At 35.9% G+C, this 241,597-nt stretch overlaps 25 protein-coding genes, 1 long non-coding RNA gene and 1 pseudogene across 42 annotated transcripts; 18 read left to right on the top strand and 9 right to left on the bottom strand.

The window, feature by feature from the left end:
* Positions 1-10,555: 10,555 nt before the first annotated feature.
* Positions 10,556-14,418, bottom strand: LOC132184568 (histone deacetylase complex subunit). Its single transcript, XM_059598247.2, has 6 exons — positions 13,952-14,418; positions 12,145-12,271; positions 11,510-11,649; positions 11,303-11,365; positions 11,133-11,201; positions 10,556-10,968 (listed from the first exon to the last, which is right to left on the bottom strand). The coding sequence occupies exons 1-6, from the start codon at positions 14,150-14,152 to the stop codon at positions 10,897-10,899; spliced, it is 672 nt and encodes a 223-aa protein (XP_059454230.1). The 5' UTR covers positions 14,153-14,418; the 3' UTR covers positions 10,556-10,896.
* A 6,553-nt stretch (positions 14,419-20,971) lies between these two features.
* On the bottom strand, positions 20,972-27,433 carry LOC132184615 (uncharacterized). The gene is made up of 6 exons (XM_059598310.2): positions 27,331-27,433; positions 25,582-25,810; positions 24,188-24,414; positions 23,926-24,093; positions 22,443-22,785; positions 20,972-21,571 (listed from the first exon to the last, which is right to left on the bottom strand). Exons 2-6 carry the CDS (start codon positions 25,730-25,732, stop codon positions 21,342-21,344), a joined length of 1,119 nt encoding a protein of 372 aa, XP_059454293.1. The 5' UTR covers positions 25,733-25,810; positions 27,331-27,433; the 3' UTR covers positions 20,972-21,341.
* A 5,414-nt stretch (positions 27,434-32,847) lies between these two features.
* On the top strand, positions 32,848-37,076 carry LOC132184656 (Methyltransferase MT-A70 family protein). The gene is made up of 9 exons (XM_059598374.2): positions 32,848-33,167; positions 33,359-33,590; positions 34,151-34,290; positions 34,687-34,720; positions 35,086-35,161; positions 35,713-35,890; positions 36,022-36,111; positions 36,219-36,318; positions 36,588-37,076. Exons 1-9 carry the CDS (start codon positions 32,874-32,876, stop codon positions 36,728-36,730), a joined length of 1,287 nt encoding a protein of 428 aa, XP_059454357.2. The 5' UTR covers positions 32,848-32,873; the 3' UTR covers positions 36,731-37,076.
* Positions 37,077-38,672: 1,596 nt separating this feature from the next.
* On the top strand, positions 38,673-40,676 carry BZR1 (Brassinosteroid signaling positive regulator (BZR1) family protein). The gene is made up of 2 exons (XM_059597672.2): positions 38,673-39,089; positions 39,717-40,676. Exons 1-2 carry the CDS (start codon positions 38,850-38,852, stop codon positions 40,407-40,409), a joined length of 933 nt encoding a protein of 310 aa, XP_059453655.2. The 5' UTR covers positions 38,673-38,849; the 3' UTR covers positions 40,410-40,676.
* A 979-nt stretch (positions 40,677-41,655) lies between these two features.
* On the bottom strand, positions 41,656-45,717 carry LOC132184298 (DNA glycosylase superfamily protein). The gene is made up of 4 exons (XM_059597877.2): positions 44,911-45,717; positions 42,828-42,969; positions 42,598-42,739; positions 41,656-42,305 (listed from the first exon to the last, which is right to left on the bottom strand). Exons 1-4 carry the CDS (start codon positions 45,293-45,295, stop codon positions 41,970-41,972), a joined length of 1,005 nt encoding a protein of 334 aa, XP_059453860.2. The 5' UTR covers positions 45,296-45,717; the 3' UTR covers positions 41,656-41,969.
* Positions 45,718-58,812: 13,095 nt separating this feature from the next.
* Positions 58,813-60,871, top strand: LOC132184623 (anthocyanidin 3-O-glucosyltransferase 5-like). The gene has a single exon (XM_059598320.2). It carries the CDS (start codon positions 58,942-58,944, stop codon positions 60,376-60,378), a length of 1,437 nt encoding a protein of 478 aa, XP_059454303.2. The 5' UTR covers positions 58,813-58,941; the 3' UTR covers positions 60,379-60,871.
* Positions 60,872-62,320: 1,449 nt separating this feature from the next.
* Positions 62,321-64,906, top strand: PEX11A (peroxin 11A). Its single transcript, XM_059597878.2, has 2 exons — positions 62,321-63,292; positions 64,594-64,906. Exon 1 carries the CDS (start codon positions 62,493-62,495, stop codon positions 63,270-63,272), a length of 780 nt encoding a protein of 259 aa, XP_059453861.2. The 5' UTR covers positions 62,321-62,492; the 3' UTR covers positions 63,273-63,292; positions 64,594-64,906.
* A 1,877-nt stretch (positions 64,907-66,783) lies between these two features.
* On the top strand, positions 66,784-73,016 carry LOC132183623 (Phospholipid/glycerol acyltransferase family protein). Of its 2 annotated transcripts, none has more exons than XM_059596984.2 (9): positions 66,784-67,633; positions 68,149-68,268; positions 68,422-68,459; positions 69,300-69,364; positions 69,898-69,966; positions 70,529-70,662; positions 71,550-71,690; positions 72,392-72,455; positions 72,806-73,016. In XM_059596984.2, exons 1-9 carry the CDS (start codon positions 67,094-67,096, stop codon positions 72,811-72,813), a joined length of 1,179 nt encoding a protein of 392 aa, XP_059452967.2. In that variant the 5' UTR covers positions 66,784-67,093; the 3' UTR covers positions 72,814-73,016. The 2 variants fall into 2 exon arrangements, with proteins under 2 accessions (XP_059452967.2, XP_059452966.2); XM_059596983.2 differs by having other exon boundaries at positions 66,785-67,633; positions 72,392-72,538.
* A 1,137-nt stretch (positions 73,017-74,153) lies between these two features.
* LOC132183624 (PPPDE putative thiol peptidase family protein) lies at positions 74,154-78,426 on the bottom strand. 2 transcript variants are annotated; one of them, XM_059596985.2, is made up of 4 exons: positions 78,137-78,426; positions 75,699-75,958; positions 74,759-75,046; positions 74,154-74,650 (listed from the first exon to the last, which is right to left on the bottom strand). In XM_059596985.2, the coding sequence occupies exons 2-4, from the start codon at positions 75,907-75,909 to the stop codon at positions 74,406-74,408; spliced, it is 744 nt and encodes a 247-aa protein (XP_059452968.2). In that variant the 5' UTR covers positions 75,910-75,958; positions 78,137-78,426; the 3' UTR covers positions 74,154-74,405. The 2 variants fall into 2 exon arrangements, with proteins under 2 accessions (XP_059452968.2, XP_059452969.2); XM_059596986.2 differs by having other exon boundaries at positions 74,154-74,644.
* A 2,428-nt stretch (positions 78,427-80,854) lies between these two features.
* On the bottom strand, positions 80,855-85,855 carry JAC1 (J-domain protein required for chloroplast accumulation response 1). 5 transcript variants are annotated; one of them, XM_059599363.2, is made up of 9 exons: positions 85,115-85,851; positions 83,890-84,602; positions 83,392-83,804; positions 83,169-83,280; positions 81,975-82,030; positions 81,757-81,822; positions 81,583-81,660; positions 81,272-81,448; positions 80,855-80,978 (listed from the first exon to the last, which is right to left on the bottom strand). In XM_059599363.2, exons 1-9 carry the CDS (start codon positions 85,585-85,587, stop codon positions 80,946-80,948), a joined length of 2,121 nt encoding a protein of 706 aa, XP_059455346.2. In that variant the 5' UTR covers positions 85,588-85,851; the 3' UTR covers positions 80,855-80,945. The 5 variants fall into 5 exon arrangements, with proteins under 5 accessions (XP_059455346.2, XP_059455345.2, XP_088374362.1 ...); XM_059599362.2 differs by having other exon boundaries at positions 81,963-82,030; positions 85,115-85,850; XM_088518236.1 differs by lacking the exon at positions 85,115-85,851 and adding an exon at positions 84,673-84,711 and having other exon boundaries at positions 81,963-82,030.
* A 3,490-nt stretch (positions 85,856-89,345) lies between these two features.
* RRA3 (Nucleotide-diphospho-sugar transferase family protein) lies at positions 89,346-91,965 on the bottom strand. The gene is made up of 2 exons (XM_059598726.2): positions 91,519-91,965; positions 89,346-90,850 (listed from the first exon to the last, which is right to left on the bottom strand). Exons 1-2 carry the CDS (start codon positions 91,702-91,704, stop codon positions 89,735-89,737), a joined length of 1,302 nt encoding a protein of 433 aa, XP_059454709.2. The 5' UTR covers positions 91,705-91,965; the 3' UTR covers positions 89,346-89,734.
* Positions 91,966-94,956: 2,991 nt separating this feature from the next.
* LOC132184141 (agamous-like MADS-box protein MADS9) lies at positions 94,957-97,950 on the top strand. 7 transcript variants are annotated; one of them, XM_088518369.1, is made up of 7 exons: positions 94,957-95,144; positions 95,272-95,338; positions 95,898-95,959; positions 96,051-96,150; positions 96,249-96,278; positions 96,613-96,657; positions 97,813-97,950. In XM_088518369.1, the coding sequence occupies exons 1-7, from the start codon at positions 94,957-94,959 to the stop codon at positions 97,948-97,950; spliced, it is 630 nt and encodes a 209-aa protein (XP_088374495.1). The 7 variants fall into 7 exon arrangements, with proteins under 7 accessions (XP_088374495.1, XP_059453638.1, XP_088374497.1 ...); XM_059597655.2 differs by having other exon boundaries at positions 97,804-97,950; XM_088518371.1 differs by having other exon boundaries at positions 96,249-96,284; positions 96,619-96,657.
* A 1,125-nt stretch (positions 97,951-99,075) lies between these two features.
* On the top strand, positions 99,076-101,053 carry LOC132184142 (floral homeotic protein GLOBOSA-like). The gene is made up of 5 exons (XM_088518601.1): positions 99,076-99,245; positions 99,360-99,434; positions 100,669-100,722; positions 100,802-100,916; positions 101,006-101,053. Exons 1-5 carry the CDS (start codon positions 99,076-99,078, stop codon positions 101,051-101,053), a joined length of 462 nt encoding a protein of 153 aa, XP_088374727.1.
* Positions 101,054-103,845: 2,792 nt separating this feature from the next.
* On the top strand, positions 103,846-123,097 carry EFS (histone-lysine N-methyltransferase). Its single transcript, XM_059597654.2, has 18 exons — positions 103,846-104,030; positions 104,190-107,333; positions 107,546-107,753; positions 109,593-109,759; positions 109,901-109,980; positions 111,663-111,794; positions 111,895-112,011; positions 112,381-112,473; positions 113,795-113,872; positions 114,220-114,276; positions 117,249-118,038; positions 118,130-118,185; positions 118,496-118,575; positions 118,704-118,786; positions 118,908-118,987; positions 120,042-120,121; positions 121,317-121,362; positions 121,596-123,097. The coding sequence occupies exons 2-18, from the start codon at positions 104,441-104,443 to the stop codon at positions 122,793-122,795; spliced, it is 6,240 nt and encodes a 2,079-aa protein (XP_059453637.2). The 5' UTR covers positions 103,846-104,030; positions 104,190-104,440; the 3' UTR covers positions 122,796-123,097.
* Positions 123,098-124,352: 1,255 nt separating this feature from the next.
* On the bottom strand, positions 124,353-127,555 carry LOC132184367 (Glutathione S-transferase family protein). Of its 2 annotated transcripts, none has more exons than XM_059597980.2 (3): positions 127,344-127,555; positions 126,141-126,468; positions 124,353-125,023 (listed from the first exon to the last, which is right to left on the bottom strand). In XM_059597980.2, the coding sequence occupies exons 2-3, from the start codon at positions 126,347-126,349 to the stop codon at positions 124,429-124,431; spliced, it is 804 nt and encodes a 267-aa protein (XP_059453963.2). In that variant the 5' UTR covers positions 126,350-126,468; positions 127,344-127,555; the 3' UTR covers positions 124,353-124,428. The 2 variants fall into 2 exon arrangements, with proteins under 2 accessions (XP_059453963.2, XP_059453964.2); XM_059597981.2 differs by lacking the exon at positions 127,344-127,555 and adding an exon at positions 127,152-127,281.
* A 9,235-nt stretch (positions 127,556-136,790) lies between these two features.
* On the top strand, positions 136,791-140,719 carry LOC132184412 (kinase with adenine nucleotide alpha hydrolases-like domain-containing protein). Its single transcript, XM_059598038.2, has 10 exons — positions 136,791-137,188; positions 137,338-137,435; positions 137,740-137,989; positions 138,076-138,810; positions 138,918-139,166; positions 139,264-139,427; positions 139,523-139,602; positions 139,780-139,927; positions 140,023-140,172; positions 140,391-140,719. The coding sequence occupies exons 1-10, from the start codon at positions 137,014-137,016 to the stop codon at positions 140,628-140,630; spliced, it is 2,289 nt and encodes a 762-aa protein (XP_059454021.2). The 5' UTR covers positions 136,791-137,013; the 3' UTR covers positions 140,631-140,719.
* Positions 140,720-144,002: 3,283 nt separating this feature from the next.
* LOC132183708 (Zinc finger C-x8-C-x5-C-x3-H type family protein) lies at positions 144,003-154,153 on the top strand. Its single transcript, XM_059597097.2, has 10 exons — positions 144,003-149,167; positions 150,161-150,362; positions 150,538-150,688; positions 150,818-150,917; positions 151,120-151,194; positions 151,387-151,477; positions 151,643-151,913; positions 152,010-152,052; positions 152,126-152,229; positions 153,518-154,153. Exons 1-10 carry the CDS (start codon positions 144,118-144,120, stop codon positions 153,938-153,940), a joined length of 6,510 nt encoding a protein of 2,169 aa, XP_059453080.2. The 5' UTR covers positions 144,003-144,117; the 3' UTR covers positions 153,941-154,153.
* A 350-nt stretch (positions 154,154-154,503) lies between these two features.
* NDHM (subunit NDH-M of NAD(P)H:plastoquinone dehydrogenase complex) lies at positions 154,504-155,862 on the top strand. The gene is made up of 2 exons (XM_059598626.2): positions 154,504-155,194; positions 155,398-155,862. The coding sequence occupies exons 1-2, from the start codon at positions 154,736-154,738 to the stop codon at positions 155,578-155,580; spliced, it is 642 nt and encodes a 213-aa protein (XP_059454609.1). The 5' UTR covers positions 154,504-154,735; the 3' UTR covers positions 155,581-155,862.
* Positions 155,863-157,477: 1,615 nt separating this feature from the next.
* USP (UDP-sugar pyrophosphorylase) lies at positions 157,478-169,862 on the top strand. The gene is made up of 17 exons (XM_059599625.2): positions 157,478-157,867; positions 157,961-158,065; positions 158,353-158,469; positions 159,445-159,585; positions 160,186-160,285; positions 161,098-161,225; positions 161,315-161,386; positions 161,529-161,593; positions 162,068-162,128; positions 162,239-162,356; positions 164,090-164,214; positions 165,007-165,083; positions 165,958-166,063; positions 166,291-166,350; positions 167,476-167,556; positions 168,745-168,984; positions 169,496-169,862. Exons 1-17 carry the CDS (start codon positions 157,748-157,750, stop codon positions 169,661-169,663), a joined length of 1,884 nt encoding a protein of 627 aa, XP_059455608.1. The 5' UTR covers positions 157,478-157,747; the 3' UTR covers positions 169,664-169,862.
* Positions 169,863-172,796: 2,934 nt separating this feature from the next.
* Positions 172,797-173,282, top strand: LOC132185879 (putative calcium-binding protein CML44 pseudogene; annotated as a pseudogene).
* Positions 173,283-176,391: 3,109 nt separating this feature from the next.
* On the top strand, positions 176,392-177,410 carry LOC132185799 (putative calcium-binding protein CML44). The gene is made up of 2 exons (XM_059599592.2): positions 176,392-176,412; positions 176,867-177,410. Exon 2 carries the CDS (start codon positions 176,894-176,896, stop codon positions 177,362-177,364), a length of 471 nt encoding a protein of 156 aa, XP_059455575.1. The 5' UTR covers positions 176,392-176,412; positions 176,867-176,893; the 3' UTR covers positions 177,365-177,410.
* A 2,760-nt stretch (positions 177,411-180,170) lies between these two features.
* LOC148584734 (uncharacterized) lies at positions 180,171-180,645 on the top strand. Its single transcript, XM_088518618.1, has 3 exons — positions 180,171-180,253; positions 180,385-180,453; positions 180,571-180,645. Exons 1-3 carry the CDS (start codon positions 180,197-180,199, stop codon positions 180,643-180,645), a joined length of 201 nt encoding a protein of 66 aa, XP_088374744.1. The 5' UTR covers positions 180,171-180,196.
* A 2,400-nt stretch (positions 180,646-183,045) lies between these two features.
* On the top strand, positions 183,046-189,542 carry LOC132184290 (S-adenosyl-L-methionine-dependent methyltransferases superfamily protein). 3 transcript variants are annotated; one of them, XM_059597866.2, is made up of 10 exons: positions 183,046-183,898; positions 184,852-184,986; positions 185,066-185,336; positions 185,673-185,783; positions 186,033-186,192; positions 187,025-187,282; positions 187,412-187,534; positions 188,078-188,155; positions 188,243-188,439; positions 189,251-189,542. In XM_059597866.2, the coding sequence occupies exons 1-10, from the start codon at positions 183,239-183,241 to the stop codon at positions 189,328-189,330; spliced, it is 2,073 nt and encodes a 690-aa protein (XP_059453849.2). In that variant the 5' UTR covers positions 183,046-183,238; the 3' UTR covers positions 189,331-189,542. The 3 variants fall into 3 exon arrangements, with proteins under 3 accessions (XP_059453849.2, XP_059453848.2, XP_059453850.2); XM_059597865.2 differs by having other exon boundaries at positions 189,248-189,542; XM_059597867.2 differs by lacking the exon at positions 189,251-189,542 and having other exon boundaries at positions 188,243-188,814.
* A 714-nt stretch (positions 189,543-190,256) lies between these two features.
* Positions 190,257-192,306, bottom strand: LOC132184304 (BTB/POZ domain-containing protein). Its single transcript, XM_059597883.2, has 2 exons — positions 191,897-192,306; positions 190,257-190,795 (listed from the first exon to the last, which is right to left on the bottom strand). Exons 1-2 carry the CDS (start codon positions 192,233-192,235, stop codon positions 190,328-190,330), a joined length of 807 nt encoding a protein of 268 aa, XP_059453866.1. The 5' UTR covers positions 192,236-192,306; the 3' UTR covers positions 190,257-190,327.
* Positions 192,307-193,028: 722 nt separating this feature from the next.
* On the top strand, positions 193,029-201,082 carry LOC132183932 (RING/FYVE/PHD-type zinc finger family protein). Of its 2 annotated transcripts, none has more exons than XM_059597403.2 (7): positions 193,029-193,119; positions 193,606-193,850; positions 195,313-195,531; positions 195,621-195,947; positions 198,379-198,468; positions 198,639-198,683; positions 199,714-201,082. In XM_059597403.2, exons 2-7 carry the CDS (start codon positions 193,608-193,610, stop codon positions 200,635-200,637), a joined length of 1,848 nt encoding a protein of 615 aa, XP_059453386.2. In that variant the 5' UTR covers positions 193,029-193,119; positions 193,606-193,607; the 3' UTR covers positions 200,638-201,082. The 2 variants fall into 2 exon arrangements, with proteins under 2 accessions (XP_059453386.2, XP_059453384.2); XM_059597401.2 differs by having other exon boundaries at positions 193,037-193,119; positions 193,550-193,850.
* An 803-nt stretch (positions 201,083-201,885) lies between these two features.
* On the bottom strand, positions 201,886-206,309 carry LOC132184215 (Tetratricopeptide repeat (TPR)-like superfamily protein). The gene is made up of 5 exons (XM_059597761.2): positions 205,986-206,309; positions 204,396-204,534; positions 203,993-204,024; positions 202,903-202,989; positions 201,886-202,459 (listed from the first exon to the last, which is right to left on the bottom strand). Exons 1-5 carry the CDS (start codon positions 206,235-206,237, stop codon positions 202,325-202,327), a joined length of 645 nt encoding a protein of 214 aa, XP_059453744.2. The 5' UTR covers positions 206,238-206,309; the 3' UTR covers positions 201,886-202,324.
* A 21,893-nt stretch (positions 206,310-228,202) lies between these two features.
* Positions 228,203-229,472, top strand: LOC148584733 (uncharacterized). The gene is made up of 2 exons (XR_015912886.1): positions 228,203-228,449; positions 229,205-229,472. It is a non-coding gene; the product is annotated as an uncharacterized LOC148584733 (long non-coding RNA).
* Positions 229,473-241,597: the final 12,125 nt, after the last annotated feature.

Genomic DNA, 241,597 nt, shown 5'->3' with positions numbered 1-241,597 from the left:
CACACAAAAAGCAAGAACCCGCTCTCTAAATGCAAAACAACCCTTAAATTCAACAAGGGGTTTTTAAACTTTCCGCCACGTCCTAAAGAGATTTAACTCTCTTGCATTAAGAAAGTGGAACAAATAATTTGGTTGTATATGAACACCATTATGCAACCTAACCCAACCAATAGCTTTTAGATATATATATGGATGAAGAACTTTTTGGAACATTAAAACCTTATATATAATTAAACATAGTGGAGTAGTACTAGAACCAATTATATATATAATATATTTATAAATTGTAAATTGCTTTTTAGGCCATATATATATTGTAGGGCCAGAAAGGACGAGAGGCTTCCAAAATTTGCAACATGCGGTCCGAATCTGACGCACTAGCTAGGAGAGAAAAATAAATGCAATGGTAAATTGACAGCAGTGGGGAGGGAATTAGGAGTTGTTTGAGATTGTGTTTGATGGGTAAAAGTGATTTTAACACTTAAAATGTCTGTTTGAAGAAAAACAAAAATTTGTTTGGTAAGAAAGTTAAAAACGCTTTTAAGGGTCCAAAAAACTCTTTTGGCAAAAGCTTAAAAATGAAGCTTTTGCCCAAAAGCTCTTTTTAACTTAAAAGCTCTATTTTTCAAATACAATCTCAAATAGACTCTTAACCAGTGCCACTATGGATAATGAAGCCTGAGAAATTGCTTCCGATTTATTTTAATAGGAATGGCAGCAAAGTCTAAGGTTTTGATGCCTGAAACCAAAATCTTTTTCTTTTCTTTTTTAATAATTTTTTTGAAGAATCTTCTTGTAAATATGCTCTTAATTGGATGTGAATAGTAGCAAGTCGGTGCTTAATGGGGCTGCATATCTGCAAAGGTAGCCAAAGATTTGCCATGTCCACGTCTACAGTAAACAAGTGGAGCTTTTATTTTCGGGTGGAGGTGGATTTCAAGTTCTCACACAAAACAAATAATATGCTAAAATATGTCCGGGGTGGAAAAGATTCAAAATTGAGTAATATTATATATTATATTTTTATTCCACAATACTAATTAACGCTGTAATTACAATTAACCTATGAATTTTTTATTTTTTTCTTTAACAATGATTGATTCAATAATTAATTGGAACCGTCATGTTTGTGTTGTTGTTTAACATTTCTCTTCAAAATTACCTTCAATTAAAACCTTTTTCTCAAATATTCCTCTCGTCTACGAATAAAAATCAATTCTAATTTTGATTCCATATATAAATTATTTTGAATAAATTATCGAATACTTTTAATTTATGTCTATTTAAAAGGTATATGGTGTGTGTGTCACACTTTAATAATTAAAAGAGTCCTACAAGGTCACCCTATAGTTGGAGGTAGTTGACATTGTCGATCAAGTTGGGGAAGAAAAGCTGCCATGAATTCCTGTATCAGGGCATCCATAGAGGTAGAATTTCAACTAGAACTAGCTAGTAGCACAAAAATGATGCCCACATTAGATTTGGGGGAATTCTAATCTCTATAGATGGTCCACATCTGGATAAACATAACCTATGGTTATGTTTGGCAATAGAATGGACTTAGGAAGTAGATTGGTACCGTAGCAGATTTGACTAATGTGAGAGAAAAAAGTAAGAATATTTTGTTTAAAAAATTGAAAAATTTTGTTTTGTAGTGACTTTTTTTATTTGAATAGTAATAAAAAGTAATTGATTTAATGTAAAAAGTGAGAATGTTGGGGTTGATTTTGAGAGAAAAAGTGTAAAAAAAAATTTTGGGTTTTGGGTCATGGGTCCTCTTTCCAGTCCCGTTTCTTGCCAAACATAACCTATAATTCTCTATCACCCAAATTTTTGTAACCCTTCAATTGGAAACTTTCCTCATCAAGGAACTACATATTATGTACTGACAACGATTTTTTTTCAAATTGGGTTAGCGAAAATTTCACTAATTTTGTCTGTTCTTAGTGTATAAAATTTTCACTTGTATTTTTAATAAGATAAATAAAGTATATCATGTGGCATCTGTACATCTTTAGAGCACGTTATTTTTATATGAATTTTAAAGACAAATATCAATTTAATAGACAAAATTAAAAGAATTTATTTGAACCCAATTCGAAGAAAATTGTCCATCATGCATGTACAATTGGGTAGATGCTGTAGAGATAAACGTCATGCATGTGTGTTAACCATCTAGTGTTAGATGCGAAATTCCTTTTTATAATGCCAATATTGGAATTTGGAGAGGCTGCAGCTCCATTAAGCCTATGAATCTTTTGCTTTACTTCAAAATGAGATACCCATATTTACATCATTAGATTCATATCAGGTAGCTTTGTGACGACTTGGAAAGAGAATAGATGCATATATGTCTCATTACAATTATGATATATATATATATATATATATATATATATATATATATATATATATATATATATATGCTTGGCTCACAACGCCAAGAATGTTCCAAAGAGTGACATGAGATGAATACGATGAATCTTGCCACCATCACAACTAGACCCATTGACATACAAATTATGTCGTCACCATTGAGTATACGCATGTCAGCGGTTAATAAAACATATATAATTGAGCCAAAACTTATAAACTTAATTTTTCAGATTGGTTGGTGTCCCGACACTCTAAAATATTAATCTCTCTAAGAATGGGTTCATTAGATCTTTAAATTACTAAGCGATTTGAGAAGCCCTCCAAACTTTAAAACATCTCAATTTGGACCCCTGAACTTTTAATTGCAATCTATTTGAACCATTTCATCAAATTTTAAACGTTAAAAGTGAGACAATGACATTTACACCCTTAACTTTTTTATTAAATTCCAAATTAAAAAATAATAAATAATAAAGTAAAAAATAAATCAGGGATATTTTGGTCTTTTTATGGATAAATTAGGAAAGTTAATAGTTAAATCTGACGGAGTTGTTCAAATTGACTGCAATTGAAAGTTCATGTGTTCAAATTGAGAGGTTTTGAAGTTTAAGGGACTTCTCAAATTAATAATTCATGGGTCTAAAATTAAGTTAAAAAAAAAAAAAAACTCTTACACAAAATGTCGAATTTTAAATATTAATCATGCAACTTTACTGATTTTCTCTTTCACTTATTTGCCTTTTCGATGATAGCTATGATCATTCAGTTGAATGTTTGACTGCAATAAGCTCTGTCGTCCTACTTTGCAGATATGGGTGAAAACCCATCGTCCAAAGCAGGAAGAATAGCTGTAAAGCTACTGCATACAAAGCCAAATAGAGAATGAATTTGCAAAATGGTTGGACGGGAATGGCCACAGTCCTTTCTCCTCCATTGCTTCTTTATCTTTTCTTCCATCAATTGCAGAACTTTTTCGAAACAATCTGGTAGGGCTAACTTCTCATATTATTACGTTACAGTGTGGGACTGAAACTCCATTAGCCAATGTATGAGGAAAAAGAACACATCCAAAAAGATGCCTTAATTGACTACTAAGAAATATCCAAACTTTAACCAAATTAAATTATCTCCTTTCATTAATATCAGAACAACACCTGGTTATTGGCCTTCTTTTCTTTTTTTCTTTTCTTTTTTTTCTGTAATTCAACTCTGAAAAAGCATAATAGACAAGGGAAGCCATAAAAGACAACTGGTAGTGGCTGATTCATTGGAAAATAAAGGCAGCCCACATTGTGGAATCTAGATTGAATCTTTGACTAGAAGAATTCTCAAGTAAAATGACATCATGTCACTCAATTATGGAGAGTTTGCCAAGGTCACGACAATGGATCAGCAATGATAATGGTGGAGAAGAAGCAATTCTAGGTGGCAAGGGTTTCATAATGCGTGCCTACGAAGGCAAGCATGCAGTCGTCTTGGCCAACATGCACCTCAACTTTTCATGGTTGAGACTTGAGAGGGAGGGGGGGAGAGAGCTTAAGGAAGATAAAAAGAAACTAATCGATAAAGCAATCACCAGGCGTTACGTCTTCAAACTTTGGATACGTCTTAGAAAATTCACAATGAACTCTTTCTTCTGAAAGCAACAAAATTCGGTAAAATTGCAGTTTAACCTTAAAAATCGTGTACTCTTAAAAATGTCTACCTTTGTTTAGGAAATACAAATTTTTCTATGTTTTCAAACCAGCATTTGTCTAAAACGATACAATTTTCATAATTTTGTTTAGAAAACGTGAGTTTAGAGATGTCTAATTATTTGTTCTTATCTCCAACCACCTCAGAATGGGTCCCCCACCTTAAAAGTGGGAGTTTGTGGGAAAAGCATAGGCCCAATTAACAAACATGGAGGACCAGAAACAAAAAGACTTTCGGTGATAAAACTAAAGTCCATAAAATCACTAGTTATAATTTTCATCTCACTGGGCCTAGTGGGCTCAAAAACTTATTATCGTGTCTACACTTTCCACGTTAAACTCCCCCAAATATAGGTCCAATTTTTAGCAATATTTCGCCCATGCCTGTGTAAATGACATGTCTCTTTTTTTTTTTTTTCTTTTTTTTCTTTTTTTCTTTCTTTTTTTTTTTCTTCTTTTTACAGTGATAGCATGTGCTTTTTGTCCATTTTTCGGATTTTTTTTTTTATTATTTGCTTTTGTTCCATGTTGTTCGGAATAAAAAACAATGCACACACATCTTAAATTTCCATGGAAAAAAAAAAAAAAAAAAATTTAGAATGTCGTCAACTGTTTGAGTTAGACAACCTCGGCTAGGAAAAAAAAAAATTATATGATAGCTAGATAACACAAGGATTTGGCGTAACTTAATTAAAATGAAAATGCTATGAGTCCTTACAAACTCGCATAAAATTTTCATTCTATGAAAATGATTGTCACCTGAATTGCTAGTTGGTAAACATAATAAGTATTATATAAACTGTTACATGACAATCCATATTTTAGTTGCTTACATCAGTTTGCAAAGGACCGTAAAAGCTATAATAACTCTAATAATAGTTTAATTAAAAATGTAGTACATTTTTTTCATCATTTTCTTTGTTCGACCACAAAAAAAAAAAAAAAAAAAAAAAAGGTTTTCATCTAACATTATCGAAGATAATGCTTGCTTTAATGTCGGAGTGTGCGCAAACATCCAATTGATTGTTCTTCTCTTGCGTAAATCACCCTTTGTGGACTCAATTATAAAACCCGACGCCTTGGTGAAAGTGGTGGTGGTGGATATGAGTATTTAGGAGAGGGTGGAGGACTAGGTGGTGGGGGTGAGTAAAAGTAGAACCATGCCGGTGGCCGGGGAAGTCGCGGAGGTGGCGGCTTAAACTTCGACACAAGCGGTGGCGACAGAGATGATTGTTTTGGTGAAACAGAAGGTTGCGAATGTTGAGGAAAGTATGGAGGTGGGGGCGAGTAGAAGTAAAACCATGCTGGTGAGAGTGGTGGTGGACTCCTTTGGCGGTGGTGGTGGCGGTGGTGGTGGTGGTGGGGATTGCCATAGTGTGGGGATTGAGGAGTAGAAATGTGACATGGGCTGGGGTTGGGGTTGGGGTATGAATAAAGAAGCTTACATGAATTGAAAAGAAACAACAGTAGAAGTAACACATTCATGGTATTTGGAAGCTTGGAGCAATGGCTAACTTGGTGGTTGTAGGCTTCTTGAAGCCAATTTATAGGCCAAGAAGACTGAAGTAAGTTTATAGGGAAGTGAATTATGGTGTTTTGTCAACAAAGAAGACAACCTTGTGGAAAAGGTTTCCAAATTTTTTTATGATTCTTCCAACAACCTCCAACTTTTTGGGCATGCAGGTGCCGCTTACTTTTTGGTCTCATATATTTCCTTTTGGCCAGGCGGGAATTAAGGCTATGTCTGTCGGTGTTTTTATTTATTTTACTTTCTGCTCAAAAGAAATAAATTAATTAATAAATAACTTGAGACGCAAAATATTTCTTTATAAATATGTTTTCTTTTTCTTTTCTTTTTCGGGCAGGACTATTTTGACAAAAGATGGCATTATAGACATATTAGCTATGTTTGGCAAGGGGAAGCCTCGCACTATAGCTGAAACGGTACTGTTTCAGCTACAGTGCAGGCTGACACCAACAGTAATAAATCTGACTTTGTATATTTTTTTTTTTTTTTTTTAAAAAAAACAAAGTATTAAAATTGGCCAAAAATTGATGCACGCATCTGAGCACGTGAATTTTTTTTTTTTCAAAGCAAAAAAAAAAAAAAAAAAAGTGGAGGAGAACGATGGGGTGGCTCCAGCCACCCCCAGGCCGATCTGGGGGTGGTTCGACCACCCCCATGGCCAAGGGGGACCACCCCCTTCGCCAAAAAAAAAAAAAAAAAAAAAAAAGGGAAGGGGTGTATTTGGGGGTGGCCGGACCACCCCCAAAGGGCTGAGGTAGTTTCGGCCACCCCATACGGCCGGTGTGGGGTGGCCGAAACCACCCCAGCCCCTTGGGGGTGGTCCGGCCACCCCCAAATGCAGCCGGTTCCCTTTTTTTTTTTTTTTTTTTGGCCAAGGGGGTGGCCGAACCACCCCCTTGGCCATGGGGGTGGTCGAACCACCCCCAGATCGGCCTGGGGGTGGCTCCAACCACCCCATCGTTCTCCTCCCTCTATTTTTTTTTTTTTTTTTTTGCTTTGAAAAAAAAAATTCACCTGCTCGGATGCGCGCAGCAATTTTTGGCCAATTTTAATACTTTGTTTAAAAAAAAATACAAAGTCAAATTTATTACTGTTGGTGTCAGCCCACACTGTAGCTGGAACAGTACCGTTCTAACTACAGTGCGGGACTTCCCTTTGCCAAACATAGCTATTATGAATGTGCGCATCTTCTATTTGTCGATCCACGAAAGTCATAGGAGCATTGTTTTTGTCGTTATAAGAAAGTCATATATATTAGCTCCAAATGGAGATTGGAAGGTATCTTATGGTTGACCAACTTACTGAACAACTATATTATTATATTAATAAAATCCAATAAAAATATTTGAGTAGGTTGGTTTTACAATTTTTATTATAATTTTCTTACAACTTGTTATGATCGTTTATAATTGGTGAAATGATTATCAATTCAATAATTATCAATTATTCAATAGTAATTTTAGAAGTCATTTCATTCAGTGACTTATAATATTACTCAGTCAAAATAATGTCTTAAAATTGAATTATTCATTCTACTTATAATTTATGTATTGATAATTCTATCTCAAAATGGGCCTTCACTCCCTGTAAGCCCATCTATCTGGGCTATGTCAATTGTTACAATTGGATTTTACACTCTCCGTTTGAATGCATATAAAATTTGTAAGATTTTTTCTAATTCCCCAAAAGAAATTTTTTTTAATGCAAATCTCCCCTCCCTTTTTTTATATTTTAAATTTATTTTCTTTTTAATATATATAAATATATTAATCTGATATGGCAAAAATGCTGACTTGGCATTGACAAACCTTACTAAATTGGATGGAAAACAAATAGAAGGACCCAATTGCAATCACGAACAACTTAATGGTTTTAAAATTAAGATTGAAAAATTCAGGAAGCAAATTGTAAAAGCACTTACTCATAATTTTTTTTTTTTATACTTACCGTAATATTATCCCACTTGATCATAATCATCAATCAATACAGCCTAGTAGTGCATCTCATTTGCTATTTTCAACTTTATTTAGGGCCTGTTTGGGATTGTAATTGAGGGGCTTAAAAGTACTTTTAACACTCAAAAAGCCCGTTTGAAGAAAAAAATATTCATTTGATAAAAAAATTAAAAGCGCTTTTAAGTGTTCAAAAAACCTAAAAATAGCCAAAACATACTTTTAACAAAAGCTTAAAAATGAAGCTTTTGCCTAAAAGTTTTTTTTGACTTAAAAATTCTATTTCTCAAACGCAATCTCAAACATACTCTTTATACGAATTCCTATAGACAAACATATAAGCAATTGTAGAACGGAAATAGTTTATGTGCTGTAATTTTTTTAACTGTTCAAATTTAATTTTATTATTTATTTTTCTCATTAAAAAAAAAAAAAAAAAAAAAAAAAACTGGAAATTAAAGGTAATTTGGCTAATGCCTTTAATGATAGATTGCGTGTGACCACACCAAAATAATGCAACCCATTATTTAAGTTATAATTAATGTCTTAATGGAATGGTAGCTAACAGCTGAAACCAATTGGATGCAAAGTGCGTATAAAGCAGAGCCACGTGGTCCCACAACTATTTACGGTGTTTTGTCAATAAAAATAAAATCCCTGAAAAAAGGTGTTCAAATTTCAAAAGACGACACTGCCTCTCTCCCACTCCACAACAAACCCCAACCTCCCAACTTTTTGGGCGTGCAGCGTTGCTTTCCAGTCTTTTTCTTTCTTTTTTCCTGGCGGGAATTCAGATTTGAACGGCGGGAAAAATGCAAAATCGGTTATTTTATTTTTTACCTATTTACAATTAAACCCTTTGGGTTATAAAAATTTGGCTGGAAACTTTTTTTGGTAGGCAAAAATCATAAACAGTCCTTGTTTGTACTAGACTTTTTTTTTTTTTTTTTTAAGAAATAGTTGTCTTTTTAGATACATGTCAATTTAATAGACATTATGTGCCTATCACATATTTACATTTTATTTTTGGTAAAGTCTATGACATGTTTGGGACAGAATCTCTCATATATCTTAAATGATAAATATTTTGCCTACTTTTATTTAGGGGCGGGCAAAAACCTACCGTCTCGACCATTTCCTAACCTGTCTCTAACCCTGCATGGGTTAGATGGGAGAAAAGTCAAAATAGGAGGTAAAAATTCCAATTCCAACCTAAGAATTATTCAAAACAACATCGTACATACGCCAAACATTAAAATCCACCTTTGACATTTTAGAGACAATAAGAAAAAAAGCGGAAAGCCTATTTCCTAAGTTTCATCGTTGATTACGACAATTTTAGACCATAATCCTAGAAGCTTTGAATAACTAACTCCTTGAGTGCTCCTGCAAAGCTTGTATTCTCTACAAATTTAAGTTATAATAAGAGGTGAAAAATGTTGACCAGTGAGAAGCAACGACCCTGTTATGAGGAAAGCATCAATTGTTTAACACTATCCTCTTCTTCTTCTTCTTTTTTGTTTTTTTGTTTTTTTTTATAAAGTCTACTTAACCCTCTTAAACTACTACTCTAATGACAATTTACTCTCAAACTATCAATTGCGACAATTTATCCTAAAAACTACCAAAACAATGACAATGCACCCCTAATTTTAATAAAATGACAAAATTACCCTTACTAAAATAAAAACATTTTCAAAAATTTAAGAGTATTTTTTGTCTTATTAAAAATTTTATAACGATAATTTCGTCATTTTGCTAGCATTAAAAAATACATTTTTATTATTTTGATAGTTTAGATATAAAGGGGTTAAGTAAACTTTATTTATTTATTTATTTTCTATTACTTTACCCCTTGGGTTGTAGGAGAGGGCGGGGTGAGATAGATAAATATAATTAAAGAAGTGGGTCCCTTTTTGATGCTAAAAAATCTGCCGATATTGACTTCGTAGGATGTATTATGTATAGAATAAGATGGATCTTATCTTGCCCTACAATGCAAGCAATAAATTAATACTTTGCAGCATCACGTCAAATTCAATTCTGTCCGTATACCCCTTCTCAACAAGCCATTCAAACCCTCTCAGACAATAATGATAATAATAAAGAGTAGTCACGTGGATAATATTTTTTTTAAAACTAAATTTTAAAAAATTCAATTCGGTCTGCTTAATTCATATTTATCGTTAAAACATACATTTTTAAATATCTGTGTCGGAATAGTCATTGCTTCTTGAAGCAATCGTTCACTAGTTCAAAGTTCCCCACTTAAGCAAGTAAAAGTAGTAAAATTATTAACACTAAGGGCATGTTTGCCAATTGCGTCAGCATCCAAAAACTTTAAAAGTATTTTTAATACATAAAAAGTTAACCCAATCAAAAATCAGTTTGATTTAAAAAAAAAAATAACACATTTTGCTCTAAATAAGCTCAAAACTACATTAGGAGAAAGCTTGAAAATAAAGCTTTTTTTATAGACAAATGCTCTATTTTCCAACGCAATCGCAAACAGGCTCTAAATGACATAAGCAACATGCAAATAATCCCCGGTAGATAATACCTAATGAGATTTCAAGGGAATGGTAGCAACCATGTAGGAATCAAGAGATATGGACATAGCTCAATAACGTTGAGCCATAGTCCCCAAAGACAGACCACACCTCACGGAACAAAGGTTTCTAATTCAAATTTTCACACCTCCTTTCCGTCCTATAGTGCTGACATGTAAATATATATAACATTGAGCCATGAATTTCACTAATAACACAAGGCAAACAGAAAACAAGGAAGCAGGACCCATGTGATGGGATCCGAATCCACAATAATATGGATAGAGATTGGCAACAATTTTGGCAAATTCGAAGTGCTAGTAATTCGAACCACAAATGTAAAAGAGCCCTACATAAAACCCACCAGACCAAGCAGCAAATGATATATCATGGGGCTCCTTATGGTAGAAGAAATTCAAATTTAGCACCACTTTGAATGACCAATAAATCAAAGGATGCAAAGTAATAACAAATATATACATTTTAAAACCCCACTTCCTCAAGTCAGCAGTACATTCAACCGAGTTTGGAAAGAAAGCCACAAGGGACTTCTTTAAAGGTCTGATCACGACCTTACATATATCTACATAACTACACTACCAAAAAGAAAGAAAGAAAGTAAGAACCTCTATAACTCGGAACAAAGTAATACTACCCTAGTAACCGAAACCGATAGACATAAACAAGCCACAGATAAATATGTTACAGAAATCACTGCAGAGGGAAGTGGACATTTAGGTACCAGTATCAGTTAGCATAGACAACCAAATGCAAAGATCTCTTCATTTCTCTCCAGGTCATTTGCACACAGTCTTCAATCTCTTTGCAGCCTGAACAAATCCCAAAATGACCTGCAACTCGTCCATTTGCTTCACCACCAGAAAAGAAAAGAAAAGAAAAGAAAAGAAAAAATGGATTTTCATTTTTCATAACAGAATAATGCTATCTAGTATTAAAAAGCTGCTGAACCTAAACAATGTAAGTGTAACACCTAGCAGTCCAATATGTTAGCAGCAACCAGTTTTGCAAGTACCTGTGACATGAAATGCCTCTGAACAACATCAACTAGTTGTTCTTTTGATGGGTTGGGGATAGCATCCACCTAGCAATTCAATATGTTAGTACACACCAAAAAAAAGAAAGAAAGTGACTCAATGCTGGCAACAGACCAATAATTAACTTTCTCCTATTAGAAAAACTCACAAGGTTAAAGTGTCGCCAATATCTCCACAAAGCAGCCATCTCCAGTTTGCTTAAGTCAACCCTCTGGCAAAGAAGATGTTTTAGTAGTAAATAAGTTTAATAGTAAACCCCAAAAACGTTAAACACCTTTTACCGCATAAAAGCTAGATAGCCTTAAGATAGGAGAATAGGAAAGGGTAAACAGAAAAATAGTACAGGCTTACATACCATGGACCCACGAGGAGTAGAAACAGATCCCTTAGACTGCGAGTCACATGAGAGAGATCTGCTCATAGTCCTATGAGATGACACGGATGATTTGTGCATTCTATGCCTCGATCTGTGGGACTTTTGGGTGTCATCAGATCCTGGGAAATCAGAAATAGCAGTACCACAATCAAAAAGTGTTGCGGGTCCAATAAAAAGATAAAGAAATAAGACAACGAAGCTTTTGAGAATAGTAAAAGTAAAAGTTGAAGACAGAATGGATCCTATGTACCAACCTCAATCACTTTTCTCTAGAAAACATTCTGTTCCAAACCCACGATTACAGAGGCCCAAGAAAATAACAAGTAGATTATCAAAAGATCACAGGCATGCATTCAATATGAGCAATGGCATTCAGTATTTGATATTACACCCAGTAAAATATAGCTTCACTAGATCATGAATCTATATCAGACTACCATTCAAAAGAAATTATTCTTCAGATTCCATATCAACACATGAAGAAGAAAATCAAGGTTTTGCAAAACCTATGCTCTACTAATCTCTGTAGCTTTCCAAACAAGTCTTGAGTGTCATGTAACAAAATTTGGTGACAGCAGCACACTAATCATATAGAATTCGTTATCGAAACTCACCCATATCTGAACCATTCCATGGCATGTGCTCAAATTCAAGGTCATCATCTTCCTCATTACCGGTAGGAGCTTCAATCACGCTCAGGGCATTCCTCTGTAGCTTTACTTCTATGCCATTTGTGAGAACCTGCAAATTGCACAATCAAGTACCATTGTCAAGACCAAAATAAATGCCTCATGTCAGAATGTATGACAAGAACAAAAAAGAAACCCAGAAAACTAGCAGCGCACAGGAAGAAAATAAAAAGTGCAAGAAAGGATCAATCCAATTCAAATCAAATAAAAAAAGTTGCATTTCAATTCAGAATTTAAAAAAAAATCAAGGAATTTGAAGAAAAATTGCAATTATTAATAGCATCTTACACCTAATCATTTCAAACCCACATATTAAATTAATAATAAGGCTTAAAAGCACTCCATGAATTTCATCCATAGAAAAATGTTGTACCTTTCATAGTTAATTAAAGCCATTTAAACTAAGAACTGAAATCTAAATCCTTCCCTGCAAATGCTTCCGTCAAATTAAACATCAATTAAGTTCTATTCCGGTACACTAGCAGAGCCCCCCTGATTTCAAAACTTTTTTTTTAATTTTAGGATTAAGATCAAGTAAAACAGGGTCCAAGAAAAGAATCGAAGAATCAAAAATAAGAGCTTATAGATATTGACGACAAGAATTAAAATGGGAGAAAAAAGTAGTTGATCAAAAAGGTGGCCAGCCAGCTTAACCATTGAAATGATAACATGCGAAACGAAGTTAACCACAGTAATCCAAAACACTCTCTCGATTTCAACTGGGCACAGTAAAATGAACAGTAAATTCAATGCGGACTGCATTTCAAGGAATTTAAACAAAAAAAAAAAAAAAAAAATCCAATTAAAATTGCATATCTTAGAGGAAAAGAAACACAACTTCAATTCACCACAACACAATTGCGTTTAAAAAATGACATTATCCACTAAATATAGAAGTATATCAGAAAACAACAGGAGTATCTTTCAAAAAAAAAAATTAATAAACATAGAATTATTTCCAGTATAAACAACTTCAATAACTGCTGAGCATATGAACCTCAAGATAAACATACAATTATTTCAAGCAATTCAATCACACCATCAAAAGCAAATACCAACATCCAAGAAAAGAAAAAAGAACCGGTTAAGTGTAAATCATTTTCAGTCCAAGCAATCCTAACAATCCGAGAAAGATCCTTCCCCATAAGCCAATCATGCAAAACTGCTAATCAACCCAAATTTAACGGAAAAATATCAAGGCTTGCACTAAGATAAAATTGGAAAGTAAAATCTAAGAAATGTACACCCAAAAAATTTAAAAGCCATACCGATAACGCAATTCGAAACCACACATATAGAAAACTTATCAGATCACCAGATCCATTGATAAAACCAAGCATGCAATCAAAACCCTTATCCAAAATCTAAAATTTGAAAGTATTTATCCTCACAGATCATCTTAAAACTCACAAAAATTAGAAATTTTGTATCAAAAACTACATGCTGGAACAGACAAAAAATGCACTAATATCCGCACAATGGTGAATTCAAACTGGAAGGCTATCAATGAACAGAGTCAATGAAGCATACAAGCAACCAGCATTACCAAATAACATTGTTAAAAAACAAAATGACCCACATTGCTGACACAATTCCAATCAAATGTCCCAAAACACAAAATTCAAAGACCAAATTTGCAAACAAAACACATTACAAACCAAAATTTAGACCCGGAAAACCCAAAATAAACCCAACCCATTCCCCGAAAACTCAAATTGACCAAGCCAATTACCAGCCAATGCCACCCGCCTAGCCCAACGGCCTTCTTGACCACACCTTGAAGACCCACAAGCACCGATTTGGTCCGATTATTCCCGGTCACCACAACCTTGGTGTGACGAGGCAGCACCGAGAGCTCCTCTTCGCTACTGTCTCCACAGCTCTGCAACTGCGAAAACCCGCCATTGATCGAACTCTCAACCGCCTCGAGCATTTCCGGTCGGACTCAGTGAGTTTAGCGAGCGACAAACTCCGTGAAAACTCGAGAATCAGAGCTCGAAACCATACATATTAGAAAGATCATGTAGTGCTCATCACGTATTCGTGGGTTTCGGAGGCAAAAGCGAGAGAAACGGAAGAGAAATTTGGGTTTTTCCGGAGAGAAAAAACACAGAGTTAGAGAGAGAGAGAGGGAGAGAGAAAGCAGAGAGTGTTTTGTGTGTGTTTGTGAGAGAGAGAAGAGAGAGAGAGAGGGTGAGAGTGACTGGTATCGTTTATTGGTGTGTTGCTATGAATCCCGGAGACGCGAAACAGGCTAATGGGAGAGCGCCACGTCTCGAAGAAAAGAAAGCTCGTTAATCATGCACTTCGAGGGCGCTTAGGTTGCGGCATGACGCTTCATACCACTAGCGGTTTGGGTTTTGGGGGGGGGGGGGGGGGGGGGGCTTTTACTGGAGGTTGACCGTTTGACTAGTTAGGAGCATAGTTGGCGAAATGACCACTATGCCATTGTCTCTGTTTTCAACTGCAATTAGGCAACCTGCAACGTGTGGTTTCAAATTTTTTGGAATCATAAAAGGTTTCTTTTTAAAATTTTTATTTTCTGTTTCTTCTTTTTATTTTCTTTTTTTTTTTTACACGTCTACGAAAAAGGAAAGGAATGAGATGAATTCGAATTAGTGATTTTTGTTTCATTAGACGTGGCATGAGCCGATTGAATTATCTCTTGAAAACTTTATTTTTTATCTTTTAAAAATAGTTAAAACACAAAATACCTTAAAAAATATTAACACGCTAATTTCTTAATTAAATCATTTAAAATACCTTTAAAAATGTTAACACGTTAATTTCTTAATTAAATTATTTAAGTTGATCTTAAAATAGTGTTTTTTGTAATTTTTTTTTTCGTTGGGGCTTATTGAATATTTATATATCTTACATAAGCAATGGGAGGGAGGGGTCTTCTTCTTGAATTAAGGTCCCTTGCATAAAATTACAGACACCTACAAATTACATGGCTATTAGCGTACATGTGGCCTGATTAGGCTTAGTAAATAAATAATTGAAGACCAATAAACACTAACACATCAACCTATATTCAATGTTTGCTTAATCAACTGAAAATCATGTTTCATAAAGCGATGAACATGTAAAAAAAAAATAGGGATGTGAATATGAAGGGGAGTACCGTAATTTACAGCATATCTCTCTCTCTCTCTCTCTAAATCTTAAATTAATCTTAAAGTTAACAGCATATATCTTCTTTTGATTTTTTAGTTAACATAAATAAAACATAACATTGAAGAGAAGTGGCTGGTTGGTAATTTAGCCTAGGAAGGCACAAAAAAACAAATTAAGGAAAGTGTAAAGTAACGTAGAGGGGAACGTAACGGACACCCGACATTCATCCAACGGCCCCACGTGTAGTGAGGCTCTACCTGCCGTCGGTGTTGTCTTATCCAACATGGGATACCCATACCTCCCTCCAAAAACAAAAAATTAAATTAAATTTTTTTTTTTTTTGTTCACGCACAATTTTCCCGCCACATCCGAGCAACATTAGCCGTGGATCTTGGCTGAGCAGCATGACTGCCGTTGAATCATTCTGGCGTCAGTGTAGCCGTTGGATTCTGGATATCCTTAGCAGCAGCTACAGTGGTCGTAGGAAAAGCAGACATGTTCACACAACATGTGTAATGATCATAAAGTTGAAAGAGCGGGTGGACCTTTTGGACTCCTCGGCATAAAGCGAAAGGATAGGGACGAAAACATAAATTAAAAAAACAAAAAAAAGAACGAATGGTGGAGTGTATCTGGTGGACAGCACAGTAAAATGATGGTGATCCACCAGTTCATCTCAGCCGTTGATCAGTGGATAATTCTTGATGAGGCAGCGCTGTCAGTGATCTGAAACGTGGACCACCCTAGTCTATGGAGGCAGCGGAGCACAGTTACATTGGCTATAAAAGTATGGAAAAGTAATAATAATGCATTTAATCAAACAGTATTAATTATTTGGTGTTTGTAGGCTTAAGTTTGACTAAAGTCTGCAGTGTGTGGTGGTATTCTAGGCTTGTTTTTTCAGCTAATTGTGTAATGTGTATCACCGTCTTTGTCTTTACATGGGGATTAGAGAAAGAGGACCTTAGTCCTCGATTCCTTGTGTGTTACGTTACTGACATGATAGAGATTTTCAACAAATCAGAATGTTATGTGCTTAATTTTTTATTTTTAATGTAACAATCACGCTGAACTTTTCTATAATTTTTTATTTTTAATGTAACAATCACGCTGAACTTTTCTAATTTTATTGTGGAATAAAAATGTAATTTTTTTTTATTAATCTTCAACAATTTAATTATAAAGATTCATAGTAATTTTGGATAGTAAATATGAAAGAACTTTCATAAGACTTACTTATCCAAGTATTGAACAGCTCATGTACCCAAATGGGTACGTGAGTCTCATAAAAACTTCTATATTTAGTGTCGAAATTTGTAGTAATTCGAACAAAAAAAATTGCCAAAAATTTGAATCCCATTGGCTACTGCCTTTGCTCAGCTGCTTTATATTGCTAGCAATTTTTGTTTTATATTCCACTTTTTAATTTAAATAGAGCATCTGACATGCCTTTTTAAAAAATGTATTTAAGAATTAGATAGTTTAAAGATAAATGTTGGTTTAATAGATTATTATTATTTAAAAAAAGAAAAAAAGAAAAGAAATCCAACCCAATTTCTCCTTATAAATATATTTAGAGAAATGCTAAACATCTTAAATTTTTGTTCCAATTTCGGCTTACATGGTGTAGTTTAATTAACGGTCAAGATTGAATTTCTCAAAATCTCTCTTCATTTTCTCTCTCCTATTAAAAGCTTGTAAAAGTAAGTCAACTTTAAGATTTAATCTTGATCGTTGATTAAACTACAGCATACATGCTGTTATTAAAATAACAGCATGTAAGCCAGATCTGATTCTTCCAAATAATGTGGAATCCGGATCCCCTCCAATTGAGAAGAAATTGGAGATTATCCAGTTGTTAATCGTAACCCTTCATTTTAAATTCAATAGTATATAAAATCATTTAAATCTTGGTAAAACAAAAGCCAGCATTTAATGTCTCGGTTATACAAAAACAACTGGTATTTTATAGACCATTAAATTTAAAATAAAAGGCCACGATTAACAATTGAAAAATCTTCAATTTTTCCTCAATTGGAGGGGATCTCAATTCAATAATGTGTCACCATCCCATGAGTTAGTGATACATTTTTCAAAATAATAAATCTTATGAGATAATGACACATCATTTGATAACCAACTTTTGAAAAAAAATTAAAAATGTGTAGCTCTTCTCATGTATTTATGGCGAGTAGCTAAGCACGTGTTTGTACTGAAATGAATGTAATCCAAATTAATACAAGTGTGTATGCCGTGGTAGCAAAGACATAGAATCTTACAGTAACTGGAGAAGGTTGAAGATAGGAGAGAAGTACGAGCCCGAGCCCCTGAAATGGAGTGGGTGGCTAAAGCAGACAAGCCATGGGGCTCCACCATGCAACCACTTTGTCGCCCCTACTTATTCTGTTTGTTTATGTGGTTTGGAAATATTTGTTGCAGATAATTAAAAACAAACATCCTCAGTAATTTATTTGTCCATATTATTAGTAATTTGAATAATAAATATAAAAAAGTTTTTATAAATCTCATTAGTCCGAACACTACTTAGGTAGAACTCACCTACTTTTTAGGCAAATAGACCTTATAGAAGCTTTCATATATTTATTATCTAAATAGTTATCAATTCGAACAACAGTAAAAGTACTCACATCTCTCGTTGAAAACAATCAGAGATTAATCGATTAGTTGTAGTGTAGGAATAAAATGGTAATACATTACAACTAACCGATTCCTGTTCGTCTCACAACTGATTCATTGCCATTGGCCAATGTTATTTATGATGTTTTTATTTAGGTCAAAGGTTGATTGGAAAAATATAGTCAAATGAATAATGTAGGAAAATTTGTTTGTTTCACCAATTCTTCTTCGTCCTTTCATTTTCTTTCTCTCTTTTTTTTGACTAGTTGTTATTAATAGATTTGCTGGTTACTTTTGTGGATGACATGAGTGTCAAGTGGGTGCGTTCTTGATTGGGATTAGCCCTTGCTTTATCCTTAAAAAGAAAGACATGGGAGTTAAGTGGACATTTCAATTGAAAACAAATTAGTTACGTCGGGGGTAAGTTTGGAAGTGATCTAGTAACACCAATGACCTCCCATATATACTAAGAATAAAAACATTTAGAACAAAGTTAGAAACGATAGATTATGATTGAGTGTCATCTATCTCATTTATCGTTCGACAGTTATTTATGGGCTTTAACTGATAATTCGAGTTGTTTCTCTTTCAATAATAGAGTTTATCTCTCATTGGCTCACTGGCCGACCTTGACAAATTAAAAAAAGAAACAATAGTCAGTAATTTGAGTTACAAAATAAGATAAAACTTAGAAAACTTTTTTCATTGCTTACCCTATTGGGCTGGAGTTGGAAATTTCATGTAGGAAGTAACAATGAGTATGGGCGGTAGAATGCACAGGAAGAAATGATTATTACATTAAACATTTACGTCTAGTTTAACCACAGTAATTGTATACAAAATTTACCCTTAAGTAATCATAGTTGGGTTTTACTTTGTCACTTTTTTTTATTTTACTAAACCTAGTTTACACCTATTTATTATTATTATTATTATTATTATTATTATTTTTAAGTGAACTCTCACATGTTTGATAATGGTTTTGAAAAGTGATTTTTTAATATGTTTAGATATATTATAAAAGTGAAAAATATTTTTTTGTAAAGTCTACATTTAAAAATTGTTTTCTGTTTTGATTATCGATTTTGTAATTTAGTAAGAGGGCCAGAAGAAAAACTAGAGGAAGAATATCAATACAATTTTTAAACATTGGTAGAATTAATAAATTAAATAACAAGTGACCTTTTGTGTTTTCGTTAAGCTTATAAACATAAACAAGTAATTTTGTAATAATTTAATACTCTAACTGTTTTCTTTTTTCGTTTTTTTATAAGCTAGCTAATTGCTTCACCTAACCTCTAATTAACTCAAAGAAAATTCAACCAAGTAACTCTTGCATCACTTGAATGGACGGTCATCAAGAAAGTATTTGCTTTGTGTTTGTTAATACGTTTTGTATAATTTTTTTTTTTTTTTTGTAAAAGTATTTTGATATGAGATAAATATATTTTATAAATGTTTTAATATTTTTATTATTATTATTTTTTTAAAAAAAAAAGGAAATTTTTGTTACTTCCAGACAAAGCCGTAGCTCGTAGTATATTCCGTAGTATATTGTTGGGCCATATTAAAATATCCTCTCAACAGTCTTTATTTTGGCGGGAGAGACACGATCCATGTGGGGGCCACGAAAGCGGAGGAAAATCCTGAGTTTTGTATGTGGACCATGGTTTGTTGGTCATTATGTAATAGAAAAGCCAATTTGCTGTATCCTTGGGAAGACAGTGGTCATCTCCCTCTTTCCTTCCTTCTTTATTTTATTATTATTATTTTTTTATTTTATTTTATTAAGGTGTAACACGGATACTCTGTTCCACATGAATAGTTCTCAAAATATCAATCCAACAATTTATTATTATTTTTATGAATACAATTTTCTTTTAAATTATATTGAAATAATTTATTATACTTTTTAACATAAATCAAGAATCAGTATTCATAATAGGCTTTTTAGATCTGGTGCAATAAGCAGTTCATGTGAAAGCTTTTTGGAACATAAGTTTGAACCCAATTTATTCAAACAGACTGACTCTCATATAAGGTTATCCTATTCCACAGGATCCCATCACAAGATTGGCTAACACTGCCTGAACTAGAGGGTAATTGGGAGGGGATTCTACTTTCTAGAAGTTGGATATGGAAGAGACAAATCATATGGGTAAGGGGGACATTCATGTTTGGAGATTGACTTCCAAAGCAAAAGTTGGGCAAATAACATTGGACCGAGGATGTTTTTATTATTCTCTAGTGAGTGCTGGTAGTTGGAGATTTAATATATCTATCTAAGAGAAATACAGAATTGGTAAATAGATCCCTTTATATTTTATCTGTATCCAATATGCTTGTACGATGTAATTAAATACTACTCTCTCTCTCTGCCTCCTATTTCAAAGGCCAATAAAGTAGGTTACAAATATCAATTCTGAAGGGGATGCTCCGAAGGTGACTAAATCCAATTTTAGATGCTTCTGTCTGCCCGAGAAAAAAAAAACACACACACACACAATGCAACCCGTATGCTAAAATGACCTCACAAAATTTGGCCCAGTGGGCCTCATTTATAATCATTCTAAGCCCCCCACCATTATACATTCTCTCCTAACTGAATACTTTTACTTTCATGAGTGGATGTCATTTACTATCCCACTGATACACTCTTTTCCTTTTTAATGATTCTTAATATTAAAAAAAAAAAAAAAAAAAACCTAAGATTTCAAACGTTTTATGGACAAGGGAATCTTAATCTTCAATCATCTTGATCTCAGATTCTCATCTATCTATGGGAAAATAAAATAATGTAGTACGATCAGAAGTGGAACTACAATTTACGTGCGTGTGTGTGTGTGTGTTGGGGTGGGGAGGTTTATCAAAATACTTATCCAATGGAAAGTTATTTAGAGGTGTAACATTGACAAAAATAACATGTTGTACAATTTGAACCTAAATCTAAATTTAGAATCTAGTATTGTTATACAGCACTAAAGAGGAAAAAAAAAAAGTGAAAGGCTGAATTTGCATGTATGTAATAAATATAATTCTAAGTACAACTAAAAGAAGAAATACAGGCAGCTCAACAGACAGAAAAAACGGCTGAAAAAACACCTATTCTTCCTGCCTCTGATATCAGTCTCCCTACATTTTGTTTTCCTTAAATTAGTCTCCTACTCTTCCTGCCTCTGATATCAAATGCCACCTAGATGTACATCTTCCACTTACCAGCTAAACCAGAAAACAAACCAATTAATTTAATTACATATGAAATGACTTTTTTTTCTCTTTTCTTTTTTTCTTTTTCTTTTTTTGGGCACAGATACAATTGACCTACATATGCAAATTCCATACCACCTATTAAATGCAAGGAGAATCTAAAATGACATAAAGCACAGAAACTTCATCAAGTATTTCTTTCTGCCTCCGGCAGCCATGATTTTACCAGCTGGGGCTGCTGGGGTCACACTCTGATTATTTGATGATGGACCTTCATTCCTGAGGTTTGGATTCTGATTTCTGCTGGCAGGCTTTGGGGCATCTTTTGAGTTGATTGTTTTGGGGATTTCTTCAGGTGGCAATACGTCTGTTCTACTGCTTATAGGAGCTGCAAAGCAGACATCAAATAAATTGATTGATGAGTATGTGCAGCGAAATTCAGGAGAGAAACAACAGTAAGCAGTGAACAAGATCCTCTCAATTTCAAGTAAAATGAAAATGATCAATTTCATGACTCATATTAGATTTCACAGATCAAATGGTGTATGTGTTGCAATGTCCACTTTTAGATGCAATGTAAAATGGAGAGGGGAAGCTATTCCCATCAGGTAGAGGGTAGGTGGATTTGCTGTTTATGGCAATAAAGTAAAACTTAACCAAAGCACATATTTGAGCAAGGGTCGCAATTAGGCAAGAGTAGCATGATAATAGAACAAGAGAAATTCAGCACTTGGTAAAAGATGATTTGAACTGCAATAGACCACACTCACTCAGCATATCTAAAAGAAAGCAACTGACGGAATTTAAAATCCCAATCTCACTAAAACACATCTGGTCTTACTTGACAGCCTGCATGGTTCAATAAGATCAAGATGCCAATAACATACACTTGCACTACAATTTCCACATATATGGAACTCTATCTTCAAAGTAAGAGGGTATTTTTTTTTCTCTTCAAGATATCAAGAAAACTAGAGTCTTCCAACCAGCTTGATAAGGTAATTCTTGCATCTTTGAGTTTCATTGAAATCAAGACCATAAATCTAGAAACCATGTGGCTGCTCAGCTTAAGCTAAAAATGGAAAAGAAGTAACCAAGTCCTCTTTGACAAACACCATAGTCACATAGTTATCTATATGTACCTTAAATTTCCTCGAGTTAAAAGGATATATATGTTTTCAAGAAAGATGATAGTAATAACAATAATAATTTATAACAGTGAATGTGACGCAGGGGACTGTATAAAAATGTTGACAGACCTGAAGTGGCTGGAAGCACGACCACCTCGTTTGGTCTGTGAGATGCCGACACACTGAACTTGCAACCAGCATCCTTCTGGCTATTTTCAGGCTCTAGGTCTTGCAACAAAGCCAATGAATCAAAACATTCACCTGATGATATGCTCAAGCAACTGGAATTTTCTGAGCTTGAAGAAGACAATGCTGGATTATCAAGATAAGGTGGTATTGGGTTATCAAGATCCAATAATTCCAAGTAATCACCTCCGGAAAAGTAATCTATTTCAAGCGAATTTTCTAGGCAAGAATCTGGAACTCTCTTTGTCAAAAAAGCCAATACACCTGAGCTGTCATCCTCACTTACCTACAAAACGAAATTACACTTTTAAGATATAGAGAGAACCTCTTCCCCAAACCCAACCCAGCAAAGAACCAAACCAATCCCCACAGAAACTGAAGAAGGGGTAAAATCTTCTTAGTAAGTCCCACTAACAACCAACAGATAAAAGTAGACCAATTCTCTACATGTCAAGGAATGCATAATGTTCTCAATGTGTTAAGATCCAGAATTCTCATTGTCATGAAGACCTTCTTGTAGAGAAATATCCTCATTAAGTTGATAATTAGCAATAAAGAATATTTCATATGGTAATTGTTATGGAGAGAAACACCATGTAAGTCAAACAAGAGTAAGTTAATATATTTTACTTATAAAAAAAAAAAAAAAAAAAGTAAGTTAATATACATATTAGGACACCACTTCTAACCCGAAAGCCTAAGCTTAGGTATATATATATTAACTACGCATTTTTTTTATACTTTACTAATGTGGGACACAAACCTCATAAGTGTACTCACAATAAATCTTCCACTCGCGTGAGTCTCTTACACAAGTGTCACGCGTACTCCAAGAGCGGAGCTAAATTCTTTTGTTGGAGTCAAACTAAACGCATCGAACCAAGACACTTGTATTAACAACGGAAGTTAATCATGGCCCTGATACCAATTGTTAGGGAAAGAAACACCATAAGAGTCAAACAAGAGTAAGCTAATATACATATTAGAATACCACTTCTAGCTCAAAAGCCTAAGCTGATGGACCTGGGTCCACTTAATATACATATTAACTACTCACTTTCTTTATACTTTACCAATGCAGGACACGAACCTCACATGTGCCCTCACAATTTACTAATAGAGTTATATCTTACCAATAATTTCGTTGCTTCATTGGTTAAAGGCATTTGGTGGTTCTTGTTCCGAGTAATCTCAGAAGTGCATTCATGGCCATATGAAGGCAAATAGGCAAACAGGAAAACTATTGAACCCCCTATAGAAGTCAATAACTCAGAAAATTAAATTAAATTAAATCTTGTGCAAAAGCAGCTTCTCGTGAATTAGTGTCAAACAAAGACATGAATATTGATATTTTTCTATCAGGAAATAAAGCTGCAAAATCCAACCCAAGCCGCGTACGAATACCACCAAGCTGAGGCTGACAAACCTGAGGCCTACTTATGGAACTTTGTCCAATATCAGCATCTGGAACATTTGACTGACTAGGGCGAATGTTGTTTGCCCTTGCAGTGTCAGTGCTAGCCAGTTTCTGCAGCATTTGATGGGTTTTGCTTCCTTCATGGTCAAGGAAGACTCTACATAGTGAGCTTGCTTCCTGCACATCATCCAACCAAACCGGCAGTTGAATGGAAGGATGGGATGATAACAAAAAGAAAACAACAATAGTTCTAACAAATTCCATACAATACCTTAGTGTTGCTGCCTTCACACAGTCCTCTCTGCGATATCCTATATTCTTGCATCACCCAATCAGTTTTACACTGATGAGGGGCTTGGCCTTTATAGAATTCAAAAGTACTTCTCCAACCAGAGATCCCAGAATGAGAGAATATCTTACAGGGCTCGCCTTTGGTCTTCCAGAGCCCATCTTTGTTATCCTTATTCACGTTAGAGTGAATGAGAAACCAAATGCAGCCTGCATATACCAAATTACCAACTAACTTCATAAGATTCTTTCATTATTGAGTCTAGCTGATCTGGCATGTTATTGTTTGTACAGAAGAGAAGATCGGCATTCCCAAAAGAAAGCCAGCAGCATGCTACATGCACTACGTTGAAGAGAAGTAACTTGCTCAAACTAGATTGTAGTCTGTCACCTAAAATGTTTGCTTGACATGGGGTCATACTACATCTACATTGAAGATCATTATTGCAACGAAAAATGCTATGGGTACCAAATTTTTTATCAAAAGATGGGTACCAAAAATGATGTAGAGCTTATTCATTAATACCCTTAATATTTTTTTTTAATTAATTGTTTTCATCATCTCCAATGAATAAGTTCCACATCATTTTGGTGCCCATCTCTTGATAAAAGATTTGGTACCCCTGACATTTCTCTATCGCAACCAAGCCAAGGCATGATTACACTTAAATAGTTCAAAACATTAAAGAGAAGCCAGAAATATATTAATAAGAGCAACTGTTACTCAAAGATTGACACTAAATTGAGCATACGCACAAGAGAAGAAAACTAACATCTTTTCCTATTATAAAAGTACTATTCTATTCTCTAAATATAACTGGAAATTCTACTTGTTTAATAAGACATGCTTACTAATTGATAAAGCTTTAACATCACACTTAGTAGCAGACTGTTGCATAAAATTAATTCAAAAAAGAAAAAGGAAACTCATCTTATGTCTTACATCTAGTATGAATAAATAGCTGTAGCCTGTAACATTAAATTCAAAAACCCTTTATGGTGTTTCACTTATGCACTTTAGAAATCTTTTACCAATTCAAAAACATATACATGCAACACCAGCATTTATGAATGCCAACGGAATTAAGCTACAGAACCTAGGAACGTATAACACGACTATAATCTTTGCAGTTAAGATAGAACTTTAGAAGTAAATATGTAAATGGTTAATATCGAAAAACATATTATGTCTATGTATACAGCCCATTAAAATTTAATTAATGATTAAAACGAGAGTTCAAATAAGTCTTAAACAATGGGTGAGATTTTGGGAGAAGAGAGAAGGGGGGGGGGGGTGGGTGGGGGTGGGTGGGGTTTAAGATGCCGATAGCTTACAAATGATCACGATATGATAATCTGAAAAAACATGACACTTACCAGGTAGATTTTCTGGCATGTGACTGAAAGGATTGATATCATCTAACACATTGTCTGGGAGAGGGGCTCCATGGATCACCTTGTTCAGAGACGAAATGCCCTCCTCATCCGTGGGATTTGATTCGGACTTGGAAGCTGCTGGGGAATACATGGTAAGACAATTCAAAGGGAAACAAGACCGTGATCGAAATCTCTCTGTGGGTAGACTGTCAAAGAAAGGTTCGTCAAGCTGTCAAAGAGGACAACAAATTAGATGAGGTAGTCAGATACCAAGTTGCCAATTATAGAGTCAAAAAAGAAAAAAGGACAGAATTATGTAGAACTAAGAAATGATTTGTTAGTTTCAGCATGCAAGTAGGAATCAAATTCATTGAAGAAAACCATGTGGAATCCTTGGACATCTGTTTGCCACCAATATTGAATGAAACAGAAAAAGAGTAACAAAAAACAAAAACAAAGCCTTGCATTCAGGCAAATTCCATAGAGGTCATAAACACATGGTCTAAAACAAAAATCAATCACTAATACGAATAGTGCATAAACCCAACATGATTTTCATCAAATAATAATCAGTAGCCAGATTACATATCCCTGCAAATCTAACATGATTGCTCAACATCGTGCTTAACCCAAAGGATTTAAGACAAAAAATTCTAAGCCACGAAAATTCATATCTTTAAAAAAAAATCACTACCTTGCAACGAAATAATTTATAGCAATTTCATTAAATTGAAATACTGGTTGGACGAAAATTAATTCTAACCACAAGAACAGGGCGTCATAAGAAAATTAATTTTTCTACCAGACACAGACCAAAACCTCTGTCAGGCATAAAGTAGAACAAAAAACACGAGAAACAGTTTAATATGGTCTTTTTCCATTCATGAAACATAAAGTAGAATTTCAAAAACTAAAAGTTCCTTTGCACTGTTCTTTTATTTTTCTTCCACTTTCACGTCAAACAAACGGATTGCTCCGTTTAAGCAAACGAACAACTAATAACGGAATCGCGACTCTAATCAATAAATTACCGAAAATTAGGAGGTAAGATAAGATTAGTCGTAATTAATCGAGTTTTCCTTTTCATCCACTCATCAAACTAACGGTGAAAAAATGATAAAAAAGAAAGCAGATAACGAAGAACGAAATCGTGGTTCTCATCAAGAAATTACGCAAAAAAGAATTAATCATAATTAAAAGTTCCATCGCACTTTCCTTCTCTTTTTCCTGCACTTTCTCGTTAAACAAACGGCGAAAAAGAAAAAAGACAAAAAGAGCAACGCATAACAAACAACGGTACTTTCAACTTAATTACCAAACAAACGGCCAAAAAAACAAAAACAAAACAAAAAAAGAGCAACGGATAACGAAAAACGGAATAGCGGTTCTAATCAACAAATTAGGGAAAAAATAATCATAACTACAAGTTCCGTCCTACTTTCCTTTTTCTTTTTCCCCCACTTTCTCGTCAAACAAACGGCGAAAAAAAAAAAAATGCAACGGATAACGAATAACGAATAACGGAATCGCATTTCTCTACGGAAAATTAGGAATGAATCATAATCGAAAGTTCCACCGTTTCTTCCACTTTCTCAGCAAACAAACAGAGAGAGAGAGAGAGAGAGCAGGCAACCGATAACGAAAAACGAATGGTGAATTGCGATCGTGCGATCGTAATCAATAACTACGGCTAATTAGAAAGTAAGATAAGATCAATCGGAATTAATGAGGTGAACAGTGAATCCAAACCTGTGAGACGACGACTGGGGGACGACTGGGTTGGACTGAGTGAGTCTGCCTCGTTGCTTCGTCGCCACTCTAAGCAGAGGTGGACTCTGGGCTTTTTTATAGGAGGATCTGACTGAACCATGGTTACTTATTACCGCGCCCGCAGTTTCCCAAATAGATTACGCGGGCTTTCATTCGTTGGCTGAGCTCATGCAATCACCGGTTGGTCCGGTTCCTCTGGTGGGACTCCACAGCGGCCGCCCTTACACGGAAGTAGGAAGGAATCTTCCTTCTTGCTTCTTTAGACTCGCGATATTTTCACACGTTCTCGGCTACGGATATGTTGAGCTGTGGGTAACACTTACGTGGCACGGTGGCATAGTTGGTCTTTGTCAACATGCACGCCGCGTGCAAAAAAAAAATTTTAAAAAAAAAAAAAAAAAAAAAAAAATTTTTTTTGCACTGTCGTGCGTGGGCGTGCCACGCACGACGCGTGCTGCTAATCATGACTCCAATCAATATCCTTTTATTTTCAGACATCAATTTATTCCTCTGTTTAGAGCAATAAACGGTAGTGTTTTGTTTCTTAGAGCTTAGTGAGATTGATTTATTATTATTATTATTATTTAGCTTTTTTTTTTTAATAAGGATTTATGGAATAAATTCAATAAAAAAAAAGTAATTTTAAAAAAATAAGACGGCCTAAAAGTCATGGGTTTTATACTTTTATACAAATAAACGCTTACAACAAGATAGAAATAAATAAATAAAACTAAAAAGATTTACATCACAAAGACCCTAAAACTCAACTAAAAAGTAATTACCAAATAATCATTAATAATCTTAAAAAAATTAACTTTAAACTTAACCCAAAATATAATTTATGAAATAATACATCCAAATCTTAGACAGACAATTTATTCAATGAGTGTGTTTTAGAATTTTTTGGTTATTTTTGTTTGCTTGAGTGATAATAAGAATTAATTGATGTGATATAATCGTGAAATGAGTTTTAAATTTTTTTTTTAGAGCAAAATAAAACAAAAGTTGTTTGGTAACATTAAAAGAAAAAAACTTTTGACTTTTTTAAGAAAAATGAAAAAGAAAAGAAAGGTAGAAAGAATTGCCAAATACAAAATATATCTAATCGTGGTACACCTTTTGTACCTTGATATTGAATAAAGTTAAACCTATACTAATACATGGAACATTCCATTGATACATCACATGATATTTTGAAATCATGACACACTATATCACTCGTGTCATATGGCAAATTGACAAAATTGAATAATTCGTACATTAGGTACATGTAACCTAAGTGTAGCAATAATGAGCATGAAAGCATGATGCATGCATGGTTCAATGTTTTAGCCAAGGGAAATGCTATAAATTATATTGTTATCTTATAATTATTGTAGATTGTTAATGTAAACAAAATTTGGTCAAAATGGTCACGTTAGTATTTTTTTTTTTTCCTCCAAAGTCCAACCCTCCATTATTTTTTTTATTTTTTTTAGGGAAATCTTTTATATTCATTCATTAAGGAAAGATCAAGAGTATATAGTTAGGACAAATCATAGCTAAAGTTATGAGATTACAACGTCATAGATACAAACTTCAGCATGTATCTATGATAGTAGATACATACTTACAACTTTGGCTATGACTTTAACATCTGTTAACCCATATCCAAACTTCAGTTATAGAACATATAGATTAAATCTAATATATAGGTAGTTTATATTCTAAACTTTTATTTTTTCGGCTATAAGAGCAAAATTCTCATACCAAAACTAATCCTTCTCGACCTAAAGGCTAGGACAAAAACTTCCACTCCAAATATCGCTCATGAAAACAATTTAAGGAGAAGTTAAACTCTTATTAAAAAAATAAAAAAACAATAAAAACATAATATATGTCACATTAGTATTGAAAGATAATTATAAGACAAAAACATAATACATATCATTACTCTTTAGGAAAACATATATTCATAAATAAGTAATACTACTATATTTTGATCTCATAATATTAAAGTAATACTTTCAATTAATTTTTTTTAAATGATTAATTAAGATTATCTAATCAAGTATCAACTTTATAAAACAATTTCTCGCATTTCTCATTACTTATCGTTCCTGCGGCCGTCTCTTGTGCGTCCAATTTTGTCCGTCAGCAACCAACATGGCGAGAATTTCAGGCAAAAAATGACTTGATACGTAACACAATAGGATCCCTGTCAGCACGGTGTTCTAGAAACAAAAACATCACTCGCAATCGCACCAAGCTCGTTCGCTTATTACTTGCTGTTTACGCATATTGGATTATTAATCCAGCCCCCATCGTGGCTTTATACGGATTGCCCTGTGCTACTATCAACTCAAGTTGCAAATAACAGTAAAACATTAAAGCTTACAATGAATTATAATAATTTTAAGAATTACATTAGTTTAAAATAAGCTCTAAAACGTCAGAGAAGATAAACAGAAGGTCTTAATTGCCCCTATCATTTGACTATGATAAGATGCAGGAGAGAGCTTCATGCCCCGAAACAATCTTATTATGTCCATAAGACACAAAAAAATTGATAAAATAGTGGTGAAGAAAAGTACAAAATTTTCGGCAAAATCAAACGATCATATACAGTTCGGGACCATGTTTGTTTGTTTTATATTTGATTTAATCTCCCTACAATTACAAAGTTGCAAACAGCTATTAACTAACAACTGTCATCCACCTGGGGAAATGGATCGGGTTGGTAGCAAAAGTAAATACGTAATATTCCAATTTCCAACCACAAATGTCATTTTCTGCGGGTCATTGAATTTTTAATGGAGATACATAATACATTGGATGGTTCGTTTTATGATTCATTTATGTCTATTTATTTGCTTTTTTATAGGCGCTGTATTTTTTATTTAGATTTTATTGTTCGGGCACCAATTCCTCTTATTTTTATGTTTTCTTATAACCCTTTTTTCTATTTTTTATTATTGAATAGAAAAAGAAATCTAAGTTTTTTTTTTTTGCGGAGTTAGACTATGCCAACGGTAAAACATAGACTGAGAATGATAAGTTCCAATGTGAAAAGTATTAGGGTTAAATAAACTTTTAAAATGTGAAAATTTTGTTTTACGTGATCGTAATTAATATATTATTATGTTATTAATTTTTTTATCAATGCAATATTATATATGCCATTATATAAAACAAAGTAAAATAACGTGCACCATTAAAATCCACCCATGGTTTTGACGTTGAAAGAAAACATGACTTCATAAGTAGTTGGAGATAATAGACTTTTACTTCACATCCCTGTGTCCAAATTTGTTAAGTACGAAAAATAAAGGAGCCAAAGAATCTTGGCGACAAATTCAGTCAAGATATCGACCATTTTTATTTTTATTTGATATGATACGCAACAAAATATGACCAACAATTTAGAGTTGGACATCGTTTTCAATTCACACGCACCAAGCAGTCCACGCTCGTTTGGATATTACGGAGAGATAATTAAGACTGTTTGGTATTGCTTAGGGGTGTCAACTCAGTCGAATTTTTTGGTTTTTGGCCAAAATTGGGGATTAGAATTGGGATACCCGATTTACTAGGGTCCCGGTTACCGGCTAGTCCGGTTTATACTCGATTCAATAACCAATTTTTATATATATTAATTTAATTACCTAAAGTATATATATATATATATATATATATATATATATATATATATATTAACCCAGTAAAAACCGGGTCCCAAAAATCAGGTACTGAAACCAGGTACCCGGTTTTTGGTTTTTTCAAACTGGAACCGGAATCGGTTTCCCAGTTCTAGTTCCTTGATAATTTGTAACACCCCTATTGCGATTCTATAAATAAAAAGTGTAATTTTAAATTAAATTGTAAAAAATGAATTATTTAGTATTGTGTTTTTTAAAAAAATTGCATCACATGGGTAAAGGATGTGTGTTTTTTTTTTTTTTTTTTTTTTTTTAACACACAATTTTGAATGACTAAACTGTGATTTTAAACATCAAACTTCAATTTTGCCAAATGCTTTAATTGTACTTTTTAAAATTGCTATTTGTTAATGGCTCCTTTTGAAATCACAATCCAAACACACTAAATCTGAGAATGAGCAAAGTTTTGCTTGACTATCAAGGAAAATGAAAGCAATTATTGAGGCATGAAGGCGAAGCACCGCGTATGAACTTTATTCCATCCATGACAAGTCAAAAGGATAGTGGAAGAATGAACCCACCACAAAACTCTTTTACTTCCTAAATTGAATTCTTAATAATGTTCAAACTAAACAGTTACAAGTGTCACTTTCACAGCGTTTCTAACCATCCTCCATCTTATTTAATATTTAATTTGGAAAGAGACCAAGTCTAATCTCTCATGCACTATTATTAAATCATTATATATATCATGTCCTTAAGGACAAGGATCCTCTCCAGTCCACTTTGAACTGGAGAGGATTCAGTTGATGGCTAGGATATTTCTTTAGAGATCCTATGGCCATCAACTTGCCACATGGCACATTAAAAAAATAATATTATTTTATTATTTTATTTTTTAAAATAAATAAAAAAATAAAAAATAAAAAATAAAAAACAAATATAAAAAAAAAAGGAAGGGTGGCTGGCCACCCCATGGTGGCCACAGGGGGTGGTCGGCCACCACATTTTGGGGTATGGGGGTGGCCGACGCCACCCCCAAAGGCCCTTGGGGGTGGATCGGCCACCCCCAAGGGCCATCGCTTGGCCTTTGAGGGTGCGTTGGCCACCCCCAAGGGCCATGGGGTGGCCGAACCGGCCCATGGGGGTGGCGACGCCACCCCCATGCCCCAAAATATGGTGGCCGGCCACCCCCTGTGGCCAACATGGGGTAGCCAGCCACCCTTCCTTTTCTTTTTCTTTTTTATATATATTTTTAATTTTTTATTATTTTGTTTTTTATTTATTTTTAAAAATAAAATAATAAAATAGTTTTTTTTTTTTTAATATGCCATGTGGCAAGTTGATGGCCTTAGGATCTCTCCTTAGAGATCCTAGCCATCAACTGGATCCTCTCAAATTCAAAGTGGACTAGTTTAAATTATTCTTCCCTCTCTTATGCGGACATATAAAAATAAAAAAATAAAAATCATCATATATTTAAAATGTTTAAGATAGTAAACAAATAAAATTTAATTAATATTTTAACACTTATTTATGCATGGATTCAATTTTTTTTTTTTAAAAAAAAAAGCGAGGCCTAATGGATAAAATATTTATTTGAAATTAAGTAGATTAAAAAGTTAAGATTTGAATTAAAAATATCTAATTTGATATGATATTAAATTATCATTATTAAAATTTGATTAAAGATGAAGATATATGTATTTTATTTTTACAAGGACCATAATAAGAATTGTCTGCATAGACCATGCCAAATAAAGAATTAGGTAATTAGGAAAAAAAAAAGAAAAAAAAAAAAAAAGGAATTAAGTGAGACTGCTCCATTCTCCCGCCACTACAACTTTGTTTTTGGTTAGAGTTATGTCGCCGCTATAAGTCTCCATGGCGACCGGCGACTCAAAGGAGCTCCCGAAGATGAGCGATAAGCTATCGACGTTTCTGGAATCTGGTATCTACCGGTTCGAAAATCCGAACGCAGTTTTCATCGATCCGGTTCGCGTCCTGAACCGCTCTTACACCAGGTTTAGGGTTTCCCCGTCTGCGTACTATCCTCGTTTCTTCGAATCCAAACAAGAATCCAGGGTTTCATCTTCTACTTCTAGAAAGCGAAAGCGGAAGGAGAAGAAGCCTCAGGCTCTCAACGACAGAGAAAAAGTCGCCGAACGAAGACACCAGGTAACTATCGAATATTGTCGTTTGGTTCCGGGAAAATGTGGTGGAAACCTTAATTTGTGTTACTCTGAGTTTGTGAAATACGAACAGAAACACTAGATTAAGTAGCTGATGAATTGGAAGCGGGGCTTAGGGTTTTTAGATGGTTGTGGTGGCGATTGCGGGTTGTGAATTTGGTTGTGCGTGCGTTGCAGGAAGCGAAGCCTTTGTTGCTGAAGGCACATGAATGTTTGCTGAGAGCCACTGATCTTTTGGAGGTTATGAGCAATCTGCGGAGAGATTTTGATTCTTCGAGAGAATGCGGGGACCTGTCATTGCCGGATGTTCCACAACAATCTTTTATTGAACTGGGACGGGTCTGGCAGACCCCTCTGTATGAAATTACTCTTAATTTCCATCAACATGAGAAGCTGAATGCTGATGGAGGTCAGTTGGTTTATGCTTCTTTCCATTTTCTCAGAAAATATGTAGGAAAATTATGGGATTGAAACATATTGAATTTTTTTTGAATTATTTCTGTGAATTGACCAAAACCCAGAAGAAAAGTGAAATATTAGCTTGAGATATTTATTTCTTTGTGTTTGTCTTGATTTTCTCTGCAACCTAATGATAAGCTGGGATGAGTGGTTAAGATATGAATTTCTTACAATTGATTATAAGATATCAGCAGCATTTTTGGTTATTTTAATTTCCAGGTAGGTTTTAACTATTATAATTGACTCAATTGTCTTTGTTTTGCTCAGTTAGTGGCTTCTTACCAGGTTGTTTTGTTGTAGAGTCAAGGCATATACTTTTTAAATTTTTAGGAAGAATGTGAACTAGAATATTAGTGCGTAATGCTAATGTATTTATGGCACTGGCACTCTCTGGACCTTGATCCTATTGGGTGCAGCCGACAGATTAGGTTTTGAATTCTGTGCTCTCAGTTTCATATGTGAAATTATTTCCCAGTTCCTGCCAACTTATGCTCTATTGTTGATTTTCAGGTTCGCTAATCATGCAAAACAGTGAAGAAAGTGTGCTCCCTGTATTTAATAACTTGGTTCTCAATGAGACTGGCAATGATGTGGAGGCTGAATTTTTGAACAGTCCATATGTAATGCCACGAGAGAGTTGCTTCTACATGGTATGCTCAAGTTGGATTTTTTTTTTTTTTTTTGTCATGAAGGAAAATCCCTAAAAAATTTATGTTCGTTTGGTATTCAATGTCTAAGTCTACATTTTCTGCTTTTATTTCCTGAGAAAAGATGTACTTGCATTTTTTTTTTTTTTTTTTTTTTCTGTGTTGGGCCTTTTTTCACCTTGTTTTTGTGAGAATCGTTTTTTATTCTCAACAATTAAGATGCAAACAGTTTCTCATTTCACTTTCAATGAAAATAGCATTGTTTCAATAACCAATCATGCCCTTAGTTTCTAACTTACTATGCTTTTTTGAAGTCTTCTGTGAAATATCCTATTTGTGTTATTATTCATTTCAGTGTCTTACATGTCTTTATATGTCTTGTTTTCTGTCATGTGGAAGTCTGATATCGGGCAGATTCACAACCTGATTCCTGGTAATGGTTATATAAAGAAGTCAGTTATTTTGTTGAGTCTATTTTGAATGTGCAAGCCGCTTAGATTTGCAGCTAAAATTCTAAGATCATTCCTGCTGAATTGCGTCCATTTATCTTTACTTCTAATTTTATTCTTCTTTGTGCCAAATTGACAAATTGCAAAAGTTTGATAGTCGCTTGAATTGCAAGACATGTGATATGGATTTATTGTCTAGTGAAAACCATCCTCAACTTGTTATCATGTGCCCATGTGGACCTCTTGGCTACTGCTTCCCACCCTTTTAGTTATTGGCAGCTTATCACCAATTCACCATACCTTATACTCTAAGTTGGTTTTCATTAGATTTTATCAATCTTCTATGCAGCCGAGCCTGGTCATGGATTCAATCTTATTGTGGTAGATCCACCATGGGAAAATGGGAGTGCCCGTCAGAAGTCAAGGTATATGACATCCTTCAGCTGGAATACATGCTGTCTAGCTTTACAAAATCTGCAATCTTCTGAAAATTCATCTATGAATCTCCTGTAAATGCAGTCTTGTATCTGGGGCATGCATAGCATAAAAAACTGTGTAAATAAGGTGTTTCTCTTCATATACTATAGAGATAATTAACTTTGTCAATTGCATTACTTTGAAGGAAAATTACCTACAGAGAATGTAAGATATTAGATCAACATGTCGGGTGGTGAAAAACCTCTCTGATATTACTTTAGATTTTTGTAGATCAATTTATGGAATCAAAAATGAAGGGGTAGATGACTGATGGAAATTTTTTGGCTTTCTAATCTTTACATTTTGAGGCTTAGATGGCTTGTGATTTTAATTATAGACATTGATGGCAGTTATAGATTTGTGTTAATATGGTTTATGAGCTTCAAAGCATGGAACTACCTATTTTCTGTGACTGTGTTTTCTAAGATTCAAGTTTAACAGAGTTTTGAGGAGCATTCGTGATTATTATATCTGTTTTATGGTTTCATTGCCATTATAGGTACCCAACTTTACCCAACCGTTATTTCTTATCTCTTCCTATCAAGCAACTTTCTCACACAGATGGAGCACTTGTGGCATTGTGGGTGACCAATAGGGAGAAATTGCGTGGTTTCGTTGAGAAAGAGCTGTTTCCTACATGGGGAGTCAGATATGTGGCCACTTTTTATTGGTTGAAGGTGATCTCTCCCTCTCTCTCCCTTTCTGTCCCTCTCTCTCTCTCTCTCTCCCCTTTTTTCCCCTTGGGAGATAACTTGTATGAATATGTGACTTATTGTGCCAAGATTATGGTTTTACTCGAGTCTTGCAGGTGAAAGCTGATGGCTCGATGATTAATGATCTAGACCTCTTTCATCATAGGCCATATGAATGCCTTATGTTGGGCTATTGTCACAGGGAGGTGAGCCTATACAGTTCAAGCAATCCCAGGTTTAATTGTTCATGCCATCTGGGTGTCGGTTGTTTATTCTTATATATGTTTGCCACTTGCGCTGTTGATCCTTGCAGCCTGTGGATTCTGAATGCCTGCCAAAATTCAAACCTGTACAAGATGGTCAGATTATTGTTAGCATCCCTGGAGATTACTCAAGGAAGCCCCCAGTTGGAGGTACTGTTGTCTTTACATCATAAGAAAATATATAATAGCCAAAACATATTCATTGTGAAATGTTTATTAAATCTCTAGTGAAATTGTTTTGTTCTTGTTTGATCATTATCAGTGTCTGGCTTTATCCGTGGTTATATATTTCTATTTATTATAGAGAACATGAGCACATTGTTCTTAAATTCTGAAATAATTTTCGCCATTTATGTATTTGAGTATTAACATAATTTATGTAGTCATTGAATAACATCTACCAATCGTATTTTGTGTAGGGTTGCTTCTGGAGTATGTTCCAGGGTTCAAGCCCACTCGATGTCTAGAACTATTTGCTAGAGAAATGAGTTCTGGATGGACTTCTTGGGGTAATGAACCCCTTCGCTTTCAAGAGTTGAGATATTTTATCAAGGATAGATGAATGGTACGTCGTATTGGGGGGGCAGGGGGGGGGGGCCTCAAACTAGCATAGTTCCTTTAGAACGATTAACAAATTAGGAACTAGTTGATTATCTTATTTAATTTGTCATTATTTGGTTTATTTCTGATGCTGAGAACAGGGCTTGAATGTCCGTGTCCCCTGGAGAAACTCATATTTGTACGATATCAAAGCATCCATCATGTCATAAGAGATGTCTCCACCTTTATTTCGTTATTAGGCAGTAGGCACCATGTTATCTTTTCCAAAAAGAGTTCGGTGATAAGAAAACTCGAAAACATGAAAGAGCTTTCAACGAACTATACAATAAACCAACCACCCTTTTACATGATAAAAGTCCTTTTAAAGTTTTATCCTAAAGAGATGATTCGGGAATGAGATAGTTAAGGTAATTATCATTTTCAAAGCGAAAATTGTGAAGCTCTTGTAGCAACTTTTACTTTTTAACCATTGGAATATTCTGCTTTACTCGTTTGCTCATTTTTTAAGGCGAGCCTTTTGTTTTCAAAAAAGAAAAAATTCTTTAAATTTGGAATCAACAACAAAAGGTTTTAACAATATCCTTGATTGGGTTAGAAGACCAGCGATGATTGCATTGTTATATGAGAAATGTTGCACAACCCATCTTTTAAAATTATTATTGGATCATCTAATTATAAATTTTAAAAGTTGCGGAAGAGAGAGTGAGAGTATGTATAGTATTTCTCTTGTTATATTAGAAGGCAGAGACGAGCCTACATTTTAATTTCCTTGGCACTTGAGGGACTTGAAACTTAATTCAGTGACATGACCTTTGCCTAGCATCTTAAAAGGTGTACTCACTTTAAACCTACAAAATTTGTTTATATGTTGCAACCTGTATAATTTCTTGAACACAATAAAATTTAGTTTAAGAAAACAAGATTTTTAGTTATGAATGTTTTAAATTTCTTATAAGCTGATGTGACAGTTTACACTAAACAATTAAATTTGATTGTGATTGACGTGATAGTGTCATGTGGACTTTGATATCCATTTGTAAGTTCATGCGATATTTATTACGTTAACCACTAAATAATTAAATTTGATTATTGTTGATGTGACAGTGTAACTTTGATTGTAACATTAATTTGTAAGTCCATGCGATATTTATCATATCAATTACTAAACAATTTTTTTAAAAAAAATCTTTATTTTTTTTATTATGGCAAGGAACCCCTCCTCCCTAAGGCAGGGTTACTTCCTTTATCTACCTCTTAAAAGATAAATATTGGACTTTGTAATGCACCCACACAAATCAATTAAATTTGGCTTTTGTCAAAAGTGTGGCCGATGAATTTTTTACACTAAATAATTAAATTTAATTATGACTAACGTGACAATTTTACGTAGACTAAATCGTCCGTTTATATAAAAATTATAGTAAACACCATTGTAAAAGCTCTCCTTCCTAGTACCTACGCAAGTGAAAAAAAAAAATGTTGAACGGTGGATTTGGGTTGGGCCTGTTACCTTACAATGGCAGGCCATGAGCCTTACTAGTAAATAAAAGTTCCTAACAAAACTTTCGGACCTTTTGGTACTTTTCGGCCACAATCTTTGACCCGAAAAAAAAAGAAAAAAAAAAAGAAAAAAAGGAAGACAGGAAAGCAGCAGCGTGGGCCCATCTTCTTCATGAATCAGTCGTTTTATGACTGATCCTACGTACCAGAGGCCCCCCTCAGATCACTGATTGATCGTCTGGAACTTGTGGGTCCTACCAAGCCGTCTGGGCCCACTCGAGTAATAATTAGGTCATCAGGATTCAGAAGGCAGTGACACAAACCCTCCATGTGGCTGGCAAAAACAGTAGCCTGCACTCACGAACCCAGTCCTACACTCTATCTGACCAATTATGGGACAAGAACCTAAGAACTTAGCTGTACCCGCACGCACCTTAACATTCCCAGAAATCAGCTTTATCATTCGCTCTAGACACGGAGAGATTCTTCTATACGTCCAGCGTAGAAAGGCAAGCGTATTCCTCGTGAGCAACTGGGTTTAAATCTCCTGCGACGCACCACAGACACAGAGACTTAGAAAGACACAGAGTGGGGGACAGAGCCAGAGGGATTGCCGGAGAATGACGTCAGACGGGGCGACGTCAGCGACGGTGGCGAGGAGGAAGCCGTCGTGGAGGGAGAGAGAGAACAACCGGAGGCGAGAGCGGAGGAGGAGGGCCATTGCGGCGAAGATATACGCGGGGCTGAGAGCTCAGGGGAACTACAACTTGCCCAAACACTGCGACAACAACGAGGTCTTGAAGGCTCTCTGCACCGAAGCTGGCTGGACCGTCGAAGAGGACGGCACCACCTATCGCAAGGTTTTGCTTTACTTTTACTTTTACTTTCTCTTCTTTTCTTGTTGTTGGCCCAGAATTCCATATGTCTCGGTGTGTGGTCTTGTGGAGCATGTTTTGTTCTGTCTTAGATCTATAGGCAATGCTATGCGTTTGGCTTATGTGGGTTTATGGGTAGATCATGATTTGGGAAGAAATGGGTTGTTTTCTGGGACTTGGTCTGAGATTGTGATTTTTCAACAAGCTAGAGGGTGAATCTGCAATGTTCATTTTAGCTGTTAATTTTCAGAACTTATTTTTGGGTAAGTCCAGTTTTTCACTTTTTCTGCTTAATTGTTCTTTTATTTATTGGGGGGAGGTGATTTGATGTGCTGGCCAAGTGACAGAATTTCTGCTACATCAGTTTATAGTTTCTAGAGTGCAATCAAAGAAGCAATTAATAGCTATTTTTTTGGGGGGAGGGGGTGTCTTGGTTGCCAGATCTCCCAAAAAGAAAAAAGAAAAACCAGAATTGATGAAAGAATTATATTAATTTTTCAACCAGATTGTGGTGCTCAATTTGTAAACATTGCTTCAGCATTGCGTTTGTAAGTTGTAACCATAATATATCTAACATAAGCTAGTAATGTATCAGCTTTGGTATTTGTACAGGGATGCAAGCCGCCCCCAAATGATATGGCAGGCACTTCCACCAGAATCACCCCATTCTCTTCTCAGAATCCCAGTCCTCTATCTTCCTCCTTTCCAAGCCCAATTCCATCTTACCAAGCCAGTCCCTCATCCTCTTCCTTCCCCAGCCCGTCACGCAACGATGCCAACAATTCATCTTTCCTTATTCCCTTTCTCCGCAATGCCATTCCTTCCTCTCTCCCTCCTCTTCGGATCTCTAATAGCGCCCCTGTAACCCCTCCTCTATCATCACCAACTTCAAGAACTGCTAAGCCAATCCCCATTTGGGAGACCATTGCCAAACAATCCATGGCTTCCTTTAACTACCCATTTGGTGCTATTTCCGCCCCGGCAAGCCCAACTCATCGTCAGCTTCATACTCCGGCTACTATACCCGAATGCGATGAGTCTGACTCATCCACCATTGATTCTTGCCAATGGATTAACTTCCAAGCATTTACCTTCTCTACGTCCTCAATGACGACCTCTCCAACCTTTAACCTTGCGAAACCCTTTGCTCAGCAAATTATACCCACTGTAGCTAATGAGAGGGGGAGAGGTACAGAGTTCAACTTTGGAGGTGGGCAGGTTAAGCCATGGGTTGGAGAGAGGATTCATGAGGTAGGATTGGGTGATCTGGAGCTCACACTTGGAAATGGGAAGGCTAAGATTTAGTGTACTAGTGGAATGCTTATAGACTGGTTTATGGAAAGGCAGAAGAAAAGAGATCACTCTGCTGGTTCATGGTTCACTCAGCAACTGCATTTTGCAGTGGTGACTCAATTCTTTTCGCTGTGAATTTCACCATCTTTGAACGAAACTTGTCATGAGGGATTATCATTCCAAAGTTTGTGTCATTCCTTCATATAGTGATTAAGAACTTAATGTGTTTGTTTGGGATGCTTTAACAAGTGTTACCTATACATATGGTGCGCTATTTCTGATTGGATTTACCAATTACTGACACCTCTATAGACTCCTCCTGAGATGAAACTGACAAAATTATTCCATTTATTGTATTTATTCTAGATGGTTTAGTCTTTGAAGGAAAGCAAACTCTTCTTTTCCTTCATTTTCAAGTTTTAATGATTTTTTTTTTCCCTTAATACAGCACACGCGCACACACAAACAAGCAACTTCAATACTGCTCATATTTTGGATGCCTTCCAACTCTCTAATAGAAATCCGTATTAAAATATTAATGAAATATTCAAATTCATTATTTTTTTATTAGTTTAAAATTTTGATATAATTGATAATATAATTAAGGTTTTTAAAATAATTAGCCTTGAAATGGCTGGACCGACAAATCCCTGCTCATTGGGAGTTCCAAATTATGAAGGGTTGTCGCGTAGGAAGGCCATTTTCTGTTGTCTCTGACGAAGGGTCTCGTCTTGTCCGTATCTCTAAACTTGAGTCGTCTTTGTTGTTACTTGGGGCATGTGACCACCTCATGGCATGCCCTTTTCTTTAGGGGAGAATGAATTGGTTTCAAATCATTGTATGGTTTATTTTGCATGTTACGATTCCCAAACAATAACACAATCCTTACATATTGATGCCTATAAGCAATCTACCATGGAACGTAATCGGTCGCAATCCATGAATGAATTGTGAATTGCAATTTGTCCGATTTCTATTTGAGATAGGATCTCGATAAAATTCACCTATTCTTAACTAGTGTTTGAACAGCTCAAAATTACGGCATTCTCTTAATTGCTTATTCGGATTGTCCGGAAGAAATTCTAATCCATCTACTGATAGACTTCATATCAAACACTCAAAACCACAAAAATGCTCGAATCAAATGGGATTTATTTACTAGAACTTGATTACACAAGGGCAAACAACGAGAACCACACAAGTTTAAAGGCACCTCTCCCAACAAGAATTTTTCCAAACGGTATTCTAAGCCCAAAAAGATGAGAAAAACACGCGTGAAATTTTACATTGGAACATTTAGTGTCAAATAGCAAGAACATACTTTTAAGGTTAGGTTAAACGACACACAAGCAGATGAAGGATGCGTGCTACAAGGCCCATGTAGTCTATGTAGATGTAGGAAAATGTAAAACAATACTTGCTACAGACCTTTGCTCTTCACCTCTCTTACAACAAATATCCTACTTATTTTGATTTGTGTGATTAGTAAGGAACAAATTATGGCTTAGGCAGACCCATATCCCCAATAACTAGCAATTCGGGCAGCAAAATTGCTGGAGATTTCTATCCAATTCATTCCTGAGATAAGCATGTATTCTCGAGAGCTTCATTTATTTCCTTAGTCGCCTCAATCTTGAGATTCAAATCCTTCTTCATATTTGAATTGCACTCCTGGTGTCTGAAACATGTCAAGAGATGATCGTTGACGATTCCAGTGACCTGCATGAATGAATAAACAACAGTTGGCCCAACACAACGGAAGCCTCTCTGCATCAAATCCTTGCTTATGAGTTCCGCTTTAGGTGTCTTAGCCGGTACTTGACGTGCATAACGAAATCCATTTCTTATTGGCTTGTGGTTCACAAAGCTCCAGCAATAGTTACTTAGGGAACCAAACTCCTGCTGAACCTGCAAGAGTAAATGTTAAATCTCGACTTTTGTTTTCGTATTATAGAAAATCGTGAATTTATTTATTTAATTAATATTTTAACAGTAAATCATATAGAAATGTATGATCCAATTAGTTACTTTAGCTAAAAGAAATGGCTAGATGGTACTGTGCTCAACAAATTTATTATTAGAGTAGAGAGTAGAATGTAAGTAATTCGAATAAGTTCAAAAAAGTAATTATTTAGTTAAAATTTAGCTAAATTTGTTGAGCCAGATATGAATGCTCTACCTTGACCTGATTATTCATTACCTTAAGCACTTGTTTAGCATTCTCTACAACCGCACGAAGCTTTGGTTCAGAGAGCAACGGGATGCCATTTACTTTCAGGGACATCAATTTCTTCTCAGTAAACTGTGCAATGGATGATGGCTCAAAACTGTCAAAAAGTTTCCTGCCAAATGGATCAAAAGCAAACATCAAGTTTCATGTATATGGCCAAGATTTTCTCTATTGAAGCTTAGGTGATAGAAACAGAAAACCTGAATATGTCTCTCTTATTAAGAATTGCTGGCCAGCTTAGTTCTGCTAATGCTTGTGAAAAGACAAGTAGCTCAAACAACTTCCTATCCTCATAAACTGGAACCCCCCATTCCTCATCATGGAAAATAGTATAACTTGGGTCTGTCACACAAAAAGAAAAAAAAACCCAACTAGGTGAATCACATTGAATTAGATTTACAAATAAGACAAGTAGCTATTGGAGATGACGGGCGTCGACAGCAAGAGGATAGCCAACGACCAGCCTAAAGGAGTCGACCCTGTGGTGGAGCTGATCGTGGGCAGCATAGGAGGGGCCGGCGGCTTAAGCCTAGGCAAGGTCCAAGCTGTTGGAGAACATGCCGTGGGTGGTGCTGGCTCCTCTTCCACCACCCGTGATAGGCTATTCCTTCGGTCGATCAATATGCTAAGCTGCTATTCCAACCTACTACGAGTCTACGAGATTAAGAAGTAAACCCTATCACTACCATTTTGATTAGGAAGTCTTGTTCAGGCCTTGCTTGGTTTCTAGATGCCAAAACCAACTCATTTCTAACTTTGCAGCTGTTATTTAGGCTTTGAAGAAGTATCTATAATATTAAGCATATCTCTAGCATAGTTTTATTATCTCCAATTTTCATGTGTAAATCACATATAAACACCTAATTAGCTAAATCCTACTCATATACCAAACCTCTCGTCGAGTAAACTCCGGATATCCGACGCCTACCCTTAACTTGGATATCGATTTAGTTACAAGGTGTTGTTGTGAGAGATCGAACTAGGGCATCCCAGCTTAAAGATGGTACCCCTGACCATTTTGGTAACCAAATTTGGCTCGACTTTGTCAACTGTTCAATTTATGTCATAAAGGATTACTATTGCTATGCTATGTGAGAGGAACAGGAACAGTGGAACACTATATCCATCTTGCTAAAAAAGGAAAGTGCAAAGAATTAAAGCATATTCATAGCAACCGACAGAAATAAAGGCCGGTTTGAAACAGAGGGAACTCATTATTGGTGAAAAGCAACAATTCATGGTGCCTATTAAATAGCTTATCAAGAAATGTGAAAAGTAGGGACTTTAAGGGCCTTTTTGTTTTGTTTTGTTTTTTGTTCCAATAGTAGCAACCAATAAAAACAGCAGCAAAACATATTCCTCAATGAATTTTTCAAAACAGTTTTCTGAATTTATTTTTGTCTTAATAAACTGACCGCTTTTTGCCTTATTTTCTCTTCAAGGAAAATAAAACCGCGCACATTATTAGATTCCACCACTATAGCCTTGGACCATCCCAAAATTTTAAAAATTATTATAAAAATTAAAAATTTTCTTTCAAATTTCAATTACTTTTATAAAATAGACCCCTCAATATTAATTTTTACTCCCAAATAATTTATTTATTTATTATTATTATTATTTTTTTATATCTTTTGTTTTGTCACCCGCTTCCCTAAAATTTTAGTTCCGCCCTTACGGCTGACTATCTATATTTTATGAAAATTAGTCATGTGCTAGTCAATGCTAACCTAACAAGCGGCGTACAAGTGCTACATGAAATGTTATATCAGTGAACAGGGAAAGTAACAAGCATGTGACAGTCCATATTTTAATGACTGATCTACAACATCTTGTGAGCTATAAAGTTGAATCTCACAAAAAGAAATAAACAAAAAACCATGCCCAATTATATTGTTCTCACATTGATAAATGAAAAATGCTAAATGTTCTTCTAATGTTTTCTTGGTGTCCTCTCAACTCAACTGTGACGCAGCTTTTAAGAAAACATACTTTTACTCTCTCTAACAACCAAAATGACAAAAATATCCTTGATAATTTATAGAGATATTTTTTTATGTACACAGTTAGTTAGATAGACTAATTTGGATAGTATCCATAATGTAATGTACTAATTTTTCAAAGGAAGATTCCATGATATTTGAGGTGACATTGAAATAATTAATTTAGAGAGTATATCCAAGAAATTACTTGTTGTCCAAAAACAAATAGAACAAAAAATGTGAACCCTCAACAAAACAGAAAACAGAAAACTCTATAACAAGCATGGCAGAAGTTACTCACCAGAGTGAGCTGTTATCCAATCGCATCGTTTCGGCGGGCCCAAAATCTTCGGGGAAGAAAACGCCACGGCCTCCGCGCCGTCCGGGGCAACCTTCACGGGCCCAAACCCGTTGCGCCTCACCATCCGAGAATTCACCGTTTTCTTCGCTGAGGAACCGCTCGAAGAAGAATCCGAAGAGCACGAGCTGTCGACCGAGACATTGTTCCGCACGGCTGGTTCTGGAATTTCGGAGGCACGATTTCGCAGCCGCTGTGGCCTTTTCGTGTTCTCGGCCTTCCGTTTCAGTTCTTCGGAAACCCTAAGTCTGTTCCCCGCCAGACCGAGAATAGCTCGGGGCTCCGAAACCGGTTTAGCGGATAATTGAAGCTTAGTGGCCACAGACATTGCTGTACAAAGTGTAGCACTTGAAAAAAAGGCGCTGTTCTAGCCTTCCGTGTTTGACTGGAGCTCTAAAACGACGACGGGTTAAGCCAAAGTTCTGTTTACAATGGATTCATTACTTAATATGGGCGAAAGCTTTTTGGATTACTGTGGTGAGAGAGGAAATTAGGGGGAGAATCGAGGGTAAAATGGTCAAAAAAATTTGTGAGAATAGAAAGGAAATTGGGTTGAGGAGCAGAGAGGAGAAACAGAGGCGGGCGTGGAGCGGAGACAGTGCACTGAGCAGAGAAGGACGGTTTTTTGGAGGTTTTAAAAACGGCAAGTTGAAATGGGGTAAGGTACCGGTGACAGCCGGTGACAGTGCTTGCGTGTGGGTGACCGTTTACGGCTTTGGCTTTTCGAAGAGATGGGAAATTTGGGCCAAACGCCGAATTTGCCCCTGATTGGTGGATCGGAATTGCAATGGTGCCATGCGATATCTTTGTGTCTTTGACCATGGATGGCCATTTATGTTGGTAAATAGATCATTAAGAAATAATTGCTACTGTGTTCAGCATTGCTTTTAGTACAAATCAACCGAATTAATGATTGAAATGATTATATTTATGGGGATCACACCAATTTAATATTGTTTAAGGGTCCCTCTCTCTTTGACCCTCCTAATCTAATCTAGGAGCACTGAGATGATCATCAACCTCATCCAAAATAGTTAAAATTTGGTCAAATGGGTTATTTGGTTACAAAAACATATCAAATAACCGTGCTTTTATTTCACTATTATTTTATCTTGTTGACGTAACGGTGTCAGTCAATTTTAGACTCTCTTTTTTTATTTATTTAAAGGTCGATTGGCAATGTCATTTTATTATAAAGAGATGATGATAAAATAAAAATGTAATTTTTAACGTTAGTTAAAAATGAAATTGGTGGCGGTGGGTAATTGAGAAGAAGCTGAAAGGGTACCAAGGGTATTTGGTTCAAAGGCGGTGGGTAATTGGGAAGGAGCTAAAAGGGTACCAAGGGTATTTGGTTCAAAGTATACAAGCGAATCAAGTGAAGCTTAGGCTTCATTTCAAAAAAAAAAAAAAAAGTGAAGCTTAGGCTAGGCGTCGCATTCGGTTGGTAATGTAAATGGGTGCCGTGTGGTATATAGCTTGGTGGGGAAGTTCCTTTACCGTTAACAAAAAGGATCCAAAGTTCCTCACCAGAAAGGGGGACAAGAGTGGGTAGCCAACGGCTACATGACCTGGTCGATTCCGAAGATTCTAGAGATGGACTGGGCCTTATCCGCCCTGAGATTGATTACGAAAGTTGGGCTTCAAAGATGGGAAGCTTCCTAAATTCAAGGCCCATTGTGTCCATGAGATATAGGTTGGAGCAAAGCACACATATGGGCCAAGTTGCTTTAATATCGTAAGAATATATGTTAATTTAATAAATTAAATTAAAAAATTGTATATTCTTTCAACCAAAAAAAATTATTTTTGCCTGAAAAAACCTTTGTCCGAGTTGAGTAAATTACTTCTAAGTTCCCAACGGAACGTCATATTCTCAAAACAAAAGATTACGAAAAAAGTCAAAAAATGCACCAACCTCGTAAATAGGCTTTGGTGAGAAGCAAAAAGAGAAAAGGCCACAACCTGGTGTTGGCGGTCGAAGAGTCGTAGGGTTAAGTGGGATTGTGACGATATGTCAATACGCTAATTGACACATAGATGGCGTGCAAGGAGATTGCATCGTGCTATTTAGAAGCAAAAAAAACAACAAAAAAAAAAAAGCTACTGTAACACGATCCTAGTGTGTCATATGAGTTAAGTATAATTTTGACCATTTGTATATAAACTCTTTGGCACCCTTCTTTTGTAAGCAAATTTTCAATGGTGAGTTTTACCAAAAGTTTGTAACATTTGGTATGAAAACTAGTCACAAAGTCGAGGGGTTCAAGTCACGAAGGGAGCGACTTATGAGCAATTATTTTTCTCGCAGTAGAAATTATTCTTCATGTAGTGAGTTTGTGCAGATTTATTTCAAGTAATATAGAGATTTTTTTAAAAAAAATAAATAAATAAATATATATCAATTTAATAAACTGTAAATTGAGAAATTTTCTCTGAACGGAAAAGTTTGTCCATTAATTTTTATATGGTTGTTGCTCTTTTGCTCCCCCATGTGTGCTAATGAAATTCAAATATATTATGTGTTCAACAAAGTACTGTTAATCAAACGAAAATTAGGAGGGTAATTGCACCCGATCCAAGTCCTTATCCAACAAACCATGTCGTGTTCTAGCCATCAAAATGGTCCATTTCTTCCAAATGATGTTTTTGTTTCCTTATAAACAATTCAAAGGAATGAGATTCTTTCAAACAAATTTAAGTACAAGACAAGACAGTTAATAACTTAATTGTACCGAACCGATCCAGAATTGGACAAACCCCAGAATTGGACAAACCAAGTCATGGTCTAGCCGTCAAAGTGGTCCATTTCTTCCAAAGTTAGCATTCACACTGCAGATGAACAATTTGCAGTGCAAAATTCAATTAGAAATGTCGTATATCACACTTTTATTTCACGTTATTGCAGATTAATATATTCTGCAGAAGTTTGGAGTGCCGCCTTGGTTAGTAAATGTGCTGCCATATTTGCTTCTATTATTATATGCACCACATATCATTGTTAAATACTGTTCAAAATAACCAATGAATCCGCAATCATATTGCCATGCCTCGTCGATTAGTGATCTTTCTCTTGAAAACTTGTACACAGCTTCACCTTGCAGGATGATGTATATTTATTCTAGATATTGTATTTACTGAGCAAGTTGTTTCATCATCATTTATTAATGAAAATCATAAGGTCTTACTTAGAATTTATTTCAATTCACTTTATAAAACTGGCATGTTTTCAAAATACATGTGATTTTCACGTGACAAAAATACACTTGAAAATCAAGTACATTTTAGATACATGCAAGTTTAATAGTCATTTAGAGGAAATTCTTCTTATCAATTTTAGAGGAAAAGATTTGTTAAAAATATATTTGATGGCTACAAATGTTTCAAGAAAAGTAAGACAAATTAGTTATTCTATGACATTTTTGGGATAAAAAAAAGAAGGAAATATCTAGGAACCAGGCTTATGTTGGTTGTACGGTTGTACCCAGGCCCAACCTGAAATTGAGATAGACTTACAACCTATGAGATTAAAACACTGATAGGTGAGTGGAGCAGCAAAAAGAGAAAGGGTTGTCATCGGGTCAGTGTCGATAGAGTGTTCCGCTGTAGACGTTGGCCACAAAAGCATGGTAGTATTTTACGATCCTAGTGTCTCATATGGGTAAAGTCTAATATTAACCATGTGCATATAAACTCTTGGACACCCTTCCCTTGCAAGCCGGTTTTCAATGGTGAGTTCTACCCAAAATTTGTAACACCTACAATTTTATTTTGTCTTATTGATTGTCACTCTTAATCAGTTATTAATTTTTTTAATTAAAAAAAAAAAAACAAAATGTTGATTGGAGCAAAGTGGGATAAAAATAAAATAAAATTATGGTGTATGTATAAAACTTGTACTATATACCACATTTTTTTTATCGGTTTATTTGAGATTATCAGATCAATATTATAAGAAAAAAAAATGTGGTATATAGTACAAGTTTTATACATACACCATAATTTTATTTTATTTTTATCCCACTTTGCTCCAATCAACATTTTGTTTTTTTTTTTTTAATTAAAAAAATTAATAACTGATTAAGAGTGACAATCAATAAGACAAAATAAAATTGTAGGTGTTACAAATTTTGGGTAGAACTCACCATTGAAAACCGGCTTGCAAGGGAAGGGTGTCCAAGAGTTTATATGCACATGGTTAATATTAGACTTTACCCATATGAGACACTAGGATCGTAAAATACTACCATGCTTTTGTGGCCAACGTCTACAGCGGAACACTATATCGACACTGACCCGATGACAACCCTTTCTCTTTTTGCTGCTCCACTCACCTATCAGTGTTTTAATCTCATAGGTTGTAAGTCCATCTCAATTTCAGGTTGGGCCTGGGTACAACCATACAACCAACATAAGCCTGGTTCCTAGATATTTCCTTCTTTTTTTTTTATCCCAAAAATGTCATAGAATAACTAATTTGTCTTACTTTTCTTGAAACATTTGTAGCCATCAAATATATTTTTAACAAATCTTTTCCTCTAAAATTGATAAGAAGAATTTCCTCTAAATGACTATTAAACTTGCATGTATCTAAAATGTACTTGATTTTCAAGTGTATTTTTGTCACGTGAAAATCACATGTATTTTGAAAACATGCCAGTTTTATAAAGTGAATTGAAATAAATTCTAAGTAAGACCTTAAGATTTTCATTAATAAATGATGATGAAACAACTTGCTCAGTAAATACAATATCTAGAATAAATATACATCATCCTGCAAGGTGAAGCTGTGTACAAGTTTTCAAGAGGAAGATCACTAATCGACGAGGCATGGCAATATGATTGCGGATTCATTGGTTATTTTGAACAGTATTTAACAATGATATGTGGTGCATATAATAATAGAAGCAAATATGGCAGCACATTTACTAACCAAGGCGGCACTCCAAACTTCTGCAGAATATATTAATCTGCAATAACGTGAAATAAAAGTGTGATATACGACATTTTTAATTGAATTTTGCACTGCAAATTGTTCATCTGCAGTGTGAATGCTAACTTTGGAAGAAATGGACCACTTTGACGGCTAGACCATGACTTGGTTTGTCCAATTCTGGATCGGTTCGGTACAATTAAGTTATTAACTGTCTTGTCTTGTACTTAAATTTGTTTGAAAGAATCTTATTCCTTTGAATTGTTTATAAGGAAACAAAAACATCATTTGGAAGAAATGGACCATTTTGATGGCTAGAACACGACATGGTTTGTTGGATAAGGACTTGGATCGGGTGCAATTACCCTCCTAATTTTCGTTTGATTAACAGTACTTTGTTGAACACATAATATATTTGAATTTCATTAGCACACATGGGGGAGCAAAAGAGCAACAACCATATAAAAATTAACGGACAAACTTTTCCGTTCAGAGAAAATTTCTCACTTTACAGTTTATTAAATTGATATATATATATATATTTATTTATTTATTTTTTAAAATCTCTATATTACTTGAAATAAATCTGCACAAACTCACTACATGAAGAATAATTTCTACTGCAAGAAAAATAATTGCATCATTGATCAGAAAACTTAAGCAAGCCACATAGCAAGTATCTAGAGGCCATATTCAAGAACATCTCATGATAAAATGGAGTACTATCTCAAAAGATGAAAGAAAAAAAATGACGCTTAGATATGTTATCTCTCTAAGTACACTATTTTCATCCAATTATTTCGTCAAACGTTTATGAAAACTAGCGGATTTTTAGTTACCATTTTTTCTGTTGTATAGGTAATTCGTTGTTGGTCCGACCATAAAAAAATAAATAAAAAGAAAAAAAACAAAATTCCCTTTCTCTGCTACTAAAGTCAGTGAAGTTGATAAATCATAAAATGGTAGGGTTATAATGGAGTGGAATGGTACTGTAGTAATAAAAAATGATTGATATTATGGAAAAAGTAAGAATATTGAAATTAATTTTAAAAATAATTTTTTAAATTTTTAGGTCCGGTCCAGCCCAGTCCTTTCCCAACACACAGACAAATGGGTCCCCAGTGCAGCAATTATTGTCTCAATGCATGCAAATGCTGAATTCGTCAAATCATTCTCCCTTTTTTATTTCATTTCTTGGAATCTTTTTGTCTAATTTATATATGATCATCCCCAGACTCTTTCATTTCATGGAAGTTTGACGTATGCCTTGACGTCTTGTTTACCTTGTCAAAAGTTCTTTTTATTTTTTTTCAAATTAAGTGAGGTTTTGATGTAAATATTAACTTATTCTAAAAATTTAAATATATTAGTTTGGATTTTATTATATTATCTGTTAGATTAATCACAAGCAATTTCGCCACCTCCAACCCATAAAAACTAAAAATTGCAAGAATCTCACCTTGCTCGAAAAAATAAACCAAACCAGAAGGCGTTAGTGATTTTGGTGAGATGATTCAATGTTTTCATATATCTAGATATTTTATTTGGTGTTTTTAGCTTACTTGTCAATATTTTATTAGAGACTGTAAAACAAGATAACATCCTGATAGTAAGAATTCTCATATTATAAAAACTATACTAACAATGACAACATGTTAATGTTAATTAGTATTAACTAGTATAGTACTATTACCATATATTCATATAATTATTTAATTAAAATTAATATGTTAGATTGTCGGTGTATACTATAAAGTTGATTGATATTAAAGTTTGTCTTCAGTCTTGATCGTGTTTATGAAATAATTTTCTATGGTCTGTTTTGGCAATGGCCAAAAATTGGTCTAATACTATTCTAAAAAATCAAATTTTAATATTTTTATTTTTTATATCACATCAATTATTTTTTATTAATATTTAAATAAAAAATACTAAAAAAATAAAATATTTTTATTTTATATATATATATATATATATATATTTTCACATCAATTATTTTCTACTAAAAGGAAGCCCCAAGGCCATCACAGAAGATTGTGTTGACCAGGGACGGGCAGATTCTGTCTGGGGTATCAGGTTCACAATGCCACTCAACACCTGCTTGTCTCGCAATGGACATTGTACGTAATTTTTGAGTTTGAAGTAATTGATGTAATATAAAGTAAACATTTATGTACGTGGCTAACATTTCTGTCAATAATTGATCAACGACATCGAAATCGAAGCGGTGAAATGAAGGTCAGTTGGCTGGTCACCAATGTCGTCTTCATCGATAAATATTTCTGTTCTATCTGTCACGCTGTCAGCTATAATTGAGAACTCTTGCTGTACTTGTATCTCATTCACGAGACATCGACGAGAGGTGAATACACAAATGAAAGCTTTTGAGAAATGATTATTATAAGCATTAAATGATCTCAAATCATTAATTTGTTCTTGAGCGATTAAGATTATAACTTTTAAGCATTATTCAAGATAACAATTATGTGATATAAATTTGTTGCAAATTGAATGGTAGGAATTTCTGGACAAGAGAATATGAATATGAGAATCTTTCATAAGACGAATGGGGTGCGTATTCTTCATGAACAAGTAGAACAGGCATCAGGTTCTGGAACAAGTTCTAATGAATTATATGAATATATAATTTAATTTTGGTGGGTAAAACTAAAAATATATAATAAATTAATTTTAGATGATAAACATGAGAGTATTTTAACATTTTAGAGGAAAGTTTTATGCAAGTTGTCGTGTTACTCTCTCCCTCTATTTTTGTCGTACTTAAAAAAAGAAAAAAAGAAAAAAAGCAAGAAAGATATTATTGCTCCTCCAATGATTTTTCGTTACTTTTATTGATGTGGATGACAATTTTTCAAGCAGATGTCCAAAAAATTTGCAGATGTCCAACAAATGATAGGATAATAGCTACGGGTAGTGTGTCGGTGAGAATAGTTTTGATGTCTAAATCGATAATTGATTTAGAGGGAGAAAGTAATAAGCAATGAGAGCTTGTGTGAGAGAATTTCTTATAACCAAATAATGAATTGGATCTTTCTTTTTATCGGCATTGGGTAGCAATTGTTTTCCCATAATAGTCGGCCTTATGTTCCCGATGATCTACATGTTTAGACATCAGAGTTATTTCCCGCCGACATACCACTAGCAACTTTTATCTTATTATTTGTTATTCCTCGTAGACTCTTCAAACATTGTGCCAAGTCACTGCTCGAAAAACTGTGTAATCAAGTATCAACAATTGAGTTTCACTTTTATTGTGTGTCATTATTATTTTGTTGTCTTTAGAATATTTTTCTGTTATTCCGTATTTTATTTTCATGCAAGATTGTTCGCGTAATATGCTGGCTAAAAAATATTATAATAATTTTATTACTATTTAAATAAAAAAATAACTTTCAAAATAAATTTATTTTGTATTTTTCTATTTTTTCATACTAAACATTATTTTTACATATCAATTAATTTTTGTTACAGTAACATGTCACTAAACAACAACAACCAATGCCCGACGCATCGTATATATATACGAGGTGTTTGTTAAACCCCCTCACATTCCCCCACATCCATCCCACTATTCACTTCCATTTTTTCTCAAAAAAACATTCTTACTATTATATCAAATCATTCACTTTTTATATATTACATCATTTACTTTTTATTATTTTTAAATAAAAAAATCACTACAAAACGAAATTTTTTACTTTTCAATACCATTTTTTCATTTTCCTATATCAATTATTATTATTATTATTATTTTTCTTCTTTTTATTCATAAACAGTTCCGTGTAGTTTAACAAACACAGCCTACAACAAAAGCAAACAAAATATATTTTTGTGTGTACGGAAGATATTATTGATCCTCCACTGATTTGACATTATTTTCATGGAGTTTCACTTTCTTATTTTCTTTTTTATCCGAGTAGAATCTTCTCTATTTTTTTTTTTTTCTTTTGAAAAAAAAATTTTCTCTATTTTAAATAAAATTGATAGTACCTATTAACTAATGTAAAATAAATAGTAATATTGTAAATTTTATCCTTCAACTTTAGTGTTTAGATAATATTACGGTTATTACATCTCATTTTACACTAAGGCTTCGTTTGGTTCACAGATTGTATAGTCCATTGAAAAATGATTAACTACCACTGGGAATAAAAAAGTGTGAAATAGATTAGCTATTTTTATTCATTTGTTTGGTTGTAACTATGTAATAGACTAGCTAATCATATTCCTTCGTTTGGTACAATGCAATATGTTGGTGAATGAAATCGTAATACAAATACCATTATAATACAAATACAATTTATATTATTAAGGACTTTTTTTTTAAAAAAAAAAAAAAAAAACATAAACAACTATATAGAATCAAACTCAATCTTGACTTTTAATGTCAATCAAACTCAATCAAGAAAAATAAACATATAGAAATTATAAAAAAAAAAAAAAAAAAAAAAACAGAGAGACGGAGAAACAGAATCAAAGAGAAACGTTACAGAGAATCAAAAGAAATTTAAAAAAAAAACAGAATTTTTTTTTTTAAAAAAAAAAATGACAAACGGTTAAAAAAAAAAAAAAGACATATGGAGAAACAAAATCAAGAAAAATAAACGGCATAGAAATTTTATTTATTTATTTATTTTAAACTTGTGAAACAAATCAAAGGAAATTAAAAAAAAATGAATAAAAAAAACTGAGAGAGAACGAAAAAAAAAAACAGAGAGATGGAGAAATTGAAACAAGAAAAATAAACAGTACACTAATTAAATTTTTTTTTTTAAAAAAAAAAAAAAGAAAAAGAAGAGAGAGGCGAAGAAACAGAATCAAAGAAACGTTGTAGAAAATCAAAAGAAATCAAAAAAACTGAGAGAGAACGAAGAAAAAAGAAAACAGAGAGACGGAGAAACAGAATCAAAGAAACGTTGCAGAAAATCAAAAGAAATCAAAAAAACTGAGAGAGAACGAAGAAAAAAGAAAACAGAGAGACGAAGAAACAGAATCGAAGAAAGGTTGCAGAGAATCAAAAGAAAAAAAAAAAAAAAAAAAAAAAAAAAAAACTGAGAGAATGAAAAAGAAAAATAAAAAACTGAGAGATAAGAAAAAAAATAATCCAAGAAGCAGAAAGAGAACGAAATAACCAAGAAAAGAGAGATCAAAGAGAAGAGATGGGGAGAGAGATCGAGATCGTGAGAGCCTCATGAGTGTGAGAAGGGTAGGGTTTTTTTGGTAATTTTACACGTTAATTCTAATCCTACAGTAATGGATTAGCTAAGTCTCTCATTTTTTAGTAGCTTAGCTAATCCTGTGTATATGAAATTAGTAGTTCCATATGAATAGACTATTTTCAGGAATAAAGTGTTATCAAATAAAGGATTAGCAATACCTAATGTTAGCTAGTCCAATCCAAAGGTCTAATCTGCAAACCAAACGAGACCTAAATGAATTAAATGAATTCTAAGTTTCGTTTAATTGATAGTATTTTTTTTTTCCTTTTATTGTATGCACGTGTCATTGTTTCGTTTTGTCTTTATGGTACTTTCATGCTAGTCCGTGTTTTTGTAATACGTCGGCTAGAAATTATTATAATAATTTATCTATTTAAAGGTTGTTATATTAAGAATAAAATGAGAGAAAAATTAATCATAAACCTTCTGTTTGAAACGCTCTAAATGCGTCCAGAAAGGCTATAGTGATTTACTGCCAGCTGAACCTGTCTCTCTATTAATGAAAGGGGTTCCACAGAAGTACATAGGAACAGGCTGGTGTGAGACAGAAGAGAACCCGTGCCTCTGAACGGCCACGACGCAAGCATTATGTTCCTTTGTCGTTACTCGTTGCATTCGAAGCATGTGTCGTGACAATTTCAACACCACCATCACACAAACGCTGTAACACGTACGACACCAATAAAGGCAAAAAGAGAGAAATTGAAAAAGAACAGTGTCAGATGCGTTTTTGGGTCCAAATATTTGCGATTCAGCGATTTTTCTTCATGGACGAGCTGTGAGATGAATTCTTGCGATAGAGATAAGATTATGATTAGATAGGACAATTCAATTTATTAGGTTTAGATTATTTGAATTTGAATTAGAATTTTAGGTGTTATCTACTTGTATTTCTATAAAAAGACCGTTTGATTATTAATGAGAATTAATAAATAATTTAGTCAAATTGTAGTTTTTTTTTTTATCTTGAGTGGAATATTGTGGTGTTTTTCTACTCTAAGTGAAGAGTTGTCTCTCTTACCTGAAAGGAGATCTTAAATCACATCTTATGTCATTATCCAACTTTAAATACCTATCAACTTGCACTGCAATAGAGTTATGCAAAAACAATAACATGGTCAGAGGTTATTGGTTGGGGTGGAAATGATAATTTACCTATAACATTCATGAATCAGCGAGAGAAAGAGAGGAGCCTCCAAGAGAGAGACGTGGGATGGAAAGGTCTTTTGGGTCCTGTGAAGGGCTTGCTGGCTGCAAGACAGCAAGAGAGAGGCGTGAGTGGAGTATTTTTTGTGTGTGAGACATGCTTCTCTTTCAGCCCTTTTGAGAAGGGTTCGGCGGGAGAGAAAGAGGAAAACCCTTAGACAAGGTCCCTCCTCGTTTTATTACTGACGTGTGATATGGTGAGTGAGCGTGGAGATATGGTAAATTATTGTAAGTAGGGCTGTTAAGTGAGCGAAGCGTCTCGCGAGTAAGCTCGGGCTCGACTCGCATAAGCTCGGCTCGAATATTAAATGAAACACTTCATGAACATAAATTCGGGCTCGAATATTAAACGAAGCAAGCTCGGCTCGACTCGGCTAAGCTTGTGAACAGCTCGTATAAGCTCGAGTGTGTGTATATATATATATATACACTAAGTAATAGATAATTAATTATAAATCTCATAATTATTAAAATCTTAAAATTGCATTTATATTTAAGCGTTAGAGAATGAAAAATTCTAAACCCTTCGTGATGAAAAAGAGAGAGAGCAATCATTAAAAAGACCTCGATTCAATTAGAGCAGATCCAAACGAAAGGAAGATGAATCAAGCAGAAACTATTGACAGGAGATTGCGAAAGGCATAAACTATTGATGAATCAAACAGACCCAAACACTATCACTACATGTCTGGTGAGTGAGAGTGAGAGAGTGGGAAATGGGAGTTCAGGTGGAAGATCCGTTGTGACTGGTGAGGGGGATTGAGAGAGAGACGTTACAAAAATATTTTTTTTGTAGGGGGCGTTATCCCAATGCAGTTTGAATGCAACTTGTTAACTTGTCCCACATTGTTAAGAAAACATCAATCTCCAAGTTTGTTTATCTATAAAAGGAATTAAATTATGCATATCCTCTCTCTTTGAAACCAAATGCCTTACTGTATTGACTCAGGCTCCATACTCGACTAATCAGACTAAGCAAATACTCATATGCAAACTAACTTCTTAAGCCGTTTAAGAGTACTTGAAATTAAAAAAAAAAAAAAATTAAAACAAAAACATTAAATATAAGAGCCAGCTCGCGAGCTGGCTCGGCTCGACTTATTTTTAGCTCGAGCTCGATTTTTTTGGCTCGCCCTTGAGCTCGACTCGAGCTCGAACTCGAGTAAAATTTAAACGAGCCAAGCTTGAACAAGGGAAGCTCGCTCAAGCTCGCCTCGTTTACACCCCTAATTGTAAGTGAGTGAGGCTCTTGGGAAGATATTTGCTCCCCAACAAATAGCATGCGGGATTCTTATATACTTTCTTTAAATTTATTTTGTAAATACCAAAGTTAAAACGCTATATAAAATACAATGATAATATTAATATGGGCTTGTAAAATGCTTTGACAATATAATAAAAAAAAACTGTTATACTGATTCAAAGATTTACTTCTCCAATTATTACTTCCAACCATCCACCTATAATTGCAGGCTCCATCAAGATCGTACCATAATCTTTTAGATGTGACAGTCTTAATTAATAGACTAAATAGAAAATGCATATATCAATTAAGATTATAAGGGGGTGAATAACAAAAAAAAAGAAAAAAGAAAAAAGAAAAAAAGAAAATAGAAAAGAAAAGAAAAGAAAAAAAGATTGCAGTGTGGTGAGAGTGGTAAGACCACTTGCGGAATTCTTATTTTCTTAAAGAAAAAGGTTATCAACTGTGCAGGATTTTTAATTATTTTGTTAGGAATAAAGTTTTCTACGAATAATAATAATAATAATAACAACAAGGAAATCTTGTCCTTTAGAAGATGTCCCTGTGTATTATCAACTGTGCAGGATTTTTAATTATTTTGTTAGGAATAAAGTTTTCTACGAATAATAATAATAATAATAATAACAAGGAAATCTTGTCCTTTAGAAGATGTCCCTGTGTATTATCAACCGTGCAGGATTTTTAATTATTTTGTTAGGAATAAAGTTTTCTTCGAAAAATAATAATAATAGGGTTAAATACTAAATATCCCTCTTGTGGTTTCATAATTTTATTTTTTTTTCCCTAGGGTTTGATTTTTATAACAGGAGGTCTCTGTGGTTTTGATAATAGACCAAATTAGTCATCGGTCAGTTGACTTCTATGTGAACCAATCAGATGTTGACACGTGGTACATACTTAATTTTTTTTTTAAAAAATTAAAATATATATATATATATATTTTTTTAAAAAGGAAAAAAAATTGGGGGTGGCTCCTTGGGTGCCCACCCCCAGTGGGTACTGGGGGTGGCCTGGCCCCAATTTTTTTTTTTCGTTAAGTCAACTGATGAAGGACTAATTTGGTCTATTATCAAAATTACAGGGATCTCCTGTAATAAAAATCAAACCCTAAGAAAAATAAAATAAAATTGTGAAACCCATGAGATATTTAGTATTTAACCCTAATAATAATAACAAGGAAATCTTGCCCTTTTAGAAGATGTCCCTGTGTATGTATTTTTGTTCTATAAATAGGTATAGTTTGTTTTAGAAGCCCATGTTCTGCATAGCGCCACCAAATTCTAGCTAGAACTCTCCGAGTCCGACCGATCACATTTCATAAACTAACAACAATGGTGGTAGCAGAGTCTGAAACCATGAAACCACACGTTGCTGTCCTCCCAAGCCCGGGCTTGGGCCACGTCATCCCCCTCTTCGAGCTGGCCAAGGTCCTGGTCGTCCACCACGGCGTCCGCGTCAGCTTTCTCAACATCACCACCGAAGCCTCCGTCGCCCAAAACCAGCTCCTCCACCCACCCACACTGCCTCCAGGCCTCCGAGTGATCGACCTTCCACCTGCTGACATTTCCACCCTCGTCAGCGAACAAACTCTCGTCCTCACCCGGCTATGTATCAACGTAGAGGAGAGCCTCAAGCCGTTAAAGTCGGTTCTCATGGAGCTGGGGAAGCTTCAAGCTCTCGTCATTGACTTGTTCTGTACCCAAGCTTTCCAAATCTGCAATGAGCTTTCCATTCCTGCCTACACCTTCTTCACTCCCTCAACTTCTTTCCTTGCTTTCTCCTTGCATCTTCCTACACTGGACCGTGACGTGGACTGCGAGTTCGTTGACCTTCCCGAGCCGGTTCAGGTCCCGGGTTGCACCCCGATTCGAACCGACGACTTGCTGGACCAGGTTCGGAACCGGAAGATTGACGATTACAAGTGGGCGTTGTTCCACTTCAACCGGCTGCCCATGGCGGCAGGGATTTTCTTGAACTCGTGGGAGGATCTTGAACCGGTCTCGTTTAAGGCAATAAGAGAACACCCTTTCTACCAGAAAATACCCACACCACCGGTTCACCCAATTGGGCCGCTTATCAAACGAGACGCAGCCACGACTGAATCGGACGCCGAGTGTCTAGCGTGGCTAGACGAACAACCTTCGAAATCAGTTATTTTCGTGGCGCTGGGTAGTGGAGGGACTCTGACAGTTGCACAGCTCACCGAGTTGGCTTGGGGGCTAGAAATGAGTCAGCAACGGTTCATGGTGGTGGCGCGTAAGCCAAGCGATGCTAGCTCGTCGGCGACGTTCTTCAATGTGGGTGGAGATGTTAACGATCCCAAGGAATATTTGCCTGAGGGTTTCTTGGAGAGGACGAAAGGGGTGGGGCTGGTGGTGCCGTCTTGGGCCCCGCAGGAACTGGTGCTCCGCCACCCATCAACCGGTGCGTTTTTATCTCACTGCGGCTGGAACTCGACACTTGAGAGCATCACTCACGGCATACCGATGGTCGCGTGGCCGCTTTACGCTGAGCAAAGAATGAACGCGACGATGCTTGTCGAGGAGGTTGGAGTGGCGGTTAAGCCGGTGGTGGAACGAGGAAAAGGAGTCGTCGCAAGGGAGGAGATTGAGAGGGTGGTGAGGATGGCGTTGGAGGGTGAAGAAGGAAAGGTAATGAGGCGTAGGGCTGAAGACCTACAAGTCAAAGCAGAGAAAACGTTGACCTTTGGTGGGTCGTCTTATGAGTCATTTTCTCGTGTGACCAGAGAATGGAAAGCTCATATATAATGGAAGGCTAGTCTAAAATGCTAAGTTTACAAATAAATTTTATAAAATAAAATTTTTATAACATGATGTGATATAATATGATAAGGTTTTTTAAAAGATGAATTTATCTCATTTTTAATTATATTGTATCACATTATGTTGTAATTTTTTTTTTTTTTTTGGTAAAATTTGTTTATAACCTTCCTCTATTATTACTTAAAATATTATGAATGACCGGTTAAAAAAAGATAAAAGAGAAGATTTCGGTGTTCGTCATTCTTAGGAGAGACTCACAATGAATGCCTAAATAAATTTGTTGTGTATTATTGTGAATGTTGAAGGATATGAGAAGAGAGGATGTGTAATGCCTCCGCCGTTAGGGTTAGGCACGTCAACAAATATTCTCAGAAGTGCAAAGCATTATAACTTATAAGGTTAGCGGAGCAAGTACTATAATGTTGTATTAAATGCATGTTAATTTGTATTTTCTAATATAATGTTGTTATTTGAATTAGTAACATTTACTTAATGAGGCGTGCTTATCATCTGATTTAGTTACTTTTTAGTTTGGTTTTTAAGAGTCTTGACATGAATAATATATGATATATCTACTAATATAGTTAAAACTAACATAAAATAATCCTTGAACTCAACCATTGGGAATGTGCTTGATTTTCTTGTTCTACTCTCTTATTAACATGAAAAATCTATGGCATTAAAAGTCCAATTTGAAAACCGAGAGAGAAAATTAAAATCGTACGAAAACGAGTTTTAATCAAGTTCCCCTAAATAAAACATTGGACCATATATAGCGTCTGTCTCTCCTTCGAGACATTTCTAAAGAGCACCTGTCTTTTTCCTTCGTGCTTTTCTTCTACCTTGAAGCCATAATTTTCTCTTGCTCTTTCTGATTGGTGAGGACGTACGTCCTCAATTCTCCATGCACTTTTTTGTCCTCTTTTTCTCTTGTTTTTTTTTTGGTTTGGTCTGCATCTTGGATGCCAACTCTATCTACTGCGTTTCCAATACCTTCTCCACACACGCGCGAACCACCTTTCAATGCTTTCATCTCCCGACCTCTGACCCTTTGTTTGGAGTTCTCCATGTTAACGAGCGTGCACTTCGTGGCTTACTCTCTATATCACTTCTCCGGATCACCATGCCTGGTACCCTTTATTTGTCTATTGGGACTCCAAATTTTGTTGCAGACCATGTTGCCATGTTCTCCATGTCTTCACTGTCGGGCACCCTCTCGTCGGACGTAACAATGGCACTTCGCCAAAGTAGCTCAAATCCAGCCCCTTCCGACAGTTGGCTTTCATTTCAAGCCAAAGTTTGGCTCTCTTTTTGTTTGGTCTTAATTATTTGTGGTATTGCTTAAAACTCAAGCCCACTTCAGCTCACAATTAGCTCTCATTTTAGCTTAAAGTTAACTCTCTTTTTTGGCACATAAATGATCCTCTTTGTATTGTTTTTCCATCTCGAGAAAAAGAAAATAAAAAAAATAAATAAAAAATCAAACTCAAAGTTTCAGAATCTTTCTCGTTAAGTTTGATATTGTATGTTATTTATCTTGTATAAGAGTGATTGTAATCATGTTTAATTGTAATTAAATCAATCAGATTTGATTATTATACTTATCTTTGCCAATTCTCCTATAAATAGGAGCATTTGTATTGTAATATCAATCAAGCAATAAGAGAATAACGTAATCTTTTAAGCTTTATCTCTGTGTATGTAAGTCGTTAACTAAACCACAGACAATTTATTGTCTATTTTATTCCTATTTTATTATTCTTTCTTCAATTCAAGTGTAATCTTCCCACTATGGCTTCTAAGTTCTCCTGAAGCCATAGAATGGACCGTGCCAATTTTTTTTGGCGACCCTTCTCTTGGCTTCTCTTCTCCTTTTGTACTTGCTTTGAACTAATTTTGTGCTTATACAACACAAGTTGGGTTCGGCGGTTATTTCTGATCGCCTGTCACTGATCTTGTGGCACACATAACAATAACATACTGTGCAAAGAAGAAGGAAAAGTCGCTGTAGGTATGTGTCAAACGATGTCGTTATAGGGGGATGCATATCCTAAAAGAAAATTTTGTTCGGTCTAGCTCTCCTGCTCTCTGCAACGATCATGGATTCCAAAGCTTCAACAGTTAAGACTCCTCCTCAAAACCCCAAAACCCCAATTCGGTCACCACCCAAAGGCAGAGACCTCTTGGACCACCTCGAAGCCTACCTCGCAAAGCGAGATGGTGTTGACAAGTTCCTCAAGATTTCCAGGTACGCCACCAAGATCATCCTCGCCTCCTCGGTGCTTCCCGAAACCCTATCCCTAACTGGCCGGCTCAAGAGCTTCGAGTCCAGCGTGGGGCTGAGCCGCAAAGCCTTCCGACTCGGCAAGTTCGTCCAGGACATCAACGCACTCAAGCACTCCCATTTCGGTTCCAAACAAGAGCTCGTGCTCTCCATCGTCGCCTATGGCGGCGAGGGCTTGTATTATTTCGTTGAACAGTTTATCTGGCTTTCCAAATCGGGTCTGATCGATGGCAAACACTCGCGCAATTTGCAAAAGATCAGTGCCTGGGCTGAGTTCATTGGGTACATGGGTAGTGTCTCGTTGAAATTGATAGATTTGAAGGGGATTGCCGAGGACGAAGCGTGCTTGGAGACGAGTATTGAGGTCGCGGTTTCCAGGGGAATTGGGTGTCTGGAAGAAGAGCAGAGGTTGAGGAAATTGAGGGAGAAGAAGCTGATGAAGAAACTCTCGATCGTTCAAGATTTTGCCGATGGGCTAATGGCGTTGGCTGATATTCGCGAAGGGAAGGGCCGGCTTTCGGCGCCGCTTTTGGTTTCGTGTGCGGGGCTTTTATCGGCGCTGATTAGCGCTCATAAGAATTGGGTGTCTTGCTGAGTTTTGTGGCCTTTTACAAGGTATGATTGCTGGGCACTTGTGGGTTTTTGTTACAATTATTCTCCAAGTTATATATTTCAGGAGTGATAATGCAGCGTAGCTGCAAATTGGGCGAGGGGACAGAGATAACTCTGCGGAGATACCATGTGAACACCATGAAGGTTCATCACTTCATCGGTTCTCTTGTTTTCATATTTCTTCGAACAAATAAGCCCATACAGGGATAGACTGATAGTGGATCAGAATATGATTCTTTTACAATAATTTATTAAAAAGGTCCGGTTAGAAATGTGCAGAAGTTTAGATTAGCGTTGTCTTTGATATCTCCTTTATTTTAGCTAAGGAAGTTAAATGGTTTTTGTGCTGGATACCTTTGGTACTGAAATTCATGTCTTTTCCCCTCATCACATGGCATATGAAGTATTGTTTTTGGATATTATTTTTGACCCAAAATTCTGCTGAATCTAGGGATCATAGTTCGGCTGGACTGAGTAAATATGACAATTAAGGTCGGTGGGCTCCTACATATTTGTGCTGACTCCTAGAAATTCTGTCCTGGTGATTCTGACACTAGCATCCTTGACTTCTAATTCCATGGTGGATACTATAAGATTATGCAAAAACAGAGTACGAACTAGAATGAACAACTGGAAAAAAGAGAAGGAGACTTTCTCTGTATTACATTGAATGAACTAGATGTTTTAAGAATGGTGTTCGGGTGCAATGAAGCTGCCCATTGCATTGCACACCCAAGTCCCGCCATCTTAGAGCAGTTGTCTAGGCCACACCCTATTCGGGCAGGTGCTTGGGCTCTACCTGCTCGGGTACCTACCCGAGCTGGTGGGGTTTAGGGGTTTGGTTACTATCGTACATCAGGCTACCCTTTTTGCACGGGATGTGGATCCATGTTTTAATGCTTAGCTACTGATCTCATACGCATAGCAGTGAATGATGTTCTATGATATTTAGATAGTCGTTATTACTCACCATTGACAATATGTGATGTCTCTGGGAACTCGTGTCCCTAGGCCTTGGCTTGTGTGGTGAAAGGGTGGGATATCCGGTGGGGGTTATAGGTTGAAGTTTTGCTAATGGAGAACCCAAAAATCTTCTGAAAAACTCAAGATGGGGATCAAAATCCATCTTTGGTACTTGATATGCTTTGATATAAATAACTTATTTTTGTGCTTATGCAGATTAACTCTCCTATATTCTGTTTCATATAAATAAAACCTCACTGTCATGTTTCATCACTCTTATGAGTCCATTGTACAAGAAGTGATGAGTGATGTTGTCTCTCACTGGCTTTCCCTTCGAGTAGGTTAGCTTCTTCTGTCAATGCCTGCAGCTTATGAGGACATCTGGACCAACCTCTTCTTCTGCTTCAGGCCTAGAAGAAGAAACCTCTCCTTCTGCAGCTAATGAGCGTTCCCATATTTATTTTGAAGTGCAGGGGCGCATGTGTGCGCGCATGCTATTTTCTTTTCTTCTCTATTATTTTCCCTGCCTTTTGGTTTCAATATCCATGCCAACAAGCTACAAAGAGATTTGTGGTATTTTCCCTGCTACTTTTAAAGAAATTAGGGTAATCTTTCAAGACAAAGTTTTTTCGCTAAATTGGGGTGGAGGATAGGAAATTTTTACAATCCAATCTATTAAATTGATATACATGTTATTAAAACTTGTGATTCTTACATGCATTTTTAAATGATCTATTAAAAATGCATGTGAGAGTTACATACTTTAAAGATAAATGTTAGTTCAATGGGTTGAAGAAGTTTTCTCTAACCCAATTTAGAGAAAAACTTCGGCCAATCTTCTTTAGGCTTTATACCATGAAGTGTATCTCTATAAAGTATTGGTCATGATGACGGCAAGTTATATTAAGTTGGAAAAATAAAATAAAATTGAAAGTGCTAATAGTGATGTCTCTCTCTATGAACTCATTTTGGTGCTCTTTGTTTCTAGAAATTTATACAAATTATAAAGTAAAATAATGCTACTTTGCAAGAAGTGAAGACTTTTTCCCGTTAAGTAATAAGAGCAGAATTTTGTGAGATTTGGGAGGTCAAACCTAGGATTGTTGAAAATGATTTTGGTGTAGATGAGAGTGGAGGAGCTCCCACGCACGGGCTTGCCATGGATGCAAGGGAATGTAGGTTGGGGCTAGCTTTCGGCGGCACCTACCTCTACGTTATCAGGGTTGTTCAATTTATTAATCCACCGTTAAATAATTTTTAGGTTGTTAGCTTAATTGTTAATACTAGTGGATTGACACGTCAACTTAGTATTAACACGTCAACTTGAAAATTCACATTATATATATATATATATATATATTTTTTGACATGGCCACACAAGAGAGAGGAGAAGGATTCGAACTAGTGACCTTCACTTCATTAAGTGTAGTCTGAGTCGATTGAGCTATCTCTTGAGAACAAATTCACATTATATTATCATGAGTTATTAAACAATTAAATTTGATTAACTAATGTAATAGTGCCCCTCAACTACCATTGGTCTAATATATAGGGAGTGGCTCAATGGCCTTCCATTTTTATTATTATTATTATGGTTATTAATATTATTATGATATTAATGAAATTTGTATGTATAAGTCGCAGATTAATTTTTGAAACTTAGAAGTCCATTTAATTTGGCATTAAAAAAAAAAAAGAAAAAAAAAAGGGAAATCTTTACTTTCTTAACTTCGCATTTAGAGAAATTTTTTTCAAATTTCAAAAACTCTCAATTTAACCCCCTCAACGTTCAATTTGATTCAATTGACCCTTATATGCGAGATTTAACTGTTAACCTCTAACGGAAATGACTAAAAATACCAAACTATCCTTTTATTTTTTTATTTTTTGTAATTTTTAATTTGAAATTAAGGATAAATTTGTAATTTTATAAAAGTCATGAGTATAAAGGTCATTTTATTACTTTTATCATTTAAAATCTGACCGAGAGTACATTGAATCAATTTGAAAGTTTTTGAAATTTGAAAGGTTCAGGGTCTTTAATGTTTTTTTTTTTTTTTTTTTAATAAAAAAAGGAGAAACTTCACTTTAACTCCTTGAACTTCCACTCGATTTTACAAACCTCTCATGAACTTTCAAATCACTCATTTTGGACCCCTAAACTTTCAATTACTCTCGATGTGAACTACTCCGTTAGATTTTAAATATTACATGACGTTTATATCTCTGACTTTTATATAAAATTCAAACTTTCAAAACGTTTTTTATTTTAAAAAAAATGAAAATCAAGGACATTTTGGTCTTTTTTTTGTAATTTTAAAGGCTAAAATTAACGGAAGGGTTTTAATTGAAAGTTCAAGAATCCAAAATAAAAGATTTAAAAGTTTAAGAAAAATTTGTAAAATGCGGTAAAAATTCAGGGGTGAAAGTAAAATTTTTTGGAAAGTGAAGTTCTCGAACAAAAAGTAAAAAAGACATGGAGAAGATCGTGGCCAGTAGACCTTTCAGTAGGTCCCAGCGCTCTGGGTTGATCGGCTTTGCTCTCGCCTCTCACTGTCAATAGCCTATTAAAATCCAAACAACAAAAGCCCAGATCCTAATCTCCTCATCATAACCTGTACGCCAAAACCTTTCCTATAATTCCATGTCATCAGGTGAAGGACGAAATTTAAGGGCTTCCATTTCAAGCGCACCACAACAAATCCTTTTTCCAGATCCACGGCAAGTCTTCCTCGCTACTTTCTTCTTCTTCTTCTTCCCCAAAACCTCCCTCTAAAAAATCATGGCTATAAGCCTATAACCAAATAAATGGGTATCCGGTGACCGGAGGGATTCGAAAACATGGAGTGCGAACTCAAAGACCTCAGTCCGACGCAAGGCGAATCCAATCCCCAACCGCCGCAACCACCACAAAGATCCGAGTCCGCCCACGACGAGGGCTCGACCAAAGACGACCGTCCGCTTCTCAAGCCCGAGCCCGCCGCCTCCGTCTCCCAAGAGAGCCTCCAAGAGCTCGAGAAGAAATTCGCCGCGTACGTTCGGCATGACGTGTACGGACCAATGGGCCGCGGTGAGCTGCCATTGGAGGAGAAGGTCCTTCTGGGCATCGCGCTGGTGACGCTGGTGCCGATACGCGTGATGGCGGCGATGACCATATTGGTGTTGTACTACGCGATTTGCAGGATTTGCACGCTGTTCTCGTCGCCGAATCGGGAGGAGGGCGACCAGGAGGACTACGCGCACTTGGGCGGGTGGAGGAGGAACGTGATTGTCCAGTGTGGGAGGGCCCTCTCCAGGGCCATGCTTTTCGTTTTTGGGTTTTATTGGATCAGCCAGACATACCGGATTCCTAATAGTCACGACAAATCATCCACCGTTCAGGTAGCCACTCCTATTCTCTCTCTGTGATCTGTGATTTATATTTCTGTGTACAAAATGGCCTTTCTGAAAGCTACTATAAAAGCCGTGCCATGAATGACCGTGCCCAGGTCAAATTTCAGGGGCCCAAGTATATTTTAGCCTGCAAAGAAAAAATGGAATTCTATTTCATAGTCAACAGGAAGAAAACGACCATTTCTACATTACCCATTTATCGTATGATTTTTGTTAATAAGTAATCGAATTTTATTAGAAAGCGGTAGGGTGAAAAGAAAAAAATGATCAAGACTAGTAATATGAAGCCACTCAAAGGCGGCTGTCCAGTGATATAGAATTTTGAGAAAAAAAACAAAAAAAAGGCCGACATCACCTTCTACATTTTCTACCCTTTTGAGCAGAGTCACACTGCTCTTTCCAGCAAGCGAAGAGAATCACCATCCACCTAGACGTGACCCACTTTATTCCGTATATGTTGCTTCTTACCTGTTTCCCATTTTGCTGTTTTATATCAATGGCAGAATGAGGGCAAAGATGAGTCCGACGAGCCCGAAAGACCTGGGGCAATTATATCGAATCATGTGTCCTACATAGATATATTGTATCACATGTCTTCCTTCTTCCCGAGCTTTGTTGCTAAGGTGTGTTCATTCGACATGCTGCATAAGAAACGGATTACTTATGCTCTGCTTTTTTTTCATTGAATACACATTCACTACAGTTTTGGGTGTTTTTACTGACATATTTCTGTTCGTTCTTAATCTGTGGATTGTATCTGGGTTTCATTGCTAAAGCGATCAGTGGCTAAGCTTCCTCTAGTGGGTCTCATCAGGTTAGTTCACTTCATGTTTGCTTCCTTAAGTCTTCTGCTCTCTTGTAATAATTGCTATAATTTTACCATTGAATAGTCTATTGTAATTGTAGTATATATTTGATTATAATGTGAAAGATAGAATATGATAAATAATAGTCATATATAATATATACTAAATGATTTTAAACTAGATGGTAATTCGTTAATGTTTTGACTAATCAATTCTTATTTATTTATTTTTTTGACCCATAAAATAGTATTTCCTTCTGTCTAATGAATTGTAAGGATGTTTGCCACTAATTCCTAGGTGGCTTCTCGTGTATACTCCCTGTGTATATGGATGCCTTACATTTTTAATGATATTTCGATTATTTACCACCAAAAAAAAAAAAAAATGGAATTGTAAGGATGTTGACAAACACCAGACATGTTGCTTGGCATAGATTCCATGTATTTTTTTTTTTTACTCTTCTTCAAAACCTACAAACTATCATGAAAAGCATGGAATTCGGGGCGGGTCAGGTTCTTGTTATGTAGAATTGCAACGTTAATCCCACCATGATATATGCAACATCTGTGCTTTAGAGAAGATAATAGTATTTTTCCATGCTTCTTTGTCCTTTATGTTTAAGCATCTGAAGCTTTTGTCTATGATTTTAGGAGGAGAAAGATGTTATTGTAATGAGTATGTGCTTACGATCTTTCCTACTAGCGTTGTCTAAGTGTTCTTGTTACTATCTTTTACTTTGTCAAGTATTTACTTCTTACCTTTGTGATGTCTAATGTACTTTCCCTATCACCGGAATAGCTTGAATGGGTGAGAAGGGATTTAAAATTCTTATGGCATTTTTTTGGCAGCAAGTGCCTCGGTTGTGTTTATGTCCAGCGGGAGTCAAAGTCATCTGACTTCAAGGGTGTTTCAGGTAGCGCAATATAGATGCCTATGTTCTTTACTCTTATTATATACAATGGAGGATAAGCACATTACTCACAATGTCTCTCTTGCCAATTTTTTTAGTGTTTATTTTAATTTCTGGGCACACTTTTAAATAGTATGGTGAGTTGTTATGTGTGTTTGCTGTATTATTGCTGCAATGCAGTAGAAAAAGATTACAAGTTGTTATTGAGGTTGTGCATCAAACTTTTAAAAGATATGTTCTGGATTAATGTAGTTTCATTGGCAGACAAACAAGCCAACAGCAAATTCCTTGCTTTGGTTGACTACAACAAATTCTATTCCCTATTTTGACTTATACCAATCAAGATCTGCCCTCCAAAGACCCTTCTCAAGCAAGACCAACACTAACAAATTGTCATATTAAAAATTTATTTAACTTATAATACTTCACAAAGAGAGCGGCTCTAAAAATTGGAAGGTACCGAAGCCCTCGCGTTATTGTTGGGACTTTTCAGTCAGCAACCTCCCCCTTGATTCTAAACCCTTGATTGCTTGCAGGTGTTGTGACTGAAAGAGTTAAAGAAGCTCATCAACATAAGTCTGCTCCAATGATGATGCTTTTTCCAGGTAATCAATTTTTTTTTACTTTATGTTGTTATCCTCGTGTTTTTCATAAACTGCATAACCTGTATCTTCAATAAAGAAAGACTGAGTTTAATAATAAGTTGCATTGAATTGCAAGAAATAGTTATAATTATATTAAATAATGTACTTTAAATGAATAATATTTCCTAAGGTAGAAAGTTTTAAATTGTAGGTCTTCAAGAGTGTCCATTTTGCCATTCATATTGAACATATAATTATCGGACTGACATAGCTTTTCAGTTGGTAAAGAGTAGCAAATCTCGGGATGACAGATCTCCCTATTCTTTAACTTTTAGCTTAATCAGTGGAAGTGTCAATAGTATTTGTAGTGTAGGACTGGTGTAACTGTAGCACTATGTTGCTGACTTGCTCTTATGATAAAACAACTGTCTCTAGGATCACAATAAATTCCCTTCGATTCATCAAAAGTGAAAATGGTACACAGTCCCTCTCTTAGGAGCTACAACATTAGGATTTATTATGCATATTTTCCCTGATTACTGTTTTGTTTACTTCTTTCAATTCATCCTCAATTTCTTTGCAGAAGGGACAACTACAAATGGAGACTACCTCCTGCCATTCAAGACAGGTGCATTTTTACCAAAAGCACCAGTTCTTCCAGTGATTCTAAGATATCCTTGCCGAAGATTTAGTCCTGCCTGGGATTCAATCTCTGGGGTTAGTGCTTCTTATGCTCAACTTTCATAACCTTTAACAAATCCTGATTATAATACTCTCTTCATCCCAAAATTAAAGTTCACTTGAAAAGGCTAAGAGAGTACAGAAAATGCATTCAACATGTAATTAATAAAATGATATATGGTAATGTGGGAAATTAAGCAAAAGTTACTTTTTGGCTTTTGATCATAGACAATAATGCTGGGACACTCCAAAAAGCGAATTTTGTGAGCGCTAATTGAAGGGCAGAGTCGGCATATGTTAACTATTCTCTTTTTCCCCGTTTAGTAGGAATATAAATACTTTAAATATAAATAGTGTATTAAAGTACCTGGTCTTCCACAACTGGAATGGGCCTCCTAAGACCTCGCTTTGGTGGGAGCAGCACTGTGTAATGACCATTGGTGAATAGTATAAATGCTATCAGTAGAAAAAGTACTCTATTTATTTCTTGATGTCCTCCTAGTGAAATTCTTAGAGGCTTTTTATTTTGTTATTGTAGATTGTGTAATCTGAGTTATTTATTCCCAATAGGCTTGGGAATTCTTAGTCAATGGTACTGATGGATTTGTCAGCTTAAAAAATTATCTGCTTAGAACTTAAATCACAAAATTCTAGGTTCATTCAAGCTTGGTTAGACTTAATTTTATTACTCAAAGTGTGAGTTCTAAAAAGACTTCTTGTTGAACTCAGAAGTAAACTTTTGATGTTTGTCTGATTAATTTCAATAGTCATTTAACTCATAGGACATAAATATGTGCAACAGAAAGTTCAAACTGCATGTACTCTCGACGTTTCTTAGGAGCTAAAGTGTTTGGAGAAAATGTTGTGTTTATTGCAACTTGTGTGCTTTGAATCTTAATTTTGATCTGATTCTGTACTTGCAGGTGAGACATGTCATTTTTCTACTCTGCCAATTTGTAAATCACTTGGAGGTGATACAATTACCTATTTACCACCCCTCCGAGCAAGAAAAGGATGATCCAAAACTTTATGCTAGTAATCTTAGAAGGTTGATGGCAAGTGAGGTATGCATTTCCAATCAATTTTTCATATGACATTACTAAAAACTAATTGCACTACATCTAGCGTTCTTGCTTGAGAATGTAACCATTAGTTTATAATTAGAGACATATATTGGAGCCGGTGTATTCCTGAAGGTCCTTGTTTTGGGGGAAATCATTTGTCTCTTTAAAATTTGTGAGTCTCAGATCATAGAAGTTGTACATACTAAGAGATTATGTGACACTCCGGTTCCATTTTGAGAAGATGGGGAATAGCCCACATAAGGTGGGTAGTTTATAAAGATAGTCATGATTGTTAAATCCCACATTACTTAGTTATTAACTGAAATTGAACTTTATAAGGAATTCTATGGAAGCTCTAGTCTTTTTGGAGTGATAGCGTAGATGTGGCTAACGCTTTTTTCTGGGTCATTATAATGCATGTGAAAATGTAGAAGAGATTCATACAAAGAAGTAGTATATGAGGGATGATAGCTCATGCCATATGTTGGTTCTTGAATATGAAGTGGGGGGCCTAAGGCACCTCTATTTTATCATGACTACTTACAGAGGCAAATTCTGTTGTAGCATAAAAGTGATGGCATCTACTTTATCAATAAGTCCTATGGTTTGTCGCTCGTTACAATTTGTAATGCCATTGTAGCCGTATGTGGTCCATTGATTTTAACTTGGTTTTACTGCTGTTGCGTTATTTTTGCATGCAGGGTAATTTGATACTGTCAGATATTGGGCTGCCTGAGAAGCGAATATATCATGCTGCTCTCAATGGTAATAATAGCCTGCCTAGTGTTTTGCATCAGAAAGATGATTGATAATTTCATGGCTTCGCTCCCAAATGATTTCTTGTCCCAGTTGAGTTTCTTAGTCTCAATTGGCATTTGCTCATGAATGCACAGGCATTAGCTGGGCGTGTACTCACCCATTTAGATGGACATTGGCGTGCTGTTATCGCCTTGTAACATTCTTACAGAAAATATGGCCGTTAAATACTGTTTTAATGTGCTGATGGATCTCTTCTATAAATTTATAACAATACTCAATAATTTTATGTCTCGAAACCCTTCTAAGACAGAAGTATGCATCTGTAAATCTGAATCATCTCTTTCGTGTGCCTGCAGGTTTGTAATGCCAATGCTAATTCGGATTCGCCGTCTGTATATTCGTCATATAATTCTATTGTTAGAAAAATGAAATGAAATGAAATTTATTCTGAAAATTATGTGCTGAACGAGTATTTGTTTGGTCCTATCAGTTGACATGTACTTAAATCTAATTTCTGAATACTGCTTTGGGCTAGAGTGGCAATTTTAAAAGCAGGCCGTTCTGATGTTTCGAGATCCTGGAAGATTATTTCGTTTTGAGGTGACTTGGGTGCCTCTCCTTGCTGCTGCTGAATATTCAATGTCTTCTTCTAATTAATTATATGTTAAAACTGAGTGGGGTTTGTTGGAAGGATTGCAGAAATACAGAAAATTCAAGCAGTGTGTACATGTTGTCGCATCATCATTTAAATTCTAATTTACGTTACACCATTTTAAGGAACAAAGTGCCCCCTGTTAAGTTCTTTTTTAATATCAAAATCTTATTTCTTTTTCATCTTAATTCTTTTTTGGTAATTCACTAGCTACTGCTTACATCTTTTTGGATTTTATAATATCAAGTAAGCCTAATTAGTACCACAAATAATCCAACTTGCTTTTGTGGTAATATAAATACATGTGTAGAAAAAATTATCACACAGTAGCAATTGTGGCTGCATGAGGATATAACATCAAGACATTTGTCTTTTTACTGAAGCGGATAAAAGTGATCTCTGTTTAGTTGTGAAGGAATCGATTCCATTCCCAGTGGGGTCGAACTTTAATTTACTTTGCCCAAAAACAGATTCAACCAATTGCATACCCAAATTAAACCTTTTAAAATAAGATGAAAGTAAAGAAAAGGCTTGTCCGACGTGGATATGAGCAAAATCCAAAGATAACGCCGGTTGCCTTTCTTCCTTTCAACGTCAAATCCATCAATCGAGCATCCGATTCCGACCGAATCCTTCTGCGTCCAGACAACGTCCCCATCCATCAAATCCCACTCGTGAACCGGGGATTATTTTGCCAACTTCGTCTCTGTCTCTCTCTCTCTCTCTCTCTTCAATTGCTTGTGCCAATTAGGGCAAAAAGCCCAACTATAACAACCATCGCATTGTAGTAATATTAACAAGTGAAAAAAAAAACAGTTGCATGGGAAAATTTTAATAATTTATACTTTTGTCACGTAAAATGTTTAACTAAATGTAAAAGAACATACTATAAAGTTATGGTTCAAACTCAACTTTTGTCATGATAATATGTTAAATCGTTATTTATTCTAAAAGTTTAAAGTGATACGATGAATTAATCTTTTAGATATGTGTTTGATTTAACACCGAATTGAAGTTGCCATGTAAAAAACCAGAAAAGAGAAAAACACAGAAGGGTTAAGAGGTGCAATGTACCCGCAAAAGGAGGGCAATGCTTTGATATATATACGGTTTCTTCTCTGTCTAGGAAGAATTGGATAGTCTCTTCTCAGCAGGTTTGAGAACAGAGTAGCGTTACAACAATGACAAGCATCACCCCCACAAAAGTTGCTAAATTCAGAAGAAATTTAAGGGCAGACAAAACAAATTTCCCCTTAACAAGCTAATGAAGCCAGTTAATGTATCAAAAACATCCAAGCAATTTCTCACCTTTCTTTCAAGGAACCATTGTTAGACCTTCTCAATTCCCATGGTGGTAAGCAGCCTTTCAATGGTGATTGAAGAAACAGCGAAGATGTTGACAATTGCTTTTGCCGCATGGAGATTGAAGACAGGCAACTGAAGGAACTTCTTAGCCTTTTCTTCTCACTATCATACAGTTGGTAACTAGGATCATGCCTTACAGCAGAGATCTTGAGGGCTTTAGGAAGGACACAGTTGCATACTGAACCTACCCGAAAGTAAACATTAAACAAAGATGATTAAAAGGAAAAAAAAGAAGAAGCATAAAAATCATTTCACACCAATGTGTCAAGCAGTGGAATTAGGAAAGAGTTACCTATTTTTGCCAGTCGATTTACCCATTTTGGGATTTGTTTTCCTGTCAGCCTGTAACATACGTCCTTGCAGAAATGATTGCAGTTCTTGGCAATTAAGTGATACGTATCACCATTGTAGCTTGCTGACTGGCGCTCCATGAATTCTCTCACCTGAATCGGGTCCAAGCATGTAGTCCCGATGAATATCGACTTCCTGAACTTGAAGCCTGGGCACTGCCGAGGTTCAACCTCAAACACACCACTCGATGAGTAGTCATGAGCTCCGAATGCATATTCTACACCATGAACTGTAAAGTGCAGTTGGGGATATCAGAAATTTTGCACTTCATTTGATAAGTCTAAAAGTACAACAACGAGGAGAAAGTAACTAAGCACAGCTTTCACATGCTACTTGCTTTAAAACTTATTGGCCACCCAGCTCTAGGTTTCTGGATGAGTTTCGATGGTGTAAGACAAAAGTGATGAAGTGCAGCCAGAAACCGCCACATTGTAAGAGATGCAGGTTTCTTATCAATCATCATATCTCAGGTTTTTCATTTCTCACCTTCGAGTAGAACCATAAGTATCTTGCAGTCACCAAAATAGGCATCCACCCAACCATGGAACTCAAATATCTTGCACACACCTCCTAGTTTCTCAACATTGTTCGTGTCTTAGGATCTTTTGTCTCATTTAACTTATATCTCTATAACTAGCTACTGCCTCATAAATGTAAAAGGCACATGTAGACCGACAGGGTGTCTATTCAATTTACGTATAACATCAGTAATATAAAAAAGTAGTATAGACAGAAAGCATTGAGTTGAAACTAAATATAGCTAAGCATCTGAGTCTATGTAATCCTGGGAATAATGCTAACTATGATCATTTTGATTGAAGACACTATATTTAAGGGAGATATTAAGAAAATGCATGAAGGTAAAAAGTACCTAAGCTTACCTTCCACACCAGAGTGAAAGATACCAAGGCCTGCCCAATAAACATAGCCATTCATGGGTGTCAAGTCATACACATTGAGATAGACTGGTGCATTGCCCGGACCATAGCTAGTTGACTTCACCTTAGGAAACAGACAAAAACGGGTGGCTGATTTGCTTTTCAAACGAAGAGGCATAATGGATTTCCATACTTTCTTTGACCCAATCTTCATGTTTCTTTTCAATAGTCAAATTAGAAATCAGTCAATGACCGGCTCCAACCTGCAGCGCATATGGGCAAAGATACAAACATTATCCCTATCATTTAAGGTATTTGATGAATTAACAACAATGCAAAATGAATACACACAAAAAAAATAAAAAAAATCCAAAAAAGGGGTCAAAAGAGCACAGTTATTGGATATACCAGCATGAATTCCTCTTCAATATAACGTGATGATTTTTCTCATAATTAACATTCATTAATGTAGCTCAAGAAAATTACCATTTTCATGATCAAGTATCTGTAACATGGAATGTTGCCGTTTAGAACCATATCTATGTGGTGTTAAGCAATAAATCTTATATGATGCGTATATTTCTGAGAGTTATTTTTCTTGGTTTAAAACTACCATTAAGAGATAGCCACAGAATAGAAAGAGAAGGGGAACAACAGGGAGATGCAGAAAGTGAAAGCAAAACTGACGACGTCGAAATCCTGTTACAGAAGTTCTCAATCAGAACAGGTCATTACTAATTGCTACATAATACCTTATATTTTTATAAAAACATGGGGAACCATAAATAGAGTATCAGGGCATAGAGAAGTCAATAGGGGAAAGACATCGATTACAGTAATAACAGCCAAGCATAGATGGAGGGTCAAATCGAATTAGAAACAAACCTAAGTAACTTCAAAACTTGGTCAGGATAACAAAACAAGTTAAAGTTTGGAAATTTTGCTGAATTTGGAACGGAACTTTTGACGATTTGAAAAAAAAAAAACAAAATATATATCAAAATTTCACTTTGGCATTAGTCCTCTTCAATAATATGGACCCTCTTTCTTTAGACCAGCTGCCATCATTGTTTACCCTTGAAATCAAGTACTCAACTGGCAAATTGGAGCAACATTATCAAGCATCAAGGCTCCCAGGATTCTGAATCTTTTTGAATTTATCCTACATATTAAGACATCCTTTTCAACATCACCTTAATCAATCATTTGCCATCTCTAGCTGTCAAATTGACATTAATTAAAGGATAATGATTACTTAATGGCATTCACCTACACATGTTTAGACTACCAAATATGGTTTCTATCTCTGATGTAGGCGTTTTGCTTGTACTAGCTAGTTATGATTCTTTGTTATTTTCTCCTTTTTCTTTCTTTTTAACTATTTTGAATCAAACCAGTCAACAATAATAATACTTATAGTTAGTCAATCTCTTAGGAAATTAAAATAAAACGACAGAGAATCTGCTGAGTTGTCAACATGTTAGCACAAAGCAACCATCTGCACCAGAGTAGTTGACTTTACTTTAAAAAGTTAGTTACAAATTAGTTTGTCTAAGGACAATTGAAACAGGCACAGAGAGAGAGAGAGAGAGAGAAGTAAAGAAACAACTCAAAACCTAAACAACTATTCCAGTTGGAGTTGGCAATGAAAATTTTACACCACAAACATAAAAAATGTGAAAAATTAAAACCCAACAATAATGTTTAGTTCTGACGAAACTCTTCAATCTCTCACTACAAAGCATAACGTTACATGATCTGTCATAGAGGATAACTGATAAGAAAACACAACTTCAAACTACTCATAATTTAATAAAATCACCCAATCTCCCTAATGGAAAAGAGAAAATTTATTTGCTACCCAAAACTTTAACCCAAATTACAACTTCAAGTACTGCATTTTCCTGACAAGTTCTGAAAATAGCCAAATTCATCATAATTAACCACAACTGCAGCATTAATTTCAAAAGGTGAAAGGAACAATTTCAGAGCAGTGAAAGAATCATTTCAGATCTAGTTGAAACGGTAATGAATGAGAAAGAGAAAATGTATAATAGAAAAACAGCAACATAATCAACATGTCCTTCAAAGTAAGAGATCAGATATATACGAATGCTAGTCGTAGCTCTACTGAAACCCAATAACAAGAAACAGAAACTTTCTGCATGATTACTGAGAAAACAAAGGAACTGATGACAGGACTTGGTATATTACAATACCCACTTTCAAACTAAAAACCATTATAAGAACCCAAGTTCTTATTTCTTTCCTCCAAATTTTCTCAGCAACCAAACGGGGCCCAGAATATAATTACTATAAACAAAGACGAATAAAGAAGTTAAAGCAATAGGTATCCAAGACCAACCCAAAAGACAAAAACTTGAGGAAAGAAAGAGACAAACATTACTGTTCAAGAAAACCAAGAGAGTAGAGAAACTCACAGATTTAGAGAGCACGGGCATTAGAGCTCAAGAAAACCACCTTCTTTAGCATTGCAACCACTATGGTTCAGAGCAGAAGTATGATCTTCCAAAGGCCTTTGCTTTTCCTCAAGCAAAGACACCCATTTCTGAATTCTGACGCAACAAGAAAGAAATAAAAACAAATGAAGAAATAAAAAGATTTAACAAAACCAAAATTGGGAAGTCAAGGACTCAAGGCCAAATCTGAAATCTCCCTCTCTTTCCTCTCTCCCCCTTCGTCTTTTTATTTTCACTGCCACTAAATAGCAGACAAACTACCGGATAATTGTTTTGTTTAGTTGAGTTTAGTTCCAGATATAGGAGTGCCGTGGCACTGTATTTATCTTGTAAGGACAGTTTCATTGTATTGCCATGAGCTCATTCTGACCCAACTCTCTTTAAAAATGATTTGGCTACCTCTCTACAGGCATCAAACTGTGGAGTGAGAGGACCCACAATCAGACTCGGAATCGTATTCTTTACAGTCCAACTTTTTGGGACGGGAATTAACCACCTCAAGCACTAAATCAGAGTACTTCTCTCCTTCCATCCATCCATCGTTTGCATTTAAAAATAAATGTAAATGAGAGAGAGGGGGTTGATTTGGTTGAGAAATGTTACACATATTTTTAACTTTTTATTTTATTACATAATGATTTTCATTGTCATATTTGAGAATTAACACTTGAAAAGTATATATACAATTTTTCAATTGAGTTTACTTACTCGAACACGTATTCGGGCAATTTAGTATGACCCATTTGTTTGAATAAGTGTAAAATTATTATTAAATTCATCTGAATTAGATGCAATTTGATTAGGAATTTTGTACTTTTTATTGTTCCCAATTTTGGCAGTAAATAAAAAAGAGTGTTGATTGAATTATAGCTTACACAAAGCATTAAATTTCTGTTAGCATATATATATATACACATGAAGGCCTTGAAAGTTCAAGATTGATGATAGTTTTGAAGTTGCTATAATAGGACAAGATTGCCAGCTCCCTCGTACAGAGAGGTACAGCTACTGCTTTTAAAGAATTTCATGAAAATCTTGTGATCCGTTGTTAGCTTTAGCCTCCCTTTCATTACAATATATACACATTAATATCAGTCAAACATTACACACAAAGTTTGACAAAACAGAAGATGGACACAAGAGAGAGAGACTGTTATTGCTGGCATTTATGTCCCACGTGCATTTCTGAATAATGCACTGTTGGCCTCTAATCCCTATAATTATATGTCACCGGCCGGCTGCTGGAATTTTAGCGATGGCAGTTTCCATGTTTGGCGCCATCATTCTTCTGATCCAATTTATACGAATTTAATAAATTAAAATTAAAAGAATTTACTCCGCTCCAATTTACTGAACGACAGTAGTATATCCCCGAATGGGTAATGACCCAGAGGAAACGACAAACGTAAAAAAAGTTGGTGGTACTAAACGTCTCAACTTTTCCCATGCGCCATGATCACATGGAGCCACAACCCACAAGAGTTTACATACGTGGGATCCCACGCTCCTTGTCTTATTTGTATAATCCATAATTCACTACTTATTTTACGTAATAAGAAGCTCAGCTAGCTGCATTATTTTAGATTCAGCTCCCTTCCCTTCCGTACAGTTTCATTTTTCTTTTTTTCTTTTTTTTTTTCTATTCTAATAATGAGAAATGGGGTTATACAAATTCAATAATTAATGGACTGAAAAGAGTTTCGCTGCAAACTTGTCATCATTATATGTTTGTGTTTGACCAGGCCAGCTGCAAAAGACAGGTGATCCAAGTATAGACGTTGATGAGAGACAGGAAAAGAGCAAATGCACATGAAGTGTTGGTCGGTCCAAAGCAAAATTTGAATCCGTGATTCATATTCAACTCATCCCCAGGAGGATTATTAGCTCAATGGTAAAACTGGGTCGGTCAAAAAAGGATTATTACTTTTCAGCAAATCTCTACTTTCACTGTTTTTACACACTATATAAATAATTGGTTAATGAACTGACACTACCCTCACCCCAATTATGAGCCTCGGGATTGGGAAAGGAGGAATGGATAAAGTTCTTTTCAAATTTATTTATTTATTTTAATTTCGAACTCCTTTTACCTGAAAGTTACATCACACAAAAATCACCCCAAGTCTATCCACATTCAGGCAATGGGTCTCAACTCTAAGCCCATAAACAAGTATCTGGATCCAAATTTTTAACAGTTTATAAGGCTCACCTACCTAATTTAACCATAGCTGAAGTCCTGGCTTTGTTTGGCAAAATCTTTCATTTTCTTCTTTTTTCTTCTGTTACTGTTTATCACTATTTCTAAAAAAAAATCAACATCAAAATATTTCAACTTTTTTCAATTTTTATATCATATTATTCACTTTTTATTATTATTTAAATAAAAAAATCACTACAAAACAAAATTTTTTCACTTTTTTATACCAAACGTTCATCAATTACAATGTCTAAAGAAAAAGCTTTGCGAAACAAATTCTTGAGCTCAACTGATTGGCAGAAACAAAAGGAAGTCTTCAACACAACACATATTCTTTCCATATATGTAACTAAAACCATCAACTAACTACACAGTAACTGCAATGTGCTTTAAAGGTAAAAGAGTAGAAGAAAATTGTGGTGAAAGTGTTTTTTGAAATCATTTTTTCTGCTATAGTACCAACATAACCTGTCCAGTGTCCACAGTCAAAATGGTATTTTATTTTGTTGACAGACGGAATATTGCCCTCCTGAATGAAAGGAGATTGTGGTAAAAGAGGACTGAAAGTCACAATTACCCAAGTGAGTTAAAATGATTCCAAGCCTCCTGAATGAAAGAATAACACATCGGTTAAAAAGCTAATACCTTCTATATTGCATAAGGTGAAAATAAGAGTTTAAAAAACAAGAAGCATAAAAGGAAAAAGACAAGGAATTAAACAACTTTATGGGAATCTTTTGCCTATGGCATGCAATTCTACAGTGGCCTATAACATCTATGGAACTGCATAGTTATTGTTTCAGATAATAAATTTAATTATTTAATTAATATTTTAACACTATCTTAAGATGGGCAGTTCCCTAAATATTTGTCTGAGAACAGCAAAACCATACTGTTACCTGCAAAATCTCGAAAACTTTTTCTGCAATGTACTTTTGATTCGAAGCAGCACCCTTCTGCTGTAGCTTATCTGGATGCAGGCAGAGTAAAGCTTTTTGATACGCTCTTTTCACAGAGTTTCCTTCAATTATATCAACAAGAGGTACACGCTTCCACCCGCTCTCAGGCCAAAGAACCTGCAATTATGACCTGAAGCATATTAAAAGAAGTAGGAGTTTTTTGCTTCTTTTTTTGTTTTCATTACTACAATTTGGAAGAAATAGGAGAGGAAGGAAAGAACAAGCAAGAAGACAGAACCATCCAGACTCACATATTGTAAAGTTGATAGCAACGAGCGTATATTTCCTTTCTTTCCATTGGACCACAGTCGTATTTTAGCATCAATAACCTGCATTAAATGAAATTGTACAATTACAGCTTCCTGGATGGGAAATTTAAGAATAACATCATATATAATTGTTCCTGCGTTTGTGTTCTGCATTACCTGAATTTCTTCTTGATCATCACCACTTTGTGGCAGTTCATTCGCACCTTGGGTTAATTCCTTTATCTGTCGAGAAACCCAAGTAAACTAGCTCCTCAGCAAATGTAAACAGAAAATATATGCTATATGCTTTTGGAAAATGTGGAAACTATTAGAATGAAAAAAGAAATCATATGAATCAACTTTTGAATGAAAAAATCGTATACCAGGAAGTTCACCTGGAAGGACTCAACTGTGTCTTCCGCTGTAGCCTTTGAGCCATTAGAAATTGATGCTGAGAAAAATATATAGATGTGTTACATATATCTTTTGAAATATCATTAAATGGATCGGTTCAGGAAAATGAACCACAAATTATCTAAAGTTCATACAAATTGGAGATTGCAGTACACGAAGTTCATGTTACACAGTGTACTGCCATTTCTGCCCACATGCTTAGCATATAAAATATTATCTCTGCAACAAAAACCCTAAAACAAATTTAGGAGAAAGATGGATCTTCTAACCTATGCTTAACTTGATTGTCTTATTGACAAAATACATAAACTTTGGGATAAAGTCCACTTAACCTCCTCAAACTACCACCCCAATGACAATCTACCCCTCAAACTATTAATTGCGACAATTTGCCCCCCAAACTACCAAAACAATGATAATGTAGCCCAAATTTTAAAAAAATGACTAAATTACCCTTACTAAAATAAAAACAAAAATAATAAATTTTTATTTTTTTTCAAATTTTAAGGGTATTTTTGTCTTATTGAAAATTCTATAGGGATAATTTTGTCATTTTGCTAGCATTTGGGAGTACATTGTCATTGTTTTAGTAATTTATGGGGTAAATTGTCGTAATTGATAGTTTGGAGGGTAAATTGTTATTGAAGTAGTAGTTTGCAGAGGTTAAGTGGACTTTATCCTAAACTTTATTTATCAGTAGGCCAATGACGCTTAATCAGAATTGTTGTCTTATGTATTCATCTCATATAAGGAATAAGAATCAGAATAAAAATCAATTCTAATTCAGTTTCACAATTAATTCCTTATTTGGAATAAATTACCGGACCCCCTAAATTTGTGATTAATCAAATCACACTAAGCATCATGCGATATATGGGCCACACTTTTCGAAAATTTCTTACACACCAGACATGATATGGTAGAATTTCGCAGAAAAAAAGGTGTATCGACAGAAATTGGGCCAATAAATAATGCCAACTCATTCTATATTTTGGCCTTAAACTGATGACACAAGATATTACAAATAATATATGCAGCCGCTGTCATCTCTCAATCACCACATTACAACAAAGCATTGCATATTCTATGTACCTCATAATTTCTTGACTTGGAAAGGTTCCCAAGTATTAAGCTAAGAATCACAACTACTTTGATAAAAGATTATGAACACTAACCGGTAGTTGATGATGAGTTATCCTTTTCTCCTGACGAAGTATCACTAGATATATGGTTGGTGGTCTTTATAGCAGAATGTTCTTTCTTTGACTGTTTCAGATATTCATCCGCCTGAGAAGATGATAAGAAATATTAAAATTTTCAGATTCAATAAAAATGTTCTGAAATAAATTACTTTGTAAGCTGTTAATTTCTGGCAGAGTGAACTCAAAATAAATTTACCATGATGGAAGCCTCTGGGATTGTGTTGTTTACATGGGGCCTGGGAATTTTCTCATCTAATCCAGCTGCATTAACACTTACTTCATTCCCTTCTCTGTAATTGCCTCTCTTCTTCCATTTTGAGCTCTGGCTTCGTGAGCCAATATCTTCTTTGGGCTTTGGAGAAGCTTCTTGGCTGAAAATTTTGACAAATTCTTTGACCTTTCCCTTAACTCTGTTCCTCCCAAGATTGTCACCTGGGTGAATGGGTGAATCTTGGAAACTAGCTTTATCGGCTTCTACATCATTCAGGGCAGTTCTTTTTCCATCTTGTTTCTTTACATTTTGACTTGCATCAACAACTGAAGATGGGATTTTTGCGCTTTTAACTGTGCTTTCCTTATCTTCACCTTTCTCAGTGATTCCATTGGTGCCTGCAATAGAAGAAAATGGGTGTGTTATTAGAGAATCAGAGATGATGTAACTTGAACCAATGGAGTTAATCTGAAACACACTTGCCTTGTTCATAATCGTCATCAAAGAACAGGGAACACGGGGGTTTCAATGCAGGCTTGTGAACTTCTTCTGTAAGCACAGTAATTTCTTTCTCGGGCAAGATTGCATTACCAGGAACATCTTCAACAACCCTTTGGAGGCTGCTCGGGGTTTCTGATTCAGGTGTGAGAAGAATTGAATCATTTTCTTGTCTGTTCCATTCTGTCCTGAAGGACTTTGTCGGTGACACCCTCGCCTTATCCTCACCTGCTAGCCACATATTCCAGCTCGAGCATCTCTCAAATTTCACAGATTCTTTCATTCTTAAACTAGTACTGCCTCCTCTCAAAGGCATCTCCAATGGAACTCCTTTGCTAGCCCATTTATATATTGAGAAGTGAAATTGGCTGCCGTCGGTTGGAACCTCTGAACCACTGGGTTCCTTTTTCATGATGCCTTCTGGGTCTATTCTATCAGATTTAATCGAGTTTGATGACTCTTCCCTGCTAAGAAAGACCTCCCGGGATAAAGGGCGTTGGCGATGACATGATTGAACATCATTTCCCATCTCCTCTTGGCTTTGAATTGATTGGCTTGAAAATCTAGAAAGATTGGAACTTGAAGAAGAAGAAAAGCTAACCCCACTGGATGCACTGTCCTTGTATTTAGATGGATTACGCGTTGTACTTGAACCAAATACATCCAAGTCCATCCCTTTGGCCAATTTGGCTGGTAGGCTATGAAATAAAAAATAGTTCAAGCTAAGTAAAACACTGGAAATGCACAACAATCAGAATATAAACATACCTTACATAACAAGAGACTTAATGAAGAAAACCCAATAAAGCCTATAACGGTTTAACCATAAAGCCTGAAAGGGTCGCTACAATTGGCCTCCCAAATTTTATAGGGTTAGTCCTTCACCTGTCGTAAGCCCATTTGCCATAAGTTTACATCTTTGCCCCGGCATATTCCCTTAAAAAAAGAGGGTGTTGTTGGGAAAAAAAAAAAAAAAAAAAAAAAACCCTTTGATGGGCAGTGGTCAGGGGACCCCATCCTCACACAGGGAGGGGGTGACCTGAAGATAGGATATGCTGATATGGCAAAATTGTAAACGTGTCAAAGTTTGATAGATCTTGCCTGACTTGTGATATAGAAGGAAGAAAAGGACTAATCTTGTAATCTCAAAAGGCACGAACACTAATTCTATCAATATTAAAAATCGATTAATTTTGGATTTAGCCAAAACCTGAGTTGGGGAGGCATTGACGAACTCCCAAACGGCTCGGCTTTGGGTGGGAGTGGGCGGGCAGGGCTCAGAACCCGCGAACCTGGCCCCGAAGCAAAAGGGTCCCCCCTATCGCGCTTCCTCGGAGTAGAACTCAACGACTCGTCGCCTCGAAAAATGTCGTCGAAGAAATCATCGCTTGGATACCGCCTCCGGTTCGCATTTTCCTCCCCAAACACCGGCTTCTCCCCAACACGCGTACATGAAAGCGCTTTATCATCACCACCACCACCTTCTCCATAATACTCCGCGGCTTCGCTGAAACTGCACCGCTTCTCTTGCGCCGACGCCCGCCTCGGCGGCCCTCCGAACACATCGTGAAAATCAAAGTCCGAGCCTCTGCAAGGCGTCCTTGACGAAGACGTAGAGTTCGTGAGAGACCCTCGAGGACTATACCCCAAAAGAACACTCTCTCTCTGCGAAAATCTCTCCATTTTTTTCGTGAATTTCAACCAACCAGACCAGAAATTCACATACTAGTCATCAGAAGAAAATTCAAACAAATAATATGGCGGGAAATAAATAAATAATATTTTTGCCAGTTGCATTTGGGGGGTGTGAACCATAACAAGAGGGTGTGAGTTCTTGAATGTATTGCAGAGAGAATTTGAGGTTTTGAGAGCTCAAAGCTTCCCAAGTTTTTGGTGTTGAAAGCGATGAGGAGGAAAATTATGCAGAAGAAGACGAAGGAGGCGGGGTTAGTGGGATTTGAAGCCACACAAGGTGTATAGGCATACCAACGACCAATTTGTCTGCATGTTTGTGGATAAGAAGAAAATTCCTAACGATATAGGCTAAACGTATTGCCGTCTTCCGCAGCCGGACCCACGGGATTTGTTAGAGATAATTGTAGGATAAAGTTTTCTCATTTAGATAAATTTTCATTAATGGAAAAATTAAATTTAGTCCTTTCATTTTTCTTAATGTAATTTAAATTTAATTTTTATATTGCACTTGGGTCAATTAATTAATGTGATATGGCTCTCTTTTGACATCTTACGTACGTGACAATGTTATTTTAAGTTACAAATATAATCTAAATAAATAACTTATTTTTAATTTTCGTTTAGGGTATATTTGTAGTTTTAAGTAATTGTGTGCCAAACAAGAGCCACATTGCATTAATTTATTGGTTTGACGTGATAAGTCGTTTATTAATTAGACGATAAGTTGACGGAGAGGCCTATTTGAAACTAGAGAAAAACTTGAGAACTTACTTGTTCAAATTGAAAACCTAAAGACTTTGTTATATTTTTGTACATTTCTTTAATTTAGTCTATTAAATTGTTATGTATCTATAGACTATATGCACGTGATTCTCATGTGCATTTTAATATATAGCCCGTAGAGATGGAACTAAAAAATAAACTTTAAGGGAATTGGACTACATTGAAATTTTTTTTAGGGCCATCATTAATGAAGTACAAAAAAAGAAATTTTTTTTAACATTTTTCATTTTATTTATTTATTTTTTTTTTTTTGTGAAGGGGAAGCGTGGACCCAACATAACTAGAAAGAAAATTGTCCATAATTTTACTATGCAATTTTTAAGTACCAAATATTTATGTTTAAATAAAATTATTCATAGTTTATCAAATCAACATTTATTTGGTTTAAAAGATATTAATTTTTTTTGAATTCACTGCATCTCACCTAATGATAAACACTGAAATAATAAAATTTGAAAACCATTTAATTTTAAGATATTTATAGTGAATTTATCTTATAAATATTTAGAGATCATTATTCATGCCTTCCTCTCTTTTTTTTTCTTTTTCTTTTTTTGTTTGTTTTATTCTAATGTTCCTATATAATTTATTTATTTATTTTAAATGATAATTCTCTTGGCGACCGTTACTAGGAATCTCGTTGTCTATGACTGTATGTAGCCAGTGGGGACCTGCCAGCGTGGCATTTTGTGAGACTACGGATCCATCAGAGGATTCGTTTTCGGCTTGGAGGTTGGAGTGGAGTCCCTTCCATGGGCCCAAATGCCAATTGCCTTTTGTTTGCAGTTGGGCTGTTCCATCGGCCAAATGGGTCATACCTCACATTGGTCGGCGATTAAAAATGAGAGAGAATATAGATTGGAACTATATGGACAGGAAATATTCTCTCTTTTTTCTTTTTCTTTGAATAATAAAAAATTAAAAATTAAGGGGTAGGCTCACAAACAATAAGGCCGAAACAAAAAATACAATGTTTTTAATTTTTATTACAAACAAATAACTAAAATGGGCCAAAAATGGCCAAATCCAATGTATCTTGGGCTAAAAGTTAAGATGGCGACCGCAGTAGGAAGGGAAGCACTAGTTATAGCAACATATAGTGGAGTGTTGTGAGTGCGAATGTTGGCACCCTTGAGTCTCTTTATTTCATGCCGGTTTCTGTAAGAGTTCGCGAGACCAAGAGAAGATAGAACAAGTTGTAATTGACTCTTTCAAGAACTGAAAGACAAATACAATAAATTTCATAGTCTGGATCTAGATTTAAATCCACAACATTATTTGCGCCAAAAGGGCTCTACAAAAAGAAAGCCGAAAGAGCCGGGGATCTACCGCTTGAGACCAAAAGTGATGCCGGCGTGTGCAGCCCATGCCCATTATTACTTAAAAGACTGAAGAAGCTTAAGGCTAAGTACCAAAATTTTCTGTAACTAAAGAGAGTGCGTGACAACGGGCCTAGCGTCCTTCAACAATCGGTAACAAATTGGACTTAGTAAGGCTTGTAGATTCTTTTGTGGGGTTGTTGGTTCTTTTTTGGTTGGAACAGTCTGTCTTTTGAGAAGGTGTGATAGCTATGCCCCCTTTGGTGTCAGCCAGTGCTTAGAGATTCTTTAAAGGCAGTTTGGTTTTTTCTTATTTGGACTTTTCCTCTACTTCAGGTGGAGTGTGGCGTGAGTTCGGGGACGGAGGCATTTTGCGTGGGTTTGTTGCTTTGCTTGTTTTCTCGGGATTTCTCCCTAGATGTTGGACAAGGGTGGTGTGAGGGTGGGGACAGAAGGCTATCTGTTTCCCCCCGCTTTGGTGCTCTGAGTCTCTACAGTGCTGTTCGGGTGACTCTTTGAAGAGTGACGGGCTCCCAGGGTGCTTGCTGGGGCAGCTCTAGCTAGTTGGTCAAAAGTTTGGGGCAATGGGTGTTCCCCCTAGTGCAGAATTGAGAGCCATTGGTCGTGTGTTAGTTCTTATATGAGGTAGCTGAGAAGGCCTCTGGGTAAAAAGATACGGACAAGAATCTAGCAGGGGGGGTTGCTTCTAAGGAAAGCTATCATTGTCATAACTGGAGCAGTAGGCTTTGTCTACCAATAACAAAAGTGAACTTAGGAAATGAGAGCTATCAGTCGTTTGTTAGTCCAAAACAAAGTGTTTCTTTCTGTCATTTTGTCAAACAGTTGAACAGCAACACAATACAAAAGCAAAGGGCCGAATGAAAACAAACAGAATCTACCAAATCCAAGAGACTATCCATAAATACGACCTGAAACAAATATGAGAATCCCAAAGCAAAAAACCACAAAAGAATTGAAAGATTACGCCAATTGCTTATCAGGCAAGACACTAGGCCCCAAAGCAAGAGCATCTGTGTACATCATGCCCACAGGCTGTCACCGGCAGCGGAGGTGAGGAAGTGCTCCAAAGAGGCCATGCAAGGATTTTGGGTCCGGTACATATTGGGTTTTGGGGGCAGAGGAGAAAGCCTTGAACTGGAGGCAGGGCAATGGCCTTCTGGTGGTGAGGATGGGCACTAGGCTGTGGAGGTCTGGTGAGGGGATGTGAAGCAACGAAATTGAATAGGGATCTCAGGATAAAGGCATAGAGCAGTAGTTTCCAATGTTACTGTACTGGTTACTACTTACTTTCTAACCGAAAGGAAATAAATGAACAAAAAGAAATAAAAGGATGGACAGTTTTACAGGCAGTGACGGCCATCATCAGCTACTCAAGATTCATCTTTGCATGAGTAACAAGAAAACCTAATACGAAAAACAAATCAGTCAAAAAAAAAAAAAAAAAAAGGAAACTTCAATAATCATTTTTCACTATCTTCAAATTTTTTTTTTTTTGGATGAATGAAATTTTTTATACCAAAACAACAATTACAAAGACTCTCAAGTAGAAATAGATACCGGAACACCAAAAAGAACAAAACAACGTCACAACTCTAAAACCAAACCCAAGAATACACCCAAAACAGAGCTCAACAAAACAATCTTCATTTCAGCTTCCACCTCAATGAAAGACGTGAAACCATTTACTAAGCAAATCAATTATTAGAGAAGAGTTCAGCGTACAGTAATCAAAATCTACAGAAATACAGACTTAGCTAATGGTACAGTGTACAACTGACTTTTGAATGAGACTTTGTTGGTATGCATGATATAAAACAGTGGTCTATCAACGAGGTCTTCAAGTGAAATAAACCAAAAGTCATCATAGAAAATAAAATTTAGATTGAAAACCTTGGGGAACATTTCAAAAGGATACTTCCTATAGCTCTCTGGAGGTGAAAAACAAACTAATCTATCTGTATCCAGTGATCACACCAAAAGTGAACTGCTTCACCAATCCTGCAGCTCTATTTCTACCACTGAGAACCATCCGGGAAAGGTTCTAGCGCATCTTGCTTGCCATTAACATAGAACTCTACCACTGCTTTCATTCTTGGAAGCTTGTCTGGGTGGTAATTTACATGAACAATTACTGGCTTCAACTTTTTTAGTTTTGCATCTTTCCTTACTGTCTTAAAAAGGACCTTGCTGTTCATAAAAAGATAGTAATCCATAGTTCTCTTGGCAGCATGAAGCCCATCATAACCTGGATGTGAGGGGTAAAATAGCTCCTCATTAAAGACTGCTTGGTCCCATGAGTTTTCACGAGAAAGCCGACCAGCCACACGATCCAACAGCTCAATTGAAGGAAGTGTAGGCCTTATATAAAAGAAACCAGAGTTGTAAACCCATATCCTCATAGTATGAGCATATCGAGCCCAACCCATGGCAGGTTCATCAAAGACATCATTATATCCATAAGCTGTCATATTATTGTGACCATCAGTCATAGACTCAACGTCTGAATCCCGATAAATATAATCAAACGGGTTCTGCAAGTATACTATATCAACATCCGAGAGAAGAACACTATAACCCAGTTGTAAAAACTCTCTCAAAATGCGAAATTTCAGACCAGAGACAGCATGGTTGCCTCCTGTCTGGGCAATTGAATCAATACCCTTATCTGGATCTCTCTTATAGACTGGAACATCATTAGATTTGCAGAATTCTTCAATATGGTCATCTAGAGCTACAACTAGATAATTAGGAATACCCACATTCTTGATGCTAGTAAACCAGACCTCCAACATGCTTTTGACATTTGAGTTTGCAAGAGCAACTATAATTTCTTTCTGAATAGCAACTTCCTCCAATATCTTTGCCAATCTTGGATTCAGAGATTCGTCAGGAATGACAGTTGGGTTAGTTCTCAAACCCTTGACAGTACCGAAAGGGCCAGCCTTGTGCTTTTCACCCAGCACCAAAAACTGCTTCTGCGCATTATCTTTTCCTTGTTCAGCCAGCCGTAGGTTTTCCGTCAGACCCTTGACCTGCTTGTTCAACTCAGCATTCTTCTCCAACAGTGATTGAATATCTGACTTCAGGATGTTAATCCGCTCTGGTGATTCACAAGAGGATGAACCAATCTAACAAACAAACAGTAGGGAAAATGAGATGCATACAAGTAGTTTCCATGCAGCCATGTTAGGAAACTGTGATATAAACAATCATGAACATTGCTAAACAATCATAATAGACAAGCGAGAAATATTGATCCAATGCATCTTCGGATATCCCTTGATCGGATTTTTTAATCGTTTTTCACATTAACATTTTGAAATACAACCCCATGAGAGCAACAAACTCAATGAACTATACCCATCACAGTACCTCTCAAGGATTATCCAAGCCTAAGGTGTGCCACAACACATTCACAGCTTGCTCACACCAAGGCCATGTGTGTGCACAGTAAATTCAATATCTTAAACAAAGTTTGGGCTATTGATGTGGTTAATTGACTTCCCAGAATTCGACCTAAACTTCGTCACTTTAGTCGTATCTGCTCACAAGCTCAAACCGATAAATCAATTATGTCCAATGGCTTACACAGTATGATTAATCAAAAGTCTTCCTTAACACTTTTGAAACATCAAACCCACATTTTAACAAAACCCATAACAAGAAACAAGGTCAACTCTTCCAATTCAGAAAATTTTCAAAAAAATTAAATGAGATGTAAACGAAATCAGAACCAATTATAAAGAAAAAACCAAATCAAACTCATATTGAGCTATTAGAGAACCAAGATCCGAACCTGGACATCCGATTTACCCATTCGACGGCTCTGGGTTAGCGAATCGGAGCTGAAGAGTCCGTGAGGGTAAAAGACGGCGAAGACGCACCCGAAAAGAACTCCGATCACAATGGCTACGGCGATTCGAGATCCGCGAGACGATTGGCCCTTATCCCTCGTCAACAACCCGTCCCTACGACCCGCCATTGCCCTTCACCTTTCTCGGCTTGTACGCGCTCAGTGAGGCCTCCCCTTATCTCTACTGCACGAAGCAATGCGTGACTTTGCTCGAAACGTTCAAATTGGGACTTGTGGGGTTCTGATGACCCTTATGGGGCGGCTTTGAAATTCAACGCACAGAGGAAGAGTCTTGGTCGCCACAAATACAGAGTTTTGTTTATTCTAGCCGACGATGGCAGATGTGCAATCCAGTGCTATTGCTAGCTGGTAAATCTACTTTATATTGTTTGGTTTCTCAAGTATCTATCTTGTTATATTCTGATTTTATGGGATATTTAGCTAATATGTTATGGGTTGGAGGGTAATATTTGAATAATATAAGGATAAGATTAAGACATTTTAAAAAGTTTTATCTAAATATTACCATATTTTTTTACAACTTCTTTATAAACTGACCTAATAGAGTATGTGATGCTTAATATATTAGTTATTATATAATTTAATTTAACTATGACTTATGGGATAATGTCACATAAACTACCACGTACATTTGTAAGTTTACCTAATTCTTATCATCTTAGTCCGAAATAATTTACTTTTAGTTGTGTTATAGTTTAGGGTTAAATACTAAATACTCTCTCTGGGGTTTCATTGCTTTATTTTTTATCTTTTAGAGTTTGATTTTTATCGCAGAAGATTCATGTAGTTTTGATAATAGACCAAACTAGTAATTTTGTCAGTTGACTTAATGAAAATCCACGTTGACCAATCAAATATTGACACGTAGCACTTATTTAATTTTATTTTATGTATTTAAAGAAAATAAAATAAAATAAAATAAAAATTGGGGGTGGCCAAAACCACCCCTAGTAGGTACTGGGGGTGGCTCGGCCACCCCCAACCACCATTGGGAGTGGTTTCGGCCACCCCCTACGCCCCATGGGGGTGGTCGAGCCACCCCCAATACTCATTGAGGGTGGTTTCAACCACCCCCATCCGGCTAGATGGGCGTGGCCTGGCCACCCCCAATTTTTTTTTTAAAAAAAAATTAATTAATTTAGTGCCACGTGTCAACATTTGATTGGTCCACATGAATTTTCGTTAAGTCAACTAATGGTCAACTGACAGAATGATTAATTTAGTCTATTATCAAAATCACAAAAACCTCATGTGATAAAAAGCAAACCCTAGGAGGGGAAAAATAAAGCAATGAAACCCCATTGCGGTATTTAGTATTTAACCCTACAGTTTACTAACTTTAAAATGTTAATTTGTAAAAAATTGACAATTTTTGTGATTTTAAAAGCCACATCACAATTAGGAAGACATTAGAATAACACATAGCATTTCCTATTTAGTTAAATTACACAAAGTGATGTGAGAGCTCTAACATCCCACCTATTTTTTTCTTAAAAGATAAATTATTGGTGTCAATAATTTACCCAAATTTTTATCATATTTTCCTATAATTTCAATACATCAATTATTAGATGTAGGGTTCACATAATTAAGTCTACAAATCTAATGATTCATTCACATTGATTTATGTATATTTTTATGCAAAATGCCTAATCAAAACCCACTTTAATGAGTTTTAAAAGACATCATACATCCGATTATCTTTTTTTTTTTTATATATCTATATCATTTTTAAAAAAAAAATTATAAGGATTGTTTTTTTTTCTAAAGATCCTATTTTTCAACTTTTTGAAGAAAAAAAAATAGATGTATAGAGAGAAATAGTAGGAGAAAATTTTGAGAAAATAGTGATGTAGAGAAAGAAATGGTATATTAATAAGATGGATGCCTAAACAGTGCCCGCTACATGTAGCGGTGAATTGTTCAGTAAACAAAATGTATTTTGCATTTGAGATGCATAATCTAATATAGAAGGTTTTTTATTGTTTTAGTTATATATTTTAGATAAAAGTAGAAAATGGCTAAATCATTGTGAGTGTGCTAAGATGAGATAGGAAAAATATGAAGAAAAAAAATATTAACACCAATCGTGGACCTCACAAATTTAATAGATCAATATATTTAATAGTTGATCTATTAAATTTATTAAAAAAATATAAATTATATACGAGAAACTTATTAACTCATAGTATTTCTCATAAATATTGAGAGTATTTTTTTCATAACCAAATGGTTTGGTTAGTTCGGCCAGTGCCTCAGTGTTTTTAATTCTCAGGCCCCTTACAAGACACCCCCATATTCTTTGATTTCATTTATCTTTTGGGCTTTTGAACCTTAATTTCTTTGTCACCCGCTAGAATATCTATGGAGAAAAAATCCATTGATTTTTGATTTGATTGTTTAGATTTAGATCCATCACTCAAACGCATGACAAGACCATCACAAACTACAAGGCCCTAAAGTGAGACACGACATTCAACATACATTTTTTTTTAGTAACAATTGATGTTTTCTTTGTGTTTTTTTAAAATTATTATTGAATTTGTAATAAATATGAATATAAATATAAAATTATTTTAAAAAGTCGTATAAATTTTTTTAGTAAAACAAGAAACATGAAAAAGGACATTCAAACTTCAAAGGTTACTCCGATATTTTAAGTATCAATCATAACCTACTCCTAGTCTTAGGCTGTGTTTGGAAAAGGAGTGACCGGACTTAACCCAAAAGTTTTAAAAATTTATCTCAAAATCAACCCAAACATTCTTACTTTTATATCACATAATTTACTTTTTATTACTATTTAAATAAAAAAATTACTACAAAACAAATTTTTTCACTTTTTTATACAAAATATTCTTACTTTTTTCTCTCACATCAATCAAATTTGCTACAATTTCGATCAACTTTCTTTTTCAAGCCGTTTGCCAAACACACCCTAAGTTCCCACTTGACACCCTTATTAAGCTTGAAAAAAACGTTTTACGTGGGTTTTGGAGGGAGGTAATTAATGTTAGAACTCGCAAATTAAAAGCCAGATAAAAAGTTAATCAATCTTAAATTAACTGAACCCTAAAAAGCATCAAAGTTAAAGAGAAAGAGTCACAGATCGAGACCAATGGTCAAGAAGGTGCAACAAAGTTAGCTAATATATATATAAAAGCAGTTGGCTTGGGTTTGTCACCATTTCCCATTAACAAATCCTCCCCTCCTGTGCCACTTAGAAAGTTGCTTATCCTCCAACTCGAATTAGAAATGCTCCTCTATTGCTTTCTCTCTCTTTATTAAACTCTCTCTATCTCTTCCTCTTTCTTCCATTTCACAAGCGCAAGAAAAAGGAGAAGAAAGGTTTTGAGGAAGATGGGGAGAGGCAAGATTGAGATCAAGAGAATTGAGAACCCAAGCAACAGGCACGTGACCTACACGAAGAGGAGGAATGGGATCATAAAGAAGGCTACGGAGATCAGTGTTCTCTGTGATGCTAAAGTTTCGCTTGTTATCTTGAGCAGTTCTGGAAAAATACATGACTTCTGCAGCCCTTCAACTTCGTATGAACTCTCTTTAATTTGTTTTTCATGGATTTTCTATGACCTCTTTGTTTCCTTACAAAAAGGAAGGGTTTCTTTTTTGTGTTCTAACACTTTCTCTCTCTCTCTCTCTCTCTCTCTCTCTCAGGCTGATTGAAATCTTAGACTTGTACCACCGGAGTTCTGGGAAGAGGTTGTGGGATGCCAAGCATGAGGTAGGTGTTGATATTCTTCAACTCTTTTTATCCCTGTAACCTTTTCCCGTATTTGACTAAGAAAAACCTCTTTCTATCAAATATTTGTTTGCTAAAAACATGTTAAGAAACATGAACTATAAATTCTATGTACAGATCTACAAATGGGATGAAGTCTCTCTCTTTCTTTCAAAATATTATATGGTTTTTCATTGAGAAAGAAAACTAAAATCTCATGAAATGTTACATCCATGACAGATCTGAAAGTAAAACATTATTCCCTCCCTTTTCCTTGCAAAAATTGAAACAACTAAATGGATATATAGCAGCTAGCTAGCTACAAGCAAAAATGAATATAATATAATATATCTGGATTCCTTGATAAGATCTATCTTTGTCTGATGGTTTCTTGACTAGAAGAAGCCTAGGTACTAATTAAACAGCCTATTAGATTTATTTATATTTTTTTTAAAAAGGACTTAAAAGATCATGGATTTGTATATTTATTTATTGATTTTTTTTTTCTTTTGCTGCTGAGATAAACTAATTGTTAGGGTTTCTAACGATGATAAACTCACAGAACCTCAGGAATGAAATTGATAGAATCAAGAAAGAGAACGACAACATGCAGATTCAGCTCAGGTAGGTTAATTATTTGGTTTCTTTGCCTCTCTCTCTCTCTCTCTCACACACACACACGGACACTCATGTTGAAGCACGTATGTCCCTGCAGGCACTTGAAGGGGGAGGATATCACATCTTTGAACCCTAGAGAGCTCATACTCCTTGAGGAAGCCCTTGAAAATGGCGCCAGCAGTATCCGCGAGATGCAGGTCAGTACCAAAATAGTAATTATTTATTTGATTGAAGATCTTCGTAGGGCATCCAAGAGAACTAGGTTTAACTCTCTCTGCCCTTTTTGTTGTTGCAGATGGACTGCTGGAGGATGGCTAGGAAAAAGGTACGTGTAAAACGAACCGTATATATATATGTGTGTATGTATGTATGTATATAGTGCCTCGCTTCATTTTATTTTATCCCGTATGAATGATAGGATTCGTTTATATATAACTTGTTGGCCAATATTTTTTCTTTGAAAACTGTTAAAGCTACATGATTAAGCAAAATAAACTTGTCGATATCAAATAGAAAAATAAAGACAAAACAGAATAAAGAAAATAAACACAAAGATTTTACGTGGTTCGGTCTATAATCTATGTTTACGACCTGGACTACATTGTACTCTTAAGATTTACTCTTTGCGAACTTAACATATATGTCTGGACATTTCTCAGAACAAGGACTTGGAGGAGGAGAATAAGGACCTTCAATTCACTCTGGTATTCTCATTATCCTCCTATTCTTTACTAACAAGCGCTGCACGCATGTATATATATATATGTGAATGTTTGCATGAAACGTATGACATAATTAAGTAAAAAAAATCTGCCTTAATGATCAATTTCTCTAAATAATTTTACTAATTAAGGATTGCTAAATAACTTTATAATAAAATTTGTAGTACTCCAAACAATTTTCAATGATGTATAAGTGTTTATGTGCATTAGCGAATGTGTATATTGTGACAGCTTGTTAAAAATGTAGTGTCGTGTGCTTACATTTACGTATATATAGAAATAGGCATTTTGTGAAAATGGACAGGCTAGAGGGGAAGATCGTTAGTGTTGTGAGCATGCCTCCAAGCAAGCATTGTCATGATAATTTATATATCTTGGAATCAACTTTTATTTGGTAGAATATTAGTTAAATGATTAAATTCACTTTTTTTATAAACTTAAACTTTTGTAATAAGTGGTGATTTAACATAATATTAAAGTAAATGTATTGATCGAATTTGAACTTTGTTTCCATTATTCACCTCTCATTGCATTCAACACTATTAAACTCAAAAATTAACAAGGGTGGGGATTATTTACATATTGAAGCTTGGCATCCGGCACATTGCTCTCAATAAAACTCTAATTAGAAAAAAGAGAAACGTGTGAAATCATACTTTTATTCTACCATTATTCTACTATGCTGATGTGATAATGTCAATCCACCATTGTTAAGAAAGAAAGAAAAATTAATTGTAGATTGACATTGCCATATCAGTATAATGTGATAGTGGTATAATAAAAGTGTGATTTATAATATTACTTCTACGGTTGGTGTCACCTCATGGTAACATTTGTTAGAAAAAAAGATATTATTTTCTTTTAATAGACTTCAGGCACAAGGCAGTACGTAGTCCAAGTGATGAAGCACCATAGATGATCGGTAAATTCATTTTGGTTTCCCCTTTAGTTGTCCTTGTGGATGAATCTCTTTCCAAAACTTTTTCATGTTTGCAAACTTTAATATATTTTCATTTTAATTGCAACTCATAACATACTCTTAACAAACTTAAAATTGCATTCACTATTGATTAACTCAACTAGAACAGCTGACGACTAATTAATTAAGATTCCTCCCCTTTACTACAGCACCAACAGGAACAGGAGATGGCCATGGAAGCAGCAAGCAGAGACCTGGAGGATGATTATGCGCAGAGGGTGAGGGACTACAATTCTCAAATGCCTTTGGCTTTCCGTGTGCAGCCTATTCAGCCAAATCTACAAGAGAGGATATAATAGTCTAAAGTACTGTTAGCTAGCTAGCTGTCTTGAAAAATAACTTAATTTCAGCTGTCCAACGTTTGTAATAGCCTTAATATTTTCCTCCTTATGCAAGTTCCAGCTAGCTAGTACTCAAACCTCTAATAAATAATGATTGGGCACGAGTCGTTTCAAGGCCCAAAATTCACCGTTTTCTCTCTTCGTGTAATTCCTTAGTTCTCTACTTACTAGTGCATGCCATAATATCCCTAGTTTTTGTTTGAATATTTACTTAAGTGATTAAATTTATCATTTTCTATCTACTTAAACTTTAATATAAGTGGGATATTAATTTAACATAATATCAAATCAAAAGTCTTGAGTTAATTAACCTTAATTACTTCAGTTGTTAAATTAAATATACACATAGACAGTACGTAGTTGGCCATTCTTCAATTCAAACGCAAAAGGGTATCCCATTATAATATATAAGCTTTGTATTTTTTTTCTTTTCCTTTCATTTATCTGATCAACAAAATTTCAGCCTCGATATTCTCGTTATATAACATGAATTTGGGAAACCTAGAATTGGGTTGATTAATATATTAATTATACGAGATTAGGAATAATTTTCTCTAGTGCTAGCTAGTAGCTGCCCCTGAAAGACTTGTTCACGTTGATGCCATTGGTTCGTTGAGTTTGAGAAAAAAAAAACCTTTGATTTTGATTTGACGGTTTAGATCCATCACTCAATACGCAAGACACATGTCTAATACGACAATGCACGTCCACATTCTACGTATCAAGCATAACTTGGTCCTAGTCTTGACAATCTAAAAAGTTTATCTATCTTATCAGCCACAGTACTTTTTAAATAAACTGAAACCCTAAAAAAACCATCAAACTAATATCTGTCGTGTAGTTAAAGGGAAAGAGTGAGTGAGAGAGACAGAGAAAGAGACCAATGGTTTAAGAAGACGAATTCCCATAAACAAATCCTACCTGGCCTCCTCTGCCACTTAGAAAGTTGCTTATCCCCCAACTCGAAATGGCAATGCTCCTCTGTTGCGTTCTCTCTCTTTATTAAATTCTCTGTCTCTTCCTCCTTCTTCCATGCATTTCACAAGCAAGAAGAACAAGAAAAAGGTTGTTTTGAGAGAGATGGAGAGAGGAATTGAGAACCCAAGGAACAGGCACGTGACCTACTCGAAGAGGAGGAATGGGATCATAAAGAAGGCTACAGAGATCAGTGTTCTATGTGATGCTCAAGTTTCGCTTGTTATCTTGAACAGCTCAGGAAAGATATCCAGCTACTGCAGCCCTTCAACTTCGTAAATGAACTCTTCTTCCACAATTAACCTTTTGTTTTTCATATGGTTGATCTCTGGGTTTTCTGTGATCTCTTTGTTTTCTAACTCTCTCTCTCTCTTTCTTTGATGGTGAAGGCTGAGTGACATCTTGGACAAGTACCACAGGTATTCTGGGAAGAGGTTGTGGGATCCCAAGCATGAGGTATATAGGTGTTGATATTCTTCTACTCTTTCTGTCAATTTTTGTTACACAAAAAGCATGGTGGTTATTAATTGCTTTGTGCCTAGGGAAAATGACATATTTTTGCTAAAAACATGTTAAGAAACATGAAGTATAAATTCCATGTATAGATCTACAAATGGGTTTGTAGTCCCTCTCTTTCTCTCTCTTTCTTTCAAAATATTATACTGTTTTTATTGAGAAAGAAAACTAAAACTACATGAAATGTAACATCCATGAACAGATCTGGAAATAAAACATTATTCCCTCCCTTCCTTTTCCTTGCAAGTATTGAAACATCCAAATGGATGGTAGCAAGCTATTTAAGAGAGTAAACAAAACATATATATATTTGTCTCCTTGATAAGATCTATCTTTGTCTGATGGTTTCTTGAATAAAAGCCTAGCTAGTAAATATATAATATTTGTTGATAATGGCTCAAATTGTCAATAAGTGTGAAGATAATTGTTGAAAAATATCAATATTCAAGTTGGTGGGCTCAAGTCCTATTTATCTATAAGAAGATAATGTTAGTTTTAAAATGAGTCAAAGAACAACTTGGAATTTGATTTTTTTGGAGAAAACATGTGTGGATAAACATGTGGGCTGCAATGCTTATCTTCATCATGAAAAAGACTTTGTATTCGTGATGGTTTCGTTTTTTCAGCAGCAATTGAATTAAAATTGTTCTCCTATTTTTCGTGATTAAGCCTCTATAAAAGGATATGTAGTCCTTGGTTGAGATTATCCGGAAAATCCAAATTGGTGAGAGCATTTTGTGGCATTTACAAAGTGTATAGAGTTTTTCTTTACTGGGTATTTGAAAGGGACAGTTGAGTGGGGTGTACAAGGGGTTAAGGGCTTGGGTTTGGGATGTTAAACTTGAGCGGTTCAAGCTTGTACCATTGTACTCAATATTTCTCAATAGTAAAGAAGGAGACTGGATCACGCCCTGTGGACGTAGGCATATTGCCGAACCACGTAAACTCTTTGTGTACGTATGTGATTGGTGTGTGTTCTCGTGTGTTTTCTTTCCGAACTTGTCTTTCGCATAAAGGGCTGGTGAGAAATTAATTGGTTGACAACTAATTATCAATTTCCCAACAATATTGAAGCCTGACACTTCATGGGTTTGTATATTTACTTTTTTTTTTTTTTTCTTTTGCTCTTGAGATAAACTAATTATTAGGGTTTCTAACCATGATAAACTCACATAACCTCAGCAATGAAATTGATAGAATCAAGAAAGAGAACGACATCATGCAGATTGAGCTCAGGTAGGTTAATTATTTGGTTTCTTTGCTTCTCTGTCTCTCTCTCTCACACACACACTCATGTTGAAGCATGTCCCTGCAGGTATTTGAATGGGGAGGATATCACATCTTTGAACCCTAGAGAGCTCATACTCCTCGAGGAAGCCCTTGAAAATGGCATCAGCAGTATCCGCGAGAGGCAGGCCAGTGCCAAAATAGTAATTATTTATTTGATTATGTCAACTAGAACTATTAATTAAGTCAACTAGAACTAACGACTAATTAAGATTGCTCCCCTTTACTGCAGCGCCAGCAGGAGATGGCCATGGAAGCAGCAAACAGAGAAATGGAATGAGGCATATGTGCAGCCTATTCAGCCAAATCTACAAGAGAGGATGTAGTTATATAATTATAATACTACTACTTTCGCTGGTGTCTTTGAAAAATAACTATAATTTCAGCTGTCCACAGTGTTTGTAATAGCCTTAATATTTTCCTCCTTTATGCAACTAGTACTCAAACCTCCTCTAATCTAATAAACTGCGGTACATTTCTTGATAATTCTTGGTTAAGGGTCTACTCATGTGTTCGTTTGATGGGATTAAAAGTGCGTTTGACCCTCAAAATATTTATTTGAATAAAAAAGTATTCGTTTGGTAAAAAAAAATTGAAAACACTTTTAAGGGTCCAAAATGCTCAAAACACACTTTTGGCAAAAGTTTAAAAATTAAGTTTTTGCAAAAAAAAAAGTACTTTGAGCTATATTTCTCAAACGCAATCCGATGCTTTAAAAAGCATTTGGCAATTGGTACTCTCTCATGTGGAAATACCAACAAATTAAAGGGCCGGTAATAAAAATTTGTGGGAACCTTAAGGCCATAATTGTTAAAGAATATATTTCCCAATGCAATCCGTAAGTTACACAATAGAGCCATCAACTTAAGCAAATTATAATTCAAAACCTGAAAATATCCCTAATTTTCATATAGTAAACGATATCTTAAATTCTGAAAATTTATGCCCTAAGGGATAGCTCAATCAGCTGTGGATCACTTCTCATGAAGTGGAGGTCACTAGTTCGAATCCCCTCCTCCTCCCCTTATGTGGACATGTCAAAAAAAAAAAAATTCCAAAATTACTCAAATTAATCAAAACCCATTGTAAATTGAATGAATTGCTACAATACCCACTCATCGATTTCGTAATATTAAGGTCGAATTATGAAAATCCCAATTAAATTTCGTCATCTTAGAACCATAACATCAAGTGACGTGGCTAAATAGTGACGGTCAAATGCATGGTTCTTTCCCCAATTGGAAGGCAGCATTATGAGGACTAGCTAGCTAGTATCCATATATGAGCCCCTGAAAGACTTGTTCGCTTAATTTGATGCCATTAGTTGGTTGAGTTTGAGAAGTTGACCTTCCTAATTTATAGTCATAAAAATATTAAGCTCCTAAGTAAGTTAATTAATGCAACGCTTAGATCCTAATTGGTTCAAAACTTAGTTGAACTAATTAATTAAGCTGAATTAATGAGAAGCATAATACCATGTTTATAAATTGAGTAATGCTATAAGTCTTCATAGAGTTATCCTAAATGTGATGTAGCTTTAAAATTACCAATAGATCAAAGTTCAATTTATCACATTTTAAATTCAACGGTAATTTTAAAAGGTACATCACATTTGGAAGGACCTTAGGATGACTCTAGGAAGACTTATAACATTACTCTTGTATATTACACAGAGGAATATTATTTTTCACATTTTATTAATTAATGAGCTTAATATTATATATACACCATTGCTAGTGGATGGTTTTGAAAAAGGATTTAGCTTGGGTGTTGTAAACAAAACTCCACCAGATCTCTTGTAGGTTTTTCAACAGTCCTGTCCCAACTTTAATTTTACTATCTTTATCTTTCTTATAAAAAACTTGAAATTAAATTTAGACAATTAAAAAAAAAAATGATCACCCATCATTTTTTTTTACAGCATCTAAACCAAATACTCCAAAGAAAAATTATGGGTATTATGTGAGGTATGTTCTCATTAGACCAACAGAAAAGTCCCAATGTATGAAAGTTTAGACAAGTGTTTAATTTGAAGACACTTATATTAAACGGGTTTCGTACATTCTTTTTTACAATTCGTTTGTGCATGTGATATAAACTTAAAGTAAAATGTACATTTGAAAATCAATTTATAAGGGGAGGGTACCCAAAAATGTATACATGCACATATAGTTAATATTGCACTTAAGCCATATATGACACTTAGGATCATAACCCGCCACAATCTGCAGTCGACGTTCACAACAGCCAACTTTACTAACATTGACTCGACCATAGCCCTTTGTCTTTTAGTGGCCTTACTCATCCATTAGAATACAATAACTTAATGCAATGTCCATACATAATACCAAAACATTTAAGTTAGTCTATATGTCGTGCAATTCGTGACTCGACCACAAAGCCGCAACACATTCAGTCCAATACTCGACGAACAAATCTTGTGTTATATAACTTATCATTTCAAATCGACTTATAGAGAGATGATGTCTATATAGTAGTTTACGTACATAAAATTAAGATTGCACTTAAATCATATAAGACACTTATGATCATAATGATATGTTGATGTTATTATTGTTTATATATATATATATACACCCTATATGCCTCCATTAATGTGACCTCCAATTTATTTTTTTGGGATGTACGTATCCGGCTTAGCCTATAATATTATATTTTAAGCCTTTCCCGATTATTAAATGAATTGCTTTCCACCGTGTTTGTAAGCATTTCTAATTTATCCCATTTTCTTTTTCTTATTTGAGGATCATTAGTGGCAAATATATTCCCTTATAATTTTTCTTTCCCATTTTTTGCTTTGATTTTTTTTTTTTAAATATCTTTCCCGAATGGCCAAAACCATTTGACCCCAAGTCCCCAACAAACAAAAAGTGAAAAAGGGGAATTAAAAAGTTCCCAAGAAATAGATATGAATTTGAGTGACGAGATTGCCCTCGATAAGACACGCGTCCTAGAATTGCCACGGCAGCAACTCCTTTCCCATCACGGTCTGGACACAGGCCCATAGTCGTATAGGGCTAGAACGGTCTCTACCGAACGAGCTTTAGAATTTGATAAAAACTCCTTCAACTGGTCGGAGACCTCTTCTCATTTGCTTTCCCTTTAAACCAACTGTTTTGGCGACGACACAACTCTCACAATTTTTCTCTTTCTCGAAAGAAAATATAGAAAAACCATTAATAACCACAATAAATTTCTCTTTGTAATTTTTCTTTTTCAATCTCTGACTTGCACAGGTATTTGCTTCTCTCTAATCTCCTTGCCCATGTTTTTTGAGTTGTTTTATTTTTTAGTTTTTATGCGTATTTATATATAGGCGTGTATATGTGTATCCGCATTGCGCTGCAGATTCTGAAATTAGGGTTTTGTTTTGTTTTTGTTTTTTTCATGTGCAGAGTGATTTTTCTAGGGTTTTCTTTGTGCGGTTAGAATTCAAACGGCTTCGACGCAGGTACTGTCTTTTTGGTTCTGTTTGATTTTCAAGAGTTTGGTGAAGAATAACAGGTTTAGGGCTTGATTGGAGGGTGATTGGGGCCTTGCATTGTACTGGGTCTGGGTTACAATTTTTTTCAGAATAGTATGTTGATCAAAATTTACGGTGGAGTAATGGGTTTCCGTAGACTATGATAAATTTGTTGAATTTGAGATGGGTTCCTGTGAAAATTTGACTATAACTGAGAAACCGTTATGCGGTTCTGTTATTGAGCAGACTTTGAACTTAGAATTACCCATGCCATCTGTATCCGAGCAGCGGTCATGCTCGGAGGCAGCTTACAGATTGTTTGAGTCTAATGTGGACCCCACAAATGCTCTGGATGGGTGTCCAGATTTGTCTCGGGTTGATGACTCTGGTTGTGTGAGCTCTGGTGAGGTTGCAGAGGCTACGGAGGTGTATACTATTAATAAAGATGGCTTGGTGGGTGAGAGTCAGAGTTTGGGTGATTTGATGCTGGAGAAAGTGCCGGGCAGTGAACGTAGGATCAGTGGGGACTGTTTGAATGAGATTCAGAGTCAGGGTGATATTTGTAATTTGGAAATCGGTGCATTGTGTTTGGATAAAAGAGGGTTTCAAGGTGAAGATGACTGTGAAACGCCCTTGGAATCTATACTTTTGATTGGTTCACCGGGAAATTGTGTTCAACTGGATGAGCTGGATGATAAGACTGTGAGTGGTTCTTCTCCAGAAGGGGCTATGGAGGTTATGGGTGAGCGAAGTGGTGTTTTAGCAGGATTAGAGACTGATGCTTGTAACCCAATATCTCCTTCACAAGGTTGTGAAGACCCCTTGGAATTAATACAGATGACTGGTTCGCCAAGTAATTATGCCCAGCAGAACGAGCAGGGGGACACTAACCGCATAGGTGGTCTTTCTTTCGAGGATATGGATGTGAAAATTGATGATTCAGCAGGGACAGTAGCTGAGATTTGCAATCGGATTTCACCTTTGCAGGATGGTGAAATGCCTTTAAAATTCTTACATACAGGTGACTTAGTGAGCAATAGTGACTGGCATGGGGATCAGAAATATAAAAAGACCGTCAGCGGTCTCTCTGCAGAGTGGGTTACAGGGATTCTTCAAACAGAAAGCAATAGTGGTGCATGCATCCAAGTATTGCCTTCACAGGGTTCACAGAGGGCCTTGGAGAATTTACATATGGCTGAATCACTGAGTATCTCTTTCCAACAAAATGAGCAGAGGAATGATAAGAGTGTTGATGGTTCCTGTGCAGAAAGTGTTACCAAGGTTGTGGAAGAGAAGAGTGATCTCACGACTGTTATAAGTGTTGAATCTGGCAACTATATGTTACCAATAGAAGAAAATTCCTGTATTTTAAAGGAAAGCGCTGCCAACATAGCTCATCACTGTAATTTTGAGAAATCAGTTTTTCCCCAGTCCTGTCAACCCTTTAGCCCTGTCGATTTTGGGACTTTGAAGGATATGCCAGATCAGGATATTATTGCTTCTGTTCATTCTAGCAGTGCGGTTGGATGTTCTGGACATACAGATAATGAAGGAAAGGATAATGGCGGATTTGGTTGTGTTTTTGAAACCAAATGTCCTGAAATTGCATCCTCATCTACTCGAAGGAATGGCCGGAGAAGTAAATCAAGCCAGAAGACTAAAAAAAACAAGGCTGCAAAGAAGTGCAAACACACAACCAATGTGCCACACCCATATGGAAGTATCGGAATTGTGGTGAAGGCTGCAAGAATGAGAAGAAGCTGTTCATCAAAACGAGCTCGTTCTTCTATCTGGGGGTTGTTGGGGAATATTACGCAATTTTTCAGAGAGACTAACGGGCTTGATGGGCTGAATCAATTACAGAATCAAGGATTGAGAAAAGCAAGGGGTGGCCGACGAAGTGGAAAGCAGAACAAGAAATGTGCAAGTGGAAGCTCAAGAGGGTCAAGCGAAAATAATTTTGCATCAACTAGTCGTATTCGTTTGAAGGTTAAAGTGGGGAAAGTGCCTGGCCAAAGTTGTCTGAACAACATGGTTTCAGAGATTGATATGACAGCATCTGTCAATGCTACCATTTGTGATAATGGAACTGATTATTCTGGAACCAGTGTAGAACTTCCAAAATTAGCCAATGGAGTTGGGGATAAATTGAGGGAAGATGGGACTATAATGCAACTCGAATGTTTCAGCAAGCACCCTGAGAAGCCAAAGACATTTCCAGATGCTTTTGTTATGGATGGACAACTCGCAAATAAGGACTCACATAACACCAATAATATAGATAAGGTAGCTGAAGATGCAGACAATTATCTTGGGGTTCCCTCCAATGTGGTGGTTGAAGCATTGGGAGGGACAAATGAGAATAGGTGTACAGATCCTGGAACTTCACCTGATTCGGAAGTGATCAATTTGATTCCAGATGCCCAAGTCACTGCAAGACATCAAGCAGATTTTCATGACACACTTTTGACTTCCTCCAAGGATACTGCTGCTAAAGGACATCGTACCAGTGGTAAGAGGGGAAAGAAGAACAGGGTCCCTCGTTCACGTAACTGTATTCTGGAAGATGGATCATCCGGTCCAGTTAGCACAAATAAAGCTAAAACATCAAAGAAACATGGGAGCAGAAAAGATATGGGTAATGGGCTTTGCTCTGGAGAAATTCTTACTTCACCCACCAGTGAAAATGCTTCAAGCAACTTGTCAAGCAACAAGAAAGTACCTATGGGACCGTTGGTTTTTTCAAGAGAGAGTGAACGAGGAATATTCATTGAGGCTTTGAAAGAGGAAAGTGGTACGGAAGCTCAAACATGTTGCAACCTAGATGTTGACGTTGAATTATTAAAGTCACATAATTCCAAGAATTTACATCCTTCTACTAAAGGTATGGGGTGTAAACTTCCAAAATCTGTTAGGGTGAGCAAGGGCCGGTCCAAAGCCTCTGAATCAGCAAGTGGGAGAGGGAATGCACACAGACAGAGGGAGAACCAGCAGAAGTCTGTTAACAAGTGCAAAGTCAAGGAGAAGGGTGTTTGTAATAAAATCACACATAAAGTGGATAGTCACCCAGAAACTGGTAATAGTTTGCTTAAGGGCGTGCACAACAATATTTTTTTAATCCTTTTGGAGGACTGGAGAATGTCTAACTTTCTTGTAATTCTTTTGTCATTGTGTGTGTTTGTGTGCTTGGCAAGAGACTTTCTTTAACTCTTCCCTTCTAGATACTTATTGTTGGCATAGGCAAAAATTCAAAGTTGGCTTCTCATTTAACTTGACTTCTTGTTGCAGGAAATCAGAAAGTTGATGCCATTGGAAAAACCAACACCATCGACAGCATTGCAGTGACGAACCAATCTAACTTGAGCATGGTACCAGGTCGTATAGAGGAGCAGTGTCTATCCTTGCGTAAGGCTTGGGTGCTGTGTGATGATTGTTGTAAATGGCGGCGTATACCAGCTTTGCTTGCAGATACTATTGAAAAGACAAATTGCACATGGTACACCGTCTTTTATATCTCACTTTATCATTTTAAAGGTTCTATTAATGTAGAAACCTTAAGATGCATTGTATTGGCATATATGTTATTGAATTAAGTTGTCATGTATACAATGTAATTGTGAAAGGATCTCTGATGAAGTATTATGTATGGTTTGATGTAAAAACTGCTTAAGCATGATAAGCTCTTGGTAGGCTAGTGTTATGGGTGATTTGATTTTGTTCAGGTCTGGTTTGCTGCAGGCAGCAAATCAGATCCATTTTTGAAGTAAACAAGAAAAATAGAAGATGAAGAAGCTATGGCCTGGATAGTCAAACCTAGGTTCCTAAAGCAATCACATTTTTTTTTTTTTTTGAAATATTTAATGAAATTGATCAAGGGTTGGCTCGAGTGGTAAGGGCCCTGATCTTGGTGCCATTCTCATCATGTCTAAAGTTCAAATCTCCTTGGGTATAAACAATTCCTTGGGGCCAGCCCCCTGGCGAAGTCGGAGTATTACTTGATCCGTGTGAAGGGCGCTTTGCACTGGTCCGATCCTGAGTGGCATTGCCTTGGAGGGATTTTTCGTCGTAAAAAAAAAAAAAAAAATCAGTCTTGGAAAGAATGATCTAGAATCATTGAGGTGTATTGACTTATCAAAAAAAAGAATCATTGAGGTGTATCAATAAACCATAGGAAAGAATGATCTAGAATTTATCTGGTTAGACGAGAATATGTCTAAGCACCCTTGGAGGTTGGCCCCCATTTTACCATATGTGAATTTGCTATTCTGCCTTTGATTCTTGTTGAGTATCCCGAAGTTTAGCTTCTCAAAGATGCTAGACGAGAGCTAAAGTTGCCTTTTCATATACAGCCACATTCTGGCCTATAGAACGCAAGGGAACGTTCCCAAAGGACATGTTAACTGTTCATATCTGGTCTGGCTTCCCAAAAACATTCATCTATGTTTCATTCACTATGTTAAAGGAGGTGCTTTTGACTTCGATTGAGGTGACCATAACAAATTATTGATATGTGGTAACATTATTGTCTTCATTGCTCCTTAAATAAGGCTAATGTTGGGTGAGATGGTCCTGAATTTAGTCACCGTTGAAACATCTCTCAATTGTTCATTGACCATGAGAAGGTTCCTGAAGGTACTTTTGGTGACAGAACTGGGAGGGAAAAATGAATAGTTATAGGAATTTGCATTAAGGCCTATGAAAATTTTATTTGTGCTGTAACAGCCCTCTAGTCCTGAGAGCTCAAACTGTAGGGTGCTGAAAGGGAATAGAGATACAAATCTACATAGTGAGATGATGAAGCTTCACTTGTATCTACTTTGACTTCATTTAGGTTACATGTTGGTGAAAGTTTTAATTGGGACATCGTCAGGGGGCTAAAATCATCTACAGTGAATTAATTTTTAAGTTGGAAAAGTGAGAGTAACCATGTATTAGATGTGATTTAGGAAATGAAGGGCATCTGTGATGAATTTCCTTGCGCATTTAAGAGGTTCCCTCCTGGCGAGGTTGGATTTCACCCATTTCAGAATTTTCTTATCTCTTTGCTGAAGTGGGACTATTGGTACCATTATCTGAAGATATTTTGTCATTCCAATGAAGTACTTTGTTATTTGGACTCATATGCTGTTCATTATATCTGTTGGTTGTATATTTTTACCTTATATTTTTATATGTGGAATATTTCTGGTCCATTATTTCTGTGTGTTGTATGCATTTACCTCTTATTTATAATGGTATAGACAGCTAATATCCTTTCCTATATAATGTTTTCTTTTTGGAACTTTAGTTTAATATCTTGCATTTGATTTTGCTTTGTGTTTTTTGATTTTTAAAGGACCTGTAAAGACAACATAGATAAAGCCTTTGCCGATTGCTCAATACCTCAAGAGAAGTCAAATGCAGAGATTAATGCGGAGTTGGATATATCTGATGCCTCTGGCGAAGAAGATGCTTATGATGGCTGTTTAAATTATAAGGGATTGGAATGTAGGCGTTCAGCAGGTATGTGATATTTGCCAGTGGTAGCAGATCAGTAAGATTGGATACAAGCTTGAAGCGAGACTGAGTTTGGGGGTCTTAAGTTATCCTTTTGTTTTTATATCATCTGAGTTGTGACATTTTTTTCTTTTGAATGTGCTGCAGGTTACCAAGAGTCAACCTTTAAGTGTATTTCTACTAACGAGTTTCTGCATCGTTGGCGTAGAAGTCAGACTATTGATGAGGTTCATAATTGACATCTGATTTTAATTGTTGTGCTATTCATTACTTTGCTATGTTTTGTATTGTTATTTGATGATCTTGGAAGATTTTTTTAATTTTTTTTTTAAAATTTTTTATGGTACTAATAAATTTTTTTTGATAAGTAATGTCGTATCATAAATAAAGCGTAGAGGGGCGCAGCCCTAGTACACATGGAGTATACAAGAGAACCCATAAGATGAAGAAAAGAAGAATATAAAGTCAAAAAATCTGCAAAATTATAACCAAATAAGCTGTGATGTGCTCAGATCCAAATATGTAATGTGTTCTCCACAATCTTCCGCAGCTTTGTCACCAATGTCTCTACGTCTTCAAAGTGCCGAGCATTCCTCTCACGCCAAAGACACCACATTAAACACATCAAAACCAGCCTCCATACTTCCTATACTATACCGCACCCAACCAGACCGCCCAAACTGTTCAACAAATCAATGACCCGTCTCGGCATAACCCACTCTACACCAAACAATTTAAGAATTGTTTTGTATTGTTATGGTACTAATAATGAAAAGGATGTGTACTATATGTTGAGTAGCATAATCTATACTACTAATAATGCAAACCCTCTATTAGTTTTCAATATCTAATTTTTTTCACAAAAAAAGGATCCTTATTCCCCATTTTAAGTGGTGCAAAAATTTAGTAATAGGATGACCTAGATTTTAAGGAAAAGATCAAATGTGCAATTTAGTTATAGGATGAAATTAGCATACTCTCTCTCTCTCTTAGGAGTGCCTTTGATACATGTTATCTGGTACCATTATGATAGAGCTGTGAGCTGTGCTGAGCAGCACAAATACACCTGAAGGTGAATAGTGCCCATGTTAAATATGTATCAGATAGATCATGGTTTGGGTATGGACATGGACATGTTTATGCATGGCTTAGCCATGTTTTGAGTTTAAACTTCAAAGAAGAATCATAAATTTTGCACATCTAATTGATGTGGGACTGACATGTCATTGGCATGCCAAAACAATTATTTATTTATTTTTTTAGTATAGAATATAAGGCTATACTCCACTGGAAATTGGATGGATTAGTTCTTTTTTGTTAAATGTTAGAGTCCGGTTTTTCTTTTCATATTTACCTGAAGATTCTTTACTTTCACCATTTTTGTGTTATTATGATGTTGATTTCCATCTAGTGTTAGTTTTGTTGAACATCTTAGTTTTTAGGAGGATGGGGTATTCTCTATCATACTCAACTACCTACTTCTGCTTCAGTGGTTTAGTTGCCGTAGAACCTTCTGGTATGCCGCCATTGTTGTTTTCAGTGTGTGGTTTCAGTAAAATAAATGATATCACCAGTTCTAATGTTAGAAGTTGGCCCTTCTAGTCGTCTTCTAACTTTGATTGCATTGTAGTTAAACTGTATGATTCCATGGGCATGTATTATCTTTAGTATTTATTAGTAAGGAGTTTCTTGGTCTGTTCTTACTGCATTGGCAACTTTATTTCCTTTTCTCCCCCCCTCTGTTTAACACTTGTTTGCTCTTGATATAATGGATAATTAAGCGTTTAGTTTTTCATTAGCTTTTGCATGTTTATTGATTGTATTTGTTACATGCAAAAGGCTGTTGTGATTTGTGTCTTTATAGGTAAGTTTATTTATTTATTTTATGTATTTTATCGATTTTAATCAGATAATGGTTTGCCATTGCCAACAACCTCCAAAAGGCCGGTTGGGATGCGGAGATGAATGCTTGAACCGCATGCTAAATATTGAATGCGTCCAAGGCACCTGCCCATGTGGAGACTTATGTTCAAATCAACAGGTATCTTAGCTGTTTATTGCAGCTAGCAATGTATTTGTTTCTTTTAGTGAAGTTACTTGTATGTAAGGGACATTGTTTTAGTCCAAATGCTTGTTTGCAGTTCCAGAAACAGAAATATGCTAGACTGGAGTGGTTTCGAAGTGGGAAGAAGGGTTATGGGCTAAAGTTGCTTGAGGATATACCCAAAGGGCAGTTTCTTATTGAATATGTCGGAGAGGTAACTAAACGATGATCTCACTTTTTTTTTAATCCTTCATTTAAAAGTGAATCCATATGTCTTTGGCTAGTGGTAAGTTACAACTACTATGGGGGACGCCTTGGGTTCCCACTAGACAAAAACCTTAAGGTGGATTTATTAATGAGGAAATAAAAAACATTGATTCTTTGGTGTAATTGTGAAATTTATCATGGTTTTTTTTTTTTTTTTTTTTTTATCAAAGCAGGCCATTCTTCCTTTTGCTAATGTACTAAATACCTCGGTGGTTTATAAGTGCTTTGACATTTTTGTGTGCGTATGTATGGCAGCATAGTGTGTGTCAGTAACAAGACCTTCTCTGACAAGGTTTCTAATATATGGTTCCAACAGGTGCTTGATATGCATGCTTATGAGGCACGGCAAAAAGACTATGCGTTGAAGGGTCATAGACATTTCTATTTCATGACATTAAATGGCAGTGAGGTTTGGATCTGTCCTCTTTAGTTTTTTTTCCCTAACTTTAGCAACTTTTTCTTTGATAAAAAATTTGTCAGTAGCTTCTTGTTCTAAATGCTTCTTTTCTGTTCGGGAAAATTTCACTGAGTTTTAGTCCTCTATGAGAGTAATTTCATGACCTTAATGCATTGATACATCTTTATGCTTCATGATTTCCAATTGTTGCTGCTCCCAACTCCTGCCCCCAAAATTAGATATTCAATTTCTTAGTTCAGTAATCTTGGCTCTCGTTTAGTCTTAAACCAAAAAAAAAAAACCTCGTCTCATTTTGCTGGTTCATTTGTCATCTAGTGAAATTTATAGAAACTTACATGACTGAAGTATGTACTTGTCTGTTATTGAGATGGTATAAATGAGATAAGCATGTTGCTGTCAACTTTAGCAATTTGATACTAGTATTGGAAGGCACGATTGCAAAGATTTTTAGGCCATTAGCATTGATGGAGAATATTTTTGGATCTCTCAGCTGGATGTTATGCTTTATCTTGGTATTTTCCTATTCGGTTCTGTCGGGTTATTACAGTGACTGTTTCATGGATTAGTCTTGTGGGAAACCTCCACTGGTGTCTGAGATGGGAGAGCATGTTCTAAGTTAGTGGCTGGAGTTGGTAGATGCTTCTCTGGACATTTGTAAAGGGACAGGTTGGGCAAGTTTGAGTAAAATCGTGGTATCGGATGGGGGCTACAGAGGCATATATTTGTGTAAGAGTACAATTTAGCTTTATCCACGAGGACAATTGCTTTAGGCAAGCTTCTCATGGTAGAGAACCTTTTAAAGATTTAAGTATTATAGCATTTGTTGCTGTTGAATTTGCAATTCCAATGGCAAGCCATGGATCTACATTTGCTAGGTGCTCCTTGTGCTGGAAAACTATGGTCTCTTCCACAGCTATTTAGAAAAGCCTAAAAAAACTAAGCTTGGAGTATAACCTAACACAGCCTTTTTTTGGTTGGGAAATTACTGCCCTAGAGCTGTTGATGAGTGTTCTAAAACTTGTCAACTTGAGTTCTTTTGATTATTAACAATCCACTTCTTCATGAGAATGATAGCAAGTTCTCTTGAAGTTGAATCTGCACGTGGGCTTTCCACATGTAATAGTATGTACCAGTTCTTTTAACAATAATTGTTAATTTTTGTATCAGCTATTCTTATTTTTATCTGAATCACTTTTTGGTTAAATTGTTCTTTGATTTTTCCTCTCTTTTTTCTGTATCAAGTAGAATTTTTACTTCTGTTGTCGCTTACTCACATTTGATTATCAGTCGCTAATGTTTTCCATTATTTCAGGTAATAGATGCATGTGCAAAAGGAAATTTGGGCCGTTTCATTAACCATAGTTGTGATCCTAATTGCCGTACAGAAAAGGTGAATATACTATTTTGACTTATTTGTGAAGAAATATTTTGCTATTACATTCTTGTTATATGTCACTGCAACAACTTTCCTTTTTACAACAAATAAAGAGAGTTGAAAGCTGTCATTGATGAGGTTTGCATATATGATTTGTGTGATACACTTTTCCTGTTTCCTCCATTACCATGCTTTGATATGTAAATTTATTGGCTTTCCAAGTTTTGAAATTCACCTCGTAATTTATTTCATACTTTTCAGTTGCCTGAGCCTTTACCCCCAGAAAACTCCCTTTTATGATTATTACCTTTTTCCTTCTCTCTTGTAAATCAATTATTTCTTTCTTTTTTTCTTTTGAGCAGTGGATGGTGAATGGAGAAATTTGCATTGGACTATTTGCGTTAAGGAATATTAAGAAGGTATGCTTTCATTTCACATTAATTATTTTCACTCTTAGCTTTTTTAATATGCATTATTTATCAAAAAAAAAAATTCACTCTTAGCTTTTTGGTTGGAGTCCACATGAACATATTGTATTTATATACTTCTACTTCTATTTCATTATAGCCATAACTCAATTCCATAAATGGTGACTCATAATGGCCAAGAATTCTTTCTGGAAGTATTACTTTTAGATTTTTTTTTTTTTAATTTTTTGGGTGGGGAGGATAGGGTGGAGGGGCTCATTGCCACCATGAGTAGAACTTGGGGCAAAGATGAGTAGGCTTAGATCTATATATAAAGAAGAGATTTTTTGATAGTGCTAAATGTTTTTTTTTTTTAATAAGTAATCAAAAAATTCAACAGACACGAAGAAGTATACACGAGAAAACACCTAGCTAGAAGGAGAAAAAAGAATAAGAAAATTAAGATAACTAATCATCACATAAGAAACAAAACCAGATGACCAAAGATTCGAAGTATAAAAAATGAAGCGTTAATCTCCTTTAAAGTCCTTTTATGGTCTTGAAAACTTCTGTCATTTCTTTCCCTCTATAGACATCACAACAGGCACAAATGCACCATCTTCTACATAGCAGCACTCCAAGCGCTACTAATAGTCTGCCAATAAACTACTTGTTTAGGTATAACTCAAGACAGTCTAAATGGACTAAAGAAACATCCCATTAGGCCTCGGCAACCTCACAATTGAGAAGAAGATGGTCCACCGACTCCCCATTCCTTTTACATATACAAACTATCAACCACAATGACATTTTGGTTTCTCATATTGTCTTTGGTAAGGATTTTACCTAGGGCCACCAACCAAGCAAAAGAGACCACCCCCAAAGGAACCTTAGTCCGCCAAACACTCTTCCAAGGGAAGTGAGAGCCATCAATCCAAACCAAGACGTTGTAGAATGATCTAACAGCGAACACCCCTTTTTTGGAGGGAACCCACCAGATCTTGTCTTCACCTTCCCGTCTCACTCTAATTGAATACAATGGCTGACAAAATAGGTACTTGACACGACCCGCAAGGACCCGTTACATGATTAACTTATACACGAACACGACCCATTTAGGTAAATGAGTTAGCGGGTTTGATATGATTATAACACGGAAAATAACCGGGTCATATCGGGTAGACACGACCCGTGTTCTTAGCAGGTAACACAACCTGACTCGACCCATTAAAAAAAACCCTGAATGAAAAATAGAAAAAATAATATAATAATAATACCAATGCCACTGTTAATTGTTAACAAATTACCATTCAATAAAAACATTCACAAAGATTAGCAATTGTCAACTCTATATATATTAGATACGAGGAATGCTACTATGCTAGGCATCCCAAGAATTTTCCCAAATCTTGGTTCCCAACTGACGTGGCTGTAGTTAAGTAAACTGCAGTTAAGTATTTTTTTTAATAAAAATAAACCCACAGCACCTTCTCTCACCTTCTGCTATCCCCTCACCTTCTTGTCAGTTCTCTCTCTCCCACAGCACACTTCTCTCTCTCCCCCACCCCAACCTCAGGTTCCGGCAAAGCCATGATCGCTCACTGCACCAGATCGGAGACGTGCCCATCCACCCTAGGACGGCACCCACTAAAAGACACCACCACCGGCTATAGATTTGCGACTCCGGCGACAGCTACCCAGCAGAGACGCCGCCCTGCCCAGCTCTTCCAAGCCCACGCCGCCAAGCTACTCCGACGGTTCACCACCGCCAAGCTACCTTTCTTTGTTATTTCTCTTATTTTCTGCTGTGGTTGAGTTGCAAACTTTGTTTGCATTGTATCTAGGCTTAATTTTTGAAAGCTAATGACTCTCTTCCTTTTCTTTCTTCTTGTCATTTTTTCCTTTTGATTCTTCTACTTATAAACCCACATTTTTTTCCTTATTGGTTATGATTAGGTTTTTTTAAAACGGGTCTGGTGGGTTGACCCACCAGACATGAAACTTAACTAGGTCTTAAACGGGTGACCCAATTAAGACCCGAACCCGATTAGGCCAAACCCAAAATCTGTTAATTCGTGTCAGGTTCGCGGGTCGTGTCAAAATTGCCAACCCTAGAATACTACACTCTGAAAAATGAGGCAAAATCATCCACCTTTCCAAAAACTCATTTTGGAAACTTTTCTAAACATGCTTCATTTTTCTCTTTTAGGATCCAATATAGAAATGTGTTGCTGTTCCAACCTTTTGTTACGAGGCATCCAGATTAACAGGGTTCAGGCCCCTCACTAATCATTTATCATCACTTGCCTACCTGATAATGTTACTGCCCTTGTGCATCAATGGCCACCATCGAATCAATATCTTAGTTGTTTATCTCGTGAAACACTCAATTTGGTTCTCCTACTTGAAAGGACGAGACATACCTTGCTTAGATATATTCACTGTTACTCGCAGAGAACTCCTGTACTTTCTTCCCAAACCTACTGATGTCGCATCTGCGGCATGGTATGTGAACATGAGTAGCCTAAGACTAAAGAAAATCACCTCTAGACCATGCAAGAAGACATCTTGGTCCAAGGATAACTGTCATTGGTAATTATTCCTTACCAGTATGATCTGAACGTATTCTTGAAGATTTTCTCGAAGATTCTAGAATGGTGGCTTAGTTTTGATGGGGACTAATGAGTTCCCTACTTTGGCTACTTTATTTACCATCTGAGTCTTAGTGTTTAGTTTCATTACATAAGGGAGTTGCTTGGTTAGTACTATTTGGTATTTTCCCGAGTTTTAGTGTCAGGTTTAATCTGGTAATTTCCATATATACTGAAATGGGCTGTACCAGAGTTCAATATATACTGTGTGTATGTGATTTGGAGGCCTAATGCCTCACTGTATAATTTCACCTTTAGAGACGTTGTTGCGTAATCATCTTCTCCCTCGGTTGTTTCCATTCATCCTATGATAAGTTTGGTTTGTTTTCTCAGGGTGAAGAGGTGACATTTGACTACAACTATGTCAGGGTGTTTGGGGCAGCTGCCAAAAAATGTTATTGTGGTGCACCTCAATGTCGGGGTTTTATAGGTGGTGATCCGCATAAGTCTGAAGTAATTGTTCAAGGTGATTCAGATGATGAATTTCCGGAACCTGTGATGCTTCTTGAAAATGGTAAAAATAATATGATGCCAAGTGCTGAAATCCAAACTGCCAAGAGTGTATTAAAAGATAGACATGGAATGGATAAAGCCACTACTGCTGTTGAGCAGTTGGAGAGTACCATAGAGAAAGAGGACTCTTTGAACCGATCTGCTGCTTCCCAACTACAGAGCTCGTTTGAACTGGAGGACTCCAAGGGAAGGTTACCATCTTTTGTTCAACCAGTTGAAATTTCCCATCCAACAGAAGATGTAACAATCAAACCCATGCCCGCTGTTCATCAAGAGAATTCCATAGAAGAGGAAACCATGAATAAAACCTCATCATATGTTAATATATCCGAGATATTTTCTCCAACTATGACTCTCAGCAAATCATTATCTGATGTTGTTGATGCTAATATGAAGTCCAAGTCTGACATAGTTGAAGACAAGCGAGTTTCTTCAAAATCACATACTCCGATGAAAGTTTCTCGCTTATCTAGTTCTGTCAAAAAAGGAAAAGTGAGTGGCCATCCTCTGAATACCAATAAAATTCAGGTGACAGCCAACAAATCTCAGGTGCTGTCTATTAAACCAAAAAAATTACTGGAAAGTTCTTCTAATGGCCGTTCTGAAGCAGGTTTGGAGTTCTCTATTTTTATTGTCTTGACAACTAGTGTATCTAATAAGGGGGTACTATATTAATGGTTAATCCACTTAAATGCTTGCAGTTGAAGAGAAACTTAATGAGTTGCTGGATCCTGATGGAGGGATTAGCAGACGAAAGGTAAGCAGTTTTTAATGTTATCCAATTTGATTCTTTGAATTTGGTAGTTCTGATTTGGGCAGTTGGAAGGTTGATGCACATACATCAGTGTTTTTGTGTGCTGTGTTCTTGCTTTACTGCTGGTTCAATCATTTTACTTCCTGAATTCTTGTTCAATATTACTTCTGACGAAGCCTTCCTTTATTTCGTTTCTTCTTTGAAGTTTTTAGTCTCACCACAACCAATAAGCAGATCTTTTGCAATTTGGACCTCTTTTATGCATGTCTAGTTGTAGGTAGTCTACGTTCTAAGCCATGTCATTTTCTTACAGGATGCCCCTAAAGGCTACTTGAAGCTTCTGCTTCTTACTGCAGCGTCAGGTGACAGTGGCAATGGTGAAGCAATTCAGAGGTAAATTATAGATTTTCCTTTTCATTAAATTTAGGTCACTTATGGTCTATATGTTAGTTTCTTATATGTGAATTGTTTATTTGACAACTCATTTATTAGAGTTTTTGTCTGTTCTTTTTTGGTTGTAGCAATCGAGATCTTTCAATGATCCTTGATGCACTTCTGAAAACAAAATCACGAACAGTATTGACTGATATAATAAACAAAAATGGTATGTCTCCTTAGCTTTGTTGCATAGCCTACAATTTGTTTCCCCATGTTGTTGGGGAAGTAAATTTATTGTAGTTGTGCCTGTATTCATTTAAAAGGATTACTGTTCCTTTGTCTTGTAGGTTTGAGGATGCTGCACAACATAATGAAGCAGTACAGGAGGGATTTCAAAAAGATTCCCATCCTCCGGAAGCTTCTCAAGGTGCTTGCATTGGGAACCTTGTATCTCAATTGATTAAGTTTCCTCTAATCACAATTGCGGATTACCAAATACACTAATACACATTAATTTTTTGAGGACCTTGTTTTTAACCTTATATTACCAAATACACTAATTCACATAAATCTCATAAGAAAGTATGCCTTTTTCCTCTTCCACAAACTGGTGAATTTGGGGCATATTTTGTGTTTAGTAAGATAGAATAAAGATGCAATACATATTGATATGTGCCACTTCTTAATAAGGGGTTTCTCTTGTATATTTCCTATGTATTAGGATTACGCGGTTACGCCCCTCTATGCCTTTGTAATGAGATTGAATTTCTTATCAAAAAACAAAAATTGATAAGTGCCACTTTACTACCAAAAAAATAACAATAAAAAGATGTCATATCATTCACCATTAGATGCTGGCAACTATATATTTCAATGAAGAGAATTTATTTGAGACAACTATTGCATTAAGTTGATAACATTCCACTTTTCGTACTAGTAGTATACAGTAACGAGTATAATGCTGGCTACCACTACATCAAGGAAACTGAAAACTTTTTTTTTTTTTTAAAGATTGAGTTGGTCATTACTAATTGCTTAAATGAAGTATATTGTTTGCAATCGGGTTGGACTTCAATCTGCGGGGTTCAAGTCTTTTTTATTTTATTTTTATTATTATTATTATTGTTGTTGTTGTTGTCTACTTACATTTGGGTTGCACTTTTTGCTTTTTAATGATATTACGATTACTTATTAAAAAAATTTCTTTTTTTATTTTTATTTTTATTGGTACTTCTCTTTTCTTTAGATTTTTGGGGATAAACAGATTTAAACTGCTTTTCAAATGGTTCAACTTGAAGATTACTTGTTAAGAGGTTCTCGCCACATTTTGCCTATACTTTTTTTTTTTTTGGGGGGGGGGGGGGGGGGGATTTGGGAAATGGGAAATGCAGTTGATTGAGCTTCAGGAGAAATTAATAAATAGGAATACTCTTTTAAGAATGTAAATGGAGAACTGCTTACTGATGTTCCTTTTGGTGCAGGTCTTAGAGTATTTGGCAGTGAGGGAGATACTAACACCTGAACATATTAATGGAGGTCCTCCTTGTCCTGGAATGGAGAGGTTAGAAGATATTATTTGACATTCTTATTGAATCTTCCTACTATTATGTTTTGGCCTTACAGTTCCTGGATTATTGTACCCATGCATTAATACCTTGTAATACGTTTGTCTTCAGCTGGAACTCAGTTGATGAGGCTCTTCTAATTATATTAGGAAGATTAAAACTTCTGAGAATAGAACTTTTGTCCATTTTTTAGGCTCAAGGAGTATATATACATATATTATTTTATTTTATTTTTTTATTTTTTTGAGGGGGGTTGATATGCTGTAGTTTTTGAACTGGAATACAAACAGGAGAGAAATATTAAAAAAAAAAAAAAAAAAAAAGTCGTTGGAAAAAGGCATTAGGAGGATTGTAGCTTTTGAGATCCTCCAAGGGGTTGGCCTCAATCTGGAAGCAAATTCTGTTTCCTTAACAAAAACAAAATTCCGAAAACTTTTAATGTTTAGGCCTATATATAGGGTGATATCACAATGCTGATGACCTAAAAATACTGTTAGCCTGGTGGACATATTTAGGCATATAAGTACATTCAGACTCTTGGAAAGGCTATATGTTCAAAAACAAATTCCTTAAGACTGCAGCATATTTGAAGCATTTTCAAACCAAATTATTGAGGTCGGCCCATTGCCATCCCATACTGAATGCTGAATGAACTTTTTGCCAATGATAATGCACTAGATTATTCTTGGTAGTAGAGAATTATGTTTGCCAAAAGCTATGGATTAAGAGAGGAGAATTTAATAATCAAGGTTGTTGGGGTCTTTAGTGAACGCAGGATATAAATATTTTCCTGCAAGGTGTGAGACCACGTCAAAATCCAGTTGAGATCATGATTGTTATTGCTTGTTTAGTTTATCCTGAAACATGTTTTCTGTGTTTCTACTTTATATAACTGTGATGCTCACATGTGTGAGTGTAATCAGGAGTGGCTGGTGAAAGATTTAAACATTGCATGTTCACCATCAAATATTTCTATGGGCATGTGAATTTTTTGTGCTGATGTGGAAGGCCATTATTGTTAGCTCTATTTCTTTTATGTCTTGGTCCAAGAGCAGCCAAATTCTTGGTTGGTTATAAATTTTCCGTGCAAACTCAAACCAGTCATTTCTTTTCCTCTTTAAGTCAATGAAATTGTTATCCTAGGCATGCAGCTTTTTTTAATAGATCCCTGAGACGTGTGTTTCTATGCAGCTTTAGGGAGTCAATACTGTCACTGACTGAGCATGATGACAAACAGGTATTTTGGCGATAACTGCTCCGTAACTTCTTGAATTTCATCTAATATGCCCTAGTTGTGTAGTTTTTCAATCTCATATTGATGGATGAGGTTGCATAGAAATTCATTAGTTGATTTATGTCATTTTTCATTTAAAAATTACATTTTTCTTTTTGTGGATGCATCCATTGACTCTAATCCTTTATGCATTCTCTTGTGTATATTTGTATTAACAGTGTCATATGCATATGCAGGTTCATCAAATTGCACGTAACTTCCGAGATACGTGGATTCCTAGACCTGTCAGAAAACTTAGCTACTTGGACAGAGATGATGGCAGGATGGAGAACCGGAGGGGTTCAAACTGCAATAGGTTTTCAGCATCACAGAACTATCGGCGTGATCAGGATACAAGACCTACAGAAGCAATTGATTGTGTGAAACAAAAGACGGTTTCAACGACCTCATATGATACTGGTCTCCAGGAGGGCTCTTCTGCTCCTTGTGCTAGTGGTTGCCAGACAAAAGAGACAAAAACTCGTAAACGTAAAAGCAGATGGGATCAACCAGCCGAGACAAACCCAAATTCGAGATCTCCTCAGCATAAGGAACTGAAGATCGAGTCTACATTGCAAGAGCAATTTGAATCTAGGCCATTACTAGGGGGTGTTGAAGTGGCACTAGATGATGTAGACAATGTAAGCAGAATGAACAGGAGTTGCCCTGATTCCATTCACAATCACTGTCAGCAAGATGAAGCTAGTGGGGCTGACAATGAAAGGCAGAGCATATCTGAGGATGTTCCACCTGGGTTTTCACCTCCCCCAGCTCTGGGTTCATCAATTGCTACTGATCTCCCTCGACAAAATGGTCACCATAGGCATGCTTTCGACGCGGTTATTGGGCAGCCACAGGAGAAATTCATTTCTCGATTGCCTGTCTCATATGGAATACCGTTGTCCATCTTACAGCAATTTGGCACACCCCAGGCAGAAAGTTGGGTTATTGCTCCTGGCATGCCTTTCCATCCTTTTCCTCCATTGCCTCCCTTTCCCCGAGATAACAAAGATCCTCCACCATCTCATCCTGCAGAAGGACAAAGGGACAGCCATTATTCTGCCCCTTGTTATGCAGATGGAACCGCTCCATGTTTGGACATTCCGAATAGCCAACAGACGACATTTAAGCGAGCAAGGGAATCCTCGTATGACTTGGGAAGGAGGTATTTCAGGCAGGAAAAACGGAATAATACAAAATTAGGGCCGCCATGGCTTCGGAAAAGGAATGGGTGGGGACACATGGGAGACAACTCAAGGGGTTCTCAATGCAGCGTAGGTATAGGAAATGTAGCAAATGAGCTGACAGATTCATATTTGTCACAGGATGTAAGCAGTAGAGCGGATAAAGCTGGCAATAGTTTTTATCAGCATTCCCAGCACCAAAATCATCATTGATTTATAGGACAAACTTTGAAGAGTTACTGGATTCTTCTACAGTACCCATTGTCAATTCTTTTGTTATCAGGTTTATATCTAATGAAAAAATTTATTCAATTTCAGAATTCCAGTTCTCTTAGTCAAGTTCTTTATACACTATACCAAGGGCCAAGAGCTACTCTCATTCCAGTCCTGTATATTGAGCTATTTGTCCACGCCTCAAAGAGGTTGTCATTCTTGTTTATGTATCATTTTCTCACAGATACTTGAAAGGCTTATGAACGTTTTTAGATCAGCGGAATAAGAGACAATATGATCGATTCTTTGGTGTCTTCCACTGAGTTATTACTTTTTCTTCCCCTTTTTTTTTTTTTTTTTTTTTTTGCCCCCATGAATCATGATGATGCGCAAGATTGAAGAATTTGTTTCCTAGCATTACCAACGCTCACTATCTGTGAATAGACGTTGGGATCTCTAATAGCCTGTTGGAACTCAAAAAACACTATTTGATCAGTTTTACTTGCGGAGGAATTTTAAAGGACAGTCAGGTAGATTGGGGCATGGTGTGCCGGATGTAATTTTATTTGTGTCGTTCAGTTTAAATAAACAGTTTAGATTGTTACAAGAAAAAAAAAAATTGTAGTGGTTCACCACCTCCAAATCGACTACTAGGGGTTGTAGCCAAGAGGATAGTTTGGCTGCCCCCGAACTACTCCTTGATAGGTGGTTCAGCTATCCCAATAATATTTTATACAGCAATAAATAAAAGCAGGAGGCATTTTTTTCTTTGCTTTCTTGAAATAGTGTTTTACAAAGGTATTTGATCATTCGGAAATGAGTAACGATATACACTATATTTTTATCATACTTTACTGATGTGACATTGTCAATTAGCACTTAAACTTTTTTCTTTTACATTAAGGGGTATTGTGTAAGAATTATGTTTTATGCGTGTGCATGTATGTGGATTTATGAGGTTTCAGAGTCGATTTCTTGCAAAGTACCTTTGTGAAACTTGATAAAACATGTTAGAATTTAGACATTACCTTAACTCAAAAATAGCAAACAGTGAGTTTGAACCCAATAATATTATATCAGTCCCCTCATGCTAATACTACCTATTGTAGATTTAGTTAGTTAACCTGTAGTATCACCAAACCCTAATTACCAACAATTTGTTCTAAAAAGATGGTGACCCTGTAATAGCCATGCCATTGAAGTTCACTTTGAACAATGAACTAAGGATTTAAAGTAAGCTCCATTTGTGAAGCACTCCCGCTCTTTTCTTCGTAAAGTTTTTTCAACGAGCCAGATTTAATTTCACTATTTCTCATGAAAAACTTAGAATTAAATCTACACTGCTGAAAAAACTGCAAAAGAACTGTAATTTTTTTTTTTTTTTACAGCACCTAAGCAAAATTCGAGTTTAACAACTCTGTTCCTTACTGCACTTTATGTGCTAATTACCTGCTAAAAGTTTAACTGAAAACTCAGTGTCAAATGCATCCCACTTGTTTCGTTTCCAACCAAGCAACCAGCCAATCCCCCACCCCCACCAAAGAAGGAAAAGAAAAAAAAAAACACAAGAATTACTCGAACTTTGAATTTATCTCACTGTTCATTCTGTCAACTCTGATCTATATATAATTTATCAATATCTTTTTAGCATACTTCTGATACGAACAAAGCACCAAGTTTTTATTAGTGTTTTGTACCTTCTCCAGCCATCGAAGTACTTCCCAATAACCTTTTTATAACTAGGCCTCTGCTGCACCCAAATCCAGTACTTAGCAATGTTTGGCCTGCTACTTATATACTCGTCTTCCAAATTCAAGAGCACTAAACGACCCAGCACTGGAATGAGCATCACATCTGCCATGCTGAATTCTTCCCCTGCTATATACTCTGTCTCGTTCAGCTGTGTTTCCACTTCATCAAGAAGTCTAATTAAATGCTCCTTGCTCCGTCGCAAAACATCCTGGTTTTTCAACTTGTCTTCTGTCTCATATGCTTCTCTTAGCTTCTGATGGTAAGCTCCAGCTAGATCAGGATGTTCGGCCATCCGAGAAATCACCACCCGCCTTATGAATTTGGACACATAGAACCGGTACTTCTCTGGGATGTGGGAAAGTGTGAAGAACTTAGGGTTCCAGTCTTGTATCTTCTGCATCCAATCTACAACTTCTCTGCCACTAAAGGGGATGTTGTCGCCACCTGACGAGACAATAGCAATTCTTTCTATATACCTGAAATTTTTTATTTCACTTTATTATCTTCCCTCAACTTCAATAAAAATAAAATTGGAGACAATTTCAGGTATACCTTCTACACACTCCAAATAAGACAAAAAGTGAGAAGTAAAGGAGAGGAGAGAGGGAGCCATTTAAAAGTAATAGCAAAGAGGTTGATTATCTAAATTCAAAGCTAAATCCTAACACAAGTTTGTCCTACTTTCTATAAATAATTTACTGTGTCCATTCAGGCATGAATCTTCTCATGATTTTTTGGACAAGGATCTTCTCATGCTAACCTAGTAACCTATACATGACAAACTCATATGTGTTGATATCATCCATGCAAAAAAATACATATGGTTAAAGCGTTTCAAACAAAGCTTATCACTTAAAATTATTGAAAAATGTAGTCGTTTCATGTCAAGAGATTTCCCCACCAGCATTGACATCATCATAGCTGTTAAGGTGGTCAATCTGGAAACCAACCACAATGGACAGTGACTATTCGATTATTGCACATCATCAAAAATTGAAGAAGACATGCACTGGGCACAAATAGTTGTGGAACCACCATCCTCATGATATTGAGAGTCAATGAAGCCAACCCAAAACCTCAAATAGAATAAAGTAAGCCACAATCTGCAGGTTGGGTGGAGAGAGAGAGAGTATAGCAAGAAAGAGTTTGAGAGAAAGCAAATTCCAGGGCCTGAGAATGTATGAGAGAGGCATTACCATATATTTCAGAGAGATTGATTGGGAATGTAATGATTTCATTTTGCCAACTAGAGACAGAGACAGAGAAGAGATGATAAACCTGAAAAACCAAATTGTTAGGTTCTAAAAGATGCTGTGTTAACTAATTTTCAGAGAGAATTTTCTCTTTTGGCGAGTTTCTGTGACAGATTTGCTAAATTTTAGTTGTCTTGATGAAATTAAAAACAAACATGATTTCATCCTGTTATAGACTAACATGAGAGGATCCAGGACAAGCATGTATTCTCTTTGAACAAATTCAAAGGTTAGTTTTTTACATAGAAGTAATTTAACTTCGAAATGCTTCTAAACACATCCACAATTTTCCATATAAAGAGTGACAGTCAACGATGAGTGAAGGATAATATATACATACTGGATTATCTCAATAGTGCTGAAAATGATGTGAGCACCATTCTTGAAAACAGGGAGTTTTCCACTTGGATTCATCCTGAAGAATGAGGAGTCCATGTTCTTGCCTGTTATAGGATTGACATGGTATGATGTGTAATCAATACCTTTCTCTTCCAGGGCAAGTCTCACCTTTTGGCTATCCAAAGAGTATGGGTGATGATACAGCTGCATGATTTTATTAACATCAGCTCTTAAGAGATTACATGCACTGTAAAAAGCTGAGCTCTTTCATATCAACTTCCGATGAGCACACAGGAGTTCAAGAAGAGGGAGTGTGTAAGGGTCTGCAACTGAATGGTAATGGGGAGTTTAATTAGCATCTTATTTTCTCCAAGAAAATGAGTAAAAGGTTAAATTTGAAAAACACACAATCCCACAAATATATACACATATACATGTACACAGAAACGTATTTAGTCAATGAGAAGTTGATATTGGAATCCAAAATGTAGTGACAAGGGGCAAATTTTATAATAAACTTGTGTTCATTGTATCTTCCCTTTGAAGCAGACCTTCAATATTATATTTTTTTTTTTACAAATGAATAATTGCTGGACTACAAAAAACTTAAATTGATTGGTCAATAATAAAGAAAAATGCATCTGCCCAATTGCAATATAAGAACCATTCTTGTCTCTTTTTTTTTTGGCCAAGCAAGCCATTGGAGTAACATTCAGTTTATACAGAAACTTCATCAACTCCAGAGTGGTAGTGAAATTTCTGACAGTTACAAGCTTCAATTCAATCGAATTAAGAAAGAAAATAATATATGGCATCAATTCAATTTGAAGAATGAAATTCACAAAATATCAGCAGTGAAGAAACTTCTGCAAATTTCACAGTTAAATCCTCAAACAAGCAGGAACTTGATCAAAGAAGAAATATCTAACTATCACCGCCAAGAAAACAAAACCAGCAAACTAAAACACAACGAAAAAATTAAGGAGTAAAAAGGACGACAGAAAGTAATTACAGTTTTAGCTCCTTAAGCCAACTAGGAAAATGACCCGGATATAAAAATCAACGATTACAGTCAAATTCACGGCACATGTCAAGTCAAGGCACAAAAACTCCTGAAACCCAGCAAGCAAAGCAACCAAATTTACATCAACAACTAAGAAAATCTATGACTTGAATTAGAGTAAATAGAGTGACAGAGACTGACCCAGAAGCCCAGAACACTAGAAAACTTCTACAAGGAGATGAGATGAGCAGTTTGGGTTAGGAGTTGTGTGAGGGCACGTTAAAAATAAAAAGATACCCTTTTGGAGGGACTCAAAAAGTTCAAAGGGAATAGAATTGAAAAGGTGTCAGAGAGAGAGACAGCATAAAAGTGGAAACGAGTGAGAAAAAAGCAGAAAAACCCAGCTTGGACTTTGCGTCCAGACGGAAAGTGCGGTTAGCATTTGAGATCCATATGCTAATTGCACTTTCGAGGCACGAAGAGGCGTAGGACTACTCGCTTGGATACGAAGAGTGAGATGTACACGCTGAGACTGAATGGACACGTGCACGTGTTGGCCAAATATTTTCCGTCTGCATGCTAATTGCTACGTCACCCTCACCAACCTGTAAAATTAACCAGTTTACAGTTACTCTATTTAACAAATACTGGGAAACCAAGATCCTCCTCTTGTGAGAATAAGCTTGTATTTCCACATATAGAATGATCATATAATAAAATTTCATATTCCAAGGTCAGGTTGTTAAATTAGAATGATCATATATTTTGTTGACGTGTTAATGCTAATCACTATTCTTACGTCATATTGACGTGGTAGCATCAATAAAGCCTTACTGTTTTTTTTTTTTAATCGAAACTGATTTAAGAGATAATTGACCCTGTCGTCACCGCCCCCTTAAAAGAACTAATGATGTTAATGACAAAATGATAGCAAATCTGCCATTAAGTGAAAATTGAGTACCCATTTCCACAAAATTTAAAAGAGGAGGCCATGAGTAGGCATTTGTTGCTAACACCATGGAGTAGGGCATAGTGGTAATAGCAAGGAAAAGAGGAATAACTTTTCTAAAAAAACAAATGAGAGATATATAGATCTTTGTGGCTATTAACGAATACGGTGCTTGGCACATGTACCATCTTAGCTTAAAAGCTCTATTATGATTACACATCATTTGTTCTAATTTTATTATTATTTTTTTTTCTGAGCATATTCCTTTTTCTAATATGCTAGAACAAGGGGTGGACCCCGATTGCGATATGGGGTGATGGTTTTGTTCCATTATTGGAAGAGGGCAAGAGGCTATGATGGCTTACTTTTAGCACACGTATCTTTGTAGCAATCAACATGTTTAGATCCACAGGTCGATTGTAATCTTTGAAATTTCAATCCAAAACTCGTTCAAGTAGGATGCTTCTTTTGTCGCTAACATTAGAGTACGAGGAAGCCCCAACTTTGTTCAATACTAGCATCGATCTATGGGCAGTTTATGTGTATCTAATTATGACATTCGCATATCATTATTAGCGACGACAATTCGTGTTCGAGTTATATCGAGATATGAATGTAAAATTATATAAGTTAATTATAATCCGAATCATTTAATGAAACAGGTTATACACCTCAATTTAAACCCATTAATTTTGTGTTGGACAAGTGTCGGGTTTGCAAGTCATGTCAAAACTTGCTAACCATAAATGTCGTTTGTCGAGTTCAAGTCGTGTCAAAGCATGAGTTATAAGACTATGTAAGTTAACATTTACTTGACCCATTTAATTAAATGGGTCAAACTCTTCAACCCTAATTCGTTAGCCTTGTATTATATTTGTATTGTATTCATGAGTCGTGTCAAAAATTGACAACCCTAACCACCATTCATGTTAAACTAATCTGTTATTATCTATTATTAACTACTAAGAACTCACACGGTAGGGCAGAATATTGAAACTAGCAACATATATATATATATATATATATATATATATATATATATACATGGGTCGGGTAACCATATGAGTTGTTGGGTTTGGGCTTAGGTTTCTTGATTTTGTCCACTGCATGGTGGTGTATTCGCAACCTTTTTTAGGGCCTTAGCTTGGGCCTCATAGAATTTAAGATCCTGTTGTAAAACAAGGGAATGGAGAAACTCGGAAATATAGAGGTGTGGTAGATGGATTTAAATTTTCTTATAATTTTAAATTTTTAGGGCATTCTATTGATTATATTTATAAAAAATTTGTAATTATTATTTTCAAATTAAATATTAAATATTTTTCTATATCAATATTTATCACTTTGTTATCTCTTATGTAAATAGTAAGATAATAAATATGATAAATGGTGAAGTGATAGTAATGTGATAAAAATTGATATAACAAAACCTTTACTATTTAATTTGAAAACCATAATACAGGAAAAGAAAAAAGGTCATAGATTTTATTTATTTTTTTACCCCAAAAGAATTCTTTTACCGTGTGGGTCAAGATTGACTGTAATTCATTAACAAAATGGTTACAACCTGTCCAAATCCTTATAGTTGCATGAGAAAGAGTTTTAATGAGGTTCATCTGTCGAAATAAATATTAGGACAGCCAGAGACCAATAATCACAAAAAATCTTAGACCTTTTTTTTTTTTTTTTTAAAGCGTATGTATGTGCATTTAGATATGCATGTGAATCCTAAAACTCACATGTAATGAGAGAGATGGATACCTACTGTGGTGTCCACAATAAATGTTGTGATTTTATGGTGACCCATAAGCGAATCAAATCATATATGGTCATATTCACTAATGTTATGAAAATGAAAACACCTTCTCCCAACCAATTGGTCCATCTCATGTGCATATATCTTTCTGGTGAGTCTATTATCTACCTCCACAACCCACAACCATAAATGCAAATGCTTCGGTTGGCGGAAATGATGTCATTCAAACTCATTTTGAGGGGCAAGAATCTCTCCATTTTAAATAAAATTGTATCATATATTTTAGGTAAATATCAATTAAAAATGTAGGGCTTTTATAAGCATATCTTATCAACCCCACCCCATCTAAGTTATCTAACCCATGTGGGACTTGCTCCAACCAGGGAACTGTCCTCTTTCACGTGAAAACGTCCGCAATTTCTTGAATCATCAGGATTTAGGGCACGAAGGCACGAGTTTGTAGGCCATTTGACTTTAAAAAAAAAAGCTTAATATATATATTTCTCTTATCTAAGCTACACTTAATTAAATTACCCATTTGACTTAGCAAACTCAACAAATATTCTATACTCATTTAAATGCATTGAATGTATTCAATGCACCAAGTGAATGTTAGTACCATTATTTACATATTTTAAATAATATAACTTTATATATAAATTCTGGATACAAATAATATATTTTTTAGTGTGGTGCTAATGGGAAAAGTCAGCCCACCAACTGACAAGTTACGTTTCGTTTTCTGTCGGTTAAAAATATGTTAGGTGTTCAATGACTTAAGGGCGGGAAAGATGGGGGGGATTTGCTATTGCATTGTTTTCATGTGGTTAATGTGTCGTTTTGTTCTTCCTACTCCCATTTTAACCGCGATTGTTGAGGGCTCTAAACTCTAAGCAAGAATTATTGCCCTTAACCGCCGAAACAAATTGTCATTAATAGAAAAAAAAAAAAAAAAAAAAAAAATCACTGTAGGGTGGTATTGGGTATATATATATATATATTGGAATTAAGATTAATTTACATAATATTATATTGGGTAGAGATTTGAGTATGAGTTAAGTGTCAATTTGGTTAAGTAATCATGTAAAATATAGTGAGTTTTTGTTGAGTGATGGCAAAATCCAAGCCATGAACAAGTGTGTCCAATTAATATTTTATACCTATTAATTTTCGATGACAAGAGACAATTCTACATATTGGGTTTTGGCACTTATGGGGACAAAATCCTAGAATTTGATTTGTCGGTGGGCGGTGTGCATATATATGACTTCTGAAAGTGGCTCAATAATTACTTACCAAAAAAGAAAAAAAAGAAAGAGGCTCAATAATTCAATACATTTTGCCCAAATTACACGGAAAAATAAATAAATAAGATATTTTTTGCCAATTGGTCCATTCCAAATTTTTTTTGGCTCTTAGTCCCCTCAAACTCAAAGCTGGTTCGTCCTGCTCATATGTGGTACTGGTGATTGATTACTTATTGGTTGTGTTGCCCTTAATGTTCTTCATCCAATCATCCCTTATTATATGTTGCATTCTGCGTCTGAAAAAGTAATTTTCAAATTATGTTGGCTAAATTTTTTCAAGTTCAGCCTATTAAATTGATATTTGTTCTTCGAACATATAATTTTTCTATGCATTTTAATAGATTGGGTTAGAACATATTCAACTCGATCTATTAAACCGACATATTCTTAAGGCATATATAAATTTAATTTAATGAAACAGGTTAAATTGAAATAATCAAATTAAATAAAATCAAAGACAAATGCAGTGTTAAGAGGACGAGAGGCACCTTCCTGGAAATCCAACACTTATTATTTTATTGGAATATCTGTGATGAAAAGGAGAGTTAGTCTATGGTCACGAAAATTCGTGGACCAAATATGGTGAACAAGGGCGGCCACCATCATATTCATAGGAACCCCACCATTACCTAGTCTAGCTAGTTTACAATAATCAGAACCATAGAATAATTTATCTTATTGGCCCCCCAACAATATCCTAGATCAAGATTGGTGTCTTTGTCTCATTGCTGTGATCTTCATAGGACCATTCATACATACAATTTCTCTAATTTTACCTCGGAATCATTATAAAAATGATCGAAAATACGATGAGAAAGTTCTCATATTATTATTATTAAAAAAAAAAACCAAATTTATCCTTTAAACTTACATCCATGGAAATATTTTTCTCAAACTTTTAAAGGCTAAAATCGGTAATACCTCATATTTTTCAGTTTTAATTATCGTACCAAGTGACCTCATGAATTTGAGTGATGTAGTCAACAAAATTCTGATAGAATAAGAAACAGTGGACCGTGGCTGTACAAATTAATTAATTAAAGCGGTTTAATTGAGGCTCTCAACTCTAGGGTGAAATAATATGTGAGATGGTCCTTATGATAGGTTTTCTTTTCTTTTTTTTTTTTTGGGAGAGACCTTGTGATAAGTTGATAACGTAGTGAATGCGTCATATATTTACGGACTATTTTGTTGGCAGTTTATTTATTTATTGATTTATTTTTATAGTGGGGCAATTTATTTTATTAATCCTTTCTTGTAACATAATCACGCAGATATATAAATTGGCAGCTATATCATGAGAAATGCTAGGTTTTTTATTTTGTTTTTTCAAAAATTTAATTTTCAAATAATATGTCACCATTTATGTGATGCGTTGTTCTTATATCATCAAATAATTAAAATGACAGAAATTTCATTCAAACCAGTCTGGAAGAAATATCTTCAAACTCATGTAAAATAGTGTCAGGTGTCTATAAACATTTAAAATGTACATTAAATTCTTAACATCATTAAACACTTTACACTATTTTATATGGGTTGGAGGATATTTCCTCTAAACTGATTTGAAGGAAATTTCTGTCATAATTAAAAATATTACGCGCATTTTTTTTTTTCACATTTCATTTGGCTTATTTTCATCAAATCCAATAATTTAAAATATCAGCTATAACCATTACATGCAAATAATAAGTAATTATTTTCAAAGGTGTCTTCTATTTTTATTTTTATGATACACTTAGTTTTACCCTTTAGGGGTAAGCTAGGATGCCCATTCCAAGCGTTGATAAGCCTAAATCCAAATTGGCCCATCATCCGTATTTCCGCAACTGCATGAAGACTATAACAAGCTGAGTATCACTCAATCTTTCCTCCCGCCTAAAAAGTGGGTAATCCACAATATATATGTTAACAGATTTTCAAGGCAATTAACGTGGAAAAAGGTATGAGAGGACCGCTCTCCTCTGTCACAAGGGTAGTTGGCATTTAATGCTAATTGATCCACAACATAAAAGGGGTTATCAAAAACACTTTTCGTTATAACTTGTAATTTGCTCTCATGAGCTAGCTAATTATTATACGCAATCTAGTGGGCGATTCATGACAAGGTCTTACGTGAAAGGCATGTTCTTCAACCGAAGAAAACAAGTTTCAAATGGAAAGGTAAACACTTCACACATTTATTCGAAGCACACATTAATTTTCAAACCTTCTTTCCTTTGAGAAAGTAAAGCTTGTTCAAGTCTTTTATTAACTTGGACATCGAAAGTATTCTCATCGATTCACTCAGGGAGACCTAAACCAATCTCTTTTAGTGTTTACAACTCCCACTAACATGAAACTGGCCCTGCACATCTCAGTTTCATGAACTTCAAACAAGAATAGCTTAGAAACTAGGAAGTGAATATCTATGAGGACATCCATATATAGAAATATAAAGAATGGAGTAAGTTTAATTATTTGGCCACGTGAAAGAAACCATATTTGGATCCACCGACAGTACTGCACATTGGCATTTATAATTCATTGATTGAAGTTGAGGATTACAAACACAAAAAAAACAAAACCAAATGGTAAAAATGGTAGGAATATCCCAAGGGGTACGTAGGTGCTGTCATGCTGATGCCCAAGTGGAACCCCATGTAGCTTGTGCACATGCATGCATGCAATTCATGGTAGGGATCGGGAGCAAGGGTCCATCCCCTGGCACCTTGTTGTTCCTTCTATTTAGACTCACCCTAGGAGGATAGGGACACTAATTCATTCTCTCTGCAAATTAATACATTAAACCAATTATTATGTAAAAGCTTATGCCTTCTCAGTTTCAAAAAGTTGCTAGATCCTCCATTAGTGCTGCGCATTGGGTGGCTTCTGCTCCTAAAAAAGAGAAAGCTGTTCCTAATAATTGGGTTTCAGTCTAATTTCCACGACTTAAATTCTTGTTTAGAGTTAATTTCCCAAATTTTTAAAAGAAATTGTTCATTCAGAATACAGAGAAAGTATAATGTGTATGATATCTCTGTATCTTTAAATTTGATTAAAACGTACAATCATGTCTTGAATATTTATAATATTGTAGATGAATTATCATAATAAAATGAGTTAAAGTGACGTGTACGGGATATTTATATAGACAGATTATACAAAATTGCTTCCCCTAGTGTTAAATCAAATTTAGTAGAACTTCTATTGCTGGAGGTGAGCACGTGGCCGTCACTTGTGGGCCTATAGCGGCGTGGCGCGCGTGTTGGGGCAGGTAACCTGTGGGGCTCACAAAGTACGAAGGTCGCCACGTGTACGAGATTTGATTGAGAATCACGTGATTACAGTTTTACCAAACGACCATGGTGGCAGGAGCCAGGAGGAGCGTGGCACGCTAAGTCGATAACGTAACTGCTCTCTTCGGTAGTCATGGGAATATTTAATTAATTAATTTGCTTCACCACCACCGACCCAACTGTTACTAACGCCCGAGTGGCCCGAGTAGAGAGTGCCCAAGGAAAAATTAATACACGCACCCATCCCTTTTTTAAAAAAATATTTTCTAATTTTCGAATATGAAGAAAAATGTTGTTTTCAAAAATTTTAAATTGCTAGTGCTCAATCAGTTTGTTTAACGGACAAGATTAAGCTTTATTAACCAAATAGAAGTAAGATACTCAGAGAGACTGAAGCCTAACAAAGAATTTAACTTTACGGGGTCAAACTGCATTTAACTCATTTTATAAGCCAAAGTAAAAAGAAAAAAAAATATATATATATATATATATATATATTCTAGTTGTTGGGTGGTTTTGGACCTATTTCAATTCCAAAAGCTAACTCAAGAGGTGAGATTTTTCCTTACACTTATAAAGTGATCTTCAGTTTCTTCTACAATCGATGTGGAGTAACCCCAACAATCTCCTCCTCATACATCGGGCCTTAAGTCGGAGTAGCGACAACCTGTTTCTCCCTTAGAGTGTTGGGCCAAAATTTGTTGGTAAATCTGAGCTTTGATATCAGTGTTGGGTGGTCTTGGACCTATCTCAACCTCAAAAACTAACTTAAGAGTTGATGTTTTCCTTTACACTTATAAAATAACCACCAGCCCCTTCCACAACTGATGTGAGATAACTTCAACACAACAAACTTCTAGTATATTTGATACATAATCAATAAAAATGAAAATGATCGGGCAAAATAGGAGTGGAACTAAAATTTTCGGTGTGGGGGATGAAACTAAAATAAAAATAAAAATTTGAGAGGTAAAAAATTAATTTTAAAAAGATTATAGAGGTATTTAAAAAAAAGAAAAAAAAAAGAAAAAAAAAAAAAGAAGAATAAGTTGAGGCTTTGAGTACTTCCGCTCCGGAGCTGAGTAGTGTAAAAGTGTAAAGTGTGATACAAATGGGTATTATGATTAGAATTTGGTCATCACACTTAATTTACGATTAGACTAATAAAAATATGAATATTCCTCCTATTAATGGTTTGTTTATTCATACTATATGGGGGAAACTATTATTGATATCTATCTACCTTGCCTGCCCATTAGTGTTAGCCACGAGTAATCACATGACAACATAGCTTTTTGGATGATAGTTGACGTTCAAATAGTGACGCAAGATGTAAATAACTTGTACAATGGTCACATTAACTAATACCTAAAAGCATGGCTTAGTTTTCATACCTAACCATTTGCACTTTGAAATTGCATTTTCCATATTTTTTTAAGCCAGAGGTGCTCACCTGATTTGATTCAATCTATGATATTGATATGTGAAATTCTAACGATCCAATTTAGGATTAAATAAAAATAAAAAATAAAAACTTTATCTTTTGATTGAATATTGGATAATTGTGAGTACTTAGATAAAAGCGTGTACAAATTGCATAGCTGAATTTCATTTGGACACGTTGCTTTTTGTATGGTTTAGTTCATTAAATAAATTTTGTTAGTTATCGTGTGATATCAGCATTTTGGTCATGGATGATTAGGTAATAGCGTAGAGGTATCAAGATTAGACTGAAAAAGAATTAACTAGTTTATCAAATTTGATTAGCACATTCCCTTGTTTTAATATATATCACGTGTTGTATTTAAAAAGTAGTTTAATCGATTGAGATTATGCTTAATAAAGTGAAAGTCACTAATTCGAATTTTCTTTTCCCTCTTATGCGGATACGTAAAAAAAAAAAAAAAAAAAAAAAATTTAGATATCACGTGTTAGAAATTTGTTACCAAATTGCAACAAATTTAATGCGTGGAGGAGCCAACGAGAGGAAAGGACGTGAACCGCCGAAAAAGACGGTTCACGAAACCAGAATCAGCAAAACTTGAAACACCGCCAATACAAAATTATAGGCTAAGCCAAACACTTCCCGGTGGTGGTCCCCACTCTCAGTATACTTATTACTAACTATTATTAATTATTAATAATTATGATGAAGATGTTGATTTTCTAAAAAATAAAAATTTGGTTTTATGATCCAGTGCATTGAAACTATCTTACCTATACTGCAACTTACCGGAGAGCAGTGGGGCCACGTTGAATGCAGGTACAGAACAGTAATCGCTTGCCATAGAAGCTAATAAAGGGTGCAATAATAGGAAGCAACGGTTATAATACCGTAATCAGAAAGCGAGTCATGGTGGGAACAGTACAGCGGAGTGTATTATAAACATTCCTTTCCCATCTCTCTTTCTAGTCTGGTCTGCGGGCTTGAAAAGCAAACCAACTTGACGGTTAGTGGAAACCAAACTCAAATCCGCTTAAAAATCCGAGGGTGTGTATATGTTTGAGACGGCGATCACCGGCAGCAAAACGACGACGTGGTTGGGATTGATTTGACCAGGAAAACGACAGCGTTTAGAAAATGCTGCAAACTGGTGTGCCCGGGGAAGCCGAGGCCTTGGGCGACTCCGGTGGCCGGACGGTGGTCGTAGGGGTGAAGCTGGACTCGCCGAGCAGAGAGCTGCTGACGTGGGCTCTGGTCAAGGTGTCTCAGCCGGGTGATCTTGTTGTGGCTCTCCACGTTCTTGGAAATGACGGTAATTGAAAATTGAAGAACTCCTTCAGTTTCATAGTTTGTTTTTCGAATTCCTCGTTTTTTTTTTTTTGTTTCCTTTTTGGGTTCCTGCGTTTTGATGGTTAGAGTGTGGCATTGAGTGTTTGTGGTTGGAATGGATGATATATGTAGAAATTGTCGATCGAGATGGGAAGTCGTCGCTGCTTTCGCTTGTCAAAGCCTTTGACTCTGTTCTTGCTGTCTACGAAGGTTTCTGCAACCTCAAGCAGGTTAGGTTATTTGCAAAGTTTTGACCTTTAATTGCTATGATTTCTTATGGGTACTTTTTTTTTTTGTAGTTCCTATTTGATTGCTTTGTTTTTGGTTGTGAGAGAACTGAGGTAAAACAGAGAATGGAAAGCAGAGTTGTGTGTGTTTTTCGTTTTGTCCTGTTTCGAAGAGAATGAGAAAGATAAATCGAACTAAGTCCAGTAGTTGGACTAAGAATAAAAAATTGTTGTTTCAGCATTTTCTTAGCTACCAAAAAAGGGTATATTGTTGATGAGTGGGGAGGGTTTGGTGGAAATGTTGCAGGTGGATCTCAAGCTTAAAATTTGCAGAGGTACATCAGCTCGGAAAATTTTAGTTCGGGAAGCAAAAGCTTACTCAGCTGCTAAGATTATAGTCGGAACTGCTCGGAGCCATCACAAAATCCGGTCATCGACCTCGGTGGCTAAGTACTGTGCTAAAAAACTGTCCAAGGATTGCTGGGTTCTTGCTGTTAATAATGGGAAGGTTGTGTTTAAGAGAGAAGGCTCTCCAACAACTATCGGTCACTCAAAAGGTCTTAGATTTTCTATTGATTTGCTGTTTTTGAATGAAGTTTCTCATGGTTGTAGTACAATTTTCTTAGTTATGTTCTTAATGCAGGAACCGAAGATCATCGCCGAAATCGTTTACTTAGCATGATTCATGGGACATGGAGTAAGAACACGAAAGTACTAAACCAGGGCAATGCCAGTGTGAGCTTAAAGGAGAGATTTGAGGAGCGTTCTTGCCAAGAATTGGAGCAGGGCTTTGCTAAAGCTGCTCTGGATTGTAGAGAGAGTGCTGCAAAGGAGAAGTGCTCAATTTGTGCACCCAACTCTGAGTTGCCGGATAATTATTGTGACCAATCTGCAGAAGAGTCCTCTGGTGATGGAGGTAAAGATAAGTCTTTGGCTATAGTGCCAGTACAGAAGGAAGAGGCATCGTCTAGTTTAATTTCTCTGTTGATCAAAGAATTACCAGAATTAAAACCTGGTTGGCCACTACTCCATCGTGCTATTTTGCCGGATAGAAAAGTTTCTGAGAGGTCTTCGGTGCGGCAGATCTCTGTGGTTCAGTGGGCATTGCGGTTGCCTAGTAGGCATTATTCATGTACTACTATCTCAGATCACAAACAAATTAGTTATGATCAGGGTGAAGACCAGTCGTCAAACTTAGATGGTGAAAGTGGTGCAATTGTTCTGGTCGGTACTGAGACATTGGCCGCTCCACCTTCTCCTGAACACTGTCCCAGAAGGCTACCGAAAGAATTGGAGGGTCTTCATGAGAAGTACTCATCAACTTGTAGATTATTCTTGTATCAGGAACTCCTTTCAGCAACATCAAATTTCTTGCCTGGTTTGTTTTGGTCCACAATTCATATTTGAAACAACTTAGCTGGGGATTGGGATCCCTTTAATGTTAATATGGTCTTAAATGAGTTTTTTTTCTTCTTGTAATTACAGAAAATTTGATTGGGAAAGGAGGCAACAGTCAGGTTTATCGAGGCTGCCTTCCAGACAGCAAGGAACTTGCTGTGAAGATCTTAAAGCCATCTGAAGAGGTTTTGAACGAGTTTGTCTTGGAAATAGAGATTATTACGACCTTACATCATAAGAACATCATTTCTCTTCTGGGGTTCTGTTTTGAGGATGGCAATCTTCTCTTGGTTTATGATTTCTTATCAAGAGGAAGCCTTGAAGAGAACCTTCATGGTATACAATGATTGCTGTAAAACATATCAATTTGTATGCTACTTAATTCTGATTGGTTTCTTAATTTGCTTTATATGTTTTTGATTGCTTGTATCAGGTCATAGGAAAGACCCGCTTGCATTCAGCTGGAGTGAGAGATATAAAGTGGCAGTGGGTGTAGCTGAGGCCTTAGAATATCTGCATAGGGGCTGTGCTCAACCGGTGATCCACAGGGATGTTAAATCGTCAAATATACTATTATCTGATGATTTTGAGCCGCAGGTGATGCATATTTTATATCTTATTTTTGTTGAACTTCTTTTTTCTTTATTTATTTTGAATTTTGGGTGCTCATGTTATCTATCTGGTGCCTTCAGCTCTGTGATTTTGGACTTGCAAAATGGGCACCGACCTCTTCATCACATATAACCTGCACTGATGTTGCAGGCACCTTTGGGTTTGTAACTACTACTCCAATAGTTTTAGTGTCCATGTCCTATCTGCATAGTTGTCATCCCCCCCCCCCCCCCCCCCCAAAAAAAAGAAAAGAAAAAGAAAGAAACAATGATAGTTGTTTCCCAAGATACAATGAAAGTTTTTATTAACTATTTTCTAACAATACTTTTTGCTGCAGTTACTTGGCTCCTGAATACTTCATGTATGGCAAAGTAAATGACAAGATTGACGTCTATGCATTTGGTGTTGTACTCCTTGAGCTTCTTTCAGGAAGAAAGCCTATAAGCAATGATTATCCAAAAGGCCAAGAAAGCCTAGTCATGTGGGTATGTCCTCTTCACTCATGGGGCTCACCAGCACTGAACTTACCTATCTTGATGTTTTCTCTTAGAAAAGGATTGAATTACTCTTTCTTGTCCAGGCTAAGCCAATTCTAAATGGTGGGAAGGTGTCCCAATTATTAGATCCGAGCTTGGGTGATAAGTATAATCAGGACCAGATGGAAAGAATGGTTTTAGCAGCAACTCTTTGCATCAGGCGTTCCCCACGAGCACGGCCTCAAATGAGCATTGTGAGTCATCTCTAGCTCTTCTTCATAGCTTTCTAGCAATTAGGCTCATAAATAATATGTTTTTATGGTTGAGGAGTCTGACCCATTTAATTAAATAGGCAGAGTTAGGTGGACCTTATATAATCTATACTCATGTTCTCGATACGATTTGAACCCGACACATAACCACAAATTTTCCTCATGTGACAAACAAATATATATGTTCCTGTTGGCCACAGGTTTCGAAGCTCCTTCATGGTGATTGTGAGATTACAAAGTGGGCAAAGCTACAAGTTAATGCTCTGGAGGAATACGACGTGCTGGATGGCGAAGCTTGTCCACGTTCTAATTTGCAGTCGCATCTTAACCTCGCACTGCTCGAGGTGGATGACTCACTCTCCATAAGCAGCATCGAGCAAAGTGTTTCATTGGAGGACTATTTAAAAGGCAGGTGGAGCCGCTCATCGAGCTTTGACTGACCATGTTTCTGTGATTCTTTTGTATATTCTTTTGCCTTTTTCCCCTCCTTGCCATTGGCTTTTGTTTGTCTTCTCTGCGTTTCACATGGAAGGGTTTTGGATGAGAGGTTGTTTGCGGGTGTGCCCTCCTCCTTCCCTTAGCAGTCGGGAAGCTAGTCTCGATTTCATGGGCTAGTTTACCCTTGAAAAAGAAGAAGGAAAAATGTGTGTTTTTTTTTTTTTTTTTTCATTCTTAGATCTCAATTAGATCAAGAGTGGAATATCTTGTAATTTTGAGAGATGGGGATGTTTTGATTCTCGGAAGAATGTTTCCCAAAGTGTGCACAAGCAAACATTGTTCGAATTGGCTAATAAGAGCAATCCTGCTTTCATGCTTGATTTATTCATGATCCGAATACGTATCTACATTTGTTGCGTGATCTTTTGATGCACAATAACTATTATGCATTTCCATTACTAAACAAAGTGCTATTCATAGGACTATATGCTACCATTTTAAGCGTTTTATATGGCTTAAGCGTTTGATTGGTATTCCTTCATATCTTACAATCTCAAATATCTCACATGACTAAGCGCAATCTTAACCATACGTGTATAGAATCCCGTTTTGAATGATAAATTTTATTGGTTTATGTCACTGTACAAGTCTTGGTCATCCCTCAACTAGCCACAATTATTGTTGAACCACGTTCTCCTTGCTTTTTCCTCCAAAGCCACTTTGATTTAGATTCCTTCCCACTTACCATCAACCTTATTGGATCCTCGTGTGGTCTTAAATTTCTTATTTATCCCCATAGCCCACGAATCCTCCTATAATTCATAAAAAAATATTGACAATTGCTAAAAAGTAGTGTCTCCAACCCCACGAAAGCTACTGGCTACTGCTATAGAAATTGACTGCCACTCGATAGTGGTGTGTCCTAGTCAACAGGTCTCCCGCCACCGACACCCCCATGTTCACTAGAGAGTTGAGACACCCGCATGCATACACCTCTCTTTATATCTTGTAATCAATGTATCATGGGGTACAACATCACTTCAGCATTTCCCCTTTCGATAAATTACTCTCAAAATATCTGAGTTTTGCCCTTACCACAAATAAAACACATCTAACGTGTATCCATATGGACCATATCCACGTTACCATTTAATGTAGCCAATTATGCCAAAACTCCAGAAGAGGGGAGCCAAGCCTCATTAGCCCCTCTAATAAGGGAGTAAATCTACCCCTGCAGAGGTGTGGGGCTAGAGCCACCCTTATCGCTAGGGTCGGCTCAGTTCACCTAGCACGAAGTTGTTAACTTGTATATAGGTTTACAAAAGTTGGGTCTTAGATGAGGCTCAGTTAAGCTCCTATCATATCTCTTAATCTATAAAGCCCAAAAGAAAATTACATTTTGCCTCTACTCAACTATCCTATTTATACACAAATTTGGAAACACAATCCCAAATTACTGTAACTAAATTAGGGACGAGTGTTTCTGATATTAGAAAGATTATCACTTGCTAATCACATTGGTTGTAACTGGGAAGGTTTTGCCTTCCTTGTCATGCACAGCTGGTCTTGCATATCACGCACGGCAGCCGTTCTACCCTTTTCCTTAATGGGCTGGTGCAAGTCTCTTGATTGCTGCTCACTTTCCTTAACACTACCCTTTAGCTGGAGTGGACATTGATGACACCCTACTTGTGAAGGAGATAATGAAATTGGGCTAAAGCAAGTGCTTTAGTACTGAACAAGTCCGCTGGTTGGTGACTTATGGGCACGTGGAATATTCAAATCAAGCCATTACGAAGCTTTTCTCGAATAAGGTGACAACCAATTTTTATATGTTTTATTTATTTATGGATCACAAAGTTGAAGGCTTTATGAATGGCCGCCTTATTATTATAAATAAAATAATCTGACCACTGTGGATCAGTGGATGCTTTGGTGAACAGGTCAGCTGATTGCTGACTTGTAGAAATGTGGATTTTCCTCTAAGAGTGTTAGAATGAGAGATTAGAGTGTTATGGCAAGCATTTCTATTAATAATTGTAACATTTTGACCATATGATCAATAAGGATCTAAATTTCTATTTTAGATTATTAAAGATTGAAGTTTTGTTCTTATGACAAGTAAGTCATTTTGTTATATATTTCTTCTAATTTTTAGCATTGTCAACTATCATTTTCTTCATGTCACTCCAATCAAAACGTATCATGTGTATCTATATTCATGTTACCATGCCACATAAACAATGGTGTCCAAAGCTTTTAAGAGAAAAAAGAGATAGGGTGGGGATGGCTCCATCCTCACAATGGGACAAAGAGGCTAGCTCCACCCTGGCCCATCTATGTGGGAATAGAGATCTCCACCCCTACAAACATGCAATGGGTGTTCAATTGATCAAAGTAGGAACATAACGATTAGATCGATCATTTGATTGTTGTCTGATCAATTGAGTCAGAGTCAGTGATGGAGTGTGTTCCACATGTGAGTAAAATAGTGCACTGATCAAACAATAGAAAAAAAAGGTTTGATCAAACTTTTGATCACACTTTTATTGATTGAACCAACAAAAAAAAAGTTCCATCGAATGAATTAAAATAAAGTAGTTTAAATAGGCTTTTAATCGATCATAGAGCGCGCATTATTTTGGGAAAATACAATTTGTCTTATTGAAGTTGTATCATTTTTATTTTGCCTAAAATATTATTGGCAATCTACCTCACAAAGCCCATTTGCACTGCACATGGGTTTTAAGGGATGAAAAATATAAAATGTCCCATATATATATATATATATATATATATAGAACATTAGTATATGCTAACACACACATATTTTTACAATTTATTTTTATTAATATATATAAATATATATTAATTTGTAATATATACGAACAAAGTAACGTGTCGAGTCGAGCTTTTATGCATTTGTTCACGATTCACGAATATTAATCTAACCGAGCTAAGTTTTATATGAGTTTGTATCATTTAATAATTATGCATAATTTGTATTTACAAATGACCTAGTTCATAAATGAACATAATTCCAGTCAAATTTAACGGAATTCGATCTGAATATGTTAGCGAATAGCATTGTCACGATGAAATAAGGACCATATGTAAACAAGGAATTAAAGAGTTTTCTCAAGTGTAACGTTTTTTTTTTTAAAAAAAAAAAAAAATTTAAGATATTATTATTAAATTTTGATTTATTAATAATTTAAACACCGAAATATAATTGGAAAGACATGCACTCGGAGTCGGAGACTTTAGTCCTCTTTAGCATTATTCTATGTAAACTGAAGCGGTTCCATTAACTTAATCGCACGCAATTCCACCACGACACGCAAGTAAACAGGAAAAGGAGGTGACCGAAAGCCGAAAGGAGGGAAAGAATAGAAGGGAAGAGAAGGGAAACAAGAAAGCAAAGGAAGGAACTCTCACACAAGGCAAAGGAACAAGAAGTCGAAAGCAGCAGATCCATCCTCCGCTTCCATGGAGCTCCCTCGTATTTTCAACCACCACAACCACTCCTCCAGGTATGCTCATCTCCCTCCTCCTCCTGCTCCTCCTCCTCCTTCAACTGCTCGCCCTCGCTTCCCTGACGCCCCAATTTTCCATAGCCCCCACAACCACCATCTTCCTCAGCCTCAGCCTCAGCCTCAGCCTCAGCCACAACATATCCCAACTCTCCCACCTTCGTACCAATCACCCCTCCATCCCCGTCCTCCTCCACCGCCTCCACCACCACAACAACAGCACCACCACTACAATCCCACCCAATCCCAGTTCCCTATCTCCTACGCCCACACACTTCAGGATTTCGCCCAATCCCACCGAATAGACGATCGCCCTCGTCACCGATTGCCTGAACCCGACCACTCCCGCCGGGTTGACTTCTGGGACCCTCCTAGGGTTCTGCCCGATACCAACCGCCCCGCCACCAGGCCTTATCACCCGCCTCTCGATTTCGATCTCGATCGAAACGATGGGCGTCAGCATCAGCATCAGCGATTGTTTGATCGGCCGGTCAATAAGTTTAGGCATGATTCACAGGGTACTTCTAGGGTTAGAGTGGAATTCATTGATGGGTTTGATCCAAAACAAAAAGATGACAACTTGGTTTGGGGTCATGGCGATGAGAATTATCATCGCCGAGGTCATTTACTTCCTGATTCCGATTCCGTGCGTCGGGATTTTGGGTTTGTGTCTAATTCGAGGGATGTCGAATCGAATTTGGTTGGTTATGATCACCGACATGGCTCGGTGCGTGATAATGAGGCATATAGGAGTTTTAGAATTGGTGGAGGCCATGATGGACAGGCCTCGAGAGACATAGGTGATCTTTTGTATGAGATGGGAAGCAAAGAGACTGGTGATTGTGAAGGGGTTCGGATTGGTTCCGCTAAGCGTGAGTATTATGGTTTGGAAGTGGGGAGATATGATCATAATAGAGGGAACAGAGAGGGTAGTCATGAATATAACCGCACTCCACGTAAACAAGTACAGAAGAAGAGTGCTTTTTTAAGAATTCAGATGGCCAGACCTAATAACAGGAATAGAGAGAGTGAGCAGTTACATTATTCTGGTTATTTTGATAAAGGCAACTTTGGTTCTTTCAGGGGTAAAGATCAATTTGTGTATCTTGGTCATGGAATGGAAGAGGAGGAAGAGGATGAGAGAGAGAGGAGCCCGGTAGAGCTTGATGTTTCTTTTAAATCTAACTCACTTGTTGCCAAGGCAATTGTGACACCTTCTGGTTCATCGGTTGTTTCTGATATGAATTTGACTCCGAGGAATGAGAAAATTAGGAAAGTGTTTGACGGTGATTGTTCAAATTCCCATCTGAGTAAACTCAGCGAGGGTACTGTAAATTTGGATGGCTTCAGTTGTGTTGCTAGTAAGGCATCCAATTCTGAAAAGGACTTGAAACAGCTGGAAGAGAAAGTAATGAAGTCTGATATTCGGAATGTTGGTGATGGTAGTTCTCAGCCTTGTTCCAGTAGGACCAGTGTGTCAGTAGGAAAGAGTAAAGTGGAAAGGTCTCCTAAGGGTTTAGTTTTGGATAATGATGGTACTACTAATGTTGGTTCTGGCAAAACAATAGTTCCTAAGTTTGTGAAGAAGAAGAAAATTGTGAAGAAAATAGTGAAGAAAGTCATAAACCCTCAATCTCGTTTGTCAAGTTCACAGCAAACAAAAAAGTGTGATGAAACTGCAAAAGCAGGTTGCTCCACTCATAGTCCACCTGGTGCCCCTGACTCTGGGAAGGGTGTACCACTTTTAGAACATATAGTCACTTCTGATGGTATGGCTTCAAGGCACAATGTTGCGTTGCAGCCTTGTTTAGATAAGGTAAATGTGTTGCCTGAAAATGACATGGCAGATAGATCTCCACTAACTGCAGTATCACATGATTGTGGAATTAATGTTGAATCTGGTAGAGTATGTGTGACTAAGATCAAGAGAAATTGGAAGAGTTCAACTTCTGCTTTGGGTTCTTTAAGTTGTGAAGAAAATAGGATCAATGAGAGTCCTGTAAATGTGGATAATTCAGTCCATAGCTTGCGTAGCATCTCAAATTCTGACAATGATTTTAAACCACGAAATGAAATTACGTTTTCTGAGATTGGTCATTTGAAAGATGTCAGCAAACAGTTAAATCATAATGGACCCTTGTTATCACACGAGAATGATGCAGAAAAAGAAGCCACGAAGACCATGCTTTCTTTAGAAGATAATGTTAATTCTTGCTTGTTAAGTTCAGAGGAAATCAAAATTCATGAGGATATTTCAAATACATATAGTTCACCCCATTATACAAACAACAAATTGGGTTTTGAAAATTGTATAGATAAGTCACAAGAGAATACTGCTTCTGACATTGGCATCATGGACACCATTAAAAAACAGCCTTGTATAAATCAGTTCTCCACATCACTTGAGAATAGTATTCCGGAAGGAATTCACCAGGCACTGATAGGAAGCAGTGCAATTGTCAGTTTGTCAAGTTCAGAAAAAACTGAAATTTGCAAGGATCTTGTTTATGCCGAATGCTCCAACCATGGCAGAGATATGTGGAATTCTGACAATGGTTGTTCTAGTTTGGAAGAAAAATATACTGTGTGCAACAGTGGGACTACTAATTATACAAGCAAGCATCCATTTTCAGGTAGGGTCCCTATATTGATTGAGAATTGTGCAATAGAAAGAGATCCAATTGATATGGTTACAGTCAGAGCTAGTGAGGGTAATATACGTAAGATTAAGAAGAGGAGAAAAACGAGGACTCAGTTAGATTTCTCAAATTCAACTAACATACATACAGATCCTGTAAATGACGTAGTTAGCCCTGCAAATGCTTTGTATGCACCCTTAGGGTTTTCTTTGAAGGGTCTAAGTCCTACAGAAGTGGCAGTTTCTGGGGTTGGAAGTTTGGATATTGGCTTACTACCTGGTACGGATGGTATCAGTGTGCTGCATGCAAACAGTTCGGCAGATGGTTTTTCTGGGGTTAAGCTTACAATGAACAGTGATGTTAATAGTTATCTGGATGGGACTTCGCCCAGATGTAAAAAGAACAGAGAAATTTCTGCTACTGATTCAGCATCATCTAGGCCAACTGTATCTGAGACCAATGAGATACCCACAGGCACCTCCATTTCTTGTGCAGAAGTGTTCTTAACTAATAATGATGATCTAGCGCAACCTGAAGAAGAAGTTGCAGTGTCTAGCATACATAATCTGAGTACTAGTGGTTTGATGACTTGTCCAAATGGGACCACTGTGTTGCTTGATAATACTTTGGGGGGAAGATCTTCTGAGGCTGTGGGTGAAACCAGGGATACAGATGATGGTTTGAAACTTCTGCAACTAGGTGTTGAATCTTTTTCAAATGCCGAGGATCCAGATGCACAGTCTCCTTGTCCATCAGGTTTGGGAAGTGAGCAGAAAGAAAATGGTACTCCACTTATGGCTGTTTATATTAATCAAAATGACACTATGGATATAGAAACTAGTGATGGAGAAAAAATGGACGCACAAGCTGCAGAAGATCAAGTTTTAGTTCATGGTGGGACTCCTCAGTGCAAAATTACATCAGAGCCTCAGTCCCCTGACTTGGATCAAAGATTTTCCGGTACAGATATTGAATCAGATTATCTTCTTGTGAAGGATGATTTGCCTTCAGTCTCAAACAATCCGTCCTTTTCTGATGATGGTGCTGGGTTTTCTTCTCCTAACACCAATGAAGAAGTTATGGAATCTATGTCTAGAACACTTCTGGATATGGGTTCTCCAGAAACCTTGTCCGAAGTCCCAAGCATAGTCATGTTGAATGGTAAAGCATCGCCCAGCCAAATTTCCAATGAGAAGGTTTGTGGGGATGACCAAAAGCTAAATCAGAAGTTTGTTGTTGAAGATGGTTCTGCTGTATCTGCGCATACTCCATTTCCACAGTATACCAAGCGAGATCGTGCAACTGAAAGTAACCACTCAATCATGGGGAAGACGGTACTGTTGCCATCACAAGATTCCAAAATTACATCTTGCAGACCGAATATCATGAGTGCAGGATTAATAGTGAAGAATACACAGTTGGGTCCTTCGATTCCGAGGGCTTTTCCAGGTCGTTCATCTTTTGTTTTGACCAATTCAAATAAGACAGGCTCTTCTGCCCGTATTGCGAAGCCCCGAACTTGGCATCGGACTGGCCCTGCTCCTCCTCTGCCCGTTAATAAGCCTTTCACAAATAACATTCCTCCCAAAAGGCAGTTGGTGGAAAATAATGTGAAGTCTCATAGTACGTCTTACATTCGTAAAGGCAACAGTCTTGTAAGAAAACCTGCTCCAGCTGCTGCTCAACACCACAGCTCTCATGGTTTGAGTTCATCTGTTTATCAGGCAAGCTCTTCAGGTGTAGATGAATCAAAGAAGATCACAGGTTTTGACAGTGGGGCTGATGTTACTGATCCACATAATCTTTTGAGAGTTGGAATGCATACTCCTCTTGAGAGGCCCAGGACACCCCCATTACCCAGTGGCGCTAAAATATCTACTCGAACTGCTATCTCTTCAGGGGATAATACATCTTCCCCATTGGCAGAGAGTCCCTTTAGTGGTTGCTGTGAAACAGCATCAGATCCTATGAAATTTACAGAAGCTAACAATGTGCCAGAGAGTGCTGATGATCTTCTGAAGATTTCTGAAAATCTAACTGGTACATCATCAAACAATTTGGAAGCTGAACTAAGTGATGGGAATGTGACATCTTTTAACATGAAGAGGATAGTATATGTAAAGCGCAAATCCAATCAGCTGGTTGCAACTTCAAACCCTTGTGATCTGTCTGTACACAATGGCAATAACATTCAAGCAAACTCTGATGGCTACTATAAGAGAAGAAAAAATCAGCTTATCAGGGCTTCATTGGAAAATCAGAACAAAAAGTCAGTTTCCATGATCGATGACCTTTTAAACTCAGAGGGCCAACGGGTTCCAAAGGTTGTTTCCAGCAGAAAATTTAGTAAGAGACGATTACATAAGGGTATGTTTGAAGAACTTATTTATCAGATGTTGTCCATTTTATCCTTATAAACAGCAACCAGTTAGTCTGTTTACACCCGCACACGGGCACATATATCCAAAATTAATGTTTGGCAGTAGAGGATCATTTACATAGAGTTAATGTTTTTCAGTGCTGGATGAAATTGTAGATAAAATTCTGAAATATATTTTGTGAGTAAAGCACAAAGTAGTTTTGTTCAATCATATATTCTAACTCGTGTTAATCTGTTAAGCACTGAAGTGTATGTTTTGATTGGTATTAGCCATCTTTTCTAATTAACTTGTTAATTCAGATAAACAATTCTATGTCGTGCTGAGCAATTCATTTTATGAAAATTATCATCCTAGATGCAGAGATAAATTTATTATACATATCATGTATTATATTCTTGTATTATCTGTTGTATAGACTTATTTTTGTTCCGGAATACCATTTATTATCTATTTAAAATGATTAGTGCCAAATGTTTGCTCTTTTTACATCATTTGGTTCACTCCAAATATCTTTTTTTTTGTTTTTTTTCTTCTTTTTTTTAAATCCAATTTAAGCGCAGAGGGGGTAACCCAAGAATTTGGGATGTATACAAGAGAAACACCCAATTAAGAAAAAGTATACTATTTTTGTTTTTGTTTAAATGTTTGCCAAATGTTTATCATCTTATATTTATATTGACCATTTATTTATTATCTATTAACTCCATATTTTACTTATAAAAAAAATCTATTAAATCCAGATATCATTTCTTTATTGGTGTCATATTTGGTACAATTGTTATTCGAAGCTGTAGTTTTTGTATGGTGGTACTCTTTTTTGCAAGTTTACTACAAGTTACTCATGGCCACGAGTCCTAAGTGTGTTAAATTTTTAACTTGCTACCAAAGGAGGAATTTGGAAATATTGGTGCAGTAGGATTGGTTTGTTTTTGCATGAGCAGTTGTTACAGAGAAGCTTAAGTTTGGTTTTAATTTGCAGTTGTAGCAAAGACATGTAAACCTGTAAAATCCTCTCTGGTGTGGACACTTTGTGGTATGCAGTCCTTGAAAAATGATTGTGATTCTTCGGATCATCAGAAGGTATTGCCTTACCGATTTCCATGGAAAAGAGCAACATACGGGAGAAGCTTCATGCATAATCAAGTTTCCAGTTCCAATAATAGTTCCTTATCTATGATCAGGTACATTAGTCTTATTAAAAAAAAAAAAAGAAAAAAAGAAAGAAAGAAGGATCAGGTACATTACCATGTGGTACTGTTTTTTCTTAATATTTGTATCTGGTTTCAGTTTTTATTTTTTATTTTTTTATTTTTAAAGCCTGTTTGTCTGCCTAAGCAAATATATGACTTCTTTCAGTCGGAAATTGCTGCTGTTGAGAAAAAGGGATACTGTCTATACAAGATCGAGCAATGGATTTTCACTCCGAAAATTCAAGGTTTTAAGTGTGGGGGGGTCTAGTCTTAAATGGTCAAAATCCATTGAAAAGAACTCAAAGAAAGCTAATGAGGTTAGTTCAGCTGCAGTTCATGCAGACAGAATTAAGTTTTCCTATGAAGTTCTCGTAAGTAATGATTAATTTCCATGCAAAAGAGCTTTCTGCTGTTTTCTTACTTATCTTTTTACGTCTTTTCTATAGGAAGCTACATTAGCAGTTGCTGCAGTTGAGAAAAAGAAAAGAGAACAGAATGGTGCTGCAAGCAGTAGTTCTCAGACAAAGAATAGAAATCATTCTTCACGTAAGTCTCTTCATAGTATAGACTCGGCCCACATAGGCCATTTATTAATCGTGGTGTGCAGATGCATTTGCAGTTTTTGAAATGTATGATATATTTGTTGAATTGGATATGATCATTATGTTATTTTAGGATGGAAACATCAAATGATTATTTGTCATTAAATGTAATTAATTGGCATTTGGTGTATCCAATGATTTTGTAGGAGAACGTATATTCCGCATTGGCTCAGTTCGCTACAAGATGGATTCTACTAAGCGGACACTTCAGAGGATTTCAGGTGGCCTATTCTTGATTTCTTTGGTGTTCATAACCTTACGTTTAAGTTTTTTATTTTTTAATTTCTTTTTCTTTTCTTTTTTTCTTTTCTTTTTTTCTATTTATTTCTCTTACAATTCACTGTATTATTTCTTCTATTGCAAGCTATCATGTATTAATGACTCTTTCCAATTTTCAATTGTGTTTTATTTAGATGACAAATCAACATGCTCTACTTCTCCTCAACCGGAAAAGGACACCAAGAAATCTTACATTCCAAGGAGATTAGTGATTGGCAATGATGAGTATGTTGCCCCCCTTTTTTTTTGCCATAGACATAGATTACTGCAGTTACTGCAAGTAAATGTGAATGTTCACAACTAATGTTGTAGGCACCAAAAAAATGTCAATTGTAGTGGCTTATCTTGAATACATTAGTGATTGGGACAAATGTGTTTCAACGTTGGCAGATATGTTCGGATTGGCAACGGAAACCAGCTTATTAGAGATCCAAAGAAACGAACTCGTATATTGGCAAGCGAGAAAGTGAGATGGAGTTTGCATACTGCCAGACTTAGGTTGGCTAAAAAACGAACATACTGTCAGTTTTTTACGAGATTTGGGAAATGCAATAAAGATGATGGGAAATGTCCCTATATCCATGATCCTTCCAAGATTGCTGTCTGCACAAAGTTTTTGAATGGTTTATGTTCCAATCCCGACTGCAAATTGACTCATAAGGTTAATCACATGTTCAGTTAATGAACTTGATGTGGTCTAACACAATAGTTCTATCCTTGTTTGTTGACAGTATATCTTGATGTATTTCTCATGCAGGTCATTCCAGAAAGAATGCAGGATTGTTCTTACTTTTTGCAAGGTACTTTTTGCTAAAGTCTGCTTTTGTCCAAAGTACCAGAAGGCATACTGACTTCTTACTGATCTCCTGGCAGGTTTATGCACCAACAGAAATTGTCCTTATAGACATGTAAATGTGAATCCAAAGGCCTCTACTTGTGAAGGATTTCTAAGGGGCTATTGTGCCAATGGCAACGAGGTATCACCTTATCGTATAACTCTTTATTGTTTTGGTTATCTATAGTGATTTTATTTTTTCCTATTAATTTTATACAACATGAATGTTGAACTTTCATGCTACTTGTACGGTTTCTCTTAAAAGGATCATGAACATTTATTTAGACATACCATATGATAAAACCTTCTTTGAGCATTCTCAGCAGCTTTCCTAAACCCTCTTCCCATCCCTAAATTTAGGAAAAATCCCCCAAAAACTCTCTCCAGCAGCTTCCCTACAAGTTCCCTATATCGGGTGTCACTATAGCTCACCCTATCCTTATTTTATTCACAGAAAAACACTTTTATCTCTCCTCTGCGTTTCTGATTCATCGTGCCTTTCACTGGATCATCGTTCACACCTCTGTCTCAAAAAACTCACGCCTTGTTGCATCTCATGCCTTTCTCTCTGATTCTTCAAGTTTCCCTGCAACCAAACAGAGGTAGATGTTTTGCGTTAATTTCTATCAATGTGTTGTTGATATTGCACGTGTATATGTCCAACTGGGTTGAATTAAGCAAGCCCATAAATTCTTGAATAAAGATTCTGGTTCATGGAGGCTGCATTTGTTTGAAAGAAGCCCCATTTTTCACAGGCTTGATGAAGAAGCGCCATTGTTTTGCTCCTCTTCTCACCATTCAGTTCATTAAAATCTATCACAGGGATCTCCATCTCCTTCTATCTATTTCTGATGTTCTGATTGCAAAACATCACTTAAGGGGGGGTTCAAGGGCTGGTATAGGGAAAGATATGGGAAGTTATTATGGGGTGTACTTGAATGGGGAAACATAAAGTAGTTTGATTCTAAATTTAGGGAAAATTTAAGAGAAGTTGCTGTGAGTGCTCTTAAACCAGGTATTTTATTGCTGCCAAGATCAGGTTATAAATTTTTCATTTCAATGATTAGGTAGAGTCATTCTGGTCATCTTGCTGTATCTGGTCCAACCTGACTCCAGCCAATTGACCTCTTAGTGATGAGCCATATACTTTTCTTTATGACCTTGCTCAAAGTTTTACCCAATCTACACCACCACCTTCCCTTTGATGTTTGTACTGGCATGCTGTATAATGCATGCTTGATGCTCTCTTAGTCATGTTCCCAAAGTTCTTTGAAGTCTTAGATTTCTGTTTAGTGCTTGATAACCCCCTCTCTCTCTCCCTCTCTTTCTCTCTCTCTCTCTCTCTCTCTCTCTCTCTCTCTCTGTGTATGCACACAACCCCACACTAACTTTCGAATAAGTAAAAATGGAATATATCGCTGCTCTCACAGTGTCGGAAGAAGCACAGCTATGTCTGCCCCAGTTTTGAAGCAACAGGAACCTGTCCTCAAGGGTCCAAGTGCAAGCTTCATCACCCAAAAAGCCGAAGTAAGGGAAAGAAAAGGAAACGATTGGGAGAACAGAAGAATACTCGAGGCCGTTATTTTGGTTCTAGGCATTTCAATGTTTCTGAGCCTCGAACAGCAGTACATGAAAAACACACTACACAAAACAATGATGTCATTTTCTTGGAAGGAAAATTTGCTGATTACATCAACCTTGATGTTAGTGATGAAGAAGTTGGTGAAAGTAATAATCATTCAAGCAAGCAAACATTTTGTGACAGCGATCCGTTGGATGAACAATTGGATGATCTCGACGAGCTAATAAAACCAGTTCGTATAATGATCAATTTGAATTCTTGTGAGAGTTGATAGCCAAAGTGAAAGCTTGCAGCCTTGCAACGTATGCTGTAAAGGAATACAATGTATTGGTAAACTAGGTACATCATTATTTTCCCCCTTGTATATGTTCTTGTTTTCTGCCATTGCAGAATCAGTTTGTATCCCTCTAGTGTATTTGTATTCTTTGTACGTTTACAAAGCATTTTAATATTAAAATGTATTAAGCATTAAACTTACGGTGTCTCATTTCATTGTTGGTTATAACTTATAATGATTTTGACGCCAATATATATGTATATATATATATAGAGAGAGAGAGAGAGAGAGAGAGAGAGAGAGAGATATAATGGGGTCTCGTGCAATTCATAGCATCGAGCCTAACGTGGAAAAAAGAAGAAAGAAAAAGGACTAGCAAAGAAAATTGTTCTATTCACTTCCAAAAAATAAAAAAGAGTTCTATTTTAGGCTCTGCTGATGGGCCTTCAAGATTCAAGGGATTGCTATAAGGAAAGTTACCATTAAAGTATGAATCAACGGCAGAGATTATGGACACAAAATCACTGAATGCACAAGCCAACACCAGAGCAGTCCATTTGATCGATGGCAGCTAATTTTCTTTGTACCTTGGCCACAAACTCACTCCCACTCCAATAAAAACAAGGCATCGTGCCATCTTATCCACAAAATAAATGGACCTGAACCCATTGGCACAAAGATAATTTCTCAAAAGTATGGCTACTGGAAAGCAATAACCAGGAAAACTAGTAAGAAAAAGATTTGAGAATTTTGTACACCAGAAGCTAGCGATTATACAAACACTGAGTCATGGCAGCAATTTCCTCTTACATGGCCTGTACAAAATTCTCCATGTTGGGTTGGGTTGGAGGGAAAAGAGAAGTGAGAAACAGAAGGGCATTCTCCATCTCAGCTGATCAGCAGCAGCAAGCTGAAGTAAAAGAACCAGAAGAAGTGAAGGTACAAGAAGAAAAAGAACAAGAGCAGAAGAAAACGAAGCCACAAGGAACAACACCAAGGCCCGTGGAACCGCAATTGAACGTAAAGAGCAAGAATATGAGCAGAGAATATGGAGGGCAGTGGCTGAGCAGTGTCACCCGGCACGTTAGGATTCACGCAGCCTACATTGATCCTGAAACCTGGGAGTTTGATCAAACTCAGATGGACAAGCTTTCCCTTCTTCTCGATCCTTCAGATGAGTTTGTCTGGACTCCCGAGACTTGCAATAAAGTCTTCTCTTACTTCCAAGAGCTTGTGGATCACTACGAGGTAAATATCTCTCAAACCTCTAATCAATTATCATGCTCCATTTTCTTCTAGTCCACAGCTGCAACTGATGCTCATTGCTTAGCCAGAATTACATTTGCCAATGCCTTATCTTTTGGGAGCATGTTTTGAAATTGCACGTTTTAAAACCGCAATCCAAACGTACCTAAATCCTTAGACTGTTTAACGTTTTCACGGTGAAGCAGGGTGCCCCTCTGACGGAGTACACGCTTCGCCTGATAGGTTCGGACATAGAGCACTACATAAGGAAGCTGCTGTATGATGGGGAAATCAAATACAACATGAACGCAAAGGTCCTCAACTTCAGCATGGGGAAGCCACGCATTCAATTCAACCAAGGCCAACAACCTCCTTCAGATGTACAATGATATGATCAGAAGAGACTAGAATTTCTTACAACATCGATCCATTTTGAAAATTATACAAAGCCCATGATAATAATGTCAATGTACAACATAAATATATTGCAAATCTTTGTTGCATTTGAGCAAGAATTTCGAATTTTGTCACCACACACACACTCACACTCCTTTCTCCCTTTGCCACCTTGCTTCTTCTAACTCTCCAATGTTATATTCTACAAATTAATCCCTTTTGGGATAGGATCATACACTGTGATGCTGCGCCATCCCATCAATATTATTGGAGTCTCATCTATTTTCGTATCAATTAAAGGGATTATTGGGTGTGATAGGCTTTGTTCCCTGGTTACTACTATATATATATATATATATATATCATACTATTATTCTATCACTATTTTATTATTATATATATATGTTGAAATATTTTCAAAATAAATACATATATAGATATTATTTTGTGTCTTGGGAATGTTTTGGGAATGTTTTAAATGGAAGGTTTTAAAGAGCATTTAATGAAAGTTGTCCCACATTAGAAAGAGTAAAGATTTTGTTGGCATTTATAAGTTCCAACAAATTTAAACTGTCAAATGAGCAATGCTAGAGTACACTCTAATACACGTTACCGTATGGTGCGAAGCACCAGATGCACACGTGCGCGCGGCGTGGGTTGTAGAGCGCTAGTAGTGCCTTGATGGCGCACTTGGCACTTATTTTAGACGGTTGATCTAACGATTGAGATAATTATTTAATCTAACGGTCATATTTAAGTGTCAGTTGGATTATCAGTTTATAGTAGTTTAATTTTTTGAAATTCAAAACAGTAGTTTTATTTTGAAATTCAAAATCATCTGAGAATAGATAATTATTTATGACAATTCAATTCTCTTTAATATCTTTGTTAGCAGTTTTATTTTGAAATTTGAAATTATCTGAGAATAGATAATTATTTATGATAATTCAATTCTCTTTAATATCTTTGTTTGAATTAAAACAAAAAAAAAATAAAAAAAATTAAGTATTATCCTTTTATTTTTTGGTCTCTTATTAGAATAAAAAATTTGAGGGTATTTTCGGGTTTTAATTTCGTTTGCAGAACGTAGTTATAATATAGAAGTTTCTGGGCTCCATTGTATTATGGAAAAAAATTTGCTTAAACCCTGTTGCATACCAATTCTGGTGGGGGCAAATATTTTTTTTAAGGAAAGTGACGTTGTAACACACCTTAGGAACATTTTCGTTTTCTGTATTTTCCCTATTTGAATAACAATATATCGTTAAAAAAAAGTGTGAATTGACACCATCACATCAATATGGTGAAATTTTATGTGATATATAACATTTTTCATGACAGAATATAAAATTAAGTAATGTTACTATTTATACTCATTTATCATATTAGTGAATGTAACCTATTTAAGGGAAGTGCTAGAGAACCAAACAAATGAACCCAGAATTTTTTTTAAAATGACATGACAAACTGTGAGTGATAAACAAAATAAAGAAAATTGTATTTTTTTTTATTTGAAAACTCTTGCCACATTAATTTAAATTTTTTTCTAAATTTATTTATTTGACTTTCTAATTCTTCTCCGTATCTCAAGTAATCACAACCATCATTGCGACGTTAGTGTGAAAAAAAGCATCGATCAATAAACTTTAGAAAAGAAAAGATAACAAAGGAATATGCTTTTTTTTTTTTTAAGTAAAAAAGGAATATGGTTGTTTGCACGTGGCCAAGCATATGCTTAACAAAGCTTGGTTCAACGCCCACTGTTTTAGGTTAGTTCAACAGTCACGACAAAAGAAAAAAAAAAGGTGGGTATAAAGGTGATGTGTCAGATAATTATTATCAAATATTCAATCATCAGAATCAAAGAAAAGTTTAGCACCCACCAGATGGCTGTTTTTCAACGTCACTCAGCATTGCAATCGTTGTCCCGCAACTGCTTGCAATGCTGATGTAGGCAAACCAGAAGCCATGTCAGCCACGCCATTATTCGGTTACGGAACTATTTAAAAACACTCTCTAATCTCTCTATCTTGGCTCAGATCCACACCACCAAAACGAGGTTCCGGCTGTCTACGTAAACTTCATCTCTATTACTACTACCACCACCATTCCTTATAAATTTCACGCTCTCACCGACCGCACCGCAAGATCTCTGCGATAATGGCTTCAACAGCCCTCGAGTCCACCACCGAGAGCCTCTCCAAGCTCGGCATACATCCCGATTTTGCCGCCTCCGCTCCTAATTTGCAGAAGAACCTCCACCTTCTCTCTGCGGAACAGGTGCGTATACGTGTGTGTATATACGAATTGTGTTGTTGAGTGTGATTCTGGTGAATTGGTTGGTTTTAATTGGGAATGGTGGCGATGTGGCAGATTGAGTTGGCGAGGATGCTGTTGGAGATGGGACAGAGTCACTTGTTCGAGCATTGGGCTGAGCCCGGTGTCGATGACGAGGAAAAGAAAGGTTTTTTTGAGCAGGTTCGGGTTTTTTTTTTTTTTTTTTTTTTTTTTTTTTTTTTTTTCTTTTTTCTGGATTTCTTATGGTATTTGAATTTTGGATTGGATTGGATGGAGATTTCGCTTTTTTATGTGGAATTTGTTTTTTCTTTTGTTCTGTTCTGTTTGGTTGATCTGATTTTATAAATGTGCGATTTTTTTTTTTTTTTTGGTATTGTGGTCTTAACTATATTTCTTTAGATGCTTGATTAATTTTAAACTATATATTTGGCTTTCCATTTCTTCTTCTGATTGCAATTTTATTCCAGGTGGCTCGTCTTAATTCAAGCTATCCTGGGGGCTTGACATCTTATATTAAAACTGCCAGGGAACTTTTAGCAGATTCAAAAGCAGGAAGGAACCCATTTGATGGCTTCACTCCTTCTGTAAGTGAATACATATCTCATGCTTACAAACTTATGACCTGAATTAATCTTACATTTCACGAGGCCTTCAATGTAAATAGGGACAAGGAAAACATTTATTCTGCTAAACTAATTCCTAGGTGTCATAAATGCATCATACTATTTGTACAGAGACCTGCAAACAAATGCAAGTTTGACATTATGGTATCTTAGTGTTGCTAACTTCACGATCCAACTCAGTGCTTATCATCTAATTGAAATATTGGTGTTTGGTATATTTAAAAGTCAGTATACCTTTGCACTCAAGCATTTGGTGTTGTGGCATTATTTTTACTTTTTAAGTATGTCCATAACCCCAACAGTAGATAAGCCAGAATTGGGACCAGTCGTTCTTGGCATCTACTGTTGAAAGTTGTAGTTATATTACTTTCCCATTAAATTAAGTTTAAGTTTAGTTACTTTAGTGAGCCTTCTATCTTCTATTCCCTGGTTGGTCAATTGTCTCCCTCTTTTGAAAAACCACTTTTAATCTGATATGGCCAAATTGGTTATCAAAGCAGATAGTGTGTTGTTGGAAGGGCTCTTTTCATTTTGTCCAAATTATTTCTTGATGCCAGTAAAAACAAAGAGATACGTAGGTTTTGTGATTATTGTTGCTGACTTAATTTAGTCAGCTAAACAATGAAAAAAAATAATTGCTTGGAGCATTTTAGGCAATCCCATTCTTTTCTTTTTTTTTTTTTCTTTTTTTTTTTTTTTTTTTTTTATATAAGTAATATTGTATATATAAAAAAAAAAGCGCAATGCGCCAAATCCCATTCATATGTATGGGTTCTTTTTGTTTGGGGCAATACCATATATCCTCAATCTTCACCATGTGTAACTCATCCATACAAACATGATACAGATTCTTGGTAAGATATGCTGAGCCTATCAGTCTCTATTTTTCTACAGAATATTAAAACTTGGTCGATACATGATCAAATAATTTTGCAGGTTCCAAAAGGAGAGGTTTTGACTTTTGGTGACAACGACTTTATCAATTTTGAGGAGGCAGGCGTCAGAGAAGCCCAAAAAGCAGCATTTGTTCTTGTTGCAGGAGGGCTAGGGGAACGCCTAGGATACAATGGAATAAAGGTGACTAATTCTTGATTATATGTGATTTTGATTCTTTGGTGGATCTCAATATTATTAAATTTCATCAATCTAGACAACCAACATAATTTGGTAACAATTTGGCCTATCAATATTATTAAATTTCATGATTTTGATTTTGATTTTGATTTTTTTTTTCTAGCCTTGATTTGTCTTCTATTTAACCTATTTCTTTTTTCTTGTAATATCTTCAATTAGAATCTCTCACTAGTTTATCCCTTGGTATAAATTGTAGTGGGCCATATGATATTACTTGATTTTCTCGTCCCCAATTTCAAGCAATTTAAAGCATCCTACAAATGCATTTGTATCTTATTGAATCCTCATTGGTATGGACATGTTTCTTGACACAATACTCCGTTGAAATCAGTCATGGTTGGCATATAGCTTTCTTAATTATTTATTTTCAAATTTGTTGCTAATGTGTGTATTTGATACCACCTCTGGATTAGCAGATGCATGTGACCTTACATGAAACTTAGATTTTGTAGTTAATATGACAGACATCTAAGTGAGGCTGATGACTTATTTGCCCACGTTTTTCTCAAAATTGGTTCCCATAACCTAAAAAAAAACTTACAGGTGGCTCTTCCAGCAGAGACCACTACGGGGACATGTTTCTTACAGTATTACATCGAGTCTATTCTGGCTCTTCAAGAAGATAGCTGTAGACTGACACAAGGTTTGTTATCACCCAATGCTTATCGTCATGTAAAATCTAGAGACTGCTTTGGATGTTATCTTGGTAATTTACTGTCAGTTTTTTGTGATTTGTCATGGACCATGTTTTATCATTCAGTAATATGAAATCTTCACTGCAAAAAGATTTATTTCGAATTCTTACGTTGGTGTATTCTAAAACCCTATTAGATAAAAAGTTAAGGTGCCTCTAGGAAGAGAACAGGTTCTTGTACCATCTTCTTGCATGCCTTGATATTGTAAAATTATTTTCCTTTCCCTCGTAGTTCTCCCTCTTCAAGAGAATTCTGTTGACTGCAAGGACATAGCTGCGTTATGTGAGACCAAGGAACTTGAGACTTTAAAAAACAGATGCAAATGTAAGAAGCAGATGAACAGTCACTTGGCAGCTGAAAATTTGAGTTTGATTTTTACACCACGAAATGCTTCAGAGTGACCCATTTCTTTTAATGAAATGTTCCACCTTATGAATGTTGCCTAGATAGAAAACATGCAAAGGAGGCTACTTCTAGAAATTTGAGGATTGATAAGTCATTTCTTCTGGGAAAAGTGGCTATCCCTTTTCCGGCAAAAGTTCTTATAGAAAGATGGAATGGAATGAGAATGACAGCTAAGTGAATCTGGTAGATCTGATTAATTCTTTAGATTGTAGAAGTCTATAGGGTGTAGCTCTCTTGTATACTCTTTGTGTTCAAAAGCTTTGCCCCTTTCTTTCAATAATATTATTATTATTCCTAAAAAAAAAAAATGTTTTCCGTTTTGTTTAAAGTAATAGCGTTGCTTTTATTTTTGTAGGTGATTGTCAAGCACAAATTCCTTTTGTTATAATGACATCAGATGACACACATGCACGTACTATACAGCTGTTAGAATCAAATTCTTATTTTGGGATGGAACCTACGCAAGTAAAACTTCTAAAGCAGGTATTTGACTGGCCGGTGATGTCTTATTGGGAAAGCTCAGTAAGTTGTGAAATGGCTTCATAGAAATGCTAACTTTACCATTATTTCAGGAAAAAGTTGCATGCTTGTCTGATAATGATGCCAGGCTTGCAGTTGACCCCAATAACAAATACAGAATTCAGGTAGCCATTGCATCTAGTGTACATGATAATTTAGTCGTTGACATCAACTCAAATCTGTTGATATTTCAAGGTCACTGTGATCTCTTTCACCGTGGAACTTCATTGCATATCTGTTCGCTTGACCCTTTTCTCTTTGTGACAGACAAAACCTCATGGCCATGGTGATGTGCATTCACTTCTTTTTTCTAGTGGCCTTCTGAAAGCTTGGTAATTCTTAAAATCTCACTCAATTTCTGGAATTTCTTATGCTTATGAGTTCATCATTATGTTTCACTTTATATTTGTTATCGCTGATCTTGGTCTGCTTGTTTGTGTACAACTATGAGCTCTTAATGTGTGTATCCTTCCACACACATCTCATACTGGTTAAACACTTGAAAACCTTTGGTCTTCTTAGTAAAACTAAAGCTAATGGCTGTTCTCTTGGTGAGGTAAAAAATAATAACAATTTACACCATCTAGTTATCTGTTTATTTAGTAAGCCCCTATCTGAAGTATAATTGATAGGTTTACAATCTTTTGATCAACATTGATTGTAGCTTTTTCCTTAAATTTTAAAGCTACCTTTGGAAATTCATAGTAGTGGATACAGTTATAATGTCACATGATATGCTTTCATTTCAAATTTAGCCTGGCAAAATGGACTTTCATGATTTTGATAGTGCATCATGATTATTTCAGGCATGCTGCTGGTTTGAGATGGGTTCTGTTCTTCCAAGATACAAATGGACTATTATTCAAGGTTAGTTGCTTCAATGTTTCGTTGTTTTGTCTATATATGTCTTACTATTTTAGAGCTGTGCTCGGTTGCAAAATCAACATGCTCATCATTGTTTACTTGTTTGCGTGAAGGCAATTCCAGCAGCTCTTGGTGTAAGTGCTACCAGACAATATCATGTTAACTCTCTTGCTGTTCCACGTAAAGCAAAAGAAGCAATTGGAGGAATCACCAAACTTACTCATCCTGATGGTATTTTTCATTTTAATGAACACTTATTTTCATTGCTTGTAGTTCACAATTGTCAACTTGCTTCATGGCTGTTGTTATCTGGAAGTTATTTGTGTGGAGCTTTCTGAAACTTTTGTCCATTCTGCTGTTCATTTACTACAGTGACTGAGTTTTGAATGTTGTTGCACTCAATAATTCATATGAATAAATTTGGACGTATATTAAAAAATCATTACTACTGACTTGCTTCTGAAGGTTGATTGGCTTGATGCTTGCTGTTACATTGGTAACAATCATTAAATATTATGCAGGATTTTCAATTCAGACAGAATTAATATAACTTGCCTAAAAGTACATCATATGTATCAGTAAGAAGCTTCTATTTATGTTCTTGGAAAAATATATACCTGTAAAATGCTTACTATCATTTGCTGGTATGGCGTTTGTACTACGCAAATGAGAGGGCGTGTTAGCCTGGATTAATGATTTCTACTGTTTCGCACATACCATTCACACCCTAACATAGCCAAATTGAATCATTAGTAGAGCCTTTTAGCTGAATAATATATTTAGAATTTTCTTAGGATTCTTTAAATGAACTAAAATATATGATCTGAAGAAGTGGTGTTTTCCAGAATCGTGGTTCTTCCCAATAATCTTAGCTTCCCTGTCCAACTTGCATCCCCTTTTGGCCTAAAACTCCCAGTTATGTCATTTGAGCCATCAATTCAGATACTTGTGGTAGTTCGTAGTAAGATGTTGCTATAAACATACAAAAAGAAAGAAAATGCCAGTCTATGTCCATATATGCATAAGTTCCTGCTGTCAATACCCCTCTTTTGGTATGTGGCATTCAGAAAACTGTTATTTGCTACCCCTTAGCCATTGATATTTATCATCTCATTGATTAGTATGACACCATGAAACAATCAACTGATGTGAATTAAATTGCAATTCGCCGATGCATATTATAGCTGCTGGCACGGCAATCAAGATTTTATCTGATTCACAAGACTTAAAAATCATATGTCCCTGTTAGGAGATTTAATCTGACTTGAGTCACCGATATGTTGGTGACGGATCCTTGATGAATATGTTAAAATCACTCAATCTGCCTACATTTTAGATTTTTTGTTATGACAAATCACATGGCAAGAAGAAATTTGATGAGGATTTCAAGACAGAATGTTTGAGATTCATATTATTCTATTTATTCTATTATGACAGCTAAACACCATTTTAGAATCTTCCCTTCTTGCCACTGAGAACCAAGTGCTTTGAATTGAATAATTATGCATGAGGCATCTTTCACTTGTCAAATTAACGTTTATATTAGCAATTTGTTGCTCATTGTTAGGTCTTAGAAATTTGCCTTATTTGGAGATAAAAACTTGGGTTGTAAAACTTTTCAACACCGAAGTCTTTTGGTGTATATTAGAGTATGTTTTTCGTTTGCTTGTTTCTTCCAAGCTAGGCTTATATGATCTTTATGCAGAGGAGTGTTAAAAGAGTTATTAGGGTTTGTGAGAGTTATTAGGGTTGAGGGTATTGGTCATTGTTATATTTATCAAAATCTATGTAATAAGATGTGTGAGGTAGCTATGTGACGAGCCTCTACCTTTTCTCTAAACCGTTCATGCAAACTACAACATTGTAAAACATGATAGATTCATATTTGCTCTGGTGTCCACATGGACAATATTGTTTCTATTCTAGTCTTTAATATCATTCATCTACAAATTAAATTGCTCCAGGGAGGGCGATGGTGATCAATGTGGAATACAATCAGCTTGATCCTTTGCTTAGAGCAACTGGACATGATGGGGGAGATGTTAATGATGAGACCGGCTATTCTCCTTTCCCAGGGAATATAAATCAAGTAAGCTTCTGGAACAAACTCATCAACTCCAATAAAATAGGATGCTGTCTCTTATATTAGCCCTATCAAATTTATGCTTTAGTTTGTTCAAGTAAGTCATTCATACAGTTAAATTGAGTGCTGCTAGGTGTAATGGAAAATTTGCTGAATTTTCAGCCACTGATGCAATTCTCATAATTAATTTTCAAACTTTCCCCAACATAATAGAAGACCAGGGAAAGGGGGTGGAATTTGGTATAGTGGAGTGGTGTCTCACGGAATTTGGTAAGGAGGAATGGTATTAATTTTCAAACTATCCCAACGTTGGAGACCAATTTATTTGTTTGTTCTTGGATTTTACATGTCAAGCCTGATATCTTTGTTTTGGTTGGGTCAATGGACCCCTTGACCTTGGTCTCGGTTTTGAACGTGAGAGGGGATTGTAAGGAATCGTCATCGGCTGGGTTTATGCTTGATTATGTGCAAAAGTACTTTTTTGTATTCTCACATACTAACTTAAACTTTTGAGTTGGATGCTCTACTGAAAATTATATGAAAAGTTTAGAAAAGGTCGAGTATTCTTTTACTTTGATTTATTGATGAATTACTAATCCTAGAAACATTTATTCTTTCATTTTCAACGGAAATTACCAAAATTTTCTTGGTACATTTGGGGTATCATCAAATTGACTTTAGATTAAATAATATTGTACATCTTGGATTTTGCATTTTAGTTAGATTTTGATATATTGCACATTCTATTTAACAAAGCTGTTATATGATTAGGCTTGACTTGTATTTTTCTTTTTTCAGTTGATTTTGGAAATTGATCCCTACATTGGGGAGCTCACAAAAACAAGAGGTTCTATAAAGGAGTTTGTTAACCCAAAGTAAGCCTCCTCTATATTTCTTAACCTTGAAACTACTATGTGCTTAACTTTCAGTAATCAAGTTTTTCAAAAGAAAATTCATTTTTATCTTTTTAATTGTTTTTTATTTGTGAATCCCCCCTCCCCTCTAAATACACTATAGACCTCCAGTAGGACAATGTGGCCTTCAGAACTTTTACTGATTCGATATGGTAAAAATAATTCATCTGGCTAATTGGTTGAATGGGTGAGTCACATCCACATGTAAATTAAATTATAAATTTTCTATTTGGTTGTTTTGACCCACTAGCCTTGGAGAAATGTCAACGGTTCTTGAATTATTTTGCTCGCAGAAGGGAATGAAGCAATTATAGCGTAGAAGAACATTAAATATGAAGCTGCTTTCATTTTGGGTTCCCTTGCAGGCAATAAGAGTTAGATTCAGTGTGATTGTTTATTTATGTTGGAAAAACTGTTAAAGAATCCAAAGCATGGATCAGATTATATCTTTCTAAAATTAGCTTAGTTTTACACAATCTCTTCTAACTTTTTGTAGTATATTTTTGCAAACACATGGTAAATCATACTTTGTTTTCTCTGAGTATGCCAAATATCAAATCAATACATTTCCAATAGCTATTCTATCCATAAACTCCGACTTGTTTATATAAATAACTACTTATCAAAACTTGTTTATATAAATAATTGTCAATTTTCAGCACTATAGAGATGCACTACCTTTTGATTTATGATGGGCTTGATGTTTAGCAAGCAAGTTGGCATGGAGAGAACTTTTTGTCAACGGACTCCTATATGTGTGTGTGTAATACTGCAACACGTGCTAGTTCTGCTTTTTGCTTTACAATATCATCCATTCTATTCAATCTTACTACAGATACAAAGATGCCAGCAAAAATTCATTTAAATCCTCAACTCGACTTGAGTGTATGATGCAAGACTATCCAAAAACTTTGCCTGCATCAGCAAGGGTCGGATTTACGGTAATTTATGCTTCCCTGAGTGAGGAAATGAGTTTTCAGCAAGTTAAAGCCACTCAAAATCTGAATTTCTTTTCCTTGAGTCTTAGAAGTTGAGATGGCTTGGTCTTTTTAATGCTTTCTAATAAAATTTCTTCAAATTTTTTTTGTTTGTGATAGCATATGCTATTAAGACATTTCTATTATTGTTGCTCTCATTGTTTGCTTAGTAGTTGTACTGTGATGATCAGGTGATGGATGCATGGCTTGCTTATGCACCTGTAAAGAACAACCCTGAGGATGCTGCTAAGGTAAGAAAATCATGAAAATCCTTTGGCTTTTCTTTGGAGTCAGTTCTAGAGTGTTATTCTGGAGGCTTCTTAAAAACTAATGGAGTTTCTTTCCAAGTCAGACAAGTTAATCTTACGAGAGTGTAGTTTTTCAAAAACTCATGTTGTAGGGGCATTTCCTTGATTGATAGGATGATGATTTTATGATGTTTGAACTAATAAATTTATGCCTTAGAATAAAACAGACTACCCCCCTTTTTCCATGGCTGAAAAGACATTTTTTTCATATATTTTACCATATGGTCAATTTATCTCCTTCATGCAAGAGCTCCTCAGAGATCAAGTGCTAAACAATGTGATGTTTTAGTGGGATCACCCTGTGATTTTGTTCGAAAAAATGGAGGTTTTGCCCATCATATGGAAATTCATGTTCAGGAGTACACTTCCATTGTCTAAATCATGGTCTAAACTGTCTTGAAAATTATTTTATCTATAACAGACATTTGCCTTATACATAATTGTTGACAGGGTAGTTATAGTTACTTCACTTGGTCTTGCCAAAGTTTCCACTGCGTGTGATCTTCAATCATGTTATGTTAGATCGTGCCATCAAAGATACTTAGATTTAGTTGTTGAGTCTAGATGGCTGCAAGAACTGCTATAGCAACACATTTAACAAGGAAGCCCGGTAGCTCAAGCCTATTAGGAAAAGACGTGTTTTATGATGAAATATTTCTTGTTTCTTCTATAGATAATGGACACCTGTCCTTTATCTTCTAGGTTATGTATCTATGTGGTTATAAATCTGATATCCATTGAGCTTCAATCAGTAAATCACTCATTTATTTCTATTGGATGGATGTATCGGGTTCCCATTTAGATTATTACTTATTGATATTTATGCATGTATTTCTGTTTTTGTCTTTATAAGTCCACCCGGAAACCTTGGGCTGTAAATATCAATGGTATTTATTTGCCTCTATTTTATTTCATATGATATTTCATTCTATGATTATTAGTTAAAGAGTGACGCTAGAAACAATATTTTCATCCCACAACTATCTTACAATGTTGAGGTTAAATATAAATTCGGGTTTCAGTTTGGTTTGATTTAATTTCTGATCATTTGCTTGATTTTAATTAAAGGTACCAAAAGGAAATCCATATCATAGCGCAACTTCTGGAGAAATAGCCATCTATCGTGCGAACAGCCTTATTCTTAGAGAGGTAAAGAATATTTTAATCCCGTACAAACTTTTGCGCATTATAAATCGGGATGCTGCTGAGATTGTTGAATTAAGCTGGAAAGGTCGAAGGAATATGTGCATTCAAACTCTTTGAAAAGTAACTTCTTCCCCATGAAAGCCACAGGAAGCTATCTTGCCTATTGGCATGCATGCTTAGTATAACTATAAACTAGATATTCTCATCCTACCTTTACACTTCTGTCGGCTCATCAATACATGCATACTTTTTAGAGGCATGTTTAGTGCTCCCCGTTATAAACCACTGGTTATGATCAAAGATATATCGTTACTGACTGGGTAAGAGGACGTCCAACTTGTACTCAGAAAAGCCAAAGAACAAGAGAGCTTCTCCAATTGGATCAGTGACCTGAGGGTCTCCATAGAGTCTATTTGCTGATTATATATAGAAATAATTTAAATCATACAGAACGAGAAATAGTTGAAATTGTGATGGATGATAAAGATTTCTCGTCTTAAATCTTATTGGTATAGAAACTCTAAAATGGGTTTGTTTTGGTCTTCATATTGAGTATATGTAAACGTCTATATGCATGTGACTTATCTAATTTATATATGAATTCTTCGATATGCAAATTTCATTTGGATTTTTTTTTTTTTGGTTCTTTAACCCCATATGATGAGATTTGTCTCCATGCACTTTTTGGGCAAGCCTTCCAACTTGTAGTTGGTCTTTTAAATTAGCACAGATTCACACACTGCAACGATTCCAAGTTCCTTGTGTCCTATTTTACTGAATAATCTCGGTTACCTTTTCAAATGGCCAAAACCAAAACCATGGCCTACTTACTATCCCCTAAATTCATATCCATGCATGCTTTATAAGACGGTTGATGCATTTTCTTTTATTTGAACTGCACTTCTGTGAGCGATGTGAACAAACATAAACCATTCCAGACATTTTACTATGCCATAACTGAGTGCAACTAGTACTTCCAGTTCCACATTAGAATCTATGTGCTTGTAAAGGGAAAACATGTGTATATAAAGGTGTACATAGTTTTTATTCTTATTATGCTCTGGTGGATTTGACATGAGACTAGTTCAGTTGTCGGTAATTTGGAACTGCCTCAATAATAATGCACAAATTTGAACTGCCTCTCTCTCTGCTAATTGAATTATTGGGTTTTCCCTTTTTCTGTTCTGCCAGGCTGGTGCCCAAGTTAGCGATCCAGTACTACAGGTGTTCAATGGGCAAGAGGTAGAAGTGTGGCCTCGTATTGCATGGAAGCCCAAATGGGGTCTGACTTTTGCAGAAGTCAAAAGAAAAGTTTCTGGAAATTGTGCTTTTTCTCAGAGGTCAACTATGGCCATTAAGGGCCGTAACATCTTTCTTGAGGATCTCTCCTTGGATGGAGCTCTTCTCATCGAAGCTATTGATGATGCAGAAGTAAGCCAAGACAAGCTGATACGTGCAGATTGTGATGTGGCAAAATTTAGTGTTTTCTTTCTTTTCTTTTTCCTTGACAGTTTAAAATTATATGCTCTACTTCTTTTACCTTGTGAACATAAATCAATTTCCATGTGTCTAGTTAAAGTTTTTCAAAAATTGTCTTTTTTAATCATGAATGTTGCAAATATCGCCTATTTTATGCTAAATTCCTGAATTCCACATATATTTAACGTGTTGGTGTATGCTAGCTCTTTCAAAACCTAGTCTTTTCTAACTATTTGTTCTTAAATTTTTCCTCCAAAACTTCATATGAGAAACTATTTGCATATCCTCTCATTACAATTTAGTTCCTGTTCATCTCATTTGTTTTCCAATGTTGGTGTCATATTTTTTGTTTATTTAGATTAGTTTAATTTTGTTAATTATCTCAATCTTTGGTTTTGTTTGAAAATGTATACCTTTAACCATATGATTATGTATGTTTCAATAACATGAGCTTTTTAAATAGGTAAAAGTACGAGGTTCAGTGCAGAATAAAGGTTGGATCCTCGAAAATGTTGATCACAAAGATGCTTCAGTGCCTGAGGAACTTAGGATCAGGGGTTTCAAAATCAACAAAATAGAGCAGCTTGAAAAGAATTACTCCGAGCCTGGCAAGTTTTGCTTGAACCCTTGAATGTGAACTCCGGAGAATTGTCATATCTTGTCTCAAGCCAGAAATGATTTTTTCTTTATTTAGTACCTTATTTATTTACCTTAACTTGGGTCTGAAAATGTTTTGTGAAATAATGATATCTAAGCCGTCAGGTAAAAATTTTGCATGGTTTTTACTTTTCAATTTTTTTTTACAAAGATTTCTAATTTTTCATTTTCAAGATAGTGAGAAATGATTCAATTTTGGTGCATAAATGAGTTGCCCTTGGTGTGTTTATAAGAGGTTTGGACAGAAATTTCCTCTCTAAAAGTGTCATAGGCCCCTTAACATGTGAGAAGCACATGTTTTTTTAATAGCATTAATAAATAAATAAAAAATGTGCTTCTTACATGTTTAAAGAACACATGAAACTTTTAGAGACCGTGTGTGCATGCAAGTGTGCCTCGTTAACAAGGAATAAGAAATGTAATAATAGTTTATAGATTTTTTTGTATTTGCTTAGTGGATAAAAGTTTGTGTTCTTTTTTTAAAAATATATATATATATATATATATATTATTTTTTATGAGCACACAAAAGTTTGTATTTACTTCTCAAGTAGTTGTTCAATGACTTATAATTTGGCATTTATAAGGAAGATTTATGTTACATTCGTTAAGAAGCAGAAAACATACCAGTGACTATTTATTCAGGTTGTTTCCAGCAACCTGAACAATGTGTACGTATAAAGTAAATTGAACAATTTTTATAAAACATTTGTCCATGTGATTTTAAGGATTCATGGAATAAATGCCCCAAATGGAAAGTGCTATGTTTTGTCTTTTTTATTTGCTTTCTATAGCAGTTATGTTTTTCATGTTCTTCAGAGTATAAATTTGTTTCCAGATAAACTGGAGTTGCCATTTTGTGGGAATGAAAAGGACAGGGATTGGGGAGAAAGGGAAAGGAAGGGATGATGATGTTCCGTTAGGTGCTATGTTGCTTTGATGGAAATGGGGAAAAAGGAAAATAGTTTATGAGCCCGATAACAATTTCATTCTTTTTTTTCTTTTTTCTTTTTTTCTGAGAAAATATAACACAAATAAACTAATTAAAAAAAAGGGACACAATAAAAAACTAGACTAGGGTGTTGAGATCATTAATGGAAACTACACTATCTATCTTGTGAATGGATGAGATGAGAATGCATTCACTAAAGTTAGAAGAGGCGGTCCATCTGGCTAAATCATACATAGGTTAATTAGTACTGTAGTGTTGAGATCATTAATGGAAGCTATACTATTGTGGGAATAGATGAAATGAGAATGCATTCACTAAAATTAAAAGATGCGGTCCATCTAGCTAAATCATATGTAGGTTAATTAGCATCGCAGTGTTGAGATCATTAATGGAAACTACAATCGCGGGGATGAAATAAGAATGCATTCACTAAAATTAGAAGAGGTGGTCCATCTAACTAAATCATGCATAGGTTAATTGGCATTGCGGTGAACTTTATAAATAGATTACAAGGTATGAGGCTTAGGAGCTAGTAGGCTTTAGCAATGAATGGTTCAATTACTTAATCTTGAGGACAATCTCGGTTGAGAACGGTAAAAATTATGTTATTGAAGCCTTCTACAGTTCTACCACTGCATGTTTAATAGCAAGGCGAATATGATTAACGTCTTTTTCAAAACTCTAACTTTCTTCCTAACTTTCGTGACCATCCTATCACCATAATATTTATTATTTGGTTTCTTTTTATACCATTTTGTATGTAACCCGTCATGCTACATATTCATTTCCTATCACACTATAATACCAATGAGTTAATGTGGTACTATCTATTTCTATCAACTCTTGAATCAACATTTATAATAAGTAAAAAAATGGGATTATTATTTCATTGCAAACAATCCTTCTCAACAGTTTTTAATAGCCGGGGGAGGGAGGGGGGGACAGCTATGCGGCGCTAGGTCTTCTTGTTGAAGCTCAAGCGCGACCCCCCACTCTCACCCCCCCCCCCCCCCCCCTTTTTTCTTTTGTTACAAGCTCAAGCACCACCACGCAGGGTGTGCCGTCCACCATTTTTGCCGTGTCTTTTTTCGGGGTTGATGGGGCTCTTGGATCGAACTGTTCAAACCTCGATTTACGTCCCCCTGTCAGACCCACCTAAACTCGCGCCCCTCCACCGCGCGCACTGGCCCCGCCTGCTTCCAACGACACCTACCGCTTCTGATTCCAACAACCCCGCAATGGATCATGACTTGAATGAGCCTGCGTGTGGTTTTTTCATGCTCTGGCTAGAATCATCCGGCAATCTTCCTCTGGTAGTATTTTGTGGGCTTTTGTGTTTTTTTATTTTTCCATGTTTTTCTGTTTTCCCTGTATTTTGTGGTCCTAGCCTGTTGGGTTGTGGATATGAATAATTTCCTAGCTTGCGAGTTGACGAGAATGAGTTTCGGCAGGAGGATGTTGCTACCTATGTATCAGATTGAGTCTATCTGGAGCAGACCTGTTGTTATAACTGAAAATTAGTCATGTGTTAGCGGATTTCAATGTCATAAATAGGTCTTGAATGTCAAATTGTTATTTATGTATCTATAACTTATAACTTTGTAGCTTCGACTATAATTTTTCAGAGCTTTTGTTCTGTAATGTAAGTATTTTATACTCATGATCTTTCATCAATTAATGAGACTAAAATAATTTCCCCTTCAAAAAAAAAAAAAAAAAAAGGGTTGTCTTTAATAGCCTTTATTGTTGGCTTTCCTCTTGGTATGGGAAAAGTACTAATGGGTTTGCCCCTAGCCGACTTTTAGCCAAATCCCCACCTCACGTGTTTACTTCATGGATATGTCAATTAGTGTCACCTCTTATAGTGCTAGCCTACCGTGAAGCCCTAACATATACCTTTTTTTTCTTTTTATTTTTCTTTTTCAGTACTGACTGAGTGCTCAGAGAAATATATAGAGCTTACTAAGAAAATTAGATTAATAAGTAGAAAATTTCTTGCACGAGTCAACTAGTTTCGAGTGTATTGAGTTTTGGATTTGAATGCTGCTTATTATATTTTGTATTTTTTACTTTATTAAAAGTATTTTTTTGATTGTCTCAACCCTTCTATATTCTAACACAATTTTTTTTTTTTTTTTTTTTTCATTTCTCATTCATGCAGGTTCTTTATGGTAACCTTGGCATTATGTCTCTCCTCAACACCAACGACTTGCACCAGATTTTTGAGAATCTTGACAAGAATGGAGATGGCCTTGTGAGCCTGGAGGAGCTCAATTGGCTTCTTGAGAAAACGGGCGTCAAATTCAGCCTTGGCGAGCTCGAATCCGTAGCAGGAAAATCAAGGTTCAACTTTAATGAGTTCTTGTTCTTCTGTGATTCCATATCAAAGCAGAACAATGGCGGCGATGAAGATGAGAATGAAGAGAACGACCTTGTTAATGTATTCAAGGTGTTTGATTTGAATGGCGATGGCTTCATTTCTTGCGAGGAGCTTCAGAATGTGCTGTCAAGGCTGGAGCTTTGGGATACCAGCAGCGGCCGGGATTGTAGAGCTATGATTGGCGTCTATGACACCAACTTGGACGGCCAACTTGATTTCGAGGAGTTCAAGAACATGATGTTTCTTAGTACTATTTCTTGATTTATTTGGTGGAATCATAATATAATATATCATTATTAATTTCATTTTAGATGAAATAAGAATTTATTTGGAAACAAATTAACAAAGAAATTATTAATAAATTAACTTCTGCTCTTCATAGCATGTGTAATCAAGTATGTTTGGCCATTTCTTGTTTGAGGATAAGTTTTTCTCATTTCTTACATGATGTTTTTCCGGTGGATGCCCTAAGCGTAGAAAACATAGCAATGCTAAACGTCATCTTTATGTCTTTCTTGTGTTTGACCCCTAAAATTGATGTAATTTTTAAAATTACTATTAAATTTGTGATATACCATTATTAAATTTTGATTTAATGATCATTTTAAAAATCACATCAGTTTGGGGGGAACACGAGAGAGACGTTTAGCATTACTCGTATAAAACAATATTGTTTTCTGTGTGGAAAGAAACTATTAATTATCTCAACCCTAAAACTTCACTGATTGACATAATGAAGTCTAATCAGCTAACTCCACTTATATATTGGGCAAGAGTACAAACTTCCTAAGTTCACAAAATAGTTCAACCCGTTATGAACCCAAAAATAAAATGACAATGCCAATCCACAACAAAAAATAATAAAAAATATATATATACAACAATCTCACATATATCCTACTAATATGTTAGACGCCAAAGGTCCATTATCACTTGAAATCTTTCCTCTAGTACAACACAATTTCTAGTCACAAACAAAACATATAGCCAAAGTCCACCGCATATATTCCAAATATCTCCCTTAACATTTTTTTTCATACCCTATGATCGTCGACTAAAATATTTGGAAAATCACTCATGATATATATATATATTACATCCATTAAAAGAAGAAGAAAAAAAAAAAAGGTTATTATATAATTAAGTATACGCTACATTTTCTTTCTCACGTACGTACGTATATCCCAAATAGGTAATGATCATTATCGTTTAATTAATTTGGGGGGAAAACTTTGTAATAGTCAGCAAAGTTTATCACGTGGAATGTGGATGGTCTTCCACTTGTACTATTTGGAAAATTTGTTGTTGCGTAAATGTTATGACTTCAAAAAAATAAATAAATAAATAACTAAGAAAATTTTCAAATGATTGATAAGCTTCCAAAAAAAAACTTCTACTCATGACTTTTCCCGTTTTCCGCCCATCGCATTAGATTTTATGTATGGGAAGATTATTTTATTTTAGTTTAGTTTAATTAGTTTCTTGTGATCCATGCTTTTCTTGGTTATTGCCTGTAGAGAAAAAGTCGGCTGGGGTGGCAATGACAGGTAAAGTGTTGTTAAAAAGATTTTATTAATGGCTGGGATTTTGTTTGGAACTTTCTGCGAAGAAATTCCCGTTGAAATGTCAATCTATGTCATCTCGTGCATGCTGCACATCAATCCTGTTCGCCGTACGTTTTAATGTACAAAGTCAAGTCGTTTATTTGCTTTATGAAAATAAAATTATAATAAATTATATAACAATGTTTTAAGAATTTCTGAACTTATGGTGATATTTCAACAACGTGTCATTCAACTCATCCTCATATTTTGAATAATTCCCTTTCACAAAAAATATTTTGAGTAATTCGTTTGAAGAGTGCCCTTTTTTTTTTAAGGAAAAAAAAAATGATTGACTTAATTTTTAGTTAAATCCTTTGTAGTTTAACTTATTTTACCAACACACATACACATACATATATATATATATATATATATATATATATATCGCGTTTGAGAGAAAACTTTGGGTGTAAAATTGGGCGATTAATTTACATTTAATGGGCTCCATTTATTGTTTTCCTTTCTTTAATTTATTGCTTAGCAAAAAAAGAAAAATGAAAAACAAACACCATGCTAAACCATCAAGATGGTGGTTTAGTGGCCCAAAGAAATTTTCAAGTAGTTAGGACATGTATTAGGGGCGTGGGTTCAAATCTCCGTAATAGAAAATCTCCACATATGCTTGATTAGTATTAGTCGCCTTAAATTTTCATTAATACCCTGCTGGAATTGAGTCAAGTTATGGTTTCTTCAAACTTGAAGGGTATAAAAATTGGTTGGTGGTGGGAGTGAATGTGACTACCTCTTAGGCAAGGCCTAGTTTCGTTAACCCAATTTCAACTACTCTAAATCAAAGTGGAGGCCCACTCTAATATTTCATTTACTAACTCATCCTCCCCAAGTCACCAAAAAAAAAAAAAAAAAAAACCCTACTTATTATTCCGAATTTTATGCATATATATAACAAGTTACAAATCATTGATCTTTGAGCTTTTGAATTTTGATTTTGTCGATGAACTCCTATGAGTTTTACTCTTATGAAAAATTAATACTTTAATCCAAATTTTCATTATATTTTTAATGGAAGTTCTATCAAATGTATAATTTCATGTCGGATCTAACCCATTAATAGGTTTTCACATTCTCTTCGCTTAAAAAAATTTTACTTAAAATTTTCGTTATACTTGTTAAAAAAATTGTTACTTATCTCAAAAGTTTTATGATATGAATACATGAATTTAATCATTTAGGTTGCGTTTATTTCGGTGTAAAACTTCCCATTTTTTGTTGGTGCTAGTGGAAAATACTGGTCAACGGAAAAGTATTTCCAAGTTAACGTCAACTTTGTCAATATAAATAAAGAAAATGGAAGCTAGGTATAACCCATGCATTTTTGTAAACTTGTCTTACACTCTTTTCCTCCCTCCCTAGTCCCTTCCACCTAACAACCTCATAGAGGAATCGTTGCCCTCCCCTTAGTTCTACCTCTCTGCCTCTTGGTAGCCATTAAATCCCTAACCTTATATTTTTTAGTAATTTTATTAAGAAATTGACAAAAAAAAAAAAAAAATCTATTTGAAATTCAGACAAATCACATAGAGTTAATTAATAGTAAAAATTAGAATATTAAAAAATGATTTGATACTTACCTAAAACTTGGAATAATGACGTAATATTTCCTTTCCCATACGTAAAACTATCATAGTGGGAGCAAGTAAACAATGATTTGATTAAATATAATTGTCTCGCTTACGCCTCTTCTTGGCGAGAATGCTTCCATTCTTGCCACTCCTCATGATTACTCAACCCACATCATTATGTGAACAACCTTCTACTTCGTCCAAAAGGTTGAACAAATAACTTCATCTATGTATCTTTCTGTTATTTTTCTTTTATCTCTTTTTTTTTTTTTTTTTTTCCTAATTAAGCTCTTTTATTTCTTTAATTATGAAGAAAATATGTAGTTAGTATCCATAGGATTAACACAAGAAAATTCCCTTAATATATACACGGAAAAAACGCGTTATCAAATAGACTAGAAAGTTCTATTTCTGAAATTGACTGGAAAACGAGAAAAAGATGACTGTTCGTCTCTTTCAAAATACTTGCCACGAAAGTTCATCGTAACTTCCTAACCGACCATCAATGACGGCAATATGAATATATCACTTGGTTTTATTTTCCGTACTATATTATTGCATACGGCGTACCCAGAAAAGACAAGATTTCATCTCGCCTATATATATACCTTACGCTTAACATACAATATTCAATCACCAACCATTTTTCTCATTCATGCAGCAGGCTCTATATGGTAACTTTGGTATTATGTCTATCCTCAACAACAGCGATTTGCACCAGATTTTTGAGAATCTTGACAAGAATGGAGATGGCCTCGTGAGCCTCGAGGAGCTGAATTGGCTTCTTGACAAAACAGGCGTCAAATTCAGCCTTGGCGAGCTGGAATCACTAACGGGAAAAACAAGGCTCGACTTTAATGGCTTCTTGTTGTTCTATGATTCCATATCGAATAAGCAAAACAATGGCAGCAACGAAGATGTAGAGGAGGGGAACGAGAATCAAGAGAGCGACCTTGTTAATGCTTTCAAAGTGTTCGATTTGAATGGCGATGGCTTCATTTCCTGCGAGGAGCTTCAGAATGTGTTGTCAAGGCTCGAGCTTTGGGATGCCAGCAGCGGCCGGGATTGTAGAACCATGATTCGGGTCTATGACACCAACTTGGACGGCCAACTTGATTTCGAGGAATTCAAGAACATGATGTTTCTTACTATTTCTTGAATTTTTTTATTTACATGAATTATGACTTGCGAGAGTGTATTGTACAAAGGCCGCTAGTCTTAGTGAAAAGCTTTTTATTATTATTATTATTATAATAATTATGCATGGAGACTCAATTTTCTGTATATTTTAACTCATCGTAGAGAAACGTTTTAAGATTTAAGGTCGTTTCAAAGGAAAAACACCCACAACCACAAACTCTGCTATTTCAATGACTCTGCATCCAAGCTAGAGCCCATATATCAGCTGGAAAACCCTGCTCCACTCCACGCGCCACTTCAGGCACCGTAAACATCGGCGTACTGCCTGCAAATAGCGGAGAGGGGGAATTTGCAAACATGTAGACTAATGGGTTCTCCATATTAGTCCCACACCATCGTCTAAATTGTCTACGCATGTAGAACAGGGGAGATCCTGGATGGAGTCTCTCTGGAGGCTGACAAATACGACTTGTCAAAAGTCAACGTGCGATGCTTTATAAAGGAAGCTTTCTTGTATTGGGTGAATATCCCAATTTCAGTTCTTATATGCAATTTTGTTTATTCTGAAATATATCTGTCTTAGGCTGAATAGCACGTTCGATAATCTTTGAGCATTTGAGAAATGATTTTCAGTATTATTGAGTTGTTGGAGTAAATCTTCTTCAAAACAGAGCGGAAAATGCTTCATTTATTCTTCGGGTTTATCTCTCATTCTCTCACTTTTTAAAATTATCATTGGATTTGTAAGATTATATGAGTTCCACACGTATATGATCCCACAAATCCAATAATAATTTTAAAAAGTGAGAAGATGAAAGAAAAATGAGAGGAGAATGTGCAACACTTTTTAAACTTATAGCAACTGGGGCCTCCACCTTCTTTCTAAGATGATTAAAATTGGCATACTATCATTGTGAAATAGTTATAAGATAAAAATTATAATTTTAGAATTACTCTTATAAAAAAATATATTTAAAGTAAGAATAATGCTAAAAATTAAATTTTTATCTTACAATTATTTTATAATGTTCACTTCAACAAACTTTTGAATTTTAATTTTGTTTTAACAATGATTGATAGAAGATCATCAGTTTGTTGAAATTGTCACTTAAGAAAATCTTTTTTAATTTTCATAAAGAGAAAACCTTTTATCAGGACTATCCTGATTACACTCCTTTTACAGCCCTCAATAAAAAACCGACACATAAGCAAAAACATAAAAAATGCACAAAAATAAGTTGGACTAAAATACACTAGATTTTAGAGTGATAAAATCCCTAAATGGTTAACCTTTCACCTCTAGATTTTAGTTTTGAGTCCAAAAACGAGTTTTGAGGCATTATAAACGACTTTTTAGGCATTAGAAATGAGTTTTGAGGCATTAGAAGCGGGTTTTGAGGCATTATAAATGAATTTTGGGGCATTAGAAACAGGTTTTGAGGTATTAGAAACGGATTTTGAGGCATTAGAAACAGGTTTTAAGGCATTAGAAACGAGTTTTAAGGCGGGTCACGGCTGGCGGGGTTTGAGGCATTCACCGCTGGCCAGACCCGTGGGTCTGGCGAGACCCACAGCATGGGTCCGTGGGTCTAGCCTGGATCTTGCCAACTTTGGGTTTTTTTTTTTTTTTTCTCTCATTTGGTGTGATTGTTCTCATTTTTATTTTTTACATTTTTCTTAAATTGATGATGTGTCACATAATAATTGGAGGCTACAAAAAGAGTATTATCAGGATGAACCTGATAGTAGGGGCTCTATTTCATAAAATGGTTTTTCCTTTTTTAAAATTGTAAACCATTTTTGAATTTAAACTTAATTCTCCTTATTGCACCGTGCTTTCCTACATTATATTTCGCTGCCATCTTGCATTGCCATTAATGTTTCATAAGAATCGCAATTATCATGTCGATGGTCTTTCCATTTTCACTCTTTCGAGAAGTTGTTATTATGTAAATATTTGAAAAGATTTATATGGTTTGAGAAAAACTCTCGAGATTTATTCATGAATTTACCAGGAATTCACAAAGTCACGGATTCCCCGGCCTATATTTTCCGCCCATCACATTTGATTTTCTGTGGGACGTACATACATAATTTTGTTTTTGGTTTTTGGAGATTTTTTTTCCTGAGCCACTTGCCCAGGTTCTAATTAGTACATGTTTTTAATTAATCTAGCAACAGAGAGAAAGTCAGCTGGGGTGGCAATGGCCGGCAGAAGTTGTTAAAGAGATGTTGACGGCTTGAATTGTTTGATCAACTTCCATCAGCATATAACTACGGTTCAAAATCATGTGTTGCTGCGAAATTCCCATTTGATTTATACTGAAATGCCAATCTCTATCATCTCGTCAATGGTCCAAAATCCTGTTTGTGCATTTAAGTCTTTGCCATTTTAATGCATGTACAAAGCAGAAAAAATCCAAAAGGATAACTATAATACGTGTCATTCAAATCATATATATTCTTGAATAATTCATTTTTAAATAAAATTTAAATTGGTTGGCTTGGTTTTTAATTAAATCTCATAATATCTTAACTTCTTTTATTAATTATATAGCTGTTGAGAGAAGATTTTGACATTTATATTTCCCCTGAATATTTTAGTAGAATGGGTAATTTTTTTTTGGAAAGTTATGATCCATATCCCTCTAAAATCGTAACTTAATTGAATAATAAGTCTCATCAAAAGCAGCTCCTCTCCTGGTCCAAAGGCAAAAATTAATGCCCAATAAACATACACGTGCAAAGCCATGCATTGGTTTGAAAATCCTATAAATTAAATTTTCCCTCACACTGTGAGCCTCATCGATCACCCAAATTCACAGCTCAGTTGCCAAACAGAAACTAAGATATGGACCAATCCCAGAATGCGAGTTACCAAGCTGGCCAGACCAAGGGCCAAGTTGAGGTGAGTTATACTTCATGCATGTACATCTGTTAACATGCATGCGTGCATGATACCACATATATAGCACGCATGGATGTATCGTCCCTTCATGTGTGTATATATATATATATAATGCATGTTTTGAATTGCAGGAAAAGGCAAGCGGTATGATGGAGAAGACCGGCAATGCTGCCCAAAGTGCCAAGGAATCATTCCAAGAGGTTCAACAATATTAATGTTTTAACTAATTAAGTTGATAATTATATTAACATAAACTCATTTTGTTGCTAATGATTGCTTACATATAGAGTTCTATATATATATATATATTATTGCAGAGTGGTCAGGAGATGAAGTCCAAGGCGCAAGGGGCTGCTGATGCTGTTAAGAGCACAGTTGGTGCTAACAAATGAAACTAAAAAAGCTCATCCAAGCAGCCCGAAGAACTTAACCGAAAATTTTCCCTTTTATTATCAATCGAATCACTGTTCGAGACCTGATATGATCCTCTGCCCAAATAAATTGTGTTTTTGACTTTTAGTTTATGAATTCTTGTTTTGTTATTGTACTATGCGTGCACTTTCTTTAATAAGTCTTGTTCTTATTGATCATCTAATTGTTAATTTTTCATTTGAACCAAGGGAGCTAGCTCTTTTACAGAGTTTTTACTCATGCATTCGAAGAAGATCCTGTGCAATGTTTGTTAATATTAAAGTATTAATTAAATAATTAAATTTATCATTTCTTATAAGATTAAGCTATTGGGACAAGTAATGATTTAACATAGTATCAGAACTAAATGTATGCATGTTCAGTATATTTGTAATCACGATCCTACTCAATAATCTCATGGGACGAGTAAAATCACCAATCAAAACTTGTTTACATGCTCAGGGAAAAAAAAAAAAAAACATGTTTACATAACATAGCCATGCACTTGAGGGATGGTGAGGTGGTGGTGGGTTGCTGTTTAGTGTCAAGTTGGCTGCAGGTGGGAAGTGAATGTGATCGGGGTTGACACGTTATTGGGCTAAGCCTAATTCCCTAAACCTAATTTCAACTAATGTGGAGGCCCATTCTTATAACGTTTACTCTTCCTTCACAATTGGGCTGGGCCTAACTCATCGTCTCAAAAGATTTTAGTCATACCCATCTCTCCTCAGTTCTGACCTACAAGCCTTTTATGACTCTTGCATTGGAAATTATGTTCTCCCTTTTTAATTCCTCTTTTAAAGTCAAATATGAAATGTGAAAAAGAATCAGAAAATGGAATAAACTCACAAACCAAGAAAAAAAAAAAATTACAGCTAAAAAGTTAAACGGATCAAACATGTTCTTTGCTAGAAGATCAAATGATTGAGATCTCATGTAATATTGGGGATTGCATGGGTTGCAATAACTTTAATTTTGGTTGTTCTTTTTAAATGAAGGCGTCCTCTATCACGTTAAAAAAAAAAAAATTGCATCTCACTTTCAATGCGCTCCTCTCTGCGCTCCTCCGCTATTTCACTACCACTATCAAGCTCTTATTTAATCATGTTGGAAGATAAATCGGTTATGAAGCTTTTACAAAGAGTATATTAATATATATAATTAAACATAACTCTAACTCAAAAGCCTAAGCTAATGGGTTAAGGTTCACTTAAGTATATTAACTACTATTTTCTTTTTATATTTTTTCTCAATGTGGGACACAATACTCACACCAAACCGCTTCTTTCATTATCGTCCCATGGCGTAAGACAACCAAAAAAGTGATTTGGCCACCCTGATTGGGATGTGGCTTGGCCAAACAAAGTGATTCAATCATCCTTTGTGACAAACGACGAGGGGGGTGTCCATATAGGAGCTCTGCAATGGTGAAGAGACAGTGGAGGAGTAGAGGGAAAGGCAACGGTGAGCAAAGAGGTAATTGAAAATAAGATGCAATATTTTTTTACCTGATAAATGAAGTGTCAAATTTTAGACCACTCATAATTAGCAAACATCCCGTATATATTAAAGCTATTGAACCTACCCTAAATATTGCATGGGATATTGATCCAATATCAAAAGTCACTCTAAGTAGTTAAACTCCTAGGTGGCTTCATGCTTAACAGTAAAGAGTGAGAGGTTAAGGTATGACTACCATAGGTTTACACACCTCAAACTTTGTATCATAAAAGTAGATAGGTCAAGCCAATTCTTAAATATTTTAGTTTAGTTCGGTTAAATTTTGTTTGAAGTAGGAGCTAAACTTGAGCATATCACCCAATTACTGTTAAGATTTTAGTGTTCATATTAATTAGATAAACTATTTTTTACTCACACCTTATAAAGATTAACTTCACTAACCTTGTATTAATAATAATTTCGTAATAAAAAAAATAATTCATACATACATAAATACACAAATATATAGTTGAGTTTGGCCCACACATGACACTGCAGTCAAATTAGTGAGGAATTTGATCAGATATTTTCCATTTTTTAAATTTTTTTTTAAATTTTTTATTTCTTCTCGAATGGAATGACTGGTGATAATGATTCAATGAACGTCAATTAAAGGGACCATATAATAAAGTGGTAATAATTGTAAATCCCGTAACAGCAGGAGATGGGCTCCGAGTGTGAAGATATCCCTCCTATATATTTGGCATTCTCCTAGACGATACCTTACTGACACCTAAAGGTTTCTATAATGTGCGCGTGCGCACGAGGTATATGTAGCTATGGTGGGGTAGGAGGTCCCACGAGAGGCGTCATCTTCACTAAATTCTAGACCAATAATGTCACAACCAGGCGTCTGCTATCCTATCATCTTTCCATAAATTCCCGCTCTCTATCTCTCTCTCTCTCTCTCTCTCTCTTCTGTCTTCACTCTTGCATCGTACCGTGTACGCTCTTCTATCAATTTCGCTATACTTCACGACTCCAAGCCAAACCGCCGCTTGCATTACTTCTGGAGACAATTTCGATTCGCTTTCCCACATTTTCCCAGAAACAAACAGTGGGCAAAAGGCCATCATGAAGGCCTTAACGGCCAACACCTTGAACGATGTGGTCAGAACCCCGACTTTCGTGAGAATCACGGCCTTTGTTCTCCTCTCCCTCTCCCTCTTCTTCCTCTTCAACCGCTTCACTGCCACCAGTCCTTCCCTCGTCTTCTCCTCGCTCCCACGTCCTCTCTACAAGACGGAGTCGTCTCCGTCTCCTCTTCCGCCTCCTCCTCCGCCGCCCCCGCCCGCCGCAACGACGTCCTCGTTGTCGCCGCCTCCCCCTCCATCTCCGCCTCCGCCGTCTCCGCCGCCGCCGAAGGTGGACATGATGATAAGGATGGGGATAGTGGACGAGACGGGCGCGATGTCGCTGGAGTTCGAGGTGGGGGAGATAGACGAGAGTTGGATGGAGGAGGAGGAGAAGTCGAGGGGTGGGAGAGAGGAGAAGGAGGAAAAGGAGGAGAGCGGTGCGAGGGTTAAGGTTGGCAAGTACAAGGTGTGCGAGCAGAGCATGAGCGAGTACATACCGTGTATAGACAATGTGGAGGAGATTAGGCGCCTGAATTTGAGTGCGAGTGTGGAGAGGTACGAGCGGCATTGCCCGCAGCAAGGGAAGGGCTTGGACTGCGTGGTGCCCAGGCCGGAAGGGTATCAGGTGAAGGTACCCTGGCCCAAGAGCCGAGACGAGGTAGTTTGATTCATTCATAAAAATGTGTGCTTTTGTTTGTGGTTATAGGTTTTAGTGTTAGTATATTTTGGGGTGGGTCTTGGAATGATGGTTATGTGATTTTGGGAGATTTTTGTTTGTGATTGTGTAGTTAAGAAATGTATGAATGGTGGGTTATGAGTTTAAACCCGAGTAGGTGGAATTTAGATACAAGGATTGAGGGGTTTCTCCTAGATGATGCCTTGTTTTTTTTTTTTTTTTTGTTAAATTAGGTTTGAAGGTTTGAGATCTGAGGTTGGAAATCTTAGAGATGCTTTGAAATCTCAATATTGATGTGTGTGATAAATTTGTGGCCACCTATTTTTCTTTTTTTTTTTTAAATGACCAAATTTATGTGTGGGTTCATGCTAGAGTTAGCTCTTGAGAAGTGGGAAAGCAATGCATTTCTTGAGAAGCTGGGGGTAGTACCAAGTGATGATGATAAGAAAAAGTTTGTATCGGGGTTTTTGGTGGGAATGAGCGCTAATTACTGCACTTTTACAAGAACTGATTCGTTTTAAATTGAAGTGTTGAAAATTGAAGAAGACAAGTAACACAAAGTAATTAATTTTGTTATTCAAGTTCAATGTTGGACAAGGGAATAAGGAAGTGCTGATGGAATGTTGGCAAGGTGGCAAGAAGAAGGGCATGTCCTTGATGCTGTTGAATTGTGAAAATAGCTCTATGCGGCTGATCCCAAGTAGTTTTGAATATATAGTTTCTGTTTTTTGTCCTTGATATGTGAGAACTTGGAGTATTCTTCTTAGAAAGTCTTGAGGCTCATTTTGAGTTAACTTTTCAATTGTCAAGGTGTGCATCAGCTGAAATCTGGTTAACATTTTACCTTGTTTTTTAGTCTGCTGCTCATCATTGTTTAATCCGGTTCCAAATTTTGAGTTGTTTTTTTCTTGGCTAACTATGAGATTTAATTGCAGGTGTGGTTGAGTAACGTACCCCATACAGGTCTGGTTGAAGATAAAGATAGCAAAAAATGGATATTGATAAAAAAAGATAAGTTTATTTTTCCGGGAGGTGGAAGGGCTAATAAACACTTGAATCAGATTTCTAAGGTTGGTCTCCTGTAATTCTCATTACGTATTAGTTGTTTCTGCATAAAATTGATTGCCATCTCTCTAATTGGATGGACAGATGGTTCCTGACATTGCCTTTGGCCAAAGGAGCCGAGTAGCCTTGGACATTGGTTGTGGAGTTGCAGATTTTGGTGCCTTTTTGATGCAGCGTAATGTAGCTACTCTGTCAATAGCACTAAAAGATGTTCATGAGAACTGGATTCAGTTTGCTTTAGAGCGTGGTGTGCCTGCCATGGTAGCGACATTTGCTACACATCGTTTGTTGTATCCAAGCCAGGCTTTTGACTTCATCCATTGTTCAGGATGTGGAGTTAATTGGACCTTTGCTGGTACTCCCTTTTCCCTCTTCTATGATAGCATCAAAGCCTTTTTTGGCTTCCAATACTTGAGAAGTAGCTCTTTTCAGATTTTCAGCATCAAGATGCTCTAGTCTATATTGTCAACATTTTCTGCCTAATGATAAACTAAAGGCTCATTTTTCTGTATTCTACATGAAGTCACTGAGTATAAGCGATTCTCAGTTATCTGCAGAAGTTTTTCATGATTTCTCTCCAAAACAAATCAAAGAAAAAAACAAAAAAGAACATGATTGTAAATGCATTTGATACTTGTTTTCTAAAGCTCTGTGATACTGATATTCCAATTTTCCTTGGCTTGTGATGGAGATGGAATGCTGCTGCTTGAGGCCAACAGGATGCTAAGGGCTGGAGGATACTTTATATGGGCAGCAGAGCCTGTTTATAAACGTGAAAAGAACCTACGAGAACAATGGGCAGGTAGCTCATAATGACAATGTTTTTCTAAATATCCTTTTTTAGCAATTACTGTTTATTAGCATGTTGTTGCAGTTTCATAATCTTTGTTTGCAATTCCTTTGCCTGGCTTGATGTTGCACGTCCAAGGGCTTTAATCTTTCTATTTTTTTAGCACCATTATCACCTTCTTTGGTATCCAAGAACACGGATTTATTTATTTTTACTTTATTTGGATTGCAAATATGTCATCTTTGGCTTTTTTATGTACAGAAATGGAGGACCTGACGGCTCGCATTTGTTGGGAACTAGTAAAGAAGGAAGCGTATATTGCTATATGGCGAAAACCTTTGAACAACAGCTGCTATCTTAATCGTGATAGTGGGGTGCAACCTCCAGTATGTGATTCTAATGATGATCCAGACAATGTTTGGTATGACCTGCTTCACTCCTTTGAGTTCACTTTGGTTGAGGGACATAACATACAGTATATGAATTTTCAAATGTCAATCCGAATCAGTTATAAGATAGTACAAATATGCTCTTCAGTGCATGACCTGTGATGCCACTAGTCTTCCAAAACCGTTCTCTAGAAGTTACATATGAGAATCTATTTCAGTTTTGAGTTTAAATATTAACATTATAGAAAAACCTTAGCTCGTTCATTTATAATATTTTCCACATTTTTGGCTCATGGACAATTCAATTTTAGCCTGGCTTCAGTTTATTTGAGTTGTAGAGCATGAAATATTATTTATTCTGTTCCCCATCTTTTCAATGTTTATGCATGAATTTTAGTATAGGCCAAAAGCAAAGGGAAACCAATGCAGCAGGTGAATATACACTATGGAAAACATTAAAAAAGAGGAAAAAAAAAAAGAAGGAATCAAGTATTAAAATTGGCCAGTAGCATTTAAAATAAATAAAGGAAAAACAAAGTGTCCAATTCTACATTATTGTCCGGCATGTTTTATAGAAGGCAAGAATTTTGGCTGGAAACAAGGAACTTTTTGGCATTTCAGTGACACTGTTTGTGGAGGAGTAAAGGTATGGAAATATGTTGAATGCAGCATCTTGATTAAACCTTTGCATGGAAATTTCTGACGATGATTTTCTGGTTGTTAATGCGGTTGCTTTATTGAACATACAATGTGCCCTTCATCTTTGGCATACTACCAGAGGTCAATAAGGCTTACCTAGATTCTGAAGAGAAGAGTAGGTCAAAATAAATAGTAACAAATATAACAATTGTGGTACTTCTGCAGGAATGTTGGTTTGAAGGCTTGCATCACTCAATTACCGGAGAATGGATATGGAGGTAATGTAACTACATGGCCTGCACGCCTTCATTATCCACCAGACAGGCTCCAGAGCATAGAGATGGATGCCTACAAATCTAGGAAGGAAATCTTCAAGGCAGAGTCAAAGTTTTGGAATGAGATAATAGATGGTTATATTCATGCATTTCGCTGGGAAGGCTTTAAACTAAGAAATGTGATGGACATGAGAGCTGGATATGGAGGGTACAACATTTAAATAACTCTTATCCTTGCCATATGGATACATAGTAACTTGATTTTTGATAAAGCCCTATCTTATTTTTATACCCTTTTATGTTTAAAGAGAATGTAAGTTCATTTTGACTGTGGCAGGTTTGCAGCAGCATTGCATGATCTCCAGATTGATTGCTGGGTTATGAATGTTGTTCCTGTTAGTGGGTACAATACTTTGCCTGTTATATATGATCGTGGACTTATAGGAGTTATGCATGACTGGTATGTGCTATGTACCTTCAACTGTCTGTTTTGAAAATTGTTGCTTCCTTTGTTCATTTGCTAGGTACTTTGATACTTTGATAGCTTTTTCAAAGAGGCTTTTTTTTTTTTTTTTCCTTTCTTTTTATAATAAATGTTAATACAGGGGAAAGAGTACCAGCCTCTGTTATCTTGGTCCAACCTAAATTGTGAAAACAATACATTACTTTTCATGATAGTAAATAAACTCTGTTATCTTGTCAAGATAAATCTTTGATAAGTTGCGCGAGAAACTTGGAACTCTATGAATTTTTGGTGGTGTTGGCATAAGACGAAGTGAGGCATCGGTAGGAATATTGAAGCACACTTGAAAACTTTAGAGGCTGATCATGTAGGTCTTAAAACTGGATCTTTTCACATTGAATTTTTCATTGTTTCTCCAATATGACTGGATGGTTATAAAAGATACATCAGTGGATAGTTTTCGAAGGCTGTGATAAAAGATAAACTTTCCACATTGCTTATTCCAGCTATAAGTTATGATGCTCGAAATTTTGTTTCCAGGTGCGAACCATTTGACACTTACCCTAGAACATATGACCTTTTGCATGCAAATAGTCTCTTCTCTGTTGAGAAAAAGAGGTATAAATTCTGTTCTTTATTTTAATTCATGCAAACCTCACATAATTGAAGTATATACATATTTTCAACTATTATTGTTTGTTTCAGGCGCAAATGTGATATCTCTACCATCATGCTTGAGATGGATCGGATGCTAAGACCAGATGGGCGTGTTTATATACAGGACACAGTATCTGTTATCGATGAAGTAAAAGAAATTGCATCTGCCTTGGGATGGGTGGCTACACAACGTGAAACTAGCGAGGGGCCCCATTCGAGCTGGAGGATCTTATTATGTGATAAACGTATGTGACCCTCTTGATTGTGTGAAACCCGATAGTAAGCAAAAGAGTTTTTTGTGAATAAAAGAACAATGGGTGGGTTACAGTGCCAATCGACATATAGGGTGTCAATGGAGCTCCAATCTAGTTTAGAGAATTTATAGGAAAGTTGCTGGAGGGACGTTTTATCTAAATTTAGGGAAGCCAATCTAGTTTAGAGAAGCTGCGGTGAGAGTGTTCTTACTGTTTTTTGTTGCCCTCATTGTGATTCACTCACACCGTTAAAGGAATCTCTCTGACGTCTGACCAAGAGCAAGAGTGCCGCGGCTAACCAATGCCACATGTTTGTAGTGTGATCTGTTAAAGTAATAGTTAAGTGATTAAATTTACCTCTTCCTATTGGTTTAAGCTTTTGGGATAACTGATAATTTAACATGGTATCAGAGCTAAAGGTCCTGGGATCGAACCTTGACTCCGTCAATTCACCCCTTATTTAATTAAATATTCTACGTGTTGGGCCTCACATATTAAAAGGGAGTTTGAGCCCACACATGAGGGGGAATGTTAAAAGTAATGGTTAAGTGATTAAATTTATCTCTTCCTATTAGCTTAAGCTTTTGAAATAACTGGTAATTTAACATGATTTACGTCCATTAATTAGACTGTCCATGCATAGCCAGATTAACATAATTGGTTTTTTTGTTTACAAGATAATATTTGAATACAGAAATAAAAAGAATAGTTTTGTTTTATGATGTACTGAGTACATATTACAAGAACTGGCTTTCTTGCATATGGGTGATCTGAGTAACTTCTTTTTTTCTTTGGCCAGAAGAGCGGAAGAAAGAAAAAAGAGGAAGAAAAAAAAAAGATAAAAGGAAAAAAGCAAATAAACTAGGGGACGGTGGCATCTAAAGTGGGCGCCGTCTTCTGCAAGCTCTCTTGATTACCAGCCAGGCAGCCACCTTGTTCGTTGAATGCTATTAGATTTCATTTCACCTCAGTCTTGTACATGTGTCCAGATCCCAACATTCATACTTTGTTACATATGCGATTATGAAATATCTGCTTGCAATTAGTTTCAGTAAAAACTTTTGGAATACCAAAGCATTGGGGGCACTGCAGAATTCTCCAAATATTGTTCTGCCACAAATACTTTGTTAAAATTAGCAAAATCTCCAAATCCCGTCCAACTTCTTTTTTGATTGGAGGCTATTTATTCCAGCTGACCCAATGAATTCTCCCCCCACCAAAACTTTCCTGTAAATAAGTTCAGATCATCAAACAGATTATGCTAGAATTTAAAGGGCCTGAACAACTGATTAATTAGTTAGACCCTCTCAACCTGCATGGGAAGTAAGCAAGATTTCCGTCCCTGAATCATTTTAAATTATCACGATCTTTGTTAGGCCTCCCGCGAGGGGTAGAAAAGTTTCAAATAATTGCACAAGACCCTACGTGAAAAACACAAGCTATTATCTTAAAGAGGTCATAAAATCATCAGGGTGTTCAGAGTGAAGGCAACGTAGGACTTATTGAAGTTGCTTAATGGAGCTGACTTCACGCATCATTCAATTTGCTAGAGAACATGCATGCCATTTCATAGATGAGATGTAGAAAAAGTCAATAAATTTTGCCACTGGTCAGAGTCAGATTTATATTGATGATTCACAAAGGATTCATAACAAGACGAAATTTGGAGCAGAACAACTCTTTCAACACCATCACTAAGATAAAATGACGAAAAAGAAGAAAGCAAAACAAGCTAGACTCATTCAAATTTAGTTGCCAATTTCCAACCGAACAAAATGATTCAAGCCTACTAGGATTTAAAAAAAAAAAAAAAAAAGGTTCATCTACACTCAAGATTGTATTCGATAAGAACAGCAACCCAAGAAAGCCCTGTATCTGTCTATGGCTTCACAGGAGAGTCCTTGTGTGCAGCAGTATTAACCTGTTTGGAGAGATAAGCTTCATAGATTTCCACTACCAGCCGAGGATCCTTCTCCACGAGCTCCACATACTCCTCCCGTTTCGTAAGCTTGTCCATGTTGTCCGTGATTGTTGACAAAGCTGCATCAAGCAGAGTCTTCGCGTTGTGCTGGTGTGCAAAGGCATAGCCGATGATGGAATTCTCCCAGTTCAGTTTTGACACCAAGAGCTTCTCACAATATGACTTGAGATGCTTCACCTGGTATTTTTCAGCCAACACTAAAAGGTCACAAGCCATCTGCTCATCAAGGCAAGCTTCAGCGTTGTACAAGTAGTTGACAAAGGCACGGAGGGCATCATATGATACATCACCAATCTTAATTGTGCCACTCCGACTTTCTTCCATCTCATTTTCAAGCATCGCTTTGAACACTGGGGAACGGCTTGCCTGTTCATATATGCAAAATGTATAAAAGAAGTATTAAGTATTCGAATACAAATTTCCCATGATATTCAATATCCCACAAGGAATAGCAGAGCTCACAGTCCATATTAAATATAATGACTTCACACAAACAACTTCATATCTAACCATGCATAGTTTGGTCAGTGATGCATGTTCTGTCAGGTTACACATCCACCAAAATACAAAGCCATAGCAATAGCATGCATAACTACACTAGTAAATATAATAGGCAACACTTTAATATTATAGTATTGGAAGAAGGAAGGGATCCGGCTTAATACCAGCATGTATGATGTAGTTTAAGCAACGGTCAAGATTGAATCTCTCAAAATCTTTCTTCATTTTCTCTCTCTTATTAAAAGCTGCTCAAAGTAAGTCAACTTTGAGATTCAATCTTGATCGTTGCTTACACTACAGCATACTGTTATTATGTATGTCAGATCCTGGAAGAAGAGCAGCCACCTTTGAAGATATCGAAGCATGATTGCTATTGTTTCAGTGAAATAAATAAAACATGAGTCTAGGGTAGATAGTAGAGCAGCCAGGTAGTATACATTGTTTAATCAGAATATGATCAATCATTGAAAACAAAATCGAGATATTTGAAACTGATAGAATATGATCAATATGATCATCTACATGATCACATACATAGGTCCACTCAACTCACAAACCAAAAGTTGAAATAAAAACTCAAATGGGTGTTCCATAGGACATTAATATCAATCAAATGCCAAAAAAAAAAAAAAAAAAAGAAATTATTTTCTCGAAGCCACTGAAATGGTGGAAATGGGTTACTGATCACAAAATTGGGATCTTTAAAACTGCTTCTCAACTTGATGATTAGTCAAAGTTCACACACCCATAACAAAACCCTGTTTTGGCCATTGAATCACTGAATTCAGCAATTAAAGTTGATTGCTTTACAGATCAACCACACGATCACATACATAGGTCGACTCAACCCACAACCATAAGTTGAAAAAATCTCAAATGGGTGTTCCATGGCACATTTATACCAACCAAGTGCCCCCCCAAAAAAACACAATTAAGCCACTGAAATGGCGGAATTGGGTTACTGACCAGAATGGCCTTATGGGCGGGGACGGGGACGGGGGGCCCAGCAGTTGGTTCATCGGAGGAGGCGACGAGAACGACGTCGGTGAAGCAGGGTCCACAGGACCGGTGGTTGCTGTGGTGGTCGAGAGGAGACCAGAACCTAAGAAAAGCGACCTTGGCCTTCAAGTCCTCGATCTCCCGCTTCAGCTCCTCCTCCGTCTCATTCGCCTCCTCGTAGCACTCCTTGCACGTGCCCGCTTCATCTGCGTCGTACTCATCCTGGCACGACACGCACCGCATCGTCTCCTCCTCCGACTCGCTCTCAACTTCGTGTCTCGCCGCTACGAACCCGGCCCGTTGCATTGTTGGGAATGGCCGAGCCCTCTACTTGAGATAATGAAAGCTGCTTCGGTGTCTTAAATTTTTGGAAAAAGGGCTTTCTTTTATTAATTTATAGTGGATGGTTTTCAGGTCTGATTTTCATTTCTCTTTTGGTATTAGAGTTTTTTTTTTCCTATAATTATCTGTTAAGATAGTACACTAGAAATAATTTAATTAAAAAAATAACTATTTTAATTAATTTAATCCTAAGCATAGAACCACCCAACCCTTTTCACAACTTTGGTATATATATATTTTTTTACAGAAATTTATAATTAGGAAATGAATGACCAAAACTTTCTGAAATTGTTTGGCACCATATGACTGCTGTCATCACTTCTGATGGGTTATAATCATTTAATTTTCATGTAAATTAATTTAAAAATTTGCTTGTTTGAGTAGATCAAATCAACTTGGTAATGTGATTCCTGTCAAAACTTGTTTAGAGTAGATAATCTCATAATCAAGTGTTAATATTTTTATTAATAAGATGATAAAAGTGCGTTAACATAATTTTGGGGTCTTGTCAGACCCTCTCTACTGGCTGCGCCTGTACTCTTATGGGGTTCTGATTTTTGACAGCGACTCAGGGGTGTTTGACTCTCTGACTTTGCCCACCGGGAAACCGCCACCTGTCGGTTGCCCAGACCGGCTCCCGCCAACACTTTGCGGGTCATCTGCTCTCCTGGATCCGACCCAATTTCATATAAAAAAGATTACCATAAGAAAAAACACCCGGTGAAAAAAAATTTAAAATCTTTGGGATTAGGCCAGAGGCAGAGCCACAGCAAAGTCCCAACTTCACCCATTTCTTGGATTTTAGGGTTTCGATTTTTCGTCTTTGAGGCTTCAGAAATTTATCTCGGGTAAGCGTCTCTCTCTTTCTCTAACTGTCTTTGTTAGCCTTAAATGCTCTCTCAATATACATATATATTTTTAATGCTCTGTTTGGCTGCTGAGAAAATATAGCAAAAGAAAAGAAAAGGAAGTAGAAAAATGGTTAATTTTTAGTGTTGCTGACACTAGAAAAATAAATTATGTCCCTCAAAGGAGTTGAGCCCAAAAATTAGACTTGCTTTAGCTGAATTTGTCGTTTCCCGAGAAACCAAAAGCTACAGAAAGCGTAGTGGTTGGAATTGTATGTCGCTTTTTTCCCTTCCTTTTCTTGGCAACCAAACAGTGGTTGAGGGTTTTCACTCAAATGGGTTTGGTCGTGGTCGTTTTGGCTATTGTTGTTAGTTTTGTGAAGTGGGGTATTGTGATAATTCACGGAAATTTTTAAATCTTGGAATGTAGGTGTCACTTTGAAACCCTAATTGTTGCAAACTTAGGGGTTTTTTGTTGTACTGAAGGGATGGGTAATGAAGAGGGAACAAGCAATGGTGATGGTACAGAATGTACTGTGGGCTTCAAAAGTGGAGCAGTGAATAATGGGATTGCAATTGGAATTGGCAATGATGGTGCTGAGTGGAGCTCCGGTGGGAGTGAGGGTTTTCAAACTTACAAGAGGCGCAAGTATGTGAGATTGTGTACAGAGAGCAAAGCTCAGGAAGATGGGAGAGTCTGTGTGGAAGCTGCGAGTCAATCAGTGAAACAGGTTTTTGCTTAGTCTCTTTTTAATGCAAATTTCTACTATGCTTGCAATATGGGTTTGCTATATTTTCCATATGTAATCCAGTTTGAGCAATTGTAAATGGTTTGAATTTCAAGGCTTAAAGTTTGTGTTGTTGTAACCTGAAGTTGCATCTGAAACATGGTAAACTGTTTTTAATTAGAGAAAAATTCAGCATTGAAACTATACCTGAAGCAATGGCTGTGATTGGAGACAAAAATGTTAGCCATTTATTATTTGAAACTTAGCACATCAGCTATAGAAAACTATTTAGAAGAGTAAAAGAGAGATTGGTCAACAACTGACATGAAAGAAGTTTAACTTGCTGGGAGTAATACAAAAAGGCAATGGTCAATGTGAAAAATGGAGGCATTCTATGGAAAATATGCTCTTATCAATATTTTTGGTGAATTATCTTTTCATGCTATATTGTTAGTTCATTTAACTTTAAGCTTTGGAGGTTGTAGTTGGCAACTTTAACATTCAAACAGTTTTCTCATGATCGGATACAAAGCCGTATTCTTTTAGTATCCTCTCTCTCTCTCTCTCTCTCTCTCTCTAGTATTATTCAATAAGTTCCTCATTTCACCACATTTCTTTATAGAACTCTACCTCTCTAGAACAATTTCTCCGCTGCCACTTTTCTCTAGAAGCAACTATCACTAACATGCAATTAATAAATCTTGCCTGCTGCCATAAAAGAGAGTTCCAGAGAAGTTCTAGTCAGTTTACAACGGAAACATGTAGCTTATAATGGAAAGCCTTGGGCTCCATCGTAGTAAGTCTTGGTGTGGATGATCCATGAGAGTAGGTGTGGTACCTTTGCAAGAAGTTTTTGAGTAAATGTTTAGTTACTGTGAGTGCTAAGGTGGGTGCGTCCGACAGTTCTTGGTTTGTATGTCCTTGTTTGATGCTTTTACTTGACATTCATCATTTAGTGAGCTTATTAAGTCACACTTAAGGTGTTCTCTAATTTATCATAATATAGGCTGATTCAGCTATGATGCGTCTTAGCAAATCCTCATGTTGTTGCATGGTCATTTGTCTATTGGCTGCTTGATGGTTACATAACAGAAAATCTGTGTGGTTATAAATTTCTTTTTACATGAGAATCCTCGATGGTACTGATGAATATTGGCTGTTATAGAAGGATGTCTAGCTGCATCTATTTGGAGGGCTAATGGCAAACAGTCAGATCATCTGAAATTGTCCATGTTGTTTCAAGTCTCACTTTTTGTATGATGTGAAATAAATTCTACTGCTTTTTTCTTTGATTACCATATTAAATTAGAAAAAACAACCAAGTGATGCTTGTTTCTTTGTGCTTGTGTTTGCATAAAAGATAAATTTCTTCCTTCTCCTTCCTTTGAACTCTCAAGTGTTCTGTTTGTAATGGTGTTTATTGGTCCTTATTACTCTTTACGAAACTGTATTTGAAATCTTGCAGACTCTAAAGGAACCATATGCCACAGTTATAGACAATACTTCTAGCGAACAAGTCCGTTTTCCTATGAATGGTTCAGATGATTATTCACAGAGGCACTGGAGAAATGTTGTACTGGAGCACATGTATCAGTCACTAAGTGATGATGAAGGTGGTATACAGGGATGCATCCGGGAGGCGCTTGCAATTAATCCCGAAATTGATTGTACGCTGACAATTAAGGTTTATGCTGCAACCAAAGTTGCATGTGTTCAACTGAAATTAGTTATCATTTCTTTTTGTAGTCATTTCTCTTTCTTTTTGTTTTGCAGCAACGTGACCATTGTGATGAAGATAGGCGGAAATCTTCACAAACTGGGTGGATGTCTAATGGATCTCAGAAAGCAGCTAATGGACATACAGGTGTTACATCTAGTGGATTTTTAAATGAATCAGATCATCATACTATTAATCAGAAGTGTCGGCATGCTTTTCTGGATATTTTAATCTCGGACAAGTTCACATCACTGTGTAAGTTACTGTTTGAGAATTTTGAAGGCATCAAGGCTGACATTTTTGACTTTAGTATCATAAACACAAGGATGAAAGATGGAGCTTATGAACGTTCACCGACCCTTTTCTCTTCAGATATTCAACGGGTAATCTTGAGTTGTCTTTTTTTTTTTTTTTAAATCTCTCATATGTCATACTTGTGCCTATACAATCCTTTATTCCATGCATATTTTTATTCATGTGAAGTCTGATCCTTAGTATCAATGTTTTACATACAAAACTCCTGAGTCTAATCCCATGCCCTTGCGTACCCAAAATAGAAATTTAGAATCATGCTTGTCATGATCCTATGAGGTTGAAAAGAAACTGGTAATGCCTATCCTATAAAATGTTTTTCTGAACATAAATTTTATTATTTCTCATTTTTGTAATCTGTTTTTTTATTTTTCAACCTCATGGGTTCATTATCTGTTCTGTCAAATTAGTTTAGTGTTTCTTCTTTTTTCAGATTGCAAAATTAATGACATTAGCTTTATTCATGATAATTTAAATTTTGTTCATGAAAAATTGTATACATATTGCAGGACCTGATTTTAATCTCCCCCTCCCCCCCATTGGACACAAAAATAGACATTCTAGAACAATACTCTTCATGAAAATCTATGAGATTGAAAAACATCTGTCCATGGCTATTTTTAAGTGCTGGTTATTTTCCTACCTCCTGGGTTCCTTTTGTATTGTGGGGAGTCTTTAATGCTAAACCTTTTCAGATTGTTGGCCTTAGATCTTAAGAAATCTATTCATTGTATTATTTTTAAAAAAATTTGTTTCGCACCATATGCATGTATATAGTAAAATCATAAGGCGCTTTTACTGTAGGCATCAATAAGGCGATTTAATCATGTTTGGTACTGTCTGGACTTTATGGTTCTTACACTTGATGGGAATTTCTTTAGAAACTTAGTAGTGCTAGCAAGTGCTTTTGTCACCTAAATAATACTTTAGGAATGTTATGAAGGCTTTTGTTCTATCAATAGTGAGATTTGGCTAAAATTCAGAGAGAATTGAAGGGATGAAGGTGTTGGCTTTTACCTTTAGGAGTCAACTGTTGAAATTATTAAGTTGTCAATGATGAATGGAGTGAGAATAATGATATGAAAATTAAGATGGGCTGTTCTTTGATGATTCTGCATATATTGGGATCACAAAGAAGTGGGGAACTATCAAAACTTGTCGGAGAAATATTGTATCTGGATGTACAATTATCTATATATTGATCATGCTGTTATTGAAATTTAAGTTTAGATGAGGAATTTCTTGATTTAAGCTGTGTTTGGTATCATTTGGATGTCATGGTGCATGCTATGCAATGCACTGATCGATTTTTGAAACTTTTTTAAGAGGCAAGTCTAACCAAATATGGAGGCTTCTGGTTATACGAAAGTAATTTATATGGTTGTCCAAGTGACTAAGTTTCTGCATTGGTGACTAAAACATACTAAGAAGAGGTGTTTGGAGGTTTCCACTGCAAATCTTAATATGATCAGACATGACACATTTTTTTAAATGAAAAGTGTAAAGGAGCAACTAGGGAGTAGGACTATGATGGATGTGTATGCAGATGTAGATTAAGATTGTAGCATCCTGTTTTAGCCTTTTTATTGTCTACGCTATTCATAAAAAGGTAGAGAACTATCCTTCTGGTTGTGATTTCTGATTACTAAAATGCCACTTGTCATGTTTAAGTATTTACCAAATCATGTATACTTCCTATATATTTAGGATGCCTTAAGCTTTTAATTGATATCTCAATACTTATTTAAAAAAAAAAAAATGTTTTTACCAAAAGGCATTTCAATCAAGTAAGGACGTGTCATTTCCATTTACTCACAAATTTCACTTGAGAAAGGCAAGTTGAATTAGAGGAACAAATGCTATGTCTAAGGAGTGCACTCCATGTTTGTGCCACCATCTGGTGTTACTCATTTCTTGATAGTGTATGTACCTCAAGGCTTTTGAACTTTAACCAAATCTTTCTTTTAATTTCATCAAATCATTTTTATATGGCAGTTTGAGAAGGGGTAAATGCCTGTGGTTTTGGTGTTACCTTTTATAAAATTTGAAGTGAATTACCTGTTATCCTCTTTACTATACCCTTTCTGGTGTTCAATATTAAAGTTTGTATCTCAGAGTTTCTTTCTTCTTTTGATTTATTTTTGGGTGTGGGTGTTTGTATATTTGGTATCTATGTTTGTATCCTTTCCCTTCAGTTTCATTTATTTATTTTTTGAAGTTTGAGATTTACTATCTTTTTCTTCTTCATTTGTTGAGGATTTGCTGCAATATGAGTAAGCAATACACACACAACTCACATGCTAAATGAAATAATATCTTCGTGGATGTGTTGTGTTCTTTCATGTGTCTCATTGCAAGGACCAATATCATATTCATGTAGAAGCTTCTGTGCTGCATATGCAACGTTTAGTTTCTAGCCTAAGGACATATGCTTGTTCGAAAAAGGTGATTCAGTTTCTTTTTGTCATTGGATATGCCTTAAATCTGAATAAATGTTTCTAGGTATGGAGAAAGCTTCAAGGTATTGGTACTGAAATTGTTTCTCTTGCAAAGAGCCTTTCAGACATGTCAAGGACTTCCTATCATGAACAGGTGAGACCATAATGCAAATCTAGATGTGTCACTCCAACTGCCTTACATTTATTCATAGTAGATTTTTTGTTTACTTATAGCATTTATTTTTTTTCACTGTATGCTTTATGTTATGGTTTGTTTCTACCCTTTTATCTGAATTTTTTTCTTTTTAACTTTTGTACTCCAAGGTGGGAGGATTGGTACACAGCACCTATGAAGATGGAAAAGATGAGGTAAGCGGGGGTTTCTGGATTATATTGTAGCACTATTACTTGCTTTTCCAGCATCAGCATTAGTACCAACTGGATCTCTGAATTTAGATGGATGTTCAACTTACTATTCTAGATAGTTTTGGCTGCATTTGGTTCTTTGAAGAAGATTAACTTAGGAAATGATTTGAAAAACTCCCTTCTCTCTCATGTTTGTGCCACTATTACAATGAGAGAAATTTCCTGATTGCAAGCACATAGCACATCTCTATACTCCAAAGCAATTTCCGCCAAAAAAAAATAGAAAAGGAAGTTCTTTCCCTCATTTTTCCTTTTGCTTACAAGGTATCCCTTGCATTTGAGCTCACAACTAACTCCCAGGTGTATATGGGCCCCTGTCCCATACGAACCATTCAATTGTAAAAGTGTTGACTAGAGGGTTAGCAGTAGGATTTGAACGAAGACAGTACTTTCTGAGTTGTTATAACTTCCAGCCTTGTGAGCCATTTTGCCCAAAGCCTTGGGGGGTTTCTACATCTTGGGGAGTCAAATAATTTCTTCAACTAAGGTCTCAAGTTTCTTCTGCTTTAAACATGTGAGCTGTGCAATGGTTTTTGTTATTGTTATCTGTAAGACTGGATAGCTGATTGCCCCCAAGATTCTGCTGGTAGTTTTGAGAGGGATCAGGCAAGGTAGAAACCTTTTTGTTCCTCTTTTTTCATTTTCTTTTTTACTCGTCTTCTTTGCCCTTCTATGGTTTTAGCTTGTCTGTAAATCTCTCAATTTTGGTGATAATTTTGTCTATTCTTCTCTTCTATTGGAGTTATATCCAAATTTCAATATCATATAGACTATTAAAGATATGTTATTCTGCATAATGTTGTGATAGGATGTAAGGTTACTTGATAATAGGGGAATTCTGAAATCATATAATTGTTGGTTGGATATTTCCTCCTGTGTACCAAATGCATTCTAGACAGTAAGGTTAGGATTTTTGCTTTAGAAATTAAGGTGGTGTTGAGGAATATTTTAAGTTATTTTCACTGCAAAACAGTTTTTTCCCCGGGAATCTGATTCTCACACTAAACCGGAGCAAACAGAAGATTGTGGAGTGTACAAAGTTTGCACGTGCAAGCATTGCGGAGGCAAGGCAGATGGAAGGGATTGTTTAGTATGCGATTCATGTGAGGAGATGTACCACGTCTCCTGCATTGAGCCTGCTGTGAAAGAGATTCCCCCAAAAAGCTGGTACTGTGCCAGTTGCACTGCGAGTGGAATTGGATCGCCCCATGAAAATTGTGTAGTGTGTGAGAGACTGAATGCCCCCAAGACTCTAAGTAATGGAGGCAATGTTGATATTTCTCCTCCAAATGAAGAAACACCTATTGAATTGGAAGAGAACTTAAATTTTAGTACAGATGAAGGGCTTGAACAATCAAGAGGCAGCAAAGACGTTTACCTATGTAAAATTTGTGGAAGTGAGGTAGAAGATGGTGAAAAGTTGAAGATCTGTAGCCACTCCTTTTGCCCAAATAAATACTACCATGCGAGGTGCCTGACAACTAAACAACTAAAATCATACGCCGCCCTTTGGTACTGCCCTTCTTGTCTGTGCAGAGTTTGCCTCACTGATCAAGATGATGATAAGATTGTTCTTTGTGATGGCTGTGATCATGCATACCACATCTATTGCATGAAACCACCACTCTCGTCGATTCCAAGAGGCAAATGGTTTTGCAGAAAATGTAATGCAGGGATCCAGGCAATTCGCAGGGCAAAAAGAGCATATGAGACTTCAGCAAATAAACAGAAAAAGAAAGGTGGAGGTAGTTTAAAGGCATTTGAAAATCTTGAAAAGAAATGGAATGATAAAGGCGAAGAGGGATCCGAAAAAGGTGGAGGAATGGACATGCTTTTAACTGCAGCCAAGACATTAAACTATGAAGAGAATTTGGCTGCTATTCAGCTGGGGTTATAAAATGCGTGAGAGTTTCTGGCAACAACATTTGAAACTAGTGGTTCTTTTTTTTTTTCAAGTACTGATTTTGATTTTGTACCTCTATCTCCCTATGCCAAGAATTTTATTTTTCTGCACTGTTGAAATGACTGATGTTTTGGTAGGTTGTAAACTGTTAACACTTGCTGACTTTTGGATACAAATGAATCTGAAGGCTGTTTGTCGCTGGTCAGCAGCGCCAGAACTATGATATGCAGTCTTGACCCTGCTAAAGTGAGCAGGAACTAAAGCGCCAGTTGGGAAGAGGTTATTGTTTTGAGAGCCTCCATTGAATTTGCTGCTCTGTACTCTGTCCATATTATTGAGGTGATATCGGAAGCTAATATTTCTCATTTTTGTTGTAAAATGATTTGTCCAAACAACAGTTCATGATTATTGAAGTAAAGGATATTGTTCTTTCGGTATACTTCCATCATCTGTATTTTATGCATATCGAAATCGGATCATTAGAACTTTTTTTTTTCTTCATCTCTTGGACAATGCAAATATATTTGTACCAAAATTGTTTTGCGGTCTTGAGAGACCCGTGAACAGCAATGTACATTTGAATTGCTCAGGAGTCAGGACTGAAATGAAAGAAACTGAGGTTTTTCTATTTGGTGGTATGGGTTAGAAGAAAAAATTACTTAAAAGAGTAGTTATCATATTGTACTCCCATCGATCTCTGGAGGACATAAATGCGAACTTAGAAATGCAGCTTTTCCTTTGGAGAATCATTTATTATGCTTCATTCCACAGCGCTTCATAGCTGTATGAAAAATTGAGATACTCATTCATTTTCTTGATGCAATTGTATCTCTAAGTATGATCAAAACGCTTTTAAATATATATTTTTTTTATTAGATGAATTAATAATATAAAAAAGGTGTAATGTGACATGTGAATTACGTATAAAATAACTCTACTTTTTCTAATTTTAAATTAAAGTGTATAATCATTCCTTTAATATTTAAGATTATCTTTAAGAAAATTTTATAATAATTCAAGGCTTTAAACATTTTACAATAAAATGTTTAAAGCCTTGAATTCAAGCCATTTTTCATACCAGAGGTCTCCTTCTGGTCGTCCCAAAGTATATCAGGATAAGCAAAGTATGCTACGCACAAATTTTTCATATCCATAATAACATGTACATTTCTAGGAAGATTTTTCATGAATAAAGTTTGTAGTGATTGAAACTTAGATTCATGCCATTGTTCCAAATATTAATAAAAGTAAAAATAAAAACCAAGACTAGGAAGATTCTGAATTTCTCCAGAAAATGGGAAACCCTTCTAGTTCATCAGCCTTCATATATATAGAGAGTGAGTGATAGGCTGATAGCTTGTGTTAGTCTCAACTTTCAACCAGAGGAATTAGTTTACAAGCTAGGTTTCTCTTTCTACATGTCTTAACACAAGTTAGCGCATCATACTTTACAAGAGCAAAGTGTCAGTTGAAGGAATGAGCTTGTCCTGGCTATCCCTTGGCTTTCATCTTCCCTGGTAGATGAACAAGGCAAAGTATTTCTTCATCTCAAACACAAGAGTCATGTTGATCACTCTCGTGAATAAACAGAAGCCTGGTTCTCCTGAAACCCTGTACAGCCCAGCCAACTAAATAATCTGGTTGGCGGACAGGAAATTTTTTGTTTTCCTATCATATTCATTCAGGAGCTTTTAGCATTATCACCAACCGCATAGCGATTTTGAGTACTACTCAAGCCTTCTGAATGAAGCTGCTTTCGCCTCTTTACAAGATTTAATGCAGCCTGCTTATCCACCTGTGCCTCCCCAGAATCAGGCTGCATGTACAAGTAAGCTTTAATACTGAAGTATACAAAGAAGCATATAAAAAAATACATGATAATACTGCATCCCAAAATTTAACAGATTACGCCAATAAATGTTTGGAAACGGGGGCATCCTTCTTGATTCTACATTTCTATCCCTTTCAAAACCAAGATATTTTAATAAGCAAGTGCAGATGGACATTTTCCATCTTTTAAGGTCCTTGTCACTAATCATGAGTTCCTTCTAGGCTTTTACGCCCTAGCAACATCCAAATTAATCCAAAAATTATTTCAAAGATATATAATCATGTTGATATCAAGCCAGTCACTCCTGGTTGTAGCTATCTTCCGTTAGGGGTTGCATGGATCATTCTCCAGAACCAGAGGCCAATATTTCACGTCAATAGCTTAGACACAATGTGATCCCAAAAACAAAAGGAAACTTAAGAAACTACCTTGATTGCTGATGCCTTATCAAAGCTTTCAATAGCACTATCAGGCTCCCCAAAGTTTAACTGTGCTCTGCCAAGAGTGATCCATGCCTGGAAAGATCCAATTTTAGTAAGAAACAATCAGTTTCTACTCTTCAGTTTATGCATTGGGTTCTTAATATTCATACGAATTGTTCCGTAAACTGTGAGAAAATGATAAAGGCTAAATGATCATCTGATACAATATCATATAAGCTCTACATAAATTTCCATATACCATTCAATAGATATGAGAGCTAACAATATTTTTCAGTGCCATAACAAATAAAATTTTCTCTTGAAATATGATAGTTTGTACTCCATTATCCAAAATATGTAGTTGAACATTGCAGGCTATCATATAAGCTTTGATAAAATAGTTACTAGGGGTGAGATATTTGCATATATTCATTCGATTCAACAAGCCTTGAATCCAACTACTTAGGGTTGGTATACGAGTCCTTTTCTGATAGTCCGCTATTTCCAGATCATATCCAATGGGAGTATACATTGGAAGCCTGAAAACAATTTGAAAGGAGTTTTAAGTAATCAATTTTTAAGTTGAGCACTATAAAATTCTAAATCCAAAATAGAATTAGTTCCCAATTTTTTTCCTTTGGTGTCTACAAGTTTGACAAATAAAAAAGTTTAATAAGTACGATTAATCTATTTGGTTACAGGAAAAAGCAATAAACTTCGATAAGTTGTATCGATAACGTGGGGAGCAAATATACCTCAAGATAAGGATGACCTACTTTAATGTGTCAAAATGGCTTCTAATAATTCACTAGTTTCATGGAAATTTTATGGAAATCTCTTATTTTCCATCAATCCATTATCAATTATGAACTGTAGATTCATGCATACAAGCTAAGTTGGAACTGTATGTGAACTTAGCGTCAAATGCTAAATAAAGTATTCAGAGAATTGGCATCAGTAAGATATTTAGTAGGCAAACTAGTGAAAAGGACTTTTTTAGTCATTCTCTAAGCCGAATGAGGCACCATTTAAGATTTGCAAACAAATTGTACATGTCCAGCAACAACAACACTGGAAGCATAGAGGTCTGACACACCTCAGCCCATGATGGCTCCAATTCAGTAGCTCCTGCAAGATAGAATTTTTTTTAATTAAGTCTGTGGAGGCGCTTATGAGTTAATCAGGAACATTGCATTGAACTATAAACAGTTCCAGAACCCCCAATGAACAAAAAAGTGATTGAAAAAGACATACATAAGCATGGAAAGTTAGGAATCTGGACACATTCGTAAAGAAATGCGTACCACAAATGGCAGAAAAGTAAAAGATATATTTCAAAATTTCAGACCCTATAAGGAGGTTTCAAACAAAAACCAGTTCAAAGATGGCATAAGGGAAAACAGTCCTATCATTCTTAATCAACCTATTGTGCATTATGAATGCATACGAAACTCTGTTTGGAAAATAAAAATAAAAATAGAACAAGAACTGGGCCTCACGAGTGGCAGCCTTCAAAGCATTCCATGAATCTCCAATTTCAAGTAAAACTTGTGCCTTTTGTTCATGTAACACTGCACTTTCTGGCGTCAAAGTAAGAGCAGCCTCCCATTTTCCCAGTGCTTCCCGGTATTTTCCATCCTTCAAAAGAGAAAAAGGATAAGCCACAGACACGAGAAGTAACAACTAAGATTTCAATATTATGGAAGTAAGGGAATATTGACCACAAGCTGTGGAGAGTGGATTTCTAAAAAGACAAGCAGAATTTAATTAAGCATAAGGACAAAATTTTCAAACAACTGGTTCAACAAATAAGTATCCACAACTGGAGGCATGCTTAATTAGCAGCACCATATCCGCTACTCGCAGAAAGACTGCAACTCAGACATGTTCAATCTAAATAGAACAAAAGATTAGCAGCTAAGGTGCTTTGCACCTAAGGGTTGATGACTCAGCCACGGGTATAACTTCAAAATATCAAATCTACTCTCAAAGAAGTGAACTTCAACCTAAGTCAATCTTCACCAACTTTGTAAACTCAAAACAATCTCTCGGTTGTGAACTTCGGTATAACATCGAATCCTAGCCACAAAAGACATGCTTGTCCCACCAATTTAAAGTCCGGTACATGATTTCTTATTTTACCACATTACCCTATCTAGAGCATTGTTTTATGTTAGATCATCACCAACCTGTCTGATTACTGGCTTTACTGCCAATCGTGGCTGAGTGAAGGGTAGGGACGTGGAACTTTTAGAGGGAAAAATACAAAAAAAAATAATTATTTTCTTTAATCAGATCTGAGGGGAATTTGCAAAGATAAGAGCATTCGGGAAGTTTCAAAAGAACTAAGAGCAAATGGCACAACAGCAGCAGCAATATAATTAGTTTTATGTGGAACTTCCAGAATGGCACGTCACATATTATGGAATGCTCTTATCTTTGCAAATTCCATAATATGTTGGGAACTTTCAGTTGTTCAAACAACTGGCACTTCACATATTATGGAATTCTAATATAAATATATCTCGTTAAGAGGTTTTCCATAGATGATCGAATTACCAATATACGTTAGCGATAACAGAACAATTCAACTATTTATAATGGGTACCACTAACATGTATTATTCTCTTAATTTGATCAAAGCCTAAAGAGGCTAAACGATATCATAACACAACAGCAGCAATATAACACTTCCGGAATAAAAAAAGAAAGCAGTCTTACACTCTAAAACACAAAAATCCATACTTCGCAGTTCATGACCACCCATGAAATGAAAAAAAAAAAACAAAAAATGCCAACTCTACTTCTCTCCCAGTTGTGTTCGCCATCAGTCTCCTAGCAGCAATTTGTATTCATAGATATATATATATATATATGCCAGTGAGTGACCTAAATTATTCAGTCACCGAAAACTCATTTTTATTTTAACAAACCTTTAATCCAGATTGGGTTTTTTCTTTTCTTTTTGGTTTGTTTGATTTGGGTACCTAGGTTCGCCGAATTGAGAAATAATTACATGTCTAACGCTAAAAACTAGAGAAGAAAAAGAATATGCCAATAAAGAAGGGGACCAGAAATCTTGGGGATACCTCAGCGAGCTTATTTCCCTGTGCCTGAAAGGACTGGGCAAGTTGCTTAGCGTCCGATGAGTCAGAGGACTCGAGAGAAGCTGATCCCTCATCACCGTTCTCCTCCTTGTTGAGCTGGGTGTTGCTGCTACGATTAGCTTCGTCTTCGTGTTGGTCCTGTTGGTTCTCGAAGGGGAGGTTTGGAAACTTTGATATAGCCGAGAGAGAGCGCTTCTTGCTGTTCTTGTTGTTCTTCTTCCATGCTATTTTCATCCTCGTCTCTGTAGGGTGTAATCCTTTGTTTGCTTTCTTTTCTTTGTTCTTTCCCCAACTTCGACTTCTTTAAGGAATTTCTGGATGGTTTCATCGTAAATATGTTTAGATAAAATATTGGTTATTTACTAGATTTACAAAATAGTACATCCGACCCACGCAAGAAACAACTCAAATATTCTCGAGTCTAAAATAACATTTTTATAATTTAATAAACTGTATCTTTATATAATTATATCTGTATAATATATATACACCACATATAGATATAGAACAAGCTTAGAAATATATAGAACAAAGTATTTTTATATATAGATATAGAACAAAGTATTTTTGAATTATAATCTTGTTTATATACCATATTTACGTTAACATATATTTATTTTTAAAATTTGACCAGATTGATAAAATTGAACTTGTATACGTCAGTCCAATTTACAATAAATCGACCATTCAATCTAAAAGGTCAATATTTTGTGTAGTCTTATAAATGGTCCTGCAAAATTTCCCAAGTACTTGGATTATCAATTAAGTGCAAGAAAGAAAAGAGAAACCTTACAAATTTTGTTACTAAAAGAAGCGTACCGAAATTATATAGAACTTATTCATTGATACACCTATGATGAGGATTATGTACCGTCAAAAGTGTTTGAAAATGTGTGGACCATCACTTACTCACTTAGTGGATGATGCTAGTTAAGGACATTGGAGAAGCCATGGTTAATCAGTAGATTACTACTTCAAGGCGGCAGCACGGAGCCCAAAAAAAGCATTTCGAGACGCGCCAACCCTATATTGTAGAGAGGTAATAGTGAGAATATGGACGGGTGGGAAGCTACCAAATTAATTGATGTCTTAAAGGCAAATAAATGAAAATTTTATTTCTAAACAGTTTTAGAAAATGTAAGAAAATATTAAAAAAAAATAAAAATCACATTCACATAGTTTATAAATTTATGTTTGCTTACTAAACCATAAGCTCGCCAATTTTCACTTCACTTATACAAAGAGAATTGAATAGGCTAATGTTCCTGGCAGAACAAACCACCCATAAATTTTGGTAAGCAAACAACATTGTATGTAAGAGTCATCACAATGGGTAGTAAAGGTAGACGACATACAGTATCATCAGCCTTTACCTTTTGAAGCCTGGACGTATGTTAATCTCAGATGATAAGGTAAGGAAATGGTATAAGAGGAGTAGTGAATCTTCCTAAATGTAATGTAGCTTTTCAAATCACCAATAGATAAGAAAAGATGATCACATCTTCGGTTGCGCCAAAGCAACTCGACAAAGAGTAATGCTACATAGGTGGTCCCTGACAAATGGCAAGAGAGAAAAAGGAGAAAAAAAATGAAAGAGAAAAAGAGAGGGAAGGAGAGAAGGGAAACCGACAGTTTGTGTTGATATCTAATCACATGTTATGCTATAAGATATTCCCACAAAACGTGCGATGGAGGAACAGAGAACAAAATTATGACCTCAAAATATTCTTTGCGGGGGCAATATGTTAGCTTAAATAGCTTTTAGTATCTTTCAAACTCCTGTAAACTACATGCTACGAATCACCATGGCCATCATCTATATCATGCCTTCTCCATCTTTGGCAGGATATCACAAGTTTGTCATCTTCCTCACTACATTATTACAGTCCATATCATTAAATTTCTATGGTTTCTCACTAGAATATTTTAGTTGGGTACAATTATACGACATTGCGCGTAGCTAATGCACGTACAGTGTTGTTTGATCCTTTTAGTTTTTTTCCAAGTCATAATCTCTGTCGATCGTCGAACATTCTCTTAAAATTTGGTTGAAATCCGGACAGTTTAATTAAGAGGCGAGGGTCATGGAAAGCCTATAATCATTCTCTTTTAATCTGCTTGAATTTGAATAAAATTGGAAGAACTTAATTAATCCAAAATATATTGGTATAATTTCCTTTGCGTTGAAAAGATTCTCGCCTTTTTTTTTTTTTTTAAGCATCGTTAATTGCTCTTTTACTGCTCATATAATGGTGTGGTTTGTGGACTCGAACGTTCCGAGTCAAGCAAACAGCTGATGAGTCTAGGCCTGGGTATCGGTCAAAACGGTCCGGTTAAGGACCTTATCGGTTATTAACCGATAATTTTCGGTTAAACGGTTTATTAACCGATACCGAACCAATAAGAATTTTAACCGATAATTTCGGTTAAAACGGTACACGGTTAAACGGTCCGGTTAAACCGGTTAACCGATTTAACCGAGAGCTTTATATTGATTTATTTTGTTGGGCCAAAAACAAAAAATGAGTTTTTTTGACTTTTGAGAGCCCAAATACTTTTTGTTGGGCTAAAATAATTTATTAAAAATGAGTTGTTTTAGGGACCAAATACTTTTTGTTGGGACCCAAATATTTGTTTTTTGGGCTAAAAATTGAAGCTTTTTTATATTGATCCACTTCAACTTTTTTTTTTTTTTTTTAATATTATAAAATACATTTTTCCAAAGCAAATGGACTAATTAACATAATGAATGCTAATTAGACTAGCAAAACTAGTTAATGAAAAATGCTTTTACCATAGGCAAAGAAATCTCATCAAATGCCATCACTTAAAAAAAAAAAACATCAAACCTACCCAAACCCAAATTAAAATAAAATTCATTAATGAATAATAAACAAAGTATTAACTAATTAAAGTCACTTAGCAAAAGGAAAATAAGTCATGGGCAACACCATTACACAAATTCGAAGACCTGTGTCACTTGTGGGAATTTGGAAACCTCTCTAAAAGACTAAACCCCTCTAAAAATAAAAAATAAAAAAAAAAAAAAAAATTCCGGTTTCTTATCGGTTAACCGGTTAACCGATAAGAACCGCTTAACCGGACCGGACCGGACCGGACCGAATTCCGGTATACTTTTTTTAACTGATAAGAATATCGGTATATCGGCTACGGTTTATATCGGTTCGGTCGAAGCCGGTAGACGGCCGGTTAAACGGTAACGGTTAATTTGCCCACCCCTAGATGAGTCGATGACACATTGGCAATGCCGACCATCACAATGACATCGAAGTTTTCAACGACAAACGTCAATTGGGACCATGCCACGTGTTAGTCAGTCCCACTCATCGTCGTTCGACGAAAGCACACTTAGGGGTGGCAAAATTGGTACCTGACACGACCCGATTACGACTCGCGGGTATTTATTACACGATTAGCCTATACACAGACACGACCCGTTTAACTAAATGGGTAATCGAGTTTAACACAAAAATAGTCGGGTAACCCGACACGACCCGTTTTACCCGTTTAAAATAACCGGGTCTAATCGGGTAGACACGACCCGTTAAAACCTTAAACTATAAAATAAAAAAATTCAAAATTGTAATAATAATACATCAATACACTGTCAATGCAAAAAATTGAGTTCCAAGATATTAAAAGGCTTTAATAAAGGATAAGAAGAAGAAGAAAAGAAAAGAAAAGAAAAGAAAAAAAAAAAAAAAAAAAAGGAAAGTGACCGTAATTGTACTCCAAAAGAAATTACTAAACTCATGATTTCACCTAAACTTAAAACAAGCAAGCATATTGACTAAGTTCATTTATTAAAATAATTTCTAGTATAAAGAAATTTAATTTTGCTCAAATTACGTTCCACTAAAAAAGAATTATGTATATTTCAACACAAAATATGATATCTGTAATCTGTTGAAATTAAATGTCTCATAACAGAGATGAATTTTGCAAATAATTTGAAAAAAAAAAAAAGATTAAGGGCAAAAAGCAAGAAGAATGTTTTTAAATTAGAATCATTTAATTAAATATTTAAATATAAAAAAGGTCATACCTAAATTTGTTATCTTAGGTCTCAAAATCTATTAAGTTGGACCTACTCGAGGAGTTGGCTTGGATGCTTAGTTACTAGTAAAGCTACTTGGCCCTCATCGATATCTTATAAAGCATAAAGTCTAAGTAAAGGCAAAACTAAAATTTTTATTTCAAAATGATCAAAATATGAATGAGATTGAGGGGTAAAATGTGTCAACATTTCCATCATAGCAAAAAAGAAAAAGATAATAAAAAAAAAAAGCTAACAAAAACAAAATAATAATAAAAAAAAGAAACAAAACTCAAAAATACATCAACATTAAATTCATAATTCATTAAAAAATACTTGTCCACTTGAAGGTCTTGAAGGATTCATGATCCATCCCATATAATCAAAGATATGAATTATGAAACACTATAAATATGTTTTTTTTTTAAAAAAAAAAAACCAGGTCTGGTGGGTACCTGTCAGACCCAGACAGTAACGGGGTCTAACGGGTACCTTCTAGACTCGAACAGTAAACGAGTCTAATGGGTACCTTCCAGACTCGAACAGTAACCTGGTCTAACGGATACCTGCTAGACCCGAACAATAACCGTGTCTGGCGGATTGACCCGTTGGGTAGATCCGCCAGACACAAATTAACCGAGTCTTAAACGAGTAGACCTGATTAAGACTCGAACCCGATAAGGCCAAACCCAATACCTATTTTTTTGTATTCATGTTCGTATCGAATTCACGAATTGTGTAAAAATTACCAGCAATGAGTTGAAAAGATGAATTTCTACGGCGTGATATATAAAAAAAAAATAAAAGTAAACGTTGAAAAAAGAGTGAACTTTCGCCGGCGTTGTAGATTACTTCCGAATCTTTTCCAAAACGAAAAAATGTGGGTAATGTATCACGTCAGCTACAGTGAAAGACCGACAAGAAAGCAAAAAAAGTGGCCTTATCGAATCTACTATCTCAAATCTTTCTTCGTTACGTCATTTGCTGATGCTGTAATGCACCCGCCCCGCCATCATACAACTTGTTTATAACTACTTTCTTCCCTTACAACAAGATTTCAATTGAATTGAACACACCCCCACTCCCAGCGCCCTAGCTGCAGAGAAGATGGAGCTGAGCATGAGTGAGAAAATGGTGGGAGCTGAAGTTGCGCCGCCGTTCAAATCCAAGAAAGGGTGCGTAATTACTCCAAAGAGAAGATTGGTGAAGAGGATGATGCTCGACTACCTACTTAAATCCATTTCTACTCTTCTTTGCCCCCATCGCCATCCTTCTTCATCTGACGCGGGAATCATTTCGCCTGAGAATGTGAAGAATATGAAGATTTTCCCTGCGGAGGCCATCAAGTATCATTGAATCACAAGGCAAAAAAGATCAGCTTAGCCTATATTTATAGTTTTTTTTTTTTGTTTTTTTTAAACATTTTTATGGTATTGGTCAAGATTGTACTCATTTACTTCATTTGGCGGGTTGTTCTATTTCAGTGGATTGCGTACGTTGGTGTACTGTGTACATTCTGTAATGTCAATCCCTGTGATTGCTAGTGTATTAGGTCTATTTAATATGTGATTTCTCTATAAAGAAATAAATATTTGGCGGGCAGATCAATTTTTACTTCTTAATTAAGGTTTCCAAGTGAAACTTTTTACGTAGAATGTTTTTTTTTATAACCTTTTTGGCTGTTTGACTGCTATTAAAAATTCTACTTCTCTGCACATCCAACGGCACCATTTTCGCTTCTCTCTCTCTCTCTCTCTCTGCAGTCTTCAAAACTCCTCTCTCGTTCCCCCGTGGCGCTCTATTTCTCCATTTTCGCCGAATCGCCGGCGCAGAACAACCGAGTCCCCATCGATCCATAAAGGTAAGCTTCTCTCTCTCTCTCTCTCTCTCTCGATTTCCTCGAGCCCATCGATCCAACATCGACCGGGTTGTGTGACCCACAGATCTGGTTTTTTCTTGTTGCGGGTTTTAATTTCTTAATCTTTGATCCGCTTTTATTTTTGCGGTTTTTTAGCTAAAACTTGTTTCCGAAGAAACCCGCTTCAAGTTTTTTTGCCTAATATGTTTCTGTTTTCCTTCTTCTTTTTTTGGCTGTGTTTCTCTTTGCAGTTTGGCTTGTGGAGTCGATTCGTTGTTTTAAATGCGTTGATCTATTGGCTTTCTTGGTTTCTGTTTGGGTGGCAAGAAAATTAAAAATAAAAGCTGATGTGGAAGAAAAAGAAAGAGTAAAAAAAAATAAAAAGGAAAAAATTTTCCCTTATTGTTTATATTAAATTTATTTGGGTTAAATTTGTTGTCCTCTGCTGCTCAATTTTTTTTTTGCAGTGCCGTCCACTGCTTCATCATGCTCTGAATTGTTTCTAGTGTTCATGGTAATAAGGTCCTCCCAAGGCTCCCATTGCGTGCTGATTGGATTTTTTTTAAAAAAAATACTTCATTTCCTTCCTTATTTCTCTTGCATTGAACACGTAGTGTTCGATAAAATTACTTTGTGAATGCTGAGATTCTTTTGTTCTAGATCCTGTTGAGCTATAGTTGACAATTTGACAAAACCTGTCACTTTGTTAGTAATACTTCTTTTGTCCTGTTTTTTAGAGTCGTTAGTTGTTTATTTCAGGTTTAACTAGAAAGGAAACTGGTATATTGGCAAATATAGCAGGATAATCTGAGGTCGACCGATATACACAGTTCATCTTGTGCACTGGGTGGCCTTTGGATTTATTTGTTTTGGCTAATGCCCAGGAGAGACAGCAAGTTCTCTCTAAAACTCTTTATCTCCAAAATTCAGTGGTTGATTTGGTTCATGAATTATCAAATTTTAATTGTTTTGTTTAGATCATAAGGAAAAATAGTCAAATTGATTGCATTTTTCTGTCAAATCTTGCTTCTGTTTAGGATTTGTTCAGCTTTTAGGTTTTATTCTATCTACTGTTATTCATATGTCAGTTTGATTTTTCAGGTGTCATTAGAATTTTTCAGCTGTTGGTACGGGAATCAAATATGGATTGCTTGATTGCATCTGCATTGCCAGGAATTGATGTAGAGGCCTTTTGACTAGTTGTCTTTAGTGGATCATCTTGCTTCTAAATGTTAAAATTGTTGCCTTTATATATTTCTTTAAAAGCGTTCCATTACAAGCTCAACAACTTCTCCTTAGAAGGAGACTATCATGTTGTAGTTTTGTATCTTCAACACCTTTTCATTGTTCAAGACCGGCGGATTGCCAATCTCATTTTGGAAACCATCTCCTTAATTCTCTCGTGCTCCTCATGAAAGGCTAGGAAGCAAATTTCTACGCCCATCATATGCCATATTGAGCTGCGGCTTATATTCCTCTCCTCCCCCTCCTCTTTCCCCTTTATGTAGTGACAAAGAGCCACCATCCTTTCTTGCCGGTGGGGTTGAGTCCCTCTTTTGTTTGTTGTTTTGTTCTTGTTCCTTACAAAATATAAATATATTTGTCTGTGCATTTCTTTCTTATAAGCAAGCTTTTCTTAATTTTTTCTGATTTGTCTCCGTATGTGTTAGCTTTCTGTTTTGGGTGGTAACACGCACAAAGGAGTGCTCTGTTTTCAATTCCCTAACACAACTGATACCCCATTTCTGGTCAATACTACAAAGTTAAAATTATTGAGTATTTTCTTGGAAAATAAAGATAGGTCACTCTTTGTGCTGCCAAACACCCCCCCTCTCTCCAAAGACTAAAAGGTTACTCACTTCAATTTTATTTGTTGGGAAGAATCAAATTAGTTCTTGGATATTAATTCCGATAATTACTTTGTTAGATTTTACCTTTATTTCATCATTCCATCAACTTGCCCTTCAAATAATTAAAGATCCACAGATCATGATGTGGACAATTTACCATTACCACTTGTCAACACTATGCCACATCTACCCATATGTGCCTTACACCTGATGTCATGCAAAAATAAAAATCTAATTAAGGGAATGGTTGGTTGAGAGTCACTTCCAAAATCCAACTGACAATAAAAGACAACTAATTTTTTTTTTTTTTTTTAGCGGAATGTTTATTTCTTTTAATTTTTAATTTTTCATAATAATATCTTTTATCTTTTTTATAAATAGATAAAGTAGTGGAGATTTGTCCATCCCACATGACAATAAATAAAGTGAAAAAGAGAAAAAGGATAAGCCAGAGACACAGGAGAAGTAACAACTAAGATTTCAATATTATGGAAGTAAGGGAAAATTGACCACAAGATGTGGAGAGTGGATCGGATTTCTAAGAAGGCAAGCAGAATTTAATTAAGCATAAGGACAAAATTTTCAAACAACTGGTTCAACAAATAAGTGTCCACAACTGAAGGCATGCTTAATAAGCAGCACCATGTCTGCTACTCGCAGAAAGACTGCAACTCAGCCATGTTCAATCTATATAGAACAAAAGATTAGTAGCTGAGGTGCTTTGCACTTAAGGGTTAATGACTCAGCCATGGGTATAACTTCAAAATATCAAATCTACTCTCAAAGAAGTGAACTTCAACCTAAGTCAATATTCCCCAACTTTGTAAACTCAAAACAATCTCTCGGTTGTGAACTTCTGCATAACATCGAATCCTAGCCAAAAGACATGCTTATCCCACCAATTTAAAGTCCGGTACATGATTTCTTATTTGACCACATTACCCTATCTAGAGCATTGTTTTATGTTAGATTACTGTCAAATGTGGCTGAGTGAAGGATAGGGACGTGGAACAAACTTTTAGAGGGAAAAAAACAAAAAAACTAATTATTTTCTTTAATCAAATCTGAGGAGAATTTGCAAAGATAAGAGCATTCGGGAAGTTTCAAAACAGCTAAGAGCAACTGGCACAACAGCAGCAGCAATATAATTAGTTTTATGTGAAACTTCCAGAATGGCACTTCACATATTATGGAATGCTCTTATCTTTGCAAATTCCATAATATGTTGGGAACTTTCAGTTGTTCAAAAAACTGGCACTTCACATATTGTGGAATTCTAATATAAATATATCTCGTTAAGAGCTTTTCCATAGATGATCGAATTACCAATATACATTAGCGATAACAGAACAAATTCAACTATTTATAATGGGTACCACTAACATGTATTATTCTCTTAATTTGATCAAAGCTTAAAGAGGCTAAAGAATATCATAACACAACAGCAGCAATATAACACTTCCGGAATAAAAAAAAAAAAGTAAGCAGATTCTTACACTCTAAAACACAAAACTCCATACTTGGCAGTTCTTGACCACCCATGAAATGAAAAAAAAAAAAAAAAAAAAAATTGCCAACTTTACTTCTCTCCCAGTTGTGTTCACCATTCTCCTAGCTGCAATTTGTGTATATATATATATATGTGTGTCAGTGAGTGACCTAAATTATTCAGTCACCGAAAACCCATTTTTATTTTAACAAACCTTTAACCCAGATTGGGTTTTTTCTTTTCTTTTTTGTTTGTTTGATTTGGGTAACTAGGTTCGCCAAATTGAGAAATAATTACATGTCTAACACTAAAAACTAGAGAAGAAAAAGAATATGCCAATAAAGAAGGGGACCAGAAATCTTGGGGATACCTCAGCGAGCTTATTTCCCTGGGCCTGAAAGGACCGGGCAAGTTGCTTAGCGTCCAATGAGTCAGAGGACTCGAGAGAAGCTGATCCCTCATCACCGTTCTCGGCCTCCTTGTTGAGCTGGGTGTTGCTGCTACGATTAGCTTCGTCTTCGTGTTGGTCCTGTTGGTTCTCGAAGGGGAGGTTTGGGAACTTTGATATAGCCGACAGAGAGCGCTTCTTGCTGTTCTTGTTGTTCTTCTTCCATTTTATTTTCATCTTCGTCTCTGTAGGGTGCAATCCTTTGCGTGCTTTCTTTTCTTTGTCCTTTCCCCACCTTCGATTTCTTCAAGGAATTTCTGGATGGTTTCATCGTAAATATGTTTATATAAAATATTGGTTATTTACTAGATTTACAAAATAGCACATCCGACCCACGCAAGAAACAACTCAAATATTCTCGAGTCTAAAATAACATTTTTATAATTTAATAAACTGTATCTTTATATAATTATATCTGTATAATATATATACACCACATATAGATATAGAACAAGCTTTGAAAAAGCTTTGAAATATATATATATATATATATAACAAAGTATTTTTGAATTATAATCTTGTTTATATACCATATTTACGTTATCATATATTTATTTTTAAAATTTGACCAGATTGATAAAATTGAACTTGTATACGTCAATCCAATTTACAATAAATCGACCATTCAATCTAAAAGGTCAATATTTTGTGTAGTCTTATAAATGGTCCTGCAAAATTTCCCAAGTACTTGGATTATCAATTAAGTGCAAGAAAGAAAAGAAAAACGTTACAAATTTTTTTATTAAAAGAAGTGTACCGAAATTATATAGAACTTATTCATTGATACACCTATGATGACGATTATGTACCGTCGTGAATGTTTGAAAATGTGTGGACCATCACTTACTCACTTAGTGGACGCTGCTAGTTAAGGTCATTGGAGAAGCCATGGTTGATTAGTGGATCGATCGCCACTTCAAGGCGGCACCATGGAGCCAAATAAAAGTATTTCGAGACTTGCTAACCCTAAATTGTAGAGAGGTAATAGTGAGAATATGGATGGGTGGGAAGCTACCAAATTAATTGATGTCTTACGGTAAATAAATTAAAATTTTATTTCTAAACAGTTTTAGAAAATGTAAGAAAATATTAAAAAAAAAAAAAAATCACTTCTCATAGTTTATAAATTTATGTTTGCTTACTAAACAATAAGCTCGCCCATTTTCACTTCACTTGTACAAAGAGAATTGAATAGGCTAATGTTTCTGGCAGAACAAACCACCCATAAATTATTTTGGTAAGCAAACGACATTGTATGTAAGAGTCATCACAATGGGTAGTAAAGGTAGACAACATGTAGTATCGTCGGCCTTTACCTTTTGAAGCCTAGACGTATGTTAATCTTAGATGATAAGGGAAGAAAATGATATAAGAAGAATAGTGATTCCTACCAAATGCAATGTGCATTTTAAAATCACCAATAGATAAGAAAAAATGATCACATCTTTGGTTGCGCCAAAGCAACTGGACAAAGACAAAGAGTAATGCTACATAGGTGGTCCCTGACAAATGGGAAGAGAGAAAAAGGAAAAAAAATGAAAGAGAAAAAGAGGGAAGGAGAGAAGGGAAGGCGACAGTTTGTGTTGAACTCTAATCACATGTTATTCTATAAGATATTCAGAGAGAAAATATTGTGTGGGGGCAGTATGTTGGCTTTTTGTATCTTTCAACTCCTTTAAACAGAATGCTATGAATCACATGGGCCATCATCTTCGTCAATGACTCAATATCATGCCTTCTCCTTCTTTGGCAGGACATCACTAGTTTGTCATCTTCCTCACTACATTATTACAGTCCATATAATTAACCCATTAAATTTCTATGGTTTCTCACTATAATATTTTAGTTGGGTACAATTATACGACATTGCGTGTAGCTAATGCATAGTGTTGTTTGATCCTTTCAGTTTTTTCCAAGTCATCACAATCTCTCTTGCAGAAGATTTTCTCAAAATTTGGTTAAAATCCGGACAGTTTAAGAGGCGAGGGTCATGGATAAAACTGAATAAAATTGGAAGAACTTAATTAATCCAAAATATATTGGTACAAATTCCTTTGCGTTGAAAAGATTCTTGACTTTTTTTTCTTTTAATTAAGCATCTTTAATTGCTCTTTTACTGCTCGTATAATGGTGTGGTTTGTGGAGTTGCACGTCCTAGTCAAGCAAACAAGTTGCCAGACGGCCATTGCAGTTGATGAGTCGATGACACATCGACAATGCAGCTGACCATCAAAAGAGATATGCTTTTCTTCATTCTCCCCACCATCTCTTCCCTCTCTGTTTTTTTATTTATTTTTTATTTTTTTGAAAAAATCAAAATGACAAGGTGAAGAGATGGTGGGGAGATGGTGGGTAGAATGCATTGTAGCATTCCTCCCATCAAAATGACATCGACCGACGACGGACACAGGGACCACGCCACCTGGACGTGGTGATCCTTGAATAAAAACACTTTTTGTATATATAAAAGAGTTTAACTTTAGTCAGGTATCCTTAAAACTCATGTTTTACAGCCACCAACCCCAGCTGACACCTATGCAAAAACCCAAAAATTGCACCAAAATGAGATAAGCCCAAGTACACTAGATTAGAAAGAAAAAAAAAATAAAATTGTGAACCGGCCAAACCCACGGAATGGGTCACCTCTCTCTAGCGTCGGTTTTCGGCCTTTAGGTAATTAAATCTCTAAGGGTTAACTTTTTACTTTGAGAAATTAGAAACGAGTTTTGAGCATTAAAAACGGGTTTTGAGACAAACGGATTTTGGAGTATTAGAATCAAGTTTTGAGGCAAATTTCGGCAGATCACGGCTAGTTTGTTTTGGTGTGTATGTGTTCATTTTTATTTTTTGCATCTTTCGTAAAGTGATGATGTGTCACTTAGTGAATGGGTGCTATAAAAGTAGTAAATTGCAGTGAGTACGAACCATAGAGGCTCTCATATAAAAATGCTATGGGTCAATAAGTTCTTCATGTTGAACTCATATTTCCTTATAATTAATCATTGAATTTGTAAACTTAAGTAGATCCCAAATAAGTCAATGATAAATTTCACATATCTAATAATTAATTATAAAAAAAAAGTGCTAAATATAAAAAATTTATTGACCTTCACCATTTAGCTATATTTTATGACACACTTGCTTTCTCAGGAGACTTGAGATATTTTATGACCCACTTGCTTTCTCAGGAGACTTGAGGATTGAAAGAGAGAGAGATGGGGATATATATACAGTGACAGAGCCATGTGGGGTGCCTGCTTGAAAAAAATAAAAAATAAAAAATACTGTTTTCTTAGGCAAGTTTCACACGGCACCCCAAAAAAAAAAAAAAAATCTTCTCTCCTATAACCATTTTATTAAAAAGATGAATTTCTATTGATCATCAGCTTCAAAGCGTTAACTTTCGCTTCAACTTTGGGCATTTTAGAGAACTTTCCAAATCTTTTCCACAACGAAAAAAATGTGGGGTTATGTATGTCGACGCCAGATACAGTGACAGTGAAAGCCGAAAAAAAAAAGTGGCTCTTTCGAATCTAGGTCTTTCTTGGTACTCCCAGGGCCGGCTCAGGCCCTCGCCTAGGGCTCCCAATTTAATAAGGCTTAAAAAAAAAATTTTGAGTTAAAAATTTTTTTTTTAAAAAAAAGTTATTTTTGACAAAAAAAAAAATTGAAGGCCCAAATGTTATTTAATAGGGCCTAAAATTTTTTTTTATCCAAATTTAATGTCTCAATTTAATAAGACCACAATTAATAAGTTCACTATAAATTTTAAAAATAATCTAAATGTTATTGATGTATCTAAATCTACTGCTATATATATATATATATATATATATATATATGTTACTTTAAAAAAGAAAAAATTGAATTAAAAAAAAAAAAAAATTTAGGGTCAATTTCAAAGTTTTGGCTAAGGCCCCAAAATATGTTGAGCCGACCCTGGGTACTCCCATCCCACGTAATCAATCTCCGTGCTTTTTGATTGATGCTGTATTAATGCACCCCACTATCATATATCTTACTTATAACTACTTTCTTCCCTTTCAACAAGATTTCAATTGAATTGATGAACCACTCCCCATCGCCCCATAGAAGATGGAGCTGAGTATGAGTGAGAAAATGGTGGCAGCTGACGTTGCGCCGCCGTTCAAATCCAAGAAGGGGGGCGTAATTCCTCCAAAGAGAAGATTGGTGAAGAGGATGATGCTGGACTACCTACCTAAATCCATTTCTACTCTTGTTTGCCCCCGTCGCCATCCTTCTTCCTCTGACACGGGAATATTCATTTCGCCGCCCAACAAATCAACTGTGAATGTGAAGAATATGAAGATTTTCCCTGCGGAGGCCATCAAGTATCATTGAATCACAAGGCAAAAAAGATCAGCTTATCCTATATTTATAGATTTTTTTTTTAAAAAAACATTTTTATGGTATGGGTCAAGACTCTACTTATTGACTTCATTTGGCGAGTTGTTCTGTTTCAGGGGATTGCGTACGTTGGTGTACTGTGTACATTCTGTAGTGTCAATCCCTGTGAATGCTATTGGGGTTACAGTGTCTTAGGTCTATTTAATATGTGATTTCTCTATAACGAAATAAATATTTGGCGGGCAGATCAATTTTTAATGCTTTTTTTTTTTTTTTAACCTTTTTGGTTGTTTGACTGCTTTTAAAAATTCTACTACTCTGCACATACAACGGCACCATTGTCGCTTCTCTCGCTCTCTCTCTCTCTGCAGTCTTCAAAACTCCTCTCTCGTTCCCCCGCGGCGCTCTATTTCTCCATTTTCGCCGGTGCAGAACAACCGAGCCCCCATCGATCCATAAAGGTAAGCTTCTCTCTCTCTCTCTCTCTCTCTCTCTCTCTCTCAATTTCCTCGAGCCCATCGATCCAACATCGACCGGGTTGTGTGACCCACAGATCTGGTTTTTTCTTGTTGCGGGTTTTAATTACTTGTTAATCTTTGATCCGCTTTAATTTTTGCGGTTTTTGAGCTAAAACTAGTTTCCGAAGAAACCCGCTTCAAGATTTTGTGTGTTTCTTTTTGCAGTTTGGATTGTGGCGTCGATTCGTTGTTTTAATGCGTTGATCTATTGGCTTTCTTGGTTTCTGTTTGGTTGGCAAGAAAATTAAAAATAAAAGCTGATGCGGAAGAAAAAGAAAGAGAAAAAAAAAATAAAAAGGAAAAAAATGTTCCCTTATTGTTTATATTAAATTTATTTGGGTTAAATTTGTTGTCCTCTGCTGCTCAATTTTTTTTTGCAGTGCCGTCCACTGCTTCATCATGCTCTGAATTGTTTCTAGTGTTCATGGTAATAAGGTCCTCCAATTGCGTGCTGTTGGATTTTTTTTTTTTTATATACTTCTTTTCCTTCCTTATTTCTCTTGCATTGAACTCGTAGTGTTCGATAAAATTACTTTGTGAATGCTGAGATTCTTTTGTTCTAGATCCTGTTGAGCTATAGTTGACAATTTGACAAAACCTGTCACTTTGTTAGTAATACTTCTTTTGTCCTGTTTTTTAGAGTCGTTGGTTGTTTATTTCAGGTTTAACTAGAAAGGAAACTGGTATATTGGCATATACAGCAGGATAATCTGAGGTCGACCGATATACGTAGTTCATCTTGTGCACTGCGTGGCCATTGGATTTATTTGTTTTGGCTAATGCCCAGGAGACACAGCAACTTCTCTCTAAAACTCTTTATCTCCAAAATTCAGTTGTTGATTTGGTTCATGAATTATCAAAATTTTAATTGTTTTGTTTAGATCATGAGGAAAAATAGTCAAATTGATTGCATTATTCTGTCAAATCTTGCTTCTGTTTAGGATTTGTTCAGCTTTTAGGTTTTATTCTATCCACCGTTATTCATATGTCAGTTTGATTTTTCAGGTGCCATTAGAAATTTTCAGCTGTTCCTGTTGGTACGGGAATCAAATATGGATTGCTTAATTGCATCTGCATTGCCAGGAATTTATGTAGAGGCCTTTTGATCGACCAGTTGTCTTTAGTGGGTTATCTTGCTTCTAAATGTTAAAATCGTTGCCTATATTTCTTTAAAAGCGTGTTCCATTACAAGCTCAACAACTTCTCCTTAGAAGGGGACTCTCACGTTGTAGTTTTGGCTCTTCAACACCCTTTCACTGTTCAAGGCTGGCGGATTGCCAATCTCATTTTGGACACCATTTTCTTAATTCTCTCATCCTCTTCATGAAATGCTAAGAAGATTCACATAAGCGCAAATTTCTACGCCATCGTGTAACACATTGGGCCGCTGCTAAATTTCAGTCGCATTCCCACTTAATTAATATTCCTTTCCCCGTTTATGTAGTTGCAAAGAGCCACCATCCTTTCTTGCCCGGTGGGGCCGAGTCCCTCTCCTTAGAAGAGGAAAGCACAGCTGCCAATTCATGATTAACCTGAGAAGAGTAGAGAATTGGCATCTAGCCAGCCAGCTAAAACCTAGGGATGACGTACCCACCACCAATCCCCAATCACCCCAACCCCATTGGGCATGTTTTGGATTTCCTTATTGTTTTGTTAAGGTGTATATCCATCCAAGTTTGCCCTAACCTCAATTACCAAACAACAATGGCTTCATGACGACTATCTGGACAGTCTTGGCCCAGAAAGATGTTGATAGATCGATTACGAGCCCGCCATTTATTTATTTATTTATTGTCTTTTCAAGGCTATTTTAGACTTAAAAAACCCACCAAAACGTACATGTGGGGTACATATGAGCTGATCAGCCCACCAATCTGAAAAGAGGGAACCCAAAAGTGGCTGAATCGAATCAAGTGTCTTAAAGCGTCTCTTCGTTCTCCCACATATCCAATCTCAGTGCTTGTTGATTGAGGGTTAGACAATGCAATGCACCCAACATACATCTTATTTATATGTTTCTTAATTCCCTTTCAACCATTAATATATACCTCCTCATTAAACCACCACATGGATAGAGGTGGAGAGAAGATGGAGCTGAGCATGGGTGAGAAAATGGTGGCAGCTGATTTTGCGCCGCTGTTGAAACCCAAGAAAGGGGGTGTGAATGTGTGATTCCTCCAAAGAGAAGATTGGTGAAGAGGATGATGTTTGACTCCATACTTGAATCCATTGCTACTCTTCTTTGCCTCCATCGCCATCTTTCTCCTTCTGACATGGGAATCATTTCGCCGCCCAACAAATCAACTGAGAATGTTAAGAATAAGAAGATTTTCCCACGCGGAGGCCAACCCCAATGACTAATATCATCGGATCACAACACAAAAAAAGATCAGCTTAACCTATATTTATAGTCTCTTTTTTCGGCTATGGTCTTAGATTGTGTTTATTTTATGCTTCATTCGGTAAAGTTGCCCTGTTTCATGGGATTGTGTTGGTGTACCGTCTATAATGTTATTGGGGTACTGTGTAGTAGGCATATCTAATATGTTATCACCTTATTTAAAAAAATTGTAAATGATAATAATGTATAAACATTATTAAATTCTGTAAAATCTATTATTAATCATGAAATAATTCCTCTTTATTTCACTTGAAATAGAAATGATCCTATTCCAAAATTAATTCCTTCAGGGGCGGAACTAGGTTTTGTTATCGGGGAAACGAACTTACGTGAACGTGAGCGGTGGTAATAATGACGGGTTGAACTTTTGAGATCTTTGAACAATTGAGAAGAGTGTTTTCACCACATGATCCTCAGGTTCATTCGTTTATATGCCAGGGCGCCAACAAAAGTAACTTAGGGTTATAGGGTTGTGCTTATGGTCAACAACTCAATTATTTATGTTCTTAGAAGAAGAAAAAGGTAAGAAATTAAGTTGGATGATTTTCAAGGAAATATATATATATATATATATATATATATATATATATATATATTAAAACATTGCAGTTTTATTACAAATTAGTTTTTCAGACCAAACGAATTCAAATGTGAATCAACCATTAGAAATAGATAAGGATACAGATAAAACTACTATGCTAATAAATATCTACATTTAAATGTAAATGTTTAAATTCAAGTTTGTAGTGTTATTTCTTGTAAATGGATTGTAACTACATTTGTTATATCTACCTACATTAAGGGTAAGGAAGTCAAATTACAACATCATTGTATTGTATTATTCCTTACACTATAGCTGAGGAAATTATATTAATTTCTTAAACTTCAAGAAGTAAAATGAATATTGAATGGGGTTAAAAAGAGAGAGAAGGTGGAGGATTCTCATTCACTGTTGTCTTTAACGTTGCACAAGAGCAGAGGTTGGATATGAATAAAGTCCAAAGAGAATTAGTTGAGTGAAAATATATACAAAAAGAGTTTGGGGGGATGAATATTAAAGTTTGGGGGCACGCTCGTTATGGAAAACCTCGAATATTTGGGTTTTTTTTCTTTTTTTTTTAAAGCCCCTAATAAGAGGGTTTGAAAAAACTTTTGGGAATGTCCCCCCAATACAGAATGAGGGTCCACCCCTGAATTCATTTGAGTCCTAAAATTACACAACATGTTTTAGAGCATGTTTGAGATTATGTTTGAGAAATTGAGTTTTTAAGTCAAAAAAACGTTTTTTTGGCAAAATCTTCATTTTTAAGTTTTTGCCCAAAAGTGTGTTTTGGTCATTTTTAAGCTTTTTAGGCTCTTGAAAGTGCTTTCAATTTTTTTTTTTTTACCAAACGAATATTTTTTTTTCTTTAAACAAACTTTTTAAGTGTTAAACGCATTTTTAGGCCTCTCGAACGCACTCCCAAACTTTTTGGTTAGACTGTGGCGCTTGAGATGTCTAGCTTATATGAAGCCTACTAAATTAATATTAGATTTTTCTACTTGGAAAAGAAGCAAAGAAGAGTATATTTTCCAACTTGAAATTATTTTGGCCATAAAAATCATGTTGTAAATTTTGAATCCCATACTTCTTATATTTTCAAAATCCAAACCTTTTTTTTTCCCCCCAAAAAAATGCTTGAATTTTTACCACATCCTTATAAATTCATATGGTAATCCATATTTTATTGAATTGAGTACTATTGAAATAATGATTATGGGGGAATAAACGGAAGTAATATAGAGAAAATGAACACAAAAAACTTTCGGGTGGTTCGGTGTTAGACACCTACGTCCACCACTCAGAATACCCCTAAGGGCTACATTGTGCTCATTAACTTAATTTGTCTACAATACAAAGGTCCCTATTTATAGGGCAATGTCTAAATACAAGTTTGGTAATCAAATCTCCTTGATTTGATTACAATCTCAATATATGATTACAATTAACCCATAAATAGAGAATATTTCAATATCAGCATAATTATGGAATATATGGAAAATATAATATATTTTCCATATATTCTAACAAGTACCACATAAACTATTACGTAATAGTATATATTTTAATGGTTAATGTGATAAATGTCAAATTAATTTATAACGGTAGACAACATGCAAAGGTTACCTTCACCACCACCCTTGTCCCCATCGTGTCGCTCGCCATGCCTCTCTATCGTGCTGCTCTGTTGTTCCAACCTTCCTATTATGGCCTAAATATGTCTACATCTAGCTGAATTTGGCCTCAATCTTTCCATATCTAGTCTAAATTTGCCAAAATATGCTCAGATTTAGCCCACATGCCTCCAACATGCCTCATTACTGTTTTCATCAGCCTTACCACAACTCCGTACATCCTTTTGATACCGTGTGTGAGCTCATGCACCACCCTGGCCACCGCTGCTCCTCACCACCAATGCTGTTGGTTTTTGGATTTTTGTTTATGTTTTGTAGTTTGCTTCAATTTTTTTTTTCAGTATTTGTTGGATTTAGTCTCCCTATGCGGCTGTGATTTTATCTTATTGTGGAGATTTTGTAACCATAATTCATTAATCCTCTTCGATACCTATTTTTTAATACCTTCCTTTCGGTAATTGTTGCAGTGTTCAAGTGAGTAAGCTTTTAGGCTTGCTTTAATAACCACTTTATAGGGCCCATTACTTGACTGTTTTTTTTCCCCATGATCCAAAGAATCGGCCAATAACTTCAATTTTGTTTCATATTGATTTATGTAAGTAATTAAGGTTAATTGCAAAATATTTTCAATTATATTTTCATGATATTTATATATGGAACAAAAAGGGTATTCTGAAAATGACAAAAAGTTGTGAAGTACTGAGCCATAAACTATTTTATTGAGATGACTTGTGATTAATTATAGATTACCGTGAATTATCATTGTTGAAATTTATAATCAGGACTCTCTGGGACAGGCCGCATGTATAGAGGGGGCCGGTCGTGGTCATGAGCCACATGGTCCTCTCCAGCTTTCTCCTTCACAAAAAGTTGTTAAAAAGTGTTTTTTAAGCCTATAAGTTTGTTTAAAAGAACTGCTTGTCCGACTGACTGTTGTGTTGACTGTTCATGATCTCTTTTAATCATATAAGCTACGTTTGGCAAGGGAGGTCCAGCACTGTAGTTGGAACGGTACTGTTCCAGCTACAGTGTTGTCTGACACCAATCTTGACTTTGCGATTTTTTTTTTTTGTTAAAAAAAAAAGCAAAGCATTAAAATGGGGTTAAAAATTGCTGCACGTAATTAATTAATTTTTTTTTTTTAAAGCAAAAAAAAAAAAAAAAAGGGAGGAGAACGATGGGGTGGCTCCAGCCACCCCTTGGCCAAAATGGGGTGGCCGGACCACCCCATTTTTGGCCAAGGGGGTGGCTGGAGCCACCCCCAGGCCGATCTGGGGGTTGTTCGACCACCCCCATGGCCAAGGGGGTGGCCGGACCACCCCCTTGGCCCAAAAAAAAAAAAAAAAAAAAGGGAAGGGGTGTATTTGGGGGTGGCCGGAGCACCCCCAAAGGGCTGGGGTAGTTTCGGACCACCCCATACGGCGGTGTGGGGTGGCCGAAACCACCCCAGCCCCTTGGGGGTGGTCCGGCCACCCCCAAATACACCCCTTCCCTTTTTTTTTTTTTTTTTAATATTTTGCTGTGAAAAAGAAAAAAAAAATTTAAAAAAAAAAAAAAAAATTCACATGGTGTGAGACAGCACTGTAGCTGGAACAGTACCGTTCCAGCACTGTACGTTCCAGCTACAGTGCTGGACCTCCCCTTGCCAAACGTAGCTATAGAGTCATGCTATGCGGCTGCTAAATTGAGGTTACCTAGCGTTGGCTAAAAATTAAAAAATAACAATAATAAATAATTATGTTATTTTTTTTATTAGTTAAATTTTTATGAGTTAATAATTAAGTTTTAATGTCTCAAAATTTGTTTTTGAATTCAAAAATTAGAACTTATGAGTGAAATGTTAACTCTTTAAGGATGGTATCACTGAAAAGGGATTTGATTATCCTAAATTTAGTACTAATGCCTTAAATTTGATGCTAATACTTCAAATTTGAATTTCCCCTATAACATCTTTCTTCTTCGATTAAAAAAAAAAAAAAAAAGTGAAAAAATGGCTGACGCTTGGCTGACAAATTTGATAGCCAGAAATCTCGATATACTCAATCATATAATATTCTAAAAAGATATTCCATACATAATTAATTAAAATGCGTCATAATTAATTAGTGACCTCCGCTTCATAAAACGTAGTCACTAGCTGATTGAGCTAGACGACTAACCACAAAATATTCTAAGTGGGGCAAGCATTTTTCAACTCCTTTAACCATGCATTATCTTCGTCAAGTTCGTCATCTTCCTCACTGCATTATTACAGTCCATATGATTAACCCATTAAATTTTTATGGTTTCTCTCTAGAATTAATGTTTTAGTTGGGTCCAATTATACGATATAGCTAGCGTTTAGGTAATAGATAGTGTTGTTTGATCCTTTTGAAATTTATACACCATAGGTAGACTCTACACCTCACCCTATATATATATATATGACAGGTGAGTCCATAAATATCCTTTCCTCCTGACCTGTTTGAATTTCGATCAAATTCGAACGCCTTATTTGAAGAGATGACAGTTTTCGTTTTAAATTTTTTCTTTGTAAGCAACTTTAATTGCTCTTGTACTGCTCATATATATATAATGGTGCATGTGGTTTGTGGACCGTGCGAGTCGATGACAATTAATGCAGATTGCAGACCATCAAAAAATGACATGGATCATGGATGTTTCCAACGACTGGGACCACCGACCACGCCACGCGGTCTTCAGTCCCGGTCATCGTCATCCATCAATAAAACACTTTTGTGTACAATAATTTATCATCCACTTGCTTTCTCGCTTGACTTATGGACTGCAAATTCGCAAAGAGATGAATAATTTTAAAAAATAATAATAATAATCATGGCATTTAATTCAGAGTGTTACTTTCGCTTCAACGTCTAAGACTTCCCAAAAAGTAAATGTGGGGTAGGTATGTATGACGAGGCTGGGACCCCACTGGCCTGCTCATGTACTGATAGAGAAAGGAGTAATGCTACGTAGTAGCATTTCTTCAGCAAACTGTCCGCATGGTGCTGAGTTGTCCTGGTTAAGTGAACCATGGTTATCAGCTTTTTTTTATAAAAATAAAATAAAATCACGCCTGAAGAGTAAAAGTGTGATAGGGTTTCGTAATTTTTATTTTTTCCCCCAAAACCTTTCCCCGTCCTCCTCTCCCACACTTCTCCCTCCCGCCTTCTCCCATCACCAAGCACTGCCGCCACCGAACAGACTGCCACCCACGGCACCAACTCGAAATCCGGAGACGCCACCCAGCCACCACTGGCGACGCCCGGTGAGTTGGAGATGGTATGTATAGATGATTTCATTGTTTTGTTGGTTAGAGCTTATTTCATTTTGAGACAAAAAAAAAAAAAAAAAAAAAAAGAAAAAAAGTCAGTTCGTGGGTTTTGGGTTGTTTGTGAATTTTGGGTTATTATTTCATGTTCTTCGATTCTATACAACTCCGTGAAAGAATGGGTTTCGATTTTGCCGAATCATCATCAATTTTTCCGTGTCCTTCGATTCTGTACAAGTCTCTGCACGAATGGGTTCCGATTTCGTCGATCTGCATGAATGGGTTCCGATTTCGTCGATTTTTCCATGTTCGTCGATCTCCATCTATCCAAGCTCTCTCTCTCTCTCTCTTCTGCCCATTGTATGGTTTTCATCTGCATCTACATCTGCAAGTTGATTTTGTCTTTGGAAGCAACTAATGAACATGAAAAATATTATTGTAGCTCTTTTGTCTTGGATGCAAAAAGAAAGTTTTGATTCCTTTGTGTGTGTGGCTGGTTTTGATTGTTAACATTCTCGAATTTGTTTGTGCTTTCTTTTAGTTGTAGCTAGTTGTGAATGTCAAGCTACACATGTGTTTGATGAAATGTCTGTGAGAAAATTTATTGCCTTTAGAAAGAGCTTTATTTATTAAAAAAAAAAAAAATTCCTTTCATTTGTGTTACTGCTGCTATTCACAACTAGCTGCAGCTGAATTTCCTTATCAAAAGAAAATTTTCCTTTCATTTGAAATAACTTGAAGCTAATGTTCTGTTTCTTATTTTCAGATGTAAGATTTTGGGCGGGATCAAGGAGAAGCAGAGCTACATGCTCGTTAGAGGGATTTTCAAGAAATTCAAAAGAACACGGGTGTAAAGGATGATAAACGATGGGATTTGATTTGATTTTCAAGAACTACACGTTGTCATATGTATTAGCCATTTTTCCTGATTTGATTTGAGTTTTAATAAGAGAATGTGTTGTTTGAAGTTGCAAATTATTTTGTATGTGGACCACTGTGCTTGTGAAATTGGTTAAGAAAGGTTGTGTACATGAGTCAAATTTTTTTTTGATGAATGTGCCTCGAGTATTGATTCGGTTATCACTCTCCAACAACCTCGATCTTTGATTGATGCCTTGTATGTATTACTGGTTAAAGCTTCTATAAATTTTGGGTCCGTTGAAACTGAAGATGAAATAGAAGCACCATGGACTCTTGTTGTACGTTGCAAGTTATGTCCAAATCATGAAATGCCTTTACCCTTGTGGATAAGATTAAAGAAGCAACCAAAATCATTTGTTCATTTTAACAAACTCTAATTTCAAGTATTACATAAAATCAACTTCAAGAAATGTAAATAATTTGTTTTTTTTCATCATCCTCAAAGAGGTACAAACAACCAAAAAGGTTACAATCCGAGAGTTTTTCAATGCAACTTCAAGCGTTTCTCATTTTTATTCATCTTAGCATCATTGATAATAACCGTCTCTGCGGCAACAAACCATGTCTTTGCAAAATAAGCAAAACACTATGAACTATGAGTAGCAAAAACAGAAGTAGTAGTATCAAAAAATGAAATTAGAAACCCAGGTAAAAAAAATTACCAAAACAAAAACTAGAAATCTCATTTTCATTCTTCTTGTTGGTGTGTGGTACAACCAGAAAATCAAAAACTAGACAAAAACAGAGAAACCCACGAAGACCAAATATCCAAGAATTGTTTTCAAGAAATATACCCATTCTCAACCAACCACCGAAAATCAAAGGGATTAAAATCTTCAAAACTATTGAGTGAAGCAAAACCGAAGCAGGGAGTAAAAGAAATCCCCCCACCTAGCCCATTCGGCCATGGCAGAAAGAAGACCCATGACCAATCGGCGCTCAACCGAAAAGCAAAGGAAAAATCGTACCATAACCAACTAAAATTCCATTTCTTGTGTTTTTTTTTTCTTCCCAAAATGAAAGATTTATCTAGCTCAAAGAAGCTCTAACCAACAAAACAATGAAAACATTTATGCATGCCTTCTCGAACTCAGTGGGTATCGTCGGTGGTGGCTGGGTGGCGTCTCTGGATTTCGAGTTGGTGCTGTGGGTGAGCGTCGTTGTGCCGTGGGTGGCGGTCTGTTCTGTGGCGGCAGTGCTTAGTGGTGGGTGAAGGTCGGAGGTGAAGGGGGAGGGAGAAGCGTGGGAGATGAGGACGCGAAAAGGTTTTGGGGAAAAAACCTAAAAAAGGCTGATTTTGGGGAACTCAGTGGGCGAAGGAGTGATTTTTTTTTTTTATTTTATAAAAAAATCTGATAACCATAGTTCACTTAACCCACGCCAGCTCAGCAATTACGGACAGTTTGCTGAAGAAATGCTACTGCGTAGCATTACTCTAGAGGAAGCAAACAGAATTGGCTGATGAGAGGCCAAAAATGAGTCTACGTCCCACAATCGAATCTAGCGCGCATTGGCTGATGAGTGTGCTTCTTGGTGTAAGTTTCTTCCCTTTCAAGTACTGTGTATTAAAGAAGCATATATGCCTCCTAATTAAACCACCCCACATATAGAGAGCTAGCTAGAGAGAAGATGGAGCTGAGCATGGCCATGGGGAAGAAAATTGTGGGAGCTGACGTTCCGACGCCGTTGAAACCCAAAAAAGGGAGTGTAATTCCTCCAAAGAGAAGATTGGTGAAGAGGATGATGTTTGACTCCATACTTCAATCCATTGCTACTCTTCTTTGCCCTCATTGTCATCCTTCTCCCTCTGACATAGGAATCATTTCACCGCCCAACAAATCAACTGAGAATGTGAAGAATGTGAAGATTTTCCCCCACGGAGGACATCAACTATCTGCTGCAATTTCCAAATGACCATCATTGGATTGGATCACAACGCAAAAATGGATCAGCTTAAACTATATTTATAGTTTTTTTTCTTTTTTCTTTTTTCTTACATTTTTATGGTATGGGTCAAGATTGTACTTATTTACTTCAGTTGGTGAGTTGTTCTGTTTCAGGGGATTCCATACGTTGGTGTACTGTGTACATTCTATAGCGTCAATTATCCCTGTGATTGCTATCGGGGTTACAGGAGAGATGCTTCACTTCATTCTAGTCCCCATCTCCTCACCATCTCGGGTTACAGTGTCTTATAGGTCTATTTAATGTGTGCTTTCTTTATAAAGAAATAAATATTTGACGTGCAATTTTTATTTCTTAATTAAGGTTTGGAGGCCAAGCCTTTTTACATAGAATATATGTTTATTTTAACCTTTTTGGGTGTTCGACTCCTTTTAAAAATTCCCCTGCACATCCAAACCAAACGGCACCATTTTCACTCTCTCTCTCTCTCTCTCTGCAGTCCTCAAAACTCCCCTCTCGTTTCCCGCTGCGCTTTCTTCACCATTTTCGCCAGTTCAGAACAACAAGCTGTTGAAAAATTGGCTCATAGTAGTCAAAAAGGAAAGACTTTGTCTCTTTGTCAAACTTGTCATGCTCCTTATCTCCAAATACACCAGCATGAAGACTTCTCAAACAATGAAGTCTCTACACCTAAGAGTTGTAGCCGCACTTACCTTGCTTTATCTCTTTAGTTATTCCTTTTGTCAACAAAAAGAAGCAGCTGCATTAACTTCTTCATTATTTCTTCATTTGTCAGCAGAAGGAGCAAGCTGCATTTGTGCAATAAAAGGAGTAGCCGTTGTTTTTTTTGACTTCTTGAACATTATGGTTATAAATATCCATGGGTTTCACTGCAATAAGTAAGTAGAGAGAGTGCGCTGGTTTTTTTTTGTAGAGATAGAAAAACATTTGTATTGCTATGCAGAAATTAGGAAGAATCAGTATTAATGTTTTAAGTGTGAGGAATATTTAGGTGTATTTAGAGATTTGGGTTTGTGAGGGTTTTAACAATCTTTTGTCTTCCTTTTTCAATAAGTGAAATTTTATTATTGTGTAAATAAATTATCGAATCACGTAAATTTTGTGTTCTTATTGTTATTGTTGTTATTATATTTATTTATTTTTAAACACTATATCACATTTATTTCGCTTAATTAATTGTGTGATATTCGCGAACTTTCGCGCAACATCAATAAAAAGACAACTACTTTCATTATTTCGTTTCTGTCTAGAATTTGTGGGTTTGTCCAATTTGTCCAAAACCACATGCGCAGGGGGTGGTAGTTGGACGGTTGGACCATCCCACATTAAGGGGGCTGCTCAGACCACTTTTCACGTGAGGGAATGGTTGACTCGTTTCCAAAATGCACTTGACATTGATGGCAATAAAAGACAACAACTACTTTGATTTTTATTTATTTTTTCGGGATACTTAATTCTCTCGTTTCTGTCTACAATTTGAAGGTAGGTACAATGGTACACATAGGTAGCTTTTGCTAAAGGAAATGCAAAGGTAATTCATTCAATTTTTTTATTTTTTAATATTTTTTTACTTTTTACATTACATTAACCACTTTTTATTATTATTTAAATATAAAATTACTATAATTTTTTTTTTTTTTTTTATAAATTTTTTCATATCAAACATTATTATTTTTTCACTTTTTTTTAAAAAAATATTTTTACTTTTTTTTACGTCAATCAATTTTTGTTACAGTATCAAACCGAGACCAAAACGAAATCGTTTATTAGAAATGAGTTGTTTGAATTAATCCTTTCCAATTCCAACTCATATTTAATCTTTGATGAAAATCACATAATTACAATTTTGTTTTTTTAACGTTAAGCATATGGGTGGAATTATTCTTATTAGCCTACTTTAACTGCTCAGTAATGCTGATAAAATGGTGGAAGGTGGAATTTGCTCGTCCTAGTCAAGGAATTAAGACCGTCCAGATGCTAGCAAGTGAAGTACTTGATGATTCCACGCGGGCCAATTTGTCAAAACTGTAAAGTTAAAACCATTACCTCTCTCTCTCTCTCTCTGTCTCTCTCTGTCTCTGTCTCTGTGCTGAAGGCCCGCATCCAATCTACAAGAAGGATTTATGGTTTAACACACATGACTTCGAAGTTCCGTGTGAGTGAGAGAAGTAATAAATGAAGGCTTATTTAATATTATATTTACCAGACATTTGCATTATATGTTAATTAGGAAACCAATTTCTTCTTTCAAATTTTTCCTGGTCTTTTATGCAATATATGTTATTACAATTTACCCTATTTGAAACATTTTTAGTCAAATTCAATAATGAAGCAGAAAGAAAACAAAAAGAAAGGGACTCAAATCCTAAAAGGAGCAGCTATAGCTAGTTAGTTAATAATATATTTAAAAAGTTTATAAACAAAAACAAAAATTATATTTCCTTAGCATGCATACATATGTTTAATTAATCCTTTTAACTTTTTTATGTTTGATGATGAGTTTTGTTTTGTTTTTTGTTTTTTGGTTTTTTTTATTGAAAATTAGAATCGTGAAACAACATGAAAAGAAAAAACTAAACTAAGAGGGATAGGGTGGATCTTTGTATTAGAAATGGGTCTTAGGTCTAACTCAACCCAAAAGCTAACTCAAGAGTTGAGGTTTTCTCTCACCCTTATAAATAACCCATCTCCTTAATACCCAAGTAATGTGGGACTTCCAACACGTCCCCTCATGTGTGGCAGGAGGACATCTAAGCCAACACGTGCAGCAATGGGAGACGGTGGGTCACAGCCAATTGAACCTGGCTCTGATACCATATGTAATACTCCTATTCTAAGCGATATGATATAGCCCGCTTTGGACCAAGCCCGCACGATTTTATTATTGGATTTACCCCCAAAAGACCTAATCCAATTTGGGTTACACAAAACATTGAGAGGTATACCCACCTCTAGTTCCAGTGATGGTGTTAAAAAATTCGATACTAGCAACGTAGATAGGGAGGATTTGGATTTGAAGGCGGCGAGTTCTATTCGGTTGTGTCTGGCTAAGAACGTTCTTGCTAATGTGCAAGGGATGTTAATGGCAAATGAGCTTTGGGAGAAGCTCAAGGAGATGTATTAGACAAAGGAAATCTCTAATCGGGTGTACCTGAATGAGCAGTTTCATACACTGCGAATGGCTAAGGGTGCGACTATTTCAGACCATTTGAGTGTTCTCAATGGAATCGTCTCTGAACTTGAAGCTCTAGGAGTTAAAATGGACGATGAAGATAAGGCCTTGAGGCTTATCTTGTCTCTTTCGTCTTTCTATGAACATATGAAGCCAATTTTGATTCATGGGAAGAAGAATATTTTCTTCACAGAAATTACCAGCAAACTTCTGTCAGAGGAAAAAAGACTAAGTGGTGGACAAAATTCTACACCTGAGAACTCGGCGTTGGTAGTTGCAAACTGGAAGAAAAAGAACCCTATAAAGGGAAATATTGAATGCTGGGGGTGCGGGCAATCTGGACACCTTAAAAGAAATTGTCCAAAAAGAGGAGCAGGTTCAGCAGATTACTCCAGAAACACTAATATTGTTTCTCTCATTACAGAGAGAGAATATGATGTTCTTTGATAAGGGCATGTACATTCTCTAGCATGACCGCTAAAATGTCAGGATAATGGATGTGTTCTATTAGCGGGTCCACATTTGCAAACAAGACATTGGTTTGGTTATTTATATCGGGTATGTGGTGGAAAAGGGTGTCAATGGCTGATGAACTTCCGGGGGAACGCAGGATTTTTTCGACATGTGCCGAAAATGAAAATTCTTAGAATGGTTTTAATTCTAAGTGCATATGCTCTTTATGGTGGAGCATGGCAATTCTTGAAGAATTATGATTGTTGGTGTAGACAACATTTTGTACCACATCCCAGGGCATGGGGATGGGCATCTGTCAAAGATGTTAACCTGAACTTTCAGGTGGAGGTTGCCAAATTTTTGCCAAAGTGGATATTGTTGATAATGGCCCAAATTGTCAACAAGTGTTTACTTCTTGGCCAATGATTGTTTACTTATTGGTCAAGGCTTGATTACACTTATGTGAACTTTTCTTGCCTTCCAAACGGAAGAGAGAGGGATAGCAGAGATGGTATCCGAGATAATGTCAGCAATTTTTCAATCTTGAACTAAAGAAGGCTACTAGAAGGCCATAATCACGATCTGAGAATCGCCCTTTAAAGTAAAACTGGAGAGCTTCATAGAGATTGTGAAAGAGACAGCAAGGAAAGCAGCCAAAGCCTCTCCATATGTAGGGTCACAAGGAGGACTGAGCTGAGAGAGAGCCTTGAGAATTTTTCCATTTGAATCTCGACAAACTGCACTTTGAACCGAGAATGAAACTCTGATGACTGTCCAAATTCAACTTGAAAGAGTTTGGCTCCGGGGAGTCCACTTTTCCAAAGTAGAAGAAGAGAGAACTTTCCGAGCCGAGTGGTGCTCCAAGAAAATTTTCTTGTTATTTTTGGATAAGACACCAGTACATTTGGAATGACTCCGTTATGCACCGCTCGGTTCCTGTTGAACCACAAAACAGAGTTTTGTTGATGACAACAAAGGAAAGTCTTTTCTTTGTTGGGGAATCCTTTTTCCCTTTAATTTCCTTTTGCCATACTAAAATATTTTCTTTACCTTTTCTTGTTCGTTTTTTTAAATAGATAAACCAACTTTTGGAAGAAACAAAAAAGGCCTGTCTTTTTCTAGGGTTTATGAAGCGGCATGCTTAATTGACTAACAATGGGATCAAAGTTTTTGAGTAGGCTATCCATCAAACTAACACGTCCTATCACCCATCTTCTGGTGAAGTGGGTCCTATCATCATTTCCCTTTTTTAGTCCCAGTTAAAAATTGCGACTTTCTTACAAAATAAGAAAGCCTTGTTTGAAGATAAAGCTGCTGGTTTTTTTTTTTTTTTTTTTTTTTTGTTGGTGGTGTTGTGTTTTGTACAACTTAATTGGAACTGTTTAGGCTTCAGATTATTTGTCTGTGTAAGAGATCCTCTTGTCGCTATTCTTTTCCTTCTTAGTTTGTTCAGTTTTGTTGAAAATTGGGCTAGATTTAAGTTATTTGTTTGGATACCGAATTAGATCTAAGTTTTTAAGGGTTCTTGTACTCCCGATGGTTTTGTCCATCATATTGGGCCACGGCCTTCAAAAGCTGTATTCCCACGTGACTGTCAATTTTCTTCGGGGCTTTGAAGTGCTTAATGTCTTTTATGGCTGGGTTTTTGAGTTGTATTTTTTATTTTATTTTATTGCTCCTTCTCTGTAATCTGGTTTATTTGCAATGAAGTAGGATTTACAAACAAAAAAAAAATTGCGTCTTGAAATATAGAATGAAGTGGGTCCTCCTATCACCCATCTTCTAGTGAGTTATTCCAGGAAATTTTTTAGACTTAGATGAATTTGATCTACTTTTCGAGGGAAAAACGTATGTATAAAGGATTAAAATTGAATTTGATCTTCTAGATGTTTTTATTTATTTATTTATTTATTTTGTTTGGTCGGTGTTGCAATTAAGAGTGCTGTTAAATGGTTTACATAATCGTGTTTAAGCAACATGAAGAATGGATTTGGCGCAATAAATGGGGATAATCAATAAACTAAACTTATTTTGCCTCTAAAAACTCTTCATTAATTATTGTAAATCCTATAAAAGAGATCGAGGGACAAAATGATCGAGTTGGTGGAGGTGAACGGAGGGGATAAAAAGGGGGATGAAATTAACCAAGTCAATATATAAAAGATCTAGGTTCATGCTATATATATATATGTACGTAGAGGTGGCAAAGTGAAATGAACCTAGCTAGCTAGGCGTCATTATTTACTTTATGAATGTTATGTAACCTAATTGGTCTACTTGCTTATCATCTGACTCTAGCTAGGGTGGTCTAGGGAAAGAATTTGTTGAACCCACCAATAATTATATATGGAGCCCAAAATCAATCTTGAGCATACTATATATACACTTGAGCCCAAAATCAATCTAGGGTGGTCTAGGTAATTTATGTTTTCTTTTCAGCCATTGATGATTGATGATCATTGATGAGCAATTTTAAATGAAAAAAGAGAGCATATGCTGTAATTTAAATGGAACAAATTATTCGTTTTTGTGTTTTTATTCTTAATTTTTTATTTACCTTCAACCTTAATTAATTGATTAGGGATAAGTGAAAGATATCTGCATTGGTTTTATGCTTCGTTTTTTGTACTACTATGTTTTCCATCATTGCATGAATCCGTAGGCGAAAAGAATATATATATATATATATATATATATATATATATATATATAATCATAATTTAGTTCTATCGCTCTCACGGATTAGGGTTTAGAAGGGAAGAAAAAAATAAATAAAGATGAAAGGAAGAAGAAGAAGAGATCAGAAAGAAGATGCAACATGCAGTTTGAACTTTAAACAGAAATTAGAGACAGCGACAGAGCACATGAAGAAAGAGACATTCTTACGCTAACTAAATTATCCTTATGTATTCTTAAAAAAAAAAAAAAAAAAAAAAGGTTGTTCTAAAAGAGAATTAGTGACAGGCAGACAGGGAAAGGAAAAAGGAAAAAGGGGAAGGGGAAGGGAAAGGGAAAGGGAAAGGAAGGGATATCCTTAATTATGTATTCATTTGAAATTTATTCCTTTGATGAATAACAAATATAATTTCATTTTTGTGGATAATTTATATATAATAAACTCTAGAGTTTGACGTTGGTTAATCAAATATATGTGAAGTCTCAATTGTAACAATGTTCACACCATAATTGTGATATATATAGGACTATCAAAGTAAGACTTTATAAACTAAGAATGTGTTTTGTTTTAATATAAAATGAGCAAAATGGTTGAAAATATTTTTGTGAAAAGCCCAAATACAAAATAATAAAATTTATTATGTATTCATTAATTAAAATGTGTTTATCTATTATATTTTTTGGTATACATAAATTAACCATTTTGTGAGTTTTTTTATTTTTTATTTTTATTTTTAACACGTTTCAGACATGTAGAGGGATTTTTATAATCTAGTTAAGTTCTAAATACAACTTATCTCGATTTATTTATTCAAAACTAAAATAAAATTTAAAATTTATTATGTAATTACCTCATTTTTCTTTCATTTGCCAGTCTTGGTCTACTTTATTTGCCAAAACAATCATACACTTATCATGCTGCAGATAGTTAATTAGGTACCACCTCAACTAGTGTTTCAATTATTAGTAATTTTGCCATTAATATGAAATAACATATATGTCGATCTATATATAGGTCACCATATCTATATATATAGGGTCTATATGTCTGGTTAAGTGCAAGTGACATCAAATTTATCATAAATAGGTAAATTTCATTTATGCTCTTTCATATGAATTTCTTAAATTGTTAGCACTTTAGGCCGTTAATTGCTAGCAATTTGAGCAATTAATTATTATAAATCTAAATCCAAAAAGTAGCTAATGTGAGAAAATAGGGTTAATAACTTTTTTGGTACTTGGATTTTAATGTTTTTATTTTTTTCCCCCTAGGTTTTAAAAAAGACAAATTTAATACCTCAAATTTTGGAAAAGACCAAATTATCATCTCCGTTAATTATCGTCCATCCCAATCAACGGTAGGAGGTGGCCGGCTACCCCCAATTTGACCTTAAAAGTGGCTAAGGGTGATCGAAACCACCTCTTTCGGCCTTGGGGGTGGTTCGGCCACCCCCAGACCTCAAAGTATTCTGTGTGGGGCAAAATGTTAGCTTTTAGTATCTTTCAAACTCCTGTAAACTGCATGCTACGAATCACAATGGCCATCATCTATATCATGCCTTCTCCATCTTTGGCAGGATATCACAAGTTTGTCATCTTCCTCACTACATTATTACAGTCCATATCATTAAATTTCTATGGTCTCTCACTAGAATATTTTAGTTGGGTACAATTATACGACATTGCGTGTGGCTAATGCATAGTGTTGTTTGATCCTTTTAGTTTTTTTCCAAGTCACAAACTCTATTGTCGAACATTCTCTTAAAATTTGGTTGAAATCCGGACAGTTTAATTAAGAGGCGAAGGTCATGGAAAGCCTATAATCATTCTCTTTTAATCTGCTTGAATTTGAATAAAATTGGAAGAACTTAATTAATCCAAAATATATTGGTATAAATTCCTTTGCGTTGAAAAGATTCTCGTCTTTTTTTTTTTTCTTCTTTTAAGCATCTTTAATTTACTGCTCCTATAATGGTGTGGTTTGTGGACTCGAACGTTCCTAGTCAAGCAAAACAGCTGATGAGTCGATGACACATTGGCAATGCCGACCATCACAATGACATCAACTGGGACCACGCCACGTGTTAGTCAGTCCCACTCATAGTCGTTCGACGAATAAAACCACACCAATTAAAAAGATGAATTTCTACGGCGTGATATATGAAAAAAAAATAAAAATAAACGTTGAAAAAAGTGTGAAGTTTCGCCGGCGTTGTAGATTACTTCCGAATCTTTTCCAAAACGAAAAAATGTGGGTAATGTATGACGTAATGTATTACGTCAGCTACAGCGACAGACTGACAGAGAAAGCAAAAAAACTTGGCTTAATCGAATCTACTATCTCAACTATTTCTTCGTACATCCCACGAATCCAATCTCAATCTCAGTGCTTCTTGATTGAGGGTTACGTCATTTGCTGATGCTGTAATGCACCCACCCTGCCATCATACATCTTGTTTATAACTACTTTCTTCCCTTTCAACAAGATTTCAATTGAATTGAACACCCCACACCCCCCCCATCGCCCTAGCTGCAGAGAAGATGGAGCTGAGCATGAGTGAGAAAATGGTGGGAGCTGAAGTTGCGCCGCCGTTCAAATCCAAGAAAGGGGGCGTAATTACTCCAAAGAGAAGATTGGTGAAGAGGATGATGCTCGACTACCTACTTAAATCCATTTCTACTCTTCTTTGCCCCCATCGCCATCCTTCTTCATCTGACGCGGGAATCATTTCGCCTGAGAATGTGAAGAATATGAAGATTTTCCCTGCGGAGGCCATCAAGTATCATTGAATCACAAGGCAAAAAAGATCAGCTTAGCCTATATTTATAGTTTTTTTTTTTTTTGTTTTTTTTAAACATTTTTATGGTATTGGTCAAGATTGTACTCATTTACTTCATTTGGCGGGTTGTTCTATTTCAGTGGATTGCGTACGTTGGTGTACTGTGTACATTCTGTAATGTCAATCCCTGTGATTGCTAGTGTATTAGGTCTATTTAATATGTGATTTCTCTATAAAGAAATAAATATTTGGCGGGCAGATCAATTTTTACTTCTTAATTAAGGTTTCCAAGTGAAACTTTTTACGTAGAATGTTTTTTTTTTAACCTTTTTGGTTGTTTGTCTGCTTTTAAAAATTCTACTACTCTGCACATCCAACGGCACCATTTTCGCTTCTGTCTCTCTCTCTCTCTCTCTCTCTCTGTGCAGTCTTCAAAACTCCTCTCTCGTTCCCCCGCGGCGCTCTATTTCTGCATTTTCGCCGGTGCAGAACAACCTTGTCCCCATCGATCCATAAAGGTAAGCTTCTCTCTCTCTCTCTCTCTCGATTCCCTCGAGCCCATCGATCCAACATCGACCGGGTTGTGTGACCCACAGATCTGGTTTTTTCTTGTTGCGGGTTTTAATTTCTTGTTAATCTTTGATCCGCTTTTATTTTTGCGGTTTTTGAGCTAAAACTTGTTTCCGAAGAAACCCGCTTCAAGATTTTGTGTGTTTCTCTTTGCAGTTTGGCTTGTGGCGTCGATTCGTTGTTTTAAATGCGTTTATCTATTGGCTTTCTTGGTTTCTGTTTGGTTGGCAAGAAAATTAAAAATAAAAGCTGACGTGGAAGAAAAAAAAAAAAAAAAGGAAAAAAAATGTTCCCTTATTATTTATATTAAATTTATTTGGGTTAAATTTGTTGTCCTCTGCTGCTCAATTTTTTTTTGCAGTGCCGTCCACTGCTTCATCATGCTCTGAATTGTTTCTAGTGTTCATGGTAATAAGGTCCTCCCATTGCGTGCTGATTGGATTTTTTTTTTAAAAAAAAAAATACTTCATTTCCTTCCTTATTTCTCTTGCATTGAACACGTAGTGTTCGATAAAATTACTTTGTGAATGCTGAGATTCTTTTGTTCTAGATCCTGTTGAGCTATAGTTGACAATTTGACAAAACCTGTCACTTTGTTAGTAATACTTCTTTTGTCCTGTTTTTTAGAGTCGTTAGTTGTTTATTTCAGGTTTAACTAGAA

This window comes from Corylus avellana, chromosome 7, assembly GCF_965113065.1.
Source record: "Corylus avellana chromosome 7, dhCorAvel1.hap1.2, whole genome shotgun sequence".
Taxonomy (NCBI): Eukaryota; Viridiplantae; Streptophyta; class Magnoliopsida; order Fagales; family Betulaceae; genus Corylus; species Corylus avellana.
The sequence above is the reverse complement of the archived record's forward strand: the minus strand, read 5'-3'. Positions and strand labels throughout refer to the sequence as shown.

Bases quoted from the DNA above. Each gene is read 5' to 3' on its own strand.
- LOC132184568 (XM_059598247.2), bottom strand. From the start codon at position 14,152: ATGCTCGAGGCGGTTGAGAGTTCGATCAATGGCGGGTTTTCGCAGTTG. The intron at 12,272-13,951 runs GTAATTGGCTTG...TGCAATTTGCAG, and splicing joins TAGGCGGGTGGCATTGGCTG to GTTCTCACAAATGGCATAGA. The intron at 10,969-11,132 runs GTACTTGCAAAA...CTGGTGGTGAAG, and splicing joins AGAGGCATTTCATGTCACAG to CAAATGGACGAGTTGCAGGT.
- LOC132184615 (XM_059598310.2), bottom strand. From the start codon at position 25,732: ATGTATTCCCCAGCAGCTTCCAAGTCCGAATCAAATCCCACGGATGAG. The intron at 22,786-23,925 runs GTTTGTCAGCCT...TTCGTTTTGTAG, and splicing joins GTTCCATAAGTAGGCCTCAG to GTAAGTGAGGATGACAGCTC. The intron at 21,572-22,442 runs GTCTGTCAACAT...TCTGCTTTGCAG, and splicing joins CGTGCTTCCAGCCACTTCAG to CTCCTATAAGCAGTAGAACA.
- LOC132184656 (XM_059598374.2), top strand. From the start codon at position 32,874: ATGGCGACCGGCGACTCAAAGGAGCTCCCGAAGATGAGCGATAAGCTA. The intron at 34,291-34,686 runs GTATGCTCAAGT...GTCATGTGGAAG, and splicing joins GAGAGAGTTGCTTCTACATG to TCTGATATCGGGCAGATTCA. The intron at 36,319-36,587 runs GTACTGTTGTCT...TATTTTGTGTAG, and splicing joins AAGGAAGCCCCCAGTTGGAG to GGTTGCTTCTGGAGTATGTT.
- BZR1 (XM_059597672.2), top strand. From the start codon at position 38,850: ATGACGTCAGACGGGGCGACGTCAGCGACGGTGGCGAGGAGGAAGCCG. The intron at 39,090-39,716 runs GTTTTGCTTTAC...GTATTTGTACAG, and splicing joins ACGGCACCACCTATCGCAAG to GGATGCAAGCCGCCCCCAAA.
- LOC132184298 (XM_059597877.2), bottom strand. From the start codon at position 45,295: ATGTCTGTGGCCACTAAGCTTCAATTATCCGCTAAACCGGTTTCGGAG. The intron at 42,970-44,910 runs GTGAGTAACTTC...TTTGTGTGACAG, and splicing joins TTGGATAACAGCTCACTCTG to ACCCAAGTTATACTATTTTC. The intron at 42,740-42,827 runs GTTTTCTGTTTC...TCCATTTGGCAG, and splicing joins AATAAGAGAGACATATTCAG to GAAACTTTTTGACAGTTTTG.
- LOC132184623 (XM_059598320.2), top strand. From the start codon at position 58,942: ATGGTGGTAGCAGAGTCTGAAACCATGAAACCACACGTTGCTGTCCTC.
- PEX11A (XM_059597878.2), top strand. From the start codon at position 62,493: ATGGATTCCAAAGCTTCAACAGTTAAGACTCCTCCTCAAAACCCCAAA.
- LOC132183623 (XM_059596983.2), top strand. From the start codon at position 67,094: ATGGAGTGCGAACTCAAAGACCTCAGTCCGACGCAAGGCGAATCCAAT. The intron at 67,634-68,148 runs GTAGCCACTCCT...TATCAATGGCAG, and splicing joins ACAAATCATCCACCGTTCAG to AATGAGGGCAAAGATGAGTC. The intron at 69,365-69,897 runs GTAGCGCAATAT...GATTGCTTGCAG, and splicing joins TGACTTCAAGGGTGTTTCAG to GTGTTGTGACTGAAAGAGTT.
- LOC132183624 (XM_059596985.2), bottom strand. From the start codon at position 75,909: ATGAAGATTGGGTCAAAGAAAGTATGGAAATCCATTATGCCTCTTCGT. The intron at 75,047-75,698 runs GTAAGCTTAGGT...TGCACTTTACAG, and splicing joins CTTTCACTCTGGTGTGGAAG to TTCATGGTGTAGAATATGCA. The intron at 74,651-74,758 runs GTAACTCTTTCC...ACTTTCGGGTAG, and splicing joins AAATCGACTGGCAAAAATAG to GTTCAGTATGCAACTGTGTC.
- JAC1 (XM_059599362.2), bottom strand. From the start codon at position 85,587: ATGGAGAGATTTTCGCAGAGAGAGAGTGTTCTTTTGGGGTATAGTCCT. The intron at 83,805-83,889 runs GCAAGTGTGTTT...CTTCTATTGCAG, and splicing joins TGATGACGATTATGAACAAG to GCACCAATGGAATCACTGAG. The intron at 82,031-83,168 runs GTTAGTGTTCAT...TATTTTTCTCAG, and splicing joins TAACTCATCATCAACTACCG to CATCAATTTCTAATGGCTCA.
- RRA3 (XM_059598726.2), bottom strand. From the start codon at position 91,704: ATGGCGGGTCGTAGGGACGGGTTGTTGACGAGGGATAAGGGCCAATCG. The intron at 90,851-91,518 runs GTTCGGATCTTG...TTTGTTTGTTAG, and splicing joins TGGGTAAATCGGATGTCCAG to ATTGGTTCATCCTCTTGTGA.
- LOC132184141 (XM_059597655.2), top strand. From the start codon at position 94,957: ATGGGGAGAGGCAAGATTGAGATCAAGAGAATTGAGAACCCAAGCAAC. The intron at 95,145-95,271 runs GTATGAACTCTC...TCTCTCTCTCAG, and splicing joins TTCTGCAGCCCTTCAACTTC to GCTGATTGAAATCTTAGACT. The intron at 96,279-96,612 runs GTACGTGTAAAA...GACATTTCTCAG, and splicing joins GGAGGATGGCTAGGAAAAAG to AACAAGGACTTGGAGGAGGA.
- LOC132184142 (XM_088518601.1), top strand. From the start codon at position 99,076: ATGGAGAGAGGAATTGAGAACCCAAGGAACAGGCACGTGACCTACTCG. The intron at 99,435-100,668 runs GTGTTGATATTC...ACATAACCTCAG, and splicing joins CCCAAGCATGAGGTATATAG to CAATGAAATTGATAGAATCA. The intron at 100,917-101,005 runs GTAATTATTTAT...CCTTTACTGCAG, and splicing joins GGCAGGCCAGTGCCAAAATA to CGCCAGCAGGAGATGGCCAT.
- EFS (XM_059597654.2), top strand. From the start codon at position 104,441: ATGGGTTCCTGTGAAAATTTGACTATAACTGAGAAACCGTTATGCGGT. The intron at 113,873-114,219 runs GTGAATATACTA...TCTTTTGAGCAG, and splicing joins CTAATTGCCGTACAGAAAAG to TGGATGGTGAATGGAGAAAT. The intron at 118,787-118,907 runs GTATGTCTCCTT...TTTGTCTTGTAG, and splicing joins TGATATAATAAACAAAAATG to GTTTGAGGATGCTGCACAAC.
- LOC132184367 (XM_059597980.2), bottom strand. From the start codon at position 126,349: ATGCAGCTGTATCATCACCCATACTCTTTGGATAGCCAAAAGGTGAGA. The intron at 125,024-126,140 runs GTATGTATATAT...AAAAAATTTCAG, and splicing joins AGCACTATTGAGATAATCCA to GTATATAGAAAGAATTGCTA.
- LOC132184412 (XM_059598038.2), top strand. From the start codon at position 137,014: ATGCTGCAAACTGGTGTGCCCGGGGAAGCCGAGGCCTTGGGCGACTCC. The intron at 137,990-138,075 runs GTCTTAGATTTT...TTCTTAATGCAG, and splicing joins AACTATCGGTCACTCAAAAG to GAACCGAAGATCATCGCCGA. The intron at 139,603-139,779 runs GTTTGTAACTAC...TTTTTGCTGCAG, and splicing joins GATGTTGCAGGCACCTTTGG to TTACTTGGCTCCTGAATACT.
- LOC132183708 (XM_059597097.2), top strand. From the start codon at position 144,118: ATGGAGCTCCCTCGTATTTTCAACCACCACAACCACTCCTCCAGGTAT. The intron at 150,363-150,537 runs GTACATTAGTCT...GACTTCTTTCAG, and splicing joins AGTTCCTTATCTATGATCAG to TCGGAAATTGCTGCTGTTGA. The intron at 151,914-152,009 runs GTTAATCACATG...TTTCTCATGCAG, and splicing joins ACTGCAAATTGACTCATAAG to GTCATTCCAGAAAGAATGCA.
- NDHM (XM_059598626.2), top strand. From the start codon at position 154,736: ATGGCAGCAATTTCCTCTTACATGGCCTGTACAAAATTCTCCATGTTG. The intron at 155,195-155,397 runs GTAAATATCTCT...ACGGTGAAGCAG, and splicing joins AGCTTGTGGATCACTACGAG to GGTGCCCCTCTGACGGAGTA.
- USP (XM_059599625.2), top strand. From the start codon at position 157,748: ATGGCTTCAACAGCCCTCGAGTCCACCACCGAGAGCCTCTCCAAGCTC. The intron at 166,351-167,475 runs GTAAGAAAATCA...TTTTAATTAAAG, and splicing joins ACCCTGAGGATGCTGCTAAG to GTACCAAAAGGAAATCCATA. The intron at 168,985-169,495 runs GTAAGCCAAGAC...CTTTTTAAATAG, and splicing joins AAGCTATTGATGATGCAGAA to GTAAAAGTACGAGGTTCAGT.
- LOC132185799 (XM_059599592.2), top strand. From the start codon at position 176,894: ATGTCTATCCTCAACAACAGCGATTTGCACCAGATTTTTGAGAATCTT.
- LOC148584734 (XM_088518618.1), top strand. From the start codon at position 180,197: ATGGACCAATCCCAGAATGCGAGTTACCAAGCTGGCCAGACCAAGGGC. The intron at 180,254-180,384 runs GTGAGTTATACT...TTTGAATTGCAG, and splicing joins AGACCAAGGGCCAAGTTGAG to GAAAAGGCAAGCGGTATGAT. The intron at 180,454-180,570 runs GTTCAACAATAT...ATATTATTGCAG, and splicing joins CCAAGGAATCATTCCAAGAG to AGTGGTCAGGAGATGAAGTC.
- LOC132184290 (XM_059597865.2), top strand. From the start codon at position 183,239: ATGAAGGCCTTAACGGCCAACACCTTGAACGATGTGGTCAGAACCCCG. The intron at 183,899-184,851 runs GTAGTTTGATTC...ATTTAATTGCAG, and splicing joins GGCCCAAGAGCCGAGACGAG to GTGTGGTTGAGTAACGTACC. The intron at 184,987-185,065 runs GTTGGTCTCCTG...TTGGATGGACAG, and splicing joins ACTTGAATCAGATTTCTAAG to ATGGTTCCTGACATTGCCTT.
- LOC132184304 (XM_059597883.2), bottom strand. From the start codon at position 192,235: ATGCAACGGGCCGGGTTCGTAGCGGCGAGACACGAAGTTGAGAGCGAG. The intron at 190,796-191,896 runs GTCAGTAACCCA...ATATATGAACAG, and splicing joins CCGCCCATAAGGCCATTCTG to GCAAGCCGTTCCCCAGTGTT.
- LOC132183932 (XM_059597403.2), top strand. From the start codon at position 193,608: ATGGGTAATGAAGAGGGAACAAGCAATGGTGATGGTACAGAATGTACT. The intron at 193,851-195,312 runs GTTTTTGCTTAG...GAAATCTTGCAG, and splicing joins CGAGTCAATCAGTGAAACAG to ACTCTAAAGGAACCATATGC. The intron at 198,684-199,713 runs GTAAGCGGGGGT...ACTGCAAAACAG, and splicing joins ATGAAGATGGAAAAGATGAG to TTTTTTCCCCGGGAATCTGA.
- LOC132184215 (XM_059597761.2), bottom strand. From the start codon at position 206,237: ATGAAAATAGCATGGAAGAAGAACAACAAGAACAGCAAGAAGCGCTCT. The intron at 202,990-203,992 runs GTGTGTCAGACC...GGATCTTTCCAG, and splicing joins TGGAGCCATCATGGGCTGAG to GCATGGATCACTCTTGGCAG. The intron at 202,460-202,902 runs GTAGTTTCTTAA...TTGTACATGCAG, and splicing joins ATAAGGCATCAGCAATCAAG to CCTGATTCTGGGGAGGCACA.